Consider the following 288,358-nt stretch of genomic DNA (forward strand, 5'->3'; position numbering starts at 1 on the left):
CGAGAGGATCGTGAGCTGATCCAATCGCGTGTATCGCTCAATCGAGGACGATGTTTTGCGATCTTCCATCATCACCGGACACGAGCCATACACACAAACGAAACCAATCCTTTCCATTCTTCTCCACTTAACATCACGTCTCATGGCCCTCTCTCGAGCCAACGTTTACAACAAATGCTTCCTGGTCATTTCCTCAGCAAAGGAGAAAAATGAAAATCGAAGGATAATTAAAACGATCAACGAACAGAACAAAAGTTTAAAACGTCGATTCGTTTTGTTGTATGGATCGTCGTAAATGAAATGACCGAAAAGCGCGACTGAATTAAATCGCTTATCGATTTGTTGTTAAAACTAGTTCGATTTAAAAACTTTCGAAACTTATCGAATAAACTCGATAGAAAATTGATAATGTATAAAATCGTACAAAGTGTTTGAAATTTGAGGCACAATCTTCAATTGGCGAACAATAATGCAATTATAATCTTTGATCTTACTTTCTCACGAAGATCACGAAATAAATTTATTACAACAAACTTTCGTTAAAACTTTCGTTGATTGAGCCCGGTTAAGAATTCGATCATTTCGTCTCGCAACGATCTACAATGTACAAGGATTCGACAAAGATTAACGAGAAGCTAGATCACCTCAGCTCGAGAAACCGTGGAATCGTTGGCCACGCGTCCAAATGATGATGGCCAATCGCTTTTGTCATCGTGGCCGCGATCGTCCCTTCGAACGAGGACGGGCGGTTTACCCCCGTTTCGCCGCATATTTTTTTTTTTTTTTTTTTTTTAATAGTAAATACATAACCATTTATATCACACAAACTTTTAACAATATACAAAATGTACCCTATGTACAAGATTAAATTACACGATCACCGTCACAGCAAACGATTCCATTCACGTCCGATCACAACACTCGCTTCTTTCCACGCTCGAGAGCCGAATTTTCTTCGTCTCGTCTCGATCTTCATCATGGATCGAAGGATCGGCGGAGTGGCGGCGCGGTAAAAAACACGCCGCAGATCGAAGGAAGAAATCGACGGGAGGGAGAAACGGCGAGGGAAACGATCCTCTCGCCCTTCGATCCACTCTTCGTCGAGCACCGTCGCAGCGATCGGGCGTCGAGAACGTCGCCGGTTCGCTTTCATCTTTTTTTTCTTTTTTTTAATCTCTCTCTCTCTCTCTCTTTCTTTCTTTCGACTCTTTAACTCTTATCATTCTCGCCTCGAATCCTCGTAAGCACGCGGCGGCGTTTCTGAGAGACGAAAGTTTCGCTAAGAACGAGACGGGTAAACGAGTAACGATCAATTGCACGGATACGATTGTTCGGTCGCTTTATGGAACGAGGAAGCGTGGCTCTCGTTTATCCATTTGGTTTTGAGAATAAGAATCTGGAGAGAAGAAGAGGGAATGGAGAAAAGGACAGAGTGTATCGATTTTATTTTATTTCGTTAGAAAGAAAATGATGGGTTGGTGGTGGTGAGTTATTTTGATTCTGGAGAAACGAATAATTATTAATTTAATGTGCTTAATGATTGTACTGGTAAATGATTGTTATATATAATTAGTTTGGACGAGAAACTAAACGAATGTTATTGATATATATAATAATAAAATAATATTAACCATTAACATTTATTAAAAGGAAAATGGCAAGAATTTTTACATCGTATAACAAATTGTTACAAAAATCTGTCACTGTACACGCTCATTCCGCGATATTTCTGTTTCCAATATGAATTTGAAAAATATATAAATGTAACTATTCATACGAAAAAATATTACAACTTTATAAATAAATATTGCGAGAGAACGAACGTGTCAGTGGTTTGGTCACCAAATTTTGTGATGGAATTTCGAGTTGTAAAATAAATCTAACAGGTCGTTATCATTTAACAACAAATGGTCAAATTATTGACATATGCAAATGAAAAAAAAAAAAAAAACGAAATACTTACTAATAAACCGCGTAACAATTTTAAAAAATTCAAATAATTTCAAATACATCACGTTAAATTGATTTTCAAATTACTTTCCACCAACCCAATAAATCTCGAAGAGAAAATCACGAATCAATTTCATCAATTCTTTTTACTTTCTATTTATTACTTGATAAACTACTTTTGTTAATCCAATTTTCACGAATTCGAAACTCGTTCAATGATCGCATCTGAAAAAGAATTAGAGTTCCTCGAGTACGAGAGAATGTAGCCATAAAGCGGAGCCGATCCAACCGTGTCCGCGTTGATTTACACCCAAAACATGTGTCTTTAGTTTCGCATTGAGCTTCGAACGTGGCCGAACCTGTGTCGTTTCCGACTCTCCTCGTTCGACTTCCGCGATGCGGTGGCGCCACTTGATGGAAAAGGAAACACTTTGTACAATTTGTAAAAGGGAAATTCGACACGGAAACCGACAACAGGCATGGCCGATAGTAGATACATCGTAACGTGTTCACGAATAATTACATTTATGTAAATGTTTATTGCGGATGTCGAAACCTGGCCACTTAGAAAAAGTATTGTTACTACACGCTCCAATCCTTCGCCGAAACGAAGCGTTCTTGGGCATCGCGGTGCTCGCGTTCTCGTCGCCAGACAGACAGCGTGTTTCAACCTTGTTTCGACTCTGGAGGAATTTTTTTTCTCGAACATTATATGCTCTTTACAAATCGTCGATTCTTTGGATTTTTTTTTTTTTTTTTTCAATTATATGACGATACTCAATTGTCGAAAGTTACAAAAATTCTCAATGATGTGAGCAAATATTCTCGATGAATGGGAAAATGTAGCAAAACGTAAAGATTCTTTGGATATTTTTCCATGGTGTCCACTTAACTGTCGCTACGAATTTTTAGAATTGGAGGCTTTTGTTTTCGAGATATATCATCATCAAACAAAGGAAATTGGCAATGAATTTCTTCGACAACAATTTTTGGAACACTTATTTTTTCGAATGACGTACACGTTTTGATTCTGATTTCCGCGACAGTTAATTGGATATTATTGCAAATATTTCTATTCTTCACAATTCGTTTGGGAACAAAATTTCTCGAGTTTTAAGTTGTTCTCGAAAGTTTTTCGCTAATGGACACGTATCGAAAGTGAAAGTTACTTCAGAACAGTCAGCCTTAATACTTACGAAAAATATTGTCACGAGAGTTTCATTCTCAAATAAATTCAGAAATTCGCATGTACCAACGAATCACAACTATTGAGGCTTGCAAATAATATCTTCATTGAAACTCCAAATTTTCGTATTTAGAATTCAATCTTATCAAAGATTGAAAGATAATTGAAAACAAAAAATTGATAATCGTATATTATTGATATTCAAAGTTATATTCGAACATTCTATTCTACAAAATATCCATAAACTGATAAAAATCATTAGAGGATAATGTAATTTATATTAAATAAATTAAAATCGACAATAATGATAACAAATAATGATATGACACATTCGAAAGCCTCAATAATAACTCCATAAGGAGAAAAAAAAAACATTAATAACAAACTTGGGAAGATAAATAAAATCCTTAAAATCCTTATTCGATGAGAGTTGGGTAATGCTCGAGGAACAGTTTTTTTTTATCCACCTCTGATTGCACAATCTGGATCAGGGAATTTCGCAAAGGGAGAGAACCGGTCCGACCACGAGGGAGTTCAACGGTGTTGGAAAATTCGAATGATAATTTCGCTCGTTCGACGATTTCACCTCGTGATGTCGACCTTTTATTCCAGGACAGGAGAGACTCGATTAAACGATCGCGAGAACAAGGAACGCTTAATGAGTTTACAGGGAGAGGTTGTGTCTCGAGGAGGAGGGAGGGGCTGGTTGATTTTGAAAGAAAAATAATTTTCTAAGGGCTAGGAGCTGACGTTCTCAATCGACGAATTATCCGAGTCGATGGAATTTTCTTTTCTGTACACGTGATTTTAGATCTCGATCCCTGCGTCAGATCCTGCCCTCTTTGAAAATTCTATTTAAAGGAATACGAGTAAAAAAAAAAAAAAAAAAAAAAAAAAAAAAAAAAATAGTAAAAACAATCTTGGATGTTTTGTACAAGAAGAAAATATTTTTTTAAAAGTAATTATTCAAATTAATTGATTTTGAGAGATAAAACAAAAGTAATAATTAATAGGATTGAATAATCGTTTTGGATTGTTATTAATTTTAGATCTTGAAATACTGTTGTATCAGATTTTGTATTGAATTTTACTTGAAAGAATATAAAAAAAAAAGAATCGAGTGTTTGGAAACGGAACAATTATTTCTCGAGTAATTATTAAAATTTAATTCTTGAGGATAAAGTAAAATTAGTATAATGGAACCTTCATTATTCGAATATTCTAATATTCATTCTACTAACCGAATTGTATGCTATCTATATTCGCGTTTGCAAAATTTAATTTAATTTGAAATTGGATGAGTTTGCACAATGTGCAATAATAATATTGAAACATAAATGTGTACTTAGTATTAACTATTGAAAGGAAAAAAATACTTGGAAAATTGAGAAAATGAAGAAAGTTGCTATAAAATTAAACAAAAGTACATACATAATTACATTGGAAAATCCATAATCATTGGTATTAAAAAAAAAAAAAAATGTATATTTTTTGCATATATATTAAAAGAGTTGTGCAATGTGACAACTAAAAAAAAATATGAGTTCCCTAATTTTTATAATAGATACTTTTTTTTATGCTATCATCTCAATTTTATTGCAAATAAGCGTATTGTTTTCCCCAAAATAATTCATCTAAGAAAAATCTATGTTATCCGAATGTTTCTTTATTCGAAAGTTTGTCCCCCTATTAATTCGAATAATGGAGGTTCTATTATTCTATCGACAGATAAATAATCGTTTTCAATTATCATTAATCTAATTAACTTCTGTTTTGTTTATTTTAAATCTTTAAATTCCTTTGTCAAATCTTGGTCTCTTCGTTCAACTTAAACAAATGAAAACAATAAAAAAAATGAAAATAAATAAAAAATATAGAAAAAGAAAAGAAATAAAAAAAAATAAAAAACCAAAGAAAATTCACTTAAAAAATAATAATAATAATAATAATAATAAAAGCAACCAAGTATTTCGACAAATTTGATTGAAACAAAAGTCCTATTCTTCCCGCAATTAATAAAATCTCGAAAGTCAAATATAAAATAAAAATATTAATCAAACATTTCGTTATTAAGAGTAAAATAAAACTAGCGTTATATAATCAAATGTTACATAATCTTCGCAATGAAAAACTTAGAAAAAGAAGAAAAAAAAAACAATATTCGCAAATAATACGGCAAAATTTGTTTCAAAATTTCTTGTCGTTAAACCGCGAAACATTTCACGCTTACAAAATCTCAATCGTACGAAACCATTACAAAGCGCCAGTGTTGAACAAACCACCGTGACGAGGGGCAGAGTGAAGAGGGAGGGCATCGAACGCAGATGCAGTCGCGTTTACCAGAGGAAAGGCGGTGAAACACGAGCGCGAAAGTGATTGCTGGTTACCTGACGTGCGATTAACAGGATTGCGGATTCGATTAAACACGGACGAGCACCGAAAAACACTGAAGAAATGCCGGCGTCTTGTTGTTGTTGTTGTTGTTGTGTCAGCGACGATGCACGCGGCCCAAAACGCATTCAAACACGCTTCAATTACCCTCAATTTTCCGTGATTGAGCAAAGATTATCGATTAGGGAAGGGAGACCAGTTGAGAAAGATGCTTACAGCGGCTCCACGCGGTGGCCGTGCGCACGATTCGAGGTTATCGATAGTCTCGATCGCCCTCGAGGGGATCGAATCGCGCGGATGCGCGCGCAGCAGTCATGGCGCGCGGCCGAACACCGAGTCGAACACGCGTTCGGGGACACGTCGAAAGACGAACAAGAAACATATTTTTCTCTCTTCAACGGAGTTCTTCGGAGTTTCACAATCGGAACGAGAATCTCGTTCACCAGGTATCCCAGGCTCGGCCCTTCGTCCCCTCTTGCACAAGGTTCGCGTTGTTCACAAAAAGGCGAGTCACGAAAATTCGTTCTAACCGCGAGAGAAAACAGTTACGCGAACCGGCTAACCGAAGCAGGAGTTCACGATTCCAGTGATGAAAGATCGTTAAGAACACTCTTTATTCTTCCACGCTGAATGTGGAACGGAACGTTGAAGAAGTGAACGGCGGCGGCGCCCGAGCCAGGAGAGGATTCGTTCAGCCGGGAGACGGCCTCGAGGTTCAACGAGGGTTAAGGTTGTTCAGTCGCAGGTGTCCTGTGCCCACGGAGACCAGTCCTGATAGGTGGACGCCTGCAGGTGCGTTTGCTGTACCGCCAGTCCCGGATGTACGACTCCCATCTGATGATGGTGGTGATGGTGGTGATGATGATGGTGGTACTGCTGATGACCCGGCGGAGGCGGCGAATAGGGATCCCCTCCGACGGCCACGTCCACGACGTCGACCTGAGAGGGCACGACGGCGGGCGTAGGCTGTGGAGAGGCTTGTACCTTCTTCGGGCGACCGACCGGGTTGCCGCCTCATTCGCGACTCCTTCGAGGCCGACCGACCTTACCTTTTCTTACCGGTGCACCACCGTTTCCGGCCGCTGCCGCGGCGGCCGCGGCCGCTACGCTCGACGATTTCACGATTTTGTGCCAATCCGTCTCGCATACCGGTGACCCCGATAGCAAGTAATACCTGGGCGGAGAAATGGATTTTTGTTAGTTCTTCTGTTCACGTCTCGATTCCTTGTGGTAAGTTTCTTAATAATATTTTTTAACACGGTGAAAGTAGAAAGTAAAATTGTGAATTGTACATTTCTGTCTACAAATCATTTGATCGTAATTTTAAACGATTAATTAATCTTGTAAATTTATTTATTTAATTTTTTTTTTCTATTGCGATCACACAAAATTTTGAAAAGATATTTATTGAAATGCAACTTGCTTTGTATGGTAATTTTGGAAAAAAGGAAAATATTTATTGCAGTTGCAACTATTTTTAAATTTGTATTATTTGCATATTTAACAATGTTACATGTTAACGTTGTAACAATTAATATTCATGTAATTTATACATATCTTGAAATATTATAAAGTCTAATGATTTATAGATAGGAGTGTACGTGATCAATGCGATTATTTAATTAAGTTAATTAAGTTATTAAATGATCAACTACTCGTAATTCGTCTTACATTTCTATTCTGGACGAGGAATTGACTATATAATATACATATAGTACTATACTTGCATTACGTCTGTGCCAATACCAATGGAAATAGCACTAATATAAGTAATACAGGTAATCGTTTCATACGAACAAAAATTGTGCTTCGAAACGAACGGCTGTAATCAAGCAAAGCATACACAGAGCATCCACGAAATCGATGCTCATAAACAAGATTGCTTCATTACCGGGCCACGATAATTGTGTCCCTCCTCCTTTATTACAAAATCCCCAGTTGCGATCCCCACCAATTAACCGACAGTCTCACTGTGACACGCCTCTTTTCCAACCCTTTAATTGCCGCGTTTTCTCTTTCGAGTTTGTATATATTCACCCTAAACGGAATTATTGGTAAAATTCTAATAATATCGAGTTCATGATATCTACTATTGATTCCATTTCATCCCCAGATTTCCTCGTTACTCTAGTGTTGTAATATGCAACTAATTCTTTACTGAAACAACGAAAAATTTTTTGTTGATGCTCTATTCTTTATCTTGATTTAATTATCAAGTTAATTGGAGTATAGAAGATATGAATATTTGTACGATATTCAAAATTTTAAAGATGTTATCTATCTGTTAATAAGCTATGACGGTAAGTTTCTGAATTTCTTTTGGTCTAGATTCGATTAAACTCGATATTCTTTGCTTGAACATTTTTCACTTTTTCTTTCTTTTTTTACCATTAATAATAATAAATTTTCTTTAATCATAGTTCGCAACTTGAGCCGAATTAATTTGCTAATAGTGTCAAGTTTCAAAACCGAAATCACTATCAAAAATATTCGTAAAATTATATTACTTTCAATCTTGGAGAAAATATTTCTTTAAGTTGGCAATGTTCGTTTGTGGAACATGCAAGAGACAACAAAAAGTTCTTTTTCGTTGTTATTCCAGTGAGAACGTAGCAATAACAATTGTTAGCGAGTCTATTAATCAGATCTGAATCTTACCTATCGCCGGAAACCAGTTGATTTCCGCATTTGCTACAGGTGAAGCATTTCTGATGAAATACCGATCCACCCGCCCTCATTACCAGCTCGGTGGCAGGTATCGCGTTGCCGCAACCTGCACAAGCACCACTACTTCCAAACATCCTGAAACAATAGCGAATAACGTCGATTAATTAGCCACGTTAATTACCTCTGATTAGATCAATTGAATTCTAATTTGAAACGCAAAAAAATATTTGTTTTGAAGATAAGGGTGTGTAAAAGTATTAAATTTGTGCAGCTTTTTATCGTTCGATGGAAAGTTCTTTTTTTTTTTTTTTTTAGAAAAATAAGTATCTTTACTCTGTCATACGTTCTCCATTTTAATTTGTGTTGTATTTTCAATCTTTCAGAAGAACATCTCATTTACAGAAATTCTTGTTTTTCAAAAATTTGATCTAAATATCGTTTTTATCTCTTCAGAATCGAAGAATTTATAAAAAGTTTCAAAAAAGATGATAGTATAAAGGAGTAAAATTAAGGCATTATAGTAGATGAAAAGGAATATTTCAATCCAATTCTTATTTGAAAGAATGCATGTAATGTTTGTTCTATTGGAAAACGATTTTTTTTCCAATTCCATTAATTCTTTTCTTGTATCGATGTGTGTAGCCTGTGCAGTTAACATATTTATCAATTATCAAAAAAAAAAAAAAAAAAGGAAATGAAAATTAATTATATGCTATTTATTTCTAGTTTTATAAATAAGATCATCAATACATTCACACGTTTTCATCAATAATGATAAAGAGTCTTTGATGTCACAAAAAGAGTTTGTAATAAATTATAATAAATTACTAAATTCACAAAACATTGATTAGAATCCAATTTGATTGTTGCGTTGAACCTTGAAATTGGTTCATAGAACAAATATAAATGTTAATAAAAACTTTGTGGCCAACTCAATATTTAGGAAAAGAGACAGTAGGTTATTGGAGGGATGTTAAACTACGAGGGTAAGGTTTTTGATCAAGTGAAGGGGTTGGATAAAGCGAAAGGGGGCGCCAATAATTACGAGATTTCTCTTTGTTCGTGAAAACGAATATTTCTACGTTCATTAATATTTCATTGGGTTATACGGGTAGCTGGGTACATTAACGAGTCCAGATTTATGCCGGATACGCATTACGAATTCAATGATGTTGACTAAAAATTGATAATTCGCAAAAATATAAGTAGGTGTGTATGCGGCGATCGTTCAGTGTATGTCGTACGTATTATCGAAGCATTAACAAAGCGATTTTCCCTCCAGTAGCTGGTACTAATGAATCGATTTTAATGGTATTGCGATCCGGATTCGTTTACGACTTATTACAAGTCTGATAAAAATTTCATTTTATGGCTGTGAAACATTTCCTTTGTTTCTTGTTTTTATTCAGAAATATTTTCATTGGCGAGAAATATTAACATTTGTACGATATTATTGATAAAATTTTAACGATATATATATATACATATTTGTCCCGATCTGTTTTTTAAAATCACTTGAATAATATATACTTCCTTTTTAATAACAATTTTTTACGTTTATCTTACAATTTTAATATCTTAATTTAATGGCCACCATTTTAAGAATTTTCGTCATAAAATGTTTATTTTAATACCTGATCTCTCCATATTCTTATTAAACATGAAAATTAAAATTTTTATTTCAAGTTAAAGAGATTTATAAATTATATACATAATATATTATATTACGTAAAGATTAAAAATTAAATTCCGCCATTATGTTTCTTGAGAACAGATTAAAGAAATATTTTAAGAAAAAAAAAGAAAAGAAAAAGAAGAAGAAGATATTAGAATAGACTAATTATATCGTATAATAGTATAATAAAATAGTATAATGATATAATAAAATTTCAATAGATTAACTCTTATACTTTTGCTGTAAAAAATTCTTAAAGAATGTTATGAAATATTAATCAGAATATCTCTTAAATAATGATATGAAAGAAAAAGACTTTTGTATTATTAAATTATTAATAGACTTTTTCCATCAATTATTGATTCTATCTTAATTAATCTTCATGGAAATATAACTTTTTATAACAATTATTATTTCTTTACGTTTCTATTACGCATACATATATCTCCTATAATATCTCCATCTATTTAAATATTTATATGATAATTCCATTTATCAAAGCACAATTATCAAGATCAACATTTCTGAAATATCATTTCTGTTTACTTCACATTTCAATTTAACTATAAAACATCATTGCAAACTAAAGTTCTCCAATCAATAAAAAATCAACTAACTCTATCTTGATATCAAACACAATTTTCTTATTACACAAAACTTACTTCTCCTCCACATCCATTCGCGACCCAACTAACCCATCGTTCTTTTTTTCTTTTTTTTTTTTTCCACCTTAAACCGAGCACAATTTCATCCAAGAATCTCATGAATCTCGTTCCCAAACTCTGTTCGACGAGACTCGTCGCGAGGCGCGCCATTAGTCCGAATATACAAATTTATCATTGGGTGGGTGGGTGTCTGCGGACGGGTATCCCCTCTGGAAAATCGCGGCGGTCTCGGATGAAGCGAGAAAGGCGACCAATTACGGCCGAGGGCTCAGAGGACGACATTCTCCTCTGGGTTTGAACGCGATGCGATAGACACGAGGCGTTTCCAATTAAACCTCGCGCCGGTCTCATCGCGCAAACACTTTCTAACTAAATGAGGTTAGGCCGGCAACAGAGGGACCGTGTAGAATCCTATATTCACCACGCCACGCTTCCCTTTCTTTCCTTCCTTATTATATGCGTGGTCCCGTTGACGTTCCAGCTGCTTTAAACGACACGAAAAGATATATATATGTATAAAAAGAGAAAGAGAGAGAGACAGATTATAATAAGGCGTCGCACATATAATTGTCGCGGCGTCTTCGTTCGTGTGAAACCCGTTGCTCGTCACTTGTCCTTCCTCCTCCCCTTTCCTAAACGCTCGTTTCTCTAGTCACGAGGGGGAGAGAAAAGGAGAATAATGGAGGAAAGAATACGAGCGAGGAACTAAGAGAAGGGAAGGAGGCGAAAAAAATGTTTGCGTCGCTGGAAATTTCGCGGGCTTTCAGAGGCGGCCGCCGCCTGCCTGCTGCAACCTTCTCCCCCTTTTGATCCCTTCAAAACAAGCACACGCCTTCTTTCAGGCTAAACGTCGTCGTTAGCCGTGCCAGCGAGTTAATAAACGTTTCTTCTCTTTCCCTCTTTATCTCTTGCACTGTTTCTTCATCTCTGTGCACGATTTTCTATGTGTGCGATTAATACACGCGCGTGTACACTCGATGATACACTGTGTGTTTTCATTGCATTCGAAATTGTGCGAATGATCGTGTTCAGAATTTTATCATTTTGGAGTTATAAAATCACTGTTACGCAGTTTAGCAACTACGTAATCGAGCAAGGGTGTTAATAAACGTTTATCCTTTTTAGTATATTTCGTTTATGATCAATACACACACACACACACACATACACGTGGTATATACTTATCCATATTTTCTTTTGTAAGTGGCTATAATAAGAATTTTATCATTTTGTGGTTGGTTAATTTTAATATTACCTATGCGTCATTAGTCAGTCGTTTGAAAAGTGTGAACGGCCATATTAAGTGGTGTAAAAGTATCGTGAATGACTAATAATTTTTAATATTGTTGCTCATTTGTTGGAATAAGACGAGTTTCTAAACTCTATATAGGAGAAACATTCTTAATAAAATCATCTATCTAAAACAATAAAGAAACTGCCACTCCAAATATCCTTTTTCTATCCTCGCCCCGTCCTCGCGCACACTTGCGTCTCCCCTTAATTTCTCCATTAACAAATTACAAAAGAGGAGAACTCGAAGGGGCTAGGAAAGGATTAACGAAAGCGGAGACACTTGGAAATTTCATCCTTCCAACAATCATTTCACCCTGTCCAACTTTGTTACAACGTTTTCCATCGCGGGATTGGTCGAGCGTACATCGAATTCCTGGAAGATTCGTCAGTTCGAAACGGAGAAACGAGGCAAAACCTTCCCCACCCCTTCCCCCATCTGGATTCTGTTCCACTCCTCCTCGAGATACCGAATAATCGGCTTTATAAAATGTTGCGCGGCTAAAGCTTTATAGGTTCCTATAATCTTTAAATGTGCGCGCCACGCCGCTTTTCCCTTATAATTTGCGACAACCGTGTGTACGCACGGTGTGTGTATATGTGTGTGTGTGTGTGTGTGTGTATCATTAAAATTCCACGCTTTATGATCATCGAGGTCCCTTCTTCTCGAGGCGCGGGTTATTAATAGTCGCGCGGGTCCCTATGGAGCAATTAAAAATAACCAATGTTGATATTTGGGTTAAGTTGCGGTTTCAAGTATCTTTCATGCGAGGGGGATGCGTGGAGAAGGAGGGAAAAGATAAAGAAGGATGGAGAAGAAAAGGAGAGAGGAGCGGACAGATTGAAACGAAAAACGCTGTCCGATCGAGCTTCCATGAGATATATCGAAGCTCGCCGGTGAATTAATGGGAATTTCCAATGCGAAAGAACGCGCGCTTAGGGGGAAAAAAAAAATATTCGAAACTTCGATAATATATTTTCCATTGTCGACCGGTGGATGTCGTTTTTTATTTTCACGGTAGAAATACGAGGCAAACGTTGGTTGTGATAAAAAAAAAATTCGAAATTTTAAGGGAGTGACTTATTTACAATGGCAGACTTCGAAAATTATGATTATTCGTAATTTTTAGATGTTGCCGGTCAAGAATGATACAGGAAAAGAAAATTCTTCTTTTATCAACAAGAGTTATCTTTCATAGAGATATTTAACAGAATTACCAATCATTTTAACTCTCATTTTAACTAATTGTATAGGTAACCTTTTAAAAATCTGAACTTGGTCAGACAAGCTTTTCATTTCATAAACTTGAATCATTATTCCCATTGATCTTGTTTCTATTCAATAATATAAAACTATTTCATCTCAAATTAACATAACATCAAACCTTTGCAAAGTTGGAGTACGCACTAATAAGCACAACGTGGTGTCTCAATCAACAATTATCGAAGATTATCGAAGTCAAAACGACTGTTTTAGCGATAATACAACTTCTTAACTTTTTTCTTCCATCCTGGCACACTCGATCTCCCTAAATCCCCTTCCATAATAGCTTTAATCATAATTCAGCCATTCATTCAGAGACAAAATTGCAACGCTCGTCTAATATCAAGAGATACATTCGGATGAACGGAACGTTCGATACGTGGTGAAGGCACTCGCCTGACGCCCACAGAGCATTTTCACCCTAACCTCTCGCACTTTCTCGTTTCCCTCGCGATACCCTCGAGCGAGATTAGTTAAAATGTATTCGCCACGGTTCAAATTAATATCCATCCATTAGCATTACCCGCGCGGCTATCTCGGGCCAATTTCCTGGAATGTAAGCGTCAGGTGTTCGATTACGGGGCCCGACGATCTTAACATTTCAGCCTTCTTCTCTCCTTGACATTGCGGATCTTCAACCGCGACGCATCAATACACGCGGCCTTATATCTTCGTTAATGGCGGCTAATGTTTGCCGAACGTTGCCCAGCCGTACACCGGTGCCTCGTAAAGTCCGCTGTTTATACCGCAATTAGCTGTGTAACGATACGTGGCCACGTCGAATCGGCCACGACACGGTGCCTTCCTCGTCGAGGATACCCCGGGAATTTCAAAGATGGAATTTCAGAGGTTCGGCCACGACGTGGGAAACGGATGGACGAATGGGTTATTTCTGATTATATCTGGATGAATTTCTATTATTATTTGAAATTATAGATAGAGACCAAGAGTCGGTGTATATTTTTATTTTTTTTATCAAGGATAAAAAGTGAGGAAAGAATCGATTATTTGTGAATTTTATTCGTTCCTGATTGTTATTTGGGCTTTTTTGACCGACTTGCTTGATATATTTTTATTTTCTCATCGTTATTTATTGCTGGATCATAATTGGAGTACAACTTCTTCTCGTTAGTGCGATGTTTAAAATATTGACAATACCGAGTCGGGGCGAAAAAGTGAAGTGAAACGATATAATTATGAAATGAAAGTAAAAACGAATATTGAATGAAATTAAATATTCTGAAAACTGATTGTCTACATCATCGAGAACTTGCAAAAGAAAAAAAAAAAAAAGTATGTAATTCCATTTCCGTTCTTGTTACACGATCTGCGATATCTAAAGTCCAGGGTATTACGTAGTGAACGAGAATAAGTATTAAAGTGGATTAATTCGAAAGATTATCGAAAGAATAAATAACGATGAACAAATAAAAACAGGAGACAGTTCCAATTTATAATAATATATATTGCAAGTATATTTCGTGTAATATTTAAATAAGCAAAGAATTTGTAAAATTGCTTCAAATTTATAATATTTGATCGTTACACTCTAAAAAAAAAAAAAAAAGAAATCCTCTGCATGAACACGAACTCCTATTAACCGAACGAAAAATCACGACTGACAAGAAAAATTAGACGAACTTCCATTACACGAACAAGCAAGTATTAATACTGGAATCTGCTTGTCCCTTCTGACAAGTTCATTTAAACGAAATTTTATCATATCGAAGAATTGGCACAAGGATTAATTACTTATTCAGAAAGGATAATACGTTTAATCCAGTGGTAATCGTAAGAGCACTTTATAATCGGGTCGAACAGCGTTAAATAAATCATTCCACGTGAAACGTTCTCATCATCGTTCACCATAAATTCTACGATTTTTTTCTAGCCCGTGTTTCCATATTCCCCCTAAGTGAGACAATTACGTTGATCGAGCAATAAAAGCAAAGCAAATCGGAACTGGAAGTGTGTTTTTCTCGCGTACGAAGGACACGCTTCGCCTCGATCCATTGGATTATTTATGCCCGTGGACTATAACACACGGTGAAGTGAAAATGAGAAAGCGTGCAAGGAGAAAATGAAACAAAGTTCTTTTGCCTGTGTGCACGCGTCACGGGAGTGGTTGTGCGTTTAATTGCATCGGATAGAGGCGGCGTTTTGCATACGTGATCCATTCGATGGAATCGATCGTCGGTAAAGCAGGGAGAAAGAGAGAGAAAGAGAAAGAGAGAAAGGGAGAAAAGCAGAGACGAGGCGGAAAAAAAAAAGGCTTGAACCAAGCAAATCTAAACGAAGAAAACTATATTCTCTTGTGCTCGATTTTGTCTCGTCGTAGTTTCTCATTAATTTACCGTGGTGTTCGTGATATTTATAATCGTTCGTCGTTGAACCAGATATACATCGTTAAAACGAACTTTTTCCTCTCGACCATCGATGCAAAATGCCCGTGGAACAAATTTTCTCCACGGAATGTGAAAGGCCTCCCACGTTCGTATTCAATAGTTACGTGTACGTATATATATATATATATATATAGTATTATTATATGCAGTAGCTTAGAAAAGTATTCGAAAGGAAATTATTTATAATTCGAAAATCTTGATTCCAACGAAAGTTTATAATATTTCTATAATGAATCATATATAAAAAAAAATTTTTATATAAGAGTAAAATTTAATATTTTAAAATTTTAACATTTATTCATTGTTTCGTATACAATTTGAGGCAATATTTTTAGAACAGACTGCATTAAAATCTGAATTACAATATTGCAGTATCTTATTTTTATATTAAATCTTGCATAAAATGTTATATAATCCAATAATTGTACAATTATTAACTTATAAATCTTATTTCCATTAATAATTATATAGTATTTTCACGAGTTAAATTTAATTTTATTTACTACGAGTGTTCGAATAGTTTCGTAAACCACACACAAACGTAGATCGTTGGTTCGTTCCACCTTCACACGAATACACACGAGCGAGTACAAAACGAGGAAAGGAATCGATCGAAGCAACTGAAAATTACTTTGGTCTGCTCGATTTTCGATTCATTCGATTGAGGGATCGATATTCCATCGGTTCGTTGTTTTGGCTCGCTCTCTGCGTGCTGGTTGATTAATCAAGCACGCTAATAATTACAGCGACCTTTTGATCTGAAGGAGCAGCATTCTCCTCGGAGAATCGCGAGTTACTTAAATGAAAGTTTGATTGGTTTTTTCCTTTTTTTTTTTTTTTCCTTCTTATTTCGATTCAAGAAAGATAGAATTTATATTGACTACGTTGAATAATTAAATAGATTGATTCGTGTTGACCAGACATTCGAAACTTGACCGACTTTCGATTAATTGGAAATACGGATTTTTGTCACTGTATAATTTGAATGAAATAAGTACAATAGAAATTACGTTTTTATCTTGATAAAATAGATTATTAATTTTGTGATAATTTTAATAATAATCTTTAAAACCACGTGTGAATTTATAATTGTATGTGTGTATATGGTTTATTTAACAATTCTTTTATAACATAAAGAATAAAAGAATAGCAAATTTCTCGTATAAAGAAATACAGATTTCATTTTAGTTTTAGTAAAAGAGTCAAAGAGTATTTAGATTTAGACTTTAGAAAAGAAAACTGGCCTTTGAGAATCCAATATAGAAAAACTATTCCATTATCCAAAAAAAAAAAAAAAAAAAAAAAACATTATCCATTTATAACGAAATAACAATAACAAATATTGAAATAATATTATTTAAAATAAAGTAATAAATCAAACGTAAATGAAAATTTTATTCGAACAACGCCCTATTCTACTTTACACCAATGTTATCAGTCTCATTAAAATATCTCATAAAACTCTTTATAATAAAAATTCTCATATAAACCAACGAGTAAAGGAAAAGTAAAAAAGAAAACCATCCAAGAAAACCGATACTAAATAATCAACTATCTTTATCCTCGCTTTCTATTTCCCCCAAATTCAATCAAACTCAGATAACCCATTCCATCGGAGCCAAGTTAAATCTCCAGAAAAAAAACAAAAAAAAAAAAAAAAAAGAAAAAAAAATGAAAGTCGATATTCCAAATAACAAAACAATTTCCCAAACGCACAACTACTTTCTACGGAAAGCGGTGTACAATCACACAGGACCATAACCTGAAGCAAATCCAAGCCTCGATTCAACCGAACGATATCGAGCCATTTTCCGTCCTCTCGTGGTACGCGGAACACGTGGCCGCCCGCTCACGGTGCTCGCGCTCGTTCGAGCGTAACGAGTCGGACACAGTTACTGCACCTGTATGCACGTGCAACTTGCATACCACGATACTTCATCGACCACTCTTATATAGGGCGCACACAAACCTGTGCAACCGTACGTATTAACGCACACTACAACCTCCATTATTCGAACTAAGAGGAAAACAAGATTCGTTCGGATAAGAGGACACAGATTTTTGTTAGATGAACGATTGTTTTACGTTTCGATAGAAAATATTATTAGTTATTTATTAAGAAAATTAGGAGAATATATACATATATATACATATTTTTTTAGTTGTTGTAAATTGGAAAAAATTTTTTTAATGTGCTTGTAATTTGCATATTACAATTTCTAATTTTCTTAATTCTTGTTTTAAGTGTCAATTATTATGGATTTCACAACGTTATATTTTGTAGCATTCTTAATGTAGCTTTCTAATTTCTTAAGTGTTTCGTTTCGATAGTTAACATTAAGTACACGTTTGCATTTCGATGTTATTGTATATATTGCGGTAGAAACGTCAACTCGGTAAATGTATACACTTATTAATCATTGTATACACATACTAATTTGTAAAGTAAATGTACTCGTAACTAATCAAATGTAAACTTTGACTAGTAAATGCATACAGTTTCACATTTGATTTAGTACAAGTATGCGCGAAATAAAACTCCATGACACGATTGGCTATAAAAATTCATATGCTGTTTCTCTGATTGTTCTTAAAATATACGATTATAACTGTTTCTTCGATATAATAAATTGATTTAAAAAAGAAATCTATTCTAACCAACTTCGAAGATATTATTCATTTTATTTGTTTTAAATCTATAAATTGATGCTAAATAATATATGTTATAGCATTGTCTAGTAATTTTTAGAAACAGTAAATATTTTTATAATGTATTCATATTTTCACTAAATTCTTAAATAAATGTATATACCGATTATAAACTTCAAGATTTTACTACCATATATAGAATAATACTGCTGGTAATGTGACATTACGAAACATTTATTTCGTTATTCCCGATCATTTTATCCGACTTTAAAGATCGCAGTAAATTTTCATTTAAAAAGGTAAAAAATTCCCTTTTTTTTTTTCAAATAATTATCATATTCACCATAAAAAGCATTTTCTTCGATGCACACTGTGTCCAACTGTGATCAATTTCCCATTTTTAATTATATCTATATCACTGTGAAAAAAAATCATCTTATCGCAAATAATACAATTCGAATAAGAATCATTCGTTCGATAATTTTATAATCGTACACATTAATTCCAAATACAGGTCGAAATCCCTCGATTCGAAACGAGAATCGGTGTTGGAGAGGAGGAGGGGTACCTGTTGATTCTTGCGTCGAAAATTGCGGCGACGTGGAAGAATTAAAATATCGAGCGTAATAACGATCCGCCTATAATAGAGATGGAGATGATCGCGGTTGATCGACGCCGATGAAAGTTTTCACACGCGCCGCCGCTCGATTCCTATTTATGTTGCATTCGCGAGGAAGCGTCGAATTCGCCGGCCACGTCGATAAAATATCGGGGAATTTTAATCGGCCAGGCTGGGCTCACCGTCGACGTTTAATCTCGTATCGGGCCGCCAGCCTGTAAACACTTTTGCTTTTCGTATATTGGATCACGTGAGCGGCGCACAATGCATCTAGACGCGGAGGTGTTCCGGCCATGGGCGTCGGGGATGATCGACGTTTGCAACCACGGTCGAGAATGCAGATGTAAGTACGATGTATGTGCGAAGATGTATATTTATTGTTAAGCCGTTTTACTGATCTCGCAATGGATACGATAGGATGAATCTTTCAAAATTATGAATATGGAACAGCTTTGAAAATTTTAATTCTTTCTTCTTCACAAATTTATTGATATTTTTGTAAAGAATATATAAACGAATTAGGATTACTTGCAGCGCTTATAAATTAACAGAATTGCAAAAATTATAGCAGATATCGAAATAGTTGCAAATTAAATAGTAAACAATCATTATTGTTGAAAATTTAAATTAGCAAATATAAATGAATCAAGTTATCGGTAACAATCAATTAAAAATTTTAATCGTGACAATTTTAACCTTGTTTTTTTTTTTTTTTTTAATAAACAGAATGTACTGAATTAATTGCGTCAAAGTTTGAGCAATATTATTTTTAATAACTTTATTAAAAATTCATTTGATCCGTAACTTGATAGAATACGTACAACAGGTACAAAAATTATTTATATTTATTATACACCAGCGTATTTATTATAGGATTACATTCAAATATATGAATATCATTTAATAGTATAAAATAGTATTTCATACGGATATAAAAATTTAATACTATGAAATACAAAATCTGATAAAAAAGACTCCCGTTACGTGTACTCGTTCAAAGGATATATAAAGAAGAAAAGATCGATATATAAATAAATGAAATGATATATAAAACATATAACCCAAATCATAGTAATTGCAGAAATGCATTTATTCGATTAAAATATCTTCAAACATAAAGTCACTTTATCCGTTTCAAAACTCTTCATCAATCACGTCACTAATAAGCATCCTTTCGTGAAAACGCGATTTAATTCGTGGATAATTCCCCGCTGCTGAGTCTCTTCGTGGCAAAGCGTGAAGAGGAGAAAGCTCGAAAACGTTTGATGAGGAAAACAAGTAACTAACGTAGCAGCGGCAAAAACAAATATAAAAGGGGACGAGCGAGAGAGAGATGAGAATCAGAAGGATACGAGATAGAAGAAGCGAGATATTACGAGATGTAGAGGAAAATTGCATCTGCAACTTCTAATAATCTTCAAAACCGATACAATATCGTTATTTTACTAATTTTTTTAATTGGATTTTCGTTACATCCAAGAATAGTAAGACAAAATTTAAGGCATTGATACAAGCCACAACAAGTGGCTTAAAAATTTCGGCACGATTAATTCGTTTGACAATTATTTCTCGCGATATTAAATTGCATCAAAACAGCATGAATAATGAAATGTAAATCGAACCTTTTTTAAGCCAAGGGATGAAACTTGAGAAAAGAGATTTGAGAGGACGATCCAACAGCCAGATATTCGTCTATAACTGTGGTGCACTCTACAGGCAAGTATAGTTATTAACATTGGATGGAAGGAGCGCGAGATAGAGATAAAGAGAGGGTACGGTGAGGCGTAGGAGAAAATTGTCTGCAATTTCTGACAGGCTTCAAAACGTGCACACGCGCGCATATCGATGCGATATCGTTGGCCGAGGTCCGTGGAGCGCGAAAGGTTGCCACGATGGATCGGATTGGATTCGAGGTTTCTCGTTATTAATTTAATTACCGGCTGACAGTTCCATAATTAAATTGCTAATTTATCTGTCCAGGATCTGGCCGATCGCGCGCCGCCAGCCAGTCAGCTCGATGATTGCTCGCGGAATGACGTTTCAATTCTTTCTCCAATTTTCTTCTTCCTTTCTTTTTTCTTTTCCCTCTCTCCCTCTCTTCTTTTTTCGCTTTATTATTCCATATCTCTTTCATCCTGATTTTTCTACCTCCCCTGCTACAACTTGGCCGCCATTTTTTCTCGATCAATCGTTCGAGCTTGCTTGAGTTTTGCGTATTGCACACGTGTTGGACCATTATTCGAGAATGGAGAAATAGAGATTTTTGTCTAGGAGTCAAGGAACCATGAGGATGATGAGGAGAAAGTACAAGTTGGCTAACTTTCTTCGGTTCGATTACGATGTTTCGATGATTTATACTCGTGTTGCGCCTCGTGAACGTTCGTTTTCTAAATTGATGCGAAGCTGATGCGATTTTCTTGTACACATATTTATGTATTTTTGTGTATGTACATTATAGGAAGTCTAATAAATTGTATCTTTTTTTTTTTTTTTGTTTCTTTGGTGAATTAACAATGATTGTGCTCTTTTTATTTGTTTACAGATAAAATCCTTTGTGTAATATTTATATATAGTGAATAAAGATAGACAATACATTAATTAATTGATCTCAAAAGTATCCATTGAGACCTATATTTATGTTATCTAAGAAATAAAGCGAACGTTTAATTCCATTTCCTCGATCATCATATTCATAAAAATTTGATTTTGTATGAAAACTCTTATAAGTTAACTTTAGTTTAAAACTTTAATTTTTTTTGCACAAGATGAAGAAAGTTCATATAAATATAAATGATTAAATTTGACCCATTAAATCATTTTCTGATAAAAAAATTTCCTTCGACGCCGAATTAATAAATTAAACTTTCAAGATTTCTTGCAATTCCAAAAGAGGAAAAAAAGACGAATATTCGAAATCGAGGCGATTTCTATTCCGTGCGAGTAACTGTTTCAAAGCTTTATCGTGCTCTTATTATACGTTGGATATCGCGCTTTCTTCATATTCAATTCACCGATCTGGCAAGTAGAGATCGCGATCCTTGTCAAAGAGGATCCTCGATCGACTCGAAACTTATTATCGTCCATCTTCGATTCGACAAATACTCGCGTGGCCGTTCCTCTAACGGGTCCAGCAATTTCCGGGGACCGTTATAACGCCGTAAGAATCGTCGATCGCCACGTCGAAATGCAATTAATTATATATTGAGGCGATAAACTCGGGGCGACGGAATGCGACTTAATCACCGAAAGACCTCCCAGTTTTCGATTCTTTTTTCTCTCTCTCTTTCGTCTTTCCTTCTTTCCCTTGTTTAATGCGTCGTTACTCGACCATAAAAATTGATAAAATGATTTCTCGTATTAACGAGTGGAAAGGAAACTACTTTTTATCGTCTCCTCTGCATGGTAGATTAATCTTCCTACTCTCTTATGTTTAAATAAAAAGAAAAACATTCTTCGATAAGCCACAAATGTTACAATCTTCGGGAGGAAAAATTAAACTGTTTGGATAAATCAACTATTAATCCAATCCTAGACTTAGAGCATGTGACGTAATAAAAAAAAAATATTAACATCTCGATACGACATTAAGCATTTAGATATTTAACCTTTTCAATATAATATTATACGCCGCGTTGCTCAACACTTAACCCTAATTACTAAAACGTAATTCCCCCTTACGATACACGCGATTAATTAATGCCGATATCGCATTACAATATCATAACGTTCATTTGTCCACATATCCTGAAAGGATATTATTAATCGTCCAATGATTTATGGACAATCGTATATATATATGGACGCGCGCATATATATATATATACTCCAAGTTAAAGAAGCGAGCGTTGGGAAACGTCAATCAAAATAAAGAAATATCAAATGCAAAAACATATAAATTAACTAATATATCCTCTCTCTCCAACAACAACAACAACAACAACTTTCCAACCAATAACTTCATCCACGACTTGGCATTCCATCCCTCCCCCGCGCACAATCCAATCGGAAAAATTAAACGCTCAACGACTGTAATTCAAAAGAGGCTCGCGTCTCGAAAGACGCCGCCACCGTAGCCCGTTAACGAAGACACGGACGGATTGATTAATGGAAAATACGCGTGGGACACGGCGAGGAAAGGAGGGAGGGGGGGGGGGAGAGGGAGAAATTCCAGCAACGCGGAGGAGGCGGCCCCCTCCTCCTGCTCGCGTATCAAGGTTAAATACAGATTCTATACGGGCGAACCGTTTAATAATTTTAATGAGCGAAGTTCAGCGCCCGGCTTACTTAAGGAAGTAATTGGTGATTACAGCCGGCGGGCTCGATCTTTAACGAGCAATCCGCGCTATTTCTAATTAGTTGATTTCACTGATAATAATGCAAAACGCCTCGCCTTGGAAACCGAACCAAATCCTCGCAACCGCTTCCCTCGTGCGATTTCATTTCCTCGTCGTACCCCCACTGTCCCCTCTTCTCTCTCATTCTAGCGTCTTAATTATTACGCGCGGTGTCAATCTCGCCGTGGTTAACGAGAATTCGTGCCGAGTGTCGCGGCCTCGCTCCGCTAATTAATACGGCCGATTTGCGCACAATCCCCACGGCGAGGGAAAAGGGGAAAAAGAGGGGGGGGGGAAGAGAGAGAGAAAGGATCGGGGGAACAAAGCCGCGCGCAAATTGGGAGCAGTCGGTTGCTTTAAACGATTGATAATCCTGATGACTTGGATTATGGATTTTTGTTGATTTCAAAGGAGGCTTTCGATGATGTTTGCGCAACGCTTGATATACGAGAGATAATGATCGTTTAATTATGGGAAAAAAAAGGAAAGAACGTTCGTTGTTTCAATTCTTGGTGGATCTTTGGTTTTGTCGTCCCTTTTTTTTCTCTTTGTAGGAATAATTTCCAACGAGAGGAATACTGGTTGTTCCCCCAGCGCGGCGGCGGCGGCGGGACCATCGTCTTGAAAGAGACGCGCACAAAGAGGCTCTTCTTAGGCTGGCACGGCGCCTTTTCATCTCGGCCGTTCCTTCGCTCGGCATTTGTCCGTGTCTAACGTGTTAATCACTGCCGTCTGATTAGATTATTAATTGTCCTGTGTGGCAGATGGGGCCCCGGCATGCCCGTAATTACGGCTATTACGGATCGTACAATCGCCCCGATTTAGGGGGACGGGGAGAGGAGAGAATGGATTACATTCCGGAAAGAGTAGATTGGATTGGCCTCTTTCACGCAACAATATCATTTGATCGCGTATACAAATTCCATGAAATCGTCTACTATTGTTTTTAAATATAGCTTATCGATATCTTTGAAATCGTTTGAATTATTCGTTCGAACACGGGTTAGTTAGAATTTAATTTGGATCATCGTAAAGCGAAGTTTTCGTTTAAAGTTCTCCTCGTTCTTTTCGTTATATAAATTTTTAATGATTTTTTTTTTAAAGAACGAGGAAGATGTATAAAGAGAAGAAAAATTAAAATTTAAAGTCTACAAAATCCTATCTCTGTCATAATGCGTCTAGCTGTATCTTTGTTATCGTATGAATGTCACGTTTTATCGTGTATAATGTTTAAAAGAGTTTTGTAATTGGTCTTTGTACGTGATATCTTTTCATCGATGTTAATTATAGAAATATACTTTGTTTTGTTTCGACAAAAGGGCTTTCAATCTGTTTACGTCGAATAAATTAAATGAAATACTTGGTATAATTAAACCTTTCACGGTTCTAGTAGAGAGAAAGAAAAAAATAAATAAATAATAATTTCTGAATTATTTTCAGGATTTTTAAAAGCCTGCGAGTCGTGATCCACGAGAGGATTGCTGTCTTTTCAGTTAATTAATTTTAATTTAATTAAGTAACTTTTAATTAATTACTTTTACTTATCTTCCTTTATTTAATGACTTTTAGAATTTATTGATTTTTATGTAATTACTTTGCCGCACTCTACAAGAGTTAATTTTCATAATTTCACCTTATTTGAATATTACTACATATTATCACACGTATTACTTATACTTACACTTCTGTGAATACATTACGAAAGGAGGTCGCGAGAGGTTGATCAAGAGAGGTTGGATATTGGAAAATTCCAAGTCGAACAAAACGAATTTCAATGGTGCTAATTTGGGCAGAACTTGAACTTCTTAATTTTTGCAATTGTCTTGAATCGAATAATCTTAATTACTCGTGAAACAATTCGTATAACGAAGATATTCTTCAATCTCCAGGATTAAGGTCAATTAATTTACACGGAGATTAAAAAAAAAAAAAATGTATTAAATTATCATTTCATTTTTTACGTGTCCTTCTAAATTAAAACCTATAACCAGAGATATATATCCAACTTATACTATATTTCTCGAGTTAATCGAAAGACGAATGAAACGTGGAAAAACATAGTAACGATAGAATCCTTCAAAAAAAAAAAAAAAAAAGGATGGACTCTGGCAGAAGTGAAGACCGAGAGGAAGAGGAAAGATTTTTATGCGCCCGATCACCGCGGGTCGGGTCTGTGTAATTTCTTCTACTCGTTCTAGTCGATCGACGCGAGACGGTCTGGCCTCTAATTAGTAATTAAGGAGAAATCGAAAATGGAGCGATTCGGTCAAGCGGTCGAGCATCTCCGCTCATTACGCCGCAAAGGACGCGCGCCGGATCCGCCGCTGCTGGCTCGATAAGGTCGGAGCAATTAAAAGTTGCCACGTCGATTCGTTTGAGAGAACCGTCCTCGAACGCGCCGCGCCAAGCCACGTCATGCCGATAAACAGCCACCCTTCGATTGGAATTTTCGTTATATCCGAGAATGATAAATAGCCATTGGTTGAGGGTCACGAACGAGATTCGGTGAAAATTCGAAATATATCGGAAAATTTTTCTAATTAAATTAATTTTTAAGCGTGAAGTTTAAGATAAAACTTGAAGGAGAATGATAGATAATTTGAGTGTGTCAGAATTGTGATGCACTCTACAGGCGAATACAGTTATTAATATCGGCGTGGCTCAAAGCTAGATTAAGTTAATTTTTATATACTTTCTTATAAAAAAAAAAAAAAATATTGCATGCTGATAAATTGTTATATTTATTTATCTCTGTATGGAATGAGAAATAAAAATTAGAAATCATTATTAGATCACTGAATTTTTTGATCTTAATAACAGCCAATGATTATATTCGCCTGCAGATTGCGCCACAATCTTTATTATAATCAAACGGTCCAAAGTTTTTCTCTCTACAAGGCTTCATGCATGGTCAACAATCATTTGTTACGAAACAGATACGTACGTATTTTAAAAGTGTTTAATAAATTCAAAAGTTAGACAAATATAACTGGAAACTTTAAACTTAGAAATTCAGAGATTTCATACTTGTTCCTATTTCGTCGCTCTCAAGGGCCACGATAATGTCCATTATGTAAATAGTGTACGTAAAATATATTCCAAATGAAAAGCCATCCGCGCCGGTCTTATCCATATTGTATCCACACGTATGTTACTATTACGGGCAATTTAAGCTTCCTATTATTACTGGCACGTTCGCCGTGTAATAATATGGCATTAAATCAAATTGCACGGGACACCGGTGCGTTTCGTGCAAAAAGTCCCTTTTCTAATTGAAATTTGATTGCATCTGCCGAGAGAGAGAGGGAGAGAGAGAGAGAGAGAGAGGAGAGGAGAGGAGAGGAAAGAGCCGTGAGTGGGAGAAGAGGGGGAGGGGGGGGCGACAGTGAGTAAGGGTGGAGGTTGGTGGGTGGTGATGGTGGTGGTGGATAGAGAGAGAGGGGCGTATTTAATTAAGTGCCTCTGCAACGGGGCACCCATCTCCGCGTGAAATTCCTCCATTGTGTTATTAAACGGCCTTACGATTAAGGAACACTTTTCCACGATTATCCTTTTGTCCTCCCCTCCGGGCACATTTATTACTAGAACTGAATTCAGTTAATTAACACCACGAAAATTGCGCAATCAAAGAAGCTTCAACAATTTGTGTCTTCTTCTCCCGTAGTCTACTTTCGATGAAGCGCGTCTAGTAGTTAATGTGTCTAATCCATCGATTAGAAGGAAGAGGAGAAAAAAGATGGATGGTGTGTACAGAGTGTTTAATATAAAATATTTGGAGAGTTGATTCTAAGACAAATGCAAAAGTTGGTACATAAAAATGTCGTTTGAGGATTATTTATTAAGATATAAACAATTTGAGTTTGCGATTAGATAAAATGGAGATAGAGAGAGACTTCTCTGTCTTACTTTATGCAAATAGAAATTTGAAGTATCTAGTTTTGTTTACTATTATAATTCTTTTTGTTTATTTTGATATTATAAAATCAATCCTCTAAAAGTGTTTCGCAAATATATTAACAATGTACAAATATGCATAATTATATTTTTTAATGCAACATATTTTATCACATTCTATATTTTATTTATCAATTCAAGTATCATAAACTCATTTAATAATCAAATTTTATGGAAGTTTTATTATATACATGTATACTTTGTGAGAGAGATTATTCATCACACTTTGGAAGATTCTTCTAAAGGCTTAAATCCCAATAAAACGATTCACCTTCATTTAATACAAATTTAAATTATCTTCTTGTGTATCAGCTTTTGTTTTCGTTTTTTTAGATCTTTAAAAGTATCTCACGAACGCATTAATATTCCGTGCATACGTGGATTAAAAAAAAAAAAAAAAAAAAAAAATACAAATAAAAAGAAAACGAAAAAATTTTTTAATCAGGCGCAGCTTTCCTCTCCTCTTTCGCGAGAAGTTCACGCGAATTCGAGCGAGCGAATGAATATTTCATGTCCACCTTGACGGCGAATAAATCGTGCGGATCCAGTAAATTGAATGGCGAATTATTACATTTCATAGTCGGGGAAAATGAGTACCGCTTTCAATGATGTGCCGGTAGAGGGCGCTACGTGTGTCGAAGAGGCGGCACCACTCGGAGTTAGGTTAAAGCGTAATTTCAATTATAGTTTCGGTCAGGCTCTGGTGTGTACACAGCGTTTCTGGGAAGTGATAGGGAAATTTGCGATGGTGGGAGACGCGATATTACACAAACTGACTCGATAAATGATGTTTGATCGTGAATCGTGCAATGAGATTGAAAATAAGAGGTTATATTATACGGAAAATGGGGGAGGACTCCTCGAGGAGAAGTTTCGGCGTTATCAAATATCGATCGTTTCGGAAACATCGAGTACACATACAGCTTATTACACTTTCTAAGTTGCGAAACTGTTGTAAGAGCGAAGGTGAACGAAGCGGTGGGGATTAGAGTAGTTAAGTACGTTCTATAAATACCACGTTCGTTCTCTATTCAACGCTTGTTGATGTATTCCATCAGGTTACGCGGCCTCCCCCTGTCAATGAGAGAAAATAAAGGTTGCAATTTATAAATCGGGCCCCGACTTTCCATACGAGTAGAATACACCGCGAAGCGGTGCAATAATGAATCCATTTAGGAACAGGAACGGACACTCGATCAACGGAGATCTTATTTCACGGCTGACAAAGAAATATGGATCATTATTGCGGCCGTGTGTTGCGCGTGTGTGCCCGTTCGAGGAACGAGTTCTTGTTTCTCTCCTCCGCGACGTATATATATATATATATATTTAACATCACCCAACGATGTTCAACGCCAACGAATTTTCCACCACCGTTTTTCCATATTACTATCGAATATTCCGGTTCGGAATGCAAACCTGCATGCCTTTGTCGTCAACAACGTACGGCCTATAAATCACTCGATGAAATTTCATTATCCTACGCGGAATTCGAGCGAAACAAAGAAAAGACACGGAGGGGGGCAGGAGGAGGAGGAGGCAAGAAATATCCCGCCGCTCGAAATTTTCTTACGCTCGAGGAACAATAATAATAACAACAATAATAATAATAATCCTCCACGAATACACGTTCGCAGCAAAGATTTCCCTGAATTTCGAGGGGGGAGGAACAATCGCGGTATTCATTAAACAACGCCAATAGCGGGCGTTGTAACGAGTTCCAGCGATGCCCGTCAAAATCGAAGCGGGCTTTGCACGGCAAAGTTGAGGCAAGTCCGTGCAAAGGCGTGGCCGGTCGGATCCCCAAACGTTGAACTCGGATTTTTAATCGCGCGAAGCGCTAACGAATCTATTTAGACGTGAGAGAGGAGGGGGGGGGGCGTCACCCACCCCCGCTCGATACAGGGATCTTGGATAAACGGACAAACGAACCAAATAATTACGCTAATTAAAGCCGCCCAATTTGCGCTTTAGACAATTAAAGTGGCGAGGGTAAGGTGGCCTAACTCATTAACAGCGAGCCGGCCCCCGTGTATGCACACACGTGTGCACGCCGGGGACGCGCGTGTGTGTGTGTGTGAATGCGTTCATTTCGACTCGCGCCCGCGCGTTTCCATGTTTCCCTCTTATTCCCTCTTGTTAACGAGACACACAGGAGGGGGGAGGAAGGGGTGGAGATGGAAGAGATGGAAGAGGGTGATCACCCTCGAGGAAATGGAGGGAACGAGGCGGACGAGGGAGAGGCGAACAGGCCGGAAGGATGGAGCGAGAGGAAGATAGGGACGAAAGATGGCGGTGGGGCCAAGTTGTTTCGTGCGCCGTGAAACAAGAGGATTGAACGAGAGACTAAGGCAAGGGTTGGATTGTGAGAGAACGTTTGGGAAGGTTTTTCCGTTTTTCTCTTTCTCTGTCTTTCTTTGTTGCTTACGAGACCGTTGTATGTACGGGTGATAATACCGAGAAAGAATTTGGAAGAGGTTGTTGGTGTAGCCGAGTGATTGGCTGGTGTTATAGTCCACTGTCAAGGATTAATGCTTGCAATAGATGATGGATTTTTATAATCTTAATTATGAAGGGAAATTTGAAGATTTGTTTTTAGGAAATATTGACAAATTAAAATGTAAAAGAAAAACTAAATCTGATAATACATGAACAAAATCTAATCTAAAGAAATATGTAGATACATTATATAATATATACTTGGAAATGGATGGAAGATTCGATAAATTGTACAATAAACAACGAAACGTTATTAAAAAAAAAAAAAAAAGTGAAAATTGTATAAATCTCGACACAAAAATTGATTCGATATATAAAATATCGACTCACAAGTATTATTAAGTCCAATGATTATCTATATGATATTCATTATCATGATATTATGCAAATCGTCTTAATACTTGTATCTCGTACCAATTATAAAATTACCATCGAAATTTATGTTTAACACGTATATTTTTCTCGTTCAACATTTCGAACGTATCGAATATATATATTTTTCGCGTACATGTTTATATATATATATATCTTCGAAACGAAAAAAGGAAACCAAACTCATTAGGATGATTATTTCCAGAGAGCAGAAAGGATAATTAAGGACACGGTTCTTCGGTGTGCTCTCGATTCTCGTGTTTCAGATTGCGTATACCTCTTTCACGAGCCCCGGTGGCAGACTAAATGGGTTAATTCTCGAGATAAAATGAAGGCGATTTCGGGGCGTCCGTCGAATTTCGCGTGTAACGCGATAGGGTTATATAAATTTTGATCGCGCACCAAGGGGCCCGACAGCGCAATTTAGTTAATCTGCATATAATTGCCGCGATGTATAACCGCCGAAGCGGTTTTGAATATAATTAAGCTACTTGCCACTTCGATCATATCGCCTCTTCCTTATAAACCGACCCCCTAACAGTGTATACGCGGCTACACACGCGCAAAGATTAAGTAGAAACGAAGCCAACGTTATTAATGGCAACAATCTCGAGAAAGTAGCAATCGTAAACGAGCTCGAAGTCCGAGGAATCGACGAACGAGAAAGAGTGAGAGAAAAGGAACGAAAAAAAAAAGAAAAGAAGAAACCTAACGGTAATACGCTCGATCAATAATAATATCGAAGGAATCTCGAAAAAAAAAAAATCTACTCCCCCTCCGAAAAAAGAAACGAAACAAATAAAGGAAAAACAAAAATGCGACTTCAATTTTTTTCTCTCTCTCTCTCTCTCTCCCCTTTATACCACGAATATCGCATCCTCGCGAAGAACGGCGCGCATTAATCCAATTACAGCCACACGAATTTTTCGACTCCGGAATCATAATAATAAAGCAAACGTAGTGGACGGGGCCCGAGCGTATCGAATCAGCGGTAATTAAATAAAAGCTGCAGCTACGTGGAAAAAAGCGAGCGACATGGCGGCGAGCGGGGGAGGAGGGGCGAGGAGAAAGAAGGAAACGTTGTGTATCGTACGAGGACGCAATAGTGAGGGGGTGTACGGGAGGAGAGGCAATGAGGAAATTAAATACCGAGCGACTGCAATCGCGCTAATTTAACTACAGAAAATTACGCCGCCAATTCTACGAATCGCAATTCGTTCCAATACCGCTAAACAAACATTGTATAGAGCCTGTATGTATATAAATATGTGTATATATATACAGGATGTACGAAAAAAAAAAAATTCATTCGAGATTTTATATACAATGTACGAAACATAATAAGTCGAAGATTTGCTTCTTGTTTCGATACGTGTTTCTTTTCACTGCTTCTCGAAAATTCCAGCTCCCCCTGTCGAGCGGTGCTGATTCAATTAAGTTACCAAGAATCGGCACGCTTTTGCTAGCAACGCATGAAAATTGAGGGGAAATATGATTTGTAAACATTGCGCTGTATAAAACACTTTTGAATCTTCTTCTTCTTTTTTTTAATACTCTGCATATTGGACAACGACAACCCTTGATCGCGTTGCGGGTTAATTGCGCGACCGGAAGGCATCTTCGAGAGGCGCACACGGCCTCGATCCCCTTTTCATTTTTCATTTTTCCTTCATAATAACGATTAATCGCGTCCGTTCTCTCCAGAGCTAGCCCGGTTTAATTAAAAAGCGACACGGCGTATGACGAACCAGTAGCAACCTCTCGCTCCATCCTCCCCCCCTCCTCCTCCACCTCGTGCTTGGCCGTCGTCGTTCGTTATATTCCCCTTGTTCGCCATTTCTCCCCTCCCCTCCCCCTCCAACGTTCTTCTTTTCGCGACGAAACGGCCGACTGGCAAATTAAATTGAAATTGACTAGGTCCGGTAATGAGGTGGTCCTCGCGGCCATATTGGCGTGGTCCGCGGCGTTCCAGAAAATCAGCTCCGACTTAACAACGAATTACTTTCCCTCGCCTTTCGTGTCGCCTCGTTTGTTTGTTCAATAACACGGAGGCATAACGTAAATTCGTGAATATAAATAACGTGAAATTTGGAAAATTGTGGAAGATATGTAGAGAAGATGTAACATTTTTTTTTTTTTTTTTTCCCCTGTTTCAAAATTGTTGCTCGTGTTTCGTGTCGGAATACTAGGCTAGGACGCGTACTTATTTTTGTCGATATGTTTTTACGACGACTTTTTTTCCACGAATTTTCTTTCTTGCAAGAGTGAAATTTATCCTCGATTTATGAAATTGCGAAATAAAAAAATTGTTGTTGGAGAAAGAATATAACATCTTAATTGGTGGTTTATATAAACGATAAGAAACTGAATAATCCATTTTTTAATCAACTGAACTACGTTCCTCGATAATATTTCATTGCACAATTCAATAGATCTAATTGAAAGAAAGAATTTTTATCTCAAAACTTCCTTTCCATTTCTTACGTTTCCCGAGTTGTAGAATAAAGTTTAAAAAAAAATAATGGAATTTAAGGATTAATTTTAACCTTATATACCGAAACATGTACTTTATATACATCCAAAGTTTCATAATTTTATAAATTTACGGATTGGGCAAGTTTCTTTGTAAGCCCATTCCGACCCTCTCTATCTTACCTTCTTCTTATCCCCCTTCTCGACCTCTTTCTCATCCACTGTCTCGACAATTCGGACCTAATATAGCTAATCGATACAAAAAGCCCGAATTTCCAATAACTATTTAATTCAGTCAATCAAAATTCCTATTAGCTCCCAAGCGCAATTTGGCCGGATATACCGAACATCGCGCTCATATTAGAAGTTCGCTGAGATATTGGATGGGGCTAGCGATGGCTACGAGTCGGCCACGAGATCGAATTAATTTTGAACACGATGGAAAGACGTTGCTCTTTCTATATATACATACATATATACACGTCCAAAGACAGTGCGCAATCCAACAAGCAATTATTACTTTTCCTATGTGTGTGAAATTGATTTTTTCTTTTTTTTTTTTTTTCGAAGACGAGGAGTAGAAGAGGTTATAGAACGTTTGTTATAGAACGATGCAGTCATTTCCTCGAAACGAGTGAATTGAATTAAATGCAAATATCCGAAAAGTAGAAGTTTTTTTTTTTTTTTAACCACACCCGATGTCCTGGCATTTTACACTTCCATCCATCGTTCTTACTTCTCGCCATTATTATTTTTTCAATTTAAGAAACCGGGTGGTTTTACAACCGGCCCGTAAAATTCAACTCCGGTCGTAATATCGCTCGTAAAACAATTCAATCGCGAGCAAACAACCCCCCTCCACCCCCTTTGCTCGATTTCAAACCGGGCCGCATCAATTCTGAAACCGAGAAGTTCGATTATCGGGAAATTTTTCGACCAATTTTCCTCGCGACCAATTGATAGCGGGCAAGTGGTTAAGTTTTAGATCAGGTTCGAGCGTCGCTCGAGGCCATCGTCACCCGATTCTGATTGGTCTGATCTTCGACTCATTTTAATGTAATTAACGTTTTGATTGCATGCTTTGTTTCCTCGTCTAACCTTCCTCTCCGCCGTTCGTCTACCGCCCCTTGCCCGCCACAGTCGAGTCCACCCCCCGGTAACAAGGGGACCGTGCAGTAGGAGGATCGATCAGTCGTGACTGCCACTCTCTGTGTGCCCACGTGCGTGAGCGCGCACACACAACGCGCGCGCGCGCGCGTACCAGTGTATCGAACACAATTTCACTTTCCTATAGTTGTCACTTTGCACAGGCCGCGCATTGTCTTTCGTTTGATCTACCTTCTGATATTTAAACAACCCTATCGAACCGGTATCGGGAGAGACCGTGTACGCAATGCCGCTGTCAAGACTCTCGATCAACGTCTCAATTTCTATCGTATCTCCGTGTGTACATTTTATTCGATCTTGTGTGGCTAGCCAGTGTGTTGTTTCTTAGAAGTTGGATAGTTGTTATATTTTTCGAATAATATAGCAACGGTCCATATACTTATGTCACGTTGTTGCGTTTATTTTAGTACAAATAATCTTTGACGTGATCGTTGAATAGAGTAAGGAAGTTTATAAATATCGTTTCTCTTGTCGTCTAACGATAATTCTTGCGAAGCAGGAATCTTAGAAAAGTATGAATATTTTTTTACGATTTTTTTACGAGGTTTAAAAATTGTACAGCATTCTAGATTATATATGCAATTTAAAATATACTTTGAACTGTTTCGTTCGAATAAGAATAATTTTAATTTTAATTTTTCTAAAATTGATGAACGAATAGATTTTTCTTTCTCTTGAAATAATGCAACATAATAATTTATATAAATAAATTATTTCCAAGATTGTTTATTCCAGTGATTTAAACTAATAATTAGAAGTAATTTTAAAAAAAAATCCCGGTTTTCCCTTAGCAAGGAGGGAAAAAATCGACTTTCACCCGAAACCCCTTGTTATCCAGAAATTAAATCTATTATCCATAAGATGATCACGAGAATCACATCCGTTAAAATTTCAGGGTAGCTGGGAATAAATTGTTCTTCTCTGGCCCGTGACGTTTCTCTTTTCCGAGTTTATACACCGCCCCCACCCCTCTCAAACCCCATCTCCGGAATCGTAGTCGACAACAACCGAGGGATTAAGGCGGACGCCGCCGGAACGAGCGTTCTTCTGGCGGAAGGAAGCGGCTAATTTAAATAGATTAATTAAGTCGAAGCTCAAGCTCCTCTGCCCCCTTTCTCTGTCTCTCTTTCATTGCCTCGTCTTTTCACGAAGTCGAACAATTATTGCTTGGTGCAGGACATCTGTCGTTTTACGATCCCACAGGGTTCGATTATACGGGACGAAAAAGATCCGGAAGGAACAATCGTTCCGTGTTTTAATCCCTTGTTGTTCCGTTACCAACTCGTTACGAGAACCCTGTATTCTTTTACCTTTCGTCATGATCTAATTGATCCCGTATTTTTTTTTTTTTTTTCATTGATGTATTATTTCATTGCTTTAGTTTTACAATTGTATAATATAATATTTTATTGTAACAAAATGTTTCGTTATATAATTATTCAGGCGAAGTTATTAGTTGGCGTGTTTAGAGAGATTGAAACGATGTCCGGGATTTATAGAGCTGGAAGAAAAACTTTGTCGAATTGTAAGCTCCAAGCTCCTGTTTAATTTGTCCCTAAAGTAATTCTATTTTAATCTCTGGAATCTTTTTCAAATTTTTCAGATTATTCGGTAAAATAGCAGGTAAAAAATGAGGATGAAAGGAAAGCTTTTCAATTAATAATACTCTCTCTCTCTCTCTCTCTTTTTCAATTTAAGAAAAATCAAATTTTATTTAATAAGTCTAAATTTTAAACTCGATCGAATCGAGTTATCAATTGGATAAAAATAAATCCACGTAATTGATTTTTGTAAAGATTTCGAGCGCTTCATTTTCAATAAAAAGTATTTGCATTTGTTCGACGTATTAAACTTACTTGCAACCATGGTACGATCTATGCTTTTCTATTTTACTTCGTCGCAACAAATTTACAAGTAATAGAAGAACGATTATTTAACAAAGATAAATGATTACTTAAAGAGTTTTATGTGAATGCGAATTCCTTACGATATCGCGTGAGCATGGTACATTTATCACACCGTTTGCTAGAAAGTGAAAGAAACAAAAGTGAAAGAATAGCCATCGCACATGACGTGGAAAGTGTATCGTGCTAACATCTAAGCTACGTTGTAACCATTAACGGACTTGCCAGCTAAAAATCGAGCACCATTATGATAATCAATCGTCGATTATACCGTTATTTATATTGAACGAAAGAAAGAAAACGAATTGTAGAACGAGTTTTTATAAAAAAAAAAAAAATTTAATCATCAAACTTTCTAGAAATAAATGTTGCACCAATGTAAAATTGGAATCTAAAGGATTAACCAATAATATCATTACAATTAAAGACCGTTTCCACTTTCGATTAACAAAATAATTACAAAATATTACAATTACAAGATGAACATAATAATTACAAAATATCCGATAAATCTGAATGATTTTATGATTTTCTTTATATATCTAATTAAACTTAAATATATCTAATATAACTATAAACTATAAGCAAATAAACAAGACTATTTTTAGATTCCTAAAATCCTAAAATATTAGCTTTCTAATTTCACTTAAAAAAACTCTAAATACTTTATTACATTTTTTTTTTTTTTTAAATGTAAATATCTTTAAAAGACGAGAGAATATTGAAAATATCGGCTGTTTATAATTGGCCAATCTCGTATCGTTGTTCCTCAACATTGAAATTCAAACAAATTTCAATCGATATCATAATTTAAACGAATAAATTAATGCGCCCGGCCGAAAAATTCTTTCAATAAAAATCTCGTTTTCTCTACGGCCGCGTTTTATACGATCGCGATAGAGCGTAGCAATTAAAAGCGGGGTTCATTAAACCGCGCGGCGACCGCGTTAAAAATCGTGGCCGATAAATCCGGCTCCCAACACGTTCACAAATATTTGTAAACGAATAACGTTCCATAGTTGGCGGTGGATTTTGTCGGCCAGCGCAAACTCGTTAAATGATTCGTGAAGCTCAAGGCGGATCGTTTGGCCGCAGATTAAAGTAACGAGATGCAATTAATACGTCTTGATTAATTCTCAACGAGCCACGCGTTTTCTATCTACTCTCCCCTCTATTTCCGGTCACCACTGTGTCCCAAGATAAGATTCTAATTATAAATCGAGCCGATTCCGAGTATATCTATAATAATAAGAAATTTTTCCATCATTTTTTTGTCCCTTTATCGAAACTGCATGTAATTATCGATTAATTATTAATGGTCAGTTTTACTTATAATTTTGTCTTTCAGTGGAGTGGATCAATGTTTTTTGAAAAATTGGATTTTCGATCCTGAAGATTGTGTTTAATTTGTGGTGAATTGGAATAATTTAATTTATAATTGTTTTTTTTAATATTTCGGCAAAAATTTCATTTTTGAGCTTCAAATTTCAAATTTCTTTAAGAAGCCAAAAAAATCATGGACATAAACGATTCGTGTTAATCCTGCGAAGGATTGAACCCTGCAGAATAATATTTTAATTGATGCTGATATACGATTCATCCTGTATCTGGATAATGATTTGGATAATTATAAAATTCAGATATGCGATTGATATTTTTCCAAACTACCTCTACCACTTCCATTCCTCCAATACAGCAAATCCGTCTGATCAAACCGTTAATTGATTGTTTATCCTCGATCCAGAATTTCATCAGGAGACGGGAAAACAAACTAACAAATTTCCAGTTGCCAGCACCTAGCACAGAGATAACCGGATTCCCGTTCGTTGATTATCGTTTATCAATTCCGATCGACAAAGAAACCCAAAAAAAATAAATAAATAAATAAAAATAAATGCACGACTCGAAGCCCGTAAATTCGCAGCGCAGCGTTACGGTGTGTGTGTACACGCGTGCTTTTTTCGAAACTTATTACGGGCCCTGTATATTTTCGACGCTTAACAGCGATAACAGATTTCTCGCGTACCGGTAGATTGAACCCTCGCAGCCGGTGGAACACGATGCACGCTATTTTTCAGCAGAAATTGAAGGCGCCGGAGCATCGGGGTCGACCCGCTCGATATTACGATGAACGCACACTTTTTCCTCCGCGTTTGCACCGCGGGTAACTCTCTTTCTCTCTTATTCTTTTTCTCTTTCTCTCGCCTCATACCTCACTCTCTCTCTCTCTCTCTCTCTCGCTTCCTCTGTTTCTGTTTCTGTCTCTAGTCACCAGCGTGCTCGAACCGCTCTTCTAGATGCGTATCAATGGGATAGGGGAAATAACCCTCGCGTCTGCAAAGGCTACACCATCGATTTAATATTTCAAGATTTCGTTAATGATTGATCGTTCGAACTTGCCGGTGAACTCTTTTCTGGGAATCGAACTTTTTGTTTGCTCTCATTCCTACGTTATCTGGGCGCATACATCCATGAATTATTAATCTGCTTCCATTTTTTTTTCCCAGGGCAATCCCGATTAAACTTTCCCACGCGGTTTGCGCGAAAACTTTTCTTCGTTTCTTCGCGCGTTGCATTTTCGTTTAAGCGTTTCGATCTTTTGCGAAAATATAAATGGAGAAAAGATCTCATAGAAAGAGTTATATTCGCGTATAAATTTGAAGCAATTTTTTTTTCATAGTATATATATATATATTAATTAGAATAATGAATGACTAGAGTTAAAAAATAGTAGTAGAATTATTTTGAATTAAAGAAGAAGATTTTTCCATTTCTGCTTATTATGCTACTGTGCGTTGTAATATTCGTTGATTCTTCATATATTGCATTATTTTGTGCACTTTTATAGTTTGACTATATACTATCATTGATTGGTAAAAGTTATGAATTATTTACAAATTACGATTATGAATTATTCAAGTTTAATAACACTTCAATGCCGACGCTTTGATACTTGACCTAATTTTTACACGTAAAAAATACTAGACGGCTCTATAAATAACTTGAGAATTAAAAAATTATGATTCATTTAATATTTTATAAGACCATCTTCTTTTATGAGAAAAAATTTCATCTAATATTTCATTGACATAAGAATAGAATTAGTTTTTACTTTTTTCATTCCATTTATATCTTTAAGCCTAATCTTTATCTTTTTGATTCGCTTTTAAAATCTTTGTCTTGTTCTAACAATATTGTAATACTTAAAAGATTTATAGTTTATAAATAAATAATAATAGTAACGAATTTGTTAATACTATTAAATTTGATAATAATTATACGCATCTTTCTTTTACCACTTATCGATTTTTACGAGAATTGAATAAAAAAAAAAAAATTCAGGGGAAAAAATATTTCGCAGAAGCAATTTTTTAGAATACCGTTTTTTTTTTTTTTTTTGTACAACCGTGAAAGTAGCTTACAGTTGCTTATCGTTCGTTTTCTTAATCATCAAGTGGCATCGATTCTTTACAACCGCAAATGGGACAACGTCATTAAAAAAAGAACCGCATTTCACTTATCTCACCTCTCCGCCGTGTTTCAATCGATCCAGTTATTTCACAAAGTGAAACGGTTTCGGGGCAAGAAACATGCGAGCCGTCAGATATCGATCTGTTCTATTAAATGAATTCTCTCATAAATCTTCATCCCATCGCGAGCCCATCTTAAAAGCAATCGAAGAGCCGTGTAGTTTTCTTAGAGATTTGATGGGAAAGGTCAAAGGACAAGGAACCAAGAGATTGCTATTGATAAACTCTGACAAACGTAATTTCACGGATGCTCTGATGTATTGTAACGTTGCATCATCTTACGAATTCTAATCGTTGTAATCAATTGGGGAGCAAATGTAGAGATATTCGAATAATAAAATAAATGATCTGTTGAAAATTCGTTAAATTACTAATATTATTATCACGTCGTTTCTTTTTTATTATATCTTATTCTGATACTTATACATTTAGCAAGTGCTTTTATTAATTGCAATTCTTCTTTTTATTAGCTTCTGACCGATTAAATTGATTAAATTCTTTTACGGAATAAAATTTCTAATTTTTAAAAAATTAATCCATCATCCAATAATCGACTCATACTTATATATTCTTATATTCATATAAAATACAGCATTCTTTCCACGAGTTAAAAACAAAAAAGAAAAAGCAAGAAACAGTCTCGAACATCACGTATAACATAACCTATACTAAATTAATTCCTCGAGCTTAATAATTCCAAAACATTCCCAATCGTATCCCAGCCTCGATATTAATAAAAAAAAATATATATATCTCTCAAATCCTCTTAAAAATCCCACGAATCCCACATTCGCCGAGCCTCCTTTACCTAAACGCTAAACTCGGCTCGAAATCGAGAAACAACGTTCGTTCATTCGTTCGCCGGAGCAACCTGCGCCCCCGGCACCACTCGACTCGGTTGGTAAAGTCGTCGCGACCGAATCCCTCGGCCAATAAATTCACCGCGGTAAGAACTGAAATCCCCGGATAGCGGCGCGCGGGATTGCGCACGTGGAGAGGTGGGCAAAGGAAGATAGGTAGGTGTGGGTGGCGGCGGGATAGATAGGTAGGTAGGTAGGTAGGTAGGTAGGTAGGTTGGTATCCATCGCGGGCAACAAAAGTTTCTAAACGGTACGGTAATAACAATAATAACTTTTGTAACTCTGCCGGCGTAACACCGGCAAGAGACGAACGAGGGGCGGGCGAACGAGAACGCGAGTACGTGCGGGAGAGCGAGTAGAGGTGCAGAGGAGGGAGGCGAGGCACTCCGACGCGTAAATTGAACGTCCAACTTGTATTTATATGATAATAAGCGCGTTTAAATATACCCGGTGTACCTAAACTCGCTACTTAAATATCGAACGATTACCAGAAGACCCAGGGAGGATCTTTTTCTCTCCCTGTTTCGGTCGGTTCTATTTTATGCTCTCGGCCGCACCGCGCAGCCTACGTGCAATAACATCAACTAGCCTCGTATTTACATATTTACAGAGACCGCGAGTTCGCGTAAGTTTCAGTTAATGCCGCCTTTATCCGGACGAGGGAAGTATCTCTTCTTGGCTTGGATATAAGATCTGATATGTGCGTGCAACGCGGGCAATTGAATTTCTGCATCTTCCCGATCTTTTTGGCGTAGTTGTATCTCTATTTGCGATATATTCTACAATGAAATTTTTTTAGTACTACTACTAGGCTATTTAGATGGAAATGTGATGAATCAAAATAAATCTATTTATTGTATTTATCGTTTGTGATAATACGTATTGGAATGTAAATAAGAAAAATTCTATGAAGGAACAGAAATGAAAATTTTTCTGATGTATTAATCAGTTAATGAGCAATAGTTTATAGAATTTCCAATAATACTAAAAAAGAAGATAGTAATTTTAATTCTCTGAATATTTTTATCCTCTTCACTACTATTATCAACAAAATATTGTCATTAGAAGGCACACATTATCTGCATTAAGGCTAACAATCATACACTAAATCTGTATCAAATGAAATAATTCGGTCCTCAAAGAGTTAATAAAAACGAATATTTGGATAAATTCCTAATACGTAGAAATTTTCTTATTCCCGATGTCGTCTCACGATCAGACACCCCCTCGGTCGCTCGTCTTGTTTTCATCCCCCTGCTCTATAACGATTTAACAAGGAATGAGAATAGTTTGGAACTGTGATGGCTCTGCGAATCTTTGTTGGTTGTTTAACGGGGTTCTGGAGAAATTGCGATACCAGCCGGCCCGCAATCGGAGGGGCATTTTACGAGCAAACGATGCGGTTTCCGTGATTAATGATTTTCGTTGGATAGTTGAGATGGCTGGTGTAAAAAGTATGACAGAGATCTGGCCGAATGGGTATGTTTGCTCGAACAAATTCAAACGACTTCTTCGGCTTCCAGCGAGAAAATAGCTTGGTCGCGAAACATCTTTGTCTTACTTGGGATGCGACAGTTCGGATAACTGATTCGTCCCCCCAAAGCATTGGCCATTTATCGTCTGGGCCGAGTAACTGCATTACGAATGCTTCCAACCATTGTCGGGGATGGGGACAATTGGCAGCTTGAGACTATTAGTAATCGCTACTATATCGAATGGTTCCTCTGTCAATTTTCCATCATTTTGATTAATTATTCACTCGTGTTGTTTCTTTTAGTCGAGTTTATTAACTGCATCTAGATCTGTCTTCTTAAATGAAAATTCACTCCAAGTATTACAGTTACGTAAACATTTATTGGACGCTTGTCAATTGCTTTGAAGCAAAAAAGTGAATGAAGTATCTCTTAATGATCTTCAATCATTAAAATGAATAATATGTCATTCTCTCATTGTTAAGCGAGGCACACTTATCTTCAGACCGAAGGCCATTTCGAAGGTCAGATTAAAAAGACGATATCTTATCGAATCGTTTACAAGCATAACCTTCCTTAAATAAAAAAAAAAAAAAAAAAAAACCTCTTTTCATCTCGAGATTCCGATTCAAATTCGCCCATTTAATCGCACAACAACAACAACACCTATGTACCCATTGAATTTACCAATATACCGGATAACCTACTTATCCCAACAACAAACTCTTCAACGAAATCCACCCCTGACCCCTATATTTCAATCCCCCCCCCCCTCTCAGAGAACGCAAACAGAGCATCGCGGAAGTATCCTCCGAAGTTCATTGATATCCAATTTTAAAGGAGACAACACGCACGTCCAAAGTCCGTCATTCGCTGTCCTCGATCTTCCAGAAACGGGGGAGGGGAAGGGGGGTTGGAAAAATACGAAACGGGGCCTCCGGATGGATGGCGATAGGCGGCTGCGGTGTTAGGAGGACCGGGGTGGTGATACAGGCGGTTGGTTATAATTTTAATGACGGCGTGTCCGCGCGCAGACTATTAAGAATACGCGTCGCTAGAAACTTTTAACGAGACGCTGCCTCCTCTCCTCGCTCTTCCTTCCCCTTCCGACCGCTGTACAAAATACTCTCCCTCTTTGTCCGTGCGACGCGGAGGAGGATACGAGGAATCGTACACACGCGCACACACGCGCGCGCACTCGCACACAGTTAGAGGAGGAGGAGGAGGAGAGCGGAGAAAACGAGGAGGAAAGTAGCGAGTTCGGTGGACGGAATAGTGGGGCGGTGGTGGTGCAGGGGATAGTGGAGGGGTGGTAGTAGGCGACTCGGCATTATGTATTTTATAATGATCTCACAACAAAATTGCAATTTGCAGCGGGCGATGTCGCACACCACCCCTACAGCTTCCTCCTCCCTCGCCCTCCCACCTCGTTGCACGCTCGTTTTCTCCGCTTAGTACACTTTCTTCCTCCTCTCCGGCCCCGATTCGCCGTCCGCGTGTCCTTTCAATCCCTCTCGCTCTGATCATTTCCACCGTCTATCTGTCCGTCCTGCTTCGTCCTCGGATCGTCCATCTCGCTCTAACCGAGTCCCACGGTCGACGCACACCTGCAAACCTTCGCTTACGTCCGATTCAAAAGAACTCCAACTCCTTTCTTCCAACCTCTGTCTTCGCTCCTCTCTCAGCTTGCACCACAGATCGCAATCTTATTCGCTTTAATCCTTGCTCTCTCTCTCTCTCTCTCTCTCTCTCGCTCGCTCGCTCGCTTTATCCTTCGTGAACTGTTTCTCTACCCCCCTCCTCTGTGCTTGTGCTTCGACACGATCCTCTTTCTTCTTGCAACTACGCGACGACAATGCGATAGCACATTCGTCTCTCTCTCTCTGTCTGATTTTTTTCTAAATTCTTCTCGCGTCGTTCGTGCTCCTAAATCCTGTATTTCGTGTCCTCTTCTTCTGGCGCATCGTTTAAACTCGGCCCTCGTGAGATAGTATCTCAGATCAACTACGTGGATTCTCGAGGTAGTGAATTGCTTAAGGGCATGAGGGAAATGTTATCTCCATGGATTTTTTCTTTTAACATTTTTTTGTTTCTAATAAATACCCACTTTCTATTGCTTTCACTTGAATCAAAGTTTGTAATTAATATTTAAGAAATATCACATGTGGTATTATCGCATGTGATTCATCGATCGAATATCGGTGAATGAATTTTCGTAATAAAAATAATTATACGTATCGAAGCAAAGTAATTGATTGTACTTTGTACTTACACATTTCTTTTTTTTTTTTTTTATTCCTTTCATAAAATTACGTAAAATTAATACAATCGAAGTTTATCTCTTTGAATGGCGATAACGTACACGTGTAATATCATCTAAAAGTCACGTACACGCACGTACATCCGTTTCATCAATTGGTTAGGATTATTAATTTTCTTCCATTCAATAAAAATGATCGTGCATATTAAAAAAAGAACCGATTAACTACATTCGCATCCCTTTCTTATTTTTATATCTCCTTCTTATATGACGCGTTTAAAAATTAATCAAACGTTTCTTTAATTGTTGTTTCTCAATCAATCTCGTATATATCCTTCTTCTTCTTCGTCTTTTTAATATGCGTTTAATGCGCGTATTAATATCATCTGGAAGTCACGTCCGCGAGGGACACCCGGTATATCAGACTCACAAGGCACTTCCCATTCCCATATTGTTCGCGGTCGGAGGAGGAGGGACGCTCGTCGCCAGGGAATGAACGGGAGGCTAAATGAAGGTTGCGAAACAAAAGTGCGTTGTCAGTACGCGTCATTACTGGAACATTTGCATGATGTTAACAGTTCTCCGCTACTAAACAGAGTTTGGCGACGTTAATTACAACCGCGCGTCGCGATTACATCGGGCTGCTTCTGATTAATAAACCGTTAATTGCATATTACACGCGCGGACTTGTCGCTTGATAATTGATTCCGCCAGAGGATCGATCGCGCGCGCCCCACGCCGCTTTCAACCGCTTCCTTCTCCCGTGAAAACGAAAATTTCTCGCGGACGAGGAGAGGAGGAGTGGGCCCGTATCGTGGATAGAATTTCGCGTTTTCGCGGGAAATTACAGCGACTTTACATCCTTCCTACCGGCAGGATGCTCGTCTTCTTAAATATTGAAATTTTTAATGCACTCGCGAGGCTTAATTAAAATTTTAACGTAACCCTTTCCCCCCTCCCCGCGAATTCGCGAAGGGAAACTTTGTGTGAATTTTGCACCGATTTTGCAGCGAGAAATATCGAGAGGACGAGACATCTTGAAGAATTTTGTTAAAAAAAATTTGTGAACGATACTATTTGAAATAATCGTTTAATTATTTACAACAGATTTGAAATTATATTCAATTTCTTTCTGACGAGTTTTAATTTATTATATAGTTTCTGTTATAGAAATATATTTGACTATTCATCATTTGGGTCGTAATAGGAGCGCGGAATTTTATTTCTGAATTTTTTTAGATCCCTTTCGAAAGTTATAAAAAAATGTGCTTGCTTAGAAAGAAACGTAATTGATTAATTGAAAATATAGAAATATTCTCAATTACGAATATTATATTAGTATAAAATATGCTAACATATACGAGGGATGAAAGTTTAAAGTCAAAAAAATCATGGTATCGATCATACTTTCGTTTATCTACCAATCCATTTACCTACTGTCCATCCTATATCGATATAAAACGGTATGGAGTCAGCCGGTGTCGGATTTATTATCGTTAAAACTAAAAAGCGGAGCGCGAGCGTTACATATTCCAATGACATCGTCAACTCTTGCCCGAGGGCGCAGCCCATTACGATTCACAACCCTTAAGCAACGTTCTTCGAGCCTCCTTCCCCTTCTCGCCATCCAGCAACCCCCACCGGCGCCATCGTTGAAACCCCTAACCGAGATAACGACTCCGCTTTATCTCTGAGCCAGCCGCCGAGCATAATACTTACTCGACTCTCGAGTATTATATAAACGACTGCAGAATCTATGGTTCCGGATTTGATCCGAGCTCCTCTCCTCTTTTGGATTACTAAATCTCGTTGCGTAAATTCGCGTTGCGTATTTAACCCTTCGGTTTTTCGACATCCAGAATAATTATTCGGATTGGAATAAAATATTAAAAAAAAATTAATCTTTAATAGCGTCTGCAAGTATGTAAGGATGCTTGTTTGATTTTATTATACATGTACTATCCGTTTGAATTTTACGAAATTCAACGGCAAGGAGTATCGAGTTGTATTGATCGAAGATGAGTTATTATATTTTTATGATGCAATAGATCAGATAATTAGAATCACTTGTTGGAATGTCGATTTAGAAGATGTCAGTTTAGAAGAATATTTTTTTCGCACAAGATAATTCATATAAACATTGGATACAAGATAAATAGATAATCACTAATAGTTAATAATCTGAAGAATTTTCTGATTCTGATTCTTTTTTTCCACTTGTACATTATTCTCTTAAATATTTTTCATGATATAATATTTCGTTATTCTAGTTTTATCTTTATGTATTAAATATGAGAAATAAAATCATTGCAAATCCAATTTCCTCCAGGAATTAAACTACATCTTGTTACAAATAATCTTTTTTCTTCGATCTTCTCATCCTTAAAGCTAAAAATATAATAATTCAAAGAGCATTATTCAAATTTTAGAATTATTCGAATTGTCAAACGCGTTTTTGTAGCGAGATGGTGGCGAAAGAGATTCGAAAACAGGTGCTTTTTTTTTTTTTTAAACATTATCTGCCGGACATTGTTGGCGTGCGTTATCTTCGCCGCATTCCCTACGCCACTGAACACGAGACAGGGTTGGAAGCCAGAGAGTGGGGACCAGAGGGTTGCTCGTCGAGGCCACGGTAATGAGGGAATGCGTGCCACCCTTCTGATAAGGGTGTATCTCACGGCGCCGCAGTTGCACTCGTGTTTACATCACGGCGCACTCCACGCGCTACGCAACTTCCGCCTAAAAGTCGTTCCGATTTGTTTCGGTCTGATCAATGCGCGAATTATGAATGTTCCACGAGTCAATTCATTTAACAATGTGTTTTTGTTCCTCGATTTTGAAACAATAGGATAATTTGATAATTTCAATTTAATTTAATTTCCATTTTATTCCATTTGTAGTGGAACTTTGTTTAATTTTGTTTATACGAGTTGATTCGATTGCAAAAGTGTATTATATCCCTTGTAAATGGATTTAATTTATTGCAAAAATATTTATATAGAAATGTATATATACATAGATATATATACTCAATTCCAAAATATAAAATGATTAAATCTGATAAATAATAGAAATCATAATAAATCATTGGATCATTTATCATTGGAGAAAAGATAATTTTATAATTAGAAGTTTTATTTTATGTAATTATTAGCAAAGTTACTAATTAGATAGGTAAGAAAATAATGGAGTTCTAATATAATATAATGATAATTAACAATAATATATACGAAACTAAACTCTGAAATAATATCCCTGCAAAGTACACATTACCAGTTAAATTTATACATAAAACCATTATTATCATAATTTAAACAAATAGATCATCGAAATTTACATAAATTTTATTATGTAAGAAAAATCTTATATCACATTTCTATTTTTTTATATAGATATTCCATACAGATTATATACAAGTCAAGTTGAACCTATTATCCTGTTGTTAAATGTTCATTAAAAATAAATGAAAAAAAAAATAAATTTTCTTTATAGAAACATATACTAATTTGAACATCTGAAATGTAAGAAATTACAAGGAATAAACAATTTAAAAAATGCACAAATAGATAAATGATTAAATATACAAGTATTAGAGTAATTATTAATCACGTGGCGCTAGTGTCGCGTTCTCACTATTCAAATTATTATGACTTCTAATAATCGAACACAATGATTTGAATATTAATTGTTGGATAATAACGATGATTCATGCAACGAATAATTGAAGATTGCAAGATTCACTCAAGAATTTTAATAACGCATAATCTAACCATATAAATCCAATATAATACTCTAATGCAAAATAATACTAGTATTAACCTTCCAAAAAAAGAAAAATATTCGCGAAATTTAAAGCCGAAAAACCGATCGAAACCGCTCGTATATCACGGGATCCCCCTATTTTGATAGCAATATAGCTATGCGTTTATGCATATCCAAAACTACGTATTTCACGTTTTTCATCTTCCTTTGCTCGTTAACCGACAATAGCGATGAATTGTTGCAAATTGTACATTGTGTACCGTAGCCACGAACGTGCCACGGTAGCGGCAAGCGATAAAACGCTGGAAACTTTTGGAACTGGGACAAATGCGGTTTCTTGCGAAAACACTGAGATATAATGTAGCGCTATTACGCGTTGAATTACAGGCTCCAGCCCGCGGGGCTGGAAGCACGATGCCACGCCGGATAAAAACCAGTCACGCATACGTAGCGTAGAAACGTAGCCGCAGGCCTCTTATTTATCGCAATTAGTTCCGTGGTGTTTCTTAGAAATGTTGGAATCGTCGTTAGTTCGAATGCAAGAGATTCGTTTTTCCAAAAGGGATTATTAATGGCGCGCTTTTCAAATTTCAATTAATTCCCGCCTTTCCTTTACGAGATGCCATTCACGAGATGTCGATATTAAATTAATATACGTGTTACGAATGATGTATAAGTATCTTTATCTATGTACCTTCAAATTTGCATTAATAATATTTTTCAATTACTATTAACTGGTCTTATAAAACTTCTTTATCGAAACGCTTTATGCAAATTCGATGTATTTTAATTTGAGATAATTAAAATAATAAATTATTAATAATTTTTATTCTGTTATAAATGATTTTATTCTATATATGTACATGTTATTTAAGAGTAATTGACTCGCGTGAAATTCAGATGTTTGAAAAGTAGAATACACAAAAAATATTTGTACATACGTGTTCTTATTTCTCAAAAGAAAAAAAAAAAAGGTGTACTTTTATTAAAATAAATATGATCGAAACGAACAATTATTAATCTTAATATTTATTTCAATACAATATACTGAAATCATATTATTGCGCGTAACATCTACGATCTATCTCCAATGTCCAATATTAAGAAGCAAAGAATAGTACACAGAAAAATAAATATTTCGTTCACATCGAATCCAAATATGAATAATATAAATAGTTATTTTATTACCTTCGTATAATATAATATTCGAATATTTCAATTCTCTAATATCTCGCTTGTTTCGAAATTTTTCCCTATCTCAATCCATGATGAAAACCGATGATGGAAGCTTCGATAAATTGAAAGTGATGCAACAAAAGTAGCGATCACGGTTAATAGAATAAAATTTAACATCGTAACAATACGATACACGATTATTTCCATTTTCCTCGTGGCACGTACAGGTCCGTCTACGTGCACGGATGTGCATAGGTGTACGTACGCGCCTTTTTCTTTCTCGTCCGTAGGGTGGAAGCGACGAGGTACTCTAGTCTAGTCGAGAGCCCATTACATTTATTATTGCCCTCGCGTTCGTTTTTGTTTTACCCCGCGCAACGGGAGAAAAGTTCGTTAATGAATTTACTATAACTGCTTGGTTGAAGCTTTATAATTGGTATTGCCACATTCGCGTTATATAAAGTCTCCTGTAGCCCACATCGCGCCAAGACAGGTAATGGATATATAATAGACGTGTAGGTATATCGTGGAACGAATACACGGCTACACGTATGAATACAAAATAGCCGTGTTTATAAATTTATAAATAGGAGTTTATTTTACCAAGCAATTTTTTTTTTCTTCTCGATAAAAGTGTTATTTACGAATTTATCGAGTGTGTTACGAATTATATTAGTTAATGACATGGAATTACTATGAAAAAAATCAATCATTGTGCCATTGTGGATCTTTTTTACGTGACAATCCTGTTTTCGGATTCTGTTATCGATTAAGTCGATTTCATTCGTTTATTTGACTTGGAAAAATCAAGAATATTTTAGCGCGAATATTACGAAACAATTAATTGTTTGTATTATGTAAAAATAAATTATAATTAATGTAAGATAATAAGGCAACGAAAATTAATATATAAATGATAGAAGGAAATTGGTGAACATTAATATTAATTCAATTACTTTTTATTTCCTTTGGTTAGTAAAATTATTATACTTATTCTCATTTATGATAATTACTCGTTTATTATTTTTTCCTAACATTACGTGTCATTAATTTTATAATCTGTTATAGACAGTTTCTTTTCTCCCCCTTTTTTTTAGTATTTTTAACTTACATTTTTGCAACTTTATACATGATATATATACGATTCCTTTTTCAATCAATTTATACTAAAGTACAACAACAAACTAGTAAAAATTCTTTAACCAATTCGAACGATTCTTTACCAAATATCACCTTTTACTCCTCCTCCATCATCCATTTTCCTTTTTCAACAAATCCTCCCATTACCCGGGCGCGTAACATTTACCCCCCCCCCCCCAAAAAAAAAGAAAAAAAAATTCGCCTCTAAATTAACCAACCAACCCCACGCAGATGCATTTTCGCGAGTCCACTCCGGGCATTATTTATCCCTTAAACCGTAAACTCGGACGAGGCGCATCACCAATGCAAATCGCGGTGTCGCGTACGAAAGGAGGAAAGCGTGATGAGAGCTTCGAGCTTAAAAAAAAAAAAAAAAATGATAAAAATCAAGGGAATATATTTAACCATCGGAGCACACGCGTGGTCGAAAATCAATTCACCAGGTGACCGGCAGCCTTTATAGCACGTAGTTCTCTGGACGTCCCGATATCGTTCAGCCTCGTTCACGTCGCCCCTCTCTCTTCCTCTCGTTTCTTCGCCGCGAGGCAATTATCCTTAACTCGGTCCCTCTTCCACCCTATGGGTGGACCGATGCGGGTCCAACCACCCTGATCCACCGGTAAAAAAAGCCGCGACACAGGGCCCAGAGAGAGGGACACGAAGGAGGAGATGTCGTTCAATCTACATAATCATTAACAGAAAGGAAATTTATTTAATCCCGCGGCCGAAGGACTCGTTATTTCCCCTCCGGCTAATTTGAATACATTTGCCTCTCGCGGATGGTAAATTAGAATCCAATTTCGGTGTAATTTCGTGCTATTAAACGCGATTGGACCCCGGAGCCCCTTCTCGTCTCGTCCATATACACGTAGCGATCCTCCTTCCACGGCCGAGGAACAGGCTCTCGTGTCTCTTTCTCGAGCTTCTTTGTCGCTATTGAACGATAGGGTATATCTTTGTCTATTCCTGTTGGTTCCTCGAATTAACGATTCAGCACGCGGACTGTCGTCCCAGGAACCTCTCCCCCCGGACGTTGGCGTCTCCTCTCCCCCCCCCTCCCCTTCGGGCGCTGTTTCGTTCCTCTATTTTCTGGCCTCGGTTTAGGGCGAGGCGCGCACTCTCTTGTTAGTCTTGTTTCTCTATGCTCGCGTTTCTCTTCGATGCGACGATAATCGGAATCCGGATGCGTTTCTTTTTTTCTTTTTTTTATCGCGAGGGATCTTTGTTTTTTGTAATATTCAAAATAATGGTTGATCGAAGTTTGAGAATGTCGAGTTAAGTTTCGAGTTTCAATGAATGTATATTTTATATTTATTTACCTGAAAACTTTCAATTCAAAGATTTTACTTGATACTTAATATGATGATCGGTTAATTTCGAGCATTGAGAATTAAATAAAAAATATGTTTTCAGGGAAATGAATAAATATTGGGAATGTATAGATATCGCTAGTTAACTGTCACGTGGCGCTAGTATCGCGTTATCGGCCATCACAGTGTTAATTTTCCAAACGTGTCACGGCAATTTAATGCACAGAAAATACACAATAATGGAGGAACACGCGTCATAAGAAACAATAGAAACGAATTCCATCCATCTGATATATACACAAAAATTAAATCTTAGATCCAGATATTAAATTTCCACAACCATTAATAAACATTAATTCGGCATTTCGTGTTTATTAAACGTAAACACGAAATTATAATAAAATTTTAATAATTCAACCCTCATTCGTGTCCATTAGATTATCGGTCTAAACGAGGCTAAACGAAACACTCGCCGTCCAACACTGGTAGCGCGCAATTTCATCTTGTTACTATCATTACCATCAGCCCGATCATCATAATCGTCCCACCCGATTACTACACCCCTCGATTAAAATCACAAGCGTACATAAGCAACATCCAAAAAAAAAAAAAAGGAGACGAAGAAGAAGGCGGCTCGAGGAGGAGGAGGAGGAGGAAGAAGAAGAAGAAGAAGAAGAAGACAAGGCTCGCCGCGTAATTTCGAGCGTGCCGGCCGCGGAAATTGCCACGCATCGAATCGCGCAAGTGAATCGACAACACTCGCTCGCTCACACACGCGGATTAACGCGGCGAGTTAACGGAGGCCCCTCGACGAGGTATTAAATAATCGTCCAATCAACGTTCGAGCAACTCCTAAAGTCTTTAGGGGGCAATCTGCATGTTAAGAGGCTGTTAATGCCTTTTCGCCTAGCTCTCTTCCTCGCTGCCCACCAACCTCACGTGGCTCCTCCACGTAGAAACGCGCGCGCGTGAAACCTTTTCCCTCGCTCGGCCGACACAATCTACCACGCGTTCCCTCTTCTTCTCCCCCCGCTCTCGTTTCAATATTCCCTCTGCGCTGGGCCGCCCCCACCGCCCCCGCAGGTGACACACGCGCGCGAGAGGGAACTGGTTCGAGGGACAATTTATGCCCGAGTCAATCAACCTGGTAAATAGTAATTAACACCTTTCGCTCCGAGAGAGTTCCATGAATGATTTCGAATTGAAGTGACGGAAGAACGGGATTTTAATTTTGTTTTTTTTTTTTTTTTTGCAATGGTGGATGTGTTATTTTGGTTTTGGATTCGTTTCAGAGCGAATGTATAACATGTTTATGATAAGGATATAGTTATTGGTAATATAATTATTGATTGAGATAATTGTTCCTTTGGGAAAAAGAGAATTGTTTAACGAAACTGCTGGTATTTTATATAAATTTATATGACTGACTATAAGGTAAATTTTGGTGGAATTAATTATTATCCGAAGTAATTGGATAATTCTCCAAGTTCACGGAATCTTGCTGCGATTTCGAAATTAAACTGCTAATCTTTCGAAAAATAAGCAAATGTCCAAACGGAGCGATAATACAAAACATCGAGATTGGATAATTATCAATTCGTTCGTACTCTCCTTTTACTCATCCCTCTCTTTCTCTCTCTACGCCTTTTAAAAGTGATACAGCGTGTTATGAATGGCGATATGATCGGTGATAAAATACTAAGTATGATGGGTGATCCGCGTGATAGGGTGATAATACGATAATTGTATCCCGGCTTGATTATACGAAGTAAGAAGGCGTGGAAAACAGGATACAAATAAGCGAGCGAGGAAGAGATAGGGATAACGGTTTGATATATCAAGGTGGATGTTTATTTTCTAAGTTTTAATCGGTGATTAATTATAAAAGGTATGAAATAAATAATAATAATAATAATAATAATACGGCTAAACAATTTGAAACGATGAATGCGAATTCTCTCTGCATAAAAGGCCGGGGGGATTGTGCGTGTATCGTTTAAATTCCATTCTTTCGCAACGTTCGTTCACGGTGCGCCGATAATTTCGCGATATACGCACATATCGAAAACCGAGGGGGGAGCCAATGAAACACAGCCGCATTGCAACCAGTTAGGGATCGACGTTCTGGAATCCGTAATATTTTATCCGTTCTCATCAACGTGAACGCAATCGTTTCCGAATTTGACGAGGAATTCTCGAGTGAGGCGCTCTCTCTCGAAAAAAAATTTTCGCCATAAATGCGCGAAAAAAAGGAAGAAAAAATCCCGTTCGTTTTTCCTTTCTTTGAACCGAGAAAAAGATTGGAAGAAATTTGGCGAAAATTACGAGGAAGGTGAATCTGGAGACGAGAGAGATCAGAGAGATTCGTCGTGGAAGAAAAGGCTTGATCCCGCGGTAATCGAGGCGGTGTGTGGAAAATTTGAGGGTCCGCGGGATGAGACACTTGGCAACCACCTGTGGCGTGGTGGCGTTTCGAGAGGCGTTCGAACCTTGCGGGCTACCGACTGCCGGGGAACGCGTATTATCGAATTTCCACCGGTGGATCGAAAGTCTCGGCGTGTCAGCCCTCGAGATCGTCGGACGAAGCTGAGCGTGAAACCGTTCGGCCAACCCCAAGTTGTCGTGCGCCCAAATAATCGCGCGAAAATTTCGTCTCGAGCACGTTCTTCCCAATAATTCGATTATTTTAATAATTGAATTGAATTTTCGATCAGATTGGTGGGATGGAATAAATTTTTTTCACGATATTCTACCCCGATTTCATCTTTCATCTTTATTTGTTCGGTAATCGTTTTTGAAATGATTTATTCGATAAGATACGAAATAATTCGTAGAATTTATGTAATGAAAGTTTTCAATTAAGTAAATTAAATAAATGCATGTCTATTTTTTCACAATACAATGATTTTAAATTTTATATATGTTATATATATGTATATGTATCTTCTTTACGAAAACATCTCTTCACAATTTTTGATGAGTTAATAACTCAACTCATCTACAAAGCGCAGCTGTAATTCCAGTCGTGGATATTCACAAGCAAAAATGATGAAAATACGTTTAAAGTTATAAATTTAAAGTTTCACGAAGCTCGTTGCTAATCTACAGTCACTGTTCCAGCAATGCATCCTTATATAGCGTCATTCCACACGGTCCGAGCGCTTATTTGGGCAAATAACTCCTACGAATTTAATTAGAGCGAAAGAGAGAAAATGAATGCAAGTCGCACAAAAGAATCAAATTTGATTCAGTAGCTTGTGAGCCTCGTTTCGAGATTCCATTTTTCCAACAGTTAATAATCGTACTTTGTACAATCATCTTTCTCTACAATTTTTCAAAGATATTTTTTTCGCGAATTGGCGGAAGAACTTTCGCCTATGATAAATGATAGATATAAAATCAGATATAGAATCGTTATACAAAATTTATTCGAACCGATCGAATATATATTTCATTTCTTTTTTCCACCATCCAATGAAATTGCATTGATTTCGTTTCGAAAAAACGCTAGCCCTCCCCACCACTCTGGAGCGCAATTATAAATTTCATCAGGGCGAACTTTCATCTCGAACCATTCACCACGGAAACCGCGGAAGAAGAGAAGAGAGGCTCTTGCTTGTCCAACCCGGTAAATTTCGCAAATAAGAGGTTTTTCGGATTGCGGGCGTCGCGTTGAACAAATCGCCCAGACCAAACATAATTTATCGGAAATACTGTGTACCTAGGCGCGTCCCCCTTGTTTCCTCTCAAGTGCGCCACAGGACGTGGAGCCCTCCTTCCCCTCCCCTTTTCTTTCTCTCACCTCGTCCCTCTGTTTGGGTTCATATAACTTTTCTCTCTCTCTCTCTCGCTTTCTCACGACCCACCCTCTCTCTCTTTCTCGTTATACAGGTACACAGATGCGTCTCGTTTCATCCCTGGTAATTGCTTATTAAATTTCAGAGGGATGAGGCAACAACCCCGGAGCGCCCCGTGTCACCCCCCTCCCTCCTTTCCTCCTCCTCCTAACACACAGCGCCATTTCTCGTGGAGGTGGGTGCAGGGGCCACGAAGGGAAACGACCGACAGAATTGTTTTCCCGTTACCGTGAAAATATGCCGGAGGGAGCCGGATCTTACCGCGTAATTGGATTATTAATTAGATTGTTAATGAGACAGATTTCGCGTTAAAAGGGAATTTCAGGGGAACTTTGCCGACGTGCGCCTCGATCGACGTGAAATCCGGTTGCAGCGACGAGTTGTTGTTCGGTTTGGTGTTTCGTTTCGAATTTGTCTGGAGGACGTTTGGAGGAAAGAAAAAGGAAGTTTGAATATCGTTTCAATTTTCCAAAGCTTATTGGATGATACGTTAATACAGAAAGTTAATTTATAGATGATGTATTATATGAGGCTTGTTCGTTTCAAATTGTAAATGTAACGAGTGAACGTAACATTTTCCGAATCTCTAATTAACGTGTTGCTACAAATTTTTAGATTGAATTTTAAATCTGTGTGCTAGGGCATCGGTGTTAAAAATCACTTAAGAAAGCAAAATTAAATAGTACTTCTCTTGATCCGTATGTAAATTAAATTTTAGCTCAAGAAATTTAACTCAAAAAAAATTACTATGATAAATTTCAATAATAATTACTTCTCAAAGTATATATACCAAGATCGATACATCCAAAAACAAAATATATTTCAAAAAAAAAAAAAATGCAATAATCCAAACGCAACCCTTGACGAGCGATGCACCCCGAAAGAAACGTATCGGCCCAATTAGCGATGATCGGCGAAATCGACCCTCGCCGCCATAGATTTCTAGCCTTCCAAAAACAGCCAATGGTGGGATCCCCACCACTTAATGGTAATGAGTACTGCGTCCACCAAAAAAAAAAAAAAAAAAAAAAGAGCTCTCGCCAACGCGAGACGGTGGACAGCAAAACAATTATCCGCCGCGTCCAATTACGCGCTCCTCTCATCGATACACTCGAAATGAGAGTGGCCGTGCAAGGTGGGTCCCCCTCCTCCTCCGCTTTGAAATCGACCGGCAGAAGGGGGAAGTAATGCAGGAAATACAGGAGGGAGGCGTGCGTAGCAGGGGATCGAGCCACGTTTTCGTGTTTAATTGACCGGGCCACCCGGTGGTGTTCGCTTTCGTACCTATGCCCGGGATAATGATACGTGGCTTTTCCCTAGTCTTTCGATTCGCAAGTTTTGCCGGATATTAAAATGGATCGTTCAATTAAAATAAATTTGAAAATTTATTTTATATCGTTTTAATGATGTAGAGGATGGCGGTGAGGGTTGCTTTCGATCGATTTTGTTTTTAATATTTTATCAGTATGATTATCAGATTTATGAAAGTGTGAAGGTATGAAACGATACTCTGATGATTTCGATAATTTCGATAATATTTAATTATGAAAGGTAGATTTAGCTTGGTTAGGTTAGGTTGGATATGAACAGATGCAAATTAAAGATGAGTTAACAGTAAAAAGGCGATATCCTATTATCTTCTTCTTGCCGATAATTAAAATAATTTGATATAAAATTTAATATATGATAAATATCTAGAATTAAACGTACAATTTAAATCGATGTAATCTATCAATTTAATATTAATACAAATCTCAAGTAAGATATACAATACTTTTTATATCCATCGTCAATACGTGTTATAAGTTTATAATTGACACAAGAAATGAAATTCTTCTTGAATTACGATATTTTCCTAATTAATTTTATATTATCCGATATAAATACATAAATACATACGTATAATTGTAAAAAGTAAACTTATAAAAAAGTAATTATATTCTTTTTATTTTCATTTAAAAATAACCTTTGTTTCTTATACATATATCTCTTTCTCTCGAGTTAAAACCAGTTAATCAAGATTCCCTTTTACCCCGTAGGATCGGTGCTAATTATACTGTATCCATGCTATAAAAAAGAAAAAAAGAAGTTTCTTTAAACGCGTAGTTAACCATCACAAATTCGTTGTAAATAGGTTGAAATTCGACAACCAGATTCCAATGCGCCGAGATTCGTGCGCAGCAAGCCGCGCCAAATTCGATTCTCCGCCCCAGAAAGGGAAAACAAGGCGACATTGCGGGAGCCAATTATGCGCGTTGCTCGCCGTCCCGGTTTTAAATTGCCAACCCGCGTAAACGTTGGCAAGACTGGTCCAGAATTCAGAGCGGGCCCTTCTTTCTTACTTACATCCATCCGTCCATCCTTATTTAGAACGTAGAACCCTTAACCGATACTTCGAGGCGAAACGTTTAAAAAGTGACGATTCTGCACGTTTTGCATTCCGTGAATGATCGTCCGCGTGCAATTGCAAGAAGGCGAGGTCGAAAAAAAAAAGGGACCGAAAAAATTCGTTCGAAGGTTAACGAATGGGCAAAAGCGCGTGGTGGAGGGATTTGCCAATTAATACGGATCCCTTTTCGATCCACCAACTCGTCAATTTCTTGCATAATTCATGCGTATTTGTTTTTAATCGAGATTCCCTGACCCCGTAAGGAAGCTGGTGGACGTCGAGAGATTAATTAATCCTTGGACGAACTTTGATTACGATTCGACGATCGTCGGTCGGGGGGATGCCGCGTTGGAATGTCGCGATAATTAGAATTCGACGTGAGGCAACGAATGAAATTTCGAAATCGTACGAAATCTTTTTCGTGTCTCTCGAGTTATAGCGCGTCGGCGAGAGTGAACGAAACAAATGGAACAACTTAATTGGTAATTAGGGAAACTTTTGAAGAGAAGTAAATTGATATCGACGTCGCAATTAAGCGAGAAATGCAAGCTCGTAATGTATTAATAAAGAAACAACGGGTGGGCCGGTAATATAAATATAAAAATTAACGAGCAAGAAGAATTAAGAAGAACAAGGTTATATTTTGTTTTGGAATATTATTCATTCTCTCTCTCTCTCTCTCTCTCTTTTTCTTTTACGCTCAAGATTTTTACGCTGTTTTCCGACAGCATCTCGAAAAATATAATAAAACGAAATATTTACAAGTTGGGTTAAGTAAAATAAACTTTTTAATTTAAGCATATATTTTGCATAACGACGTATTTTCTATAAATTACTTGAATATTCGAACACGTTTTAGTTACATAAAAATTCATAACCTGGTGATTAGTTTCTTTGAATTTTTAATTAGAAAAGTTTTAGATAAATAACACAGGTTTTTACAATTAAAATTTATGCTAGAAAGTCAATCTAATATCTATAAATACTAATAGAGTAAAAGTATTTAAAATTAATCCCCGCTATACAACACATCCCATTCTTCGCTCGTCGAGGAGAGAGGCATTAAACCTCTTAAATAATTATCTAACAATTAAATTAATTTTCTAATTCTATTCATCGAATAAATACAATTAATAAAAAAATCAAACCAAATTTATCGTGTCAAAGAACGAATGGAAAATGGTGTCTCGATTTTAAACGGTCCAACCTCAAATAGCCTCAAAACCAGGATGATAGGGGCAACCTAGACGCCCACCACCACCCACCCCCGCACCCCCTTTCCTTTCCACCACCCGATAGTTTGTCATTCAAGGCACGCCGCTATAATTCGATATATTAGGCACACATAAGCGACGGCTGATCGCGGTTATTAGGTTGAGTACACGGTACAACCGTCCCCGAACACCGTTCCATCGAACCCTGACCCGTTCCACAGCCCATCCTCCTCCTCCTATCCCTTTTCTTCCTCCACGTTCTATCGTGTTCCTCCTCCTCCTCCATCTCCCTCTCTCTCTCTCTCTCCATCCACTCTCGTTGCGCTCCAGTCGTCGAGCAACGCGTGTTCCGTACACAGTCACGCGAACCACCCCCTCTCTTTCGAACCGCACCCCCGCTTGTCGGAGAAATTCACATCGTGATGCTATTTGCTATGCGGCCCGTAGCCGCAAAATATGATTATTATTATAGTCGTGCTCGAATGGCGGCGCTGACAACCCCTCTCTCTCTCTCTCTCTCTGCTTCTCCGCGGGTGTTTTCGGTGTCTCTCTACCGAAGGGAATTTTAAGGATTGGGGGAAGGAGGAGAGGAAACGTTTGGCGACTATTTGGAAGTAGATAGAGAGAAAGTATTTGATAAGGAAATTTTGATTTCTAAGGTTGCTTAGATTGTTATTCTACTTTCGAGTTGTAATATATTAAATTATATTGATAAAAATATCAAATGTTTTTGTAAAAGTAAAGATAGATTGAATGAGAAATGTATCCTTTTCTTATTTTTAAGAAAAATCAATCGATAGCTCGTCAAGATAAAATTTATATTTAGTAACTTTCTAAATTATCTGTTTAACTTCTAATAATCCTTTATTATTTTTCTTTATGATCAATAAAAAAAATTCAACCCTTACGTAATATAATGTTGTCGATTATTATTTGAAAAAAATATGTAATTTATAGTCCGTGTGTCAATCATTTTCACAAATGAAACAGGATATTTCGCTGTCTTCTTGCAATATTATAAAGTAATTTAATGAATTAATCAAGTTGAGAAAAAAAATACTTTAAAGATCATTGAAATGCTAAATATGCGTTACATATACAGTGAACGATCATTGAAACACTTCTTTAATCTTGATAAGATTAAATAAAATGTTTCGAGGATCATTAAAATGCTAAATACGTATTATGTATTCCATCTTATCATCGTCATTATCTTCGAAACATTTTTTCAAAAGATCGTCAGACATTTTGTTTTTCATTGGTAAAAACGAAACACGTCCGTTGTTAACTATCGTTGCACACGAACGACAAGTGATATGATCGTGAAATTTGAAGTAATAGTAGAGTACACTATCAGTTACAAGTCCTTAAAAAAAAAGAAAAAAAAAAAATTGACAAATGAAAACAAAATATATTCGTACGTTTCGTTCATACCTCGTATTATGCGTTCTAAATTTCAACTTTTTCAGAAAATTCACGGGTTATTTCATCGATGGATATCAAAGTAAAAGTTTCGACGTGTAAAATATTATTTTATGTATCTAAAATTCCAAGGAATTTTGAAAGGAAAGATTTGTAAAAGATTTACGACTTATCGTCTCGTTAAGTAAAAGTTTGAAAGTTTGATTTGAAGCAGAGATAGAATTTTTTTTTTTTTCTTTTTTACCCTTGCCATTTAAATTACCAAGTTGTTACAGGTGAAATGATTGAAATATTAAGAATTTTAACATTCTCACAGCTTTATGTGAAAATAATATTAACCAAAACTTGACTCAAAGAGGAATAAAAATTATCAAAATTAATTTTGATCGATTGTTTAACAATTCTTTTGTTTATTTCTATATAATTACGTTTGCCAATCATAATTTTTTTACACCAAGACCTGTTCCTTAAAGTCTTAAGTATAATTCATTATATAATACACGATTCGCTTATTTCCAACGAGAGAACTGAAAAATAATATAATCAAGTTGTATATTATATATTCAATTTCAATCTTCAAAATATAGCAAACTGTAATTAAAATGTATCGACACGCTTAATCGCATTATTTTTGAATAATTTCTCTGTAAATTCCAAGGAATCGTGGAAAGGATTCCATTCGTTAATTCCGGATTTGCAAATTGAATTAAACCTATCGTCTCGTTAACCAAGAGTTTAGCTCGAAACAGGGATAAAATTTTTTTTCCCCTTGCTGTTTAAACGGATTCCCTTCGCGGCCGCTTCAAACACGAGTCTACCAAAACACAACGAGAAACGTCGGGGCAGCGTGAACGTACACCGTTAACTCTCACGGAGAAAGTGGAAAATTCGCGGAAACGATGGATAACGACCCGTGTCGATTCATTCGGCGTAAAGAAAAATCAACATGAATTTGCACAAGGGCCTGGGGGGGCCACGTTAACGAAACACTCGAAAAGGGGTGGAAACCGATGAAAAGAGGAGGGGGAAAAAAGGAAGACAGGGGCGGGGATGAATATCGTGGATTAAGAGAGGCAGGCGCACGTTAATTCGAGTTTCCACCCGAATCGTCACTATTTTTACAAGCAAACGATACCAAAAGTGTCCGCAGACCCGCTCGCTCTCCAAGGGTAAACGGGGGTGGTTTACCTTGGACGCGGGCTTTGACGAGTCCGCGGCCTCTGTGTACACTAACGGCCACACGATCCTGCGGAAAGAAAAATTTCAACCTTCCTTTCGGCGAGGCACGGATCGTTTTAATCGAATCAGCCGAGGACGAACTCCGTTTGAAACGTTAGAGACTAAACTTCAGAGGCAAGAGTTGGGACAAAATATGCCGCGATATGGCGGATCGAATTTGAACGAGGATTTCTTGGAAAAAGAAGATTTAATGTTAGATTTTATTTGTAACAATAGAGATATCATCTTACTTTACTTTGAAACTTAAAAGCTTTATATATTTTCGTCACGTTTTTAATAAAATTATATCGTTGAATCAAATGTCACTTTTAAACATTTATACAAGTTAAGTACAAATTTTTAATTCATTTCTATTATCAAAATATTTAAAAATAACTTCATTCAACACCTCACCACATTTTATATTCGAATCCTTTTGTATGGAATTTGACTTAGATTTATAATACCTCGTTGCATAATTAATTATTACAAACTCTCTTATCAAACTTGAGGAAAATAAAAAAAAAAAGAAAAATTCGTCAATAAGAAAGCGGGCACTTAATTAAATCTCTCGAACCGAAACAACGAGCTACACGATCATAAACCCACCGATTATTAAAACGCTAAATCTGTTGGCGAAATTTTACGACAGGTTAATCGTGATAAATCTTGCGGTGAAACATTTTAACCGCCCGTTTAACGCCTCCACGTTGTTTATCTTTCCTTCTTCCTTCTCTCTCTCTCTCTCTTTCTCTCTTTTTGTCGAATTAAAGAACATCTTAAAAGAGCCGGAAGATTTATTTTCCACGTGTCGCAGAACGGTGGATAGAAATGGCGACTTATTCGTACACAAACTCGATCTTTAAAGAGAGAAAGAAAGAAAAAACAAGAGAGTAAGATAGATGAAAGGACAGAGAGAGAGAGAGAGAGAGAGAGAGAGAAAGAAGCGCACGACTATTGCAAAGGAGTCAGAGCTTGTCCAGAGCGAGCGTTTTGCCTCACCCCCTGCTAACCGCCCCCTCCATCGCTCCCTCCTCTTCTTTTTCCCGACTCGGGGGTTGTTACCGACCGCCACACCGCTGCGCGCCCATGAATTTTAATTCTTCCCGTCGGATCCCGGGAAAAGGAACACCGCAAATATATTTTTTCCTTTTTTTTCTCTCTCTCTCTTCTTCTCTTTTTTCTTTCTTTCTTTCTTCTTTTTTCTCTCTCTCTCTCTCTCTTTGTTTCGAACTGCTCGTCGAAATAAAGAGAACGAAGGCCGACGTCGTCGAAAACGAGAGTGGTTCAACCGGTGACGTTGACGCACGTTCTCGATCGTTAGCGGCCTCTCTTTCTATCTCTTTCACGCATTGATCCTCGTGGCTTTGTTCTCTTTTTCTCTTTTCCTTTCTTTTCTTTTTTTTTTTTTTTCGATTCGTCGATCGCTATCGGTGGCCTCGCGCAAAAAGGGAAATGGCGATGCCTACGAAATTGGAAGAGCGAATTGTTATAATATACTGTCTTGAAAATGGATTGGAAAGTTTTAAATTGGATGGATGAATTTTTCATAAGAAGGTTGGAAATGTAATTAAACAGGATTTTGAAAATAATTAAACGTTGATGTTGGCTCAAGATTGGTTGACTTTTACGATGGATTAAATCAAATCTTTTGTACGAAAAAAAAGATGTAATAAATGGGTGAAAAAGAATGTTTACGTAGAGCTATAAAGATAAACTGGTACAAGCTGAGCAAACATAAAAACGGCTATAATTCAAATACAAGGACAAAGGCATAAACTGTTTTTACTGCCATTTAATTACCAAAATAGTGGATCGTTGCGAACAATTTCCAGAGAGTTTAATATCGAGACATATATTTGAAACGAGGATTTATATTCTTCCATTTATATCGACTAATTTTGGAACAAAATAATTTTCAAATAATAAAACACTCTGGATAAATCTCATCGAATAACGTGAAATTCTAAGCTATCAATGAAACAGTCGTGTCTCTGTTTGCTTGTCTCAATATCTCTCTTTTTATTTTTTTTTTTTTCTAGAAAGATGTAAACGAATTAAAAGAAATAACTTTCTGAAAACATGTAGTATTTTATTCTTCATTACTTTTAGTTACTTTTCCTTACTTCTTGTTAGCTAGTTACTTTAGTTATTTATTAATTGAAATTATCTTATCATCCATCGATAAGAAACATTATTTATAAATATAGATACTTTAATTTGATCAATATTCGATTCGACAAATTGTATTCAATTCTTTATAATATAATTTGATGTTGAAATGAAGAAGTAATAATAAAATTAAAAGCAAAATCTTTTTCTTTTCTAGAAGAATATACCACTCAATATAACAAAACTATTACAGAGATATTCGAAACTAAAATATTTGAGATCCTAACGAAAATATTCAAATTCGATCTTTTTCACGACGAATGAAAATTTTCATCGAAAAACGAAACGAAACGAATGTCCTTTCGAATTTCGAAAAAAAAAGGAAAAAATACTCAGCGTTTAACGATCGATGTAATCCAAAGTTATCTGGGAATAATTGCTTCCTTAAACGCGCGTGGCGCGTGGAAATACCGTCGAAACGAGGAATGGCGGTTTCCGGGATCGCGAGGGCGCGATGATCTCACCGCGAAGAATCCCTTCGGCGCCACGACCGTTAAAATCGCTCAACAGGACCGTTAACTTCGATTATCCCTTGCAATTAGCGAACTTCGGCTCCCCGCGAAATGGCCGCCCTCCATCTTCCTGTCAACGTTCACAATTTGTCCGCCATTAAGGGCTATCGATCCGCGTGCGCGACGCGCGATCCACCGCGTTGATCGCGGCTAAGGGGCCTCTTCAAGGCCTCCATGGAAATTCCACAGTCGCCAGGTGTTCGCTCGATCCTTTTTATTTTTTCCATACCCCTTCCCTTCCCCCGCCCTCCTCCACATCACTTTAGAAAGTGATTGTGCGTTGTGGAAGAATCGAACAGCGATCGTACGGCCAGCATTCTAATGATGCAATTTAAAAATCTTCGCGAGAAGAAAAAAAATATGTGAAATGAAAATTCGCGCAGTGAAATTGCGAAGGATAGTTCATCGAGAGAATTGAGTTGATAGTTGAGATATTCAGTTTTCCATTATGAGAGGAAAGGCCGATTTCTTAAAAGATTCGAAGGATTAACGATGATTAAAATGATTCTGTTCGAATAGATTTAAAAAAATAAATAAAACAAAGTTCAAAAAAATATCCACTCCGCTCATTTATTACCTGAAATCTGAATTGTCAACCTTCTCTGGAGTTCCATTCAATTTGTCAAATATAAAGAGAAATGAAATAAAACAAGATTCGACAATTATAACAAATAACAATTGATTCCAATTTGTTGGAAATTAGAATCATATTCATCTTAAAAAACACTCGTAATATGGAAGCAAAAGGCGAGGTAAAGGGAACGTAAGGAAGAAAATTTCATTGATTGCTGAATAACACCATGACCGAGCGGAGCATGGGTGGTTCGAGCTATTTCCGATATGGAGAGGCGGCATCAAACGGAGCCACAAATCACTCGGAAAGCACAGATTTGTCGGGGCCACGATTTAATTTGGCCCTGGATTAAGTTGCCCCGCGGCCGACCCGCTTGTATTACGTCTCGGATTTATCGACGCTTATTTGCGGCACGCGCGCGCTTCCACTCTCTCCTTTTCCTCCCCCACCCCTTCACCCCTCCGCCCCTCTTCTCTCTTTTCACCCTTTAAGCCGACAATCTAACTGAAAATGATCTCGGCTGTTGGAGAAAAGATCTTTCCTTGAGCAAACTGCGGGGTGAAAGAGAGAGAGAACATCGGCGTAGCAAAGGACAGGATTAGGGCGCGAAATTTGAACGAGATTAAGAAACAATTTCGTTACAGGCTTGGGTATCAAAGTTATCGAACAACAGAGAGAGTGCGTTTTTATTACAGTTGTTTCTCGCTAATTTAAAATTAATATTTATAGAAGTATTTAAATTCGTACGAGTGGATACAACATAATTTTTTAATTTTTACTTTTAATATTCATATTATTATAATTATAACAAGCCATCAACAAATTTACAATATAGATAAGACTAACAAGATCTAAGGAAAAGTCTGAAAAAATTTTTGCCAAACATTAATAACTTCACAGAAAATCGACGATCTTTCGAATCGATAAAATCAGACGCAAGTTATTTTTTATTTATTCTTTTTTTTTTTTTCATTCCATCCACACTATATATATATATATATCCATGGCGGATGGAAGTCGTCGTTGAAATAATAACCACGAATCAAGGGATAAAAAAGGAGGAGTAAACGAGGCGGGTGGTGGCAGAACGGGCGAGAGAACAATCGGTTTTCCAATCGTTCAACGAGCATTCCTGTTTTCTAATATTCCTTCGCCTCGTAACAGGCTTTCGATGTGATTGCCTGTTGCCCACTCTCCCCTCTCCCTCTTCCCCCCACTCCCCCTCCCCTCCACCTCCTGCACGACGGCGAATGATGGATCGACGAAGGTTAATTAGTTACTGGGCGTTGCGCCGAACATCCGCCACAGTTTCCTGCATACGATTAATTAGATTTTCGCGATTTTCAGCCGTGATCGCGCGGAACGATCGTGCAGAGGAGAGACGTCCTCGCCGCGTAATGAAGAATAATAATTCTTCCTTAAGAAAATAACCAAGCACCTAGGGAATAATTAAAAGTTGAAACAAGGGGGGGGAGAGGGAAAAAGTTTAATTCCTTCGCTTGCTTTCATTATCTCGGCTATCTTTTGCCAACGATTCTATTAAAAGATCCTCAAACTCCTGTGCGCAAAAACCTGTACAAATAACCTATTGAAAATTTCCTCGCGACAAATTTTCAACTCTAATTCCTTTAAATGAATAACGGATAACTCGAAAATTCCTCGGCAAGCTTTTCAATTCCGGTGTAAAGATACAAAATATGTATCCCGATATGATTCTGAATAACAGAAATAATGGAATGAAAGATAATGATAATATGTTCTAGAAGGGATGTAATTAATATCGGCAATACTTTTTTTAATAATCAAGGTAATAAGAGTTCGAATCAGATCGAACAATTTTTCAAAAATTAATTTTATAATTATGCTTTTTTTTTTCACGTGTAATAAATTCCGTATAATTTTCTTCTCCCCGCGTTAAAATAATTTCATGGATCGAGAACTTGGAACTACATTTGGAACTGGGTTGAAGAAGATGTTAACTCGATGATGTACATTGAGAATGAATTTATTAATTTCACCATCTTTCATCACAAAGTCTCCAAGAAGACTTTTATTATTCGATTTTCGAGAGAAAAAAAAAAAAAAAAAAAAGAAAAAACCCACGGATTTTCGATCAATTTTCCAAAAAAAACTTCTCACGAGAACACATCAAATATCCCACACGTATTATCCACAATTACCGGGCAAACGTACACGAAGACACCGTTCCGCGTGTGTGAGCACGGCAGGCGTCCGGGCGAACCCTTCTAGCAAACCTTCCAGGTCATACGAGCCGCTGTCCAAATATCATTACTCGGCTCGATAGCGTATCAAACGCGATATTTGACTCGTTTGCCGGCCGAATATTCCCTGAACGGGTCGCCAATTGCTTTCACAGTTTGCACGAATACCGTCTAGGTCCAGGTGGAAACCGATTGACACTGGCGCCCTCTCTCTCTCTCTCTCTCTCTCTCTCTCTCTCTCTCTCTCTCTCTCTCTCTCTCTGATCGCCGCTCGATCTTTGCCGACTTTCTTTGAGCCGTGTTTGCGCACGTTTCATTCATCCTGGTACCGCTATGTTCGGGAAACCGTTTGCACAATCCTGGCCAAATTCGTTGGGCCGAACGGTGATTCTAATTAATTTGTTATCCGGAATTAAACCGTTTATTTTTCACAAGAGTGTTCCATTCCTTTCTCGAAGTTTTTTCGAGAACACTCGAGTTCTAGAGGAGATTGGTGGATAGATTTTTTTTTCTTCCGTGGTTATTTCTTAAGGCAAACGTTTGTTACGGTATATATAAATAGGTGAATTATCAGAGGTTCGGTCTGTTTGACGTATATCTAGCCGCAGCCTAAAAGGTTCGTACTTTCATCACGGTGATACCTTGTTAAAACTTTGCCAATCAGTTTAATTAGAATTTTCTAACTGTTTGGCTGGAACTCGAGATAGTGGAGTAAGCTCTGGCAGAGTAATGAATTCGATCACTACGTGCTATAGCCACTCAACTTGGAACAAAATTCAGGTTAGGTTCTTGGATACGATATTTCGAATTCGACACGCGGTATATTTTTTATTGTTGTTGTTGTTATTATTATTATTCAGATTATTGAAGGAAACAAGGATTACCAATGTTTATCCTCGCGATTCCATGTTTTCGGTATTCGGCGTATTAACCCCTTAACGCGGTGCGTATCGTTTTCCTTTCAGAAACCGGTTCTCGAAACTCACCTCTGTTATTTCGTGACTCGAGGAATATTTTGGTCGGCGTGGATATTCTTCCAAGCCACCGATGCATAAATTCGGTTTCGTCCGAGATCTCTCCCGCCGATAGTCAAACCAGCTCGCGTATCTTTCACAATGAAAAATTTAGTTTTTTTTTTTTTTTCTATTTATTTATTTATTCTGAATTTCGTATTAATCCAGTATAACAAGTTTTCTTATGTTTATTTTCTATATTCGCAATAAAAATAATTTTTCACTCACGCATGAGAGAAACGAAGCGTTATTAACATTTTAAAATTGTGAAACATTCATCTCTATCATTGGGAGGAACTATTATTCGATGATCTTGGTGAAATGTAAACTTATTTTTAGGGCAAATGTATGTTAATTTGAGCATTGTATTACATAATTTTAGTAGTTTTAATGTGGTAATGAAAATTGATCGATCGTATTCGTGACAATCTTCTGATTATGGTTAACGATATAATAACTTGGATGGATAAATTTGCCTAATAATTAAAACAAGTATAAATAACTCAAATTGGTTATTTTTTTTTTTTTTTTTTAAATAGCCAATCCTTCGAAGAAAATAATCGCAAAATAAAATTACCTTGCATCATCCTCTATCATCATCAAGAGAATGATGAGCATGTCTGAGTTTAATTACAATTTATAAGTGAAACTTGTTATTTCTCGATGAGTAAAAAAAAAAAAAAAAGAAAAAAAAAAGAAAAAAAAAACTTTATTTTGATAGAATTGTTCGAGAGAATGGAGTAAAAGCTTTACATGGTATTTATATTTATATTCTATGCTTATTAAAATTATCACGAGATTATCTTTCTCGATTATCCCCCTTTTATATCGAACAAATACCAATCCTGTTCTCAGCTCGTAACAATAATTCGATTTTATAGTTGGTATCGTTTAATAATTTTCACTGTAACTGCATTGTATTTTCGCAGTACGATACTACTGTCCAAACATCAAAATGCCCTCTAACTCCAATTCTGACCTGCAGAACTATCGTTCTCAACTTTGGAAAGCAATAGTAACTCGGCACAAACACTGCCAAGAGTAAACGTCTTCAATCTTCAATTATTTCCATAGACCAAAAACAGATGTATTATATTTTCTCTATTCAACAAGTTTCCATTTCAATTTCATTTATTTTCATTTATCAAAAACCTTGTAGTAATTTATTACTGACTGCTCGTCTCTCTCATCCTGTACAGGATTATCGAGATTATTTCAATGATTTTTTTTAGTTTTAAAAATACGAGTAGCTTTAAGCAGTTGCCCATTAAGACTATTTAAAAAAAATCATCTTTCAAGTGTAACAGACCGATAAATCTCTTCTTAATATTCATATCTATTATATTTTAGCTTCAACGACTCTAAGCTAAAAGAATCTTCTTTTAAATTATACAAACATATCGTTTTCCAGTCAAAAATTGGCTTATTCAAAAGATTCTGCAATCATCATCATTTTATGTTGTCCACCATCCGTGATTCGGCCGATTTCTCCAGATACCGGATAATCTTTTCAAAACTTTTCTCTCCTCCCTTTGAACCTTTTTCCGCGTTTCGCGAGTTATCCCGCGAAAAAAAAAAGAAGAAAAAGTCCCGTATTTGTCACCAGACACGTATTAAACGAAACGTTTGCGCCCGGTTCACGTTGACAGGGCGCCTTTGAGGTTAATAATAGAGGCAGCGGCCGAGCGTTCTTAATATTTCAGTAATCGCTGTAACCGGCTACACTTTATACATCCACCCGTTTCATCTTTGATGCTGTTCGACGATCATTCCGCTGAAACTCGCTTTTGCCGGCCGTTGGATCGAGCGTTGCGTGCGATCTCGAATCTCGGATTCTTGGGTGGTATATATTTGGACGGTCTAGAGAGTTTTTAGTGATGTTGGAAAGGTTGGAAATGGAGGAGTGCAAATTTTAACGGTACTTGTTGGATCCTGTAATCAAAGCCAAGGCTTGTGAACGCGAATTTATAGCTTTTGAAATTTGTAAATTTGAATTTCTTTCGTTGAGAAGATTATTTGTCACGTGATAATTACGATAGTTATTTTTTTAAATTTAAAACTTATCCTCTATGGTTACTTTGTTTGTCAAGGAATAAATATTTTAAGATTTTTCTTCTTCGAGGATGTGCTTCGTTTAAAATGTTTTCATTCGAAGATTTGCTTCAATATTAAACACGATATTTAAATTTATTCTAATGAGAAGGCTTGCACGGGTCAGAAGAAGAGGGATTAAAAGGAGAAGAACTTGTCTTTCGGCCGTGCACCGCTCGATCGACAGCTGATATCCGCAGCCGAACGAAACGCCTTCCCCGCACGATCGATACAAGCCATGTTCGGGATCGCGTGTTGACAAAACGATGCCATCGATGTTCATTAAATATTCAATAGCCAGCTCTCTATGACAATTCACGCATCTGTCTTGCCCATATGGAACAATGGTAACGAACGTTTCGAAATAAAGAAATTTAACCTTTTGCCATCCCTGCAGGAAAATCGTCCACGACGGGGTTGATTTAAAGTAATTTTTAATCATAATTTGTTGTTTCTTTGCAGTTTTTTTTTTTTGTTAATCAACATTTAGGAATCTTAGAAGTTTTTGAAGAATAATTTAATAAATTTTGAATTTTGTCTGACAAGGTTTCGTAAAAAATATCGATTTTATTATAATAATTTACGCTACGTTCATTTTTTTCCGGATTGTAAAAATATTATTCAAAACTTCCAATGATAAATTATTCTTTTTATTCATCTAAACTTTTGATCTCTCGGCACTTTTGAAATATTAAAATATTTCAGCATTCGTAATAGTTTTAAGCACTCTTTTATTTTTCCATCTTTCCTACTTTCAACACTCATAACTTTTTATATATACCACGATACAATGGAATCTTTACTTTATCAAGCACTGATTAAGTTTCTTACCACTTTATACAATAAAAGCGTATAAATCACGCTCCTCCTTAATAATAGAATTTACATTTTTATCTTCGAAACAAGTTCCTACTACCTCTTCCCTTCAAACAAAAATCCCTTTCTACGACAAACACGACGCCGTTTCCAACTGTGATCACATTTATACCCTCAAGTTTCATCTTAAAAGTCTGCGATACACGTATTATTTCAAATCAAGCTCGAAAAACAATCGCACCAACATCTCTTTCTTTGTCCTTAAAAACAGCGATGTTCGATCGAGGGGGGAAAGAAAGATTCACAGGAGGAGAGGGGAGGAGCAGCTCCCACAGGAAAGGAAGCAAACACAGTTTCGTCGCGGCGCTTTATTCGAGCGCGTACACGACGTTAGTCCCGCATTGATTATTCCTCGAATCAATTCCGAGTGAGCCGTCCTGTCGCACGACGACGACGACGAGGAGGAAGAGGAGGAGGACGTCGACGACGACGACGACGACGTAGACGACGACGGTGGCGACGAGTGTGCACAGGCCGGTGCTCTTGCACGCTCGCGAAAAACCTAATCGTTAAAGTAAAGCCCACATTACGATCTCGGGGACGTTTACCCACGATCGAGGCGCGCACACACGCGCCAGGACCCTTTCGAGCCGGGTGAATAATAAATGCCGCCGCGATCCTCGTATTTGTCCCGGCGTCGGTTGGTTGTTCCTGCTCGGCCTTTCCTTTGACGTGGCCACTCGATAACGTCGATACTCATATTCCACCAGTGGTATCTACGTATGCACGGCCCAAGTTAATCCTGGAAACGCGGCAAGCCTGCGTGCCATTTTTCCCTTTTTTTTTTTTTTTTTGGTTTTGGTAGATGGAAGCATAATTTGCAATTTTTCCTTTTGAATACAGTTGGATGTGCACCTTCTTCGAGTATGGTGAATTTCTTAGCTAGGTTAAAATGATTTATAATGATACTGTTTTGTGTGATTTTTTAATCAAGTATCAAAATATAAATATAGTTTAATATCTTTCTTATTTTATTGAGAGCAAATCTTACAATCCCAATAACGTGTTCTCACATTCACTGTCTATTATTCTTATTTTTCATCTTTTCTTATATCTCTGTTTTCCTTCTCTCTACTAATTTCAGTATCCACGCTTACAAACTCAAGAACTTTGAAAATAACATTTCTGTCGCCACCGTCATGAGATGTCAAACTCGAACCAACGTCGAAAACGTAGTACGATATCACAGTCTAATTTGAGATAAAAAAATCTAACCATTGATATATTATTCTACACTTTATAAAATATACGTAAAGAGACAAATAAATACTGTCGCCGTTCGAAGGGTTAAACAGGTGTATTTCTCGTTTCTTAGAGAACGACGTTTTAACCTTGCATCGTATACACGTGGATATTTTTATCATTTTTCTTTGCACTCATCGAAATCGTTGCACTTTTGATCCTGAGAAAAAAAGGGGAAGGGACATTCAAACCGACCCCCTCCGTCCCATTTTTTCTTTATTAAATTCGCGAGGCGACCTCGATGGGGCGAATTGTCGTGGCACTCAACGGGCAAACGAAGCAACGCCGGCGAGGAGAGGCAATTAGCCGCGCGACGCCCGCCTCGTTATCTTTCCTTCACCGGTTCACTTCGCGATTTCCCCAGGATCGATCCACTCTCGCACGAGATCCACTCTCTCTTTCTCTCTCTCTCTCTCTCTCTCCTCGCTCGTGTTTTCTGAAACGTTGCCGATCGAGCACCGCGATATTCCGCCGCGAAACTGCTTATGCAATTACGGCCGAGTGCTGCGGGCACGCGTCAATTAGTCCTCCCCCCCCCCCCGCCGATCTAACGGATGGAACGTTTCAATTACCGTGAAGAAATATCGTCGTGGAATGAATGTAATGTAACGAAAGTATTATCTCGTGATAGACGATATATATATATATATAGAAGTGAAGTGACGACGACGATGATGAATAGACACGGATGCGGTTTTGAAGAAAATCGAATTTTGATTGTACAGTAAAAATTCGAGGTGAGTTGGTTATGGACCAGGAAGGTGTTTGAGGCAAGTGTTTGATTTTAAGCCTGTTATAAAAATAAAATTCCAAATTCGATGCTTCTTCTGAAATGAATTACAGATAATACAAGAACAAAGCGACGAATAAGGAGAAAGAATATCTTTGATGTGACTATAGAATCTAAATTCTAAAAAGAAAGAGTAATGAAGAGTAGTGAAATAGAGATGCCTCGAGTGTAGAATCTTGTTAATTGCAATTGCAATTTGTTTAATGTACAGTGACAGAGATTGGGAGAAAAGGATAACGTGATAAATTGAGCGCAGAATCCGAGAGAGATCTTAAATTTTTCTTCGCTTCCGCAATGGAGAACTGTGGAGGCAGCAGGGAGATCCCGATCTCGCGCGATGGCTGTGTGTCGCTTAATACGCCATCGCGGTTCGCGGTCGAAATACGGGAACACAAAGCTTAACGCCGTCAAAGGTAGGCCAATAATGCCGTGTTTGTTATCGACTATTATTAGCCAGATGTCCGGAATTTCGACTAAATTGCCGAGCAGAAATTCCTCGCCCGATCGAGTCCGCGTTTAGCAGTTAATATCGAAATACGTCGTTTGAACGGTAATAAAATCAACGGCGTACCTTTTCGTATCATCCATAAAATCTAGATCGAACGTTATCCTTCCGTTACAGGCTGTAATCGTGATCCGTTGTTTGCCCTCACCGATTTAAGTAAAATAGAACATGTCGGATGTCGAAAAATCGCGCTAATAAAATAGTTAATAAGATGGAGTAACGTTTCGAGTGGATTCATTGAGCATTGACGGACAGATTTGAATCTTTTATAAGCATTCTGGAGAAGAAAAAAAAACAGTTTCGAATAGATTAGAATTTAAATGAGTTCAGAAGTGGAATTAAACACTGGTCGAATAAATTATACGCCTTATGAATACCGTAATAGAATTTCTGCATTCGTTTAAAACCAATATTTTGTCTTAAAAGTAATTCTTGGAAGATGGAAATATTGATAATTATTTTGTTACAAAAAAATTATTTACCAATAATGGCTTTAATCTATCTTTGAGATTACAAAATTGCTTACAAATTAATAAATAAACCTTTTTTTTTTTGTATAGATTGATTTTTGTGTTTATTATAGCCTCTAGAATCCAAAAATATCCTATAAACGATATAACATCCTGTATATTAATTCGTGTATTAAGGTATTAGATAGTAGTTAATAGCCACGTGGCGCTAGTATCGCCATTTAATAAAGTTGTTGGAATTTCTCATGATGAATAAATCTAATAAATTAAAAAGTTTTATTTTACAATAATCTAAGTGTGATCGTTTTTCATGAAAACAGAATACAAATAGAATAATTATTCTGTTACAATTCTTTGCAAATGCTATACGTACGATGAGCAAACAATTACATTTCAGTAAAGTAAAATATATTGGAACATCGTAAAGAGAATCTTTTATATATAAGGATTTCGGTTGAAATGTATAAGTATGTATCGAACATGAGATCCCATCTATCGAAGGTTGTGATTTTCTGAAATAAGACACGAAACGATCGAACGTTCCACCGCTAAAGTAGATCGTAAATTTACAGAGCATTTACGAAGATTGTTTTACGTACAGTTTTTTCTCCTAGCCACAGGAATATTACCGTGATTATTATGTAGGGTAATGCAACGGCGGGACCATTGACTGTCATTATTGGAATGGACGTTCACTAACGGGTGAAATATTACTTTCATTAAGGCAGTCGTTCCTAAGGATTAGCAGTCGAAAGAACGTACAATTAATTATAAGATATTGTACGGGCATCCACGAAGGGAAATTTACGATCGCTTTTTGCTCCCCCTCCCCTCTCTACCCCATCTCGAAAATCACGTAACTGAAGAACAAATTATGACGTACATATGTACATTTGATATACGAGATGTTTATGAGATAATCGCGAATTATATTGAGCGTTTCTTCGGCTTTATTCGACAAGGTTTTTGCGAGTTGCAAAATAAATTACGTAGCAACATTGAGCATCATTTCAAATGAAAAACAAAATTCCCACTCGAGATAAAAATGCAAATAATTTCTCGAATTTAATATTATTAAGTACCTTGAAACGTACGTTTCAGATCGAGAAATGCAAAAATATGATACTTACTTATAATTAGTTATTACAATTACAAATTCATTGCGGAGAAACATCATTATATTTTACAATTTATAAAATCGAAAACAAATATCTAAGTGGCAAATAAAATAAGAGATATAATTCGATAATTCATCCTTCGAATGCATCGTTCAAACGATATTAATTAAAAAGTAAGAATTTCATTCCAATAATAACCATTTCTATTATTTCACCACACAAGAAAAGTTTTAATTATCGAATAACAATCGTCCATTCTCACAATAATAATTTCTTCACCTATTCGTCAAACGTATCAAATTACAACGACTAATTACTATTATTATCTCCTTATCGAGTACCTTTTCTCCAACAAAGGAGAGACGCGATAATCTCATCGTCGAAAATATAACCGGAAAGGAATGAGAACGAAATAAGAAGAAAGAACATGGAAAAAACTCGAAGAGTACATTCATCCTTCGATCAAATCTTCGATTGTAAAGGCGACACGTGGCGAGAGGAGAGGCGTACACGGAGAGGGAAGGGCGAGTGGTGGATATATGGAAGAGGCATGGAGGGTCGAAGAGGGTTAAAGGTGGCCCCATAAGGGTGGGTAGCGGGAGGGGGGAGGGTCGAATATAGGTAGGTCGGAGGTGAGAAGGTGGCAGAGGTGGAGGTAGCAATTAACTTCTCCTCGCGAGATTAGAGCGAGATATTACGAGATATCGAGCGACTTAACGGCAACACGCGAGAGACTTCAAAGGCAGTAATAAACTGCCTCTAATGAACCCCTTATCGCTGCTACCACCACCACCACCCTCCACCAACTTCTTCAACGACCCACAACCAACCACTAGCTAGCTCTCGCGAACCAGGCCGCGTCTACACGTCCGCGTACACCACCACTACTACCACCCGTGCCCGCATCGCTCTCCTCCACCTCCTCGAAATATTCTCTCCTCTTCCTCCTGCATGCCCGACCCGCTACGCTGTTCGAACACGCGACACACCGCGCGTTTTCTTCTCTTCCTCTCTCTTTTATTTTTCTTCCGTTTCCTCTCCCTCTTTTTTCCTCCCCTCTTCTCGATCTTTTTCTCAACTTTCCTTCTTCCCTCCCTTACCTTCCCTCGTTGTCGCGCGAGCAAAAGCGATAAGCCGTCATTACCTGGCGTCGATCGCCACTTCCGTCACGCGGAGGAAAGCTCCACAGCTCGCGTGCCGGCCTCCGTTATTAACCTCTTGCCACCTCTCTTTGTAAATAACACTCCTCCTCCTCCCTCCTCCTATCTTCGAGGCACGTCTCTCTTCGGATGCTGCGATCGTTATCGACGAGAGACTTTTATCATCGTGGAAGATCTTGATCTATCGTGGAACGTTTCTAAAACGGCACGACGAGATCTCACCACTTCCCTCAGTGAACAGCCTCGGTGCGCATTATATTGACCTTTAGCGCGTCATTGATCGCGTGTTGACGCGGAAACGAAGAGTGCACTTCGTCTCCCCGACGAGTGTACTTCGATCTGGCCAACCTCGTCTTTCTTTTCTTTTCTTTTTCTCTCTTTCCCTTTTCTACAGCCCCTTTCGAAGTGACAACTCTGTGACCGAGGAGAAGCCGCACGCCACTCGACCGCATCTACTCTTAATGGAATTACAAGCTACAAACCGGTCCCCAGGACCGCGAAAGGGTTAAGAAGCGAGGATCGGCGATGATGTCCTCTCCGCGCGACACGGCAGACGGAGCTGCTCTCCCTGTCGCCGGGGCTCCGTCAAGCCCAATCATGTTGATTCAACAAAGTACCCACCTACCCAAATTGCTGGAATTTGGTATTCGGCCAGAAAGACGGAGGCAGAGCAGGGAGAGGGAGAGAGAGAACGAGGTGAGGGGAGAGGAGGAGGAGTAGGAAGGGTGAGACGCAGAGGAAGAGACAGAGGGAGGGAGAAAGAATGAAGCGAGAGAGCGAGAAAAGCGAACAGACAGATCCGGATGGAGAGAGAAAGAGAGAGAGAGAGAGAAGAGGTGCTCTGAAGCGGTCTGATTGCACATCTAGGCCAAACCAGCACCACGACGACGTCGCTCCAGCGGAAAGCCGAGCGATGATTGGCCGCTCTCTTCACTCCGCAACCCCTGCCCCTTCACCCTCCGTACACCTTCAATCCCTTCAGTCCTCGTCCGTGCACCCGAAACCCGATGGCGTTGGAGGCTGGGGGTGATTGGACGCATCTCGGTGATTGTGGCACCCGCCACCCTGCCACCCTCCCTCTTTCCTCCCGAAACTACCACCCACTCACCCGCCTCGCCAACCTTCGTACCCCCGTGTGTCCCGGCTCGAACCGTTCCCATACCTATATATATATATATATATATATATATATACACACTCCAAACTCCCCCGTTTCCCTCCCTCTATCTCTCTCTCTCTCTCTTTCACTCTCCTCCCCATACCCCCCTCGTGCACGGCTGTAAATCGAGTTTACCCTCTTGCCGTGGCTCAGCCCTTCAATCAAACTGATTGAAACATTCCTTGAATCCAAAAGAAACGAACCACTACCTCCTCCTCCTTCTCCTACCCCCGCCTATCTTTCTCCTCTCCGTCCCTCTTTTCTTCCCAACCTATATATATATATATATTCCTCTCTCCCTCTGTCTATCTCTTCTTTTCACCCATCTCTCTCTCTCCCTTCCTTCTCTGTCTCTGGATCAACCTTCTCTTCGCTCTCTCTCGATCGCTCCCCCTCTTTTATCTCGCTTCATCTTCCCTTTCTTCCCCCTCCCTTCTCCCCTCCCCACAAGTTTCTATCCGGACGTGCAATTCGATCGTCTCTGTTCTTTTCAGCCTCTTCCTTCTTTCTCTCTCGGTCGCACCCCCTCGACAGCAACCCCCTACCGCAAGCCTGATGTCGATGCTTCTGTCGCGTCACTGCCGCTCCGGAGTGCTACTTCTCTCAATTCGGATAGCGGCTTGTTTTCCGATCGAAATTTCACGGGGAAATTTTCTCTGCGTCTTCGGGATCGGGGGTGGGGGTGGGCCCGCCCGAATTGTCGTGGCTGATTCGCGGAGTGTATATACACACACACACACACACACACACACATGGATAGACAAAGAGGGACACGTAGCCCTGCTCGGAGGAGTCGTTCCGTCAAAGGATTGTCTTTAACGATACTGCGCCTCCTATCGAGGTAAGCTAACGAGCAAACCGAACAGGATATTAAATTGAGGCAATCGTTGCCGGCAAATTGAACCACTTTTCCTTTACCGCCACCGAACTTACGCGGTGAAATGTGACGCCGAATTTTCTTTTATGCATTTTAAATGTCTCTTCCTCGATTCGTCAATTGGAAATTTTTTGCAGTTTCTTTTTTTTTTTTTTTTTTTTGGATATTTAAGTTTTAATTTTTTTTGGCGGGGGGCGGAGGGGGGGGTAGTATATACAGGAACGTTGAATTTCGTGTATCTTAAATATTCCTTTTTTTCGATCTGTAATATTGGTAAATTTTGAAAAATGTTTATTGCACGCGATAATTCCAAATGATTTTTAAAACTTCTTATAACAATGGATAGAAAAATGACAATTTTAAATTTTCTTTTACGCGTTTTAAATATTTCTTCTTTGATTTATAAACTTCAGAAACGTTTTTGAAACGTTTGTTCATAATTGTTCCGTGTAATAAAGTCAACTCTTTTTTTTTTTTTTTATCTCTTTTAAGAGTCAAGTTTCTTTTATAAATTTCCTGTGAGATCTCGTGTATCCTATCGTACTGCCTATGTGACGAAACGATCACCAGTTGGGTTAAAGTTCTGGGTATCCTCTGCAATCTATGATAGAGTGCACCATCTTCTCCAAAATTCTCTTTGGATGCAATTTTTCCATCGCTTCAAACTTTTCTGATTCTGACTTTGATTTCCAAAGAAAGATGTTCCACGGTATAACTTTGTACAACTCTGTCCAGAGTGAAAATAAAAAATACATACAATGCTTTTTCGATTTCCTTTTAATTTTACCATAAAAAATACACAGTTCCAAGAGTATAACGTATATACATAAATTCTAAATTCAAATATAATTTTTACTCTTCATTTGCTGTATTCATCTTTAATTATAACATTTGAATAATAACATATTCGGAAAATGAATCAATGTGAATATTTCATTCGCCATTTAATCTAGACTTATTTCCTATTTTTCAAAACCCACTTTTTCTTCTCAATCATTCTATTCTTCCTCGCATCCCGTATACCTCTTCATTTGAAACGAAATTTATATTATTACCATTATTTCAAAACAATTTATTTCTCTCGAGTCAAATTCTACTAATCAAAACATTTTCGTCTCAAACAAATTTTTTAATTTATTCCTCTCCTCTCGAAGAAAAAATATCCGATCTCGCCAGATCCAAAGATCTTGCAAGTATATGTACAAGCATTTCCTCGGAAGCAAAGGAGACGCACGATCGTAATTAACGGGACGTTTTTCCCCCGCATTGTGATCCCAGCCGGATCGATTTCCACGACGACAACCGACTTCCGGAAATACGAAGGAGCGCGCCACTGGACATCTAGATGGACGAATCCGTCTCCAATTCCGGCATGCGGGACGGAGACGCCTCGTAATCAAATATTGATACTACGCTAGACTAAATCGTTGGACTGTGCTAACAGATTAGGGCGTGTGTGTGCCGTTGCGGACGAGTCTGTCGCGATCGTATCGACGAGGAGGAGGAGGAGGAGGAGGACTACCATGACCACGAATACAAATGTTCCCGAGGAATCTTATAACCGCTGCAATTCCGGAGAAAATGAAATTTTCTATCCTATCCGAGTGTACGAAGTTGGAGCTCGATACGTTTTTGATTGTTTACAAATTCTTAAATTCGAGTTAGGATGTTTTTTTTTTTCTTTTTCTGTTATACATTTCTATCAGAAGTCAGAATTGTTTTAAATAATAAAATTATTTGAAAATAAATTGATTTCCTTGTTCGTTTATTTTTAGGATACATGTGTTTCTAATCTCTTTAAAAACGAGTGTGATAAAATTTGTTTGTCCAAAGATTTTATTTTGCAAAATGTTTAAAAACATTTTTAATATTCCACGATAAATTGATTATTCCACTCGAATTCATTACTTTTGCAAATCAGTCGATTTTAATACTGGTTTGCATTTATAATCTGAGGACAAGAATAAGTGGAAATACACTACTCGTTATGTTGCATATTTAATTATTGAGAGTTATAAACGATTTAAAAAATCGATTTAATGCAAATTATAGAAATAATAATCGCAAGTATTATAGTTATCTTTTCGATGACTTCTCGATATTTTTTCCCATCTCTCGACGAGAACGAAAATTTCGAACGTTTCTTAAAGCCTTCCCTATACCGAAACCAGTCCCCGTCGAAGATCGTAATAAAGGAATTAATTAAACGAAGTATAAAATTTCATAACGACCAGCCGACCCGTTTTACTTCGAACTGCCACGGGGCTGAATATTTTTCTTCATTGTCGACCGTTTAATTAATTCGTTCCATCCCCGGAACGCCGGCCAATTTCGTTTCGACTACGTGTCACTTTCTTTCATGTTTATCCAATTTATCAATTCTCGAGTGATGACGAAACTTTCGATAAAAAAAAAAAAAAAGGAAAAAGGAAGAAGGAGAAAGAAAAAAAAAGAGGATAAAAATAATATTTCAACTTTCGAAATATTAATTTATACGTGTTCATCCTTTTTAATGAGAATCAACCGTAAATTTATCGAATTATATCAGAGATCGTTAAAGAAAGAAAGAAAGAAAAAAAGGAAATTTCAGTTTACGGTGCTGTTTCTCGTTCGAAGACCGGATCGTATATTTTCCAGGTTTAATCAGAGATGAAAAGAAGCATCGTCTCGCGGTGAGTTAACAGGTCGATGAAGAAGAAAAAATATGGACGGACACCCATTGGATTTCGTACACACACCGGCTGCCCTGGCCAGATTGTGCCGATCTATTTTAAGGTGATGCCAACTAACTTCTGCGTCTGTTTCTCATTAAATTGCGCTTTGACCTCGAATCTTCTAAATTTGGAACGGTCTCCGCCGATTAACCGTTTTCAACGACGAGGTTTTCTCTTTTTTTTTTTTTTTTTTTTTCCTTTCCTTAATCATTCAAGGAAACGAAGATCGAATCGATCCGCAGCCGCGATCGACGAGACGTTATTTCAGATCTTTGGGAATCGTTCAACGCTCGATTGCTAAACACTGGTATCGATAAAAGTTGAGAAAGTAAACACTGGTATCGATAAAAGTTATCTTATAATTTTCAAAAAATAGAAAGTGTAGATGGAAACTTTTCCAAGTTTCTAACGAGCCTTTCGATATTCCTAAAGCGGCAAAGTATAAAAGATTCATTAGGACAGTTTTTTTTTTTTTTTCTCTCTCTGAAACCTTTTTCAATTCTCTTTTATAATATTCAAATAACTCGGGGCAACCTCCATATAGAGTAAAGAACATTAAGGAAATTAACACGGTTTTTTCCCAGAGAAATGAGTGGCACTGTAATTATATTGTACCGTAATTACATTAAAAGAAACGAGTACTGAAAGTTATTAACTAAGAACGACAGCAGCGACCTCTTAAAAAAACACTTTACGATCCACTACTACTATTAGAACTTTTATATCACGAATCAAAAAAAAAAAAAAGAAATCTTCTCACTTCATTTTCATTACCTCTCGTTCCTCTTCTAGAAGATTTTACAAATTCTTCTATCATACGCAAAGTGAATAATATTTTTTTTTTTCACGATAATCAAACAATTCCCAACCTTCTCTTCCTCCTTTCGTTCCACATTAATTACGTAAAAACAACAAATCGGTGGAAATCGATGACAAAATACACGATCATGAAAGAAACTCGTGATTCCGCACGCGCGCGTTATTGCAAACAGTGTTTGAAGAGCGGGACGAAGGAAGAAGAGGCGTATATAATCAGCGGCTAAGTGTCACCGTGAAGTGACAGCTTCCTAGATTGCAGCTATTTTGCACGAGCGGAATGTTGATTGCACGATACTTGGCGCCAACGAGTCTGCTCGGTCGGTAATCGCCGATGCGCCGGAAGTGGCGCGATTAATTCACCCGTAGCCAACCCGTTTATCACCGTGAAAATGTTGCGTATCTATTATCCTTAATTTCTACAACCCGTGCCCCGGGTTTATATAACCGATCGCGTAACAGTTTCCTTTTTCTTTCTTTTTTTTTCTTTTTCTTTTTTTTTTTTTTGTCATTGACTCAACTCTTCCTTGATGAACATCTCCCTACGACTTTTTCTTCAGAGGAAGAAGTCGGCAAGCGTGGTTATAATAATCGAACAGGCCGATTACGAGCAGCACAGCCACGGAATTAATCGGTCGGGCAATTGCGTGTCTGCGATTTAATGAAGCGCGGAACGCGACGTTCGTGCCGTGTAATCCTGTTTCGCGATCAATCAACGGCTGCGAGCTGGGACGTTTCAGGCGAGCAATCGGGTCATCCCCCTAAGTAATGCCACCAGTTTCGAGCAATTGATAATAGAAACGGTGAAATTGTAATTTGTAGTCGAAATCGAAATGTATAAATTGTGATAAAGGTGTAAAAGGCTGTTTGAAAATTCAACTTGATATGCTCAATCCAATTTGGATAAAATGTAATTCGATTAATTGTGACATTTTTAATGGTACTTTCGATGGTATAAATTATTAACAATTCGTGAATAATATTTAACATCAGAGTTTATTACATTTCGAAGGATATCTAGGTGTAACTATACTATCTAATATTTTACACTGTTTCAGATAAACTAAATCTATTAGTTAGAAATGTTAGGAAATAGAACGATAAGAAGATAACGTTAGTTATTAAATATCTCGTGGATTGATTGTTCGTTAATGAAATTGTGTAACAATAGTTTCAGTTTTTTTTTTTTTAAAGGTTATCACTATAGAAAAATTCGTTAAAAGAAGATTATACTTCGAGATTTCTTCTTATCTTCAACAAGTCCCTAATTAATCTAAGATTACATCTTCCGTTTTCGTTTGAAAAGTTAAAATGTTCAATTTTATTCGTGGCAATAAGAATAGAATGACGATGCAAGATATTAAAATTTTTGAATCCATAAAAATCAATAAGGAAAATGCACGTTATGAGCATATTAACACTGTGATGACCGGTGACGCGATACTAGCGCCACGTAGCCATTAGTTAATAGCCAATATGTTTTACTTATTTATTTATTTATATGCATTTCTTCAACTGCTCATTACTTGCACCTTTTTTTTTTTTATTTTTCAAATCATTATATTTCTCCACAAACATAACAGAAACATATTTTATTAATACTTAACGTGAAAATTATGCTTGAAACTAACCGGTTATCACAGTGTTAAAGAATTAAGCGGGCAGCGTTACAGACCTTTTCTCCCCAGCAATCATTAATTACAAGTTACTCATTTTATACTTTTCAATTTCCTTTTTCCATATCATTCGCGTTGAAACCACTTGAAAAATCGAATTTTTCCTATCCTTATAGGCTCGTTTCGTAATTTCGTAAAAGATATCTACGTACCATTAGAATGAATGCAAGCTCGGGCTAGTTTGAAACATGAATGCATCCTTACCTTCTGTAGTCGCTTTTGCAAAGGATCATGCCGCTCCTGGTGTAGCACGAGTGGCCGATTTCCGCCAGTGCCGCGCCACAGTACGAGCACTTGAGGCAACCGTTGTGCCAATACCGATCCATTGCGAGCAACAGCCATCTTTCTACTATTTGACCGCCGCAACCGGCGCATTGCTGGATCCCCGTTGGTCCGCTTGGGCCTCCTTCTTGCTGCAACAGAAGAAGAAACATCGTGTTTTATACGTATAATAATTTGCAATTAAGACGTTTCTAATAAATCGTAACAGAGTAGTCTCCATTATTCGAGTGGAATGGATCGAGATATTTCGTGTATTAATTTTATTCATGAAATAAATAAAGTAAAAGGTGAATTTAATATGTATATTTAATAATGGGAAATCCATTGGTATTGGAAAAACGAAAGAGAGATGAAAAATTACTTGCTTTCTTCCCATAGAAATTTTCCATAGAAAAGGTATAAATAACGTGTCGAGATTTCGAAATTATATTTCAACGATTCCTCGAATAAATAATTGGTTCATGCAATTAAGAAGGAATGAAGTTACTCGGTGACTTGAACTCTGCAGGACTCTGAAGTGCGCGAACTTCGCCAACTAACGGTGTGAAGTGGAAATTGATTTGTCCAAACAAACTGTTGAATGGTACTTTCATGGATACACATGAATTGATAGCTTTTCACTTTGTTAAACAAATGAAAAACACTCGTAATTTTCCAAACATCATTTATCTACTTGTATAAAACAAGGATGAGGTGCAAATTTTTTTTTTTAATTCCATCTATTAACTAAAAACTTTCCATGGTTGATGTGTATATATATCAACTACGAACGTACAATAGATATTAAAAAGAGTAATTATTAAAATAACCGATTGTATCGAGGATATCCTTGTATATTATTTAAATTATATACTAATATATATATCACATACTAGCATACACCAATCATACGATTTAACAATGTGATAATATAATAATAATTATAGAAATTGAACTCTAAATAAAATATTAATTTTTAGAAAAAAAGAAAAAATGTTTCGTTATAAAATAATTGTACATTGACTATAATATATCATTTAAGGAAATGTTTCCATATACCGCCAATATTTATGAGTGTAACTATACGTATATATATAAACCACATTAGCAGATTGATCGAACATCGCGACATTTCTCGTTTTAATCGGACTTCAACTGTTTTATCGAGTGTCCGATTGGCCGATTACGCAACGAAACTGGTGTTGAACGTAATAACACTTTGCAATGTGAACCTACAACGATCAACGGTTCTGCTTCTATTGGCAGAAATCAGAGGAAAACGAGAGAAAGAGAGGGGGGGAGAGAGAGAGAGAGACACACATTGCTATAATTAATACGAAATCGAAAGTCATTAACTGGCGATAAATCATCGTGGTGCGTCAAGCGGGCAATCTCGGCGAACACTTAGTCGCTCGATTATGTAAACGCCGGTAAGCGTGAATAATCGCGGCTGACGTCGCTGATTATTAAAATATACGGCCATCCGATAAACCACGGTTGGGAATTGTCGTTGCTGTGGCGAGAACTCGTCGAAGCTTACCAATACAGAGAATTTTTGATGAAGATATAGTTGTACACGCGCGAAAGTATTCGAATGCTTTTCATAATTTGTTATATTTATACGAGCAATTTTACAAGTAATTTTGTAACTATTATAACGTACATAAGATTGATTTTAAGCGTTATATAAAACGTTAGATATTAATATTATAACGCTAAGAAGTTTCTAATGTAATTTTCAAGAAGTCGAGAAAATATATTTTTATGGTGTTTATAAATAAATATAATATATATATATATTTATAAAATTTAATTCAAAATAGAAATAATAAATAATTGAAACATTAAATAAATAGATAAGTATGTTGGATATTAGTTAATAGCTAAGCTAATAAGTACTTGTAATTTAAAATTATTGGATAAATAATAAAACGTTATTAAAAGAGAAAATTAATTAAGGTATGCAATATTATTAAGAAGTATTAGAGAATATTAATGTTATGTAATTAAACGTTCTATTCTTGTGGATAAATTCAAAGTGCTGTAAACTAATCGATTTCAAGATAAAATATTCATAAAATGAAGCGTAATCAAGAATTGCTCTGTTTCGCAAATGAATTCGCAGAATTGTAGGCTGTCCTACAATAATTTTAATCTCGAAAAAAAAAAGAAAGAAAAAACTTTTTATTTCGTACACAAAAAAAAAATTACACTCTCGACGCAATATCCATTAACTGGCAGAGACAAATCTCAAGAATTTCGTTGTTAAATGTGCTCTAACGTGTGGCACAATTAAGAGTCGCGTCTTTGTGCGACTCTTTTGTTACGAGGAAAAAAAAAAAAAAAAAATAAAGACGGTCTAATTGCAAGTAGTACAGGAAATTTTCCGGTAACGAAGGACATTTAGACGCGACCAATTTTCGTTGAAAAGTGGGGAGTATGTCGTTTCAATAAGCTCGAAATTCAAGGCGTACCTTTTCTTGCGGGTCATGAATGTCATTAATTTCTGTCAAGCGCATAATAAATTCTAAACGGATTCGAGGCTAAAGACCTGCCTTTTCAAGTCTTTTCTTCGATTTGCCGTAACACGAAAATCAATATACAGTTTAAACACATTAAGATGGCATACTTTTCTATCGATAATAGATATATTGGCTCGCGCGTTATTCTCGTCTATCTTTAATTCAAAGAAAGGATTTGACTATTGACATTATTATAAACAAAAAATTCTTGCGTGTAAGAAATTGTTTCGCAATTAATCTTAACATTTCGATTACTTCTTTAATATTTGCGTCTCGATGGCGTCTCATTTTAGAGGTCAAAGCAGTGTTGGTATACAAAAGTCAAAGGGTTTATTTATTAAGCTATTAAGCGCGCTATCCTAGTTTGCGAAGCGAGACCTACGAACTTCAATTGTTTACAACTTGATAAACAACACTCGATCAACTTTTGCGTATACTTTTCTGCGCAATCTACCCTCCAAAGGAATATAATAATTGTATAAATTATTAAATAAATACATTAAATTTATTTACTTACTTATTATTATACTTTTCAATCACTATTTACAATTTATCATTCAATAAACAACGACAAGCCCAAATATTTTCTCTTTTTTTAATTTCCACCAATCAACCCTCCAAAGGTATCTATACGAATATATTAACACCGTGCACGTTATAAAACTCGTATCCCGTGCGTTTACTCGGTCAAAATGGAGACCGTAAAACTTTTCAAGCCTCCACACCACCATCCCAGATTCCGTCACCTCTCACAACCTGTTTCGAGCAAACGAAACTATTTCTTTCGTTATTACACGCGCGTACCTCGAAAAACAGCGAGGGCAACTGGTTCCAAGGTTACTGCTTGATTTACTGGAACGATTTCTATGATAATCGGGCGGAACAAGTCGTAAGAACGAAAGGGCCAAGGCATCCTTTGATCGTGGCGTCGTAAATACAAAATTGAGCCGATATCTGGAACCATTCTTCCGACCTTCTATGAAAATTTCTTGCGAAATCCTCCTCTCGTGATTTGCCTTTACGGGTTTAACCCCTTTTTTCGCACACGATTCGTGAATCGCGATTGATCATATGTATAGGTATGTACATTTAAACCTTTCTTCACGATATTCACGTGTCGTATTTCCATTCGATGCACAATTTCTTTTCTTAATTCTCATAATTTAAGATCGATGATTTATAACGCTTTCCCTGTCTTTTTTCCAAGAAATGTAAAAAAAATTCCCCGCGTATTATTATAACTGTTTCTATACTTATCGAAAAATAAATCGTCACCTCTTCGATTTACGGTACGTCGATCGGCGCAATAATACCCTCATTCGTTTCATTTACCATAAAACTTGCTTACACTTTCTTAGATATAGTATAAAAATAAATTTTAGCCGGTTATTATGGGTAAAATTTTGCGAACGTATAATAATAATAATAATAATAATAATATAATATGTAAAAATATACACGTTTATTGCGTGTGTACAGTATAATTTAATACGTAAATACGAATATAATATAGAATGCTAATGATATTGCTAATAAAAATGACATGCGTAAATAAAAAAAAAAAAAAAAAAAAACGACACAAGCCGAGAGGACATAAGTCAGGGTCCGACTGTATTATTTATTTTATATTTGTTTTCGTTTCATCAGTTCGATTCGAAGAAAGTCCATCGATGATCAAGCACAAAAGGATCAACACAATTTTGAATTTCTTTTTCTTTCAAGATTCTTCTCCGATCTATGTCGTCGAAAACTGCGAATAAACACAATTGTTACATCCGTTTCGTCAATGTCGTCGTTCCATCGTTCGATTCGGAAAATAATTGTCCATAAATTATCACCTATCGCATGATTTCCTGTTACCCTCGCGACCAATTCTCTTCGACGAGGGGAATCGTACGATCGACCGAAAAGTTGAACGAAAATAATAGAAATTAAACGTCGGACAAGTGTCTTATCTCTCGAACACACACACACACACACATATATATATATATATATTAGGCATAAAAAAGAAAAAAGAAGGAAAACACTCAAAACGCGTGTCGCATACGTAAATTCACGCGATTCACGAATAGCCGCGTAAAAGAATGGTCAGACGCGCGTCGCATACGCGAATCCCACATAAAACAGGGCTTATCGTTCGCCTTTGATCTTGCGGGGAGATATCGCGACGGTGCGTCCACGCGATCCTAATGAAAAGCGCGGGAGAAAGTGGAAGGAAGAAGGAGGGAGGGAGGGAGGGAGAGAGTTCAAGGTGGACCGTGTTACCAGCCGTTGCACAGAGGTGAAACGAAAAAAGACCGTCTCTCGTCCTCGCGACGATATTGATAATTTATAGAGATAATTAGCTCGCCACCGATGACGAACTCACTCTCCTCCTCCCTCTTCTCCCTTCTTTTCCACCATCTCTGTTACGATCGAACGAGAAAGCCTCTCGCGTGGGAGATCGAGAGTCATCTCCTCTCGATCCATCCGCGATTCGATCGTTTCTACCATCTACCTTCCTTCCTCCACGAGTTCTGTCTGAACTGAGAATCAGTGGAAGGGACGAAAGAGAGAGAAAGAAGGGAAAAAAAATACAACGAGAAGGGGAAGACGACGGTGCGAGCAGCGTCGTTTTAAACAAACACCGCGAGGAGAAACTGTGTGTTTCGTTGTGCAATCGTTAACTTGTTGGAAAAATTTAATTAGTCCCCTCCCCCACCCCTTACTTCCTCCCCACGATTTCCCTAATGAGAACCATCTTCGCGACACGGGCGAGGAAAAGAAAAAAGCGCCGCGCGTATTGTCTTCCAACGAACGGACGAGGGAGAGAGAGAGAGGGAGGAAGGTAGGGAGGAAGGGAGGGAGGAAGGGAGGGGGGATGGACGGCGCGGATGGATCGATGAATATGCATATTTAGGAGGGGGGGAACGTGGCTAATACGAACGTTCGATACCATTAACGCGAGACTGTGATCGGAAACGGGCGAGTATCGGGATAAATCAAGGCAATCGGAACTGCCGGGGAGAGTCGTCCGAGCAATTTGCTGAGGGAGAGGAAGAGGAGGGGAATCGACGGCCTGGCGAGTTTCTGACGAAATTTCGGACTGCCACGCTACGAAATTTGTAAACTGTAACTTTAGAGAAACGTTGGAGCGTTAGAGAGCTAATCGATTTTTCTTTTTTTTTTTTTCTTTTTCGAAACTTTGTATATTCGTATATGAATAAGATAGATAGATTGCAATGAGATGAGTGATAGGTCGTATCTGTGATAAAGTATGAAATTGATCGATTATAGACGGTTATTATGTAAAATGTTATAGAAATTAAGTAGATGGAAATTTGTTGTGAAACGTTCCTTCTAATTCATGATTAAAAATGGAATACGTTTATTTAATTTTCTCAATCCGTTTAGCCCTAATTAATTAATGAATATTCATATTATAAGAGACAACAAGATAGTCAGAGTAAATGTGAAATTGAATTAAATTAAAACTAAATAGCAATTGATCTTTTTGAAATTTTTGAAATTTCTTTTTATAAAATCCACAATTTAAAATAAATCTAGTACGATAATTGCTCAATAATAAATCAATTGCTTATTTCGTATATATGAAAGATACGAAATATATCATATTGCAAAGACATTTATACGGATCGTTAAATTATTTATTCGATATCCTTGAAAACAAAATGATGAATCACTTCACGAACTTTTGCTACATTATTAACTTTCTTACATAAGTTATTGTCGATGTAGCAAAATTTTCGAAGGAATATCTAGAACCATCCATCCAATAAGAATTTTTGAATAATTTATTCAATATTCTTACAAACTCGTTCATCGTATCGAGTAAAAAATTTCACGTACGAAATATATGAGAAACAGCCTTCGTATAAATAGATTTCGTATCGAAAGAAATCATCGAGCGTAACAGAATTTTTACGGAATCGGATTCGAGAGCCATGGAATAAAAAAAAAAGAAAAAAGGAAAAAAGAACCACAACTTTCAACAGATCCGGCGCATAATCGCGGGGAAAAAAGGATCACGTTCGAAAAAATATTGAACACAATCTTACAATTTTATCCCCGGTGAAACACTTCATCTGGTTCATCCGCGACGCGATGGCGCTGTAGTGATGCGCGTGCACCTCCATGATCACCTCCGAGAACCAGGCGCCCGAGATACAAAGTGTGGCCCCGAAAACAGCGTGGCGACGACCTATCTGGTCCAATCTCTCACGTATTCACACGTTGGCCGGATACCATTCGTCCTTGATCGGCCGTGTATCACCAACAACACCAACCACCTCCATCCACCAAACCAAACCAACCACTAATAAAACGAATCATCCATCCACCGGATAAAGAGCCACGAAAGAAATACAACCACGATTCCCTTCCACTTTTCTTACAATCTCCGTATTACACGTTACAATGTTTCGTAGCCGTCGGCGACCAACGACAGCACGCTTCTCCCGACCGCGTAACCATCCCGCGTGGATGATCTTCGAAACGCCGCACAATCCACACGATCGTGAAACCACGAGGAGGGGAGAAGGCGAGGAAGGGAGGGCAGGATGGGAGGGAAAAAAAAGGCGAGCGATACACGTGAAAGCGGCGGCGACAACAACAACCTCTTGCTCGCGTCTCTTACGCGACGCAAAAAGCGGTCACGGAGTCTCACGACGCTCGCGAGCTGATACAAAAGCAGAGGATAGGAAGAGGAGAAAGAGGCGAGAGCACGCGCCACGGCGAGAGGAAAAAGGCGAACCGGTCCCGACCGAAGTCAGCAGCAAACTGACTGGTCCGTGGCTGCTTTGGGCCTCTGAATGCCTCGCGAGAGGCCCCGGGTTCAGGTACCCCGGCAAGCCGCCGCAGCAGGAGCGGTGGTCCTCTGGTGGGGGGAATAAAAAGGTGAGCCTAGAAAGGACCTAACTAACGTTGAAGGGGGACCGAGACCCATCCAGGCCGGACGAGGACGGAGTTACGGTGGTAGGGGGGCGTGGGACAGAGACCGAGTATTGTGGAGCGGATCACGGGCGGGGTGGGGAGGGGAGGGCGGCGTTTCGAGGGAAAGGGGCGACCAGGGGGCAGCCTGGCCTCCTCGCAGTCCCCTCCGCCCCTATTCAATTATATTTCTCCGTGGTAAATGCCTATATTGTTACGTTTGTCAATGGCGAGCTAAGTGAGGGTCACGTAGACGGATAATGCCTTCTGAATTTTAGCCTGCGACCCCGCCGCGGTTCTCCGGCTTCTCTTCGCTCTCTTCCCCGTTTAACAGAGGTTTCGGCCACGGGGTTTACTCTCGGGGTCCCACCTGTTGTACGTTACGCCGATTCCGGCCGGGTGAAAAGTCGTTTCGGACGTTGATCTGTTGACAAGATCGGGAAGATTGGACAGGAAGAGAGGTTGCACTCGGTGACCCAGTAATGGGAACAGGAAGAGGGGGGGTGAGATGTGCGTTCATTCGCTACTTGGCGTGGAAATAAAACGTTTGTAGAATATGAATATCTATATCTTCTTTTTATAACATCGTGATTGGAATTCTACGTTGCGTAGTTTTCGTGTTCTATTTTCGCGCGGGAAGTTTGAAAATTATATGGGTTTTTTTTAATATAATGTATTTCGTTTTATTTCAGGAGTACGAGAACGATGAGAATTGTTTTTTCATTGCAAGTGCGGAATAATTTGAAAGTAAAAAAAGAAGGTGATTTAAAAGTATAATCTAATCGTTGTTAGAACTGCTTAAGATTAAGTTCTATCGAAGTGTTTTTTTCTTTTTCTTTCTTTCTTGAATTCTGCCTCAATTTGTTGGTAATTTCGATCGAAACGTGTATTCTTGTTGTATTATTTCTTTAAGAATTTTAATTCTATGATTACTTTCCAAAATCCGTTCCGTCAATAAGAAAGTAAGTAGACTAATTTTTTGCTCGTGTTATAGAAGTATTGCGCATCTTATTATACATTGTGTATATATTGAAAATGTATTGCGATGTTTTCTGTAATTTGTTGTGTTTTTCACTATTCGTTATTTGAAACATTACAAACATTTTGTCATTTGTAATTTGCGTAAATTTCGTTCGTTGAGATGATAATATGGTATAATACATATTTATCATTTCAATGATTTTTAAAATTTTATTTCGTTTAATTTATCGTTATTTCTTTATTTTTTCACAAAGATTGTGAATCATCCTGTTTCACTTGACAACAAGTTGGAAACAAGTGGCCGCTAAAAATATCGTCGCATACGAATCATAAGTCATATGATATTTCGACTAATAATAGAAAACACTATCAGTTACACGGACCAATAAAAAAAAAAAAAAAATGTTGCAATTTTTTCGATAGCACAGGACAAAAAATATTTTACGAACTTTTTGTTCTTAGTAATTTAAAGTGTTTTTACCACTATCAAATGTACATGAATATTAAATAGATTTTTTTAAAATAATTTTTTAAATTTCTATATAATTTATTTTTGTATTTATTATATTGATAAACGCCATTAATATTACGCTTCTTATCGTTGATATCTTCATTACCGTAGATATTATACTATTTTTAAATTGAAATATATGATTAATGCGTGTATACTCGATGGACTTTAACGTTAGTTTTTTCTTTTTCTTTTTTTCTTTTTTTTTTTTTTTTTTGCCAAAGACAATATGCAAATTCTATCTTGCAACAAGGACATGAAACAAACTTCGTTCTTCTAATCTTAATTCTTCAAACCAAAACGATAAAACGATATTTCATAATAAAAAAAAAGAATAATTTCAACGTTTCAAAAATCTTGATTCGATAAATTATTATATATATTAATAAGATATAAATAAATTAATAAATAATGTTTTATTTATAATAATTTTATTTCAATAATAAGTTATTGAATTGCATTTCTTTGATACGAATAGAACAATTTTCAATCTTTCACTTTACATTTTCAATCTACTTTTATACAAAGAATCTCCCTTTCTTTTTTTAATTATATCGTTTGAGATAAATTTTGAGAAAGATTTTTAAGATTTAAAGATATACAAGAATATTCAGATGAAATATGATATATAGATAATTTAACAGAAAATTCTAAAGATTAACAAACACAAGATGTATGTAAAATGCCTGTTAAAGCTTATTTTTCAAATAATAAGCAATTTAATTTTGCATCAGATAAGGCGAAACAAAAAGAGAATGTGAAGCAGATACTCATTCTACTGCCATATTCAACATACGAGAATTTCTTATTGCATTACTATATTCTTCTACAGCTGTTTATACAGGGTTCTATTATTCGTTGTACAATCAAGGAGGGATGATTCTTCATAAAAGAAATTCTTCGAAAAGAAAAGAATTAAATTTTCTCATGAAGTTTTGTTTTATTTTCGCTTCATCCACAACAAAATTAAATTGTTTATAAAAAAAAAATAATAACAATCGAAAAATAAATCACATTTATTTTATTTTACAACAGAATCATCTCTTAAATCTTCTTCTTATATTCGTCAATTCAACAATTATCCACAATTTATTCGCAAAATTTGACATAATCTTTTTTTCAATCAATGCTCTCGGTTCATATTCTTTGTATCCTCCCATATTTTTTAATCGTACCACTCATCCTAATTACACCTAACATAAAGCAAGCGTAAGTAACTGTTCTCTAATAAACAAAAGAAAATAAGCTTCTTAAAATCAATATATACATTCATGATAAACAAAGATCGATAATTGTTGAAAACATTTAACGCACACTGTAAACAAAAAAGAAAAAAAAAAATGTCACTAAACTGCAGGTAATTATCGAATCACCCTCTTTTCGATATAATACGCGTGCGATTTCTCGAGATTGGTATGTGTTACTTTTTCGAATATTAGATAGCGAAGGAGAACGATATTACGTAATGAACGACAGTTTGTTATTAGGCGAACAATGAGCCGGGTATGCAGTTCCAGCTGCTTCCGGTTGAAAACTTTTTCTCGTGACCATCCTCGCGCGACCAGCCAGCATAGAAAGTGCATTTTAATCGTACGAGGAGAACGTATGCGATACGAAACGAGAGCAGACCGATTCCTCTCTCTTTCTCCCCCTCGAACGGTGTGGAGCAGGGTTGGCGGGAAACGACGACACTCGACCAGGCCTCATTAACGAGGGATTTTAATTTAATTTCATTCGTCGTTTGATTCTGTAACGGTCGCGAGAAACGAGAATAAGAGAGAGAAAAAGAGAAAGAGAGAGGAAGGAGGAGGGAGGGGAGGGGGAAGGGGGCATTGAATGGGAAACGAGTGGGATAATAAAAAGAACAGGAAGTATAATGATACGGGATTCCAACTGAAGATGGGAAATTATTAATCCACGAGGCACGATGCATATATATATATATAAAACGATACAGTTTACGACGTAATAAAATTTGGATATTTAAAATTAGCAGGAGTTTCTCGAAAATTGTAGATCTTTGTAGATAAATTGAAAATGTAAATAAATTTAACTTTCACGTTCGAAAGAAAGAAAAAATTTCCTCGATAATTTAAGTCCCCCAATCCACTTTAATTCTACCTATATAATTTCATTCTCCTATATTTCTATATATAAAGAAAAACAGTATCTAAAACTTATTTATGGCAAAACGATGTAAACTTTGATCTCAGTTCTGAACGTTTTAAGCAACTTTATAATACTGTTATAATAACACCGAGGAGTTATTGCTTCTCATATTTGTTATACCTTTGTTTAAAAACAATAAAAACGTTATTTTTATTTTTTATTCTTTTTTTTTTTTTTTTTTTTAGTATAAGTAAGTAAAAACAAGAGATATTAAAAACTATTAAAATCTAAAAATATACCAAAAAAAAAAAAAAAACCTCCTTGTTTTACTACTTTACTTTATTTTACTTCTTTCACTTAAAAAAAAAAAAATTACCCTTTACCACGATATAACAGCATATGTCTTTTTCTCATCGACCTATAATAAAAAACAGCTTACCTTAAGCGTACAGTTATTGTTGTGATTAACCGGTGGATAAGCTGGATGACTTGGTAAGTGGGGGTGAGGGTGGCCTGGGTGATGTGGATGATCGGCCATCATTCCAGCACCGCCGTGATGATGTCCATTGCTGCCCATCCCCTGTCCAGGCTGAAGGGAGCCGTAAGGGGTGGCTGGGTCGATGGCGGGGCCATGAGGTGGCGAGTGGGGGCTTGGCAGGTCCGGGGTGGTGGTGGTGCCGCCACCACCGCCCCCACCGCCTCCTCCACCGGTGCTGTAGCCATGATGGGGCCCAGAATGATGGGGACTGCTCGAGAGCGAGGGATGATGCGGGTAGGCTGCGGAGTGGCCCGGGTGGTGGGGGTTCATACCAGCGGTTAGAGCGCTCGCCAGCTTGACCGATGAGAGGGTGGGCCCGACGAGCCCACCAACAGCTTCCCACGACGAAAAAACAAAAGCTCGTGGCCTATCTAACTGGAAGCTTATTGGGGAGCGGCACTGCCAGAACCGGCTCTCTTCTTCCGGTTCTCTGCTGATACCTGAAACGAGAAATAGCAAGATGTACATATACAAGGGTGGCTTTTGGGGGTTGTTCGCCGGAATGTTTGGATTTATGATGATGTCCAATGGGCTGTAGTGGGCGTTAGGATTATGGTTACAGGTGGAGGATAGAGATTGGAAACGTGCTTATTATCTATTGATGAATCTATTCTAATCTAATTTCTTTGTAATTTAATTTTTCTTTTGTTCGAGGAAAATTTATTTTTGACAGGATTTTAATTACACCTTTATCGTGTATTCTGGAATGAGGAAATGTGCAAGTTATAAATTTTGATTCAGAAAGGAATAGTAGAATAATTAGATATTGCGTTAAATTTGAGCAGAAGTTAATTTCGAAATTACGTATAAAATAATCTTGGCTTTATATCTTCAACTTAATGTACGTGTTCATATAATTAGGTTACGTAAAGGGATTTGAACGCCATCCACAGTACCTAAGTAATAAAAGTCTATTGCTTGTTTTCTTGACCAGCAACCACGTGTTTCTGATTGCAATCTACTTTAATTTATGACGATTTATAACATCATAAAAATACCGCTATGAAATTAAATTGGAAAATCTTATATAACAATAGAAAAATCGGCAGGAATCCTGAAAAAAAAAAAAAGATTCAGAATCCCGAATCATAATTCTAACGAAATCTACCTAAGTTAACTGTTGTAAAGTTTTACAACAAGTGATTCTTTTATCGTCTATTTGTACGATGGAATACCTTAACATTAATTTATATCCCGCAATTTGATAAAATTGTCACAATACACTTAAAATTCTCGATATATCCCTTAAGGTTAAATCCCCCTAATTAATCCCAAAATCAACAGTATCGATCAACAAATTCGATCTGCAAAGTTCGAACAGCCTTCGAAACTTCTTTCATCACGAGTCGACTCGTGGAAAAAAAAATCCCCTCCCCGTCCCTCCTCCCGGAGGAAAGGAGCACGATATTTAGGCCGCGACAGTTTCCCCCAGAACTGGTCGTAAAGACCGCCGCATTACATTCCCCCCTCGATGGAACTGTGCCCTGGCTGATATTAATTTCACCGGCGTGGCCGGGGTTCCGTGCAATTTTATTGGCCCTTAAGACGACGCGCAACGATTTCATAATATCCACCCACCGCCCACCCTCGCGATTCCAATGAAACAGCGGTTCGTAGCGAAAACGATCCGTGGCGAGGGTGAGGGTGAGGATAGGGCACCTTTTACGATAGGGCAATTCGCGAAAGAGTTCGTCCGCCGAAGGAATATTTAAATTCAATCCGGATGCAACGATGGTAAAGCATGATGGTGTAGTGGAGGGAAGGGATGAAGATCCGAAGGGACGAAGGGTGGTCGAAGGGAGGGTGATAAACGTGGTCTTGTTCGCCCTCGTTTCTTCTCGCTTGTTTCCTTTGAGATATTTTCTTTTCTTTTCTTTTCTTTTCTTTTCTTTGTTCCCCTCCATCTTTATTCTTTACAGGATCATCCCCGCGACAAGACAGGCAGAGACGTATCGAGGATTGTTATTGTAACTACGGGAGAATACGATTGGCGTGATAAACATTTTACGAGGATCAATGCTCGATTGGTTTATTTGTTTATCGAGTGATTATAGTCGAACGACTACAGGCCATTTCAAAGTTTCCAGTTCTTATCGTGGAGCTTGCCTCGATTTTCTGAGATTACGAGTGGAAAATTATATGATTGATTGAAGATTAATGGTAATGGCTTCTTTTTTTGACATTACAATTGAAAAGTATTGTTTCCCTCTTCGAGATTGATGATTTTCAATTTATCTATATAAAATCTCTTATACAAAAACTAAATTATCTAGCTAGAAGATAAATGTATCTGAAATAATATTTATATTATTGATGTTTGGACAAATCTAATCTGAACTAATTTAATTTATTAGTTAGTTTTCAACGGTTTACCTAATTTAAGAATAATAATTTAAGAATAGAAGTAATGTTAGTATTGCTCTGGCAGTCTGCTTGGAATAATAATCCATTCGATTTTAAAACGTTGATATAGAAAAATGTCGATTAAAAGAATATATTTATATCAAGTTATGATTATCATATCAATTTTCCAAAGATATGATCCGCAAAATGTGCTAGTCAAAAGTGTTTTCACGAGTAAAAATTAAATATTGGCGTGCAAGTGAGAAATAATTGAGAACCACTGTTTTAGACAACTGATTGGCGGATAGAAAACGTTGAATAGGGGAACGGAGAATTTATATTTCCTCGAGAAACTAAATTTTTTTGCGGCTGATGTAGGCGTGACGACATCAAAGGTCTAATTTTCCGGCCAATAATTCGAATCGGGGTCCAAGAAAAACAGAGATTCGAAGGAATTGATGGAAGATTCTCGTTTCGATCGTAGAGTTCCTCAATGGAGCTACAATGGCACCGGAAACGAGGCATTCGTTGCGGTAAGGAAGAACAAAGCTCGGTCTAATTACACCCCTTCATGATCTTTTCTAACGTTCAATCACTTTTTCTCGTTCTTTCGATTATCCCGCCTGATAATATCGTTAACGTCTTTTGATTCGTCACAGCACGACTGGTGGCATATGCATTCCTGCAGAAAAAGCGAATTCATCTTCTATAACATCTCCGCGATTCAGAAATCTAAATCGATCCTGCAGATTTAATCATATTGATATAAAAGGATTACTGAAAAATTGATAAACGTCAATTGATCCATTCGTTTTTTTGATTTATTGACTTGATATTAAAATAAGACTATTAATTAAAGAAACTACTTTGATTTAGATAACAAGATATCTTGGAAATTAAATCTTATCGAAAAAATAAAGAAAATTATAGAATAGATTTAAAGAAATATAATATTTAAAAAGATCACCATTTCCAAATCCTACAAGTTTTCTTTGAAATATATGAATTAAAAATAAAATATCCTGCATACTTAGTAAGTTTTTATTTAAATTTAAAAAAAACTATGGATTAAAAATAATTCAAAGGGAACCAAAGCTTGCACAATTGCGGGTTCGAAATTCGAAAAACTCATACTTTCCCGGGAATCGTTAACTGGAGAAAAACGTTGGGCGAACAATGGCCGCTCGATTGGTTATCAAACAGCCTCGTTAAAGGTGGATAATCCAACGTGGCGGTGAATAGGGGTACTAATTACATTAAGAGGCGACGAGAGTCGAAGCAGCGGGTGAAGAGTGTAAAATTCTCCTCGACCTGTCGGCGAAGGCAGATGAAATGCAAATCGGTCGGTGAAAATTTTCGTGAAGCGGGCCGGCCTCCGGCATTAGAATTCATAAAACGAGCTGACCTGTCCCTTCGTTAAGGGCCGTGAAACCTGGCGTGTGACCTGCCCGACACGCCCACCTTAATTAACAATAATCGTCCTTCCTGGTAGCTCAGCGGGTGTCGCTTCGGGACAGGATCGTCCACCTATACTGAAACTTCTGTCTTTTTGTCCTGGACGAGTAACGAGTGCCTTTTCTTCTCCTCGTCGTGCCACGTCGCCCTATTTTGGTACCTGGTATTTAAGGTTATAACGGTGCTCACCGTTTTCGAGATGGAACGAACCTCACAAATATCCAATCTATTCTTCTATATCCGTTTTTCAAACGTTGCCTCAAACGTTTAAGGGATACCTGGTTCCACTTGCCGCTTTGTTAATTTTAATCTTTACTAATTGGAAAGTTAAGATTAGAAACTGAGTGAGTGACACGAGAGACGAGGCTTGGTTGCGTGCGCATGCGCAGGTACGAGGAATGTTTCTCTACGTTGGATATATACTAGTAGTAGTAATTTTCTTTCCGTTAAGATGCGATCGAGTGTGTTTTTCTTTCTGGAAGCAGCAACGTTTTGACGAATAAAATTTGTAATGTGTTTGTAGAATGGATTGAATATATGAAAAATGAAACGTGTGTTTATAGTCTTGTAAGAATTTATATGAAAAACTTAATTATTCTTAGATCTAGAAGAATCTATTTACTTATATAAAAATGCAATCATTTCTTGTAAGAATCTGTTTATTTGAAGCTTATCTAGTCTGTAAGTAAATCTGTTTATTTATGTATTTATTTTGATATTGATGCGCCAGAAAAACGCATTCACATTGTAACCTAATAGATTGTATTTATGTGCAATATTTGTGGAACAGAATTATGTTCCATGATATCTAAAAATATATAAAATATTGAACATGAAACGCTCATTATAATATTTAGATCAAATCTTTATTTAGATTCCGTAATTGTGATGATGAAAATACGAATATCCATAAACATCTGCAGTCTACAAATAGTGTTCTCCACTATTAGTTCAAAATTTTACGATTTTACAGCTCGTGTGCAGTGACAGGTTTAGTGCGCTTTTTCCTAGCTTATCGTCATACGTGAAACAGATATAACTGTTAGAAGAAATTTCGAATTAAGAGAAATGATATTGAGATGATAATTTATTATATACATAACAGTTGTATATTTAGCATTTTAATGATCTTCGAACTTTGTTTAATTTAAACGATCTTTGAACTTTCCTTAACTTTTTTTTAATACTCAATTATTTAAAATGACCTTATCGAAGATAACCTAAAAATTTGTTATCTTCTCATTAAAAGATTTTTAAATCGTTCGCTATTTACTTGGCATATCTGCTATTAATTTACGAATATTAAAATTATAATTTTATTATTAGAAAAATTAATGAAATCAAACACTGGACGATATCAAAGATCTTTAATGTAAAATATATGCATAAGAGTTATCTAACGATGGTTAGAAACAAATGACTTAAAAGCTATTGCTACACAAACGAATCATAAACGGATATAAAAATCGTAAAATTTGAAGTAATAATAGATAACATTTCGAATTGAACTAATAGAAAAAAATATTGCAGTGTTGCTAGCATAACGAAACAAAAGTTATGCCACGATCGTCTTATGAAAGTCTTTACACCTCATAAAAGATAACAAGAAAATATCAGCTTATTCAATACTTATCGTACCGAACCTCGTTTCAATCTCATAAGAGACACATCGTAACGCAATCCTCATCTATCAGAATAGTAATTTCATGCGCAAAGTTGCACGGTGATCGTGATATTTAGCGCACAGGTAAAAAGAAATTATGGAAACGTGCACGTAATACTGGCGCAGAAGGTAATCGAGGAGCGATCGGTCGGATAGAACGAGGGTATAAACGCAGCCACGGAGTGAAAGTTGGAAAGAATTATTATACCGATTTCTTGCGCTAATTACAGTCTATTATGACTCTGATTACGAGTACCAGAGGCGTAGTACGTCAATAAAAAGTTAGTTGGAAACGAATTGGAATCGATTCGTATCTCGAATCCTTTTTATACACTTGGAATCAAGGAGAGGATATAATTGCCTATTCCATTTTAAATCTAACTAATCCAATTCATTCGAAATTTCTTGAAACAACATGGCACGACGTTAAACAGGTAAGCTACACGTATAGATTTATTTCATTTCAAACGAATTATTATCTAATCTTAACCTAACCTGATACGATTCGAAATCTTTCGAAAGAAAATGAACGACGAAAATTTCATTCAATTTCTCATTGTGCAGTGTCTGATTGCTATTAAATAAATTACTATTTAACCTAATCTAATCTACTATTCGAAATCCAATTAAAATGATATTAGAGGCATAAAGTGTGTTACATGTATTTCATTTCAAATAAATTAGTAATAAATTAGTCTAATGTTATCTGATATTTTTCTTCTTTCGAAATCCTTTAAAGCAACACAATCGAGAAAGATGTTAGGCGTGTAATGAACCACTGAACACGATTTCGTTCCCTGATTCGTGCTTGCTACGGTTCGTTTCGAATTCGTTTCTCGTGAAAGTTCAGTGACGACGTTAACCTCGACTTTGTTGCAGGCATGTATATGGCATGTAAAAGAACATTTCTACAATCCTTAATGCGGTGTAATGATAACAATACTTCATTATGAATTCCATTTCAATTTCCTATCTCTATTTCTCATTTTATGAAAAAATCAATATCCTTAATTATTTTTCGACAATGAAAAATTTGGCTTTAATTTAACCAAATTTCTCAAGTTTTATTCTCGATATATAAATTCTATTTTAAAATCAATTTTTGAGATACTTTTGAGAAAAATATTTTTAATTTCTTAAATTAAAAACATCGATTCCGATTCTATAACAAATGCGTGTTCAAATTGAACTGAAGGAAGAATTTTAGGTGAGAATTGCTTTCGAAAATTTCTACAAATGGGGACACATTGAGTGAAGAAAAAAACTTCTCCAAAGTGACTGTCGACTTTCTAACCTCAAATTCACATTTCTACCCTATTTTATCAATCCTTATAAAAATCGTCGAATTCAAAAGATAGATAAATAAAAATAAAAACATACGACGGAAGCCATGAGATAAGAAATAGAAAAGCCAGTTCAAACAGAAGGCATCACGCTTATTATTAAAACGAATTACAAAGGAAATCGGAACAGATACGAGGGAAGAAAGTTGGGAAGAGGGAGAAAATCGAACGTGGCCGAGGAATTTTCAGCGGATTTAATTATACGGACGTTTGAGGATCTCCCGGGGCCGCAATATTTATCAGTCAATGTGTACCGCGGAGGAAATTAAATTCAGAGCGAGACATCGAAGGAATCGTGCGTCCCGTCGCGCACCACCTGCCAGCTTCTCTATCTATCCCTCCTTCCACGCCGTTACCTCGTTCCTCCACGTTTTCTTCCACCCCATCCAATTAAACGTCGCGGTGTTACGCGCTAATTTCACTCTTAATTGTTAACCGTTAATTATTAATTACCGGTTCGGTTTATCGGCCCATCTAGACGACAGGTTTTCATCGCGGCCGATTGTCGACGCCTGGTTATATTGCAGGAGGAACGACCGGTGGAAATTTGAAACGGCGGGAATTGCTTGTTTGGAGTGTTGTGTGGACGGAGGATTGATTCACGTGGTGGATGAAAGAGATAAGATAAGTTATTGCTATAACGTTTAAGGATTGTATTGTAAAAAATTAATTTGATAGTATATACATATACACGCGTTATTTTTATGATTCGTGGAGGAAGTAATTAACTTGCGAGCGAACCTAACCTCTTTATGTATGATTTGATCCACGTATTGTATATTGTATAGAGTATAGCGATGAAATTTTTATTATTTTATTTATACGAACATGGATGATGGAGAAGAAGAATATTAAGGAAATTTTTGAAGCGATTCTTAACGAACATGGCGAATTTATCATTATATTTATATTATCAATGAAAAATAATTAAAATATGACGTTATGTCTCAATAATTCTCAAACTTCGAATAATTGACAATCTTGCGTTATTGTACTTGTTCTATCAGGGCTATCTATCAATGTATACACGTACAAATTTTTAATTAAAAAAAAAAAAAAAAAAAAAAAAAAACTATATAATAATAGAGTTTTACCGTATCCATCTAATTTTAGACACTCTATGATTACTTTTTATTTCCAAAATTAAAATTATCGATAAAAGGCACTGTTCGCCTCTTCTCATAGACATCTAGATCATCACAATCGATCAATTTTCCAATCACTGGGAACAACGAAATATTTTCGTTTTGAAGATACTTTCAATCGCGATCATCGAATCTTTGTTTCGTCGTCTCTTTGGTTGAAATTGAAATGGTATTAAATACGATTAATTGAAAAAAAAAAAAAAAAAAAGGGACGATTGAGATACGCGGGCTGTTGCAATCGTTACGCAGATTGGTGCAACGTGACAGCGCTATTAATTGCGAAGAAACTCGCGACGCATACGCATACACACGCACGCACACACAACGTACGATCGTACGTTCAATCTGTTCCAATTAGTTGCAAGGTTTGTTCATTACGTTCTACGATTATTCAGCCGGATAAAGCCGAGGCGGTGACTTACGTTCCAGTTAACGAAGGTCAATGCGGAGGCAACCGCGTTTCAAGTATTTCCGAGATGCGCGACCAATATGCGAATTCGCCTCCTGCTTGCACCTCGTTTACAGAACATCGTCGTTATTAACAACGCAGTGATCAGCGCTAGATTGATACACATTTATATTAATATGCATATAAATTTCGATAAAAATGGCTATTGCAGAGATTTGTAATAATAATAAGTGTGCTGTAATAATAATAAGAAGAAGAAAAGATTATTACACCTATTGTTGTTCGAAAGAAGATCTGAAAACTATTCTTCTCTACTTTTTTTTTTTCTTCTCTTTCTGACTGAGAGAAAGATTTTCGTTCAGATTCTACGTTTCTCCCAAATAATCAGGTAGCCCTACGCGCATTGAAATTACACGAGGAGCGCCGACGTGCAGGATGTTCATTTGGATTCGACGAGATCGCGCTGCCTCTATACTTAAAGGCGAAATCCAAGTGCGTATTAGTCGAATTCAGGCCTCGATCGAAGCCAGATCTCTAAACGTTAGGGCGTACACTACGTTTCCCGCTGCTGAGAAACTGAGTTTCGAGCTAATTGGGGCCTTTGTAACGAACGTTATCCTTTCTTCACTTCGAGCTTATCGACGCTTGTACGGAATTTCGATTCAATGTAAAATTCTTCTGTTTAACGATAATTGAAAACTTACTCTGGATTCTGTGTGCCACGAATTAAATAATTATTTTATTTAAACGTTAGGCTCATCACGAAAGAACAAGAATGTATCCGATAAATTTTTATTATACTCGTGTAACGAGATTCTTTTTTCTCGTTCAATCAAATAAATACACGAAATAAACGAACAAATAGAGCTTCGTGAGAATACAATAAGAAACGAGAAGAATATTTCCACTAATCCCAACTTCCCAGATCTGGGAATGGCACAAGTATTCTTCATTACTTCAGTCAGATATTCATTCGTTACAATATGGGAAATTTCGAACAAACGTGCAAGAGAATCGTCACCAAACCTGAAAGAACTCAAACACCATTGCAAGCTTTTTCAATTCACATTACACTTTCCATTTTCCTACCAAATATATACGAGATATTGCAAATCTCAAAACTCTATGAACAACACTCCAATTGACAAAGAAAAAATAGAAAAGAATTCGAACATCTTTTCACTCGCTCAAAGCTTATCCAGATTTCGACGAGTATCGCACGAGTTCTGTTTACGACTGCTGATCCGAGAAGAGGAGGAGGACGCCCTCTCTCGAAATTCGATCAGCCGCGGAAGCAGCACGACGGCCGACCGATAACAAGATGATAACGAGGGAATACACCGGTAATTACCGGAATGATAATGACGAGGAGAACGACGACAACAACGGCGACAGCGTCGACGAGGGAGAAGGTGGATGATGGCGGGCGAACGTTTCGGACGAGTGGCGAAGGCAGAGACAGGAAGGAGGGGGAGGGCCCAGAGGAGAGAGAGAGAGAGGAGGACGATCAGCTGCGATAGGGATAATTAACGATCGCAATCGTACGAAAATGAGGACAGGGCGAGTGCGACGACGACGATAACGAGCGGTCCAGCGATCTTATTAGCGATAAGCGACGATAACGAGGACGCCTCGTTCCATACAATAACGACGCCCGTTCCGATGCTTGTAGTGGACGACGAGAAAGAATCCCCCGCTACTCGAGAGGAGCGCAGGGCGATCCGCGCGCCTCCACGATTATTATGCCTCCATTAGATCCCCTGGAAAAATGCGAATGCACCCCCCGGGGGTTTTTCCTGAAGGAGAACCGCCGAACAAAGCGTGATAAGAAGATGTACTTGTGACAAATGAGATGGGAGGGGGAGAGGATAGGGCTTTTAAGTAAGTTGATAGGGAGGATTTGATGACGATCATAAGGGTTAAGGAGAGGGTGTTGAATATTTTACGAGGAGTTGAAATTTGTTCAGTTTCCTTTTTCGAAATCTGAAATGACCAGATTTTTTTTTTTGCTTCGAAGATTGTTGAGATGTTAGATGTTTGATTCTTGATGACGAGTTTCGCTTCTATTTTACTTTACTCTGTGTGTATACACATATGTTTAGTCTCTTTCTTAAAATTGTTAAAATTATTCTAAAAAAAAAAAAAAAAAAAATTGAGTTAACTCTCTATTAATTTTTTTAACATAAAGGTTCCTGAAACCTCGAGATATATGTGTTGCTTGCGGTGTATCGGCAAGGGGAAGAAGAAAAAGGAATAAAAGGGAAAATCGGTGACAAAGAGGCAGAGAGAATAAGTGTGTTACGATCCAGGCCCCATTTCCCAGAAGGGAGGATTTAAATCAAGGTGGATCGGCGCAAGAAAATTATCCGCGGGGACGACAAAGCCGTGGAATCGTAATGAAACAACAAGCGTCCACCTTGAAGTCGACGATCATTTCAAAGTTGTTGCATTCAATGCATAGCCAAGCGATCGAGGAAGCTTTCTTCCACAGTCAGGATTCCTACATAATTGCATGCCAGGAACGTGGACCCCCCTCTTTCTCTTTCTTTTTCGACATTCTCCCTTTCTTCCCCCCCCCCCTCCTCCTCCTCCCTCCTTTCGTTCCACGTTGCAGGCACACACGCGCACACAATTGCGTCTCGAGGGTTCCTCGAAAAGGAGGCCCGCAAGAGAGTGTACACCTTTTCATTTGACCGCTCTCATAGGCAGAAAGTATACCTGTAATAGGCAGGGGACCGACTATGGGCCCCAAACGAACGCTGCATCTAATTACTATAATCGTCCCCCGCTAATAATTAGATTATTTTCAATGTCTTCGAGCGCTGTCCCTCGATGCTCATTATACCCCCCCTCCCCAAACTTATCATTATATCCTTCGACCGATTCCTCTCTGGCCCGGCTGCCTCCTTTTGTTTGCCTCATCTTTACCAGTCACGAAGATTTTTCGATACCCCGTATTTTTCCTCGCCTCTTTCTTTCTCGACTCGATTTTTCGATTCTCCTTGATTATGAGAGATGTGAAATTCAAATTAATAAATTTGTAGTTTCATTTACCTGTTTTTAATGATACAACAATATTTTTAACAACTTTTTATCACCATAATGTAAAATATAGCGACATTCAAAAATTTCTCTCAACAACAAGTGAAAATTACAGGGAAATAATAACTCGTTTAAAGAAAAAGTATCTAACATGATATTTGGATTAAACGATTAAACACGAGCAATCGAATCTTTTGTAAAAATAACCAAATATTTTGGACGATCTTTCTCAAACCGCGCATTCGAGAACCATCCGCAAGTTCAGCGGAACGAGTTATTGAACAATAGTTGCTGTGTCAAAGCGCGTTTCTCGGAGAAGACAAATCGCGGCGAAGATTATATTCTAAAATGGCGGGGCGCGGCGATGCCCCGTTCCACGAAAGGGCCGTGGGGGCGCTCGCGACCGCTCGAGGAGAAACGTTTATTACCGAAAGCAAATCTTCTCGCGCGGGTGAGAACGGTCCAGCGCGAAGGCGCTATTCCAAGATAGTAATGCTTTATTTTATTGTCGTCGGCCAGTTGCTCAGGAATGCCTCTGGACGTTGGCCCGTTGGCTTGTTGCGAAATGGCCACCAGCCTGTGCACGAGGGAGGACTGATTCTTTACCATCATTATGGACATTCCCTCGAACCGTTTAACCGGTTGTGTTTCGTTGTGCGCGGTTTACTGTACCAAACTGAACTGGTAAGGGGAGGGGGATTCTTGTTCCTCGAACTTGAAATATTATGAATCCAGAAAATTAACTTGTACAATCATTTGTAATCTATTTAAAATATATTGAAATCAGAGTAATTGAAAAATTAGATATTTCAATATCTGAAATATCTGAAATTGATTTGTGAAAAAGATTTCCCGTCAAAGAAGAGACGCACGTTCATTAGAATTTGCTTGCAAAAATATCTTAGCGAGTGCAAATTGCATATTCAGATTCATTTACATCCATGCTTCGTATCCCGAAAAGCAACGACTCGAAAAAGATGATCATTCCAAAGCGATTCACCCCGGTGCCCTCTTCTCCTCCCCCTCGCGTTCACAGGTGAACATATATTATCCCACGATACGGGCGTACATTGGAACACACTCAGCCCCTTAATACGTATTTAATTAAGTATGGCCGGCCGACCGATGGGGACACGGGCGGGGTTTATGGCGAATATCAGTACGGGCCACCATAATTCTCGCGCCTCCGCCGGCATCACCCTGTATACCAGCGCCACTTATGTACGCGTACCTACCGCGATGGAATTTCATCCTGTCCGTTACGACATAAATCTCTGGCGCATTAACGCCGTTCCCGGCCCGCCACTACCATTCCCTCTCTCTCGTTGCTGGCCCCTTAATACGATCACTAGCGACCTTCGTCTTGGAGAAAAAGAGGGGCCTTATCAGAGGGTGTCACCCTCGCCTTTTCGGTTATATTCTGAGATTCTCATTGTTAACCTTTGACTCGAAGGAAAAGGAAGATCGGGAGAGATGAAGATTCGTCAGATTTGGTATTCTTGCGTGGTATAACGGATGATACGATGACTTTTTCGTGATTTATTTATATTTTTATTTCTATTAAATGAAAGACTTTTGAAATTTTCCTCCTTAGGCGATCATATTCGATCATACCGAGGATTTTAACTTAATCCTTGAGTACACGATGATCATGAATCATCAGATTTGTACGCTCCTTGTACGCTCTTATGAATTATAGGAGACGATACGAGGTCTCTCGATTATTATTTTTCGATTTGTTTCGACGATTTATTTCCGCCTGCAAATGTAAGGAGCGTTGATACGAAACAAAAATTCCCTTTGTCCTTTTATTTTTCTATTGAACATCGTTTAATATCAATTACACTCTGTTACAAGTATTATAATATTATTTTCAACCGAGATATTATTCCAGGGTTTTCGTTTAACCCTTCACCCGTGAAACGAAGATGGAACAAATGACACGATCATAAATCACCCAGATTCGGACCCTCCGAATGCTGCTACCACTAATGTATACCAAATAACACGACGCCCTTTGGTTTAATTGCACCTCTTCAATCTCATTTTCCGCGACGTTTATTATATTGTATATTGAATGGAAGCAAGAGTGAACGGAACGAGATTCCTAGATTTTCCAATTCGTCACCAGAGATCACAGCCGCCTGACCATTACGCGTAAATCAACGGTAAGTGCATTCAACGTGGTCAGAATTTGCTTACGCGACGACCGAAGAAAATTGATTTTTGACGGGGGAGAAAATATGCGCCGACTCGGTGGGTGGAAGAAAAAAAAAAAGGAGAAGAGAGAAAGAAAGAAAGAAAGAAAGAGAGAAAAAAAGGCAAAATGGTCGCGAATTCGCCGAAGGAAGCGTGCACGGTTAAGGATAAAGTGTAAAACTGTTATTTGCGCTTGGCACAGCTGCGAGAGAGCTCCACGGACCCTCGCGCACCGTATTGGACGATACAGGCTTCGACCCCTGACGGCCCCCATAAATATCCAACGGTGGCAGCTTGTTACTCCACACCATGCGAACTTCAAACCGACCACAACACTCAATATCGCTCGACTACTTAGCCGGCCATGTTCAATTGCCGAATAATTTGCGAAGGAGAGAGAGAGAGAGAGAGAAAGTGGGGCGATTTTCGCTCATCTTGCCACGATTTTTCCAAGTCCCCTATCCTTTTCTTCGGTCGTTGGTTTTCGTGGAAAATTTAAAGGAGGAGACGAGGGGATTAGAAAATTAAATTAAAAGTAAATTATCTTACTTCATCTCTGATTTTAATAAAAGTTTGCGCGAGTATATAATAGATTGGTGTACATGCAATTAATTCTCATAGAATTAATTCTCAAAGTTTCGGTACTTTTTTCCCATGTTTTATATATAACTTCGCTTGGGAATATTTTGTATTGATATTTGTTACAATTATATTTAATATTTACTTTACGATATGGATAATAGACGATTAAAATATTTCATTGTTTAAAATTTTAAAAGAAAAGCGAGGAAAAATAAAATTAGCATACATGTTGTATAGATGGATACGCGATACTAGCGCCACTTGCCTATTAACTAGTTAGAAAGTATTTATATTCGTTTATTTATTATGTATATTTATTAAATTATTCGTTATTTTTTTTATTAAGAGAACCTTTAATTATGCACATATTCACAATGTTTCATATAAAATAGAACTTAAAAATAATTCAACAAACCTGTACGGTTTGAATAAATCATCAATTTTCACTCTGACTTAAAGAAAGCAATCTCTTGCTGCCAACATTTAGTCCTCAAGCTCGTTTCTAAAAGTAGCTATGCATCGATTAGTCGTCAACTTATGATCGCCTGCAATCACGCGAAGCAAATTGCAAAGGAAACAAACATCGGTCACAAAAAGTAAAACTTCATTTTCTAAATACACGATACACACAGATTTTTATAATTCATTCGAAATCAACGAAAATAAAAAAATCAATAGATTCACTCCTCCTGGTAGCACAATACCCAATAACATCATAAACATTCGATCACTTTTTCCCAAATGTCTCAAAAAAAAAAAAATTCAATATATACAATTAACAACAGTTTTTTGCAATTAACTCGAAGACCAAAGTTACGAAAAGTGGTAAGTTGAAAAAAGTTGGCCAAAACGAAACTCTCGCATATAGCCAAGCTCATTAAGAGGCTCTCGCTGAGGAGGATCGACTAAAACTCCGCGGTATCACCGCCTACGATCGGCAGCGATTGGGATCGATTGCGTGGCACGCAACGAAACAAAGTACAAAGGCTCTCGTGAGCAAAGATCCTCGCGATGTTTAATAAGAAAATATTTAATCCGCAGCCAGTCTGCAGTGCGCCGCGAAATTAGGAGCGAGCGTCTATCGGTCAAGGTAAATGCGGCGCGCATTAGACAGGCTGTGCGAGTTGGCCAGGGATGAGAGAGGGAGGGAAAGAGATAGAAGAGGAGGTGTAAGGGTGAAAGCGACAGAGAGGGGAAATGGAGGGGGTAGGTAGGAGCCTAATTGGTCGAAATTAGCAAGTTTAGTCATTAGTGGAGTTTCCGGCGGTGGCGGTGGGTCCACTTGACTCCACTTCCTGGGAAAGGAAGGAAGGTGTGTACAGCTACCATCGGTTACGCGGTGCCTGGATATGCTTCTGGACGTGTCTGTGCTTGGGTGTGTATACGTATACAAACGCTTGCTTTTGAAGGTGTCTACGTTCGAGTATGCGGGTATAAATGCACCGTAAGTAGGTATGGGTGACACCGGCCAAGTTTGCACGCGCGCCAGTCGGCGAGCAAGCGAAGCAGGCGCGAGTTGGGATACGTCACGGAGCACTTCGTGACCGCAAATAACTGTTTCCATTGGAATCCTGCGGTTTTACACCTTACCACCGCCACGATATCAACGCCTTCACGCGTCCTATGTATTTAAACCGTATTACCACAGTTTCGAGTGGGTCACCCAGCCACTGGATGGACGCGGCTTAAAAGTGAAATATTCTTTTTCTTTTGTGTTATTTTGAGAATATGATAGATAGATGGGGATTTAGAGTTTGAACGAAATACACGAATATAGGACACATTCTTGTTCAGAAAAGTACGTATCATTTTATTTTTAATGAATTGAAAACCGTTGAAGTATAATGCTTCGAGAAAATGAATTTTTTGGATTGGTATTCTTGTTTCTAAAGTGGTGACAAGTTTTGTCAGCCGTCAAATATATATTATAAATGAAATTGTTGTAGAGTGATTTACGATAATCTTGCTACGATAGTTTTCATTCAAATTACTTTTGGATCTTGTATAATCGGAATGGGAAAATGTATTTTTCGTAACACGATTAAGCTGTGTAAGAATAAGGAAAAATTTAGATTTATGTAAGACAGGTATTTCTAAGGCGTAGCCCGACGAGTGTTTGCGACAGGCCAATTCGATAAATCTAGCGACACACGGTTAATACCCTGTATTTAGATTGTATTATCGCGGTCCAGTAAGTCAAGGATGCAAACGAACGTGTTCCCGATTCCTCGTATTTACCATGAAAACTTTTAACCAACATTTGGACCGGTGCCCACCCTGATGAGGACGACGTTTTATAGCCTAACTATTCGGCCCCGAATCTATCGTTCAAAAAGCTTTATATTAAATTTGATATTATGGACAAGCCTCGACTTAAAAATTTAATCGCCCAAAAGTAAAATTCATCGTTTCATTATATATTTTACTTTTATTTAATAAGTCAAAATAAAAATGTTCATTTTTTTTAGATAGAAACAGTTGTCTGTGAAACAAACAAGTTCATACAATGAGTATTCATTCAATTTTCCCAGCCAATTACGCGAAATGAGGTTGTCGCATGAGAAGAGTTCACGAAAATAAATCGTATCAAATATTACAAATTTTAATTACAAATATATATCGCATACGAAAATATTAACATAAAATCACTCTTCTCTGTCCCATCAACCTCTCTATACTCCGCCTCACGTCTCACTTCATCTAACTTCACTTCAAACTTAAATTGCTTACAACTTAACATAACTCAAGCCTCAACTTTTGTACATCCTCCCCAAGAATCGATCCTGCAAAGATTTCTCCCAAAAATTACAATATCAACTCCTTATACTACATATATTTGATCCTCGAAGGTCCGAATCGATTCTCGTCCATCGCACGCCATTTTCTTCTTTTTTCACATGTTGATCAGAATTCGGATCAATGCCTAATTCCCTCGTGGCCCCCATTGTCCGCTGCACCCCCTATATCAACAATGCACGGGGCGCGGAAACGGGGCATCAGCTGCCGCACGAGGGCCCTTAATTATTCTATTAAACAGGCCGCGGACTTATTGTAGCGCGTGTTTGCGCGCGCGCGAAGGGGAGGGAGGCGGGGTGTAAGTAGCAGGACCCGCTGAATGGAGGCATAAATTTATTGTGCCGTCGAGGCAGGGGCCAGAGGAGGAAAATCGTGTTTCGCAACGATTGTGCGCGAGTTGGTATTGTGCGCTCGAACGCGGAATGCGTGGATCAATTCGTGAACGCTGATGCTCTTTTTTTCTTTCCCTCCAACCCGATCCTCTCTTTTTATCCCGAGAGAAAGGTAGGAAGAGGAAACGTGTAAGGGACGCCGATCAATTTAAACGAATCGCGATTAGCCTCGCCCTATTCTATTTACGCCGCTCGTTTCTTTTGAGAGATGTGTGTGTTTTTGGCCTAACGTGGTGATTCGAAGTGCGTGTGCGTTGGAAGAGTTAACCCCTAACTGGGTTACATTTAGAGATGGTTTTGGTAGAGTTCGTTACGGTTTGATCGATGTTAAAGCAGGGAATGATAAAATTAAAATTGTATTGATAATGGAAGAAATATGACTTTTTATTTTTTGAAATTTAATAAGCTGTTTAAACAACTGTTGGAAGGGAAAAATAGGATTGGAGATGATTTTATTGTTCAATTTTATGATTTTAGCCACGCTTTTAAATAGAATTAAATAAAATGATTTTTTTAAGTTAATGTATCGCTTTAAAGTAAATGGTTTGTGGCAAAAATTTTGGTCAAATTTGAATTCTTGAACAGCTCTAAATGTGTAATGTAAATGGCAATTTTAGAAATCGTGGATAAAAACGTTATTAAAAAAAAAAGAATTTTGCCACGTTCCTTTATTGCTTTCGTCCTAATTATAATAAAATTATTAACAAGCAACGTTTCACGCAAACTTTTATCCTCATAATTGGGCAAATGATAATTGGATAATTTCTGATGCGTTGAATATCATTTTCACTTTACTGTTTTATTATTAACAGAGTTTTTTCTTTTTTTGCTTTGGGATTGGTTAAGCAACAAATCGATACAGGCGGAGGCGACATTTTTGAAAACAGTTTTACGAGCGTCATAAAGCGATGTTATGCGTAATTCGAGTCGCGTCCTCAAAATTGATCCAATTGGGGTTGGCCAATTCGAACCGGTCCAATTTAGAGGGGGTTGTATCACAGATTTCTTATCGGGGCCGTTTCGAAACGAAATTATTGCGAATTGAACTCGAATGAATGTGGTGGACCAGTTTATAATATTTTACAAATGTATACGAACTATCCGTGTTTCGACACAAAGAGACAAATACGAGAAATTCGATAAGATTTAAATTAAGAAAGAACATAAATATTACAGATTAAATTGTAGCAACAAAGTGGCAGATTTATTTTTGATAACTTTTTTTTTAGTTATTTCACGTAATACAAGAAAAAAATAAAATCTATACTTTGTAAAATGCATCTAAAGAAATGAAAATATAAAGATGCAAATCTACCTTCTCTCATATTTAAGACAAACATTTATCTTACTATTAAATTTTATATAACTTCGTTAATGCATGTTACATAAAAATACATCTCTTTTTAATTTCCTCAAATTTCTTCTCTCGCAAAAAAATCCTCGTTTAAAAAATTAAAACTCTAAAGGACGTAAATACATAAATTCCAGAAAAAAAAAAAAAAAGAAGAAGGAGACGTGCAGTTTCAGCATGCTTGGAATGTTTTACTCGAAGCGTTCGGACAAAGAGCGGAGAATCATCGTTGGAAAAAATGGACCAAAATGGGGGATGGTTGGCGCGGGGGGAGGGTTATCAGTTTTACAGCGTTGTTTCGATCGGCGTTTCAGAAATCGGCGGTGCAATTTTCTTTCCCGCTTGAGGAATATTTGCGCGGTGAAGAGCTTTCCGAGGGGGGAGAAGGGCATCCACGGCGTTCTCAGGGGCCACGTGATTGGTCGTAAACGCCAAAAATATGCGCCGATTGGCCGGTCGTCCGGCTAGTTTTATGGTAGCGCGCACCATGCCGGCCAGGTTTTATGGTTAATTTTTGCAATTTTGTAATTGCCTCGTGCCCCCGCGGGCAAACTGCAACAACGTTTACCCTCTGTCCCTCTCCCCATCCTCCTCTCCTCCCCCTTCTTCCTCCCGGTACGATCCACCGCTCGTTTCCGCCTTTCTTTCTCCGACTCGTTTAGTTCCGTTTCGTTTCAACGACGATCGAGCGCATCGGGGATCCTCTCATCTTCCCTTTCCTTTTCTCACGTTTCACATACTCATTAGCGATGGCTGTGACGCTTCCTCAAGCAGAGTTTAATCCTTGCTGGCTTCGCGAGAATATGTAATTTTCTGGCTATCAAGAGAGATCGAGAGTCGTGGAACGTATTTGTTCGAACGTTTTCGAATTTTTATAAATAGCTGTTGTAATATCTGGATAATTGTCATAGAAATTAGAGAATTATCACAAGTGTGTATGTATTGTTTGTTTCTCTGAATCGTGGGAAGAAGAAAACGGAAAACGAAATGGAAAAAGGTGTTTCACATATATTTCTACGAATATATGCGCTTCTCGAAAACTAGACTATATAATTGATTAATATATAATTAAAAGTGGAATTGAAAATTTTTTGTTAACTCGAAAACTTGCTGCAAAACGATACGCTTTGCGATGTATTTCAAACTTACAATAAGAAAGTTAATTAAGAGACATTTTAAATTAAAAATTGATAATTATAAGCCGGTTTGTAATATATTTATCTTGCAAATACTACACGGACAATTTCTTTCAATTCATCGGATTAACCAATTATACTTGCGACATGCTTAATCCCATCACTAGCATCCAACAACATTCGTTCCTTCCCCCCTTTATCCCTCAACCTTTAACAGCCAATAAATCGAATACCACGCGAACGAAGTTTCCTTCTCTTCCCTCAACTCGATTCATCAGATCAATCATACTTGCTTAATCCCATCACTATCATCGATCAACGACATCCTTCCTTCCTTTCCCTCTTCACTCCTCAGCATCCACGTTTAACAAATTATGCACCTTCTCGTCAACCTTCTTCTCCTGACTCTCAACTTATCAGATCAACTACTACTCGCGACGCGCTTGATCCCATCACTAGCACCGCAACAACACTCGTTCCCATAGAGGGATAATATCCGCGTGGAACGGGCATCGGCTCGCGATAAATTATCCCGCGGCGTGTATGCGCGCGATGCACCAACTCGCATCGGCGCCGGCCGGCGAGCGTTAACCGTTCGGCCAAAGTAATTATAGCAAGTCAACGCGCCGCGCGGCGCAACACGTGGCCGCTGATTATCGAAATGTCGGCTTACTTGGCCCGCCGATGGAATCGCGTTTCACGCGTTGCGGTTTCCGCGTACACTGTCCCGCGCACCGCGGGGGCTTCTCGATCGCGTTCGAAAGAATCGACCCGGAAAATGGCCGATTCTGGTTTCAACTGGCTGGGGACGAAGCTTTGTTCTTGGATAAATGGATTGGCGTTATGAGAATTCCGGGATTATAGGGAATTATACGTGTTTGATCGCTTGTGTCGAGAGTGGTTGGTCTCTTGTTGCTTCGTTCTGGGGTGTTGGAATAATTGTAATGCATTAAAGTTTTTAGATTTTTTTAGGGGGAAGAATGGCGAAAAGGAGATAGGAGGATTTTTTTTTCTTTTGCGTGTAAGAACTTTCAGAAAGAAATTGGAAATGTTTTTGAAGATTTTATCACGATCAAAAGGGAAAGGTTGTTGTTTATGATATAAACAACGTATTGGATGTAACGTGTAGTAAAAGTTGCAATAGTTTTCGTGAGAATAGACGATTGAAAAATTGTAATATTGGTTATTTTTGTCAACGCTATATTTTATTTTGTAATTTGAACTTTTCTGACGCTATTATCTTAACGATTTAAGATAAATCTAATCTGTACAGTTTCCTCGTTTTCTTCATTAAATATAATCTTTTTTATATTACACATTTATAATTCTCATTATAAATTGATTTTTTCTCAATCATTCAACCGTTTCACTTTTAAAGGAGGTACTTTTAAATGGTTCTGAAGTTAATTGCCTAAGATAATACTCAATTCTTTCAAGACTGTTAAAACAACATAATTTTTACAAGAATTTTTTAAGGTTATTACAGTTTTTATAATGCGACTGATATGAAGAAAAAAATGAAATATAATGTTACGTTATATCAACTCATAAATACAAGTTGATTAAATAGACCTGTTGTCGCAAATCCTACATATAGAGCTAAAATAATAAAATAATAACATTAAATGAATATTTCAGAAGTAATTTACTCTTTCAAGCGATTATCGTCGTATTATATATAAAAAATTCTTACATCACGTTATTTCATTCGACACATTTTTCCAGAATAGCACGATATGATAAAAATACAAAATTAATACAGTAATATGATATAACAAAGATGAAGGATTAACGCAATAATAATAATAATAATAAAAACAACGATGGAATATCTTCCATCATTCCATTCGAAAAAATTAAATGATCCAACCGCCTACGAGAACCTCCTCCGCCCTCTCAAACTCTCTCTCGAATTAACCATCCTACGCACACCACCCCAAAAAACACACGCAACCTTGACACAAACCAAGGACGCGAAAAGATAGAGCGCCAGTTTTCACGATCGATCCATTCGTCACCAAGTTTCGCCGTCAACTGATTAGCAACGATAAGGGTTGCCCGCTTTTTAGAAATTCCATCGTGATCCACCGGGTGTGTAGCCAATTTTGCCGGTGCGCCCGTAAAGTAATGATTTCAATTTCGCGAGATCGCTGCCGCCGGTTACGAAGGGTTTCTCGCCCACGCGCCTCTCTCTCTCTCTCTCCCTCCTTCCCTCTCCCCGCTCGAGGATTTGGATTAAGCGACTAAGGAAATTCAATATCAGTGGCTGAGATGGGCACATAAAATTACTGACTGCCACTTCGCCTTAATTTGCGCAGTAAAGTTTCCTCCCTCTCCGCGCCACCCTCCCTCTGCGCGGGGACCGGCGTGCCGTGTAAAACTAAGGGATTATGATTCGGTTATTGGCTCGAGCCGCGTTTCGCCGCGTAATTCGACGAAATTTCCAACGGCCAATCCCTCCTCGCCTCCTCGATGAAATACGAGGGTCTTGTTACGTTTCCGCTCCACGCCGCCGCGCAGTTTCCCCCTTTCGCGTCTTTAGTTACAGGATATGGAATATAGGCGCGAGATATTCACGGTGATGGATGTTTGATACGATGGAATGCAAAGTTTGGTTTTCTTCTCTGTATCGAGTTTTTGATATTTTAAATTTAGTAATTTTTAATTTGGTTTATTATTATTATTTTGAATTTTATGCGTGGCTATGGAACAGGCGCGAGATATTCACGGTGATGAATGTTTGATACGATGGAAAATTTGGTTTTCTTTTTACTATATCGAGTTTTTGATATCTTAAAGTTAATAATTTTTAATTTAGTTGGTTTATCATTATTATTTCGAGAGAATAATGAGAGAACGCGCGAGCAAAGTTTTCTCGTTTTCTTTTCTATATCGAGTATTGATATTTTAAATTTAGTAATTTTTAATGTAATCGGTTTATCATTATTATTTTGAGAGAACGCGTGAGCAAAGTTTGGTTTTCTTCTTTATATCGAGTTTTTGATGCTTTAAAAATTTTTTTAAATTTAACCCTTTCGCTACAGGATACTTCTCTGCTGCACAGTGCTCAAGAAAGATCGTCAGTGGCTGCGTTTACACTTCGACTTGCTTTAACGGTGTTTATTGAAAAAAAAGATTGGAGATAAAAACAAAATGTCGATGCTACATTTCCAGAGAAAAATACTCGACGTGCAGTAACTCGAATCGTTCGTCATCATTTTGTGCGACTTAGAACGACTATAGTCGCCCTTAGTAGCGAAAAGGTTAATAATTTTTAATTTTATTGGTTAATTTATTATTATTTTGAATTTTAAGCTTCAAGAGGGATTAAGCTGTTGGTACTTTATCGATATGTAGCAGCGAATTCGTTAATGTTTTTTAACAAAATCGGATATCGTTTATCGTTTATTTAGATCTAAAATATTTCGATATTCATAAATGTCGATGATATCATCGAAATATCGTATTAAAGTAAGTAAAAGAAAGCGAGAGAGAGAAAGAGAGAGATTATAGATTTTTTGCAATCTTTAAAAATAATTCTTTACTTCGATGATTCGATTAGATTGAAATACAATAAGGAAAGATTCACGATTATTAATAAAAATAATTCCATTGTAATGAATAACACGTTTAATAATATTTTAACATTAGATTCGTAAGGAAAGATCAAACGTTGAGCACATCAATAAATTACAAACGAAAAAATAATTTACAATATATAAATAATCTATTTCATTATCTTATTTATCTTAACAATATTTACTTTTTATACATATTTATCAGTAAGATTTCCTAAATCTTGATTGATTGTCAATCTGACATTTCAAAAGCGACTCTCTGTCAAGCGAACATCTGGCGGAGCAAGAATTTCCTTAAAAATTATCCTTCCCCGGTAATTTCAGTTACAGACATTTCTCAACGACCTTGTCAATTGGCGATCGTCAAACAGAAGGAAAAACTCCAAACGTGACAAAAGATGGAGAGTGGGTACCAGGGACAATAAAGCGCGTCACAAGCCGGAAACGGTGTTTCAACGCCGGTAATTTACAAACCTAATGACGGTGGACCCGGGAAATCCGTCCATAAAAATTCTAATTTATAACCAAACAACCCTCGAAACTGTGCACGCAAAACCGACCACCATGCACCAACAACTATGCACCTTGGCTCTCAAGATGTTTCGAACCGCGTTTCTTCTTCTGCCAGAAGAATGTCGTGGAGGAGATGAGAGGCAGCAGGGGTTGCACACCCCTTGGACGTTGTGGCAATGCGTCACTGGTATCAGTTTATCGGATGCTGAGGATGACTGTGGCAGCTGTTACTCGGGGATATGGTAATTTTACGGAAAGAAAGTGGAACAGGGGATTGAAAACCAAAAATACAATGGGGGATGGAAGAGAAGAAAGTGGGCAACCAGAGAGAGAAACGGACTGTGGGGGTGTCTGATTGTGAAAACGAGGACGTGGTGAGGGTAAGAGAGGGGCAATATCTGTCAAACACATATTTTTTTCAAGATTTATCACGGCCTGGTCACCGTGGATCATAATTTAATTTAATTTCTTAACCACAACCCCTACTAAGATATTCCACCTCGATCGAAAATTTTGCGTTTTGGCGCAATTTTTTATTATTTCTTATTCTATTTTATTTTTCCATATTATTTCTAATCTCTTTATAACTATAGAGGAGATACGAACACGAGATGCTCTTTTAGTTATTCATCTAAAAAGTTTTGAATTAAAAGATTAAACGAATTATTTTAAGAAATTATTTTATGAAATGTATAAGTTTTCAGAGAGATAAGTTGTAAAGTTGTTGATAAACAAATTTTAACGCAATCGAATCACAATCACGTTATTTTTATTTTTCCGGGCAATCACAATGAATCCATAATAAATACAGTTTTTTACTCTTTTATTTCAAATTTAATCTTGGCACGTGAACGAACGATTAAAACCAATTTCATTATATTATTCATCAACAAATTTTAATCGCCTCGTATTATATTACAAAAACAATATGTGCATTAAAAACTGATATTATTGGAATAGAATATAATATATCTGACCTTTTAAAAATCGCAATATAACCCAGCAATAAATTCTATATAGACAATTACGACAATATCCATTAAATAAATAACATTAGAATGGACGACATTGCCACGAAACACTATCAAAATCTTCATTTTCACTGTTATTAGATCTCCCATTCCTCCCTTCGTTATCCTCCTCTCGTCTCTCCCATTTAAATCGAGAACGAGACGAAGGAAACTGTGCATTACCGTGTACGTCATCACAATAATACCGATCGAGTCACCAAGTCGAGTCAATTACTTCCAACCCTCTCTTTTTTTCCAACCCCCCGCCCCCTCAAAGAACTAAGTCATCCAGGTCACGTTGCCCAAGTGCAATCGAGACTAACTACTACCGCACCCTTCCCCCAATTATAACGACCAGCCAGCAACATCCTAATTGCATCGCATCGCGCAATGACACGCTAATTGTAAATCCCTCTAACGACGAACCTCACGTGATCACCCTCACGTGAAAAAGAGAGAGAGAAAAAAAAAGAATAAAGAAAGGGAAAAAAGGACGAGGAAAGGACGTCTGCCAGCGTTATTGCTGGATGACGAGGGGGAGGAGGAGGACAGGATCCTTAACGTGCCTTCATCGTATTAATTTGCCCAGCGACGACAAAGAGAGCCGAAGTCCTTAAAGAGCGAGCGCTTCCTCCTCCCTCTCCACAGCCACCCCTTCTAATCAATGTTTCTCTTTTCCTGCATTCCCCCTCCGCCTTTGCATCCCTCCACTCTCACCACCCTCCTTCCTTCCCTCCCTCCCTGTCGCTTAATACAATTCCTCGCCCCCCCTCTCCCCCCATTCTCCCCCTTTCCCCTCCCCTCCACGCCACGCATCTGCCCGTGCGCGGGAATAATAAAACTCTTTTCAGCAGATGCAATCCGGCATGACGTTGCTCCTGGATCGGCCTCGTGTCGGCTTACAACATTTGTCGGTTCTCAGCTTACGATTCGCGCGCGAGTAAGGATCGATACAGCGATCGAATTTCAGAAAGCTCGGCCGTGTTTTAAAAAAAAAACGTTTTGACAAACGTAGTTGCGGCAATTACAAGAAAGCGATGACAAAAAATATGCAAGTATGGAAGTTTCAATTTGCACGAAAATTCGTGGAGAGGGATTTTCGTCGTTGATCAATGCTGATTCTGAAAGATCGAAATTGCAGAAGAATGGAATGGCTTCTACGGTTTTGCGGTTTTCAACATTGTTCTCGCATCCTTGAAATTCCAAGATTGTCGGAGATTGAAATATTCGTGGCAAGAGATCAATTTGGATAAAAATGTGTTAAACTTTTCTACTATCCTTTGCAAAATTATTTGCCCGATCGAGTAATCAAATCTAAAGAAATATTTTAAGATATCTAGAGATAAAACAAATAAAAATAATATGTAATAACTTAATAATAATATAGCTTAAAGCAAGAAAAAAAAAAAGAAAGTTAATTCAACAATTCAAATATACATAATCTATATTTTCAATATATACAAATCAAATTATAAATCTTGTAATAAGATCTTACTAAAGAAAAAAGTGATTTTTATTAAATAACACTTTTCATGCAAGTCTTTAATGGAAAAAATTGGCGTTCTCCTTTTTGTCACAACATTTAAATGTGACAAAGTTTTAAATTGTAAAAAAAAAAAAAAAAAAGGACACGAAAAAAAGAGAAGTTGATGAGGAAATTGAGGGGAGGAAAGTCGAAGGAACGAGAAAGGTAACCAACCGACGTGCGTGCACGTCGAGGGTGCAATTGAACGTCCTGCGGCGTTCGTTTACGAAACAGGAAATAATAACGCATTACCAACGACAGCTGCGATATTATCCTGAATTGAAGTGTTATTCGAGGGTCCGTGGAAAATTGGAGAGGGGACAGGGGACAGGCGTCTTTGTGGGGTGGGAAGCCTCGATGACGATCGCATCGCTTCGTTTGGATGGAAGTGGATGGAGTCAATCATGGCAATTTGTCGTCACTCGCGAGAATTTATGGCTGTGTGCAGGTTGCGAAGGAGAAGAGGTAATAGTTTTTTTATACGTTTATACTCGCGCACAAACGCGCATGCAAATTGCCTTCCTTAGTTAAAATGTCTTTTGTGCGATTTTAATTATTTTCTTTGTGCTATCCTTGTTAAGATAAATAAATTAGATTATTTTTAGATTTATTCGATAGCTACGAAGAATTGTTAATAAAACTTGTAAATCAAATCAAACTTGGAAGATTTCAGATTACGAATTAGAGAATTAGAATTAAGGATAATTAATCGTTCCAAGTGATATCAAGTGTGAAATAAAATTCTTAGGCTTATTCGAATGAATTAGATTGGATGAGAATTTAACGATTAAAAGACTGGCCAGAAATGATTTAATTAGAAAAATCAAATTCTGAGAATGAAAAGAATGAATTCAAAGAATAAAATGTATAAACAAATAAAAAAATTGAAAAATATTAGATTTCTTAGGTATCTTAAATTCATTTGAAAGAATTTTATAAATTTCTCCCTTTTCCATCAGTGATAATAAAAAAAAATACGAAAAAAATATATTGATTATTCGCAGTTAGTAGAAAAGTTATGTCGACTTTTGATTCCAATAAAACAAACAATGCCAAATGGGTGGCATGTCGCTGTTCATTTTACGAGGGTAATATTATTTTATGTTCACAAACTAGTCTAGTTTACTGACCAATTCAGATGAAACAATTCGGTATTGTTTTTCAACCAGTCAAATAAATTAGAAGCTATAAATGTAACCATCCCTGAATGAAAAATATTCCCTCTATCTCAATTTATTCTACTAAATTTCATTCATCATTGATCTTCATTGATCATTTAAAGATAAAAATTTATCTACTATAAGGAATTGCGTAGATATCCACTGATATAATTTTAACTATCATGCACAGTAAATTCATTTGCTATCCCTCTACAATCCTACATCACCCTACATTCCTCTAATCTACTTCCCTTTCAGACATTCAAAAGCTCGAAACGGCGAATCGAAACGGTAAAGAAAAAAAATTAAGATATCTCGTTATCTTATCCTCTCTCTCTCTCTCTCTCTCTCTCTCTCTCTCTCTCTCTCTCTCTCTCGAAGAATAACATCTACTTCCAAGATCTCATTTGAACCAAGATGGTTTCTAATTACAGCTTATCGAATCACTCGAAAAAAACTTTCTTATTCCTCGCTTGAAAACTCATCTCGTTCCGTCCATACGAAACACAGATGCATAAAACAAAAGAGGAAGAAGGGGGGAAAAAGGGGGGGGAACCAACTATAAGGAATAGATTCGAAAGATATTAAAGATATATTCTCGCGAGCAGCATAAAGCACGGGGATCTGGAAAATGGGGTACGACCTTCTACGCTGCTTAATGGTTAATAATTATCTGCCACAGCCACGAGAGCACGTAACGATGTTTATCTTTAAACCCATTCCACTTCGAACTTCTATTACTAAATAAAAGATCCTTTCACCTCGATAACGGGGCTCTCTCGTGAGCGCGCGCGCGCACACCCACATAGAAGAACACACCAACATACCTCCCTATGCACCCTATGTGTGCTCGCCTATGAAATTATCCCCTGTATCCGTAAATCTCCCCCGATTTCCTACGATTCTCTTCGTCGTTAATGAGTAATTAGTGCTCGAACGGCAATTAACGACGAGAGAGAGAGAGTCGAGTCGCGCGAGAGAGAGGAGGGGATTATTCGTGAAAAAGGAAACGAAGCAGGAAAAAAAGCAAATGAGGAGAGAGAGAGAGAAGCAATGAAAGTTTGCGTCATAGCATAGAAAGAGAGAGACGAGAGAGAGGAGAGGGGGCTCGCGAGAAGCAGCCATCGAAACGTCGAGTTCGTGATACAACCACGCTGGCGCAACGAGAGAGAGCTACGTGACCCCCCTTGTATACCTGTTCGCCTCGTAATTAGTTGGAATCGACGAATTAAAAAAAAACTAAAAAAAAAAAAAAAAGAAAAAAAAGAAAGGAAGCAGAAGAGGGGAAAGGGAAGAAAAGAGAGAAGAAGAAGAAGAGAAAGAAGAAGAAGAAGGGAACAAGGGAGAGGGCCTACGTTTCCTGTTTATACGTGGAAAACTCACGGTTTGGCCAGCAACATCGGACAAAATTTTAATTAATCCGGAGAGCTTATTAGTTTGAGTGCCGACAAGAACCTGGGCTGGATCGAGTCGAGAACAATTTCCAAGTTGGGCGGGCAGGGGGATGAAAAGGGCTCCGTTTCTCCTATGGCTGGTGGTACAATCGACCGAGCACCGGCCAACGGGGACAGGAGGAAAAGAAAGAGAGAGAGAGAGAGAGAGAGAGAGAGAGAGAAAGAGAGAGAAAAAAGAAAAAAAAAGGCTCTCGAGTTGAGAAAGCGCGTGATACGAACCAGGCACACGTGATATTCCAATGAGTCTTTCTGTTCCTCGTATTTTCTTCATTCGCCACGTTTCATCGGCCGAAATACATGCGTATTCTTTTTTCTAGAGTGATGTAATAATATATGTAATATATCGTGTATTATTTTAAGTGTCAAATAACGAGATAATTTAAACTTTTCTTTTGCAAACATGTATCGTATATATTCGTGGGATCGTTCAGATTCGCTTGTCTAGGATTTTTCATTAGAATTATATTTTGCGTATCTCTTATTGTCGACGATTTTCTTCGAATCGAAATGGTTAATGAAATATGGATTAAAGTAAGATTCTTATTATTTATAAATACTTGAAGTTGAGATTAAAAGTATCAAGATAGAGTAAGAGTTTTTGATGATACAGTGAAGTTCCTATCATATTCATCATATTTTTTTTGGCAAGAAAATGTTTTCATTCAAAAATCCAATATTAATTGCCAAAATTTTCTTATTGGATGAATCACTTTTCGTCATTTTTCATTTTCATTTTTCAATAAAAGTTAAATTTTTACTTAAAGTATTTGATTTATCTGAATAAATGAAAACCGATCTCAGACTGAAGACTTTGATTGTTCTCTTTTTTTTATTTTCTATTGAAAAAATTGAATCTATATTCGTCCATTCTTCATGATATATTCATCAATGTTTGAAACAGATCGAACAAGGAGAATGCTATGAAATTAAATACCGCGTTGAATATATTATTTGGATAATTATCTTATAGTCGTGTGAAAAAATAATCAAACGTACAATCTGCTTATAGCAAATCAAAGAAACTTTCTTCTTATGTCATACCCTAGATTTATTTTGTTAAGTAAGTGCTTGCACGTAGCAAGAAGCATAAATATTTCAGAATATTATCATAAAACGAAAAACTTGACTTATAAATTATTAAATAATTCATTTTTCTTATTTCTAATTTATAAATATAAATAATACGATCCTTTAATTATCTTCTGTTTTCTTCCAGTTGGGCCTTTACTTTCTGTTTAATTTCTGTTAATTTTTATTCTTGCGATCAAATTTTTCTCATAAAAAAAAAATAAAAACATTTATATTTTATATAAATGACTCAAAATATTCCACGCTTCTTTGTAAATTCAAAAATGCTTCTCATCGTGATTTTTGTTTTTTTTTTTTTTTTTTTTTACACAAATTTTGGCAAGTTTTCAAACACTGGATCAAAAAAAGCCTTTTGAAAAATTAATTTGAACGCTCTTCATAATATTCAGAAAGTTGTAGGAGAAAAATCAATTGGTCACTTTCCTCCATCATCTCCATTTTGGAGGGCCACGTGTCGGATCAAGAGGGGGAGAGGGAGGGGGTGTATGATGTTGGAGCACACGTTCGTTGTAACGCGTAAACGCTTTGTCACGCGGTTAATTATTATCGCTGGTATCCAACATATTATTATTATGCATATTACAGCAGTGTGGAAGGATAAAAGGAAATATTAATAGGGTCTACGTACTGGTAGCATTTATTGATCGAGCAACGGCCTGTCGTATGCGTTTTCCCGTGCATGGATCACTGCTATTGCTGTCTGTAACTTCGATATTAATATGCTTGGTATTATCGAGACGCCTGGCGAACCGGGATTCAATGAGTGTAATGAAGCTTTATAATTTATCGGAATTGAATAAACGACAAGCCCCACTTGAGAATTGATACCGTTTCCCTATTTCCTTCGTATTTTATTCGACCGAAAATTGAATATTTCACGCTCGAAATTTTGATTCACGCTTCCGATCAGTTCAATTTTTCCGAATTTTGAACGTTCTTATCGTTGTATTAACACGTTACATATTCGGAGACGGAAAACACTCGAATTAAATTTCCATTGCAACGATATAATCTTATGACAATACAAGCGAACAATAAGATAAACTCGTATCTACTGGTGACATCACCGGTAATGTAAAGTGTTTATATTAGGTGGAAGCGAATGAAATTCTTGTTTTATTTTATTTTTTTTTTTTTTTTTTGAAATTTGAACTTGACATTAAGAAGTTTGCGATGAAAGAAGAATGATATGTATTTATTTGTAATAATTTTAGGAAAAATTAAAGAAAAATTGGTTATAAAATTATTGACTTAAGTTTTGATTTATTATTAAAGAAAGGATAGAAATGAAAAATATTTGATTTAATATTTACTCATTATTACTTGATAATAATTAATAATTATCGAGCTGATAAGTTTTTTATTTCGATTATTTGTTGTTAAATAAATAAATGATAAAAGAACTTGTTAATTTAATAATTGATCGATAAGTTTTTGATTTCTTGATAAATCATTATTTCGAAATAATTAATATTTGTTACCAAAGGTAAAACGATAAAGCACGCTTTATGATTGATTTATTAGTTCCTTTAGTAATAAAAAATGCGAAAGGAATTCACATCTGTATTTTTATTCCAAAATAATCCAAAATCTATAATGAATCATCCATTTTTCAGCTTATATCGCATAACATAGAATTTATTTTTTACACAATACAATACGTGTAATAAGATACAGGAACTAATCAAAAATGTTGTATCTTCAATTATTTAAGAAGAATAAATTGTCCATTGATCTCAAATAATCAATAATTATTCCTTCCACGCAAAAAGTGCAAACAAACCCTCCCCCCTCATCTCTTATTTCAATTTCTCACTTGTTAAAATCACTCGAAGCAAACGAAATCGCCTCGAAAATAAGAGCGGGACGAGTGAGAGTCGATCAACGTGGTGGACCGTTGAAAAAGTTCTCGAGAATCTTGAGAACGACGAAAGGCGGGAACGGTGTCGAAGGAAACCGAGCGAACGAGTCCCGGATCGGGCGATTAACGAGCGTCACATTCGTCAAACCGTGGCCAGAGCCACCGGGTGATACGTGTAACGAGCTAATTAACTTAATTTATCGCCGTTTGACGGAGATCCAATCGCAGATGCGCGGCACGTTAATTGTACGTCCATTAGCTACCGATACGATCGTATATACCATGCCCCGTACTCTCTAACGATCGCTTTACAGCTCGTTTCGCCTCTGAGATCCCTGTGCGCTGGAACGTCGCCGCGATTTTCGATTTTTCGATCGTCCAACGTACCTCCATGTACACTCCTCCACTCACGAAAATATTTGAACATTGTCCTTGCAAAGAAATTCATCCACAATGACTCATAAAATCGTTCTTATACCATGTTACGAAGAGAATTCGACGAATTTGTGTGCATTTAGCCTGTAATGAATTACAAATTTTATTTGCGTAAAGTATTTTTTTTCTCTCTTTTCGTTAACGTATTAAAGTATCTCTGAGAGGGTGAAATCAATCCACAAAGTTTTTCGATATTTTTGTTTTGAATGTAAACTTTCTTGGAAACTTTTTTTTTTTTTTAACAAGGAAATAGAGAAGAATTAAATATTTTTTTTTTATGTAAAAAGTTTTACTGCAATTCGTACAAAGTTGTTGTTTTTTTTTCTTCTTCTTCTTCTTCTTCTTCTTCTTCTTTGACGAAACTTCAGTCAAAGAGACTAATGCATTATATTTGAAATAATCTTTTCTCAAAGGAATATCGCTTTAAGGGGATAAAATTAACGCTCGTATCTTTCTTCATCTCTTTCGTTCTTTAAATATAACTTTGTAATAGAGCAAAACTTTTCTATCCACCGTTATAATGTTATACTTGAAATTGAATTAAATAACTACTACTCGTACAAATAAAAAAAAAATGTTCATTAACGTTTCGTTACAAGTAATTCAAGATACTTTCGTGAGCCTTTGCACGCTGGAAAATCTTTTTTATGGGTCGTGATACGATCTGCAGCATGCATCGACGACACGCTGAACGTTCCTTCTGTGATCGTATAAGGATGCACGTCAACAGGATGCACGAGTCCTTTTTTTCGAGGGTGTATTTCAAAGTGTTGAAACGATGAGAGATAACGGCTGGAATTCGTTTAAGTCTATTTGGAACAGGCCGTTTCCCCAGTTGATTCTATATAATTATCATGGATGAGATTCGGTATACGCGGTGTTCGATTGCGAGCGTGGAAATTATACGCTACGCGAAATATAATAATAAGGAGGCAGCACGTGTCTGTAATTAAACAGGAAAGTAAACCGAGACGCGTAATTGAGAGTTACGATTCCATTGGGCCCTCTTCCGAGCTACACTTTTCATCGGTCAACAACTATATACAACGTACCTCCCTTTCAAAATGTAAAAACCGAATTTTACAAACAAGTCGTAAATTCTAACACGCTTCCGCGGGTCAAAAAACCAGCCAGCCCGGATTAAAACAATAAATTGGCCGGAATAATCCAATATCCCCGTTCACACCATCTAAAACCATCCCATTTCCAATCCCAATCGATCTAGACCGGCTATAACCTAACTCCACACGGGGATGCGATTCCCCGCCAAAGAGTCCCCTCCCCCAACCGAGGCAAAGTATTCAAACGCGAGCGAGTCCCTCGATTCTTCAATGCAAAGGACCATCCATCCACAGGTATCCACAGAATATACGTACACACGTATCCTCTCTTCATCCGATATCTGAACAGGGCCGCCGTGTGTCGCAAACACGTAGCTCAGTCAGACACGGGTACTTAAATTCTCCGGGAAGCAAGCAAGCAAGCGAGCGAGCGAGCTTGGAGAAGGAAGAGAAACGAGCGCGAGAGAGAGGGAAGAAGCGAAGTGGAGTGGCGGAGTAAGAGAATAGCGGAGAAGGAGGGGGGGAGCGCCAAGAGGCGGAGGACAAGGGGTGGGTGGGTGGAAGGGACGAGGAGGAATGGTACGGAGAGACACCCGCAATTTCGTGATTGCTTTTCAGACGACACTTTGTACACCCATGGACAGCACCAACCAACTCATTACGGTAATGACACGTGTGCATCAATTCGCATTAATATTCTAATGGACGTCAGGGAGGGAGAGAAGAGAGAGAGTGGTTCGGCGCGCGAGAGAGCGGGCACAGACGTTGCGGGACGCCGTGGTGGGGGAATGTGAAAGAGGTCCGTGGTGGGGGCGAGCGGTGGGGGTAAAGGATGAGGTCGCGTGGGAGTCGGTACGGTTGGAGTGGGGATGGCCGTGGAGGGGAAGGGAAAAAGCCGTAGAAAGGAGGCGAGCGAGATGAAGGGAGACGGTACGCTATCTTGCGCATAATGCCAATTAATTAATGGATACTGTGCCCGTGCCTCGGCTCGATATTATGTAACTGGTGCCTAGGACGGCTGTTATCGATTTACGGTTTCGTTGCCGAGGTGAACGTAAGTCTGCCGACGCTGTACGACCGGACCTGTTAGAAGTATTATTATACACTCCGCGTCCGGGACGTTCCACTCGGTTTCTTTCTTTTAAGACAGGATTGTTTGTGATAATTGTGATGATTTGAAGTGAAGAAAGAGTTTCAAGTTTTTAATTTTCGTAGATAATATTCGAATGAAAATATATATCGTTCTTTATCGAAAATTTGTGTGTCCTTGTAAGCATACTTTTGCTTACTTCAACGCGATAATCATTTAAACAAGAGAAATTATTTATTCGAACGTGTTATATTAATGATATTAGGTCGATGTCTTTTCGACAATCGAGGTGATAAATATTCACGTACATAGTCTATCTCCACGAATTTATCATCTTGAGAATCATTAGTTTCGCTGTCATTTTAACGACAGGGGTGACAATTATGCACAAATTAAATACGCTTCTTATTTTTGAATTCTTCTTATATATTTCCTAATGGCATTAGGAAACGAATAGAAACGAAATATATTGGTTAGATTATAACAATTAATCGATCAATTTCCATAATACTTGAATTATCATTTAGAAGAATTTGAAAGATAAATCGTGATAGTGACAACAGATTAATTTCAACCGTTCCAAAATTTGCATCGACTGATTCCTGCCAACGTTGAAGGCCAACGTACGATGGCTGAATAATGCATTATAAAAGCGTTTCATTTATACATGCATTTATGACCAACGTGTCTGAAATACAAACAATCTAATAGAAAAGTTTAAGACTAATCATCGGTATAATACTCCATTCTTCCATCACTCGCCGAGAAAGACGTTAAATTGAAAGGTAACTGTAAACAGCACGCCACGTTCCAGCCAGCGTCGTTCAAAAGAGCGGCAGGAAACGTTTAACCGACAGATCGATAAGTCACGTAGGGGGATGTAAATAATTTAGATGATATGGCTGTGTGTAGGAAGGAGGAGAGCCCGATAAGAATGTATTCTGTTGACGAATGGAAGCCCCGACAGTTGGATGTCGTTACCAATAACGTAATTTGTGGCTGCAATGTTAACACGCGATGCAAATTGACGATATTTACAATGAAAGAGAGGTACGTAAGAAAATTGACGAATAAACTTCTGTAAATTATTGAAGGAAGAAAAGTGGTAATGAGCTTGGACAAGCATGACGTGATCATCATTAGAAGTGTAAAAAAAATCTTAATGAACTATAAAATGAAAGGTATTTATATATTTAAGATATTTACTTTAATCATCTATTTATAACGCGTAAGAATTATAACGTTGAACAATTTGTTTTTAATTTTCGTGTTAAGAAAATATCGATTTTATACGATCACGATTGATGGAATAAATTTGGTATCGATATTTTGGAAAATCATTACTGTTTCAATTTTCAAGAATAATATATTCATAAGATAGACATTAATAATTATGACGTTATAGAAGCTTGATCATGTTTAAAAAATGCACTGTCCTATGAACATTTGTATTAATTCAAAGATTCCTTAGCATATTGAATTAAATATTTTTTTTTTTCTTTAAACATGATGATTTGCGATTTCTTCATATGTTCGTATGTACAATTAAAATAAATGAGATATGATAAATAAGTAATTGAAATAATATATTGTGTCAATAGATAAAACATCAATATTCTTTATATTATAATTTATTTAATCGTATTATAAGACAACTTGTTCTTTGTAATATTCGTTTATCATAATTTTACAATTATGAAAAATAATAGCAATAAATAATTTTGTTAGAACTGATTTTTTATTCAGATGAGATAAAATAAATTAACGATGCAATTATTAACGATGCAAGAATAATTATACTATCGCTGATCCATTTCGAAAAAAACGATCATAAAAATGAATGCAAATGAATAATAATTGCCATAAAAAAAATGAAATAAAATACGCCCAAATGCGTAATAGAATCAGTTTTCTACTCTGTTGGTTGTAGAAGGAATATCTGGTTTATGCGTCACTTTCTTGAAGTTCATCTATCTTCGTTCTCGGAAGATTAATAGCCGCTTCATAGATTATAACCGGGTTATATTTAACAAACACAAGTACTTAGTCATTATACGTCGCTGCAATGTTATCAGAAATATGCAATATGGGAAATTCTATGTCCAGTTGGAATTATCGTTAAGATATGATTATCCGAAATTATGACAATTAGAGAACATGGATAATAACTAATTACCGCGTGATATCGGTGAAACATAGATAAGAGAATAATAAAGATAAAATATTAAATTTGAATTAATATAAATCATTTGTTCGTATCAAATTTTCTTCATAATTCTTTCTAAAACAATGAGAAAACAATTTGTGATTATTTATTAATATAATTATACGATATTATAAAATTCTTCAAATTTTCTATTTCTACAAATTCTTTTCGTTCGACACGAAAAACAATATCAATACGATATTAAGTAAATTTAAGCAATTAAAACAAACATCTTCTCTATATTTCACTAAATTTACAATTATTCTACAGTTATTAGATCTATATTTGCTGTAAACTAATTATATTGCATGTTCTTATAATATGATTTATACATCGTTATAAATAAAAAAGAAAGATTTTATATTACAAATTTTTCATATCTTTAGAAAATCGAGAGGCTGAAACGAATACAAATTTATTAGATAATCATTTAAAGTTTAATCCAAACCTCGAAAGGTAATCATCCCCAAATATTTCGAACACAAAATCAAATCATTTCTTCCATTTCATGAATCCATCCATTAACCAATCAAACTGAAACCTCTTCAAAAAGGAAAGAAAGAAAGAAGAGGCACAAAAGAAATACACGAAACAGTCGGTGAATCGATTCAACTTAAGCGAACAGGACCGCCCAACGTTAGTTCCAAGTGGTTCGTTCCGAGCAAAGTCAAGTGCATTCCCAAAGAATCGAAGAAGATCCTCTCCTTGGCTCGGATCCGAGGCGAGCCAAGAGTGCACGAAAGGGCAAGATTAATGCGCGTTGCCGTGGCGAGGCAGTCCATCAGCCGCTAATGCAACCGTGGATCTCGTTCGAACGTTAACAAAGTTAACGCTGTGGTGGCCGTAGTCTCACGCAAAACGCACGTCATCGGCCGTAATGACCGATTACGCGGGACGAGTGTCATCGTCGTCATGGCGCTGCCTGCACGATGGCGTGACGATGGCGTTGCAACGTTACGCCTAAACCGCGGATCGTTATTGAATTATGCACGATGCCAGTAATCGAATGATCATTATTAATGGTTAACGAGCCGCGTACGAAAGCTTGGAGGGGGAGGAAAGTTGGTTTACTCCGCGCTAAAGAGAGGAAACGAACGATTTCTCTCGTTGTGGTGATTAGAGATACGTAAGGATGACTGGGTGGCTATCTAAGTGAATAAGAAAGAGGAATTTTTAAAAATTTATTTAGTTTCTTTTCTATTTCAGTGGTAGGATACTCGTGCCTTGATTTTTCAAGGATTGAAGCAAAGGTGTGATTCGCTTCTAAAAATAGAAATTCTAATTAATCAAATTAAGTTTATATTTCTTGTGTAAAAATTTTCGTAAATATCTTAACCTATCTTAGATTTTTAGACTCGAAAAGAATTTCGTTCCTTTTTTCGAACGAATATGCTTCGTCAAATTTCGATAGTGTTTCAAAATTCATAGCGGCGACGTGTAAAATTTATGCACATCCTTTTACAGTATTTGTAATGCGAGTTACGTCGTTGCCATTACGAAATCGATTCAGATAGGCGGAATGTTGTTAACGCGTTTTAGCTTTCAATTTTGAACGGGACATTTGGTGTCTATTGTGGAATGCTCGGCGCAAGTAGAGAAGAGGGAGAATATGGGGCCACGTTCGATCGATTCTTTCGATACTTTTATCGTCGAATTTATCAAACGTGTATACATATTCGATTATATGTAAATTAAACACCGTCGATAAAAATTAAGGAAACAAACGGATTCTTTCTCGCTTGGTGAAGATTTTTAAAAACGATATTATACATTTTTTAAAAATAAATATCACTCGTTATCTTGCTTGGCTTACCAACCTACGCAAAATAATATGTCCAGAGCAAATATCATCGAAAATCGAACGAAAGAGACACAGACGTTCAATGATAATGCATCGTGTTTTTTCACTCGCCTCCAAAAACGTCGCGCCATTGTCGATTCATTTTGCTTCGATGATTCTCGGTCCTTATGCAAGCCATTCACTTGATTCACGGTTGACTCATCGTTATTATAAAAAAATAAAGAAAGCGTTTCGAGCTTGAGAGCCTCGATCCTCGAGACTCAGCCACTTGACTTCGTGAGCGGTTGGAGAGAAAAAAAAAAAAAAAGAAAAACGAAAAAATCAAATCTAGAAAATTCATATATATATATATATATAGACACATACGGTCAATTATAATCCGAACACGTGTTATTTTACAAAAGAATTGACCAATCTTGAAGAATCTTGATTTTAATGAAAATAATGAAAATTTGTGTCTACGTAAAATATTATTTTTCGGTGGAAAAATCTTTTTCACCCGAGAATAATTTTTTTAACACTTCGCTCTTTCGAAGTGATATTCGAAACAGAAAAAAAAAAAAAGAATTACTCCATATACGCAGCGATGATGTTTCGTATAAAACGGAATTATTGTTACTGTTATTTGTTTTGAAAATATATACGAAGACTTCTGTAATTGATTGTACATATTCGAGAATTTGTATTTACAGAAATGTTAATTTTGACGTTTCACTCAATATTTCTTCTTAGTTACCTCGCGTATAAAAATTTTCTCGTTGATTTATGGACAGAGTTAAAGTTTATTAAATCGCAAAACGTTTCTCGCAAAGTTCTAAATACCACACAACCACGGCATCATTTACACTCATCAATTACCACGGTACATTCTCCACACTTTCTCCATGCTCGACGTTTGTATTCTTCCAACAATAAACCAACCAATCTCTCACGTATTCCCTAATAACTTTCCCACAAGTCGATTGCCAATTAACCCCATCTAAAGTTCAAATCAATTCCGTTCCTAAGTCGTAAAACAAAATTTTAATTGTATAAACAACATCCAAGTCATATTTAAGGATTATTACATATGTGGCCGTAACACATCATGTATCTACATTAGCTTTGCTAGAACAATTTTTTTTTTTTTTTTTTGAAAAACAATTTCTCCTCGCAACTTCGAACGTTTCCATATTTACAAATACTTTGTATAGCAACACATTTATTGTATTCGATGGTGGTCGTGCGGATATTAAATGATTATTAAGAAAATCGTAAAACAGAGGGATTAGAAAAGAATGTGGAATGAAGAGGGGAGATGAACTTGCTTACATAACATTTGAAATACCTGCTTGAAACATTCGCTTGATTTTCTTTAACTTCTAACACATCGATTTTGAATTGATGCACTCGCAGAAGCTTTATTTATTTGATCAAATTATATTTATGCAACGCGTATCAATATTTCATCTTCTCGATTCGAGTTGGATGTAAAAATTTTTTACAATTTCATTTTCATTTAGAGAAGTAGGCATTTTTTAATTTTCTAATTTAGATCAAGAGAAATATACTCGAGAATTTTTAAATTATTTTTTGAAAATTTAAAATGAACCTGAACTGTTTTAGATAATTAAAAAATAAATAAAGCATTTATTTATTTTCAAAGGAAAAAACTTTACAGTGTTACAATAACCCAGAACAATTTCTCGAAAAATAATCTTTTTACAAAGATTTCAATCAAAACTCTACACATTCACCCTTTTTACGATATTAAAATATTATATTTGATCTTCTGCCAATATCTGATGTACTACATGGTTAATAAAATGGAAAATTAAGGGAAAAACCTACGTCAATAATTCAACCCCCAACTTGAACCAAATTACCCCTCCACACGTAAACACTTGGAAACCATAACTCCATCGTATTCCCAATTAGCCCGTCTAAATCAATGTCGTCTCAGCTCGATCCAAGATCGAAAGAGGGGCAACCATTTCCCTTAACGGAAAACTCGAGCAAACGGGTTTGCGCGCGATTTATATACGCGTTTATTTTTTTCCACGGTTTGTAACGGCCTTCCCCTTTACCCCGTTAGATTTCTATCGAGGCGGTGCTCCCAGCCGATCCTCTCTCGCGCTTAATCTCGCCGCGGGATCTCCTCGAGGAGATGTCTTAAGAGCACGGAATCAATTACCGCGACTTTCACCGCGTGGGCGCGCCGCATCTGGCGTGTCCGGCTCTCCCACGTGAGGCCGTGTGCGTGGCTGTCCGTGCACAACAGGCCACGTATCGATGAGGAATTAAACGAGTGGCGCGCCACTCGACTCGAGAGTTAATGGCGAGGGTTTTTTTCTCGAAGGAAATTCTTTTATATCGTGTACGAATTTGAATGGGACAGAATCCTTTCTTTTCTGAGGACACAATTTTTTTTTTTTGTTTTTCATTAAACTGTTCGATATTATTTTTTAATCGCGTAGAATTTTTGTACTGGAATGTGTCGGTATGATGTTTTATTTCTAGTGAAATATTTTTAACGGTATTGAGAGAAATTTATTAGGAATCTGTAGTAAGTTCGTCCGTCGTGGTAATTTATAGGTTAACGCAAATAAATAATTCTGAGAATTTTAATGAATATAAAAATCATTGCAGGGAGAGTTACATATTATCGATCATTTCTATCACTATTGAGGAAATCTTTCAATTAAATCAATAAGAAAACGAATCAGAAAAGTATTTGTTTAAGAGTTTTGGGAGCTTAAAAAATTGAAAAAACGATCTATTATGGATTATAGTTGAATTTAGACAGAATTAGAAGAAGTGAAATCCTCATTGTTTGATGTTTTTCATATATATATAATTGTTCAAGACGTGGTATTGTTTCACTTAAACATTTACATTTAAATAAGTGAAATGCTCGTGAGTTAGCTTATGCACAGACTATACAATGTTTGCAATTTGCGAATGATGATGGTATTAGGAAAAAGATACTCGGAATTGAAGGGTTCAATTATAGGAGCATAATTCTGACAATTAACAAGCAAGTGGAATTTTCTCCAATTATCCTATTTGATATTGAATATCGCATTACATAGTCAATAAATATCTACTTATTCCTATTTCAAGACTTCGAAAAAGAATTTTTCCTCTTTTTATTTCGAAGAATCTTGGAAAGAAACGAGGATCCTTCCAGATCTTTTGAAAGTTTTTCTTGTACGCTTAATGCATCGAACAAAAATTCTGCATCGTATGGGATAAATTGGGTATCGATGAGGAACAAATGACTTTGAATTGTTTTATGCAAATTATTTAAATGTTTTCGCGTAAATACGAAGATTCACTGAAAAGTTGTTCTTGTCAATAAAACGATATAAATGTACATAATTATCGTTTGTAACAGAAAGTAATCTTTTTTTTTTTTTTTTTTTTTTTCATTTCGATATGTAATCAAAGACAATTCAAATTAAGTTGGAGAAATTCCTTAAAAATTAAAAGGAAAAAAAAAATCTTATCAACCCAACAATTACCGTGTCGTTATAAAATGGATTTTCCCCTCTCGTTGCAACATCCTCAATTATGATCAAACAGTGACTGACGCACACGTGTGGAATCGTTTACAAGTTAATAAAAAAAAAAAAAAAAAAAAAAAAAAATTACATATTTACGATATCTGGCCACACACACGGCGGTCATTAATTATAAATTTGATCCGCGTGAATTGTAAATATTACACAAGAAAGATCTTTTTGTAGAAAATGTTGAAATCGCGAAACCGGTCTTAAGTAGCTCCACGTCCAATCTCGAAAAAGCTAATTACGTATATTAACAAACACTCTGTGAGCGGCTGCTCGATTCTTCGTAGCCTTCCGTAATAAGAGAAAATAAATATTTACGAAGGCAATCGGAATATTTCATTCCCGTTTAACCAAATTAAATTTGCCCCCCTCCTCCCCCCCTCCTCCCCCCGATGTACGCCGACACCTAGAGAGTTCGACGGCACGAGCCTCGTTTACGAGCTTCATAAAAATGTTTCACGATTCGTCCTAGACGAAAGCACACCTCCGACGAGATGGAATTTCACGCCCTCCGTAAAAACGTACACGTTCGCCAAAAGTATTCACTTCAACGCTACGTACACAAGCGTTCTCGCGCCTTTTCACCATCGATATCCGTGGAGAGAAATGATCATCCTTGTGTAAAAATGTTAAATACTTTTTGCACAAATATAGAAAGTTTATAATTTTGAATGTGAAACTCGTAATAAAAGTAATATTAAATTAAAATTTCAATCCGAAATTATTACAATCGTTATTGAAACGAGAATTTATACAGATATTAATTATCCTACAATCAATTTTGCGATATATTATTCATCCGAAATATTGATAAAAATCTTGAACGAAACGAAAAAGATATTTCATCCTGTTGACATCTATCTTCCCCTTCTTTTAACTGCCGCTCCATCGTCGAACAAGTTCTCTTCGTGTAGAAGCGGGATCGTGTAACGGTAGCCAGTTTTGTTTGTACTATATATATGTAGTATATACACAGCATAGATCCTTCCATCCTCGAAAAATACGATTTATAATCGGGCGGAATTTCATCGAGTTCCGGCGATGAAAGCTGTTATTCCCGTGGCCTGTTATAAAGGGGAGGGGGAGAGGGAGAAGGGAACGTACGAGATCGTTCCCCGTTTGTCGATCCCGGAGTCGTTAAACGTATCGAAAACCGAATTTAATCTGGCGGAAAATAGACGGTGGAAATTTGTCCCGAATATCATTTGATACGTATTACGGTCGGTGGCGGGGGGAGGAGGAGGAGGAGGAGGGGGGGGAGGGGAAGGGAAGAGTGGCGACGAATGTTTGCACGAAACTATAACGCGCCCTCTCCCTATTTCTATCCAATTCGCGCGGCAGACTTTATTTTGGCCAAAGCCTCGGGATCGTTGTTTGTTGTTCGCCCCCGTGGTCCCCGCTCTCGGCTTTGTACGATTCGTAAAACTCAAATATTTCTTAAATTTTTCAATATCGTGAAAAATTACCGGCCGGCGATGAGAGAACGAATTTTTTCTTTTTTTTTTTTTTTTTTCTCTCTCGAATCGAGCCGACGATCCGATCTTTTGCGGATGGATGGATTTTTTAATTTGTGGATCGTTACAATTGTTTCAATTATAACGAAACGTATATGAGAATAGGATATAATTGTGTTATTCTCGTATACTCTCTTCGTCTCAGAAATATTCGTTTTTTTATATCATAAGAAGAAAAGCACAAAATATTCGGAGTACAGCGATGTTTGAAAAATAAAGAGGCACGTTTCTATTCAACCTCTTTCGTTAAATAATTCTCTAATTTCTAAGTTTCTAGTTGGAAAAGTATCTTTCAATCGATTTTCTTTTAAATAGATTAAAATTTGAATTCGTACAAGTTTGACTAAACCTTCGTTAAACGATGGAAAATTAACGTTATCCTAAGCACAATTGCAAATCGAAACTTGAACGAGATTCGTTCGAGGCAACAATCGGACAACAGAGCGAAGGAAACGCAATTAATGGCCTTAAACGAACCGATTAACGCGGGATCGCGTTATCGAAGCGGCAATGTTTCACCCCTGCGAAATGGCTCTCGACGCGTATATCAAAGATTCGAATAAACCACCATCTCTGTACAACAATAGTTGGATACACGGCAACAATAAGATTATCTTACGGAGTCGTCGGATACAATGTGTTATCTCGGTGGAAACTGCACCGAGGACCAGGGACACGATAAAGCTATTCCAACAGCGTACGAAATCCGCCGGTGACCGCAACAGGTTCAATGGCGCCACGTAACTCTCTGATCCACGATTGAAATTCGCGCCAACGCCTCGATAAAATTGTCATGAAATGACTCTTTGAACGATCGAGTATCGAATGTTGATGAGAGATCGTTTGATTGAAAACTCTGTACGAGATTATTAGAAATATTGTCTGTCTGTCTATAGTTTAGATGGCGGCCATTTTGGATATGTAAGAGCGTTTTAAACGGTATAGCATTTATGTTACTTCGATATGTGTAATTAACAAAATAATTAATAAACTTTTGTATTAATATTTGTATTATATATAATTTCTAAAAACGGAAGAAAATTTTAATAATGATATTAATATTTTTAAGCAGATAAGATTTCTTTCAAAATTATTATAACGATTCAAATAATTTAATTTTTTTTTTCTTACATTTTATTACATACACAGCGATTTAATGATCACTTGAATTTAATAATATTTGGATCGATCGAAAATATCCTCCTCCTCCTCCTCCCCCAATCACGTATAATTTTGAAAGGTTTTTAAGAGACGCGAAAGAGGAGGAGTATAAGTGAGTGAAACAATATTTGTATCTATCTACCGCGGATGTTGAAATGTTTTCCGACGAAAATATTTTTTTCCGCCCTCAAGCTTTGAAAAATTTCGCAATAACTGCCTCGTGTAACGTGGACCAGTATTCAGGCTCCCTTTACAAAGGACCAAAATCTAATTATTTCGAGCAATTCACTCGGTCCACGAAGTCGAAATCAAATCACTGGAAAACAATCGAATCACGCAAAAAAAAAAAAAAAAAAAAAAAAAAGAAAAAAAGAAAAAAAAGTGGTCGAAAAAAAAAAAAATTACCCCTCCATTGTACTCGACTTTTTCCGTTCCGATTCTTCGCGTGTCCGGGTTATTTTACAACGGTGACCATTTTAAATAGGCTTCCCTGTTTCGATCAAGAAGATTACATCATGTCAACGCCGGCGAAGGTGTCCGGTGTAATTGACGATGCTCTGTTGATAATTCTAGCCGTTGACTGGCCACCGGCCAATCCAATATTTATAAATCTAAATGCGGATGCGCTTAAAATTCAATTTCAACGAAAGAGTCACAGGTGTACCGTCCCGCCACCTTGCCGTTTGTTTGGAACGATGCCGCCGTTTCCAAAAATACACCGTAATGAAATTATATTGTTTCGAGAAGAACAAACAGCCCCTACAACTCTTGCTACGATCTTATCCGGATTATTTTTTCGTTCTGGAAAGATTTTTAATACTTTTTCGTGAAAAATTTAAAAAAATGCAAAATTGAGACAAGAAATCAGATCGATAACGATTGCTTTGTAATTTTTTAATCAATTAAAAGATATTTTAATCGACGAACGTCAAGGTCAAAGATAAGACAAAGATTCGATATTTTCGAAAAATTATTTATTGACACGGTATTGATCTATTAAGTATTGTACAAAATCTTTGGATATTTAAAATAAGAAATATTTGTGAAAATAAGAAAAGATGAAATATGGAATGAAATATCGAGTTACGTAAGATCATCCAAAATGAACGTCATATCTTTAAACTGTAATAAAACACAAGCCATTTCAGATATTTCAATTTATTGAATTTCATAATAAATCTTATTAACGTTCATTTTATGTTAGGATAAAGAAATTTAAAATATCCCAAACAGTTTATGTTTTATTTCAATTTAATGATATTAAGCAATTCCCTCTATCAAAAAAAAAAAAAAAAAAAAAAGATTTAATGAAACGATTTTTGTATCTTACGACGTAAAACTATAAATGATACTTAACCTCGTTCATAATTACGATCGTATCCAGTTAAATTTGTTATAGAAATAATCCTCGACAAGAAATCAATGATATAAATCAAACTGGACACTTTTGCGAAGAAATTGCACAATCTGTTTATCGATAATCTCACGATTTATTTACATTAGATCATCGAGTGTAACATGCGATTACAAGTTACAACATACTCCTGATTACAGATTTTAATCGATCTACGTTCCTTTTCACATTCTTTTTTTTTTTTTTTTCTTCTTTTCTTTCGATCGTTCAAACGACCGAAAGTGCTGCCATCTTATCAGGACCGGTCATCACCTCGATTAATCGTGTTTCATCCCTCGTCAAATATGAATCATTGGCCTCGTTGCGTAATCGTTGAAAAGGTTCTGCCGATTGCGTCAGTTCGAGTGCTCGTGCAATTAATATCGATTACATTGTTTGATTATTGCCGATCATCCATCGAACGAGTATCTCTTGAAGTCGATATTTATGAGATAACGATGATTCTTTTCATCGTTGGATTCAATATAAAAAAGGTTGTTAAATTTTTCAGGTTCGGATAATTTTTATTAGCTCTTATAAGTCTCTTTCAGATTAAATTGCGAAACAATTAAAATTCTCAACGACATACTTCTGAAGGAAAATAAATTAGATAAAGTAGGAAATAAATTTCAAATAAACTTTTCTTTGAAATAATAATTGTTATAATGGAAAAAAAAAAAAAAAAAAGAATAATATAAAAACTCACATCTTACAAATGATAATAAATTTTGAAATAAGTATTATAATTTGTGAAAAAAAAATTTAACTTTAATTATAAACAGTTACTTTTAACATTAATATTATTATTATTATATAATACAAGTAACTAACTATTCTATACAACATATTCAACATATCGAATAACATTTCGATTATATTTGAAAATCGTATCAATTTTGCTCTACTACTAACCATTTGTTTCAATCTATTTCATTTCCTAACGAACAAATGGTACATCGAAAAAATTCCACGAAGCCATCGTTTAAAAAATCATAATCGAGATGATCGAATCTATTATAATCTATTACATAGTCTTACGGTCGAAAAACACTCGGAAACGATTAACAGCGTCCATTATCGTTCGAAAGAAGATCCATGGGAGTGTCGAGACCGATATATCAAGCGACAGAGCCACTTTGCGGGCCAGTATGCGCAGGTATTTCGGCACTTCCGACAGAGTCGTTTGTCAGCATAGAGAGAGAGAGAGACGGAGCCGGTCGATCGGAATAAGCCAATTTTCCAAGCGATTTCTTATCGACCGCGCTGATCGTATCCCATGATCCTGTCGCCACGGACAAGATACAGAATAGACCTATCATCTCATAGGATTTGGTGTTTCGAATTGCAAGAAATGCAAGAAATAGTTTGAGCGTATTTTACAAAGCGTGATTTACAAGGAACTTGTTACTTAATATATTTTTGTACAGTCTTTGGAAAAGTATTTGAAAAGTATCTTTTTTTTATTTGCAATGACATATCTGGGATGATACGATGAAAAACAATCTTTTATAACAGTTATAGATGAAATATATTCGAGGAAAAAAAATATTATTTGTTTTACGAAATATCAATTTTGTTTTCTATTTATACAGTCTCGTGAATATATCAGACGAAACCATAGATCTTTAAAGATGAAGAAAAGTCCACTTTTACCGCTTTTCAAGTTCAATTACTTTATTCGTCAAGTTTTATCTTAAAAAAATATAAAAGAATGGTAACAAGAATGGCAACTACGTAATAATCATCCAAATACCATCGAAAAGTGCTGATCAATCGCCGAGTCTATCCTCCTTCAGAGACTAAATACCCAGTCTGTGCTGGTTCAGCTAGCTCACGTAACATGTTGTCCAAGTGTCGAGCACGTTTTATCGATGATCGTTAAACGATCACCGGCGTGTCTCGCGCCTTCTTCCGCCTCTCGATACGGCGTTCCTCGGCTCCGTCATTTCTTGCTCCACCAAGAGGCTATTTCCAAGCTATTTCTGAATGAAGGTTGAACGTTTGAAACGCGTAATGTCGAAACGCATTGCGCAACAAGTTGCTTGTTTGCTTGTTTGTGAGGCCGGAATGAAAAAAATGGTACTTCGTAGCGGGCAGTTTAAGTGCGAGTTTAAGTTTAGAATATTAAACGATGCGATTAGAAAGATTGATGTCGAACGGACGAATCTCTGATCGTCGGCAGTGTGACTACCGGCAGTTGCACAAGTTTTTTAGTGTCCCGATAAACGTAATAAAATGAACCTTCCTAATAGGTTTACGATAACGTCGCTTGCCATAAAGTCCAGCCATCTGTTTCTTACACCACCACCACCACCACCACCACCATCATCATCACATCATCATCTTGGCTTGGGACCATATTGGCGGACGAATACTATGTCGGTTCAAACATTCTCAAACATTCGTTTTCGTTTCGATTAATCTTTATGTAAATAATAATCAAAAGCTTGCAAAGTGTTATTCAATTATACAGCGTGTAAAATAATATTACTTGTAGAATATTTATAGCAATGGGATAACGAGTAAATATTACTACTCGTTTTGAGATTCAATGTTGCAGCAAATATCCATCGATCAATTTAGACTTTTGAGAATCTTTCGAAGGGAAGATAAGAAATTTTATGGTAAAAGGTGTACGGTACGGATATAGATATTAACATAAGCAGGATTGGTTCTGGCCCATTAATCAGCCAGAACCGTGCTATATAAATCTTATTATCGGTCTAAAAATAGAAATTATTATCATCAATTAGAAATACCGTTGCCAATAATACAGATTACGAGTAGATTTATAAACTCAACTTTAGCTACGAAAAACTACTTCATTTTTCACTTAACGAAAATAGAAAAAATTAAAAGTAAAACATATGTTCACTCGGAATAAATTTCAATAATGCTTAATTGTCTCCAATCCAACGAAATCGATAAAAGTCAATAATTTTTTAACTAATTATTTCTATCCCTTAAAGTTAGCACTATTAATTAATCAAAGATCGAATCTCGAGTTTCAACATTCAAGAGGATCCTCAATCTTCCTTAATCCGGATTACTTTACTTATCCAAAATACCTAAATATCCTAAAACATAAATATAAGAACGCGAATCCAATGTTTAATAAAAAAAAAAATACTTTCAAATACTTTGCTTTTGTCAAAGATTAAGAGATCGAGAAGACCTCGTTTAACAGATTTTTATATCTTTTATTCAGAATTCTCTAAATTTCGCGGTCAGTTTCGCCGCATCCAATCAAGGGAGAGATTTAATTAAGTTTGATCGACGTTGAAGACGAAATGGGGGCGGGCGTGTCCCAGCCCTGTGGGCTTCTTCCCACGACTCCTGTAAGAAGTTTCAATATATCGGCCGAAATGATAAGACTTTAGTGGGCCGTAAATCATCTCGTATCTAAGTGGCCGGAGCGAGGGGGATTTCTCGAGGAGGAATGGCCGGTTGTTCCGGCTCGGCCGAGGGCATTAATGAATTTCCATAATGGCGCGATAACAGTGTACACAGTGAGCCATTAATACGCACTCGCGAGATCTTTACGGGCGTTTTACGCTTCTCGTAAAACTGGCTCGCTCGCAATTTGTCCCTCCGCCCCTCCCCGCGAAACTAGCACCGGTGAACTAGCTTATTCCTTCGATGGACTCCTCGGCCATTTTCTCGTCGATCGTCGATGGAGCACCGATTTTTTTTTTTTATATATATTTATGGAAATCGTTAAACAAAAACAGAACTCTATCTATTCAAGTTCCATTTCTGATTCCGTTCAATGAAAATTTGATAAACGTTCGCTGTTTAATGATGAGATTGTTTGGGGAATTTTTATTTAAAATTAATTAGATTAAAAGTTTCTCTTTCATTTCTTTTTTTTGTAAGTAAATGTTTATCTTCTTGAAATTTTCATAAGATTTACAGGTTTTTTAGAATAGTGATTGGAGGAGGATAAGATATATACGTATTTTAATGATATAATATTAATTTTCAAATATTATTAGTTGGTAAATTTCATAAAGGAACCATTAAAACTCAGAAAACCATTAACACTCTTGGAGAGCTAAATGAATAATCTAATGTTAATGAAATAATAAACCAGATTGCAGCATCTACTCAACTTTACTCCTCTCGTAAATATTGTAAATATTGTCATTCAGAATAATTATGATAAAAAATTAAAGAAATAACAATTAATTGGAAAGAATCACAAAGACATGGAGTGCCACACGATAATTCATATAACAAAAACTCAAGTTTAAAATGATCATTTATGCGATCAAAATTTAATTTATATAAATAAACGGAGTTCCAATATGAATGAAATAATGAAAAAAATATTTTAATCCATTTCAACGATCCCTTTCTCTCAAAGATTTTCGTATAATAATGGAATATTCTAACAAAGTGTCGCAAATATTCTTTCACGGTGAAGAAAATCACTATTCATGGATGGAAGCAGTTAAAAGCATAGAGAGTCCCAAGGAATCGGATTACGAGAAGGCAAGGGAGAAATGGGACTTCCACTTCGTTGCTCGTGAATAGTTCCAGAGGCAAGGGCCTTAAGGTCCTCTTCTCAGACTCGATGAAAAAACAACAAAGCGTCTGCGTGCTCACAATAGTGAGCCTTAGGGCCCCGTTTCTCTATTTGCGTTTACAATAAAGGAACAGAGAGCCCATGAAACGTGCGAGGGTGACCAGAACGAACTCGACATTCCCGGATCTCAAGAAAATCTTTTATTTTTCTTATTCAACACAAATACACGCGTTCGATTATAAATGGATTGTGTAGAGAAAAAGAAAGATAAATTGTACTTTTTTTTTTTTTTTTTTTCTAAAAATGAAATAAAATTTTTTCAATCGAAATATTGCATACATTTATTTCATTCATTTCTTTTGACAAAATCTTTTATCATTTATAAATAATGCAATTATTATCAATATTCTTGATGTCCACTTTATAATAGTCAAACTGCTTCTCATAAAACTTTTTAATGGAATAAAATAAGTGTATTTTATTTTTAAAGATTTATCACATATATCGGAGCAATAATAAAATTGATAATATTATAATTAATTTTAAATAAAAATTTAACGTAGCAAGTATAAAATATTTAATATATAATAAATCTTTGATATTTCTTTTTTATTGCAATGTATATAAGTAAAGCATAAGCCTTCACCTAATTAACTATCGAAATCTTTATTTTAATATTTTCCACGCGAATAATTACGAATAGGAATAATTGGCTCACGAATTGAATCACCGATCTAAATGATCACGTAATAAAATCAATTAATCAATCTTGCAAATCATTTTTCTATCTAATTTCAAGCAAGTGTTTCAATTAATCTTCCAACGGGCTCCAATAACTTTTGCAATGTAATGATAAATCTAGATGAATAAACCAGTTTCGGGAACTGGTGTTATCGATTCAAGGTCGACGACCTCGAAATCCAAAAATTCACACGATCAAACACGTTCCAACATATTTGGAGAAAACCACTCACCGAGCCCAAGCATTTAGTCATCTCGTCCTCGAAAGAGGAGGATATACACTCTACAAGATTCAAGAACCTCGGCAACCCACGTTCATGCCGGCTTACGTAACCAACACCGAGCCGAGAAACTTTTTCTTTAAATCAATTTCAGCGGCAGCCTCTCCTCGTAAAACCCACGCGCGGCCAGGTTTCCTCCTCTGGTTCTAATTGAGACCAGCGACAGGTAACGATACGAAGAAGAAACCTGGCGAGCAAGGAATGAAGAGGTAAACGGCACGAAAATGGGCAAACAAGAAGCCATCCCCTCGTTTTCGCCCTCCCCTGAACCTCATTGCCGGCAATGACTAGCAGATATAACACGTTCCAGTCCGTAGAATTGTTTAGGAAGGATAGTCACTGGACAAACGACCGCAACGGATACGACGTACGATCGTTATTGCGACATGGAGCACGATGACGACGGGGAACAACAGATCTCGGTGTCCACTTATGGTGGACCGTGATCAGTTAAGGACGAGAGATCGTGGCATTGTTCGATGAATCCTTCTTTTTTCGAGTAAAATCGATAGGTTTCTTCATTTCTTTCGAATGCTTCTTTCATTTTTAGAATACAACTTCTTCTCATAATGGAAATAAGAAAATAGTCTATATTAGTGATATAAAATTAAGAACCTGATGCTTGCCAACCATTCTTAACGAATGGAAACCTATCGAAGAGCAGATATTTTTAACTTTAAAAAAATATAGATTTTCTTTAAGTAAATTAAAAATTAAAAAGCATATAACATTGAGCACACACACACTACACAGTACTATACAAAAATTAAAAAAAAGAATCCTCTAACATCCATCCTAATAAAACCGAACGTGAAGGCATTGCTAAATAAATTTCTATATCCATTAGCATCGGAGACAGAAACCGCTGTTACACGCCCGTAGTATTTCAGCGCGTTTCCGGGAAGAAGAGCGGGAAAAAACTAAAAAAAAAAAAGCCGGAAACAAAGCTCATTTTTGCAAAAAAAAGAAAAAGGGAGACGACAGAATCGGTGAAATCCACGCCGAGGGATCGTTTGCTTTCATTTAACCGCGGATTCTCCTCCTGTTTTTTTCGCGGGCGCGTCATATCTAACATTTATCAGGTGGACAACGCTCGTTCTAGCCTCGTCAAGATCCATTTGCGGGGATCCAGGATGCACACGAGCATTACCGTGTCGCGATGTCAAATACTAACGGCGGTGAGGCGAGTGGTGTCATTACCGGACCTCATAGCGCCTGGCCATCGCATCTCGCCATCCACCTCCCCCCCCCCCCCCCTTCGTGGCCGTATTTCTCCGTTGCGGAACACGGAACACCGTTGCGTACACCGACGACGCAAACAGGTTGATAGATCTTGATGGAGCACCAACTCCCTTCGTCCACGGCCCTCTATGCTAAATACCGGCGTCGCAATTAGACGCGCGGTGTAATTCAATTATGGCGGAAATAAATGTTGCGTAGGGCTTGAGCACGAGGTTATTGCTCGATGTTTCTTTTCTTTTCTGTTTTTTTTTTTTTTTTTTTTTTTTTAGAGAAGATTTCGAGAATAATTAATTGTGGTGGAGTGGAAGAGATGCAATATACGATTGTAACGCGTTGTGCGTGATTCAATTATGATGATTTTTTTAGGTATTTTGAAATGGAAAAGATATATATGTGTATACGCTATAATTTCAATAAATCTTTAGATTAGTTTTAGAAATGAGAGGGAGTTGAATTTTTTAGTTGATTTTAGAAGATAATGATTATTGGGATTCAAATAGATATTTTGAGAAATTGTAGCAAGCGTTAGAAGCAAGATACTTTGTAATATGATTTCAATCGATGATGACAATTAAATAAAGATCTTTCAAAAAGTGATTTTTCTAATTAAAAGCAACGAGAATCAGAATTTGAAATATTATTATACGTAAAATTGTTAGTTTTATGAAACGTGTAAAAAAGTAGATGGAAAGTTTTAGTAGAGTTTCGCATATACACGATTCTTTCAAAATATGGACAAACTTACCCTCGAGAGCAGTCGACTCAGTATTTGCGAATTCCTAGATCCCAGCCATCTAAGTCACATGCAGCAGTCGAAAAATTGGTTCGTACTTGCATATGGGGGATAAGAAAGGTAGAATCAGGACCTAAAGAGAATAACACAATCTTTGGTGAGGACATGCCTTGTCATATTATACAAATCAATTAATTATTTCATTCTAAATTAATCATCAATCGCTTTCATCAATTATTTCAATTACTACCCTTTTCTTCAAAATTTATATTTTTCTTATTCATAAAGAATTCGATTCGATTGAAAAACATTGCATTCTACCACCACCACCAGTCAACAATAGCATGATACTGCATTAAATTTAGTATTTAAATTTATATTAATATTACTTTAATAAATAATAATTTGAATTTTTATTCATTTATTAATTATAATAGTTATAGTAAGTGTAGCTTTTTTAACATTATTGGAACGTAAAATTTTAGGGTATATTCAAGATCTTAAACTTGTTGTCAATATTGTATTATATATCTTCCTCCCTCCTAGATCGCAAAAGAAAGCCAGCCACAACCTATCACAATCGTCGAACACTTCCGGCAAACAAGTGTTCCCCTCCCCGCCCCTCAACTTGCTATTAATTCTCGTTCCGCGAATACACGGATGTTAACAGCCACAGCCACGAGGATCGTGATTGGCGCCGGCGTGGGTATCCCCTTAGAAACGAGTAAAGTAAAGGGGAGAAAGGAGGATGACGTAGAAGAGAAAAAAGAAGAAAGGAGGGAAAAAAGAAGCTTAAAAAAAAAAAGAAGAAGGAAACGAGAGACGAGAAGGCGAAGAAGAAGAAGAAGAAGAAGAAGAAGACGAAGGAGGAAGAGGAGAAGGGTCGGTAAGGGGGCTAAGACGTTGTCCTGCCAACAGGTGGTAGCAACCTCACACTACCGGCTCCCGCTGCTTCAGCTCAACCCCTTTTTCACCCTCCGTGGCAGCAACCACGACGATAACCCGCGGCGACACCCGATAAAACGGGCCGTAGAGAGGGTTGAAGGTCTTCTACGATGCCGGGATAAGTGGGTCGTGGTCGGGGAACGGAAAAGAAAAACACCGGAGGGATTATCGGCCGTGGATACGCCATCCTCCACCCTCTCTCTCTCTTCTTCCAACGGCGCGCCCCTTTAACGAAAGAAACTTGCTCTTTGCAGGCGGCGGCAGCACGTGCGCTTGCTACGAGACGACGCTCTGCTTACGATTCTCGGCCAGGACTCTCTTTCTCTCACTTTCTCTTTCAATCTCTCATATATATATATATATGTCTTTCTCTCTCTCTCTCTCTCTCTCTGTCGACGGTACGCTTCCACGAGCGGGATGCTCGAGTGGCCCGTATTTTGCGAGTGGCGTGGATTTTGCGGTCTCCCGGGTAAAGGACAACCAACCCCCTCTATGTACCACCTTCCCGGCTCCTTCCTTCCTGGATTGTTGGCCCACGGCGTGCTGTCACGTCGCGACGCTCGGCCAAAGGGAATTACTCGAATGGGGGAATGGAAACTCGAAGTCGATTTTTATTCGTTTGTTTACGGATATCTCGATATTAAATTTGTGGTAAATTTTAATATGTAAAAAGTAAAAGGGTTAATTCTTTAATTTCTATTTAAGTATAGGTTATATATAACAGAAGATGTAAGACGATATTGATTTTGAAAGTTTGCATATGTTCTTGATACATGTTAATAAATTTATAAAATGTTTGTTATTATTTTAAAATTTTGATCGAACTATTCTGTTAAATATATTTTCACATTTAATACGTATTCCAAGTAATTAACTGCAGATTGACAATAAGAAAAGTTTCGTGGAACAATGCGAGGTGGATAAAAGTTTACGAATTCTTTTCTTTAGAACGAGAGATCCGATAATTTTGTTTCTCAACGTCCGCGGTAATTTTAACGAAGACGCCATTAAGAGGGAAAGACGAGCCGATGGAAAAGATTCGGTCGTCTCAAAGGAAAATCTTAACGAGCGGGAACAATGAACCCATGTGAATTATTACTGGGCACAAAGCGGCCCGTGTTTTCACCGTTTAATAAAACGCGGAATGAATTAAGGGAACGACCACCTTCCGTCTTACCTTCCCTTCCTTTTTTTTTTTTTTGCTATAATCGAGAATGTCCTTCCCTCAGACCAATTACTCGATAACGAGAGCATTTTAAACGTGTCCTCTGTCTATCCCTCGATCGCTGTATATTTCGTTTCAGCAGCAACAAACGTTTCGTTCGGCTTGATTCAAAAGCTGGATTCCGTTTGGAGGGATCATCGAAATCCGGAAGTGTGTTTAAACTTTCGAGAGCAAAAGGGATGCCGTTAATCGAAATCTGATTTCACCCGATACACGTCCAATCGATGTCGAACGACACGGAATTTCCGCAAGATTTGCCAATACAAATTTGTCCCTTTACTATTGACAAGAATCTATCGCCACAGGATCGAATATTGGTGGTAACAATACGCGTGTATGAATATTCGATGGGTTATTCGCACACATGGGTGGAATAAAATTAGGGAATTCCTTTTTTTTACTACTACTACTAGTAATGAATATAAAAAGTTGTCGCCTCTCATAGAAATGTTTGACAAATGTGAAACAAATAAATTACTCGGCAAATTATTATTCTCGTTTAATTTTTTTTTCCAACAATGTTTGGATAAGTTAACTTAAGTTCAAGTAATTTGCACATTTGTATTTGTAGATATAGATTTTACGTATTTCATTTTAATATATATCAGAAAAATACGTTTTAAAAATTCTTATGATATTTCAATTGCTTCTTGCGAATTGAATTAAGAGTAAGTTTTTATCATTAAAGAATAATCATAGAATTTTTTATTTCTTCGTTTTTTAAATAATGTATATTTTATTTTAGATATTTTATTTATTTTTTTTTTTCACGTCACGTTTCTTATATCCTTGTATATTTAAATTTTTAATAAATGTTATAAATACCCTAATATATATATATATTACGATTTAATTCGTCCTATTAAAAGAATTAAAAACAATTTCTAATTTTAACTCGTTAACAATGAACAATTTAATGCCAAACAGGAAGTAGAATCTAAAATATCTTAAGTGGAACGATCTAATTCGCTTTTCGCCAATTAAATCTACGCCGAACAAACATAAATACAAGGACAAGATGCAATTCTGTTTGAAAATCAGATCAGCTCATGAATAATTTAACGCTAAACAAGAATAGAATCTAAAATGTCTTAAGTGATATAATTTTTTTAATTAAATTCATAACGATCCTTGCCAATTAAATTTATGCAAAGAAAGCATAAATATCAGAGATACGATCGGATTTGAAAATCGGATCCTGAAACTCGACTCATGAATAATTTATATCCAAACAGGAAGTAGAACTTTTAAAATATTTTAAGTGATACAATTTATCCAATTTACGTTTTTCAAATTTATAACGATTCCCGCCAATTAAATCTACGTGAAACAAGTACAAATAAAGTCAGAGATACAATCATGTTTTTGAAAATTGAGAAAAATTTGTGAAAGTAGAACCTGAGTGCAGAGGCGATTTTAAATATTTTCGTGCCGTAAAAAAAAGTATTCTTATAATAATAAAAGCCTTAAAAAGAAGAAAAAAAAGAGTCTTGTTAAACTAGACTTCAATACGAATGTATCCGATTATAAATTCTCTAAAAGTTGGCTAATGAACAACAATTTTGAAATATTGGCTTTCGTAATGAAAAACCTGAGAGTAAAGTAATTAAAATTATTTCTCCATCTATACTTATATATTTTGCAGAAGAAATGAAATTATCATAACACAGAAATATATATTGCAATACAATAAACTCTCGTACTCAACTTTTGAAATTCACAGAGACGTTTCATCGTGTTAACAAGTAAAACATAGAAAACAAAATTTGAAAATAATCGAACAATAATCCATCTGAAACACTCGCGTTATACGAAAAAAATTTTCATTTCGCAACTGTGCAAGTAATATTACATAAAGTGAAAGATCAACGATACCTGGTTCGAAACTTTTTATATACTTGTTCAAACGCTTGCAAACCTGTTATCTCCATCGTCGATAAAGCCAATCCTGCGTAAATACACAATTTATCCAATCCCTTTTAAATTCATAATTAAATCCGAAGCAAGCACGAAATTTGATTCGGGAAAATCTGCGCGGGAAACGAACGACCGAGTTGAACAAAATCGGCAGAAAGGACGAGAACAGGGCCAGCTTTCAGATCGCAAAACTAAACAACGCGAACGATAGATTCGATTTGTTCGAGGGAACGTTTTCCATTCTACGTGTTCCAGCTCCCCCCCCTCCCCCTCTCTTCCTTTTTTAAGGGGAGGACAAAGGCCCGTTTGTTGGGCCCCCAGGTCTCACAAAGGGTTCCATTGCAGCCATGCGGCCGCATGAAACGAGGTCTGTAAGACCTCTCTCCTCCCACTCCCACCTCCCTTTTCCACGAACGCCGTGGATTCTTCTCTGGTAATAAGAATTTGCTACATTGATGCTCGGCTCAAGAGTTATATTGTGTTTCTTAACATTGTTATCGCGGTGCCCGTGAAATCGTGAGAAATTGTATCGAACGACTCGCCCTTCACGCGCCATTCAACTTTTATTATTTTAGCCTCTAGGATAAATTCCTGTTGAAGAGGAGGGGGGATAAAAGCGCGTAACTACGAAGGGATGGATTAACCTATTCGCGACGAATACGCCACTTTCTCGCCTGATGGGTGGGTGTTTTTTTAGATACGCGTTAATATGCACTGGGTGGATTAGGTGGAAGGATTAATTCCAGAGGCTAAAAAGTAATAAACGAAAGTATATTGGAGAATTTCAGTATTGGGGAAATTATTTATCGTGCTCAAGTTTTGCGTTAAGTTACGCGTTGTATTCGAATTGCTCATAATTTATTAAATGAGCGTTAATCGATATTTTTGTACACCAATTTTTGCGTTTGTTTCGATCTGTGATGGAATCGAACAAATTTTCAAACATGTCGACTGTGTGCGTGTACCTTAATTAATCGTTCGTGAATGGTATTCGTGCAACAAACACAATGGTATACCGATATTAGGAGAATTATTCGATGCCTTTTTCGGTTTCGCGTTTGCATCGAGCAAAAGAACTCGAACATATTTAAATCGGATAACAGTGCAGGAATTTCGAGTTACAATAACAGGAATAAATATTGAGATAATAAAAATCCTCAGCGAGCACAATTTTATTTTCTCCATTTCCCAATTTTTATAACTTTCAATTATCATAACTTAGCATAACAAACTCGATATCATTCGTTCGTTCCAAAATGCAAAATAAAAATTTTATTTCCAATTCTCCCGCTCGGTTGTTTTACAATCCAAATTTGTTAAAAATGCAAGGTTATCGAAAGATTGCGAGAGATCATTTCCTTTCCAAAAGCGGAGAATAAAATAAGAATAAATACAGAAGGTCCCGCGAGAGGGGGAGGGAGGGATCGATACGGGGAATCTCTTCTCCCCGAGAGAGAAGAATTCTGTTCGAGGAATTCGATGTAAAGGATAAAATTGACGGGTAAATTTCGAGTAAACAAGGATTCCCGCTTTTCTCGCGAACGCTTTACGTGCGTGGAATGACGTGTGCGCGCGCGGCCGTGAGCCGCCACTCGGTTCCCGGGTCGAGTTCAAGGGTTTTGAGGTGAAAACGGGACCGTGATTCCAGGCACAAACTGGATCGACGGGTTCCTGACTTGACGAAGCCCTCGACCTGCGACCTCCGCCTCCGTGGAAGAGGTCGGGATGAAGTTGCAGGATCGTATATCGCCGGTTCACTTGCAGTAGACCCTAAACCCCTTTTCACCCGCCCCTTTGTTTCCCCTTTTCTCCAACACTCCCTCCTCCGTGTATCGATCCTCGTGGACCACTTTATACGGGATGGCGATTTCGAGAATTCCTTCTTCCACTTATCCTCCTCAACATGGGATTCGTTACCTTTCCTCAAATATTTATCATCCCTATATCGTCTTTAAATCTTGGCCATAACTCGTAAAACATTCTTCTTATACAATGTTACTTTTTGTCTCTAATGGATATATTTACATACATAAAACTGTGAAGAAACGAGATCGAAATTAATTATAAAATTAATCGAACGTACGATCAGAGACATAGTCTTCAAAAACTGTTGGAGTCCCAGTTTCTAGGAATTGTTGGCGATAACTCCGCAACAGTTAAGCGGATACTTTCCATGTCCTTTGACCTGGACAGATTCGACTGGAATGAACAGCACGAAACTCCCCTCCCTGGGCAGAGTGACTGAGCAAAGGCGAGTAAGTCGAGAAACCCGCGGGGACTCGGAGCGATCCGCTTCCTCCGGGGAGCCACGCGAAACAAGAAACAAGAGAAAAGATTAAGAAGGCGATGAAGTTCTTCCACACTGGCCGACGAGAGGAAGACAACTACTGGGTCGATACGGGTCGCGAAGAAAAACGTCGGATAGGTTGGGAATCGATAATAAGCGAAGTTGAAAAACGCAAGCCTCTAATAACTCGTCCACACTGTCGTTTTGGAACATCGACCTTGAGAGCGAGAAAAAGAAAAGAAACGAAGGCAAGAAGAAGATCAAAGAAGAAAGAGAATGAAGAATGGAAGAAGAACTCTTTCTCTCCGAAAGGAAAATTCGCAAGCTTCTCCCCATTTCGGGGCTGACGATCCAGGAGAGTGGTTCTCCCCGCAAGAAGGACGGACAGATCCAAATTGAAATGTAATGTACACCCCTCCAGCACCCCCTCACCCTTCGATCGGCCAATCCTCTCTTCCTCTTTCTCTTCCCTCCAGCTCGGCCAAAGATGCCTCGTTGTTCCAGGCGAGGGAAAGAGCCTCCCTCTCTCACTCCCTCTCTTCGGTATAAGTGTAGGTGATTTACTGCTTCGGGCTTAATGGAAGCTGTTTACTGCTAATTAAAACGAAGCCCCGCTTTATACTGTGTGTATCTATGCTCGCCTGTCTATGTATGTATGTACGCGTGTTGTATATAAGCGCGCCGAAAACCGATTCCATGGAATCGTGTCGCTCTGGCTACCTACTTCCAGACTTCTCGTCTACGAATTGCTGCTGCTGGTTGATGGCGGAGGAGGGGTGGGATGGGGTGGCTCTTCTCGCGATGAGTGTGCACAGAGTGAAACTGTTTGGCGGTGGATATCGTGTACTCGCGATTGGAGTGGCTCGCTCGCGTGAACGAAGAGGGTTTCGAAGAATGTTTGGGTTATTTGCACCGATTACTGTGCTCTTCGCTTCCCTTCTTATGCGCCAAAAATGCCGACAAATCGAGGATGATGAATTTATATACGTAAAAGTATTTTGAAACTGATGATTTTTTTTAATTTTGTTGTAAATTCGATAATTATGTATTTTTGTTTTCTTACGAAGATCAAGTAATTCAGATCAATTTTATTTCTACTATTGTGTAGGAGGAAGATCTTTTAGTAGATTATAATATATTTACTTCGTAGTAAGTTTCTTTTTTGGTTGGAGATTATAAATTAAATTGTAATAATGCTTTGAACAAAATAAAACAAAAAAAAAAAAAAACGGATGAAATTAATTTTCTGGTTTGCCATCAGAGTGTGTAAATGCTTACTCATCATTACTCGTAAATACTCGTCGTAGATGAAAAGAAAAAAGGTAAGGATTCTTTTCGATCTTACCAATTACCATTTCCAAAGCGCCATCATTTCAATCCAGACGCACTCGTCCCCCTCCATCGACGAGCATTCCACGTATCGAGTCCATTTCCGCTACCTTTCGTAACAAACGTCGTAGGAAAGTGGACTCGATCTCCGCGGATGGAACGCGAAAAGAACAATTAACCGTTCCCTCCAATTACCACAATCACCGATCTTGTTTTATTCATAAAGGTTCCCTCGCATAAAATCTCCCCTACCATTACTTATCCTTTCTCCTCCTCCCCCCCCCTCCCCCCCAGTCCAGAAAAGGACGGTTCCTCGGTCGGTTGAATGGTAAAACAGACCCAGGACACCTCGAGAAAAGAAAAAACGGCGTCGTATTCGTCCGTATTCTTCGTCGTCGAGGCCAGCCTCTGCCTACGTTCCACGATAATTACTATTCTTGTCGAGGAGGGGGGGGGGGGGGCAAAGAACGGACGTTTCAAAGGGCTTGACACGCGTCAATCCCTCTTCGTGGAACGGTAAACAATCGCGTTCGAGGAGCAAAGTTACTCCAATTAGCAGCGGGGGTATACCGAATAATGCAAGGCTCTCCGTATTTATAACGCGGTAATCCTCTCTCTCTCTCTCTCTCTCTTTTCCGTGGAGTTGCTGGTCTCTCTAGGCGATCCAATAAGAGGCGAACCTACCCGCCGTTTCGCCCGCTCTTCCCAATTAAACAGCGCCACGCTGCAATGAGCTCGCATACTGCGTATACCGATATCAATTACCGGTGCCAAGTGACACGGCGGCGGAAGGAGGACGATTAAAAGACGAAAGAAAATCGTGGAACAAGCGGGAGGGGAGGAAGGAAGAATGGAGGAGGGGGAGGGAAAAAAGAAGGAAGGGAAGGGAACGTCGGGTAATGAGAGAGAGATGCTTGTACGGGCTTAACGAAGGGGTGGTGTAGCGGTGTTGTTGTGTGCGCCTCTGCTTGGAGATTTCGGAGTTCAAGGACATCTGATTGTATATCGAGTTTTTTTTTAGTAAATCGAGTGGAAGTAAATGGAAATCACTAATGGTTTCTTTATTTTTTTCGTTAATTTTATTCGTTGTATTTGTAATTTAAGATACGATGGTAGATACGATTAAATTGAGTGATTAGAATCTAGCGTGATGATTGTTGAAATTAATTTATATTTGAATTTTTTATTTTTAAGTAGGAAAGCTGAAGATATATTTATATTTATATTGTATTTTATTGATAAAGAATTAAGTTGAACTGGCGTTATTATATATTGCATTTGATCTCTATCGAATAATAAAATTTTCGATTACGATACGAGATAAGAAAGTATAATATTCGTGCACTCGGTCGAGAAAGAAATGCTAACAGGTTGATCGTAACGAGAGATTAATCGGGATTGTACGCTCATATAATAATAAAATTAACATGCGTATAAATCTTTAAAATGTAAATCTTCTTCCGATTTTATAATTTCAAAATATTGTTCGTTGCAATCAATATCATATCCTTACATTGATAAATTTCCCAAGATAATGAAATTCTAATTATTTTTTGAATTAAATTAAATTTTATGGGACGCGTCAGTGAACATTTTCATCGAAAATCCAGTAATAATCTTCGAAATTAATTCTAAGCTATCTCTATCCATCAACTTCTTCTAGGCAAGAGAACAAATATTCATTATCCTTCTGTTTGAACTAGCTTAAACAGAACCTGCATACTTTGCACATTAAGGATTAAATATCAACAAATCAACACGAGAGGGGAAATAGAATAATTTTCAACCAATAGAAAAATATTATATAAATTTCAAAATATATTTTCTCAAAATCGATCAAATTTCTCAAGCCTCTCCTCGGATCTTTCACGATCGAGATTATCTATAAGAACACGGAGGGGGAAAGAAAGAAAAGAGGGGGAAAAATCAAGAAAATCAAGAAAAGGGAATCGTTCGATCGACAAAGAGCTTAATGGAAGCGTATCCATCGCGGTCCACGATCGGTCATTTAATTTCTTAAGTGGCAGCGGGGCAAACATTAGCCCCTCGGCTCAGAAGGCAAGGGGATACCTTATGAGGTCAATGCAAGGAAAGAAACGAAAATCCTTACAAGGTTCCAACGTTGGAACCGTGTTCAAGGTATTCCTCGAGTCGAGCACTGGAAATGGAGCTTTTATACGAAAGTACTCCATATCACTTTATTTAAGATTTACCCTCTCGCTCGCCCCTTTCAACCCCCAACAAGACTCGTCCATTTCGTTGCGACCCATCTCGCCCCTCAACGGCCCGCCTCTATCCGCCTCGTTCTGCCATTCTTAAGCCCGATCCTCGCCTGTTCGAGCGTCCTTCTGTATCGACGTCTCTCTCCTCTCCTCTCCTCCCTCTTGTCCACAAACTTCACTCCTCCAACCACCCGCCGCCAACCTCCTCTCCTCTCTGCCTTTCGAAACGTCTTGTTTGTTTATTCCACTCAGCCTCCTTAACATGATCTGTCTGCTTGGCATTCCACCTTGCCCGTCCCGAGAGGAGCGTTTTGCAAATTGAAGAAACACTTCCGCCGATCGATTCGATACGCGATTCGCGATTATAATCGCGTCCAGCTGTTTCCTCGAGAGCCTCGAGCACTCTATCCAATTGTTCCGTAAAGGAGATCAGATCTTTCAAAAGAGGTGACTTCTTTCGTAATTACATCTCTTAGTTTTTGTTTCCTTTTCTTTTTCTTTCTTTCTTTTTTTTTTTTTTTTTCTTTATCAGGAACGTGAAAAAGCATTAAGTGTAAACTTTTTTTTAAAGGTATTATCAGTGTAGTTAAGTGTTAAAAGAAAAATGATGAATCGATTAATTATAGTGTATTATATATTTATCCCAGAAATAAGTAAATGCTGAAAGTCGATTATAAATGATTCTCCAAAGAACAATTCATGATCGTTGTTCTATATAGATAGATTTCATTTTGCATTGGAAAGTAGCAATATGTAATAATAGTGTTATTAGATAAAGAAGTTTGGATATATGGTAAATGTGAAGGAACATGCATTGTGAATATTTCATAGTGAATAGCCTTGTGAATAATTTACGTTAATCAGGGAACTTCTTAAAGCTTATATTATATAAGTATACCGAGGGATGCGTCATTGTAATTTTATAGCGATAACTCTGTAACAATTCGACGATACATTTTTAATGATGTACTGGAAACGAGAGTGTAATTCTTTTATTGATTTTTTTATTGATACTGCAAGGATCATTTATTAACAAATATATTTAATGGCAACAAATAATTTAAGAATATTTTTAAACTTTTTATCAAGATTTATAATACGGCTTGTCTATTAACTATTTATTTAGGAATATGAATCAAAGTACAAAACATTTTTCATAGTATAAAAACTTGATATTTTTTACTAAGGTATAAATTACTATTTATTTACAATCTTTTATATCATAATGGAATAAAATTTTCAGCAAATATTTCTCACATTTTGAAAAAAATCTACAATTGCAATAATTTGTGCACATAATCGAAGATTTAAATTTAATTTAAATATAATTACTTCGTGTTTTTTCCCTAAATTTTAAAAAATTATTTTCTGCAACTGTTTGCATTTATTTCTATTGTGCAAAGTTAAAAATATAATGTTGCTAAATTGACAAGTATGCCAAACAGCAATATAACTGCAAAGTAACAACGTCATATCTTTGTATCAGGCGTCAGTGTCCACGCTATTGGCCATCGTTATCCAAGCGATATGCAAAACGGGAAGAAACACGGAAAAGGGAATAGAAGATCTATAGAACGTGTTCTATAGATTCTTGCCTGGAATTTTCCTTCTCCTGTTCCATCATCGTGCTTCTATTTATTCTCTTTCTGTCTTCCATTTGCTTATTTTCCCATTCCCCCTGTTACTCTTTTTATCTTTGCCACCTGCGGATCGATTGGGGTGTCTTTCGACAATTATTAACAATTTTCGTCCAGTGTTCTTTCCGTTCGCTTTCTTTTCGCTTGGCTACATCGAGTTTCACGCTCATTGTGCCTCGCTGAATATGCGCGCCTTTTGAAGAAAAAATCGCAAGAAAATTAATAATCATTTACGAGTATAAAATTGTAACAGAAGAAGATGATGTTTTAATTGTAAGGAAAGTCGATAAGATTGCCAATTTTAGGAATTCATAGTCAGCTTACAATTAAATCGGGAAATCTTTTTCCTTTGAAATTTTGATTTTACGATTAGTTTATCGTTAAATTGCGTTTAATTGGGACATCACATTTTTTAATAAAATTTCTTTATATTAATAATTAATGAACAAAGAAATGAACAAAGAAATATAAATAGATCAAATTTGGTTAAATTTATTACTAAAATATGAGACCAATATTTACTTAATTAAAATTGATATGATTGATATCGAATAACGAATAATTGACAGTTAAAAAAAATCTAATTACACAGATAAAGAAAGAGGAACTCTAATAAAAAATCTCGAAATACAAAATTGATAAACAATCCAAGCATAATCGCAATAGATTACTAAAAAAAAAAAAAAAAAAAAAACGAATAAAAATGAACTATAAATGGACCAAATTTCGAATCCCAAGAAATCGTATCCGTATTTCGCCTCTCTTCTTCGCATGCACGTACCAACACGTGTGCCCCATCACGATCGTCCCCCTTCCAGGCCCGAATGGAGTCTCGACGGATACGATCGAGCCGGTGGATGCGCCTCTCGTTGCCTGTTTCTCTCCCAGGACCGAGCCGAGAGGCGTTCTCGGATCACCAGCCATGTAAACCGGTCGGTCTGGTCCACGCAGCCCCACCATAACGGCCACCTGCTCGCCTAGCGAGGCCCGTAGGGCCCCCTTCAATCCGACACGAAGCCCTTCCATTAAATTTATTCGAATCTCATCGATACTTGGCAAAATTTGGCCCGTTAACAAAGAGTTCGAAGGGACATCCACGAATCTAAAACGATTCCTTTCCCGTCTTATTAAATGCTTATTCTTTTTTTACTTACGAATTCAATTAATTGATCGAATGAAACGATTATCCGAGAAATAGCCAGATGAATATAGGCAGGTATAGATAAATATACTATTATTTTTATATTTCAATAAAAAATTTATGTATTGTGAAAGTGAGAAAAATATTAGTTATGCTTTAAGAATATTGTGATTTAAGTATTTTTGTCTTCAAAGTTTGCATCATTAAATTTATAATATAAACAATCGTAGATAAAAATAAAACCGTGTCTATAATTCCACGTATATAGAGACAGCTTTACGACTCCTTCGAGAATCGTAATCCATCCAAGCGTTTGGGAATCCAAATGCTCTCGACAGGGACTCGAGGCCTTGATGAATTTTCTAAATTTAGATCTTAACAGGGATATAAAAATTTCGAGCCGATTCTAAATACAACACGGAGATATTTCTGGCCAATTTCTCCTACAACTATTCCCCGCATATTTCACTTTTACACTCGTCTCGTGCCTCGTAACAACTTCCCTCTCCCAAGATCTATACACCAACCAAGCGAGCCCCCCAAATCCTCGGTCGTGTCGCGCAAATTGAAAGGAACACGATGAGGCTCGTAAAAAAAAAGAAAAGAAAGAAAAAGAAAGTTTCCTGTACCGAGTGACAGAGGCGTTAGAATCAAAGGATCTCGTTACGCGAGTAGTTTAAAAATCCCAAGGATCGAAGATGATCGAGATCGGAGAGAGATTGACCGACATTTTCGTCGTTAACGAAGGGACGACGAGGACAAAGGTTGATCGTTTCATCTTTTGAGAAAAGTAACGTTTTTTTAATAGAGCGTTCCAGAGAGGAATTCATTAAAAGTCGGCCGCGCCATTGCGTTTCTCGAACCGCGACGCAAACAGAGGGAATCTTATTGGTTGGGGGGAGAGAGATCTCGTTACGAGGTGAGGGGAGGGGAGGGGAGGATCGCCCGATGAAAACTTTCCATCCCGTTGCCGCTAATTATTCTATTATTAATTGTTAATTATAATTAATTACCGGACGGCCGGGCGAATGGACTAATTGACATTGATTTATGGGTTTAATTAAAGGCGAAGACGAGCGCGGCCGCGCTCACGTTGTCTTACACGCCGAAGGAACGCTTTAACAACACCTTTTCAAGGGAATCCCGGCTTTGTGCCACGCTCTTTTACACAACCCATTCTCCGTCTCGCCCATTCCCGCCAACAGGCTTCGCCCTTTGGGTTCGAACCTATACCGCGGAGATATTTTTCACCCGAAATTGGAAAAGGAAGAGTTGTTGAATTTAAAACACACCCGGATAAGTTTCAATATCCTTTTCGAGCGACAATATTTAACGAATATTTGCAAGAGTTCAGCAAGGATTTGTGTGCAAAGGATACTTCGATTTTATGAGATATATTACGATATATTGTTACGAAGGTTGTTAAATACATTTCAATTGATTCCGTATATTTTTCAGATTGATCGATGTAAAATTTACGAAATGACAAGGGAAAGCTTACTGTGAGTTGAATTAAACAACTTTCACTAACTAATCTATCACAATCTATCCAATCCGCTAAGCGAGACTAAACATAACATAACATAACCTAACATAACCTACATCATCGATCGAAATCTTCTCTCACGACTCGTGACTCTTCTTCCATAAAGTATTACCCAATATCGATTCGATGATAAATATAAAATAAAAAAAAAAAAAAAAAAAAATACCAAATCTTCTTCGCTGATAAAAAAAACCGTCTCACAAACTCATTTAAATCGAAAGGATAATAGCAGTCCGAGGGTATCCAAATGAACTTCTCTCGTAGTGAAACAATTCGAGAAAAGGGGGCAGCACGATAAGCGAGCCGGATAATGAATGGGGCGCAACGAGCGGGCAAATAAAACCGGGCCGTCCGTTTTAAACGACTCGGATTGATTAAATCAATATTTTACACGCTCGTTCCCCGTCGAACCACCGATCATCCCGTTCCCCGCGGACCGCGGCCAATTTGCATATTCCCCGCGTGTAATAGATACGTTAAACAGGTTTACGTTAGCAACATTATTAGTTTATCTCGAGCGTAACCGCCTTTGGAATCAAGAAATCACTCCCAGGAGAGGCGCGAACGACATAACCTGTTCCTAGGTGGCGTTATCTTACCCATGCCGGTTCACCGTCCCCGCTGTCTATGGTTTAAACACGTCGACCAATTAGAGCGCCTCGACCAATTAGATGATTTTTTCTCTCCCTCTCTTTTTTGTACAGATATAATTGACACTCCACGGTCTCGGACAGTTTACGCAAAACTAGACGAGAAACGCGTACTCGTTATGGGATTATTCCATCTGTTTCTCTCTTTATCGTACCTCGTGGACCGTTTACACGTGTTTCTAGGACGTTTTCAATATTTTACGTGGGCAATTGAGAAAGAACAGTGAAGAGGTTAAAGAAGACACTTCTCCTCTCGTGCTTTTTAATGAATGGAATTCTGACGTAATAATTTGATATTAAGGGGACGAATGGTTATTTAATAAGTCGTAAACCTTCTGGTATTTTTAACGAGAAGGCAAGATGGATAAGAATTATTTCGAAAAATTTGTATAAATTGTTGCATAAAAAAATTGTATGAGAAGATATTTTTTAGATAGAAGGGGAGGTGATTGGATATATTTTTTGAAAAATTATATCTCAATGAAAAACCAATCGATTTATCAATTTTTATCAATTCGTTGGTGTTATTTATAATTTTTTTTATATATATTCATTAGTTCTTTTTACAATGATTAATTAATTGTTTAAGAAAAAAATATAGATATCAGATATATATATATATATATATATATATATATATACATACGTTCAAAATTAATTATTGTGTGTATAGATAATTTTCCTTTTTTAAATATAAAATTTCTTAATATATTATTCTGTATAAATAATTGATTAATCTCTATATAGCCATAACAGTACAAATCTATTAGTTTAGGATATATTTTAACTTGAACTATATATAAAACACAAATAATACACGAACAGACGACTATTTTATGACTCCTTGTTTTTCATATGGTAACTTTTACCAGATTAAAATTATATAAAATATCTTTTGAAAAGCAGCTTAATATTTCTCTCTTATATATACATCCTACTTGATCAATTAAAATTATAAACTTAAATGTTCGATTCTTCCGTATTACAAAAAAAAAAAAAAAAAATTATTTGTTAAAAATTACAATAACTACAATAATAACTACAATAATAAAATTAATAATAATATGTATTAAAAATTTTTATTTTAATAATAATATAATTTAAAGGAACTCGACAAATATATTGTTCACCTGTTTATCGAAAACATGTCTTACTGATTATAATTTTAAGTCGATCTGCTCCATGAATTATATATTTAAACAGCTTCAGTATATTGACTGTACAAAGGTAGCATAATAAATTGTCTTTTAATTGAAGAATTGAACGGACGAATTAATGAAATAATTACCGTCTCTAAATTATTATAGAATTTTATTTAATTTTATTATTTAATTTAAATTATTTATAAATAAATAATAAATTAAATTTGGTTGGGAGGATTAATAATAATTTAATAAACTTTATTTTAAATATAATTTTGATTAAAAGATATAAAATGATTTAGAGATATAATAACGCTCGATTTTATCCCCAATTACAATTACAATCTCGAATTTCACGGGAACGATAGCGAATAGAAATACCATACAGAGAGGGAGAGAGAAGGGGGAAAAAAGAAGAGGAAACGTCAGCATAAATCAACCCCCGAAACCGGTATTAAACCGCGTCACGAGTACGTCACCGTTGGAAAGGGACAAAAGGGCCGTCAGCGTTTCGATCCTGGACATCGGCTAATCCGAAATTACACGTTTCACCGTGCAATGATCATAACGTTAACAAGAATAACGAACGGGCCACGGTTCCGGGCGGCTCGACACCGGCCAAGATTTAGCGTCGACTTCCTGCCAGCACGGGGCGGCTCAGCCACCCCTTCCGCGTCGCGGATCTCGAAAGGGCCTCTGGGAGGACAGACCGACATAGAGAGAGAGAGAGATGGAATGAAAGGGGAAGGGAGTATCTCTTCGACTCGTAAAGATAACCGCGGAATAAGCCCCTTCCACGTCGGTTATGTCGCTCTTTCTAAATGGGCCTGCTGAACTCGGCTGAATTCATTAAGTCGCTGATTTACCGACCGTTTCCGATGTAAACGAAATTACGAACGCGCGAGGGCGCCCTCGAGACAGAAAAAGCGATAGGTAAACGCGAAACGCGGTCCATCTAGCGATTCTTCGAGGTCTCGACGTTGGCGATTGGACGTGTAATTGGGTGGAGATAGATGTATTTTATCCGGAGAAGAGTTTTTTTTTTTTTAAATAAAGTAAGGCAAGTTTGTGACGTAAAGTAAAGTAGTAATTGGAAAATTAGATGGAAAATATTCGCGTGGGTATTAATTATTTGTCGCATTCAAGGTGTTATCATCCTTCTATAAATACATTCTTCTGAAGTTATGTTCGAAACTGTCCTCCGTAACGTTATTATTCTTTTTCTATTAGAAAATTGTTAAAAAAGAAAGGAAAGAGGAAGGAAATATTAATTAAAATAGAAAATCTGTATCGTATTTATCAGAGGCATTAAGATCGATAACGATAATAAATTGTTATTTTACGAGCCACGATTTTTTATTGTATCATTTTTATCGCGTAATAATATTTCCCATAGATTACAATGATTTATATACAGCTTAAAAAATTTCATCCCAAAAATATTAATAATCAAATTATCACGTGTTTCTTTTCTAATTTTTAAAAAATTAATTGATCATCCGGTAACTGGAAGAGAGGCACAATAACTGTGCCATTTACCCTGCGCGTCAGTTTCCTCGGAAAGATTAATGAGCCGTGCGGGGATGGAATAACCAGGATGGATTTTATTGATAGCCATAGTTGACAGAAAATATATATATACACGTGAGAAAGAATATGATCGAGAGATTTGATTAAATTTAAATAGATCAGAGAAATTATACTCGAATCATTAATTAATTACTCGATAAGAAGAGAAACTTAATAAATCGCGTTGTTATTGCGATCTTACGACGCAATGAAACGAACCAATTCGCCATGTTTCCTTTTTCTTTTTTCCTCGCACAAAGAAAATTACACAGGCACGAGGAAGGCAAAGGAGCCTCGATTGCCAGACAGCCTCGAGGTCTAGATCTAATATCCTAATGACTCTTACCTGGTACCGTGAATAATTGATGGCGGATTGAATTGCTTTAATCAGAGGAAATCAGACTAAACGAAACGGGGAAGTAGAAATGAACTGGTTTCGTGGATTAAACGTTTCGAAACACCGAGGCGGCCCAATCGAGTTATTGCGCGCTGGAGAAAATTAGCGGCTCTAATTCAAACGTGGAAACAAAAGTGTGGCGTGGAAACGCATGGCAAACGCATCCCCTCTCTCTCTCTCTCTCTCTCAACGGGATCCGATTAACCCCTGCGCCATCCTCTAAACAGGCGCAACGAAATCGAACAGGCACTTGTATCGATTATCAGAATCACGGGATCATTCCTCTTACCGGCTTAACCCGTTCCGTTGCGGTCCAATTAACACCGACCACGACTCGCTACACCCACCGCGTATCCATTAATTTCCATCGTTTCACCGACCGCAACCAACCCTTTCCACTTTCTCGAAAGATGCTACCCGTTGCTTGGAGGAAGTCTGGTAAGAGATCTTCGAGAAATATCGTGGGCCTCGTTAGCTGGTTGCCCCTTTTGTTTCGTGAAGGTGAGAATTCGTGAGAACCGTGGAATTACGTGAAATATGATTTTAGTTGCTTTCGAGGTTGAAGTGACGAATTAGCTTTAGAAATATATCATGCAAATTTCGTTGTATTTATGCAGTTTCTTTCTTTTTAATTCCTCGAATACATTTTGATGAATCTGACTCGTGACATGCTGTTTCTGTATAATAATAATAATAATAATGCAGTATGAGAAATTTTTAATTTATCGATTGGAATCGAGAATAGTATATTTCATATGGAATTTGTAGGATAGAAAAAAAGTTGGAAAATTTCTTTAAAGCAATATTGATACAATTGTTTTGATAGAATGTATGCTAATTGGAACACCTGTTGTCACTCGTTAATGTATTAATGTACATATTAACATACATTGTCTCGCTTTTTCTTCTTTATATATAAATTGTCATACGATTCTTTGTGTAATAATATTCCAAATATCAGAGATCGTCTCCATCTGGACAATTTTGATAAAATCATGATTAAAATATTGAAAGTAGCTTTTTTATTCGTTTCGAAGCAGAAGATAGAAAAAAAAAGTGCAACAACAAACTGTTCTTAACTTCAAAAAGTTAATGAAAACTTGAGCTCGAAAATAGATACGTGCAAAATTTGCGAACTCAGGAATAAAATTACCTCAACAGCTCAAGTCAATATAAAAATTATTTAAGCAAGTTTAACCAACTCACTTTCCCCAACTCCGACGAATTACAAGAAACAAGAAATCGACACGAAATTCTCGAATCAAACCTAGCCAAACCCTAACTCCATTATTTGTCCAATTACCATCGCAAACTTCCATAAAAGAAGGCCAAATTAAATGCACCAAATTAATCAACGGATAAAAGCTGGCCGGGCCGCGTTCCCCAGGATCGGTTAACCGTCTAATTTCGTCAAGCGATTTCAGGGGGAGGGGGGGGGGAGGAGGGCGCATCGATCGCCGTCCAGTATTTCCTGGCGCTGGTATTACCGGGGGCCACGCCGGTGGTCACCGAATAAACACGAGCCAGCCGGTAAATTGGCGATAATCGAAGTCTTCGTGAGCCGCATACCGCGGCGCAGATATATCGGGGACCGGGTTTTCCGCGCACGGTGCAACATGGTTGATGTATTAACCCACCAGGGTGAGGCCAGTGTCGGGTTCGTTAAGACCATTAGCAGCGGAGGGGCGCTGAAGAGAATCCACAAAGGGCGATGGCGGACTTCTTCCTCCGCTAATGACGATCGTATCGCCACCGTCGCGGCCGCAGGAAAACGGGGACGATTCTGCGGCCAGACGTTCCGTTAACGAATCCATGTCTTGGTTGTTCTCAATGCAGAAACGATTTCTCTCTTTTTTTCCTTTTTCTTTCTCCTTCGAATTAGGGTTGGAATTAGGAAGAATTGTTTCGATGTATTTTTAAAAAAAAAAGGAAAGATACTTTTATGATTACTCCAATATTCAGTGTGCTTATTTGTTTTATTATTATTATTTCTATTCTGCAAGAATACGATAAATTATTTTATAAACTATATAGATATACAATTTGTATATAAATTCATCGCTGAAAAATTACGAGATATAACGATGGATGTATCGGCGATTCGAGCGCGATAAGTCGATACGTTTATCCAATTTTGAAACGAAGTCGCGGTGTGCTCTGTTCGAAAGGAAAATCCCTGGTCCCGGGTGGGTTAACGAATCGGCCCGGACACGGAGACAAATCCTTTAAGCGGGTTTTATCTCTCTGTTCCTACCGGCGTGGCGCGACGCCCATTCAGAGAAGGAAGAGCTTCTTCCTCGTCTTGGAGCCTCGCCGCGGGTCGTAATGACACTTTTACACGGGGATAATGGGGCTCCGAAGGCGCGCACAATGTGGCACAAAGCGTGACTGGAGCCCTGGAGCGAGCATAAAAACACATATGCGTGCATGCGAGAACAGGGACCCGGGTTGAAAAAGAAGAAAGAGAGAGAGGAAAATAAGTATAAGAGGTTGAGTGAATAGGAATGAGAAGGAGAAACATTTTTGAAGGTGAGAGAAAAAAGAGAGTTTCTCTCGGGTTGAAGAGGGAGAGTGTAATAAGAGTGGTACACACTGTTGCTTGCATGTAAATGTTACGTGTGTGTGTGTGTGTGTGGAAAGAGAGATAGATAGAAGAGAGAAAAAGGAGGCGAGTGGTGCCGAAAAAGGAGCAACACGTTCTCGCCGAGCAAAAAAGGAACTAAACTCATTTCCGAGGCATTAACCAATTACTTTTTGCGAAAGGGTGTCGGTTACCTTCAACTTTCCCTCGATCCCTCTCCACACCCTTCCGGCTAAGGCCTTCTTCTAAACCCACCCTGGTTCGTTATCCACCACCCCCTCAGAAACGAGGAGAACTGTATCTTAACGAAGAAAAATCTAAACTGATGATACTGCGTTGCGTGTCGTCCATTATTCATTAACGAGAAGATTCCTTTTTTTTTTTTTTTTTTTTTTTTGGGATGGAAAAACAGATATAAAGCGAGGAACGATCTATCAAATATCTTTTGCGATGTTCTTTTTCTATATGGGAAGAATTTGAGAATCGTTATTCGAAGATATTGCAATCGGTGAACGAACATGAAAAGAATTTCCAAAGACAATATTATTTCGAATATTATTATTTGAGATGTAAACGTATCTGTAGAACGGTCTAAGATTTTAAAAAACCAAAAAACAAATGTGTTTGTTACGAGAACAAAGTGAAATGGCAATATACTTTTTTTGAAATATTTCTACGCGATCGAGTGAAATTCGTTTTTCATTAAATTTAAATTAACGGAATAGATATAATGGATTTTCAGATAGAATTTGTTCTAAATAACAATAAATCTACCGATTTATTGAATTACATTACATCCATCTTTCCATCAAAGTTTCGAACGTTATCAAGAATCGAATGGTTCGATACACAGTAAATTATTAAAATTATCCTGTATTAAATTTAATTTACAATTCATTAACAAAGAATCCCTCCCCTCCCCCCTCCTCCCCGATATAATCTCTCCCATAATCGTACTCGATTATCCGCTTAATTGCAAGGAACACGCACACAATACACAAGCCACGATCGCCGAGCAGCTTTGACTGACGCTATGACTAGGCGTTCCCTAATTAACAGTCAATTAGAACCCTGTTCACCGGCGGGAATTAATTTCCTACTCGAAATTCTACGCGTGCGATACGTACGAATGTAATGAGCGAAGAATTCATTCAGGGAGGAAAAAAGACACGGGATTAACCGCCGTAGCCAATACGACGTAAAGTAATAACGGTAATGGGACGATAATAATAGCAATAACTGGGAATAATGAAGGAAACTTAAGACCGCACGATTCCGGAAGGGCAGAGGTTAGTGTACATTATCTTAGCTTAGAGAGCGGCGCTGCTCTCTCTCCCTCTCTCTCTCTCTCTCTCTCTCTCTTCGCCGGAGAAACCGACAATAATGAATCAATTTTGACCGACCGAGTTGCTGCATTCATGGTTAATCTCCCTGCCTTTAATTGCTGTTAGGGATGCACCGAATATTCGCCAACTATTTGGTACTCGGCATATTTGCCAAATTTACCGAATATTCCGCGTGCTCGGATAGTTAACGCTAATCGAACTACTCGACGCGACTACTCGGTTAGAAACGAATTTTTCATCATTTGCCATTTCGCCATCTTGAATGTTCCACTTTTAAAAATTCGTTTCGTCTTGTAATCCTTGTTAAAAATATTCTTTATTATGGGACGATGAAATTAATCGAAATTAATTCGCGAAAATACTTCAATAAACGATTCTGTCACAATCGGTGACATTTTTAAGATTACGTTAATTACGTATCGTGACGTTCCGTAGAAGAAGAAGAACATCAAAGTAAATTTTCAGGAGAAAAGTGAGGGGAGAGGCGGTTGTATAAGTAATGCGTGACAGAAAATTCAATTTTTGCAGAAAAACGCGATCGAATACACATTGCATCCTCGTATTCGCGCGAAAGGAAAAAAGACGAAACTTCGAAATCCGCCCCCACACGAGTCCGGCCTCCTGGAAGACCCTCGAGCGGTCTCTCAACTTTCTAAGATACAGCTACATCGTACACGATACCACTATAGCGGGGTCTGCAGATATTACAAGCTCTAGGGAGGGGGAGTAGGCCGGGGTGTACAGTAGGCTTTGTGCGCAGGCAACCAGCCAACAAGCTTGGACCGACAGAGACAGTGCAGTGGAGAAGAAGAGGTAGAAAGAAGAAAGAGAGAAGCAGCCAGGCACAGGCAAGTCCCCGATCTAATATCTCTCCGGGCCGGGATGGAGCACATATCATACTGTTAATCTGAAAACCGCGTCTATAAGAATCCACTTAATGAAATTTCCGTCGTGGCTGGTCGATCGACGAGCATCAGCAGGGGGAGGGCACCCCTCGTGTGCCTACACGCCGCTGGCATTGTGGAGCAATTAATAATGTCGTCCTGGCGCCCCTCGGGCCAGCCACCGCGTCATTACAGCCGTGGGGAGAGTCCTACAATCGACACGAAAACCTACCATACCCGGTTTCCTCGTTGACCACCCTGGTATCGTGAACGATTTTCACCCGATGGATCCACACCGTTGTTTCTATAATAATGATTCGAGGATTTTTCGAATGGACAACAGCAACACGAGCATCTGACGATTTAAATAAAATTCGATGGCGAGCGAATTAATATACTTGTGTACTTCTTGAGAAATTATAAGAATTGTATTCGTCCAAAATTATTGCGATTTAGAAATCTTCGTGATGGACGCAATTTTATGAACACGGATCGTACTTGAAAAACGTAGGGACTCGATGGAGGGAAATATTTCTATAATAGACGAGGCATTTTTGCCTCGTTACCAGACACGGAATCATCTCCACGGCATTTCCTGAAAACTGCTTCGGTCCAGTGACTTTCCGTTTCCACGTTTCATTACACGCTGCATCAACGAACAGTTAAGAGAATCTCGACATTCTTTCGGTTTCACTTGTTATTCTGTAAAGCGAGCGAATCAAAAATGTGATTAGCAATCTCACCGATCACTGTTGGAAACTATCCAATGAATTTTAACGATTAATATATATTCCACGAATACGATATCAGTTTTGAACGATACATTAATCTCCATTAATCTTCATTCCTCCAAAATGACTTTTTTATACGTATTAACGAGCACGAATACAGCACGAAGATGATGTATTTGTTCTATAGCTTCGAACAAATGCAAACTCGCTACACTTTTTAATAAATAATCATTTGGAAATCTTGAAGAATAGATAAAACTCAAACATCCATAACGCGTTCGTATACACAGCGTGGAGAACTGGTAGTAGCCTGGGTACGGCATAGCAAAGCCGATGGAGCAAGTCAGGAAAGCTGGCTGGGGTGGACGGAAGGGGTGGCCAGACTGACTGCTGGCTCGAATATAGGCTGTTGTGAATATTACATTCCCCGTGTATATAGACGCAGCAGGTTCTCGGTAACGCTTCGAGGCACAGGGCCAGAGTACAATAAGACGCCGGGCGCAATTAATTTTCGGGCTTTTGCTAATTAAATTTTTCCCCGTCCCTCCATCGTCCTCGCCTTCGTGTGACCTTCTATTGTATCGCGCGACATCGATGCTATACTCGGCTCGGCTATGGACTTCAATTTCGGGGAGGAAATATAAATTTCTTTTTTTTTTTTTTTTTTAGATAAGGATAAGTATAGCAATAAGTTTTAATAACTCATCTTAAGTGTGTCGAGCGAGTATACATGAGAAATTTCAATAGTAACTATGATCACTATTACGGTTAGATTAAATTATAATCGATTAATAATTTTGAGTAAAATACACGATTACGCATTTTTGAAAATAAATAAATAAATGAATACGAAAAGAATCATTTCATTTCTTTCACATATATAGGCAAGGATTAGAAGTTAGATATAAATGGCCACCATTATTTGCGCTGAATAATGGATTTTATTCCTGGGCGAATGCTGGATATTTTCAGATAATAAGTATAGCAAAGTGTATAGTAAGTGTAGTAAAGTAGGTTGCAGAATCCTTCGCTTTGTACTAGATTTTACACAGATTTTGCTCTTCTGATTTTACACGAGGCAGAATCGCTCGCATGCTTCTTGCTTGTTGATTATTAAAAATTACGAGTAAATATCAAATCTACTTTATTTTTTTCTATCTTCAAAAGATAGGATAGAAAAATTACTATTCTATTTCAATATTAAATATCAGGACCACGTTCCATTTCAAATTTTCAAATCGGTGACAATAATCGAAACAACAATTAAAACGTATTCATTCGATTGTCGGCCGTAATTGGCGGTCGCCAAGATGTACTCACCATTACAAATAACGGAAAAAAAAAAAAAAAAAAAAAACCAAATTAACATTACAAATATCCAGGAATCATAATTCAAACCCACTTCTTCCTTAGAAGAAGTCTAGAAAGTCGTCTAATACGACACGAGCAACTATATACACGTACAATAACATGTCCATTCAACGTGTCCGCTAATTGAACGTCGACTCGAACACTATTTCTTCCGCTTAAACACATCGTCCATGTACAGAACATTCTCAAACGGTGCGATCACCACCGACTCTCTCGACAGTCCGAGGAATCGAAGAACCGGAACGAACTGATTGGACTCTCTCTCTCTCTTCGTTTCTCTCCCTCTCTTCGTTTCATCGTCGTCGTATGTTTCAACGAGTGGCCGCCGTTCGGTTAGGTTCAGGATTCATAATGGGATTCCCCGAGGATCTCTAAAATTTCTTGAAACCGTGCGCTCTGAAGCGTGGTACGGTAACGAGGGAGTTCAAGGTTAAAAGATGATGGAGACAGAGGCGAAGGAGAAGAGGAAGAGGCGCGTAAAAAGGGAAGAGGGGCCTTCGCGAGCGAATCGAATCGCGGAGAGAGGAGGGGGAGAGGAGGGGAGGGAAGGAAGGGAAGGTGCCACGGTTGGATACCTGTAGATTATGATCGTAATAACGGCATTAGAATAATAAGATTTATGCGAACGGACGATACTTACAACCGTCCAATTATCATAACGCTTGGGAAGGAATTACAATGGCGATTAAACGATTCGATGGAAGGTGTGCGTGAACCGATCTCGTGAACCTGGAATTCGAGCATCCAACAAACAGAACAATTTTATTTTGGGGAACGAATGCGAGAGGATTGTTTATAAAATTGTATAACAAATAAATGTTATACTTTGAAATTACTAAGTAAAAAAAATATATATATATACTTTTATCCAGCTTTGGTCTTTACTTTACGTTGAGCAAAAAATTTGTTCAGACATAAGAATGAAATAGGATTACATCTGGATTCTTATTTCACTGCAACTTCAGTGAATCCTCAAATTTTTAATTACCGTTCCGTAACGATTCGTGCTCGATGAAAGAAACGTACGAAAGAATCAAAACGTGTTATTTAAAGGGCACGCCCTCCGCGACCAAGACCCCCCCCCTCCTCCAATTTAATCTGACGTAATTAAAAGCGGGGCCGCAAGAGCGAACAAGAACGGAGGAGACAGATCTGCTCCGAAAATAATTACTACAGACTAAGGTGTTGTATCCGCGTTACACCTGTATCCGCCTGCTTTCTTACCTGAGCAAATATACTCGTTCGTATCGAGGAGCAGTACCAGCAGTAAGGAGAGAGAGAGAGAGAGAGAGAGAGAGAGAGAGAAAGAGAAAGAGAGACGAAGAAACGGTGGAGAGGAACGAAACGAAGAGAGAGGAAGAGGAAAAAAGAAAAAAAAGGACAGACAGAAATCGAGAATCGAAGGGAAAGCTACAAGCTGCGCAAGAAGAGAAAGAAAGATGGAAGAGAGAGAGAGAGAAACAAAGGCAGAAAGACGAAGAAGGACAAACAGACAAACAGACGGACAGAGGAGCCTAGCATACACATTTGCTTCGCGGAGGGAGCAGCAACAGAGGCAGTAAGATAATACGAAAGCTCTTAAAGGGGGTAAAAAGCGAATTGTCGTAAATCTTGGCACAGGTGGGGAAGCCGCGGGTGGCGACCCAAGAGAGAGGGGTCATTTAAGCCACGGGCCCCGATTCTCCTCGGCTGTAAACGGCTGCTGCGTCCCTTCACCCCGCCCTTCCGGACCCTTATTCGATGCCCTTCCACTCTGTCCACCGTCCGTATATACCTCGAACTCTCGTAAAAACCTCACCTCGTCCTTCTGCTAATCGGCAACAAACACATTGTCTTTGTATCGTTGCATGTCTGTCCTTTTCACTGGGCCCCCCCTCCCCTTGCCATTTCTCCCCGTCCACCGCGATTTCTTGCCCACTTCTCGCATCGGTTCAACTCTCCCCTTCCACGCGCATTTCGCTCGCCTTTTTCGGTAAACGAGCCCCGACTGTTACCGTTTGTTACCGACCATTACATTCGACCGGATGTTATTATGTGCTGCGAGATTTGACCGATCCGTTTTCGAGAGATTTTTTTTTTGGCGCTCGATGAATTTGAAGTTTTGGGGCGGTAAGTAATTTTATAAATAATTTTGAGTCTAGGAATGTATTCGTTCAAAAGTTTTCTGCATGTTTATAAAGTTTGATAGTGTGTTTTGAAGCTATAGTTGTAGCTTAGATTAGATTAGATTAGATTAGATTAGATTAGATTAGATTACACGAGGTTAGCCTGTCCTGCAAAGGATCGCACGAGAGGGAGAAGTTAATAGAAAAATCATTCGAATTCTTTTTAAGTTTTCAAGTTTTTATTTTCTAATAGTAAGCTTAAGTTAGGTTGAATAATTTTTGATTAATATTATCATACATATACATAAACGCTTGAATAAAAGGAAAATAAGTATTGATTAAAATTTATTTGCGATTAAAAATTATTCGCAAAAAATTGTTTCTTTAAAAAATTTTAATTTCGCTACACATTTAATATCATTTTTAATATCCAATTGTTTCCATTTGTTTTTAATACGATATATTGTTTCTGTTAAATATTTTATCACGAGAAGAATCGGTATTTTTTAATTACGTTTCGAAAGTTAAAATTGCGAACCGCGGGAACCAATTTAATTATTAATTTAATTAATAATTAATTCCATATAAAAGTTATCACGAATTTCACGTGGAACGATCTTAATCTTCATTGACGATCGTTAATTCGAAGAGAAAAGAAGAGACACGACGGGCTACACGCGTTCGTTTTCAATGGCGGTCGACAACATTCACCGAAACGTACTATTATTCCACGCCCGAAAACTACGGATATAATTTCGTTCCCCTACGACAATGACAACGTTTCACCGTGCAAAATATTCATATTCGGGCGCAATTAAATTGTTCGCAGGAAATTCCTGTCATAACATTTACACGGAGTTCACGCTAATTTGTTTAATTCCTTTCGAAAGTTATAAACGTACACATATATCAGCTTTTCGTGATCTCTACGTAAATATACTCACTGTAAATATACACAAATAATTTTTCTTACACGGGGAACACAATATAATATTCGTCGAACTTTATATGCCAAATATCAATCGGAGAAGAACTCTTCAAAAACAATAATTTCTGACATTAATTTTTATACAAATTTAATATATTTATCGTGTTAATTTCTTTCGAAAATTATAAATATCTCTGATTTCAGCATATTTAAACGCATCACTTATTATTTGCTGCAACAGTGACATAACTCAAAAATTGCAATTTTTAAACTGTTAATATAAAATCAATCGTTTCTCTTTCTATTTTTTATGATATAATTTAAAATTTTAATACAATATATTCTCACGTGTTCTTATAGCAATTATCATTGCAACAAAAACTATTTTTTTTCTCTTTCAATTCCACATCTCAAATACTAAACCTAACCAAACAAACTCTCCAAAACAATAATTTCAATTCCGATACTTAGAATACTTAGAATACACTCTTCCGATATCAATTTCAACGCTTCGACAATCGATCCAACATCCACAATCCTCGCAATACCCTCGATCCTCACTCGCACAGCTCCGATCCTCCGCGCTCGTAAAACGAGCGGAACGAACGAAGACTTTCCACTCGGCTGCAGCTGGACGCCGCTATCGAACCGCATACACCACTTTCTCAGATAAAGGCGTCACAAAATCAAACGTCACCGAGTCCTTCAATCCCTCCATTTACGACCCTTATCGTCCTCCTCCTCCTCATCACGCATTCTGGGTTACGTGCACTTATGCGTGCACGAAGGACACGGAGCACCTGGTTGTGGAAGGTGTGGACGTGTCGATTCCTGTATGTGTGTGCATACAGTGTACACGGGGGCAAACGCACCGAATACACAGAAGACAGAGGACGAGGCAACGAGCTGGCTGCCACATGGTTTTCCACGAGGGGGAAGGGGAGCAGAAGGGAAGAGAGGACGGGAGAAGGTAGAAGCCCCGGCTAATTAAAACCGCGGATGGTAATTAATTAAGCAGACGTCAGAGGAGATCTTAGGATTCTATCCGCGGCCAGGGGTTCTCAGAGTGCACGCACGAACGTAGATCGAGGATCTCTATTAAAAGGTGGTGGAGAAGAATTGGAACATAAATTGTAGATACGAAGAGATTCGACGAAACTCTCTTTTCGTTGCTTTTTTTTTTTTTCGAGAGATTCGAGACCCGTCAGTGGTTCTCATCTCAGCGAGATGATTTTTTTTTTTAAGAATTAAAACGTAGCAAGGTTTTTTCCCGTTTATTTTTATAATATCGTGTAACTCAAGGTGAATATAATCTTTGTTTTTCCATCGCAAATAACGCGCACCAGGTTTGGAATGGATTAGAGATAAAGAATTTTCAAGCGTTCTTAATTTGCTTATTAAAATTTAATTTGTTTATGTTGAATTCGTCGAGGGATGTTAACATCTGTTAATGGCAATTATATCTATATTACAATAATGGTGTAGGAATGGTAGACGGAACGAGAACGTAGAGGAAACGTTTGTAACCGTGTGCACGTGTAACATCACTGAATGTAAGTACATATATCTGCGTTTTATGTTCAAGAAAACAGCTAGACGGAAATTGTATTTCTGAATGTTGCTTCGCGTGGGTGATGAATATTATGAATATCAAATCAAGAAGGATGTTTACTTGCTTGTAAGCAATAAATTATCAATAAATTATTTTTGAGAGAGAATTATTCCTTTACCAGGAATATTAACAATTTTTCTATTAATACAAAATTAGATATTATTATATAAACCGGCATCCATACAATTTTCAAATCCTTTCTATATGCTTGTTGTAAGATTAATTTCAAAATATTATTCATCGTTATATCGATACGAATATTGCTCGGATAAAACAAGATACACACTATCTCTTTCGAAGATAAATTTTTGTTTCGATTCTTAACTTAAATTAATCGAAGAAATATGCGTAGTAAAATTTTTATACAACAACAATAGTTATTGAATCGAAGTATTCTCTCAAAATTAAAATATTCTCCATTCATCGAAACAAAAATTGTTCCTCTTTCCCAACAACAATAAACAATAAAACACAACAATTTATTCGTCGTTATCATCTCGTTATTCAAGATAAATACACGAAACAATTTTTCTCACATCGCATCAACAATCACTCTCTTAGATCCACGATACACGATTCATCTTTATCACGATTGATACACAAAAAAAAAATGGCTCCCTCCTACCTGCCATCCTCACCTTTCGATACTTCAATTCCCGTGAAATAGCTAAAATGGGCGGCGAATCCGTGGCAATCGAAATTACAGCAATTAACGTTATTGCTTGGAACGGCGTCGCGCGTATCCGTCTTGTTCTTCTTCGCGTTTCAATCCACTTTCTCGCTTTTCCCCGATACCGATCGAGTGGGCGTATATATATATATATATACGCTCGTAAGGAGGAAAAGAGTGGATCGAGAGTGGTTGCGATAGCACGATCTCGAATACACCTCGTCTCTGTACTCGAGGCCGATAAGAAACGAGGTTGGATTCTCTCTTTCGTGGATGTAAAACCCTTCCACGATTCTTAACGTGGCCAATCGAATTTCTTGTAGTATTTATAAAGGGTGGAAGTTAAGAGGAGGCCACTTTGGGGATTGGCTTGGGAGCGACATTGAAATAAGATCATTTATGGATATCTTATACGGAGTTTTTAGGGGAGATAGTAATTTTTGTCTGTCCAAGTTTGGAAGAGATGTATTAAGGGGATCGAGTGGAAGTATACTGTGGATTTGTGTTGAGAGTTTTATAAAAAGGATGGTTGATTAATTAATTGTTACGTTCCTTATAAGATAAAACTTAAGCTTTTATTTTATTCTATCTGCGTAAAGAATCGTAAAATATAATTTTGTGATTTATCCATTTACCATTTCAGAATTAATAATAATTCTTTATCAAATCTTAATCCAAAAAAAAAAAAAAAAAGAAATTTAAAAACCATCAACTGAACCACGAATTTTCTCCGTAAGAATAAGAAGAATCATGTAAAATATCCAAGTGAAAAATTCTCATCGTTTCAAAATTACAAAAAACGTGCACCAACCAATGTAATCGTCCAGCAAAAGAGGAACGGATGGAAGGAAGGATGAGATTCGATGAAAACGAATCGATGTAACCTAGAGCCAGGAGATGTAAATGAAACGGAACTTTGAAAATTTCATGAGAAAAGTTCACGAGCGGATTAACTTTTCGACGCCCTTCAACTTTCGCCAATGGCTGCTCTTTTCAGCCTATCCGAAATGGTTCGCGAGATAATCTTCTCTGCCCGATTTTAAAACAAATAAGCAAGTGTGGAGCAATCGCCGACGATGAGGGTGTATCGATGAATCCTCGTTGCATTCTCTCTCTCTCTCTCTCTCTCCCGCAAGCAAACTTCGTATTCCCATTTCGCGCTATGATCCATCGTTAAGAGGGGGGAGATCCGGCGAATTAGCGGAATCCTCTTGGAATCGGAGTGGCGTGGAGTGTCGGCCGGGTCCCTTAGTGCTCCATTAGTATGCATAATAATAAACAACAATCGCGCATAGTTACACGGGAAATTAGCGCCACCTGGACGCAACATCCCCCCTCGACTTTTCTCCGACTGACCACACTGACATTCCCGTGGGAACGTCTAAAAGCCAACACGTTCTTATTAGCTTTCTTTTGCCTCGGTTGGCTAGATGTCGTCGAGAAGAAGCTCTGAAAGCTCTTTTTTCCCGTATTTTTGTTGCGGGATGATGTTTGTTGGAGAGTGTCGTTGTGCAAGGAGTGGCGCGGGGATGATTTCGAGTTGGAATTATATCGTGGAGCTTCGATTTGCTTTTTGCGATCGATTGGAGGGGAAAAAAAAAAATAATAATAAAAAAGAAAATTACGATAAAAACGGTCTCGAGAAAGGTATGGAAGGTAAATAATATTCAATTTTCGATGTTTCTAGGGATGTTAAAGTTTTCATTATAAACTATTTGAATTATTAAGAATTATACGATTATTAATTCGTAAATCTAATTAATCCTTCGTTGTCTTTCAAGATATTTATATAGAGAATTTTTGGATTACTTTACCTATATTAATGCTTCATCCCAGATTAAATCGAAATACCGTCCAATATCAGTTCTCGATTCGAAAAGAGGGGGCCTAGATAGACCTAACTCCTAGAATCCGCCAAAGAAGCGGATTAACCTCTCTCAACAGAGAGAAGTCGAACGATCGAGAATATGCATAGCATTGTGAGTCTCCTAATCGAGGAGGCCGTTTTTGGTGCAGGCCACCTGTCGCGGGGATGGCCGGTGTCGGATCACAATCCGGTCACCCTATAGACCATGAACTCCAGTATAAAGTACGGTAACAGAACACCTAAGTAAGAGGTTCGTCGTGTTGCGCACAACATACATATATATATATATATATATATACACCGCGCTCCCTCTTTCTCTTTCTCCCTCTGTGTAGTCAAGAGGTATATTAGCGTGTGTTGTTTGTACGACGATGAACGTAAAGAGGAGAGAGACTCGACGTACAAGGTTTAGGTAGTTGGACGAGGAACAAACGGATGGAAAAGGAAAGAAACATATATATATATATATATATATAGAAAGGCACACGAAACAACCGAGAAAATGAATGAGAAAGAGAAAGGAACGAGCGAAGGAAAGAGAGATGGAAAGTAGCAGGGAACGGTCGTTGAAATGGAGAGGAGAAAGGAGTGTGGAGAGGGTGGTCGCGTGCGAGAGAGAGAGAGAGAGAGAGAGAGGAGGCGCAGGCGCACGTGAGTATGTTACAGGGATGGCCAGGGGGCAGCTAACGTTTATAATATTAACGCTAATGGACTACCTTATACCTTATATACCATACCGACCCTTCACCAGCCCTCTCTCCCTCTGTCTCTTTCTCTCTATCCCCCTTCACGTCTCCAGACACCCTTCTCGCCAAAGTACAGGATAATATTCATGGATGTATTCGAGCTAATGCTCCAAGGCGTTCCAGAGAAAAGGGAGGAGAGAGGTGGCTCGTGTCAGATAGAGAAACAACGAGGGAAAAGGAGTTACGTTCGAACGAGTCTGAAAGTAACTCGAATATAGAATGTCGATACAAGTGAATATATATATATATATGCTTGCTTCAAATTGCCTCCTAAATCGGGACAGGTTTTCTCCGCGCTCGAAATATCCTCTCTCGATGTATCGCGATGATATATATACGCGTGTGTTTTTCAACTCGTGTTGATCGCGAAAAATTCTGTTCAAATTTTAATAAATATAAGGGGGATTTATTCGGTATTTGTTAATACGCGTTATTACTGGATAAATCGATCGAGAATTATTGTATTTATGATGCATATTTGCACGGTTACATTGTTACGTTGACTTAAACTTCGATCGCATCGACTTTTCGTTTCAATTTTGCCATCAAAGTGCATCCAAATACTGCACACGTATTGCTATTATTTCCTTTGTAGGAGAAAAAAAAGAGGCATTGACCCATCCCCACGATATTTTTTCCCTTTTTGAACAAACGTGTCAAATCGATCAAATAATCAAAATTGTTACATGCGAAATGATTTTATATAATGTGTGCGAATCTATTCAGAATGCGTCGATTTAAAACTTGGAGCTAGTCGAACAATATTTCACCATTTCACCAATAGAATCCTTGAAACGATTACATTGATATAACAGTTAATTATAACTAACAATAATTTTCCCTATTTATTCCTTAAATTATATATTCTCGTTTCACATAGAAAATATTCTAATCAGAGAATTTTCGAGAATACTTATTCACAGACTCGATCAATTAAAAATTTTTTCCAAAAAAATAAATATACACCGAATCAATCCACATATCAGTTCCTCCACCTTGATGCAACCGTTCTCTCTTCCGTCTCTCATTCGATCAATCATTATTATCCACCGGTGACTGGTTTGGAGAGCATCGAAAAAAAAAAAAAAAAAATAAATAATTTCCCCCCGTCGTGACACTTTCACGGCCGCATTACCCATCCAATATTCCTCCGCATCACCTTCCATCCCCACCAATTCTTTCAAAACTAATTGGAAACGACGCGACACGCGTCGACTCGGAATCCATGGATCCGATAAATCTCGCGTCGCCCCTATTAACGTGGTAATTCGTAAATGGCGCGTCTGAAACGCAAGAAATAATAAAAGCGGACCCCTCCCGGGCGGCGCGCGCGCCGGATCCACTCTTCTCATCAATATACGGCAGAGTAATATTCATAATGTAATGGAGGCGGCGTAATGTAAGCTAATGCATCCTGCAATTTCTTGAAAGCATTCGAATAATTCAGCGGGGGCCGCCAGTGTATTCCTAATATACTTAAAAATTTCTGCCAAGTATCGAACGGGAATAATCGACGTTGGGACGCCTTTATGAGATTGGAAACGCGTTCGAGTAACTGTACCACCACCGGGCAGACACGCGGGCACCGGATATATATCTTATTTCAAAGCGAGATTTTCAATCGTCGAGGCTCTCTCTCTCTCTCTCGCTCTATCCATCTGGCTGTGTTACGTAACCGAGCAAAGGAAACTATGCGAGCATCCCGCGTGGAGTTAACTCTGCGAAAGGGGTTAAGGTTCCCCTTGGATGGAAAAAATTGTTCTTCCACGCTTTTTCTACGATCGAGGGGGGAAGGTTTGTTTCGAGCGAAATTTAAGGGAAATTTTGATTTTTCTACTCTGTTGCTCCTTTCATCGTTCAAGTTGAATTAAATGTTATCCAAGGCAATATCGAGTTGTAATTAGTGAAAATCGTGAGAGAGGGAGAGAGAGTTTATTGAGAGAATTTTAATTCTTAAGATGTTATATGTATTATTAATGCATGATAGAAAAATAGAATTTTGATTTTAACTTTGGAATTCGTTTAATAGGGAAATAAATGGATAAGTTTAACATACCTATGTCTTTTTTTACAGTATATATAAAAAATAATGTCAGCTTTATGAATAGAGAAACAAATTAATCGCAAATTACATCCAAATTTGAAATTAGTTAAATATAAATATTGTAAATTTGTTGTATAGTCTATCAACAATTTTACCATTCATCATTTAATGATAACGGCCTGTCAGTAAGTTAAAATTTATCTTACATTTTGATAAATTAATTTTTATAAACATTTACATTTACTCATAAACATTTAAAATGGTTATAAAAATATATAATTATATTAGATTTCGAAATGTTTAATAATACGTTCATTAAAATATATGCAAATACATTTCTTGTAACTCCTTTAATAATAAAAGAATCATTTTTTATTTAATCATATTTTATTTCCTTTCAATTTTTATAATAAGAATGGAAACATTATATAAATAATTCGGAGATTTGTTCACATTTCGTTATATTTTATAAAACGTACACATATTTTAAGATAAACTTACTTAATTAAATAAATAATTGATATCTAATTTGTTATCTACGATCTTATTATTTGTATTTCTCGTTCATATTAATTAAATAGACAGAAAAATAGAGAAAAGGAAAAGAATGAATCCACTTCATGCGAATTCACGAATCTGAATCGTTATCTTGAATCGATTTACTTAACTTCAATCACAAACAATTGCAATTATATATTTGAAACCATTCATCCAACCAAGACGAATCAACATAATCTTCGGAATCAATCCGAAATATTTCGTAGAAAAGCGATAGATAAACATTGTTAGGTGAAATTCTCCATAAAAAATAAGGGAGAAACGTCGTCCATTATCGATGTCCCTCGGCCTCGACGTTTTCCAAAACGTCTCTTCTCGAGGATTCATTAAAAATAATGGATATTCATTAAAAATAATGAAACACCGAACGCGAAATACTGGCTCGATTATTTGTTCGAATCGCACTTAACGGCATTAAAAGGTTTCGTTATTTTTTTCCTCTCTCTCTCTCTCTCTCTCTTTCCCCTCCTTCCTTTTTTTCGACAAATTCTTCGCGGATTGAACTCCAACCCCCCTTGTCCTGACTTAACGCGCGTATACGCGGGCGCAGATTGAAAATTATATTTCTGTCACGGTCGGTGAGTCGCGCTAAACGAAGCAATTCATTTGCGCCCACTGTAAGTTCGATTCGTTAAATCTGTATCCGAGAGCGAAATTTCGTTTTAATTATCGAAATGAACGAACAGACGGACGGGGGAGGAATCGAGGGAGCGACGGGTTCGAAAGGAAAAATATCACCGTATAATTGGATCGTTAGGAGCCGAATTTTCCATTCCCTCCCCCGTGTAATCGAGAAATTGTATTCTTATCTCCTCGAGATGTTGAAGAACGGTAAACAAAATTATTAGTATGCGTTGCATTTGAATTCTTGAAAAGCTTGACGGAGAAAGTTTAAAATATTTTTTTTATTGGCAAATAATCATTTGAAAAAAATTTAAGCTAACTTGATAACTAAGTATTGATAAAATTTTGTGTCGTAAAGAATAATTAAGGAGATAGAATGTGTATAATTTGTTAGACCAATATTAATTTTATCAACGGCACGTGCAAGTTTTCAATAATTAAACAACTAATTTGAAATTCTTCGATTTAACCAGTGATTCTAGTAATTTGGTAATTCTGATATTAAATCAAATATTTGGCGTGTCGTTTAACATTTAAGTCGGTAACAAATACATTACATTTATTTCTTTCAGATTCGAAAATAGAAAAACATGAAATTAAATTTATGATCAAATTAATTAATGTTAAAAATTGTTACTTCGAAAACAAAACTATTTTATCTTTCGACGATGTATATATTTATTTCAAGATAACATTTGAACAAATTGCTGTTAAAATATATAACTGAAATGCCATATCAAAGTTTACTTGCAAAATAAACACCTAAGAATCCAATCATCTCATTCTCTCCTGTGTACTATCTCATTGAAAGAAGCGTGAGATCGAGTATTGTATCCAGAAAAATTTCAATAAAACACACAGACACAGTAATTATTTCAAAAATCTATTTTCAATCCTGAAAAACGTTCGCTCGAAATTAAGATGGGACGGCTCGCTCATTAAGAGGCCGCTGCCATTCAAACTGAAACGGATCAACCTTGTCTCTCCCCGAGGATCAAGATTTTTCGTTGTCCCAACTATTTATTCCATCGCTCGGATTAATTTCGTTAAGAGAAATCGTTCCCCCGTTGCACAACTTCTCCCCGTCTACGGTGAATAAATTTTTCATTAGCGATTATTAAATCCGCCAAGGAATTTCATTTATCACTCATTCCTTGGTGGAACATTCAATTGGCTTAATGTCAACGAAACATATATTGAAAATACCTCGAGAAAACTATTCGACTGGCGATGTTGCATTCCCCTCCCCTCCCTCCTCACCCCCGTTTCGCGAATTCATTTCGCGACCGCGACACGAGACTCTCTCTCTTTGACCCCGTAATGAAAATTTACGGGTACTTCAGCTATTTCCTAATTACGACCGCTTCCAATAGTTGCATATTGAATAGATTCGCGGATGTACGCCGCGTTTCAACGTTGCCAGGATTTTTTCTTTTCTTTTTTTTTTTTCTCTTTTTCCTCAACAAGATCGTTTAATGTGCACAAGCGTTGTAACGCTCGTGTTTGGGATAATGCGGGTGTCTACGCGATTTTAGAAATAGAATAATGAAAATAAAAAATTGTGAGAGTGTTTAGGAATAATTTAAAAACGGAGAGAAGGATGACGAGTATCGTTTCTCTGAATGTTTAATATTTCGAGTGTTGTGAATGGGCAATTTTGAAATCAGAAAGGAAAAAAGGGAAGATAAGTAAAAATTGTTATTACTATTCAGGTTAGAAATTTTCGAAGAGGAATAAGGGTTATAATTATCTTATTTTTCTTTAATGGAACTCACTATTGTAAATAAAAGGTAAGGAAATTGTCTTGAATGTCACTAATTTAATTTTTATAAAATATAAAGTATTCGTCTCGCTGCAAAGTACATTCAATTTTTAATTTCGCTGAAATAATTAATCTTAATGAAATACAAATTTAAATAAAAGAAGAGATATAATTATCTTGAGTATGAAAAATATATCGTTTGTCCGGAAGAAAGAGATATTTTTTAAGAGATCAAGGAAAGTAATTTCGTTTAGTTATATTTGAAATTAAATAATGAACAAAAAACAATTATATCATCGTCATATTTCGTTTCAGTTACTTTTATTTATTTATACTTATTTATTTTCATCTTCGGGGGGGAAAAGTATAATTTTGAAAAATTTTACTTCGACGTAAATTACGAACTAGTAAAAATGAATTTCTTAATTGGAAAGAAGTGACATAAAAATAAGGTTTAATTATCTGAAAAATCAAATAAAACTTAGATAACATAAATTACCTGCCAATATATTAAATTATTATTAATTAAATTTATGTTATAACGGTTCAAATGAAATTCTCTTCATATAAACGAAGAATCTACTGTGTAAAAATTTTAAAATTATTAAATCACCACACATCAGATAGATTAGATTGCTACATACTTCAATACTTTTTTACTTGAAACTACATTCAAATATTATACAGTTTAAAAAATTTCAAAGACGATCTTCATATCTTTGAAGAACAAAATATTAGGAAACTCTAATTATCACGTCTCTCTTCGTATCAAAAAGTTTTTATTTCGAGATATAATCTTTTCACGAGTGAATTCGAACAGAATACAGAGCCGAAAATGACCGGCTGTAATTTCACCTTAAACAATTCTCGACTCCTCCGAAGCATCGTCCAATTTCCAAGCCTGAAACCTAATTTCAATATCGCGAACGTCGATCGATTACCCTTCTCTCCTCCCCCACCCCTGCTCCCCCCCCCCCAATTCCAAAGACTTGTACACTTAACTTTTAATCACTATCATATAACTAATTAGCCCCGTGGTGGCCAAGGAGGTGGAGGGAGGTTTTGTATATTAATTTAATTTTCAATCTCTCCTCTCTCTCTCTCTCTCTTCTCAAGGGGTAAATTCTTGGCGCAACGTTAGTTTTAATCAACCCTTCGCCCCCCCTCCTCGCGTCTCTTTTCGCCCGCGGAAGCGCGCGGAGAGGACAGAAGGAAGGAAGGAGGGAGGGAGGGAGTGGAAGGGTTATAGACACGGATGGAGGGATGCGCGCGGAGGGGGAGAGCGAGGGGTGGCATGGAAAGGGGTAGAAGGCAGAATGGAGTACACCTACTCAGCTAATAAAAACCGGCAATAAAAACCACCCCTTAGGACCGACGGCTCTCTCGCGCTTTTCACCCCCTTTCCACCCTCTCCCTTCGCCACCATCCGCAGCCTCCCCTCCACAGCTACGTATCCCTCTATCTCTCTCTCTCTCTCTCTCTCTTCTTCCCAAGATCTTCTCTCCGCAGCAGGTTTATTCACCTGGCCGGGATTAACTTTAATCAAGTATTTACATTTTAATTCGCTGCCATGTACACTCGACCGACCTACAGGTCCTTTACGATAACATCGTCGTTTAATTGCAAACTGCCACTTTCGTTACGACAAGACGTCTAGCCTAGTGTCCAGTTCGAGTGAGAAGAGGGGAAAAAAAAGGTGGAAACGGCATCGTGATAATAAGTCGGAGTCGGTGAAAACCCGGTGGCTGGGTTGGCAAGATCGGGGGGGGAAAAATTGGTCGTTGGTCGATCGAGAAAGTCAAGTAATTCGAAGAGTCATCTTATTGTAAAAAGGATATTGTGAGTATTCGAAATAATTTGGATATACTGTAAATCGAATCTTTTGGTTAAGAAATTTGGATTAGAATCCGAGTATTCAAACTGGTCTGGAAGAAATTCGAAGTCGAGTCGAGTTTTCTTTAAATGTTTTAAAAAAGAAATTTTAAGTTTTGTGAAAAAGTATACAAATGTTGGAATAGATTCTCGATGATCGATGCGAAATCGTGATTATTAATTTACAATTTCCGACCATATAGTAAAATTATTAATGTAATGAAATCTTGCACAACAAGCTGTACAATCTAAATTGAATAAATATTTGATTAGCGTCCCATTTACTACTCGCAATCATATCTATTTGGATATTTTCAACGTGATGGGGATATTCGATACAATACTTTCATTTTGAACAACACTAACTCCTCTTTTATAACAGGGGGGGAGTTTGCTTGACGATTTTCTTCGAACCAAGCAGATTGATACGGAAATAAAAAAATAGAATTCACAACTGCACGAAGATCAACCAACGCAAAAAAATTCTTGGTATATGAAGAAAAAAAAAAATAACTTGGTTATTTATATTTCTACAAAGTGTGTTTAAACTTGAAAGAGGCATGCAACTTCAAATATTTCAATGTATCTCGACTGAATGAGAAAAATATTAAATAGAGCTAAATTTTAATTAAAAAGATCAGAATTACTGTGTGAAAGAATGGTCGAGCACATATCTCATACGTGAATCGCATAAGCGAATCCTGTATGAAAAAAAGGGATAAGAGGCTTAATCTCTGCGTTTAAGAGACAGTGGACGAAGAACCGTTTATCGCGTTTCTCTGTTTCTCGTTCAGCGCAGAATAATTATTTTTTTTCTCTTCTCCGTTCTTTTTTTTTTTTTTTTTTTTGTTCCAAACTTGACGTTTAAACGTAGCAGAGCTTTTCACATATTATCGAGTCTCGAGCGATAATCGAGCCTAATCTGACGTGGCGCGAGGCTGCAGCTTATCTCGCGTGACAGCTGTTCCACGTCGCGCGATACGTTTCTAATTGGACTTAATTGGATCCTTTGTTGAATTTCATTTGACGCGAACTCGTTCCACTAAGCGGCAGATGCGCAACAAAATCGAATCGCGTCGTTGCTCGGCGAAAATTAAAAACTAGTCGCTCTAATTGCGAATACGTTCGACGTCTTATTCTGATCCCAATCTATGGATATATAAACTCATTAAACTCGATACTTTGGCGTTATAATTAGACTTTGATCACATACGAATATTTTTATTGACAAATTTAATCGTGATATCTATAAATCCTACGTTTTGCGCATCGAAACACTCTCTTTTTGGATTCATTATTGTATATTAACACGTTTAATTAATATAATGGATCAGCATTTTTAAGGCAATTTGCATTTTAAGATAATTATTTGTTCCTTCTTCTTTTTTTCTATTTTTGGAATCACGTGACATTTATGAATCAGTATGAGTATGAGAAAGGATTGATTTTTATTTTGCACATACTTGCATCACGTTATTTTCTTGGAATCTTCAGTTTCAATTTACTTTGTATAAAAATAATCATATAATTATGAAACAAGACCGAAATAATTTAAAATTTTAACTTTCTCATCAATGCCATTTAAAACAAAAATCTCGATATCGTTGGATACGATATTTCCTGGTATTTTTTTCAATAATACTTAAACTTTCTAAATATAATTGCTTCCAAATAATTATTAAGAATATAAGTCTACACTGATGATTATTATTTTTTTCACACTTACTTAAAAATATACATATTAATGCTCTCATACTCGTGAAAAATACGCAGCGCACACTGAATAATATTAATTTTTCACACATTATTAAGAATGCCGCAGTGGCGCACGACGATGACCGCGCCACAATTTTCTACAGATTCCCGAGCGCGGATAAACTAAGTTATTTTTATCGAATCACCATCCGCATTAATATAACTTCGACACGTTTACAGCACGCGAAAGCTCGAAATGACCGACTCAAAATAAACACCGAAAGGAAAGGAAAGCGAAGGATATCGGAGGACAAGGGGCCTCGTTTCAGGGTGCAGCAGGTACCCGAAACTATTCACGCTTCGAAAAGTATTTGGGTCGACCATTTGACAGGTTGTAGAGGCTGGTTATGGGTTTCAGGGTGGTCAAGGACCAAATTTATTATTTTACGACGTGGCCCCCCACCCCACGTGCCCGACCACTATTTTCGCGCCTTTTCCCTCCTCGACCACGGCCAACCCCTCCCCTCACTCGCGCACCCTATACATTTTTACGATCTCATTCAGGTGTCAAACTTTCCAATTAACGAACATGGCGCGGGGAGCAATGAGTCGGCAGATCCGAATTTTTGCACGTTCACGATCGTTCCCGCCTTGAAACGGGGCGGAAACGGATCCGAAAGTTGTTTTTTCGCGGCCCGGTTCCTGCTCTCCCGACCGTTCAACCCAATTTTTCAACTAATAAATAGACCGAGGAAAATTTATACATTTATGGAAAATTTGTATGTAAATAAATCCACAGAATGTGAATACGAGCAAGGAATTACGTATTATATTGTAAAAAAGGTGAAATGAATTTTTATTTCAATTCCGTTTTTGTATTTGTGCGTTTATAGAAATTTGAATTAGCATGGATTGGTATCTAGAATATAAGAGAAGATTTTTTTTTATATTTGTGTGTATTTTTCGTGGATACAATGATCGTATGCAGATGCGATTAATTGAATTTAGTATATCGGTGGTGGTGAAAATCTGGGTTACACTTAATAAATTATATTTCTCTTTTTCGTGGAATAAAAGATTTTTTTTGTGAAATAATTATGACGAGAGTATCCGCTTTCATTAAACGTTTATCTATATTGACTTTAAATAAAAACAAATTAACAAATGGAAAAGCTCAAAATAAAAATGGAACGAAAATTTAACCAAGATTCTTTTATCCACTTATTCGACAAATTTTGATTGTAATAAAAATAAGTGAATAATTAATTTAACTTTGACGTTTTTATTCGAGATTTCTTAATATTTTCAAACTTTTGGATGGTAGAATAGACTTTTAAAGTCTTCGTAGCTACATGTTTTTATTCCATAAAAAAATTCTTAAGCTTATTAGGCGACTAAGAAAGGTATTAAGATGTAAATATATATATAATAAAATAAAAAAGTTTTTATATAAAATTGAACGAATCGCAGAAGCTATGCGTAATATTCGTAAATGAAAATTTCTTATTCGATTTTGTGTGATTCTCTTTTCAAGAAAATTATTTCTTTGAATTTTATAATTCTTGTAAAAGCTTAAATGATCGCGTCTAGAAAAACTAGAAACTAGAAGAGGAATCTTTTACTTCTCGAAATAATGACTTTTATAAATTAAATACCTATAATATTTTATTAGGCAGATTAAAAATAATTGTTACATTGAATGAAAATTTATTTTCTAGATTTATTGCATCTTCTTTTTCAAAGACAATATTTTTCTGATTATATATCATTTATGCCACGTGATTTATACTAAGATTTTTTTATCGTTCTACAATTTTAAAACGCTTAAAAATATTTTAAAATATCTACTTGTCAAAATGCCTAACACAAATGTATATAAAACTATTTAGAATATTTATCCATTGCCTGAATATCATCCACTGTCAAATATCATATGCACGTCAAGCTTAAGTTGAATAATGTCTCCATCCATTGTTTTATTATAACAATGCAAATTGCATATTATAACGAATTATATATGAATTCGAATGATTTTTCAAAAGTTAACCACGACTCCTATATATATTTTTATCTCTTAACATATATTTATTTATAAATATTTACAATTTTCAAATTTTCTAAACTATTCGATATTTAATTTCCCATTGTTAATAATATGTATACGAAATATTATACACGGAACAAAAGACGTTAATGCTTGAAAATACGATTATTCGTGTGAAAGGTACTTCGATAATAATACGTTATAATGAGAATATTTACTACGTTGTCTTGATGAGCCTCGGTTCAAGACATTCGAATTGCCCTAATTCCGTGTGTGAAGCCCGCCGCGAAACAACGGCGGCTCGAAACTGGCAAACCAAAATAACACCCAACAGCAATATTATACCTGTGGAAATATTTTATAACCGACTTGCATCCACGCCAAAGTAAATTATGTTATCGATAATATACGTCGCGATAATGGTAAGTCGTTGAAAATAGTCCGTTACTTCGACTACCTGTATTGAGTCATTCTCAAATATAGGTATTACGAAGATATCTAGAATCTACATCAATAATGATAATATTATCGATGATTATAATTCCCATGTTTTAAAATTTTCTTGAAGTGTATAATATATTTAGAGATTTAGAATTTTTCCCTTTTACAAATTTAGAATAGCCGTTAAAAGTTTTTGGTATTTATATTAACAATTTTTTTCGACAATTGTGTAATGTTTGACGTTTCAAATTCGTTCAACGCTCAATTTAACAGTACAGCATACGTAATACAATGCTTTAATCATTTATTGAATAAATAATTTTCAAAAAAAAAATATTAAAAAACCTTTAAAAAGCTATCAAAAAAAAAAAATGATAAAATTATGTAATATCTACATCTCATTTGAGATGTATTTATAAAGAAAATAAAAAGAGAATGATCCGTTTCAATAGAAACTACATGCTTATTATTTAACAATACTAACTAAACTGTAATAATTGAACGAGAAAGACAAACTCGACATAATCACGAGAAAAACAGCAAAAATTAATTTCTACCTTCCCTGCATTCCCTCAACACAACTCGAAGTTCCTCCCAAAATAATCAGTTTGCCCTACACTCTGCGAATATATCTCGACCCGAGATGCTGTTCCCCGAGCATTGAAAAAGCAAAGAGAATAAAAAAAAAAAAAAAAAAAAGACGCGTGGAAAATAAACGCCGATCGCATTGACGCCGGCGTATCCCGATAAAGAAACGATTCCTTCTCCGGCCCGCCCTTTCGCCCCCTGCTTATTTCTCCCTCTCACCTTCCCAAAGATTAATGGGGTGCCGAGTAAAAGCAATTTCGAGCGGGGACCTCGTGCGAATTTCGTTCGAATCCCCTCCCCCAAAATAGAAATCGAACCAGAAGCGAAAAAAGGCGATCGAATCGGTTCCTGCTTCGTGTGGGGCGGTGGTGGAAAGAGCCGACCAACGACCACCACCAGAAATCGTAAGCTCGCCACGCTCGATAAGGAGCCAATTACATTTTAGCCGATCCTATCTGTCCGCCAGGAGGCGCGATAGCGGCGGCAAACTAATTGGCCGCGCCAGAAAGGAGATACACCGGCGATAGCCGCGTGAATTACAGAAAAGAAGATAGAAAGAGAGAAAGAGGGGGGGGGGAGAGAGAGAGAGAGAGAGAGAGAGAGAGAGAGAGAGAAGCAGCAGAAGAACGAAGTTTGGGGGTTGGACACCCCTGCGGAGGGCAACAAGAGCGGGCGGAGGGCGAAGAAGGCGGCGGAATATAAGCTTCCATCCCCTTTCCTCCCTCTTCCCCCGGCCGTCCCACTCTGTCGCTCATTGTCCTATCTCCGACGCGCATATAATCGCCGCGGCGAAAGAAAGCCTCGAACGCAATTTCAAAGTTCGCAGGCTCGTTTGGCGGCCTGCCAGCGCTCACGTAACTAACTACTTGTTTTGCCAAGCGTGTGCACAACCCTCTCCCCGCGAGGCCGGGGCCGCCACCGCCGCAACCACACACCCGCGGCCATCGCCATCGCCGCAGCCGGCGGCTGATCCCCTCGATTTTCGAAAAAGGTTAACACCTCGGCTAGCGTGGATCACCATTCGACCACGTGGCGACGGACGCGCCTGCGTGCCCCCAGCCTCGAGACCTTACACGGAAATTTCTTCTCTCAGTCTTCCCGTGCCCACCAGTTGGCACGATACCCTCGCGCGGCCATTGGCGAAACGTTTGACACCCGGGTTCCATTAAGTTTGCAACCCGGGAACGAGACGTGTCCAAAAACAGCCGAGACGCGTATACCACCATCAGCCTCGATCCGAATACACTTGTCGAGGAAACAGCTGATGAGTGGATAGGCGATGATGATGATGATGATGATGATGATGATAATAATAATAACTTTCAACGAAACACGGAGATGTGCTCCACTCCTCTATTTGTCGAATACGAGGGCTCTCGTTATCCACGGATCGACGATATCGAGAGATAAGGCGCGCGAAGTAAACCTGGCTTAACGTGAATCGTCCGTTACGAGACTCTTACCTCGATCCACGGCATGCGTAGGCTGTGTTCTTGGTCAACGGTAATTATTCCTTCGTGCCGCAAACGATACTCGATACAAACAGACAAACAAACAATAAACACTTTCTGCGAACACAACTAGTTGCCGATCAAAGAACGAATCACTTTTCGAATCTTCGTTTTTTTACAACGACACGATTCTTCCTCGAAGAGAGATCACAGATGCGGATGGATGTCACAAAACGAACGTTCGAAACCGCCGATTAATGCTAATGCAGAAACTGAGTGGGCGATGAGCGGTGGACTCCGGTGGAGTCAACGGACAGGTGTCAACGCACTGCTCCTCCTGATCCCGATCTCCCCGATATCCTCTCCAAACGAGGACGACGATCAGCGCGAAAAACCTCCGCGAATATAGAGAACGCGAAACTTTCGTTCGAAAGCCCGCGTCTTCCACGCTCGACTATTGATCTTAAGCTCGGCTTCGTATCGCGAACACAGCACCTAACGACTCTCGTAACGCACCAGCCACGGGTGCACCTTGACGTCTCTCCTCCGGGTCGTCGTAGTTCAGCCCACTAGACGCCCAACGGGCACCAAAGATCCTCCTATGCACGCACGACGATGTCTCCCTCACCATTCGAGACGGTTGCATGGATCTCACGCACACACAGTCCCTCAGTTGCAATCCGTTTAGTCCTCCACGGCCGGGGATAATATAAATCGTAGCACAGCGAGGTAACACGATGCAACACGGATTGATCCTCGATTTCGCGGTGTCACGAATCTCGCGCAACTCGTCGCTCGCGTCGAGATACACCGCTGTCAAACGTAGGCCGTGGACCGGTGCGCGAGGATCGTTCGGACGCGAGAGCACACCGCGCGACGCGTAGAACACGTACAAGCCACGACACGAACCGTACGGCACGACGGCGGACGAGCGAGTGGGGCTTTGGAGCTTTCCCCCACTCCGCGACGGGCCGCGCAGTGGGCCAGAGTGAGCGCGCCTCGCGCGCGAGTGGATAGGCTGCGAGCCACGGGCGGCGGGGTGGGGGGCGGGGATGGAGGAGAGCGCCGCGGCGTGGCGGTGGAGGGAGTTGGGGAGCGGGTGGTGGGGGTAAGGGAGCGAGAAGCGCGGGAGGGATGGTGCACGATGCTGGGGGAGCGGGACGGGCGCGGTGGGGGAAGGATAGATGGACGTCAGGGGCGTGAGTGAAGGAGGGGCATCGATATCTCCCCTCTTTCGCCCTACCACGGCGTACGGTGAGCGCAGTCCGCACTCCACGCGACTTTGCGAGTGAAACATTTCGCGGGTTTCGCGGACGCTGGGCGTGGGATGGGGTTCCGGCTGCCGGAGGGGGAACTGGAAGGGAAACGTAGTGAGGGAAGACAACAGTATTCCCGTTAATTGAACGACTCTCGTAGAGGACGAGAGGGGTGGCGGCAAGATGAGGAGGCCAGCGACGGAGGGGGAGGATTACTCGCAGTAATTACTTATTTTTATTACGCTCCGCCTCTCTGCCTTCCCCCCACCCACCCACCTTCGGTCTCCCGCTCTATCTGTGCCCGTGTTCCACGACGACGAGACGAGGGACGATGATGACGACGGCGAGAGGGATAGGTGGAGGAGAAGGACGATGACGATGAGGACGTGGCTCAACGTTTTCTGTTCAACGTCCGTTCCTCGCTGTTATTGAGCCTACTTTTTTTTACCTCTGCAATCTGAGATAGGATTAGCTCGGGTGAAGGACGTTGCTGCGAGTTGTGATTAGTTGCCGGATAACTATCTTGATTACGACGCTTGTGCGGCGTAGTAACGCGAGAATAAGGAAAAGGAGGAGGATGTTTCGTCTCGACCCTGCCGATGGAATCGTCAATGTCTTACGCGTGCCTTAAACGAGACAAGATAATAGGAGTAAGTTTGAAGGGAAGTATGGAGCAGGTGGATGAATTTCTCTGTGATGAGGAGGATAGGAAGAGTGATCGTGAAAAAACGTATAATGCACGATTGATCATAGTCACGTAAAAGAAACAATGAAGAGCATACGGAAGTGCACCGTTTCGTTCGAGATTCGTATCCCTGTTTCAACTATGTATTATTCCTGAAGATCCCGGACAATGGTTGCCGCGGTAACCGTGGAAGTGAAAGAACACTTTCAGCTAATTGAACGACCATGGTCCCAGAGAATCCGGAATGGTGGCCGATTACTCCGAGTAATTACTTATTTTTATTACTTTCAGCCTCTTTGCCCCTCCCATGATTCGTGTAACGTCACTTATCGCTGGCCAACCACGGGTATCGTTCTCCACGGACCACCATATTTCGTTGCGAATAATCTTGTGATATCGTGTACCGCTTGAAATCGGGAATTCCATAATGCATCATCTAATTAAGGTCTTGAACGGTGAAACTTGACTTTTCATTTTTTCCTTCCAGGTCATGATTTCCATGTAGTCTTCTTCGAATCTTAGACCGTATCTTTCATTGAATTTTTAGAGACGATAGAAGATTTTCTGCCATTTCTATCTACTTTGTTCTCTTGTTTTCATGAAATTTTGTATCATTTTAATTATGAATCCGATTATATTATGCACTTTTTTTCAAATGTTTTACTCTTCATCGAATTCTACGATGATTCAAACTATGGCTCTTGAATAACGTATGTTCTTTAAAGTTTATAACTTCTTCTTATAAAGTTAGGTTTAAAAAGAAGCGAACAAGTTGTATTCTTATGGACTTGTATTTATATATATAGATTATCCAAATTTCATATTCAATGAATGACCAATAACGACCAATTAATGTATTCTTATAAAATTTCTCCCAATTATTATTCTTAAACATTCTTTAATCATTATTACAAATCTGCAATCCAAATTAAAATAATCATCTTACTCGATAATTAAAAATTCAGAAGTTCAGCAGTTCAAGTAATCGCCTCGATTAAATAAAAATAGAAACCAAGAAAATCCATTTACACATCCCGTTTCCACACGAATCGGCTCTCCTTCGTTCGGTGGAGCAATGTTCTTCCATCGGTGTTTCGTTCGACAAAGTCCACCATTTTCTACCCAATTTAATTTCTAAGCAACCACTTTTTCCCCCACTTTCCACGTTTCACTCGAAAACAACTCCATGATCCACACTCTGCGCCCACCGTGATTCCGCCCTGATGAATTAATCGGTTGTCGATAATTAAATAATTTGTCGGCAATCCATTCAACGCGCGCGTGTCCACGCGAAAACTGTCGGCGAGCCGCGTCCAGAATGGAAACTAGGAGGCGATTCTCTCTGTAAACGGACTGGAAACGGGCCGCGTGGCTCTAGCCACGTCTATTTATATTCATCCGCGAAACGGCTTAGCCTCGGTATAAGCTAAAACCCGGTGAGTACACTTGCGGAAAAACGCGAGTTACGCGCATAAATAGCGCGGCGCGTGCTCCGGAAAAATTATACGACACTTTCAAGCGCTTCCCTTAAAGCGGGATAAAATGATTACCCCGTTTACCGGTCATACTCCTCCATTCACTTCCGCTTCCATCCCTTCGTCTTCTTCTTTTTTCCTTTTTTTTTTTTCTTTTTGTAAATCTGTTCTGCTTATCGATGGAGAAGAGCAGTGTTTGTTAAATCAACATTTGATTTTCAATTTGATGATTGATGTTCTTTTAGAAGGGTATGTACATTTATAAGAATAATAATAAAATTTTATTCTGTTGTAATATAAAGATGTTTCTATTTTCATTTTAAACAAATGTTATATATCAATTTATGAAAGAGATTGCGATTAAAATTAGTTAATCTGTTGGAATTCAATGGAGAGACGCTGGATTAAGAAATTTAATTTCGTTTAAATAAGAATATAAGAATCGGAAAGATAGAAATATTCACACTTATCGCTATTTGAGAGCATAATAAAATTTAAATAACTTTTAAAATTACACAACGTCTTCTAATTTTACATTGGAAACCCACGATGTCTTGTTTCTTATATCATATGAGAGATTAATGTACACATCAATTATTTGTTATTGTTATATTCATCAGAATATTTTGTACATTAAAAAAGTGAATTTTTCTTGATATTCCCGTTTCCATCTATTCGAAAGAAATAATGAGCAAGGAAATGTTGTACATACGATTAACGCAAATGTCAATGATTCTTAATTATGTGATGATATAAAAAAAAACCTACTTTTTCGTGGCTTGAAGAAACTCATTAAGTTTCATTTTTTATATATATATATAACTGCATGATATGATCTAGTCATTCAATAAACTAAATTCAATAAACTGAATTTATTTCATTCCACGAGTTCAAGGCGAGGCATATTTTTTTTCTCGACGAAATGGCACGATGGACATCAGTCATGGATCTGGTGGCTTCGATTGCAGGCGAAAAACGATTGAACATCCAATTAAGCTCTTCGTTTGTACTTTCTCGATGGTAATCGGTTAATCGAAACTCGTGATCGGTCGGCCCGATTAATTGAAAGTCGACGGAGGGCTAATGACTTTCGTCATCGTCGCGTCATCCTCCATTCGAACAGAGAGAATTGTTAAAGCCGCATCCTCACTGAAGTTAAACGAGAAGAAGAGGAACTTTCTACTATTTTTTTCGAGAAAAAAAATCGTTTTTAAGGAATTTCTCTGTTTTTGTCGCGAATAAACAAATTAATACCCATTTTTCTTTGAAAATATACATAAAGATGGCTTCAAATTTTTGGATTAAATTAAAATTCTGAAACACTATTTTATCAAGAAGTGAAATTTTTCAAACCCAGATTCACCAATCAACCAATATTAACGATATCTTTGTTTTTTACATTTTACTATTTCTCCACGTATATATCATCTCGTAACGAGTGAAATTAAAATGATCAATTAAAATGAATTAATAAATATAAATATAAATTACGTATGTTTTTTAAATTATTACTGAATTACAGAAATTTCAAAGTTTTCTACTTTCGAACATCACTTCTTTGATAAATATCAAAGAAAAGTAAGAAACGCATTAACACCTTGAACAAATATTCTTTCAATGTTGAAAAAAAAAAAAAAAAAAAAAAAAAAAGAAAAAAACCAAGAAAAAGTCGAAATGTTTCTTTAATTATGTTGTTTTAACGTATATATATACAAAATAATTCTATCTCTTGATATTTGTTCGACGAGTTGGTGTGTTTGGAACATGCTGGGACGAAAAGTTTCTCGTTGTTGTTTCAGCGAAGACGCAGCTTTGGAAGAGGCAAAGCAACGAAGAATGGAAAGCCTTACTATTTCTGTTGAACAGTGGTTCGATCCATCTCGAGCTTCGTGTTATTCCTATTTGTTCTACAGTCGGAACTCGATTTACTTCCACTTTGTATTCATTCGTAGATCTATCCACGGCCTCTTTGGTTGATTGTAGTATGTGTATCGTGGATACGTCGAAGATGTGGGTAAAGTATTCGTTTCCTTCCGCGTTCAGGTGCTAAAAGCTCGTGCAAACCTTTTCTTGATTTATGTTGTTTGGAAAGTGGATAAAATTTTAAACTGTTAATTTGTGAGAGAATACTTTACTACAGGTTACATTCACAATGGAAGAATATAAATATGTATTTATTATATAGGAAGAACGTTCGAAGAAAATTGATTGAAAAATTTAAAGAACGAATCTGGGGATTGAAACAAATATAAAGATTGATAGGGTATACAAAAATTTAATTCTGCTTTAGTTGAATTTGTGTAATGAAAATTTTATCTTTGTGTTAGAAAATTAGATTGTTCATAATTTAAAAAACAAACAATTTTGCATAAACTTTTATTATAATTATAAAAAAGGTTCTAGAATTAACTGTTTAAATTTTTGTGTTGTGAATATAAGCTATAATTATTTAAAAAATTCAATGCAACATGTAATGGATATAAAATCTCTAAATATATTAGTTACTAGTTAAAAACAATAATTTCAATTAATTTCTGGATAAAAAAATAATTGAAATGATTAAAATAATAGAATGAATACAAAAAAAGGGAGCATATTTCTATTTCAATAAAAATTAAAATTAATTGCATCGTCTATCTTTTTTTTAACAATTACAGAAACAAAGAATCTAAATGTGATAATTTCAAATAATTTTAACCTGATAAAGTGAGGCCTTCAACCATCCTAAAATTATTGAACATTTTCATCCAATTAATATTTCCTTTAATAAATATTAAACTATTCGTAAGTATTCATAAATACTGCAATGAAGAAACATTAAAATATACAATAAAAATAGATTAAAAGAAGAATAAAAAAAAAAAGTACACACAAAAAAAAATATAAATATAATTAATAATTAACAAAGAAAAATCTAACGATAAAGAATGATTAGCAAGATAAAACCAAAATGTTGCACTACAAGCACGCGTAGCAACGACTATTAATCTAAATTAATCTTTTTCTGGAAAAAAAAGTATAACTCATAACGTCAATTATTTTTTATCTTTTTAAAAATTTCCAAATTCTTCTTTACGATCCTATAAACCCCATCTTTAATAATAAATGTCAAAAATAATCACCAGTACCAGTTAAACAGAGAAATGAAAGGAGAGAGAGAGAGAAAAAAAAAAAGAAACATAAAACTGCAATTTACGAAGACAAATGACATTTCACCACGATCCAAGTGCATTCAGAGATCATTCGCCAATCACGCGTCCCTCTGATTTGCGTCCCTCCACTTTTCACGTCGCTTATTTCACCCCGTGTAAACAAAGAAGAAATTGAAATTACGACGAGCGCGGGGCTGAAAGGGGGAGGAGAGGTGGTGGTGCAAGCGTACAAGTGTTCCGCGACTCGTTTATCCGGCTTTAATTCGTTCATTTATCCCATGATTAATTACTTCATTAATTGCGATCTACTTATTCCGGGATACGTCAGAGGCGACGGCACGCCGTCATAATGCACTTTTAATAATTAACGCGGTAAATAGCAACGCGAATGAATTATTTCGCTCGCGTTTCAAATGATTAAAACATCGGCATACCTGGTTTCGGGTCAACGACGAGCCGATCCCGCGGAACTACGCTATTTCAATTTACATACATACATACATACATACATACATACATACGTACGTACATACATACATCGCTCGAAATAATTAGAGGATCGGCCTGATTATACGTTTAATTGTAATTCTCGATAAGGTGATCGACCAAAGGCGACGTTGTGCTGCATGGAAATTCTACTGTTCCGACTTAAATAATTGGATACGAAGGATAAGTAAGATAAATTGTTTTATTTGGAAAGAAAGTATAACATAATTTAAGTAATTGTATCTAGATTCGATTATTTAATCGAAATAATTAAAGTAAAGATTCAGAATTTACTTCAGAAAACATTTTGTGTCAATTGGAGCCTCCAATATACGATTAGTAAGATCGTTGTAAGTAAGCAGTATTCTTCAAAAAAGAAACACGCGTATCGCGTAACTTATCTTAAAACTGGGTTGAATCGTATTAAAATTGAGAAAAATTTAAATCGCTGTAATTCCGAAGATAATGATTCTTAATCAACGAATGAGGGACGATTAGAAGCGTGGAACCTTGCCCTTTCAAATGCTTTTTGATTTATCTCGATACGACTTCCGGTTCCCGAGATATCGTCGTGTAAAGAGAAGGATAATTTTTAATCGTTTATTATCTTCGCCTTTGTCAGTTACTCGGACCTCTCGCTCGCACCTGCGCTCATTGACCTATCCGAAACTTCAGACAAACGACAGACGCGATTCCTGGGAAAACGTAGTACGCATTTCCAGGAAAAAATATAGGTCACTGGATCGCTGGCCCATTCATAACTTCTGCACCGTATTAAACGCTATGGCCACTTTGAGTCTTTGTATCCCGGCAATCGAATGAGATATCGAGATGAAACAAAAAGGAAATTCAACGGTGTGATTCTCTTTATTTTTCGAATTGGTTTGGATGGCAAAATTTTTTAATTTCGTCTCGCGTTTTTTTTAGAAAGAAAAGTTTCGTTTGTGAATTCGTGCCAATGCAATAGTCTATTATTATCGTGATATAAATTGCATATAGGTATAATTTAATATATATTTTACGTAATACGACACGTAATTTTCTATATATTAATCGAATATTTGAACAGTTTTAATTATATAAAAATTCGTAATTTAGTTATAGGGATGAATTGAAATAACTATTAATTTTATATTAATTGAAATCTGACATTGAGCTTTTACATTATCTGATCAACAATCGAACACCACTTTAATTATATGAACATTTTCATAATACAATAAGCAATTGAAAATATATCGCATTAATTATTTGAATTCATTTTACGAAATCAAGAAATAATTAATTCATTAAGCAATACGTAATTATTGTATTTGTAAATATTTTTAACGCAAGATAAATATATCATTTCAAATAATTCATATTTATCGTATAAAAAATATTTCATGTAAAAGTTGCATACTATAGAGACAGATATATATATATATATATAATTTGACATTATTATTATTTTTAAAAGTGGAAATACAAAGAATTCTCTATAAGAACTTATTAAATCGTTTATTGCAAAAAATTATTGAATTTTTATGAAACTTATGAAAAGAAGGAGGAGGTACACGCGGAGCGATGCTCTTCTATTCATGTTTTCCTTATCTTCCATAAAATAAATTCACGTTAAAATACACTTTAAACTAATAATTTTTTGACAATTTGCATCGATTAACGAATTAAAGAATACACGATTCCATTTAAAAAAAATAAAATTTAAATTTCGATATACACATAATATATCTCTATATAAATAATTTTTATAATTTTTATATAAACATCTATACACATCTAGTACAATAATATCTATCTAAAAAAAAACAAAAAACTTTCGAGCATCGAAACGAATCATCAATTCAAAATGATATTATCTCATTTAAATAAATAAAAAACGTTCCATCGGAAAGAGCGAAAAATTTCATTAAAAAAGAAAGAAAAAAAATACGCTCAATATTTCTCAACCATTGTATCCGTCGCATCCGATGAATCAAGAGACGTGGCCAATAAAAACGAAAGGAGAGACCATAGTTGGCCGAAAGCGCGAAAAATTCGAATATGTTTTACGATCATAGAGCGCGCTCTGTACAAAAGGCTGCAGCTTCCCGTATTTTCCCGCGCCTCGTCGTTCGTCGAAATTCTAATTTCGCGCGAAAGGATATTTCACGCTACCCTACTCCCTCTCCCCCTCTTTCGCCATTTCTCTCTCTCTTTCTCTCTCTCTCTCTCTCCCTTTCCTTTCGCCTCTCACTCACCCGCCAACTCGCTGCTTCGAGCTCGTTCGTCGTGGAGCCGCACACCATTGCGATCGGGCTCTCCGGCTTCATTGTTACGTTCTCCCCTGTGCACCCGTCTATTATTATTATCGTTTCTCCACGCTATCGTTTCGGGACCATAAACAAGTCGGCGTTCGTCGCACAATGCGGCGAAACAATGGCCGCGACTGATTGATCCTTAACTTTTAAAGTGACGGCCGGTGCGGCCGCGTATTGCCACAGCCGATCGCCACAGAGTGAGTATCGATGCTTGCAACTTATCCGAATGCGTTTTCAATTTGCATACCGTAGGAACACGAAGCGCGCGCCATTGTCGCGTTTCGTCCGTAGGCGCCGTGCAACGAGCGCCGTTTGTTCCCTCGACGTCTCTATTATTCGCTAGGCGCACTGTAAATCCTGGCCGTGGATAGGTTTTTCTTTTTTTTTTTTTTTCCTTTCTTTCTTTCCATCCTTCCTTTTTTCTTTTTTTTTTCTTTTCCCTCGACGACGACGAGAACGACGACGACGACGACGATGACGAAGACGATGGACGATGGACGTGTGGCGCGTGCAATGGAGAATTACGTTGCGAAGGAATTGGCCAAGTCTTGGGAAAGAAAGGAAGAACAGGGCTTTGGATATTTTGTAATGTGTTTTGTTTTTTGAGATCGGGAACCGATGATGTTGAATAATTTTTTTAAATTTGATTCTTTTTTGGAAAGTTATGGAAATACTTCTGAGAAGAAATAAATTTACATTCGAGAAAGGTATCTTTATCGTGGATTTTTTTTTATTACGTTTTGAACAACATTGGATTAAACAATTTTATCGTTGTTAAATAGTAAAATAGGAATATTGAGGTTCGTGGAATTCAGTATTTTTCAACAATTTTTCAACTATTTTTCAACTACTAATTTTAACATTTAACTAAAATGTTAAAAATTAATCGGAGATTAATTTATCATGATATCAAAAATGAATTTCAACCTCCTTGATTTATACCATCTTAGATCTAATAAATTTTTCTTTTATTCCAAATAACTCTCACGTATAAAGACGATTCTTAAATTCAAAATGCAAAACGAATTTCCCAAAACCATCTTAAAACTATTTCAAACACGAGAGGATGAATCTGCTCCTAACACGGTACACCATTAAAATTGCCCATATACACGTATCTACCCAATCGGCGAGAGATAAGGCAAAATATATCAGCAGACAAAACAGTCGTGGTGAGTAACAGTCGGTCGGTGGTAACTCTAATTACCAGCTCTGTGTTGCCGGCTCACCAGGCTCGGGCCACCGCAATCTTGTCAAAAAAGTTTTATCTGGACTTGCATCGGCCGGCAGGAAAACAGTGAGGCCGAAGGATCCTCGGACAATAGGCGAATCCCTGGAAAGGAATCGCCTGGTGGATCTCTGGCGAGGAGGTGGAGGAGGAAGAGGAGAAGGAGGAGGAGGAAGGAAAAAAAGGGAAGAAAAAAAACAACGAGGTCGAACCGAACCGCTCGCCGTGGTTTCGGATAATTGCAGTGGATAGCTCGAAAAGGTGCCGACCGGCTAAGGACAGGCACGCTTGTCAGGAGGCATTAGGATATCTATCGCAAGGCTGAACGGATATCCAGCGCGGTCGAGCATTCGTTAGGGCGACTTAGGATTGTTTCTTCGTAATCCAATAAGGATAAAATTCCCCAACCGGACCCGATTGTCCTTCTTGCGAAGTTGCACAAGTTCCGTGGAGGCGCTCGTGTATTTTTGCTCGGTTGGAAGTTTGGATTGGGAACCGAACCGAGGAATCGAATCCCTTTTGAATGGAGAATTACAATTTCAACGCAGTGCTATTCTTTTAAAGTTGAATGGACAGTGTAATTATAATAGGTTTGTTGTTATTTCTTTATTACAGAGATATTACACTTTTCTCGCTTCAAATTCGTGAATTAATATTTTGAGAATTGTTGATGTAAGAAATTCTTTTTTGGACGAAGTATATTACGAGTATTTATATATGTAATATTCTGATAAACGAACGATCGGAATATTTACTATATAAACCTACTTTATTATTGATATTGATAGATCGCACAAAATGCTTCTGCTCTCAATGCAAATTCGATATTACTAAATCCGAAAATTTTATCAATTCCAGTTTTCATTTAAATAAATAGTAACAGTGTATAATTGAGTGTACAATAAAGAATGTATAATAACAATAACAATAACAATAATTTTCGTTAAAATTGAACAGAAGAAGATGCTTCGTTTCGTGCCTTGTTTCAATATAAATTATACTGTTCATCGCGTGTAACAGGCGCAATGAATTTTTATATCTAAAAATAAAAATCTTACTTATTTCACAGAATTTGATTTTACTGGTAGCTAAATCAAATAGAAATAGAAACTATCGTAAATGTTAACGCAACTTTTGCGGCTACCCTGAGCTATCTTAAGCGTCCTCTCTCGCCTGCGTTGATCATAGGCAACGGTCGAGGATCTTTGTCCGCCCTTCCTTCACCCCGCAAACTTCCGAAGATCATTACAAAAAGCCGCCACGAGGGCACTACTCGTAAACTCGCCTCGTAAAAATCGCCAAAATACACGCACCTTACATGGTGGCACCGCGTGGGCGTGTGTCATATCCCTGCAAAATCATTGCTACTAAAAATCACAGGTTCCCGCGGTAAATTTACAACGGTCATATCCGCGTGTTGTCATTGTCGAAGCACGGATCTGTGTTAAAATATTTTTCGAACGTTTCGAGGAGGTTGGGCGGCCAGCCATCCCTCCCTTCGCCTTCCAGCGGAGGGAACGAGTTTCGATACGCGGAAGATTCGCGTTTTTCTTTTTTTTCTCCTTTCTTCTTCCTTTTTCCCCCCCTTATTTACATTCCGGTCGCGTCGATGAACGCCTAGCTGGAGGCTCGTAACGATCCGCTAAACTACTTTTCGCGAGAACACGTTGCTTACTTTGTTACCTTTCGTTTGGCCGTTCTACGTGGTCGGAAGGTTGATCTCGCCGTGTGACGAGGATGTATTTGTAATTTCGTATGATAAAACAAGGTAGGTGTGGATCATGCAAATTTTAAAAAAAAATTAAACTCTTCCCTAAGGGTTTAATATCTGTTCCTCCCTGTACGTTTTCTGAGAAGATTATGGGCAATGATTGTTACGTTAGAAAAAGTCAAGTATCAAGTTTTTACATCGAAATACACGTGTATATGCTTCGATCGATCGATCCATGTTGTGTATATTATGGTACTCATCTTATAGGTTTGTGGATGTAATAAGTGTATTTCTTTAGGGAAAGATGCAATTATTCTCTTGTTCCTTTTTTCTTTGAAAAGAAATTGTAAAATTTTTACAGTTTAACCAATCAAAGTACGCAATGCAAAGAAATGATGAACTACATGGAAATATAATAAAGAAAAAGGTTAACTTGAGGAAAAAAATATTAAAGACGATTCATCAAAGATGTATCGAATATTTTGTATCAATTATGGCAGATTTTCGATATTTCTTATTTTATTTTATTGCTATTAAAAGTAAATTTTTCTGCAATTACGATAGGCCTTATTTGTCTATTATATAAAAAAAAAAAAACATTGTAAAATATTGATACAGAGAACAGAGTAGACGCGATAAAATTTTTCAACGAAATTCGCGCAATTCTTTTTTTTTTTACACGTTTTGTACCGCATGCGGCCTGGCATTATTCCGATGAAAAATCACGGTATTCTGATTTAAATATGGCCGGACTATTTTTATCGCCGCTGCTTCTTTTAATTTATCCAGCTGCGCACATAATAGTGCAATATGTTTGAATTAATAGCTCGATTAACAACAAAGTAGATAAAATTCGTTCATCGGAACGGAATCAAAATACAAAATTGCATAAACGAATCCAGGTGAATAAATTTATGAGATGATCTAATATATATAGATAGATTATAAAGTCACGAAAAAAAGATATTTTCACGTGCAATTTCACGATGCAGAGAGTGCAAGTCCCTTTTTCCCCCGCAATGTAATTATGCATCGAAGGCAAAAATCTACGAGTGGATTCATCTATCACTCTGAAAAAGTCACCACCATAAGCTTTCTTTCGCGTAGAATTTGTGCGCGATTTGGTCTCCTAAAGTTAAAATGTCCCATCTGATACCTTTTTTTTATTCAAGTTTATTTCAGTCAAAATACATTGAAATGTAATCTTGACGAATATGAATATTTAATCTTCACTGCTATCAATACAAGCTGATAGAAAATGAAACTGTAATTTTCATTTCGATGCAAATAAATGTTGTCCTTTCTGGTATAACACTTATCAATGACAAGCTTAATTCGAGCTTAACCCAGAATTCCAAACAACTCGAAGAGAATTATCAACTTTTTCATTGTGCTACTCGTCATACGTTGCTCGTGAATCGTAAAAAATTCGTGAAGAAAGGCTGAGAGAGTTTGATTTCGCTATTTGTTTGCTCTCTCCTTCTCTCTCTCCTCTCAGTTTCAAATTAGGGATGCTTTCCATTTGCCTGACGTTTGCCCCGCCCCATAGCAGCTTCTACGGTAGCAGCCTGTTCGAATTCCAAACTGACCTGTCCGCTGAAACAACCCACCGACTTGGCGTGGGGTCTTGCCGTCCGTTCTTTTTAAAAATCCTTCTACACTCGAAAGGATAACAATTTGCCCATTGTTTGTTCGACGTGTTTGCGAGATGTTTATTCGATAATTCTAAAATTCATAGGATTCGAACATAAAGAAATAAAGAAAAATTTCGAAATAATAAAAGCTTCGTTTTCGTATTAATCTTCAATCCTCTCGCAGAGGATCTTCTTTCGAATACTAATCTAAATAAACTCGTTGTAAACCCACTTCCATTCGAGGCATCCCCGAAATAACAGCTATTGCCGCATCTGCACGCCAAATGTTTTTACCTGCAAATCGGTCCTTTCTCTTTTTTCTTTCACTTCCGCTTGTACTTGACAAACCAAATGAGCCGCAGTTGCCAATCGACTATTCGAAATTTCGAATAGAAGAAGAAGAGTCTCTGAAATTTCACAGGAAACAATTTGAAATTTATTTACCTATAGGATAACCAACAGATCTACCAGAGTCTCGATCTGCTATGATTGAACACTTTACACCTAAGCTTCTTCTAAAACCATCCCAATTCCAAGAAAGATTATTTCGTTACTCGAATGCTTGTTGCACCCAAAAAAAAAAAAATGCAATGCCTCTCGTTCGAGCTCAAACTCGAAAGAACAAGAAAAATAACCAATAACCGTGGACGTAGCCTCGTCCCTGGACGTAGGGCACGGAGGAAGAAAATGGCAGCGAGAATATTGAAAAGCGGTCCTACGAACGCGATCAAGAGGGCCAATTACCCGAGAGAGAGGGGGAGAGAGGGGGGGAGCACGTGTACCCGAGCAGCACGTATTTTATCTACGTGCCTTACGCGAACGCTCGAGAAGCGTACTCGAGTCACCGCGAGTGCTCGCATTCGGCGAACGTTCGTCGCTAAATTTACCTGCTTGCTCGTACGTTCTTTTTTTTTTTTTTTTTTTTTTTCCTCCTGGAGGAGAGGCAGTCGGATACACATAATGCCTAGCTACCTGCCTGCCTACCCCGTATTGTGCGTCGCAAGGGTGCAAGTCGAGTCGTCGTCAAGGGCCACCGCGCTTCTTTGGGAACGTTTATCCGATCAAATTTGTCGGCGCGGGTCGAAGAGGAATTTCAACCGCGTATTTTTCGAAGAGGGGGGAGGAGGAGGAGGAAAGGAGGATCGATGGAAAGGGTTGTCGAGGGAGAAACGATGGTTTGTCCGCTCGATTAATGCTTCCGCTTTTGGATTCGGTTTGAAAAGGATCGATGGAATTTATATTGTGTATGTGTGATGTACGTGTGATGTTGCGAGGAGAAATATACACGTTTGTGTGTATATAGGAGTGGCTCAGCTTTTTCTGATCGAAAATTTTGTAAACTTGTGTGGTTGGTTTCGAATGAAAACTTGATTAAACTCGAGATAAATGTGTTTCTCGTATGAGACTGGCACGATCTCATATATATGATATATAATTTTTTATAATTGATTTAATAAATACTTTATTTTAATTAATTTATCGATGCCAATAATGCCAATAAGTATTTTCACTACTAAAAACTATTAGTGTCGTTAATAAAGATATCATATAATATTTCTTTTTAAGTCTCAATATTTCCTATAATATATTAAGAAGAACTACTAAGATTAGTAGAGGAGAAAATCTTATTTTCCATTTCCATTATATACTCCATTATATCTAAGCTAATAATATATTCGTGGAACACGTGAAGTTCGATTCAATATAATATCGGTGTTTAAAAATACCATATATTATAATCATATATTAGATGAGTGACGAATTTATCCTACATTTATCCAAAACAACTTCTGTTTCTTTCCTGGCTGCAATTGCACTAAGAAAAATCATGCATTAGAGCCATCCGTGCGAAGATAAGAATAACAAATGAATGGACGGAAAATGTACGTAATAAAGATAATTCCATCTTAGACGCGGTGCACTGTAAAGGACACATTAAGAAAGAGGAGGAGGTTAATTAATCGGCGGCCTTCATTCAGTCAGGATGTTTACGCGGGGGGGCATTGTGATCTCTGGATGAAAACAAAATGGGGTGGAGGGCCGGTGAAAAGGATCTCGTTCGCAGAGATTAAATTGGCCAATGGCGCAATCTTTTACGGCGGGCCACTGAAATCTTAATTCAAACTGGCGCGCCATTGGCGCAGGGTTACATAGCCGTTTTGAAAAGAGGCTCGTTTTCAAGGGAGCCTTACGATTGTTGTTCCTCCGCGGCACGAACCCGCTTACAAACACGTTACACACACAGTTAGGTAATTATATTTACCTTCGCAGTTTTATTATTTACGGCCTCCCTTGTTCGCCAACCCTCCTCGTGGCGAAGATTTCTCATCTGATCAACAGAGCTAAACGCGATGATGGTTGTCGAGGAAATATTGGAAGCTCGTCGAAGGTCAACGATTAGAAGTTTTTTTTTTTTTTTGGAAATGGAACGAGTCCAAGTTATTCGAAGGATGATCAATTTGATTTATAATTTAATCAAGAAATGCTGGACATTTAATTTCGTTCGTGGAATCAATTAAAATTATTCGAAATGAAACGAGTCGAAATTATTCGAATTATTTGAATCGTTTCAACAACGTTATATTATATTTGATTTATTAACAAAGAAATGCCGGATACTTAATTTCGCTCGAAGCTTTCGAAAAATCTGCGAGCAATAAAATTTCTAAAAATTAAAGAAAGCGCTCGTCCGTTTTCTCAATTAATCCAATTCTTACAGGGAATCGCTTCCTGTATCCATTCTATTTAAAAATTACGCAATGATCTACCATCTGGATATTCTTGTACGCGAAACTTAAAGAGAACACTTTCACGTACCTTACGTAACAATAACAACTTTCAAAATTACGTAACAAATCTAAACTAGTCATTGCCATCCACGAACCATAACGAATCGGTCTTCTGTCTCAATTTAAACCAGTTAAACAGTTTCGTGCCATTGACACGAAACAAGAACGAAATAAGAAAAATTAACAAACCTAAATTCTCCATTATTCTCTATCGTCGTCGAAAACGAATTCTCGTATCCACCTCTCTCCCATGATTCACGACCCTCAATCACGATCAGAGAAAGGAGTAAGCAAGTAAGTAAGTGAGTAACAATGAACAAAGGACCGTTGTGGGAAATGGAGCGAGGCGGAGGAGAGAGAATTCGTTGCTCTCGTGTCCGAGGAATGCGGAAGACACAGAAGGCGGGCCGTGTTTTTCCAAGAGGGGGTGGGAGGGGGACGGATGAGAAATCAACAGGGCGGATTAATTCGAAAATGAACCACCTCGTAAAGGTTAAAGTGCTTAACGAAGTTCGGTATCAATGTAGCCCCTTCCCCGTTAGCTAAGTGCGCGGCTGCCACGCTGTTTTCGAGATCAAAGGGTTAATTAAACGCTTTCTTTAAAGGGGGCCCCGCCGTTGCGACCCGACCTCACCTGCTAAATCTGTTTTGTGAAGTCCCAACGGCGGGATACTGAAGTACGTCGCACGCCCTTTTCCTCCTGCTGCACCCATCGCCGATATTCGTCGTGCACGTGCAGGCTTTAGACTACTACGTTCACACGCGATGGTCTCGCCTCTAATTGGAGCTTCGGTTCAGGCCGGGCGTAAGTCGCCAAGGCGAAATTGAATTTTTTCAACTTTTCCCTCTTCTTCTTTCTTTGGGAGGGAAGGAAGGAAGGGGAAAGATTGAAATCGTTGAATAGTTATAGTTTCTCGTAAACAAAAGTATTTGAAGAAATAATTGAATTCGTTTTCTTTTTTTTTTTTTTTTTTTTTTTTCAGAAAAGAAATAAGGAAAGATATTCACACTTGGCGTTTTTATATATTTTCGGGTGAAATTTGTTACGGTAAATGTTTGTTGTGAAAGTCTTCAATTCTTTGCAAATACAAAGTCAAACAAAGAAAAGGTGAGAGAAAAGTCTCTCTAAGAGAAACAAAAATTGCTTTTTTTTCTTTTTTTGAAAAGTAAAGTAAAAGTTCACATTGTTGAAAAGAAATTAGTTATAATATAAAGTATAAACTTTAATAATAAATAAAACGATGTTAACGTTAATTCTCATAACTTAACGAAACAGTTAAGTTAAGATATACAAAGATATTTCTGTGTGTGTTTTCGCATATATATTTTTTACGAAAATAAAAATAAGAATATTTTCAGAATTAGTATCAAATCATTTTTTATCACCGCGCGATTGCAACGCGGGATCGTTTTTAGAAATATCGCGTCGAGGATAGAAACGCGCAATCGTGTCGAAAGTTAACGGTGTAACAACAAGGCTGGAACGGCGGCTATAGAAAAGTAACGCAACGTACGTGGCGTGCTTCGACGTTAAAACCGCGCCACGATGATGACGATAACGATAATAAAGAGCAGAGCCGCGTGTAAAGCGCGAAACGAAACACTCCCGTGGAATAGTGCCGCGAGGGTGTCGCGGATGAAACGCTTGGAATGGGAAAAAAAAAAAAAAAAAAAAAAGAGGTAACCACGAGCCTATACGAGCTTCGCGATCATTAGGTTTTATTTTTAGCGTAGATTTTTTTATTTCGACAATTCGTATTAATTCGTCCTTTATTCTCTTCTGTTATCGATAATTTTTTCTCATCTAAAAATAAACTATGTGATTTTATAACGGCACGACAGGAAGACAGGACATCGCAGAAATTTAATATTTTTGCAATTTGCACGTGATAATATATATATATAAGAATAAATGCATTTAATAAATATAATTAAAAAGTTATGAAAAATAAATTTATCTTCTTTATAATAACAACAATAATAATTAATAATTAAATGTTCATATTTGTTTTTATACGTGTAATTCAATATATTTTGCACTAATTTTTCCTAATTAAATTTTTTTCAAATTTTTCAAAAGCTCTCAAATGCTGTACTTCATAAATGTCTCTCTGTCTGCTACTCATGCGCAACAATTTCGCGTTGTTTTATTTATAAACAATCGATTTACTCTGGAATATTTATCTTCTTTTTCTACGAAAGTAAAGCCTCGTGTATAATCTGCACGTACAAAATTACGAAAATATCAAACTCGATAAAGCGTAAAGATTTTCTAAAACAACTTGTACATTCCTCTTGTAATTCCAAATACGTAATCCAGAAAACGAGGGTCACGGATTAGAAACAGGTATCATAGGGGGAAGAAAAAATCATCGACCACCCCCTTCCAACCCATCTCCATCACTTTTTAAACGCGTCGAACACTCTCACCTCGCGAATTACCCCAATTTCGCCGCCCCTCGACGCCGCGAGCCCCTTTTACGATCGAGGCAACGATAATACGCGTCAGACGACGAGGTGGCGCGTATCGACAAACGCGTATAAGAGCATCGTGGCGCGAAATCGCTCTTTCTGTTGTCACCGCAAGTGCTCGATAACGGATAATAACACGCGTAACCGTTCGCGATATCGTAATATCGCGGCATTGTTTTCACCGTGTTTCACCGTGATCCACACATTCCACAACCCTTATGTTTTTTCGTGTTCCACGCTCTTCCTTTACGATTGCCACGTACGAGACCCCTAATGTTCCACCACCGGTTATTGTTTCGTCTTCGAGAGAAATCGAGATTTTTAGTTTCCATTTGAACGGAGTTTGTATTTCACGATGATGCAACGTTTCGATAAGTTAAGTAATCGAATCGATTGAATTGTTTTGCTTAAAGAAGCTTGATCAAGTGAATATTTGGAAAGCAAAGTGGATTTATGAATTGTGTGGATTGAAAGGTATTTTTTTGTAACGTTTTTCAATTGTTAGCTTAAATTTTCAAGTCACTTGTAGTTCCTGATTCCTGCGAATGAAACAAACATTGCAAACTTTTGAAAAAAAATTATAAGGACTAACCCTTAGAACTAATTTTTTTTTCTTTCGAATACTTTGTAAATAAAGATTGAATTTCTTATGTTTCACCATTTTACACAATTAAGTTTCTAGATAAAAAAAAAAAAAAAAAAAAAAAGAATTAAAAAGTGCAAAGAGTTAAATTATAAAGACAATAACAATACTAAATCGTTATTGCTTAAAACATTCCCAATTCTATGTCTTCAATCCTCGAAAAATCCTCATATTGGCATAATCCCTTCGCGCCACTTCAAAAAGAAAAAAACCTCTCACTTTAAAAACATGTCATCCTTGTTCCAGTGTAATGAAGACATACTTGTCGAGATTAGTGGTACGGATTAAAAGCAAATGAATCCCTTGTTCGACGCTCGCTCGCTATTTCCGCAGATCCTTCCTCCATTTTCCCATGGAGACGAGATGGAGAGCGCACCTGGAGCGCAACACCGACGATGAAGAAAGCTCGTCACGGTGTTTAGGATCGTTATTCGACGTTTTCCAGGTTTTTAGCCCGGGATTCATCGCGCGGCCAGGCCCTACGGCTGTCAGCGATCGTTTGCCTCAAATTGACCGCGTTCCCTTTTCAATGGCAAGAGAGGCCGATTGTCAGGGTTCACCGGACTGTGAAAGACATGGGGCGATATTCTATGGGAATTTCATTGGTCCATGCCTACCGAGCACCGCGTCTCTCTCGAGTAATCGAATAAATAGCACGAGCGGTCACAGGCGTAACGCTTCGTTAATCCGAAAAAAGCCCGCCTCGCCAAAGAAATCCGTTCGAATCTTCTATCCCTCGAATAACCCCGATTCTTCGATTCCGATCAACTATATATAGTGAATTTATCGTAGAACTTCGAATTACGCGTGCGTGCGTATTTATATATATTTTTGAAAAATCTCATTTCATCTTCTTCTCGATATAATCATTGTACTTGTTATTGTTATTAGGCTTTCCGTTTTTAACGTTAGATCCGTCGAAATTTGGTTAGATTGGTTTTCATCATTTTCGACAATGGTTCTGTCATTATATTAAAATCACATCAATAAGAAAATGTTGATATTTAATACCTAGATCCTATTGTATAAATAATAGACTATTAACATTATCTATAACAATATTATAACAATAACAAGTTTATTTTCACGAGTAAATAATAATTAATCTGATTCCACTATTCAAAACTAATTAAACTAGAACATAGACACATTAACTCATTGACATCATTAATTTTTTTTCCCTCCTGCATCCCGCAAATCAGGTTGCCATCCCTAATCGTTCGATTATTGGAGGGGGTGGAGTGGGCCAATGGGGGTCGAAGGAAGGAAAGGTGTGGAAAATCTGGTGGGCCGCAGGCAGCTAGACGAATCTGCTTGTCCCTGGGACGGAAGTGATGTCGCAGGCAGCGACGGAAATTCGTACTGGAAATTCCGATGGGTTCGAGAGGTCGAGAGGAAGGGAGAGAAGAGGGCAACAATCAGGGTAGACCCGGCATTACGCCCCATTCATCCCCTGCCGCCTCCCCTTACCACTCTCGAACCGTATTTGGCTGACAATTCTTCATTTGCGTGCAGCAAACTCTACGAGCGCGCCGCGGCATAGCGAAAGGTTTAAACGGCTCGCAAAAGCCGGCTAAATTCGACTCCAATTTGCCGGCTCATTCGTGCAACGATCGGAAACAAAATGCCTCGACCGTTCTTTTTTTTACCCCTTCCCCCTCTTTCTCTCTCCATCCTCTCACCCTTTTTCACCCGCGAATACGTTCCGCTGACCGTAACCCCCTCCCTCCCTCCCCTCCTCTTCCCACCCCCTCCCCTCGTGCCCTATCGATACGCGCCTTTCCAAATCAACTCGCATTGTCTTCCACGCGAATTTTTGATGCGAACACGTACGAGCTACGTTACCCTTTTTTTCTATTTTCTTTTTTTTTTTTTTTTTTTTTTATATATATATATATCTTACAGCGATCCATGGTGATTCGTTGGTGGAGAGAAAGAGAGAGAGAGAGAGAGAGAATTTGTTCCTGACTAATTTTCTATTCGAAGTTTTGAAGGGAAATGGAAGATTTTATTTTATTTTATTGTTCTTAATAGGATAAATTAGTTAGTTAGTTAGTTAGGAAGTTACTTTTTTTACTAGTTGGTTTTTATTAGAATTATTTGCTTCCTTGAATTTCTAATCCTTCTATCGATGGCATTATTCATTGTTTGCTTATTAACAAAGTAAATAAAGAGTTTAAAAAGGATATAATAGAAGCAAATGTAAAATTGATATTAATTATATTGATTGTTTAGAAATAAGGACAAATGTATTTAATTTGATTGATGTAAATTAATCACTTTTTTTAATATTCATCTTAATATATTTTGTTTCAATGAAAAGAACAGCAAGAAAGATTTTGTTAAACATTTATTATACAAAAATTAAATTGAACATATATATATATATTGTACACGAAGTATGATCCACTTCACTTTATCATTCGAAAAATTTCTATTATTTTTAATATAATTATTAAAAGATATATCAGATAAATCAAATATCAAATATTTAATATCAAAATGTTCCCTCTTTAAAATCATTCAATTTTTATCCAAAATATTTTTTTAATATTATCAAAAATAAATGAAATATTTCACGTGATAAAGTTGAGTGGATCACCCCGTATATATCCTAGACTTTCAATTGGAATAAATAAATCAATAATCAAAATTCCTTTAAAAAAAAAAAAAAAAAAATCCATTCATTTTACAGCGTTTTACAATTCACTACAAATATTCTAAATTATATCTATTATTTCTAAATCTTTACAATATTCGTGCAACCTGTGCATAAAACTTCCAACTATTTTATATGAAATGTTTCATAAAAAAAAAAAAAACGTCACACAAAAACATTTCTACAAAAACAGAAATTTTTCCACCATTTTCCCTGCTCGATTCTCCCCCAAGGTTCAAAGACATTGCTACAACAGGGTCAGGCGGGCACCTCGCATGGCACAGTTAGGTGTGCATACGTCACATCTACGTCGGTATTGTCAGAAGCTGACTAGCCTACCATCCGGGAATACGAAATTCGCCGGTTGGTACCGCGATATTCAACCACCGCCCACGACTTTTCACTCCGCGCAATCTCTAAGGACGCGTGACAAGGTCTTCAAATATTTCCTTTTCCCCAACACCGTTTCCTCCCACTGATTCTATTCATCGAACGTCACCATTGTTTCTTAGCATTCGACCGCACGATATTCGTCGAACGTTGCCTCCTGGTCAAATGTATTCACACTCACAGCTCTGCTTTCTTTCTTTCTCGTTTTATTTTCGCGCGTTCTCTTTGGTGGGAGGAGGAGGGGCAGGGGGTTCCTCTTTGGATTTTAACACTGGAATTTTAACCAGGCAGGTGCGAAACTTCGATGTACTTCGATGTTCTTTTCGTTTTTTTATTCTTTTAATTTTTTTTTTTTTTTTTTTTCGTGTACGAATTTACTTTCGTCGAGGAATTTAGATGAGATAGATGAAATTAAGATTAGATATTAATACGAATTGTGAATACGATATTTCCTCGAAATAATATTTATCGAAAATTTTCGATTGGATTTCGATTCTGATCTGATTCTGCAATTTTGATGTTAAGTAGAGTTAATCCAAATTTAATTAAACGTCAATTGTGCTAATTGTTACGCTACGAACGTTATTAGACTATTGTATTATTATATTATTGTGAAAATTATCGAACGCTTATGCGCGCAAGAATCAGGAAATATATAAAATTTCCATAATAGAGCATTTATTACAAATTAGAGTAAATCATATAATAAAGATGATCTCATATACTGTTGTCCAATTAATCATACGTTTAAGGATTAAGTAATACTAATTACGTTCCCCCTTCCCTATTTTTTTTTAATTTAATTGTCTCAGGTTGAATACTGTATTTGTCATAAACAAGATAATAAGATAAGATATTTCCATACAAGAATTTTTTATTATAAAAATATATCGTTACTTTTAATCACTTTTATCTCTGGTTTCAGAGATACCAATTTCAATAGAAGAAAAATTTTTCGCTCACCTCAATAGAAGAAAAAATTGTCCCGGGCGATCAGAAGATATTTAAAAAAGACGCTCGATTCATCGTTTCGCTCTTGGATGATTTCGCACTTCCTGTAACAAAAAAATCATGGGGGTAATAGTTAGCAGAGGCAATTTTCGAAATTTTCGAGGATCGAAGAATCCACCATGCCGAAGTTCGTTCACGTGAACTTTCTGCCAAGTTTCGCCGGTTAACTCACGAAAAGTGGAACTACAGAATAACGCGCACGTAACAAGCCGCATCGCGATCGAATTTAAATTTTCCCAACTTACGATACCGAAGCCTTTGCTCTCGGATCCTCTTAACGATATTTAAAGGAACCCTCGAGGCTGTAGATGATGTCGCGATTAATCGGTAGCTTCAAACTTTCGTTCGAGCAATTGTGTGCAATTATGCAGCAAATATTACGCGAGTTATAAATATAAGAAAAATATAGATATCACAAACATTTGGCAGTGTAAAATTATTGTGTTTCTTTTTTTAAATATAAGGTAATATCATATAAATAGCTTATGATAAATAATAATTGAGATAATATTGATATATCAATGTAAGTAGCATCATTTATTTATTTATTTGGATGATTATTATCTATTCTTAAGTTAATTATTCTTTTATTAAGAATACGAAATCTTGATCCGATCAATTATTTATATAGATGACGCGATAAATACAAAATCAAATTTTAATAAATAAATTATTTATTATCCATATTCGAAAAATATCGGGTCGATATTGGGATCGAAAGTTATACGCGTTTTTGATTGAATAAAATAATATATTTTAAATAAATGGGAATATTATATTATTATTTATAATATATTCATTTTACGAGAATATTATTTCACGATCATAAAATATTTTATTTACGTTTGTTCGATTTTAGAAATCAGAATTTGAATAGAGCAACAGTTGCAGTTATTATTTATTTCTCAGTTATTCGTATTACCTGCACGAATTTGAACAAGATATAAATCCAATGAAATATAAGAACATTATTAAAAATGATTCGTCAAACTACGAAATCAATTTTTATCATCGAAATCATCGAAAGATGAAGAATAATAAAATTGTTAAGAAATAATAAAAAAAAGATAGACAACAATATTTACAAAAATTTAAATGATTTTAAACTTGAATATATTACGATAAATTATTTTACTTTTGCATTAAAAAAAAAAATCACCATTTTTATTCCAATTCTTTATAAATCCACGTTTCACTGTTATAAATCAAACATTTGATAATTCTTAAAAAAAAAAAGAAGAAAAAAAAAAGAAAATAATAGGTATAAATACAATTATTACGACCCAGTCACGGCAACAAGGTATTCTTAGTTTTATTGCGCTATAGTTTAAGCGGTTTCTGAGGAAAATCAAATTTAAACGTCTTCCACGCGATACAGCAAGGAGGAGATTTAAATAGCGGCGAGTTGAATAAGCACGCTCGACCCGGCACCGCTAATTAAATTCCAACGCAAGAAATTAACACGAAGAAAAAAAAAAAAGAAGGATAACCTCTCCTCGTCAGCTCCCCCTCCTTCAACTTTCTCCATTATTTTTTGTCTTCGACGTTTGTTCTCGAACTTTTCGATCTTCCATGTGTGCATGTACGTATATATGTATCATTCTTTCTCCAATATTTTATTAACCTATTATCGCGTGTTTTAACATTTTACTCTATTACAAATTGAAATTGCGTCGAATTTTATTTTTTAAAATGTAATATGTATCTATGTTTGAATTAAAAAAATCTTATCAATTTTAAAATGTTGTTATTTCCGCAAAATATATTTTAACAGTCATACGCGATTTTTCTCTCGATTCAATAATAAGTATAAAGTGAATGAAATATAATAAGAAATGTATTTATATGAGATATTTATAAATGAAATGAAAATTTCATGCTAATTCAACTGTTTCATTACAAAAATTAAGATTTCTCTTGATCGTAAAATATTAATTTTTAACATTTCTTTCTGATAACGAATGATTGCAAACTTTTTCCTATTTGTTATATCCATTTCTACTAATATTCGTTCTATTCGTTTTAACTTTTTCTTTCGTTAAAAATATTATTATTACTAGAGTAACATTTAATTTTTCTCTTCATAATCAACTTTACTTTATTTTCTTCAGTCGGCGAAACATTCGTAACATTACACAAATCTACTAATTTAATTATAATGCACGATTTTCATCATAAAAATCTTCTGAACAATTAAATAAATATCATTATACAAACGTGTAATTCATACGATTACATTTATTTATTTTTCATAAAATGTGGATCGAAGGCAAAGTGTCCCCAATTCTGGCAAAGAACGATAACGAATCGCGTCAATGCATGGATATCGCTGCTCTGAAGAATTAAAAGTGATTCAATTTCATTTTGAAAATATCGAATACCCTTATAAAAATCAATCTCGCGCAAAAGAGATAAATAAAATATCCAAAGTACGTTATTTACAATCTTCAAAAAATGAACAGTTAACGCGACTTCCTGATGAGAATCCACCCTACAAAAAAAAAAATCACACACGATCGCGGCCTTAACGCAACTTTGGGACAAAACAGAGACGTATTTGGTCCAATTTTAGCGAGAGACGCGAGAAAAGAAAAAGGGGCAAAAGGGACAGGAGGAGGGGAGGGAGACAGACGCGGCTAGTACGTCAAATTGATCCATATTAATAAGAACGGCGTTGCCTCGGAAATTTTTGCATAAATTTGAATCGGCCCTAGCCCGGCAAGGGTTGCGAATTTGAATAATCGAGAATAATTCCGAAGTTTTCGCGCCGTGTAAACGCCGGCCGGGCGTAATCAGCGCGGGCTTCGAAACATTTCATGATGTAACGCCTTCTCTCTCCCCTCGGTGAGGAGAGGATGTGCGGCTAATTAAGCTCCGCCGTGGACCGGCCATGGCCATCGGAAAAAATACGCGTTGGTTGGCTCTACGAATTTCCCTTTTACACCTCCACTGTCCACGTTCTCCTTCCTTCTCTATTTTCCCTTTCCTTTTCTTTCTCTCTTTTTTCTTCCTTTTTTTGATTCTCCGCGGGATTCGGTGAACGGACGAGATTCGGGCGTGTTTGCGATTTTAATGAATCTTAACCACGCGATAGTCCAAGGGTTTTATCCCGACGACGAGTCGAGCCGGATGAATGTATCCGGTCTGATATTTTTGTTCCACTTGCGACGCTCTTCTGGCCGCGTATAATGGCCCACGGGGGCGGTTTGCATATCGCATTATAGAGAATTCGGGCGGGCGTGTGAAAAATGGGGTGTGCTTTCGAGAAGAAGTGCATTGTTTAGAAAATTTAGTGTATTTTACTGTATTGTCGTCAATGATATGATCGACAATGATCGCTTTCTTTTGTATGCAGTTTTTGACATAGTAAGGATATTACATGCACGACTAATAAAAATCGAAATTTACATATAAAAGTGGACGATTAAATATAAATTTGTTAATTTGGATTTTGTTATAAATAGCGAAGTTGTTATCACTATAATAATTTATTTACATTGTAATTTGTATATATTCAACAATCAAATTTGGTCACAAGATGACGATTTCTTTACTTATAGTACAATTAATATACGATGAATTGCACACAAATCCCTCATCATGTATTCATCCATCAGTCTTTAATTCTGTACCAAAGATAACAAAAGTAAAATTATTTAATATTACGTATATATATTATAGTATAATAATAATAATAATACTAAATATCGTGTCTTTCGAATTAATTCTCGCAAAATGCCAGGAATACGAGGCAGAACGATACGAGGCACAACTTCTTGGGAGGTTACATTGTTACATCAGAGAAATAATATGCGAAACGGGGGTAGGAGGAACGGCGCTTAACAGTTTTTATCTCGGTATGCGGTAATCTGCGACCGTGGCGGCGTCGTTCCATCTCAGGCCAGATTAAAGCGAATCTTATTATATCGAATGACGAGATCACGTGATCAATCACAAAAACACACAACGGAACTGTCGTGCCTCTAATGCGAAGCGGAGGAAGACAGCGATATACCCGAAGAACGGGCCACCCGTCGTGAACGTGGAATGTGGAACTGTACCGACAGGGACGGCGATGCTCGCCTCTTCGCCCTTATCTATCGATCATCTATCTCCTCCTGCTTACCCCCTTATCCCCCTTTTGCATTTTTTAAATCGAAAACCTTTCCCTTTCGTGATTTCCATTCCGTAATCGATGGATGCTCGATTTTCAAACTTTAATATTAAATTTTGGTAGGAGAATTCTATTCTTCTCTGTCTTGGCTAACAACTATATATATATATTAAAATTTTCAAGAATAAATAATTTCTTCGTTGCAAAATATTCAAAATTGTCACATTTATTGCAACGCTGTATATTATTGAAAAATTGGAAATAACGCAAAATTTGTTCCAAGATTAAAGAAACTACGTAATAATAGTCTTTCTCTCGTATCTAATCTTTCTCCTTCCATCTTTTTTCTCCATCCAGAATCGTCGTTGCAACGTTCAATTATTCACACCTGTTTTCGATCAACTTTCTAATCCTCTCCCATTACAACCCTGAAAACGTTGACTATTTATACGCTCGCGATCCACTTCTTCTCTCCTTTCCCCCCGTCCAAATGAAATTTTTCCTTTCACGAAATCCTGTTACCTCTGGGACTCCCCCAGCTTGTTCCGTGGCCCTTGGTCTCTCGTCCTGTTATGGTCTATCCCATTATAATTCCGGGCATGCACGCTCGTCGTCCGTACGTCCTCCAGAGAGATGGAAGAGTGTAAAACGTCGGACACCTGGGCAGAGAGTTTAGCCGGGTATTGTCAGGAGACAAATATGAGTTAATACGTCATCCAGGGACCTATTCAGGGCCCAGCGCCGACGAGAATGGTGATCACGAATTGGCTGGCGTATAAATGTGTTTTAATTGTTCCCTCCCTCTCCCTTCCTCCTTCTCTAAAGCTGTCCCAGGTTTCAACTTGTTCGTCCAATTCTCCCCTCCCTCTCCCTCTCACTCTCTTCCTCTCTCTCCTCGCCCCTTCTTTGTTCTCTTTGCCTGGACCCATTCGAGGAACGAGGAGGCTAGCCGAGATGTGAAACATAATAAGAGATGGCGTTGAAGAATTTCCTATTATCTTATTGTTGCACGGACGCCCTTTTGTGCCCACAGATTCCCCCGTGAAACGGGACAGCGTTTCGCAGCGTATGACTTCACTCGATTCGTGTTCGATTCTTGGTTAACAGTGTTTGAAATGAGAAATAAAGATATTTGATGGAATACTTTTTCGCATATCTGTGCGTTAAATGAAATTTTGACTGATTTGATAAATGTTTTTTGATCGTGTTTAAGATAGTTGGAGATGATAATTTCTCTGATAAATGAAATTTGAAATGTTGACTTAAATGTATATCTATTCGCATGGTTTTTTTTCTGTTTATATGTAGATTTTCTATGAAAATCGTGAATAAAATCTGTGATTTTATTGCATTGATATTGATGATGAATATTTTAAATAGTAACATTTGAAATGAAAAATAAAAATATTTGGTAAAAACGAGTAATTTGTGCTAAGATTTTCTGTGAAATCATGCATCTAATGAGGCGTTAGATTAATATTCGATGCACCAAATCTCAAGTAATAGTATTTGAAGTAATAATTTGTTTCTATGCTACAAGTAAAATAGATATTTAAATATTTGTTTGATTTTAAAAAATATATAAAAAAATATCTCAATTATATATTTTTTACTATTTTAGTATTTTACAGATTTAAAATAATTAATTAAAATATATATTTTCTTCGTTATATGACCAATGAAATATTTGAATATTATTTTGATAAAATTCTATCCATCGTACAATTGTGATTATATCTTACAATTCGTGTTTACATGTCGCAGAATGAGTGATTTATTAATATTCATTCATATTGTAAAACTTCATTCATTAATCAAAAAATATGAAAGCTTTATTCTTTCAAATATATTTTTTTAATAAATACCTTTTCCTACATTTTTATTTTTCTTGTTAAATAATAGTCAATATTAATATAAATATCAAAAAAAAAAACTTTTAGAGTGTGAGTAAATGGATATCTATTTTCAAAAATTTTTAATAAATAAATATTATAATAATAAGTATCGCGTGAAATTAAATACACAAAGAGTATTTAAGAACAAAGAAAACATTTCCATCATTTAAGCAAAATCTACTTCATCACTGTTACGCCATAAATAATTCTTAATCTTTAGAAACTTCGTAATATTGCTAACAAACAACAAACTAACGAACACTGGCCGAACAAATTTGTCCAAATGAAATACTATAACTTTAAAGAATTGGACGAGTTAAATAATAGTAGGATAAAAATTGAATAAAAATTGAATGACCAGCGCACAACAAATTTCCTACAATTAATAATATCGAGAGGGATAAAAATACTTTCGTGTATATTTGCGGTTATAATAGGGGAAAAAGGATAAAGCAAACAATCGTTCGCAATAAAAACGGTGAAATTACGGTTGTATTTTTTGAACGTTGATTTTTAAAAGGTGTTATAAACACTTTTCCCAGGATGATCCGCGCGTGGAGTTCGCAATTGAAAAACTGTTAATGATACCGTGGGCAACGGCACGTGTTGCTTCAACGATAGAACGATACCACTGGATGAAATTGTCCAATAAATTACTCTGAACAGTGGACCGAGTTTCAACTTCATTCGGCTGATAATAGCTCGCGCGAAAACTTGATTTTCGTAAATCAGGATAAAAATATTTGCGGCTTCGCGGTTGTCGATTTTTCACCTCAGGTGGATCCAATTTCAAATAATCCTTTGATACTATTACGCTTGTTCCAAGTTATAACCGATTTGATTTCACTGATAAATCTATCGATTTATATAATAATGTAATAGAATATATATATATATATTTCATTTCTATTCATTTAAAGAAGAAAATGAATATGCACATTGTTTTTTTTTACTACATTTATTACATCAGATTCCTTTTTATGTATATTTTAAAATATTTTCAAATTACTCAACTTACTAAAATTAAACAATATACAGATACTATATTTATATTTAGTCCAGATAGAGAATCGATTCATAAATTTTAAAAACTGTGCATTCTTTTAACTATAAAAGCAAACAATCAAGAAATCAATTCGATCAATTACATTATTAATTTAATTGCTTTTAGTATGCGTATAATATGCACACATCGACAAACTGTGCGCTCCTAATATACGTGCATAAGATACACCATACAGTTGTCAGTTGCGTATCTTCGCATTGACATGATGGACGGCCTGACGTGAAATTAACAATCTTATCCGGTCATTAATCCTAGCAAGCGCGCATAATGCGTGGCCACGTGGCCATTCTATTAATTAAATCACCTTTATCTAATTCTCTATTTTCGAACCTGTGCACCAATCTCCGTTCTGCCTCGCTTGCCACGGCTCGATTTCGTTCCGGCTTCAAGGTAATATCCTCGTACAAGTGCGTATATAATACATTGCTCCCGATAAAAGTCGTCAATTTTTTTTTGATCGTTGGACAAATACAAATCGGGTCGTGTCCGGTTTCGATCCTTTCTGGAAAGGAACGACAATCGAGGTTGAATCACGTCTTGTCAAACTTGTTGAACGCGGTATAATGAGATGCTGCTTTGATTTATCTGCGGTGTTTAATTAATCTCAGTAGTAATGGAGTATCCCTGGGATATTATAGCAATGGGATCGACACGAGTAGTAGAATTTATAAATTATTTCGTTATTGCAAAAGAATCGTTTTAGAGAAGGTTGCTAATAAAATGTATCGATTATATTTATTATCGATATTAAAATTAATAGAATCTTTTGGTAATTGGTTATGCTTAATCGATTTGTGTATATTGTTGAATTTTCATAAAAATTTTGGAAAGTTATATATATGATTGGTAAATACTTCTTTTGAAGAAAATAATTGCACTTCGATGGTATAAAAAGAGTTAAAAAATTAATAATAATATCGAAATATTATAAAATTGATCTTTGTATACGGAGCAATTCTTTTTTATTAGTGAAATATAATTAAATTTTCAATATTTTTTTTCAAAGTTTGGCTTGACTCCTCTTATAAGTAAAATATTATCAAAATTAAATTTTATTTATACACAAAGATAATTCGATTGATTTCCCACAATCAAAGAGATTTTCCATTTTCCTTTTCATTATAAAAACCAACATTTAAGATTAGCTAAATATAATTTAAAATATAATTCACTATGATAGAAAGATGATAGAAAATGTTTTAAATTTGACTGCTCCTATTATAAGAAGGATAAGGGTAATAAAAATTCTATTGATTTTTATTATCAAGTTTTCCATTTTCCTACTCTTCATTAAAACCAACGTTTATCTATTAACATTTTAAATATAATATTTAAAATATAATCCACCATAATACAAGATGGATAGAAAATTTTTCTAATTATGGCACTGTTACGAGAAATATTCCCAAAGTGAAATTTTATTTACAGAACGTAAAGATAATAAAAATTCGATTGATTTTTACCAACCAAGGTTTTCTAAGGTTAACTAAATTTCCTCGAATCAAAATTTTAGGTTAGGTTATATCATAGATACTCTTATGAGTGTACAAGATTTAAATCAAAAGACACGAGACATATATTCGCTTTCGATCATGACGTATAATTATCTTTTGACTAATAAGTAATGAGAATTCCATTCGTCTCGTCGCGTATATATATATATATATATATATACACCTTTTCGATTCTTGTGGGATTAACAACGGGAAACGTTGAAGGGTGAAAGGACAAGAAAAAAGGAGAATCGCGATAATAACGCGGTGTAAGAGGTGGTAATGGGCAGGAAACTCGTGTCCTCGAGAAAATAATCTCGGGGAGATTAGGCGAGTCGTTTAGCGGAACAGCACGCTCCATTCAGATGCAAATGTCTGTCAACAGGTATCCGGGCTCTGTTCTCCGCTTGCGCGAGATACGCTCTTTTGAGAGAGCCCTGGGTCATCCCACTCTCTCTCCCTCTCTCTCTTACCCTCCCTCTTCCACCTTTCTTTCTCTTCTTTCACGTGTCGGAAATTTTAAAAACGATTAACCCCTCCGAGAGAACGAGAGGCTTTTTACTCGGGGAGAATACTGATTCGTCAACCTGACAAACGCGACGACTCTGAAGCATCGGCTCGAAAAGGCATCGTTTAACTCGAATGCGAGGGCCGCGATGAGGGTATGACCGTTGCCTCATAGAAATTTAGGAATTATTTCCAACCTTTTTCGTCACTTAAGTTCCCCTTTTTCACCGTATGCCATTCATTCCATCACTCTTTCTTTCCTGGTGATTCATGAATGTGTACGTATTTATCTTTCCAATTAATATTATATACTCGAGATCATAGTGGATTACATACATGAAATTTTCGCGACAACGATCGCATTAGCCGATATCATCGAGGCGAACGAATTTTTCCTTCCATTGATGAAATACACAACGCTACAATATTACAATCGTATATTAAATATACATGAAATTTTAGAATTTAATAAATTCTAACAAGTTCTAGGATCCAAAATGGAAAGATCATTTGAGAAAGGGGATCGAATGTGTCGTGTTATTAATGCCCCATTTATACAAAGTCGACTTTCTCGACTTTATCCCTCCCAGACCAGCTCGTCGACCTGAGTAAGGGCATCGAAAGGGTAGCCGATGAGAGGCATCGGTCCCTCACTCGGTTTCCTTCGCTCCGTTCAATGCTTTTTCAACGGCTCGTCGACGAGGCGCGTTTATTCACCGTGGCGTTCCGAGAAAACAGATGAAAATCTCACGCGGCGAATGCAAAGCAGTCGCGCGCCTCTCGTGTTTTGCCCCCGAAGATCGTATCGTGGCCCCTGGAAACGGGCTAAAAGGGGCGACTAATGCGCCCCTGACGACTTCTAACGAAATCTGCCGTGCGATTTAAAGCGGCCCATCGCGAGAGGAGGGAGAGCCATTGGAATAAGATTAACAGGAAATCGTGGTTCGCACCTGCGCGTCCACGATCTATCTCGCGCTCGTAGGCGAGCCTACAATTATACGCTTAATCTCGATTTATTGTACGCCGTAATGAGCACTGTCGGGGGCGGAACAGATCGTTTGCATGGAAATGCTCTGGCCCCGAGTAGTATCTCGAGCCGGTCGAGGTTTAATAAAAAAAAAATAAGTGGGTATGAATATAGGTGAAAGGATCGACGAGGTAGGTATTCGCGTATTTCTTCTTTCCTTTTTGCAATTTGATTTTTGGATAAATTCATGGTGATTGGTAGGAAATCGGGGATTTTGTTAAAATTTCTTTTAAAGAAAAAATATATCTTCAACTTTCACTTTATAAAAAAAATACAATTCTTGTTAATCGATAGTGAAATATATGTTCGTTTATTTTTGCGTAAAATACAAGCAATTCTCATTTTGAACGAACGTTAGTTAATCTAATTCTATTATTTCTCTATTTTTGTTTATTATAACCATAACATGTGATTTATAAAGATGGAAATAAACTTGAAAAATTGCATTGTGAATCAAATTTTATTATAAATTCCAATTTCTTCGATTCTTCTTACTCGCGTAATATTTTGTGTGTATTAAAGTTTCATCTATCAGTGAACACGTTAACGTTTCAAATGTACACTTAAATTCTTTGATTATTTTTATTACGATCATTCGTTGTTTTGAAGAATTAATGGAGAAATTATAAGATCGCTTATGATTTGTAATTTACGATTATCTATTAATAACTTTTACATTCTATAATTATAATACGTGATATTTTAAGTGAATTTTTACCTTCATTGCGTTTGAATTACAGAATTTATGTCATGAATTGAATAAAACATGACTGTTTTACGAATATTTATGTGCTATTACACATTTAATTTTACCGTTTTATAAATATTATTTTCATTCACGTCCATAAATAATACTCTTCTATTTATAATTTTTCCTCCATCTTTAACAAATATTATTCGATAAACGTAATTACACAATGTTTCAGGTATAACAATTAATATATCATTCTACAAATAAGAAATTTATAGACATTGTTTCTTGCAAATACGAACAAAAATAATATGAACAAAATCAGCAAATCAGCATAATCACACACATTTTTATTTTATTCGTAGTATAAATTCTTCGATCCAAATATGCAAAACGGGCATGCAAAAATTTATTAAAAGCTACAAATCTGACAAAACAATTACAATAAAATAGATATCGATAGACAATTCGTTTAAAACATTAAAACATTATTATCGACGGATGATTACAGGTGCGCCCCCTGTTTGCACATATTCCACTTTTGTTTACGAAAGCCCAGTGCTACGCGGGTCGAGTATGATAGCCGCGGATGGGGATCATCGTCCCTTGGCCTTGGCGGATCGTGGAAGCATAATTTTTGCGGTGACCTCGCTCAAACGGTGAAGAGAAGAGAAGAGAAGAGGACCTCAGGTATTTACGATGGCACTCGACCGGTGACATGGGTTTCTCGGACCAATGAATTTTAATTCCTCCATCCGGGGGCCCCCATTCTTCGGGGCCCCCCTCCTTGCGGCAGCCCCGCTGCGACACCGCCACGATGATTTAATATTTTAAGAAAATGAGAGGTCCACCCTTGATTCAAGCTCATCGAGGACGGGGCCGTGTTCCTGGCAGCGGGGGATCCAGAATGCCATTACCCAGATATTCGATTCGACAGTTCGGGCCACGCTTCGTCCTGTATATCGTCCACCCTCCCCCTTTTCACCGCCCTCCTTCCTCCTATACTCTCGATAATCCCTGTTCACCGATGCAGCGGACACGGGATCGAAGATTCGTAGATCTCGTACGTAATTCGACTGGCCGAGTTCGATCGATAACCGAGTTTGAAAGAATCGAACGTGGAGGGAAATGAGGGGACAGTTTGGTGAGCGGATCTTAGATAAGATATAAATGGATTTTATTAATCTTGGAAATAAAAATTGTTTCTTCTTAAATTGCGATTTTATCTCTCGTGGCTAACGGGATATGGATTTATGTGGATTTTAAAGTTGTGTAATTTTTGTTATAAACTGTTGAGTGACGAGGATAGCAGCAAGCAAGAATGCTTATTTTGTAAATAATTTCTGAACGTTTTATCCGCGAAGAAAAATTTTGAAGAAAATTCATTGATTGGCTTACATTTTCGAATATTTAATTTAATGTGAAATATGAAAGGTTAAGTGATATAAAGATAGTTGTTCAAATTTATAGATTTTTATTGTTTAAATTAAAATTGACGAGTTAAAATTGTTCAGAATACTTATAGAAACTATAATTATATTACTAGATTGAAAGATTAATAAACTGAAAGATTATATGTATTCTTATATAATAATAATATAGAACTTAATTTAAGTAAATATCGTTTAATAAAATTCTCAAACAGCAAAAATCTTTATAATTTTCTTATATTTTGCGTGACCAATTATTATCATTATCGTTATTATTTGATAATAATATTTACAGATCGTATTTTTAACGTCTTCTTTTCGAAAAGAATGATACTTAAAATTCAATATAGCTGCTTCATTGCCTACACCTTATTTAAATCGCTAGACTTAAATTCAAATTACACTAAAAAAAAAATAGAAGAATCTTGTTACACTTTAATTCGGCTGGATACATCACAACTTCATTTTTCATATTTTTTCAATCCCTACAACCTGCAGATTTTCAACAACAGACTTTCATCGACAATCCGATCGATATTTAATTTTAATGGAATAATTCTTCTCACACATGAACGTTTTCGAGAATCGATGTATCTAAAAAGTTTCAAATTACAACTGCACGTACTCTGATTGTTTCATCAAGACGACGATTCATCAACTCGTGACCGAATTTTATACTACTTATTAAACATATATCGTCGCACGGAATAAAAAAGCTCAGTTCAAAGAAATCATTCTTCTTTAATCTCACTTCGTAAATACTTCATTTTACTTCATTCATTTCGGGCCTCCACAGGACCTCTCTCCAATATAATCGATATTTATCCATCAAACATCGCACAAAATTTCGTATCCTTCCATTTAAATCATCACCGGAAAGAAAACTTAAAAAAAAAAAAAAAAAAAAAAAAAAAGCACCGAAGAGAAACGAAAAGATAGCAAAGACACGACGTGCATTCCACGCACGTGAAGGGCCCGAACACGGGCCTCAGGACTGGACTCGTCGCCGTGGAGAGGGTGGGCGCAGGCGTCGGAGGAGGGGGCTGCGACAAAGGACATTCTAGGGGGCGATTCCCCCCCTCCGTCCACCGCGGCCGCCCCTTTTTTTTCTCCCTTTTTCTCCTTACCTGAGAGACCGCGGGACCACAGTCGCCTCTCTCGGCGTTGCCGGTTCGACGACTCCGGGATCTTATGGGTTGCACCACTCTCCGAAGGCCTCGAGGGGCCTTATCTCGGGGGCCCACGCAACGGCATGTCATGCCACGCCATTTTTTTCGATCGATCGAACTTCATGGGGCCTTGCGGTAGTCCCCGCTCGGTGCCATCTTTTTCACCGTTCGACTCGTTGCGACACGGTATTGTCACCTCTGAGAGGAGGAAGAGGGGGGGAGGGGGATCATTTTTGCATACCATTACGCGGCAGAATTTTCGAATCCTTTCGAAAGGATCTTTTATTTTTATTCCGATTTTGGTAAATTAATGATAAAATTTCCAGCTTGGAACGAAATGACGATGGAACCGGACTTGAAAATTGGTAAAAGATAGCTTAGGTTTTAATTTAAACGTTAAACGAATAAAGGAACGTCCGGATCCGAATATATATATTTTTCGTATTCCAATTTTTGTACGATTTACATCGGAAACATTTCACAATCCAACAATCCTTTACTTTCTTTCATTATCAAACGATCACTTCTATCAATCACTTTTTCAATCGCTTCCCCTCATCACGCTCATCTAATTAATATCAAACAGGTATGAATAGTTAGCCAATCACGAATATCCGGACAGACTCACAATACCACCCTAAAGACACCGATACCAGTTTCAACGCACACGGGAAGGCGCCCCACTTCTCGCCGCCCAGATCCACCCAATTCCTGGCCGATGTAATTGAAACGTAACCCTATTGTTAAGGCGTAATTGACTGACACCGCGCAGCTCGCCTCTCTCGCCTCTCTCGCCTCATCCGCGCTCCACTCGATCGGATCACGAGAGGGCAAAAACACCAATCAGCCGGCCGCGGGCAAAAAACCAGGCCGGTAAAGCGACTCTCTAGCCTCTCCTCCAACTTCCCGCTTCTTTTCCACGATCATCCTCGCTTGCTTCCCCTCCTCCTGATCGCTCCCTTGATGTTATTTCACGGACGTTTCCAACTTGGAAACAGGGAGAGAGGATCGCAAAAATCTTCCATTTCTTTTCGAACTCCGTGGAGATGGGATCCCTTCGAACACGATTTGTCAAATCGCGAGTTATCCGACTTAACCGTGGGATAACCGTCGGGGAAAGGTGGCAATGAAGAGAGAGGGGCCGGTATACCGTTAGAGGGAAACAGGGCGGACAGGTTTGGGCGGCGTGAAGATACACCGGCAGATATTAAGAGGCGATAAGCAGGATGAAGGAGGAGGAGAAGTCGCTGCGGGATCGGCGGTGTACAGCGGCGTATGTACAAGCGGCGAGATGGATCGAGATCTGGTGGCAAAAAGTTAATAAAGATCTCGGCTCGGTCGGGTAAACAATTCCCCCGTGGCCACGGTGAAGTCGGGTGTGACGATGCCCGGCTAAAATTTTTGACGATGAAGAGCCGCTCGGTGGTTGCTGTTTCAAAGCTCGAGTTTCTTGCGCGGATATAACGTGTGTATTCGTGCGATACTTATTTACCACGATATATCTTCTTTTTCTTTTTCTTTATCGTTGTCAAAATTTATGTATTATGTAGAACGAAGGGGGTTAATGGATAGATCGTTTCTAACGAAATTACATAGATATCTCATGGATTATACACAGATATCGTTGCTTATATTATTTTCTTTCACTTTGGAATTTTTCTCACATAATTTATTCTTGTCTTACAATTTCTCTACGCGTGCGTGCGTGCTATATAATTTCCCTTAAAACTCTTGAAAGTTTAAAAAATGTGCGATCAAATTCTCTTTTATGTTTCTATGCTATCTACGTTTCTTTTTTTATTAAAATTTCTAAAACGATAATTAAATGGAAAGGAGAAAGACCGTACGTAATGTGTGTGATTTTTAATTCACGCGTGTTCTGCAGGCTTAAATTGTACTTATATTCTTGTTTCCATTATCGTGGAAATCTTATGACAGAGATCCGACAGATTATTTACGAAAGGGAAGTGTTTACTGGGTTTTGGACATTCTATATATATATATATATATGTTGGGGGTGTATAGAGCGCAACAATCGGAAAATGTAAATTAATAATACTACAGTGTAAATAAACAAATTGAGAATGTCAATAAACAAGTTGAAAATGCGACAAACAAATCGATGATTCAAATAAATCAAAATGGATGCAAGTGTTATGGTATGGGACGTGTCAAAGAAGCGTTTAATTTTTCGATATCAGTTTTATTATTACAATTTTCGAATATGGATTCGAAAACTACTGGGATCGAAAATATCGCCGAAAAAGGAATTTCTCATCGAGCATTGAATCTCACCGTGAAGTAATGGCCGCTTGATGCAATACGTTTTGTATCTCAGCCAATCATCACTTTACGACCCCTCGTGACCTCGACTGACCTTGACTCCGGATCATTCGAGATTTTTCAATAACCAACGGCGTACAAAGGGTATAATAATATAGCATTTCGGCGAGAGAAAGGATGGAGCTTGATTCGAAGAAATATTCACGCCACATTCATTATGTAAAAATTTCTTTGTTGCTCGACCAAATTGCTTTTTTTATGCTCCTTTATTATTTTTCTATCTTTTAAATCAAATGACAGAAACACCTTGAAACGTAATTTTCTATATCATCATCTATAGTGTTATAAAAGTATCTTCTTTTTTTGTCAAATTCTATAACTCATAATATTTTACACGCAAGGTTTCTTAGCATTTATTTCTAGATATAAATGATTGACATGTAATAAAAAAAATTTGTCATCAATGATTGTACAAGCATCAGATTTCAGCTTGAAGATTGGCAAAATATGTGTTTGATTATAATTAATTAGCAAGCGATATAACAAAAATAGTGAAAACTTCTCTAAATCCACATCCAGAATTTAATAGTTAAAATGTACCAACATTTTCATACATTCACAATATTCACAACTTGATTACCGTTTTACCAATTATATACAAAATATAATCTTGATCATACAGATCGAATTAAAAGAAGAAACGATCTACCACTCGTTTAAATTAGCAAATGTAAATAAAATACCTATCCGAATATTTATTCCTAAAAAACAATCCTTAAACCTCCCTCCCGAATAATTTCAATCGTATCCATTTTCAATGAAACTACAAACCTTAAAAGTCTCGCGTGACAATTCGTTAACACACTTTCCTTAAAGCACAAAGAAGACAGAAAACAGCCATTATCCACGTCACGATCAAATCTCGTTCTCACGACAACAGGGCATGCCCATCTTCGCAAGTCGTTCAATCGATGAAAATTCATCGAGATAATAATAATAATAACAGCACCTGTTTAAAGGAGCTTCCAGGTTTCGAAGGCCGTGGCGCGCAATGGAGTGCCACGATGGAGGGGAGGATATCCCTGGCAGGTATCTCTGGCCGACAGACGGACGACGATGGGGGTTGAGAATGGAAGCGAGAGACGATGGACCGGGCGGGCAAGGGTAGGGGATTAATTAATAACGCTGGTAATTGGACTCCGTTCGATCTAAGATAGCTTCTATAGCCCCTTGCTAGGCTTGCATACCGCGGGGGATATGTGCTGCACGCTTGAATACACTCCTCGACACTTGGCTTCGAGCAAGCCCAAGCTTCTTAGCGGCCCTCGGATGACCCTAACATCTGCAATTGTTCCGAACCTCCAGATCTTCCGCCAATTCTTCGATCAATTGCTAAACCTATGATCTGCGTGTTGTACTCTCTGCTGAGAGAAATCAATTGATTCAAATCATGCATTCTCATGCATATATCATCTTCTGAATACTCATCGGATAAAATTATTATTGATTAAAGTGTGTTGTGCAGCATCGTGTGAATCAAATGCTCCGATTCTTATCGGCGAGGCGAGACCCGTTCCTTCATCGATCGACAAATAGTCGATGGTAGAAAATGGAGTTTCAAGTTTTTGCCGAACTTCACCTTGCGAAGTCCATCAAAGCAGCGCGTTTTTACCGAGCCTCGGGTTGTCGAACGCGATATATGGTAACCTGCGCCGTCTCGAGAAAAAAAGAAACTCGTATTAATATCGCAGGAGGTTGGCAACCCGATTATCGGGCGAACGCAAGAAAATAATACCGATGACAGGTAGCATTAATAGAGTCCGTATACGCGGGGGCCCCCCGATTGCCGTCATTATCGCCGAGCCTGCTCGAGAACGAACAAGCCTCGTCGCCCGATCTCTGTAATTTCAATCCGATCGGTGCCCGATCGAACACAAGAGGGAACCTTGGGCCGTGGCCCGTGAAAATGAAGCCATTAACGGTCTAATTTTCGCTCTCTCGGCGAGAAAAAGAGGGAAAAATCGTGAGGGGAGAGAACGGGACGTGTTATCCGGCTTAATGACCTCTAATTATATTTAAACCGTGCGTGGAGCCGATCAACCACCCGATCAAGGACGTGAAACCGATTCCTCCTCCTCCTTCTCCTCCTCGATCGTGCAACGACTATGAGGGAGAGCTCGAACAACTCCTTTTGCAGTAAGGAGCTGGCTGGTAATTAGCGAACTATTCGTTGCTTTTCATCGTCTTTGTACAACTGCATCACTAGTTGTAACTGTCTAACTAAGTTTTCTGGGCGAGCTTGATTTTTAAATAAAAAAAAGTTGCATAACTGCATCCCAATGATTTCAATTTTTCTTCCTTTCTCCTAGGCTTTGGGCAGGGAGCCTGATCTGCTTACGAACGTGAAACGAAATACAAAAAAGAAGAACATGGGGAAAATTCGTTTCTTCAAGATCTCCAATTTTCTTTCCAAATCATCGTTGTCAATTTTCGTTCCTCTCTCTCTTTTCGCGATCGTCATTAACGCGGTGCATTTATATGGGCAGTCCTTCGCGGCGCGTTTATACGAGGTAAACAGTGCGTGGACGTGATTTAATTGAAAGGCGAGGCGCGGCTCGTCACCCGGCCACGACGGTGCACCGCGCGCGGCCTGGGACTCGTTCTATGAGTCAGAGAGCGGGCGAGCACGGGCCTCCTCTCTCACAGTCAAGAAGTCCATTGACTTGCCGAGTGACGTAAGCAATTAGTGCGCTGTTTTGTTTGCGCGAGTACACACGGCTTAAAGTTGTTTGAGTTCGAGTTCGAGTGGTGCACGGTTAGGCTCAGGTGACTCGCCTCGAACCCTCTTCTTCCAACAACTTACTCCCCCACCTCGCTCACTCTCCCCACCATCAGCCGCCGCTGCTTCTTTTTCTTCCTCTTTCGTCTTACTTGCCCCGCTCAGCCTCTTTCTGCTGCCTTCCTCTCCCTTTCTTGTCCACGCGCTTGTCCTCCTTCTCTCTCTCAGATCAGATCCTTCTTAATACTTCTTCTCCCTTCCGTTCTTTCGATGTCTGTTCACTTTTTTTTTTTTTTTTTTTTTTTTACGATCGCTTCGTCTCTGCCAAGCTTCCTTGGACCCGCTCCCCTAAATTCGCAAGGATCACTCGTGGACGAAGGTCGCTTCGAATATGAATCGTGCAGCAATTACGCATCGTGGATGATTATGATGATTATGATGTTTGGATTAGGTTTTAGAACGCGCGTCTTTTAAGAACGAAGAAGAGGTTGAGTTATGTTCCACGTAGATGGAGCTGCGGTCGATCTAACGCAGTCGATCAACAAATGTCAACTGTTTCGAAGTGGTAAATATGTTTTGATCGCGATATGTGGAAAGAAAAGGTATTTTGTATTATCTATATGTAACGCGATATTTCGATGCTTATCCAACGATAATTGTCAAACTCTAAACGAATAATTACTTTATCTTTATAATACCTTCTGAACTTTATTCTCAATCATAGCTTTATATTAATTACTTTTTTTAATTTTATGAATTTTTATTATGATATATGATATACGAGTTTGGTATATAAATTTTATCTTGTCGATCTCTAATTTAATTATTTTCTTAATGATATTCCTATAATTTTTTCATAATCGATCTTTTCTAGAGCATTGTAAAAATATTATCTCTGGAACTTATTTAGTTAGGCCTTTAATTTTGAACTTGAATGATTTTATAATTTAACATAATCTTTTTTTGCTTGTATTAATTCTTTGAAAAGATTTCGGTATAAATTTGTTTGATTAATTGGCACAACGGGAGTCTAAATTATGATTACGCGTTATCCAGTCTAAATCTTTCAACGTTAGAAAACAGAAGCAAATTAATCGAATAATTATTCTTTAATACTAAATCTCCCGATAATCTTTCTTGATATCATTGAAAAATTTAAATTTAATATTGTAGAAACTTGCATACAACTCATCCTTAAAATTTTTTCCCCCATTTGCTCAAACTCTCATTACGAGTATACGTAATCTATCTAATCTTCCTTGTCATTAATTCTCTCGTACACGTATTATTCGTACTAATGAGTTTTTCTTATTCCATACATTGAACGAACTCTGTCGGTGTCGGTAACTGGATATTCTTTATTACTCAACTGGATATTATAGTCAGATCTCATCAGAGACAGATATCTTTCCATTTAAAATACAATCTAAAAATTTTCCTTGCCTTCCAAATTCTCCTATCGTCATTCATCATTTTATGAATTCGTTATATTTTCCTAAAAAAACCTAAAAAACCCTAATTTAATAAAATTTTCCTCTACAATTTTTTTTTTTTCCCATCCAAAAGATTTACAAAATCCAACCCATTTACCGATCCTGTATACATAGACGCTTAAATAAATAAACATGGACAGGGAGTAAAGGCTGCATAAAGCGGGTACAAAACGGCATCGAATCGATCGATGGAGCAACAAGAAGACAACGAGACAACACCCCTCCCCCGTAGTTCACCGCAATAGAGACCTGTTGAGTCACGTAGCAGGACACAACGCGTCAAAACGCGCTTTTCAACGTTTCCTCAAACGATCATCGTTCCGCGTTATCGCCCTCGTTCCCAAAACGCGAAATAGAAAGATAGATAACAGAGACGAAGACAGATACACACACACATATATCTATATAAGGGCGCGACGTTTTCACGTTTCCAAGAAGAACGTTTTTACGTTTCAAACAGGCCCTCGGCCTTAAACGGGTTGCCCCGGCTGACAACTTCCTGAGATAAGCCACGCCGATAGAGGCGTAAGCCCTCTCCACTATCTTCCGCTTGTTTCGTATACACGTTCGCTCTCGACGAGTCTCCACCACCTATCTTATCTACTACAAACAAGAATTACGTTTGCCGCGTAATCTCCGGCCGGGCCACGATTTATTGCGAACCTCGAGGAGTCGGGAGGGGAAGGGAGGGGATCGCACGCGTCACACACGAGAACGATCGCGAGTAGTAGACAAGGCTTCGCCTGATTCGAGGATTTTTTTCGTGTTCCTGTCTTTTTTCCTCTCTGTTCACACGTCGATTGTTGATTGTTGTCGTAAAAAAAAAATATGTCGTAAAATATATATATATATATATATATATATATATATATATATATATATATATAAGAAATTTTTTCTTAAGAGGCAAGATAAAAGCACGTAAGTAAACGAAGAAAGAAAAATAATTAAGATAGATAAGGCGGAAAATTATAATTCATTCTGTTATGAATGTGCATTAGATCACAGCTCAATATTTTTATAAGTAAGGATAAAATAAATAAAGGCTCTGTCCAATATGTGAACACTTTTTAAAAAAATACAAATTCAAAAATATTTTTTCGAAGTAATTGGAAAGTTGAAATTGGCAGCCTGTTATGAAGTAAGTTCGCTCGAAATGATGCTCTTAACAACGTATATTTCAAGCTCATTAATGTTGGATGAAGAGGAGAGAGAGAGAGAGAGAGAGAGAGCTAATGGATCGATCGACGAAAAATGGTAATTTCGCATAATTACAAAGAGGATGATAAATTTTTAACCGGTGAGGGATGCGACCTTGAACGGTTAAGCCTTCGGCTCAGGCTTATACACGATCACGTTCTTACGCAAGAATGATTTAACCGGCCGATTTTGCCGAGTCCCCCTTTTCCCAGAATTCATTTCTTCCCCGTTGGCCGTTGATGTTTGCTGTCGCCTGTTCAGCGCCCCGTCACGCTGGATTATTTGCGGACGTAATTAACGCCGCGACAACGCTTCGAATTAGTTCCAGGTGAAATAAATTTTGTGGGAACGCGTGCTGATAATGCGGCCGGTCTGTTTGTTTAGGGTATGCGTTTTAGAGAAAGCTTGAAATTTAAAAGACTTGCAGGGATAAGGAAGGAAGATGTGTAAAGATGTTTCGTGGAATTCGGTTTTATGTTCGACTACATAGACGTAGATATTTTTAAAACGTTTTTAACTAAACCTAGAACTTTTCAGTCTCATGCAGAATTCTAATGGAAATTTCTGGAACTGATACTTTTTCTTACATGTACATCCCGTTTTCGGGAAAACGATCCTTTCGCAGAGAATATCTTGCGATTAAAATCTCGTCGGATGATCTCGTCGATCGAAGAAAATGATAAATTTGAAAATATTTCGATTTTTAAAAGAGTTGCTTGTGATGATTTTGAGTTATATTATTTATTCAAGCGTGTTATAAAATTACACGATATTGAAAAGTAAAGTAATATATCACGATAATGTTTGATATGATCGGTGTAATATTAATATTTTCTGCAGACACGATTTTTGCATCTCTGCTTTCGTCTTGATAAGCTGTTATATTTCACGCGTTTGTGTTTAGCCCCCATTATCTTATGGACACTATTTTTTCATACATAGCAATGAAGACATTAGAATATCAAACTTAATTTTTTACCAAGAAAAAAAAAAAAGTAATTCTGGCATACAGAGTGTTCACGGATTTACTAATCGATATTCTTCTTCTCATAAACGATAAATATTTCTCGCGAAGGAAAAATGTTTCCATTTATGGTTTCGAGGAATATTCATTTAAAGTTTCAAAAATTAATCAAGAGACAAATCCAATCGATTAAAAAATAATCAATCGGATCAATCGAACAATTTCCAACTATTTATTACAAAGAAACAAAGAAAGTATCGTATAAGAGAAGTTTGTTATAAAATATAAATCAATAGTAGTACTTGAGTGAATTCATACCTCAACACCTTAAAACTCTTACCACTTACGATCGAGAAAGAAACATTTCTTAATTATAATCCGTAATTTGCTCTTCCATTCCGGGCAAGGAATCCGACGGAACGTTAATACGACGAGAAAGAGACCGTCAAAAAGGCCGAGAGCATCCAAGTTCTTTTTTCCTCCATTGCCCGCTCCACCCTTGGACCCCCGGCTGCGCGAGTTCCCCTCCTCGCTCGACGAGCGTCCACGAGCCATGGCAATTCCCATTCCACCTCATTCCCTAAGGGGTTAGTTTTCACGCGGGTTAGGCGAGTAATATGAGCTGCCACTCAAGGCCCGTTCTGTATTACCGGTCGAGTAATTATGGCAAAGCCTCCGCGCACGGACGCGCTCCGTGTCGAAAACAACGAGTCGTGGCTACATTGCAAACGTTATGAGTTTAAATTGTTGCTAAAACAACCGGCTCACGACCGGGCTCACAGGGGGACGAGAAGTCGTTCCTCTGTCACGGTTCGCCTGTCGACCGAGTAATTAAGGGTTTCGTTCCTTCACGGATGGATCCATCTCGTCTCTTTCCAATCTCTTTCACGATTCTACCGGTAGTCCGCTTCTTTCACTTTATTAGGTATTTCATATGGCGCAATCGATATCGATGATGACGACGACGATGACGATTCGAAGAAGAATAGAAGGGAAAGAAAAAGAAGGATTATTCGAGATATTGCGTTATGGCCTGCGTAACGTCTGGTGTCCGCGAGGTTAAGTCTGGTTGGAATCTGTTTTCTGTTTGGCCTCCTAGAAGTGCTAAGGATTCTTGGAATTGACCTCGTTTAAATTCTTATAGTGTAGAGAAGAATTTGAGAACATGCTATTGAATGGATAGTTTTAGAAGAAATTGTTTTTCAAATGGCATTCGTTAGGTTTTTTCACGGTATAATGAAGAACCTCTCGAAGACTTCTTCCGACTAACTTTGCATTGTGGTGTTTGCAAGCAGTGTTTTACACATACCTTTATTTTCCAATGAAATCATATTTCCTCTTTTTCGCGGTATCAAGTTTTTAACACGAAAAATATTACAAATAATAGTAAACGAGATATAATTGTACATCAATTTAATTAAATTATACAAACGCGTTTATAAGAGTATCCAAATACTCTTTGATCGATCTCTGGTATTCGAATTTTATTAAATCGTAGAAATTAATGATAAATCAACAATGAAGATTTATCATTTTTTCCCGTCAACTTGGTATTAACAATTAAAATTATCTGCTAATACGATTCATCGATGCACACCTATTGATTTTATATTATTGATACGTTTAACGTTATATAACCAATTTTCCAAATTAATTTCATAATGTTATTTCACTATGTACAAATGTGCTAATCCGGAGAATAAAATCGTTACATTATAATTTTCACGTTAAAATATCACGAAAATATGACGAATTTTACATTTATTGTTGCACGAAGATTAAACTATATATAAGATAAAACTTGAATACATTAATTAATACCAATAGTAATAATTTTAACATCTTGTTTTTCGATGGACTTCATCTGCAATCATCTCTAATCTTATCAAAAAAAAAAAAAAAAAAATACACGTGCAACAAATGTAAATATAACCCACTGCAATACTTACACCACTGAATATCACAGTATTGATTTCGATTATCCCGTAGAATACAACTCCCATACACCCTCCAACAACAATAAAACTTAATCCAAAAGTTTTCCAACGTTTTATCGTTTTCGAATAAATTGGAATTCGAACGCGTCTTCTTCGCGCCCGAATTCGTATAATCAAGCTCTCCGCCCGAATCAATCATAATCTCGTCTTCCTCCCTCCCTCCCTCCCCTATTTTTCATCCGATGTCAATTCATATCCGAAAAACTAATTCAACTCTTTTCAAAGTTCGTACACTTACCTATACATACGAAACCCATTCTCGTTACGAATTTTTCCGACCTGCTGCTAGGTGGGGAGAAGAGAGGAAAAAAGGAAGAAAAAAAAAAAAAGGGAAAAAAGAAAAAAAAAATCTCGAATTCGAATTGTAATTTCCAGCATCACGCATTCCAACACGTAATCCCGGTTGGAAAAGGCGGATCTCCGGGTGGAGAAAAAAAAGAAAAAAAAGAAAAAAAAAAAGAAAGAAAGAAAGAAAGAAAAAAAAAATTTCCGTCAGATTTTTTCCAGGGAATCGAGGGGGATCGATCCGTTAACGAGAAACGAGGATACGATACGTTCGTAAGAGCGACGGGCCACTCTGATTGGAAAATACTTCAAATATTTCGAGTATTCTTCCAGCCGGTCGATGAGAATGCGTTTGACAGCCTTAATACACTTCTGTTTAGCCGATGAGAGTGCGGCTGACAGCCTTGACTGTACTTTATTGTATCATCGGCGACAGAGGGTACGCAAAACCCGCGAGAAGTGCACAGGAGAATCTGCGTTACATACTCGAGTTGTGTACGTATATGTATGTATTTGTTCGCACTGGTTGAACTTACACCGGTGAATTTAATTTGAGATCGGTCTTCTTTGTTGCGTCACTTATCCAATTAGTATTGGCCTCTTGTCGACTGTTGCGATTCGAGTGCAACCATTCATTCTTCATCGGTATAAATAAATGGAAAAGTTGATTATTCAAATTTAATTAATTCAGAGAAGAAACGAAGAAGTTTTCGAGACGTTATATTAATAGAGTCGAAATTTCTAGAATTTATACTCAATGAATTCGAATGAATTGTTTTTAAGATTTTATTGTTTCGTTTGTTTTATCAGGATAGGCATGCGTGTCTGATAAATAATTTATGTATGATAATTTATTATGTCCACTCTTCGATAAAAGATTTTTGTAATTCATGATTATCAATGATTCTATGTATGTATTTCATATACTTTTCTATACTTTAAAGGTATCCTATATTTGATTAAATATAAATTATTTTGTAGAATATTTTTAGAATAATATATTTTTTAAATATTCTTTTTTTCGCTCATCTTTTAATTCTAACAGGGGAATTTCAATTTAGAACGTAGAATTAATTGAACCGGCCGACGAATAATTGTTATATTAATATTACCGAATAATTTAATGATTGATCACCATGGAACGGTGATTAGTGCTCGACTCGGTTTAGCGTAGCGGGGTTTAAATTTTATATCCGTGCGCTGGTATTTGTATTAATTACTGGCTATATTAGCCTAATTGGGCTTATTAGACCCAGGATACATATTTGTGCAACGCGAGATGCAAAGCCCAAAGGACTCACGGCGCATGTTTGCGCGATGAGTCTGCGATCTGGGATCTAAATTCCGAATTCACCAATTATTCCATTTATGAGAAAGCTTAGAAAATGTTCGATAAAGATATATATAATATATATATATAATTCAAAATTAATATATGATAAATATATTATGATTCTTTCAAAAGTTAGTGAATAAAATAAATAATTATAAAGAGTAAAGGAAATTGAATTGAATACAAATACAAAAATAAATTATTAAGCCGATGAACTGTTATAAACGTTGAGTTAATAATATGTAAAAGAAAATAGAAACTTCATTATTCCTTCTATTTTTATCATAAAATAAACTTAATGAAATAAACCAACATTTATTATTAACTTATGCAACTAACTTCAGATTTGTCCTTATTCCTATCTTTAAGATAAAACATTCGAACCGTTTAACCAATATTTCTTCTATCAGATTCTTGAGAAGCTCATGTATGATAAAAAAAATCAATACAATTATAAATATAATTATATGTATAATTAAAAACAAAATGCACATCTCAATCCTCAGAAAAAGCTGAATCGTCTGTCGCCCACGATTACATCGCTTCATTGTCCCGTGCACGAGTTCTGGACACACCGATCAGCGCCATCTCGGAAAACACTCGAGGTATCGATGCGCGAAAGTCGCGACAGTTACAGCGTGGCGCGTCATTCATCGTGGCTTTTCCGGCTGTTTATCGCGATAGTCTGGCAAACGGGAAACGGCACAATGGCGGACACGATGGAACAAAGAGCCGGCCGTGCAGGTATCGCCCTCGTAACGTCGTGGCGCAAGGGTGCCGTGATAAAGAGACGCCCGTGGCGGAAGCGAGAGGGCGACAAGGGCTCGACGAGCGTCGAGTCGATAGGTCCGCGCGAAAACGAAGAGTGACGAAGTGAAACGGAAAAAAAAAAAAAAAAAAAAAAGAAAAAAGAGAATCGAGGAACGGTGAGAAGCGGATTGGGACGGTTTGTCGACTTCCTTCTCGCGACAACCTCTTTGCAGAGCGAATTAGACCGTTCTGAAAGGGAAGTTTAAGGGATAATTGAGATACGAAGAGTTTTTAAGTAACTTTTTTATTAAATCCATGTGTATTTGTAGAAAGACACTTGATGCCGGATATAAATAAGCAGGACATTTTAAGATCATTTCACTGGCAATCCTTATATAATCTTATATAACCTTAAATTCGAAGTATTGTTCTCACGTTTTCGACAATATAATCTAAACGTTTATATATTTCCAAAAAATATCGAGCGTCTAACAACAAATTCAAATTCAATATTTAGAAAGTGCAACGATCAACTAACCACTTCGTGGCTAACCTCTGACTTGACTTAAATTTGATATTTCCATACGTTTTACCAATTATTTATTGCCGAAGATCATCATCGATACCGTATCGAGCATCACCAGGCCAAACACCAGTCCACTATCGCAACAACACGAGCGAAATCGGGCCCATTACTCGTGAAGGTTGCACGTGCAACGATATCAGGACGGGCCACCGCGAGAAAAGCGTAGAAAGTAATACGTATAGCACACAATGGGTTGGGTAAAAACGTCTTGGCCGTCGTATCTGTCCGCAGTATCTTTAATCGCGCGGGGATCGATGGAAAGGGCACAGCGTGGGCGATTTACAATCGGCGGCGGACGAGATTGCCCCGGCTAAACCGAAATTTATTGGCCCCGTCGCTTTCGTTCCGTTAGTCGATTAGGCTTCGCGCGTTTGGATCGGCCGATAAATAATAATTTGCCATCGCTGCGACGCGGAATCCCGTGTTTACGAATCTCGATACGAAATAATTCGCTCGGATTGGAAGAAACGAATTCAACGAATAATCGACTTGTTCCTTCATAAATAAGATTTTGTTGTGGAATTTTGTAAAACGTTCTACAGTCACGGATAAAAATATGGCATAGGGTACGTTCTTTTTTTTTTTAATTTGTCTCGAATAGATCGATTTTTTCTTTTTAGGAAAGTCAAGGAGTGAAAAGGGCTTTGGAAATTTATCATAGTATGTTGTGTAGGTTTTAATGTAATTTTTTAATTTAATTTTAATACAATTGTAGATTTTTATTCATCTTCTTTTACTTTCGACTCTTTGATTTTTTTTTTTTTTTTTTTTATTATTATAAATATAGTAACAAAACCAAATCCACGATAATCGGCTCGTCCCTGCCTCGAAAGTTGCCTTTTAGTATTTGTTTCACAGCGCAATTACTCGTTATCTCGGTATTTCCAATACGAAGAAAATAACTGCCAATGAACGAGAGTGGCTCGTATCATCTTCATTATTATCTAATGTGTTTCTTCCCTTCCGGCGATATTTAACGATCCCAATTTGTTCATTCATTAATCAAAAACTGGCGCAACGAGCCCTCGCAAAAACACCACTTAACCCTCTAATTCCATCTTGAACTCTAACATAGGAAAAAGTATCATTTTAAAACTTTCAACCTTCTGGTTACACTGGCTCTAAGATCAAACTGAAAGAAAAAAACCTGGAAAGCTCTGCGACCGAGGAAAAAACGAAAGGACACTTCAGTATAGTTAAACTGGAGGAACTGGCAGCCATATTAACACGTCTTAAACGATATACTTTTTTCGAAAATTGTAATTAACCTGATTTTTTTTTTTTTTTTTACCATTTTAGGTATTCATAAAAAAATCTGAATTAATTATAAAATCACTGAAAGTCTCTATATTTAACGTCTCGATATAAATGAAATGTTATAGGCATAGGAATATCAAATATTAGATTTTTTTCCATAAAAAAAGTAAAAATAAAAATTTATGCTATAACGATTAATAGAGAATATTTAAAGTATATTTAAACATTTAATAAACCAAAATATATCAATTTTTCGTCCATTTTACGACACTCACGACTTTGATATTTCCTATTTATTTACAACAAATTTAATATTGAAATAATATTAAAATTGAATATAATTTATCGAATTGATCAAATTTTAAAGACAATATATTTAACATTTAACAATTGAATCTAAGAAAATATTGTATCCAATTTTCCAAGATATTCGTAATAAAAACTTACATTCGAACCAAATCTTTTACCTTTAATATACACAAACAACAAAAATCTACACAACATTCCTTCCTCCAATACAAAAGTTAAAAACCTCAAGAATTCCGCCTCGAGGATCAACCCTCCCCCTACTATCATTGGAAATTTCGTTTCGATCGATTGCCCCACCATCAACGAGATCCACCGATCCATACGCATGCATATGCACAATAATAATAATAATAATAATAATAATAATAATAATAATAACAACAACAATAACAATAACAATAACAATAACAATAATAATAATCATAATAGCAATGGCGGCGATGCTTGCCCCGCCGCGAGAAAATAATGTGAGAACGATTTCTTCGTTGGCCGCATCATTATCTCCCTCCTCCCTCTTCGAGGCGATCGATCTGTCGAGCCGATTCCGAGCCGGACCGGACAACCCTGCAATTACTATCTATTATCTCCTGGCGTGGGTGTAGCTATAATCTCGCGATCGTGTCGAGAGCCACTCTCCTCTCCCCTCCCTCCTCCGCCTCTTTGCTCGTCCAACCACCCCACTATCCCGTGCTTTCGCCCGCTTTCTCTCCTCTCTCCTCCCTCCTCCCTCCCCTTCCTTCTCCGTTTCACGCTCGAAACCTCGGAAAGCAGAGCAAACGAAGATCGAGAGAGAGAGAGAGAGAGAGAGAGAGAATTGGAGGAACGGGCAAAGATATCGTGGAAACCAGATGAAGAGAGCGAGGAACGGTTACAATGGCGCGGTGTCGTGCGCCGCAACGACGACGAGAGAAACCGGTCTTTTCGCCAACGGATGAAAATCCACGAAGCGGATTACTCAGTTTCTGGGATTGGAGGGGGCGCGCTCTGCGATGCGGAGCTCGATAGTTGACCGATCGAGTCCTGCAGGTATTGGGCCAGTGGTTGATGGAACGGGCGTGCGATTGGTGATTGGTGATTTGTGGAGGCCAAGGTGGCGATGGATGTTGTTCGGCCACATTGTGTGTGCAGGATTTCTAACTGGGTTTCAGCGAACGTTTGACAATTTGCGATTTGGGAAGGAGCACGATTTCGTTGTTGAACGGTATTGAATTCGGTTTTTCGCGCGCGTAATAGTTGGTTTCTTCCTTTTTTTCTTTTATTATCTTGTATTCTTGTAAATTTATGATCAGAAGGAATGGTTTTTTTAATCCTGAAATCGAATCATTCGATTTGAACGTTCGTTCGTGATTTTTTTTAATTTAAAAACGTTTCACGTTTAACTAAATGTTCAAAGAAAATTTTATAATTTGAAACGATACGATGGTATCCTAGAATAACGAAGGTTAATTTAATAATTTCGACGTCAATCTATTCTAAACGCAAATTAGCTTCGATCTGAACTCAAATCGAATAAAAGATAGATATAGTAGTATAACAAAATCAATGTCACGGTTCCTGTAGATAAAGCTCGTACTTAACTCGTCACAAGAACGAAAAAGAAAACTATAAATATATATACAATATTATAATATGTAAATAATACGTGGTATTAACAATATCCTTTCTTAAAATCGATCAATTGTATTACACGTATAATTAATCGAATATTGCGTACAGAGAGAAAAAGAAAAATAATTTCAGGAAATTGCACTTGAATCTCTGTTAACGATAAGATTAAAGGTATTTCCACGTTAAATTAATCCCGAAAGATCGTTTGTAATTGGTCGAACGCGAAAGCATCTTCCTAAGCGGTGGAAATACAATTATCGATATTATTCATGCAATGGGGGCGGCAATTAACGGCGGCAAGTGGCCGCCATTGCTAGATAGCGATAGCAAACAGATGCGTAACTGTCGAGGAGAGAACAGTCGGCCCGTTTTCGACCTGTTATTTTGTTTCTTGAACGCTCTTGCCCCATTAGCATATGCAAATACTCGACAAAAGAGAGTCAAACTCATTTATGTATTTCGATACAGATATCCCCTCCCTCCTTTTCCCCTCGCAACGATTTATTCCCACCTCGAGCTCGTTTTCCTTTTTTTCATTAACAAATGAAAATGCTCTATCCTGTTCGATCGGTTTAAAAGTTACGTTAAATTTCGATGAAATGATTTTTCTTTTTTCATATAGTTTTAATAGGATATTCTTAGCTGTTTATTATATAATATGAAAATCGTTGAGATGATAATACGTTATATATTATCTAATATCTATTGAAAGATTCAAACGGTTACGGAATTTAGTTTAATAAATTTTTTTTTAAGAAACAACTATCGATAAACATAATAATATATCATTTAAAAAGAGGGATGATTTCATGCAAAGGATTTAAAAAATAAGATATAGAATATGATACATATATTATAAAAAATTGTTTCGTTTTGATTCGAATTTATAATAAATCCCGTTTTTTCCCCCAAACCAACATGCGAAACATGTGGTCTCCGACCACAAAAATCATTTACGCGTGCTCAACAGTTGAAGTGGCTTGTTTGATCATTTTGAAGTGGCTGGACGAAATTTTCGTCGTATTTCGAAAAAGATAAAATGAATACCTGCAACGTTTCAAAAAAGGATCGTTACAAAAAATTAGACCAATGAGATTGAAGCAATTTCGACCCCGTTTGAACGCATCATTTTTCTGTGTTTCCGTGAACCCCTTTTCAGAAATGATTCAACATTTCATACACACGCAGAATTCCCACACTTGCGACCAGGCAATCGCGAGTTCCTCTCCTCGTCTTCCTCCTCCTCGTTCCTCTCCGTTACCCCACCTCCAGATCCATTCGTGGATCCCCCACCATCCATCCCACCCCACTTTTAAAGACTCGTGCGGGGGAAGGGGAGGAGGAGGAGGAGGAGGAGGAACTCCAGATGGTCGTTTTCTATGGATTTACATTATTTACAAACTGGTTTCTCGCGAAATAAAAATCGATGCCTCCACCGGCGGAGCCACCTTCGACTCGGCAGAAAAAACCGTGGAAAGGGGGCACCTTCCTTTCGAGAAGACTTCCTCTCGAAAGACGAACGACTCGCGCCGGATTGTTCGACGTATATACGCGTCACATACGTGTCCTCGTCATTCGTAAGCACATCGATTCGACGAGGGTGATCGAGGACCTGATCCCTCAGGACGCACTCACGATTCCAAGGATTAGTTGTCGAGGTAATAATTCGACGTACTTCGTATCCTTTTGCCAAAATTCAATTTGCTTTATTAAAATAAAAGGAATGCCTTTTATTGGAAAATTTTGTTTCGTCGAAACAATCGATAATGCAGCTTTTAAAAACTCATAAAATCGTTCTTCTTTCAAAGTTCCGTTTTCGAAGAACAATATCAATAATCAAACGTGTGATGAAACGGTAAAGCCTGATATATCACGTTTCTCTATTTTGCAATATAATATTGATTTTTAAAGAGAGAAAAAATACAATTCCTTTTTGAAACGTGTGAGCGAATAGTGAGTGCTTGGTTATATAAATCTTTCTTCTTTCTTGCAAGAAACTTTTTTAATATAAATAAAAGGATAAATTATTTTTAGATGCGATTATTTCATTTTATTTTAAAAATTCCATTATCACCGTAATCCACGCGAATAACAGCAAATAAAATCAACTAGTATTACTGTTACCAATCAAAATCCGTTCTTATTTAACTGATTGAAAAAACTTGAAAGGGAAAAGAAATAGCACAAACACCTGCCTAAACGAAAGAGATCTTTTTATCCTTAGTTTCATTCATCGTGAGTCTGGAAATCGAGGGAATAATTAGGGCGGAAGCGCGAGTCAATTAATCCTCAGCTCGAGCCCGAACTTCCGAATGGACCAACTACCGCCGATTTTTCGCGTTATTTATCCCGGGCTGAGGGACGACAAAACCGTGCAAATTAAGTTAGCGCTCGCTTTACACGTCGGACAGGCGCCGCGTTACAACGCTCTCTTACGCCCATACGGGACCAAAAACGATTCTACTCGAAAATAACCGGTTTTATCTAGATCCTCTGATTATCGCGGCCCTCTTTTTCCTTTAGAAAATCTATCAAATCGGGATCAAAGTTGCTCCAAAAGTGTATGAAAACGTGCTTGAATTAATAATTGGAAGATAATTGCATTTTTTTTTTTTTTTTTGGAAAATCTATGCGAGAATCGTTACAAATCGTTACTTGGAAGCTTGGTTAGTTGGCGTTTTCTTTAGAAATTTAAATGAAAATTATAAAGTTCATTTATCAATAATTAAGCATTTTTTAATTATTCGTTTTGATAAAAATAATTTATGTGAAACATGATTTTTTTCTATGAATAATTTTGTATACAATCTGACTTACACGTGAACAATTTTTGGAATCGAATATCCTATACGAAAGAAATTGTTGTAACCAATTGTTCTTGACAATTTAGTTTCGTTCTACCAATTTTACAATTTTATAATATTTTCTTTCGTAAAGATTCAATCAGCAAAATTTATAATTTATAACACGATATTAATACAGTAAGTATTTTCTCTTGTATTATTCAATGAGTAAATTTATTTTTTCGTTTTAAATCGCACGCCAAGCCGACTTTTAATTACTTTTAATTTCATCCACCGAAAACGATAATTTTAAGATCGATGTGTATACAGAAAAAGTTATTATTACAAAGTTGCTTATAAAAAACAATCATCCAATAATTAAATTCTTATATTCTTATCATATTTTCGAATTCTTCGAGATCTTTCTACATACTCGAGAAACGTCTCTCAATTAACGCCTCAATGCCGATTAGGCGACTTGTAATGATCATGATACCGCTGACACCCCGTATTTCACGTTTTTAACGATCCCATAAAAACTTGCCTCCCCCCTCCCTTTCGTTCGCATCGAGGGATTTTCGAAAGAGGAAGAAAGATGGAAGTGTTAAGGGAGGAGAAAGACGGACAATACGTGTCACCCAATCAACCGGTCGCCCCCGGCGTGGCGAATTAATATAATTTATGAAAATGAGGCACGCCGTCGATAGATGGACCCCTTGATTCTCGTTGGCCACGATCTCGTATGGGAATCCAGCGCCTAATCTCCTTCGATCGTTCGCCACGATTTTTCTCTCGCCCATCTCTGCTCCATCTTTACCCCTCCCTTCTCTCCATCAAAGCGATCGAATTAATTTAATGGCTGTGCTAATTAAGGAACGATTGTCGAGCAAGGGGAATCGCGATTGGAGAAAGGAGCGAATAGTAGTTTATTGCTCGAGTTTTAGTTTAATTTACGCGAGCGTTTCAATAATAAATATTAATGGAAAGATGTATTTAATAATTGAAATTCCAAGTAGAAAGAAAGAAATATCTAATAAGGTTACGTTTCTTTGAGAGAAAGAATATCTTAAGAAACTTATATAAGTTATGAAACTGACTATTACAAATGTCAATTAATCAAGCATAACAATGCCTCTAATTTTCAATAATAATTTTATTCCAATTTTACATCAAGTAATTTAATCGCTATTTTGAAACTACATTATAACATATGTTCTTTGATTCTTTAATCGGAATAAATTTCGTTTTAATTAAAAAAAAAAAAAACACAAAAGTTATTTTACTTAAATTCTAATCATTTATCAAAGATCGTATCAAAATCTTAACGTCCCATATTTCCATTTTCCTGCACGTTTCCACTGTTTCGAGAAAGAAAAACCTACATTTAATTTCTAGAAATAGTTCGAAAATACCTATCTCGAAAAACTGTGTCAACTGTTTGAAAAACAACAATTACACGAATGGCTGAAATTAATTAACTGAAATATCTTCGAAATATCAGCGGCGTTATTTTTTTTTTTTTTTTTCGTTCTACTCGATAACGAAAAACCGAGCGTAATGCATACACCGGAACAAAGAGGACTTGTACATTCAGATTAGCAATTGTTCTCGATATCGGGAGGGAGACACATGCCCGCCACTTACGCGGTTCCGGTATTTAAACGCACGCTTACGTCCATTAGCCTGTTTCGCCACGGATCTCACGCGTTTCGCAATTAGCACCTGGTGTCTGGAACGAAAGGGAACACGGATGGAATCGGACACAGCCGACGATTCGCGAATCTGCAATGCAGATTTCGACCACTTTCGTCTCGATCGCGTTTCCCTTTGTTTTGTCCGGATCCAAGCAACGAATATGGAATTAAATTGCTATAATGGAATATCTCTTGATGGCAGTTTGCATTTAACGAACGTTTCTCTCTTTTCCTTTTTCCTTTTTTTTTTTTTCTTTTTTTTAATTTAAGCGTTATTGAAATCGTTCCCAAGGAGAATGGAATTTCCAATGGTGTCGTTCAAGCCAGTAGTCGATAACGCATTTTGTGTAGAAAATAACAACAAATTGTTGCAAGTTATTCAAGCGATTCATAACGAGCCTGGCTATTTTTGTGTCTTATCGGTACAATTTATTGCTTTTAAAGTATCGCGAATACGTAATGCGAGACACGCGGTGGTTGGCTCTCGCGTAAAATTCCCAGTGATTCATCGCGGTTGTTGGAAAATAGGCAAAGTTACACTTAAGTTTCAGTGAGATGTGGCCAATCGAAAGGAGAAGTTCGTTGAGTTTTCTAGTTTCTTCGCATGAAAGAAAAATAGTGGATTCAATAATTGGAATAGGAGTACGTTGTAATTCTTGTTTTTTTTTTTTTGAAACTCTTATAATCACGTAAAAAAATGTATTTTTAATAAATAAAAAAAAGATTCAGAATATTTGAGTGACTGAAAAACTGACTAAAAAATATAGAATGTCTCACTGTTAATTGCATGCATTATCATCGAAAAAGTGTTTCACGTAAAACATATTTTAAAGTTTTAAAGGCTTTTGTTTTTTTTTTTTTTTTTTTTTATTCGATTATTATACATCGAATTCATCAACTCGAAATCAATGCGAATGTTGAAAACGATGTGTAGATTATTATATAATAGATTTTACGACAAAAATTTTCAATTTATGCATTTTTTTCACCAAAGAGATTTCTTCTCGAGCGAGAATAGCAAGAAGCTATAAAGAATGGGATCGAGCTAAACAAAATCGGCCAACGGGAAACGAGATTGCAGGATTTTGTGCTTGAAGAGATTCATTCATGGCCGTCGTCTTGCGCGTTTCAAGGTCGAGGATAACCGCAAAGAGGAAGAGGGAAAGTTCAGGATCTTGGTGACAATAATTCACGATGATTGCATCGAACGAAACACGTAGCCGATTTGACTTGTTTTCTAGGGTGCAGCGAAATAGAACAGAACGGTGTTATCTTTCGCATAAATTTCCTTTATCAACTAGCCGCTCTTCTAGCGTTAAAACCGGAACATTCTTCCAGCACGTTAATTTATGAGAAATTACGAATATGGGTTAAAAAGGAACAAGTGTCGACTCGATTTCAGTTCTTGATAATTTTAAAAGTTTCTTTTGCTTGATTATTTTGGATAATAATCGTTTAATAATGAACTTCCATAATGTTGTTTAGTATAAAAAAAAAAAAATTGTAATAATATCAATCAATTAATTTATAATTCATCCAGTGTGATTATTTTGAAGTATCGTTAAAAACTTTTTCATTCCTCTTTTCGATCTATCTTAGTTTGTTTCTCAATCTTTTTTTTTTTTTTTTTCATTTGTAACACTCGACGACATCCTCTTCGAAGAACATCTTCCTCTATCTTTGCTTAAGATGATTCAACGAAAGAAAAACATCATTTCAATTTCAACATAATGTTATAATTTTATTCAGAGTGTATAATGATGAAAAAACCTGAAAATTCCTTTCTCTCTCACAAAATTCTACAATCAATAAAATTAAATAACTTAATGCATAAAAAAATATTAAAAATCGACAAGTGAAAAGAGCGATCCTTCAGAAAATGCAGTCTTTTGCATTTTTTATATTTTTTACTTTTGCTCATTGCAAATTTCAAATATGTTTGAGAAAAAATTAATTGCTTAAATTGCTTTGTGCATGAACTATACTATATTATATACTATTATTATCATATATATACTTTATGATTAAAATCATAATGTATATACATATTTGAATAATTTAATATAACATAATAAGAATACAAGATTAATATAGCAATATAATAATTAGGAAAAATTCATCCCAGTGTGGAATGCACTGTTTTAGTAACCGTTCAAGAAAACAAGCAAATAAAAGGAATAAAATAAAGTATCTATTCCAATCAAAAATTTGATTCGTCGTATCGATCATTTCAATTCAAAAGGAAACGAAGGAGCGATGAGATATAAAGAAGAACATTGTTGCGATGAATCCAGAGGAGAGTTAAAAATGAACTTCGAACGATGGATGGTAGCGTTAGAAGCAGAGGAACGGGCCATAAAACGGCATTAATTATTTCGTTCCTTCGAACAAGGGGCGGTATCCATGCGCGAAACGTGGTGTGGAGACACGGTGAATGTTCGAAATTTAATTGGCCATAAAGAAACAATCATTATGCAACTCTCGGATCTCGCTTAAGTGGCACGTTTCACGAAAGCTAGTTTCCTACTTACCTCTTAAACGAACCGTGCATCGATAACCATCGATAAATCTGAAGATGCGCACTCTGTGTGCTTGTGCTCTCGCAACAACAACAACACAAGCGTCCTATAAGCTATATCCATTTTATCTTGCTGCGTGTTTATACCTGCGTATTGAACATTGGATAAGATTTGTCGAATATTTGAAACGATTATTCGAATAAGTATAATCATTGTTATTATTATTTGCTATAAGAATCATGTATAATTTAATCGATTAAAAAAAGAAATAATAAGAACTTTTCAATATCTTTTGAAAATCGTAATTAAATATTTCTTTACAAGGCTAATGCATAATTTGTATTTTAATGAATATAATTATGATAAATGTATCTATCGTCATACAAAATTTATTTCTTTAATTTCCTTAATATAATTTCACCACAGCATCAACAACATCTATAAAATACAATATATAAAAAATTACGAAGTGAAATCAATTATAACAGGAAAATAACAAGTTCGTCATCATTCATGTGTCAAATATCCACATTTGTGAATAAACGCGAAAATTCACTTCCTAATTTAACCCATCGGATTCTCGAACTTCATAATCATAATTTCGTGTCAATTTTCCTATTCCTTTCCATCCATAAATTTTCCTCGTTCCATCTTCTAAACGCACACGCATCCAACTCTTGGATTCCACATCCCTACGCTGCCATATTCGAAGGAATCTCCGCGTAAACACGTTTGTCCCTCCTGTTTCGCGACATTATTAATTGCATCATTATCCCGCATCCGACCGCAACCCAAACAAATGCTAATCGACCATACGCCCTTCCCCCTCCTCCTATTACCGCTTTGCACAACTTGGGCCGAAGCGACGTCTCCTATTACACGCATCAAGTCGATTCGTGATCCATAACACGACGATATCTCTTTCCCGGTTAGAGGACGCAATAGAGGACACGGACGAAAATACAAAAACGTGGGGGAATTAGTTTCTCGCCGGATTTGTTGCCACGCGGTCGATGGAACCTGTGTGCGTGTTGTGTGCGTGTGTGGCGCAAGCCGCGGCATCGAGATTTCAATAATAAATTCCCGTGCACGCGTCGCGAATAAAAATCGACGCGGTCACTTTGTACAGGGCTTTTTTTCCACGCGCTGATTTCGCTACTGGAAAAATGAAAGAGAGAGAAAGAGAGAGGGAGAGAGAGAGAGGAAGAGAGATATTTATTGGCGCTCTATGCGCCGCGAATATCCATACACAGCGAAGTCGTAAAGGTGGATCTATGTTAACGATTGAAAAAGGCGAGAGTTGGAGAAGTTATCTTTATGGTTGGGCGAGGTTCGAAAATATATGGTGGATGGAAGCGTTGCAAATTAAATGCCTTAAATGCTCGCGCCCCGTGCGCGAGAGTAAATATATCTCTCCGTTTAATTGTTCGCGTTATTTTTTGTCGTTGATCTTCACGGATTTAAAAGTTGCGATATTTTATATCGAAATATGCAGCGTGATAGACGAAAGATATATTGCGTCTATTTTTATTATTTTGAATAGTTTGGGCTTGGAATGAAACAGAATCATTTGACAAGATTGGAAGATGATTCGTGTCGAGAAGAAAAATGTAATAAATGGAATTTACATTATGTAAACGAATTTTTGTATAAATTATATAATGTTACACGTTTGTCTACTTGTATTCTATCTTCTGGCGTTGTATTTAAATTTAAGAAACTTTTTTTAATGATAATGATTATAAAAAATGATTTAAAAGTATATTTAAAACTACAAAATTTTAATATACAATTATTTTCACAAATATTTTTCGCCAATGAACACTGGCTCGACATTGTCATCGTATCCATTGGTGAAAAATAACTTTTTTAATCCCAATATATAAATTTTCCAAGCAATATACATTTGCAAGTTATTTCTCTTTAAACTAATCGTCCAATCTTTTGGACAATTTACATTGTACGACCTTAATCACATCGAAACGTTAACATTAATTCCTTAATTCTATTAACTATTATCCCTTAAATTGCACTTTTCAATCTCACCTCTGCCAGACTTTGGCCAGAGCGTGCACGTAGATAGCTTTCACCCTCGACAAATATATATAGCAATATAGCAATGGAGTTTAAGCGGGATTTATGATTAATCGACCCGCCGATTGTAACAAAGCGCTATCAATAGGGATATTATCCTATCGCGAGGATAATTATAATCTGAATTCAACCGGCTTGAACCGACTTTCTTTCTTTTTTTTTTTTTAATCCCCAGACTATTGAGAGGCCGTAAGAGAGAGAGAGAAAAAAAATTGAAACGTGACTCGGTAGCATGGATAATTAACGCAACACGAAGGCTTGAATCGTCCGCTTTCGCGTATTCATCGGTCGCTTTCATTTCCATAGATACAAATAATCCATTGAAAGGTGTCTTTTTGTTTCGATTCCTCGCCGAGACCGATTCAACGGCCCGCCTTCCGCGAAGATCGCGTGGAAATCGAGCGATTCAACCGGGCAAAAGACTGTGTGGCGAATACTCGTCCTTCTTGAATCTTTTGCTTTTCTTCGGGACAACAACTCTTGGTCGTTCTTTTTCTTACGAAAAAGGTTTTTTTTTTTTTTTTTTTTTTTTTTTGGTAAAATTAAGATTAAATACGAAGGTGAATATATCTAGTGGATTTTTAAAAGAGATTAATAATTTTTTTTAAATATCGAGTTACGTGGAATTAATGGAGAAATTGCAATACATTTTTTAAAAGATAATGGAGTATACACACATATTTTCATAAAAATAATACAATTTCATATGTTCATTGTATCTAATAGAATATTTCATATTCTATTTTAGAAATTAGGCTTTCTTATTCTAATGATTTTCATAAATTTTATATACAGATTTCTCATAGAGTTTCTAATAGAAAATAGTGGTCCAACAATCCTCTGTTACAATTATCTTATTTTTAAAAGATGAGTTTGAAGTTAATTATATCCTATAACAATTGGAAAATTTTATGTATAAGGAGACATCTTAAAATTGTAACTAAAAAATTTATACTAAATTAAATAGAAAAAAAAATAATTACCTATCACAACATGTCATAAATTCTTATAGTTGTAATGAAAATATGCAAAAGATTAACTCAAATAAACCAAATCAATATATATTTAAATTATTTACACTTATATTTATTCCACGTTGATCATCCCTGATTTTTATATATCAAGTGTATCAAAGATTGTAGCTCGTTGTGCCTCGTTGCATTATCAAGCACTTCTGCCCGATATATAAAATGAAATCGACGTAACGACCAGTTTTTCATCCCGTAAATCTCGACACAAAGTGTCTTCGAAACTGCGAGTCGTCTCTGCGTCGCATCCCCTCTATCCCCGGTTCATACATAACAGCCATTTATATTTCCGTCTTTCGTGTAAGTAGCTTTATTCGAAAAAGCACATTAGACGGCCACGTCGCGTCCTCTTTCGCCTTGGATCGGATCCAAATACGAAAATCATCTCTCCTGCTCGCGGCTTACGGCCGACCGGATATATAATGCGGTGCAGTGGAAATTTGTGACCTTGGCATTTAGCGATGTGTACTTTACGTGGATCTATTTTTTTATTATATTTTCCATCGATTTCTTGCGATACTCATCCCTCGTTTCATGGTTGTTCAGGAGATCATTTGGCGTCGCTGATAATTATTTATGTTCTGTATTTCTTTTTTTTATTTTTCGATAGAAAATTAATCGTCAAAATAAGCTCATTCCTTATTTGAAGAGAATATTAAACGTCTACTATTTTACATAGAATTTATCTTAAATAATATTCTTTATTGAATAATTTATAAGTCTGTTCATCTGAACATATTTGAACAAATTGAAATCAGGTAGGGCAAACTTTTCAATAATAATTATAGATTCATTGTTATAATTTTATTTGAAAGATATACGAAGAATTTTAAATATTTTAATGTATCTTAGAAAATACTAGAGCAACATAGATTTCTTTGATATAATTTATTTATTAACTTCAATATCTTAATACCAATCTTAGTTTTTTAATATCATCGTATTTGTTAAGACTGTAAAGTTATTACTATTTTTGAAAAAACATCAAAGAATGTTATAAAACTTTCGACTTGATGATACTAATTTTTCTTCACGCATTAAGATAAATTCGAACTTTTTGATGGATTGGATTACGTTCTAAAAATTCTAAAAAAAACGATCAATACATTCTCTAGAAAAAGGAAATTATATTAAATAATTCTGAAGAATTAAACTTCACTTTAATCCTTATCAACCAAGCCGTATAATGCCAATACAGAAAATATTTGCATATCAATTAAAACCATAATTAGATCGCAATATTTAGTAAATACTTTCATACATTCATAAAAATAAGAAACATTCTTTATTGGAAAATGAAATATTTCTTATAACCACCATTTAATACAAAATCAGTTTACTTTACTTAACGTCTCACAAACGCAGATACAGATTTTTATCACAAGTGATTTTGCCACGTCGACGGTACGCTTCTCGAAGCTAAACAAACTTCGTCAAAAAAAAAAGCGAAAGAATCAAAGGAAAAGATAAATGAAAATGATAAAACGAACGGCGTACGAATTATAAAACGGCGGCTGACCATACACGGTGGATCTCGAGAGTCGTTGAACGCCTCTCGAATCATCCTCGATGGCCATGATTAATTTATACCCGGAGACGAATGTAAATTCATTATAACCATAAAGTATAGCTAATTGGAAGCGTAAATCTTGAAGGGAGCCGGACTATCCGCAATTACGATCGAAAAAAAGAGACGCGTCCTGTGTGAAAACTATCAAAAGGTAGTAGAAACCGGCGCCATTTATCCAACCGGCCATTTACGAGGGCTTTTCGAAAAATCCGGACTCCTGCTGCGCCGTTGCAGCAGGCCAAAGCGGGTTATTCCATCCGCTTAATGTTAAAGGGGGCATTAATGCATAATTTACATTCGGCCAATTAAAGGCCAATTAGACAGGAAGCGTTTCCGCCCGCGGATGCCGCTCACACAAAATGGCGCGTGCACCACGTTCGCCACGCGGCTTTGATGTCGACCTTCCTCCGAAAAAATTATCCATCGGTCACCCTGTTGCCGTGCAAATACCCCTGCCACTTTTCTCCTCTTCCCCTTTTTTTCTCTTCTTTTCCACGCTTATTTTCAAATTTTTTCGCTTGTCCACTCGTTTCTTAGGCAACGCTCTCTCTCTCTCTCTCTGGTGTTTATAAATTTATACGCGCGGATTTCAGAGAGGATCCAGGGTGTGTCGAGTGGAGGAGGAATGAATAATTAAATCGTAGCGATGTAGAATCGGTCCGAAACTGTGCCGTGAAAAATATAACGACGTGTTCGAACGAATTGCAAATCGTGTTATTGCATTTTCGACCCGTAAAGGTGTTGAGTGGTTGTTTAAGGAGGACTGTCGCTTGGTTATGAAGCAACATAAGGTTGATTTATGGGAGGATTTGTTTGTAAGAGAGTAATATTGGGAGTTGTTAGATTTTTTTTAGATACCGAGAATCACGTTCCACGCGATCAAATTGTGTGTATGGGAGATAATCACATAGTCGAGGAAGCGCGTTCCATTCGTAGGATCGCCAGGAGGCACGATCGAGGTACCGTTCTTCCAGACGGTGAAAATCAATTTCCATAAATCGAGACGCGGCGAGGACAAGGCTAAAGGTGAACCACACGCGCCTTTGGCCTTTATTGGCGAGATATGACGTCGATGCTTCAGAAATTTTGTTTTACGATTATTATTTGGAAAGGTATTTGGAAGTCTCTTTCGAGATTATTAGTTGGTGGTACAAGTTTCAATGAAACTTTTATTCGAGGAGACAATTTTTTTCAAGATTGTCTTTATTGTTGTGATGTTCATTTTTAAAAGAGAAGTCTATTTCGATATAATAAGCCTTTCAGTACAATCGTACTAATTTTGTATGAAGAAAGTAAGTTGAAAATACGAAAATACGTGGAATTCTGATCTTCATTAAGGATAAAGAATCATTGGAAATTTGAATTAATATGTTATGCAAAACTAATATTAAATTTCATCAAAATGATATAAATTCGTACACTTATCTTATATAAAAGACGAAATATTTGCACATTACACGTGTATTGAATTAAATAAATGTCTATTTTTAATCTAACTTTATTATCTCTAATAATTGTCTATTATCAAGCAAATACAATAGAGAGCCTATCTCAGTATTCACAGTCCACTGAATCCATTCATTTGGATAGGTAACTTCAGAGAGGAAACGAATAGAAATGAGATAAAGGATCGGTTCACGGGTTAAAAACGCTTCCATTCAATATTTTGTAAAAAAATCCATGAATCCAACCTTGAGATAAACAACGATCGATGACAGAAAAGTCTCCAAATTCGAATCACATCGAGCGCCCCCAAAAGAGCCAACCGGGATGGCGGATGGAATCGAACGGTAAATTAAAATTCGAAGCCGCGTAAAAGGGACGTGGGAATGCAAATAAGAAGGACGGACGCTTTATCCACGACTGTTTAACCGGCTAACTGTACAAATGAAGAGAAACAGGTAAGACAGGCGACGCCGTGTTGGGAGGGGGATGGAAAAAGCGTCGTCCAACGCCGGCTCGCCGTGGAAACCTGTCCCTAATTGATAGGAAATTCCTTCGAGTACCCGCCGGATTTTTCAATCGTCCGTAACTGGATACCCGACGATTTGTAATCCCCGCGTCTCGACTCGACCAATCGCTTCAAAGACGCGGATTCAATCCTCTTTCTTTCTCGCGTCCATCCACTCGGAGAGATGAATCGTGCCATCGACGATCGACCCTGTTGCGCGTAGCGTGTGAACGGCGACGAACGCGAGATGGCGTTGTCGATCGCGATCCGTGACGCGAGATGGCGCAGGATTTTCGCGCGTTTTTCATCCACTCGTCGAGTGGAGTACACGCGAGTTTTTGCGGACGGCAAGCGGATCTATTAGAGGAGGAGTTGTTAATGATGCGGGGAGGCTAAGCTTCTTCTTTTTTATTATGAGAGCGTTTTATTTTAAGAGTGTGTGTGTGAGTAAGAGTGTATTGTGGACACGTTGGTGAATATTTGATATTGTCTTTTCCTTCTTCTTCAAATGGATAATTATGTTGTACTATGTGATTTATTGATCGTTTATAATTTGTGGAAAAAAAATATGACGTTATATTATTCAAAATATTATTATAAATATTATTCACCTGGCATTATTCTGCGTCACGGAAATTTCGTAGGATGACAAATAATATCTACGTTATAAATATAAAATGAGAAGCGAAGAAATGAAAAACGGAGAATGGACGGCATCCCTGGATAAAGAATGGTTATAACTGGACGCGCTGGTTCCATGTAATTCTTATTATGCATTGCGTTTATGAACGAATCTTATTTAAGAAGATTAAAGAAAAATCAGTCTAATTAAAAAACCATTCTCTACCAAAATATCACGAAAAATTATTATATTTTCTTTTTCTCGATACGAGAATCCAACTGAAAATACGTCAATAAAAAGATTCCAGAAATATATTATCTTTGTCAAAAATATAAAATAAAACAATTATTTACAAATAATTATGCATCGTACATTCTCCCGTTCCATCCTGAAATTTTATTCACACGCACATTCTTCCCAATCGTTCCCCGCATTCCTCCTCCCTTTAATCCTCAGAACAATTCCTCGCCTAGTTAAAATCCAGGCCGAGCAACGGAGGAGAGGAGGGAGAGGCAAACGACACACATACGGGGCCAAGATTCCTCCTTCGATTCCTTCGACGGAGGATAATTTTTCGCGTGGAAAGTAGGAGCAACGGTGCACGCTTGGTCTTGGTCAACGCACGCGGAACAGCCATAAATTTATCGCGTGCGCGAGAGTCACGCGTGATATCGGGTTAATTCCCGCGCGGTACGACACGACGCCGTGCTTACGTAGGTGCGTATGCGCAATTAACGACAGAGAGGCGAGTATAATGAAGACCGGTCGAGCACTGTCCGGGAACAGCTGCGAACGAAGGCGAACAGTGGGTTGCCGTGTCGGATCGAGAGAGACGAGAGAGACCAGTTCATTAGCGACACTCGGCAAGGCCTGCCTCGGAGACATCTGTTTTATTTATTCCCTTATTTTTCACCTTCCTCTCCTCTCTGTTCCTCCTTCCTCCTTCTGCCCCCTTTTTATAACTACGTGGGTATTGTGCGACTTGTGCTCTCGCGTGTTTAAACTTGATCGGGTTAAAATTGATATATAGGCGATGTTAGGATGAATGACGAAGGGGCGTAATCGAAGGAACTTATACTTGGACTTTGTTTCATCCAATCTGTTTATAGATAGACAGATATTTTGCCCTCGTTTAAGCTCTTAGATAGATCTCTGCTTTTTTGCTCTTTTTATAGATAGATAGATATTTTGCTCTCGTGCGTTTGAGCTTGATCGAGTTGAAATTGATGATGGTGGAAATTGGAGATATTTTTTGAAGAAGGATCAATAGATCTCTGCTTTTTGCTCTTCTTATAGATAGATATATATTTTGTTCTCGTTGTTTAAACTTTCTTTGAATCTCAATGCAATTTAATCTGACTATTGATTTTTTTTCTAAATCAACAGTCTTCTAGTTTTTTATAAAGTTGCGCAAAGATTATTTTAATTTTGTTAATTTAGAGTGATTGAAGATATTTTTGAAAGAAGGATCTATAGATCTTTACTCTTTTTATAGATAGGTATTTTGCTCTCGTGCGTTTGAGCTTGATCGAGTTGAAATTGATGATGGTGGAAATTGGAGATATTTTTTGAAGAAGGATCAATAGATCTCTGCTTTTTGTCCTTCTTATAGATAGATATATATTTTGTTCTCGTTGTTTAAACTTTCTTTGAATCTCAATGCAATTTAATCTGACTATTAATTTTTTTTCTAAATCAACAGTCTTCTAGTTTTTTATAAAGTTGCGCAAAGATTATTTTAATTTTGTTAATTTAGAGTGATTGAAGATATTTTTGAAAGAAGGATCTATAGATCTTTGGTCTTTTTATAGGTAAGTATATATTTTGCTCTCGTGCGTTTGAGCTTGATCGAGTTGAAATTGATGATGGTGGAAATTGGAGATATTTTTTGAAGAAGGATCAATAGATCTCTGCTTTTTGCTCTTCTTATAGATAGATATATATTTTGTTCTCGTTGTTTAAACTTTCTTTGAATCTCAATGCAATTTAATCTGACTATTAATTTTTTTTCTAAATCAACAGTCTTCTAGTTTTTTATAAAGTTGCGCAAAGATTATTTTAATTTTGTTAATTTAGAGTGATTGAAGATATTTTTGAAAGAAGGATCTATAGATCTTTGCTCTTTTTATAGATAGGTATTTTGCTCTCGTGCGTTTAAGTTTGATCGAGTTAAAATTAATGAATGATGGAAATTGGAGATATTTTTGGAAGGATCTATAGATCTCTGCTTTTTGTCCTTCTTATAGATAGATATATATATTTTGTTCTCGTGCGTTTCAGCTTGATTAACCTTTTTTCAATGCAATTTAATCTAACTATTAATTTTTTTTCTAAATCAACAGTCTCTTAATTTATAAAGTTACGTAAAGATTATTTTGTTAATTTTAAAATGGATCAAAGAATATTTGTATCGTTTGTGTACTACCTTGTGTACGCAATAGGTAAATTTTTTGAGTTAAAATTAATAATGATGGAAATTGAAGATATTTTTGAAAGAAGGATCTATAGATCCTTGCTCTTTTTATAGATAGATAAATATTTTGCTCTCGTGTGTTTGATCGAAATTGATAATAGTGGAAATTGGAGATATTTTTGAACGAGGATCTATATTTTTGATGTAGGATAATGATGTTCATGAAAAAAGGATCTATAAATCTATTTTGTAAATGTTATGCCTCTTTCGTTCTCGTTGCTGTACTGAATAATGGTGGAAATAGAATAGATGTGTGGATGCGTCTGATATATCGAAACATTCAGGAAGAATTAATCTCCCTTCGAATCTCAATGCAATTTAATCCAACTACTAATTTTCTTCTAAATCAACAGTCTTCTAGTTTATAAAGTCACGTAAAGATTATCTTAACTTTGTTAAGTTAAAATAGATCAAAGTATATTTGTATCGATTGCGTACACTACTTTGTGCATGATAAGTAAATTTTTTGACGAATCCTTCCAGTCTCCTTCATTCATTAAAAAAAAAAAAAAGAAAAAAATTTATTAACGAAAGTAAATTGACAGTATTAAAATAAAATCGAATATATGAAAAATGTTTCGATTTGAAAATATACGTGATTAGAGAAAGCGAATCGTCCTTTATATCGTAAACGTGATACCAAGTAATGTTTAAATATTTGTCACGATATTATATCCTCTCGATCATAATTAAACTTCGTCAAACGCAACCACAACAGGCTAGCGCATCACAACAATATTCCAAATTCACCCGTTACCCATATTATACCTCGTCCACGAACACAAGATAACGCGCAACACCGAGATCAAAATCAAAGCAAATCAGGAGGAAACGAATCGGCAAACCGAAGCGCGCCATAGAAAGTACATATCGCGAGCATTCTCGCGAAAAACAAATTTTCCACCCGTGGATCCTTCCCCGGTTGGACGGTGACCGCAAAACCGCCAATTTTCCCGATCGTAGTGCGGAGCACAGAGGCCAGCAGGCGGTGCAGCCCCACGAAGAGACACAGGTCCGCACACAGGACTCGCTCGCACGTCGATCGGCGAGCGACAACAGGTTGAATTAATTGACAAAGATAGCATTTTCCGCGTCGACGTGGCTCTACCTAAACGCAAATATTCGATTGCGCCCCGCTGGTTCTAGGGTCAGCTACCAGGGAGGAGGAGCAGCAGGAGGGTGGATCAGGACGGGCGTAGAGAGATAGAGGCGGTAGCTAGGTGAACACGCTAGGCCAGGGGTGGGCCCGCGGTTCGGTTGATCGAACACATTTTAATCAATTCCATTAGTCCGGCCTGTAACCGTCCACACGGATATTTGACGGTGCTCGTGATGGTGGGCCACCTCGCCTGTGCCCGCGCGTGGCCTCCCCTTTCTCCTGTGTGCACGTGTGCGTGTGGGATCGTGTTATAGAGCGGTGGAGGCAGGCAGAGAGACCGATAGGTAGCCGGCACGGTCCCGGCCGGTTCACGGAGGGCGTCGGTCGTTGGTTCGCCAGCGACGTCATCGTTTCGGTTTACACGCGCCAATCATCGGCCGACTAATTGGTCGGTACTCCGCGACCGATTCCGCGCTCCATCGATTCCGCGTGCCCGCACCCACTCACACCCAAATCACGCGCGTCCTCCCTCACAATATATCGCGATTAATGGCGTTACTTTACGTGGCTGCCCAATTTTCTGTCCTTTATGGAGAATCGGGAGAAAAGTAATTTCTTTCCTCGTATCTATTGGTGATAAATTGGTGTTGCTATTGGAATTGTTTCGATTGTTTTTTTTTTAAGGTATTCGAAGGTGTATATTATTCGTCGATAACCCTTTCTCTTTGCCGTGACGATTGAAATTGAACGATGGTAGGACCTTTTAGGACCAATCATATCTTATTTAATTAATTTTTAATTATTGCTGGTTAATTAGAAAGTTGAAATCGAGATTCGAAGACTTGAAGAATTCATTTTCTGATATTATACGCTTATGTACTGTAAAACTGTAACAGCATTATTAAAACATTATATGTATTCACAAATCTTGGATCATTTCTCTGATATTTTTCCATCTGAACATATATGTCGCTTCATTTTAAAACTAACTTCTCGACAAGTGATAAAGTGATTGGCGTGCAATGAATAAATACAGGAAGAAATTCCCTTCCTTCGGTGTTCCACCCCGCATATTGCACGCATCGTGACGTAAGGATCGAGTTTACAGTGAAAACGTAGAACCGCTCTCCGGTAGAATAAGCACGAGCGTGTTACCTAATCATCGCGATCTCGGACCATGAATACCTTCTAAATTAGATACACCGGCCGCGATACACCGGCCCGGCTTCATTAGACACTTGTTTGTTAAACGTAGGTAAACCGATACGTCGTTAATGAGGACGATACTCGGCGATGAACAGCAGGGAGGGGAGGGGGGGGGGGGAGGGAAGGAACAAATATTCGAAGACCAAGAGTTCGAGCGGAAAGGATTGACGTGGATATTATTATTATACGTCGGAACATCGAATTCGAAGAAGAACTTTGGAATCGTTTCCAAAGTTCCAAGGCTCGTAAAGGCGGGATACAAATTTATGAGAGTGAATAAAAATCGACTTTTCCAGGGAAAACAAAGAGGAAAGAGGGGAAATAAAATTAATCCCGTTGATGGAGGATAGTTTCGAAGGTAAATGGCAACAAAGCCGAGCAAGGACGTAAAAATTTTCATAGGGTCGATTCGAACGGATCGATCTTATCGATAGCGCTACTAAAAAAGAAAAAAAAAAAAAAAAAAACGTGAATTGAATCTGTTCAAAATTTCATTTTTCCGGTTTCTCGTAAAAAAAAAAAAAAAAAAAGGATAAATCGAACTACTAAAAAGTATGTTCGTATATACGTTATCGTTTCGCTTCTTTTTACAAGCCCATCGATATCGGTAGTGTAATATTATTACGCAGAGATTCGGCTATAGAGATATCTGGATATCCGTTTCTGGATCTATGATCCGTGAGAAAAAATAATGTTACCTTTTCGAAATTTATTTTCGACCGACTGTTCTGCAACGAATTTTGATTGACGCAAATGAATCGGCAGCTTATTGTTAGATAAACGTTTGGAAGCAGAATTTTGAAACGAATTTATAAAAATATTCTTGAACTACCAGCTTCCCTGAATCTATATTCTCCAATAATCTTCCAATTCTGAATTACCAGGACTCTTCTTTTTAAAACTTTACAAATTTTCGAATCTACCAATCTTCCAATATTACCCGCTCTCTCGATTTTCAAATTTTTCAATCCACGCGTTTCGTTCATCTTCGAGAAAAAAAGAAAAAGAAAAAATTCGCAACGATTCACTTTTCAACCCACTCGCGCTTTCCCCTTCATTTCGCATTTCACTTCTGTCCAGGATCACGCCACTTCACGCTCATAATCACTTGCACATTAATTTCGGAATACGGTCAAAGTGACCGCGAGTTCGCGAGAATTCGCCATATTCGCCTTTTAATTACGCGCTCCGGTCGGCCGCATTGTGCAAAATATATGCACATATATATATATACAATATCTATAATATATACAATATCATGGAGTTATTCTATTTACAATTAACCGAGCAATCACGAGGATTTATTTATCGACGAGGCAGGCAGGCGGGAACGTAGACCTCGTAAAACAGTCGGGGTTAACCTTTTAGGCTAATATGACATATAGGGATACGAACCGCACTGCTTTACCGCAACGGCGGTTCCGCATACACGCGTGTGCTTTGTGCAACATGATGGAAACTTTACGTTACACGTTCGTTACACACTATCTATTGATGGCCGGGCAAGCTAAATGAACTGACGGTTCGCCGGTGAATGTCGGCCCTGCCTCGAACGTAATGGAGGGAATATTAGGGATTTATTCCTGCATTTCCATCGATCTACGAAAATTTACCAGCGAAAGTGAATCTCTTACGATTACTATGGCCGAGGCTACGATTATTTTTTTCTTTCGATTCTTCTTCAGATTGAACTCGCTTTTAATCGGATTGAGCGACGGGCAATTTTCCAGTTGATTTTCATTGGGATTATAGATAGACAGGGTATTCCAGGTTGAAATTGAAAGATCATTTTGAGGAAAGATCGCGTAAGTGTAGAGTGGATCATATAATTGAAAATGTTCTTTTGCATTATATTTTTTGCCGATCGTTTTTAACGACTTTTGAAACATTTCGATCGATCCTGCAATGTATGTAATAAGATTCTTCTGAAAATTTAAATCGATATTGAATACCAAAGATTCTGTTTCTCTTTGAAATTGATTCTCATTACAATTACCTAAGTGTAATAAGGTTGTTGGAAAATTTTAATCGATATTAAATACCAAAGATTATTTCTTTCTGAAAAAGATTTTAATTAGAATTATACTTAACAAGATTCTTGGGAAATTTCAATTAAAATTTTTTAATTAATTGGGAAGAAGAATTAATTCTTTCATTCAAATTCAAAGAAAATTATATAAAGAGAATCTAATTTATTCGATAGAAAATCTACTTTTGGAATATTTCTAAAATTTTTATATATATATATATATATATATATATTATTAAATATGTAATAGAAAAGTTGTGTTCTTTTTTGTTCGATAAGATAAAAAATTTGAAATGAATTACTATCGTATTCTATTTAAAATTCTTTTTAAAATTGTAGCTAAGATTAGAAACAAATGTAGATTAAACGGTAAATTGAATGAAACAAATTAGCAGACAAATCTATTTTATCAAATTTATGAACGCATAAACTAAAACCAGAGATTAAACCAAAGATTTTCAAATGCATTTATCAAGTCAAAGAATACTTATATTTACCAAACAAAAAAGAAACCTATTAAAAATAAATCTTTTTTTTTACACACTCTTTTTTAACAAACATTATTAGATACATTAAAATATACATACACATTTCTACGATCAATCATTCGAGTAGAATAATAATAATAAAATTTATATATAATCAGGATTCCACTGAAAAAAAAAAAAAAAAAAAAAAGAAAAAGTCAACATATTTGAGAAATAGAATGTTAATCCCCGCAATTACGGATAAATATCCGGAAAGTTGATCGAAAAAAAAGAACACAGAATGTGTTAATTCTCTGTAATACGGTTAATTAGAATTTTATTGGTAGCCGAACGGGGGAATGGAAATACGAATGAAAATCCTCCGGCGTGATTTTACAAGCGAGAGAGAGAAAGAGAGAGAGAGAGAAAAGAAAAAGAGAAACTCGTTCGATGGATAGTTTCACGAATGGCCGGTATTATTTGAAGTTTTACACAGAGCATCAAAAATGAGAGTGAAGTTGCGGCAGTAATACAAGATCATTTTTATAGCGTGTTCTGGTATTTCCATATTAAATCACGGTCGGCGGAAACGCGAATGCGGTTGCAGAGCTACAAAGGTGGCTCATAAAAAAAATATATAAATATAAAAGGAGAAAGAGAGGGAGAAAAAGGGGGAAGAAATGACGACGATGGCGTGTAATTCATGTCTCTGAATCGAGCAATCGCCGAATCAAAGGTTACAAAACACCGACGAATAATCTGATTAGGCACAATAGGAGGATTTGCATACCGCGGCCTCTTTGATGCGCATGGCTGAAATATATACAGCGGAACCTCTAGCATTCGAAGGGAGACACAGTTGGGTTTTGGAAGAAATTTTTGTGGAATATTCCCCCTTTTCTTGCCAATATTATATTATATGCAAAGATTAACAATATATAACAATAACTGCGAGAAGTGACGACAAGTGAGGTATTCTTTTAATTATTTGTGGATCACAAACTTTCTAATTTCGAAATTGAACGATTAATTATCTTTTATTTATTTTTTAAATAATCTTACTTAAATGGCTCAAAAGATATAGACATATCTTCGTAATTAGTTTCATCGCAATCTTTATTGTTGCAAATTTAAATTAATTATATATATTTGAAATACTGTTGGCAATTTGGAATGGAGATATCTAAAAAAATTATTGAACGTTATCTAACGAATTTGTAAACATTGTAAATTGTTTAAAAAAAGCGAAAAGCCTGTTAATCAATGATATTTATAGTGAAAACTGTAATTTTTAATATTTCTGATTTAATTTTTACAGAAGAACCGTCAATTTTCAAAAGTTTTTCAGTCGTTGAAATCGTTTAATCCGTTCATTTGCATTTTAATTTTATTTGAAATTCATTTCATGCGAATTTTGCAAATATTTTGAGAATATAAAATGTGACACGAGATTTTAGGTTTCAATTGCCATTTTGTTTATTCTGAAGACGAAGGCAATTTGAAATAACGAATATTTTAGAAGCAACTCGTTGATTACGTTGTAACAAATAAAGAATAAATTTTAGTATTTTTTTAATTTTGTAAAATGAAGATAATTCAAAATTATCTCTCTATTTTGAATTAACAAATTACTCCGATTTTTAACCAATAAATGAAATACAATAATTTATTAATTTCCTCGAAATTTCATATAGCTTTATTTCTTGTTAATCTCTGAAATAATTTTTTTACTTATCTTAAACAAGTAAAGTATTCCGAATATGCTGCAGTTCTACTAAAAATAATACAATTTCAAAATATCAAAATACAATTATTCAGAATGAAAGGTGCAGATGTTAAAACGTCCGCTATAACAAGTCTTTGGATATTAGAGATTCCATTGTATTAATGGATTTCGTGATACTGTTGCAATGATCTATGTAATCAAATTCCAAACTCTTCGTCATACGGCAAATTGTGCGCGACATTAAAAAATAAGGCAAAAACACGGTGGAACGAAAGGAAGGATGATCTTTGATACGCATTATATTTTTGTCGAATATATGGTTAATTTATCGGGAATAAAACGAGATAATTCGAAAGCTCTGGAAATTTTCATGCGGATATATTTTACAAATATCAGGGAATGATACGATATTATCTGTATCTTCATGGCTAAATATTCGAATGAAAATAAATACGTGCGTGCGTCGCGTATTTTTTCCTTCTCTCTCTCTCTCTCACTTTTTTTTTTTTTAAGCGAAACAAATATTTTGTTACAATTGAGGCAGTAAAAATGGGAATACGTGTTTTTAATATCCTTCGGTTAATATTTATTCAACACCTAAAATATAAAAATACACGAAGAAAAACATCGGTTTGCGCGCTAAAAGATATTAAATTCTGCTATTCCGATGATGGAACGTTTAAACATCCTCTTCTGGATCTCCTTTTAAAAAAATGAAACAAAAAAAAAAAGAAAGAAAGAGAGAGAGAGAGAGAGAGAGAAATTAAAAACGATCGTAAAAATTATTTCTTAAATAAATAATATTGCAACATCTTCCCTGTAAAGAAAAGAATCGTATAAAAAAAGTTGTCTATCTTTGATAGAATATCTCTCACTAATTTTTTAGTATTACCTTTTCTGTCTCACGATAACAATTATTGAAACTTTTATTTCATATATTTTTTTGCAAGAAAGAAATTCCAGTTAAACAAGAATATTCGTTTTGTTTCGAAAGTATATATATATAATAAGCAGATTCGAATTTGAAGTAATGAAATTCTATTTAAATACAGAGATACATTATTCTTAAAATCAAATTTCGCAATCAATTTTAACTATCTGTCCAAAAATATAAATATATATAAACATTAATTAATCGAAGAGTTGTAAAGATAATTTCAACCAAAAATTCCCTTTATTTTGAAATCTTCACTTCCATAACTTATACTCGAAACGGAACATTCACATAAGAATCAACACATTGTGACACGCACGACTTAAAACTCAATTTAACCCACATTTAAGAAAAATTTATCAAATTTCATTCACAAAAATCAACGATTTCAACTTAAAAAACAATTCAACGATACATTAAAACTCGTTTCGATCCTCTATTCGCAATCCACTTCCGGCCAAGACACACAGGAAATAATTGAAAATACGATCGAATACACGCGTGATCGTGCGTGGAGATGTAAGAGAAGCGTACGAGTTCGCATTCGGCCTAATTTATATGTTAATTCGGCGAACAAACGATTCCCGGAATGGCTTCAGGTAACACGGGATCGGACTCGATCTCGTTCGTTCCTCGTTCGCCCTTCGTTATCGATCCCCGAACGAGAAGTTCCGCTGACTGATGAGATACACGGCGGCCGGCACATGGGAAATTCTGGTAATCCGGTGATCATTACTTGTAGGACACCACTCAGACATGCATGGAATCGACCGGCCTATGGGGTCGGTTTTAAAAATGACGGCATGACTTCGATTCCTAACTCTATCGATTCTTCTCTCTCTCTCTCTCTCTCTCTCTTTTTTTTCGACGTGTTCTCTAGTCGAGGATCGGTTCGATTCGAAAAAAAAAATTTCTTTCGACTCTTCTTTTTTTTTTTTTTTTTTTTTTTTTTGGTTCGTAGTCGGTCGGTTCGGTTTTTGGGCATGGAGATCGGGATAGAGGAGCGCGAGACGATACTTTGATGTCGTCGCCAGTCTCGCTCTCGCGAGTTTTTCCTAACACTCGTGGACAAATTTTCACGGTTGTTATTTTATAAAACGGAGAGGGGGGGGGGGATTTCGCGCCGTTGTCGCGTTTGTCCGCATCCCCAGCTTTCCGTTGTACGCGTTGTACAACCTTCTATTTTTTTGGCTTTCCTTTTTTTTTTTTTTCGTCGAAGGGATTCTTCCTTCCTTTTTGTTCCGACGTGTTTCACAACAGGGTTAGAAAAATCTGTATAAATACGCGGTGACGAGAATGGATATATATAATATATATATGGATTACGTATTTGGGGATTATTACAAATGGTGGAAGAAAGTTGTGATCTCTAGAGTTGCTAAATTTGCTTCCCTCGTGATTTTCATATATATATGTATAAAACAAAGAGATTTAAGTGTAAATTAATTGTATAAATAAAGAAACGTGTATTCTTGTAAGTTAAACAATTATACATTGATATTTATAAGTATTTCTTACCGTTTAATATATACATTAAAAGATTCGGAAGTTATGCGTCTCCATGTAATAGAGGGCTGCATAATAGAGGATAATATGGCCCCTTGGGGGCCGCACAAGCCTTGCTAAACGATATTGCAAGAGCTTCGAATAAGAGGGGACGAATTTCAAATTTTTCAGATAAATAACGATACATAGATAGATCAACTTTATTAATTTTTTCCAAACGAAAATTCAAAACAGTTTACCAATTAAATTTTAAAAGGGGGATCGATCAAAGAATTGCCAGTTGAGGGCGGATGACAACAGCAACAAGCAAGCAGCCAGAGAAATTCCTAATTTTGCCGGCTCGCGTGGACAAGGAATGAATATATTAATGGCGGTATGCTCGATCAGAAATTGGGACAGTAAACGGTAATAACTCGGAAATTACAATGGCCGCCGAATAGGATTATAAATTTAAATCACGGATCATATAGTAATTAATTTCGAATTACGTCTGCCGTGTACGCGCACCGTAAGCCCGCCGACTAAATTAATTTGTAATTAGCAATTACGCTCCTGTTTGCCGTTAACGAACGGATTAATCATTAATTGCGCGTAATTTAACAAATAAAATCTTTCGATCGGCCGTCCCCCTTGGTCTCGTTAACCCCTATAACCGGTGGGTGGGAGGGGGAGAGGAGGGGGGGGGGGGGGAAGATGACCGTTCTTAATTCCCTGTTTAACCTCTCCGTGAATCGATCGAGGATCTCGCAACTTAAGAGAGAAAGGCGACTTTATTTTTTTTTTCACCTCGTTCGACTCGTTAATTAATAATACACGTAATGGAAACACGTAATTGTAATTTTTTCTTTTTTTTTTTTTTAAAAAAAAACCTCTCGTAAATCGGAACGAAGATTAAATGATACATCGCGGATTTTGTTATTTTATTATTATTCCGTGTGTTAATTTTAATGTCACTTTTGGACGTCCACAGAAAATTTTCCATTTTGTCATATTTGATTAATAAAATGACAATAAATCGATAAATTATGTATTTTATTGTTCATTATTGACGCAAAATAATTATCTTTTTGACATTTTCGGGTAAATTGATTTATCCACTCGATAATTACTATTTATTATTGTTTACCGCTTAAAAATACATAAACTGGAATTGGATGTTGGGACGCTTATGTTCCAACGTGTGTAAATTCGTTTTCGAAAAAGCGATATCGTAAAGACTATAAATAATTGAAACTATTACATTTAAGTTTTAATAACATTTATCCGAAGCTTATGATTTATATTGATTTACACAAGAGATCAATATCACAAACTTCTAAACGAGAATTTTTTAAATAGTAATTACTGTTTACTTTACGGTAAAATTTTAATTAAACTAAGGACAGACAGGCCGTAAATTCAGATTCATAAGATAATCGATCTCCAGAAGAAAACAACTAAAAACGTACAAATTTATTCTTTTCTTATTTTACAACTCTTATTTCCACAGATTTCAAACATTCACTCGCAATTAAAGTTAACACGTATCAATTTGTAAATTGATTATCTAATAATTGCCAGCCTCGAAAAATAAGGAAAATTCAAAAGGAGGATAAAATGATCGAGAATCTCAAGTAATCAATATATATATATATATATATATATATATATACTTTCAATTTTTCTTTTCTACCGCAAATTATCGCGTATCTTGAGAAGACAAATCAATATTTTTCACTAAAAAAAAAAAAAAAAAAAAAAAATCTCTCTCAAATACACCCTTCGGAACATCAACTTTATTCATTAATCCTCCGATTAATAAATATTTTCTTGCCGACGTTGAGAAAAAAAAAAAAAAAACTCGACTAAACTCGATGAAAATGGAACCGCCCTTCTGTAATCGACCCCCCTCCAATTGGATTGGCCCACCACGTACGATCCATTCCTCATGACGGCCACTGTTTCAGAAAGGCCTATTACCTTGAGCTTGACACAACAGCCACACCGCCGATCCCTGATTGGAGAACGGCATTTGTCCCGCGACACGTGACACAGTAGAAAAAGAGTTATTTATACCATTAATTTTTCTCCTCCCCATCCGCCGTTTCGTCCTTCGTATCCACACGGGGGATGAAGGAGGAGGGGGGAGGGGAGGGGAATGTGCGCCCCCTGCGCACGATAATTACAGGATATTTAATGAATCGGGACGAAAGAAAGAATAACAACACGCGTGTGTGTGATAAAAATGGAGTGGGGGGAGAATGGAAACAGGGAAATTCATCCTCGAATATTCACGCGGGTGGTAAAATTTAAATTGGAATAATTCTGCTAATTAAGTGGAAAAAAGTTACGGGCGAAGTGGAGAAAAAAAAAAAAAAAAAAGGGAAGGGATACCCGTTTCGCTGTTGATCGAATACGGGGCCATATCGGGGAATAAGTTGTAAAGACGAGAGAGAGAGAGAGAGAGAGAGAGAGAGATAGGCGAATAAAATTGAAAATTTCGACGCATTATTTGCTCGTTTCGTGTATAAATAATATATAGCCGAGCCGTGGAGAATGTTTTTCATTGTTTTTTTTTCCTTCTCTTCGTTTTTCCCTCTCTCTCTTTCTTCTTATTCTTTTTTTTTCTTTCAATCCTTTTTTTTTATCTCGCATTTTTCGCTTATTTTCTATTCAATTTCCTCGATACAATACGAATCGCGGAATAAGGGTATTCAGTTGCGAGCAATAATGAAAATGTGTAATAATAATGATATCATAAATGTCATAAATCTGGTGCGTATAAAGTTTGATTTGTATTACGGACAGTGATATTCGATGCATTGAATTTTTCGAGATTCAATTACAATAACGAACGCCGGCTCGCGCGCACGCGGCCGCCGCGGAAAAAGCTTGTGTAATTGGGATGATTAATTTTTAATCGATGCCACGCACGCGCGTCCGCCCATCTCGCATGCCTGAGCACGCGTGTGTGCGTGTGTATGCGTGTACACGAGGCGCGTATTGGTCGCATTGTTTTTCCGCATCATCACAGCTACACGCTTCAATTAGCGTTGATTATTTTTCCGCGGGTCGCGACGCTTTTTATCAGTTTATTAATATTTTTTAAAGTTGTTTACAACGTACGTTTAACGATATTCCCGGCCTATGGATTTCCGATATTCGGCTAGATGCGCGGAGTGATACCCGCGCGAAATTAAAATAAATTCGTTGAAAGCGAGCTCCCCATACGTACGCGCCCACCCATGTGTACCCACGGTTATTTTAAAATATTAAATTCCTCTATTCTCCGCCTCGTAAATGCATTTGCCACAGTTGACTCGCTTAATTACAATTCCAGTTCGAGGCAGTGAAAGAACAAAAAAAAAAAAAAAAAAAAGGAAATTTCTAATACGTCGAAACTTTTTCTCCATTCAAGCCAATTCGTCGGATTCGAGTTTTCGGAAAGGGAGGAGGGAATGATAAGAAACCGAAACGTACGCGCCCATTTCTAAACGGAAGCAGCGCTCGCTCTTTCGAGGAAAGTTGGCGAGAGACGGTCGAAACCCAAACAATCCCTCCATACGGCTCACATTAACAACGAAAGATTCCATTCAAGCCTTTTCCCCCTTTTCTCGTCCTTTCTCCCTAAAAAAGAAAAAAAACCCTCGTGATCGTATTCCTTTCGGTGATAAACTACCCCTGGGAGAGGCAACCCTCCTCGACCAAAGAATAAGAAGAAGAAGAATAAGAGAAAAAGAAAAAAAAAAAAAAATGGGCGATCGGAGCGTAGCGGAAAAGGAGGACAAGGGGTGCCGGTTGCGCCGGTATGGTAGGTGCCGGTAGTACCGGCACCTAATCAAGCAATAACTATTTGTCAGTTCCCCGGGCAACCTAAATCCAAGCTAATTCGACATCCGTGTCGGACACAGATTCGCTATCGGGTATCTCTTTCTATCTGGACGACAGCATATTCGCATTAGCCAGCCCCGCAACCCACGCTCGATCGACTCTCTCGACCACCGTCAGCAATCTCTCTCTCTCTCCTTCCGATCCTACCCTCCTCCTGGCGCTCCTTCACTACCATCAGGACTCTCATTCACTCGGATCCACCCCCCTTACTCGCCCACCCTCCTTCGTTCACCCACGATCCCGTCCTCGTTTCTCGCTCGCCCCCGTTTCCCGCCTGTTTCCCTTCTTTCTTTCTCCAACCGCGCATCGTCCAAGTCTCCTCTCCCTCCGCGCGTATCCCTCTACCTCCTCCACGCGTTGATCTCTCGTTCGCTGTCGACTAAGTACGCCGTATACCCACGCGCATCACACCGTGGGACCAGATCCCGACACGATTAGGGCGGTGCTCAATTCGACGTTTCGCCGATTCGCTCCCTCTCCCCCTCCCCTTTTCTTTCCCGATCGCCGCCTTTCGCTACGGCCACGTTTTTCGTTCCCGTTCGAACGGAATGGTCCCAACCGATCGTAAACGCGACAACCCTTTCCGTGTGAGCCGGAAACTGCCACGCCGGGAAATTTTGCCCGATTCGACGACCCCTCCTTTTCCTTTTCCAGCGTATTTTCTTTTTTTTTTTTTTTTTTTTTTTGCGCGCGCGCGCTTCTTTTCCTCGAAAAAATTGGGACCATTTTCCAACGTCTAAAATTTAATCCCCCTCCAGGAATCGGAGGATACGTGGACGTATAAGTTTAAACGTTTGGTCCAGTTTTAATTATGGAGGGGTTGTTTGCCCTCGAGTTACAAAGATGTAATTGTATGTGATCTTTGTTAAATTTTCTATAAACCAGAAAATAAGTTGATCGTCGTATATTTTTGTGAAGAAAAAAAAAAAAAAAAAAAAGTCTCTCTGTTATTAATGGAATTAAAAATTCCTGAAGGGATTAAACGTTTGAATATGTATTTGCTAATAATTTTTATTACGTTTTGTTAATTTCCTCTCCATGCTTTTATATACTTTCTACGCGTTGTTTTATTTTCCCTTCCTCTTCGATTACATTACCAGATATCCAGAATTTTTTGAATCAGTTAAATATCATATGCAGTACTTCGATAGTAATTAATAAAATTTCAAGCTTTTAAATTTGACTAAAAATTATTATTAGAAAATACGAATGGTCCCCCTTCGTATCCATCCTCGCAGAATCCGAAAATGGATCTCTCTCTGCCTCTCTAAGTTCCGCAAAGAATGTCGATCTCGAAAGCTTTGAAGTAACGTTATTATTTACGTGGAACGTTGACGAATTTCCTTTTGGACCGTTCACTGAAAAATCGTTGTTTGCTTTCATTAAAACGGGCCCGAAAGCCGGGTAAATACATCGTCGCGAGTGCACGAAATTAGAATTTATAATTTCGCCTCGCCGATCCGTATTTTCGTTTCGTTCTTCCTCTCTCTCTCTCTCTCTCTCTCTCTCTCTGTGTTTTATTCCGTCCCGGTTAATATAATTCGGCTCCCTCCAATCAAGTCGCAGCGCGCGTAATACGCGACCAAGAGCGATTTGTAAACGTTGGAATTCATTTTTCCACTGTTAAAGGGGCGACACTCTGTCCCGTATGGTTATTTTTCCCCTCCTCCTCTCTCTCTTCATCCCTTTGCGGGATGAATCTTTTTTCCCTATCGCGCGACGAAACAACAAGAGGAGATGAAACGAGGAGGTGGCGTCGTAAATTGCTTTGCGAGAAGCAAAGATGATTGGAATAATTTTGGAGCAAATATCATCATACGTTCGAGAGTACTCGAATACTCTCCGCTCTTTTTCTCGATAATTGAGCGAATAATCGAGTTGAGAACTGTGATGTCTGATAATAAGTTTTGCTTTGGATATAACGTTCAATGGCGAGAAATAATTCTCAGGGAGTTTTTTTTTTATTCTTGGATTGAAAAGAATAAGTTTCGAAAAAGTTTCCATTTATTCTCAAGTGGAGAATATTTACATTGTTCTGAATATCGAGAAAATATAAAAATTATATTTTCATTCTTACATTTTTCTCTTGTTACCAGTTCTTAGAAATCTAAGGAAACGGGGTAGGTAAAATTAAATTTCTGTCAGTAAAAGATCCCCTAGAATTCTACAGTCAGCGACATCGATATGCTCGAACATTTGCACCTGAACTATTTACCTGTTCGTTTGTTTCCTGGATGAAAACAAATAACAAGTAAAATATCTCACCCTTTCGTTCGAGGCGACCTCGAATGAAATTCCCTCCTTCCACTCTGTTTCGTTCCTCTTATTTATCCACATCGGTTATTGTAACGTTTTCGAGAATGTAATTGTAACCAGAGACGGGGAGAATTTCATGGCGGATTATAAACTCGCCATTTGGTATTCCGGCGATGCCTCGATTACGAAAGAAGAACCGCGTCCTTCGTAAACTACAGATTGAAAAATTCAACGACGAGGATTCTATTGAAAAATAGAACGCGCCAGCGGAGAGATGTTAATTTTAACCGTCGATCGATCGTATTTTCGTATTGCACGCCATTTTTATAGCCTATATATAATTCTGTGTATGTAAATCTCCAAATAAATCTTGCGTGTTCAAATAAACATTTGTACAAAAAGTTTTGAAATAAAGTATCTATCTTCGTTGTAGAAAAGAAAAGAAAGTTTCAAATTGATATTTTTATACTGTTTCAACTATTTTCAATGAAATTTCTGCGAACAGGGAAGAAGTTTTCTTCAATGAGGAGAGCACGAGTCTAGCAGAAATCTAATTATTTCTGATGCCGCTCAAAGAAGGAATTATTCTTGCGATTAAAAAAAAATACTCACTTTGATCGTCATCTCGTTGGAAATTTTTTTTTAATCACACTCCCCAACACTCTTTCTCCTTTAACGAGATCTTACAACTTTCTTCATTGAATTATAAATACCTTAAACTCGTAACGTAATTCGTTCCCACGCACGTGAACTCGCGAGGATCGTTCGAAATTACACACCAGATTCCCGATCTTATCAGTCGGTCAAAATTCGGGGGCCCCTATAAAATCGAAAATATAAATTCGCTCCGGCTTAAATTATTTCAAGAACAGTGGGGGCGGGGGGGGAGGGGGGGGGATAACCGCCTCTGTCTTTCCAAGAAAAAACCACTTCGAAAGGACTCAGCAGTGGAACGAATAGCAGTGGAGGAGGAACGGGGCATTAAGGGGTATTATAAATATCGGCGAGGACTATCGCTCAATTAGCACCGGGTATCTCGGTGGTTATCTCGAGACGCACGCACGAATCACGATGGACCCCTGTTCGCGAATTAAGGATTCGGCGAATGTAACTTCCTGTACGAGGCGCGTTTAATCCCCGAATGGACGGAGTGACGTGTTTCACGAGTCGGTTGTTAACGTTTTCGGTTACAAAACCGGATCCGTGTTTGTTGCCTCTGCCTACAGATTAATCGAAAATTCCCGTTTCTCGCCAGCACACGTGCACGTTTCTTCGATGCATACAGGGTGTGCTGTTTTATTAATGATATCGAATAGGCAAAGTTATTGTATTCATTTCTGTAGTAACTTTTGCAACAGTAAAATTCTATTAAAATATGAATAGCAAATATTAGGATCTAGACGGATTTGGAAATTTCTCCCGAACAGAAGATAATAAATTTTTAATTTTTGTAGTGTTTTAAGTGAAAGGTATTTCGACAAGGGTTGAGACGTTAGTTTTTATTAGGTTAATTTTTCGCGTTATACGATCTTGTTTTATTTTAATGATTACGAAAACTAAGATGGTTATTCATTGTAGACAATTCATAATACAATTTCTTCCTTAATTTTTCATAATTTTGTTGGCAAAAAATTTTTGTTCTAAATTGAAATTTTATTTCGAAGACATTTCACGGACACTAAAGGATAAAAAGTATTTTATAAGCGGTATTAACTTATAAAATGAATGGAAAAAGTCATAAAATTAAATGGGCAATATGTAGACAAATAAAAGATAAATGAAACTCTTACATTTATTATAATTTCATTCTATAAAACCAACAGAATTTTTGCATTCACTTAATATACAATCTCTCGTATTATAATTACATGTCATAATTACATAAAAATGCATTTTTAATAAAGTAAAATAAATAAAATATTTTATTTTTAGAGATAAATTATACAAGGTTCAGGGGAAATATTAATGAAATGTTAAGTGAAATATTAAAAATTTGCTGTCGCAAATATAAAATATTGAATATTAATACACGATGAATCTTTAATATCTTTTCAATTTTCACCACGATAGACGCTACATAACATAATTTATTGTATTTCCAGATACCTATATTATAATAAATTATATTGAATTGTATACTTAAATAAATAAATAGTAATAATTTTCATTGCACAACTTTACATGAATGATTAAAAATAATAATAATAATAATAACTTGACCTTTAAAACACTTTACAATATTTACATTTCTTTTTCTTTTCTTTTTTCTATTAAATCTACCGTTAAATTTTCAAGAATGAAGAATCCAAAGAGAAGGATAAATTTTTCAACTTCTTTCGTCATATCCTGTTGCACTTGCACAAAAAAATAGCATAAATAAATAATTTACTCAACAGCACCACCTCTATTCTAAAATATAATTATATTTTAACATTTAAAATCCATAATCCAGAATCTTTCGCATCGCGATCGAATTATAAAATAACAAAAAGAAAAAAAAGAAGAAGCTTCGAGTATTCCTTTTGCATGCAAGTTAACGTGACGATTATATAAGAAACGATTTCTTTCTCTGAAAATTTGAAAAAAAAAAAAAAAAAAATCTCGAATTATATTATACTTCCAAGCCGCTGCTCCTCTGATATGTTAATATACTCGTCGTCGTGACCCGATGTATAAACATGCCGTGCGAATTCTATCCATGCTCGGTCTGACCTTTAACGTCCGTATCTACTGAAAATTTATTTCAGAACGTGCACGGTGGTCTCGCGCAAACCTTCTCCTTTTCCGTCCAAATCCGGCCGACGATGTAACAACCACGAAGAAGCCCATTAATAAGGAAACATCTTACGTGCATGCATACGTGGCACACTGCTCGCAATACAATAAGACGAAATAGCTCGACCGTGTCGTAACGAAAGCAAACATTTTTCTTCGATTAAAAGATGACTGGTCGCGATACTTGCCAAACGTCTCGATGTTTGTGCGCTCTTTCTTCGCGGGAATAAAGCACGGGTGGGGAGGGAGATCAAGACAGATCTCCCTCCGATATCGCCCGAAATGTTCGCCCGGATAATGGGAAAGGAAAAACGACGAATAAAGAGGGGGAGGGGGAGATCTTCGAACGGAATTCAGAAGCGATATATCAAGGCTACGGGCTGAGTCGAGTGGCTGGCCGGAGAAAGTTGCATTTATTTCGCGCGCTCATTGGTGCACAGGGATCCAGAGTGAAATGGACGTTGCAAAATGACCGTTCGGCCAGCCTGGCCGGAGCCGGGAAACTTTTGAAGAGACCGGTGGATTATCGAGATCGTTAATCATTCGAGCATGCTCTGCGCATACTTTTTCGAACGGGATTTCTTCTTTGGGAAGAGAAACGAGAGCAAGGATTGAGAGGTATAGGTGGCACGCGTAAGTAAATACGAGACAAATACGAGTGTTCTTTTTTTTTTTTTGATTCGTAGACTGTTTTTAATAAATATCGATAAAGTAAACGTGTAAATTATTGTTATAAAATAATGTCCGAGTCTTTTATGTAATTAAAAAGTTCGTGAAAGCGATTTTCTAATTATTATTATTCCAATTTGGCAATTTTAGAATGGAAAAGTATTTTATATGATTAATTAAAACGATACCTGGCTACTTACGTACGTAAATATTTTTATCTTCCTTAAACTGACATTTTCTAAATCTTTTCAAGATTGCACACGTAAAATTTTCGAAATTGTCATGATCACAGTCATCTTGGTACAATTCCCTTCATCGAGCTACTACTCAATACTTATCAACTAATTGCATTCAATTACTGTACGGCCAGCTTGATAAAAGGAAGGCCCCACCCTAGGAAGAGATTTTAAACCATAGAACGAGGAACAGAGGAATTCGGCGAGATACACGTGTCCAGATAGCCGCCCAGTCTAAAATGAGATATATTACCAGCCCCCTAATGAACATCTTTATCGAATTAATTTATCATTCGCCTTTAATTCCTATCAGGGATGAAGAGAGGAAGTATGGAAAGGGGGGAGGAACGAGTTACGTAGGATGACGATTGGTGACAGGAGGGAGAGAGGGGGGAGATGGAAAGAGATCGATTTTCTATTGCGAAAACCAATTAACTCTAATTATCGATATTCGGGGCATTAGCCGACACGAGGCTCGTTCGATGGCAATTAAAACGCGATCCAACTGTCTCTGATATCGAAAGGCAAGGGAAGACAGCGGGTTGAACACCGAGTGCTGTTCGCAAGGAGTCGAGAATCCATCTTTCGATCTTGGAATATGATTAAGCACATGTCGTTTTGAATAAGAATTCAATTTCCTGTATATCGTAGTGATTTCGTTTTTGAGTTGTAGTATTTTTATATACGTTGTTGGACAAATTGTCGAAAAGCTTCTGACTGATTTTAGTAATCTGGATTTGGATTGTGACGTTAGAAAATCGAATCAAAAGTTGAACGATGCGAAAAATTTATGATTGATGTAACGAATGAATTATTGACAGATGCGTACAGCTAAAATATTAAAGCTGCATCAAACGAAAGTATAGATATAATAAATGAAGATCAAACCTAACCTATATTGTCTAGATTATAGGTTATAGACGCCAGACGATCAGAATAAAAATAAAACGTCCAAAAGCTTGGACAATACACATTTTTAAAAACCATCGAACGGGGAAGGCAACAAGTTCGGGACTCGATCAGTGGAAAATCTGAACCTGATCAAGAATGAAACACCCTACACGAGGAATGTATGCGAAACAGAGGGCAGATGTATGCACGGGCGAATATAAATAGACGGCTACCTACGTAGAGACGTCCTCCGTGGATGTCCTGGGTGGGTTCAATTAAGCCCCCATTACACTTTTACACGGGGCCGCATTAAAGCTCGCAGCTGGTCGCGAAGTCGGATATTATTTATCGGTTGACTTACGCCGAGCTCATTTGCCCGGCAAAACGAGCAAATCGAAGTGGAAACGAGCGTGGAGCACTTACGTGGACACGATTGGCCGTTCTCGGTTAAATCTCGAAGGTGATTGGCCGTGGGCGCCGAGTTGGAAAGTTCAGTCTCAACGAAACGGCCTGGGCCCACCACCGGCACGGGCACAGATGATAGAATATCTTATTAGTCGGACAATGGGCAATCAGAGACGCCATACAGCCTCTCTGTTAGCGGTCCAGTCTCTCTCTCGGTCGGTGCACGTCTGTTTGTCCCGGCCACGCGGTTCGTGCCTATTCAAGGTCGCCTGGATCTCTTTCTTTCGCGTTGCGCATGGATACAACAACCTCGACGCCTCTTCCACGCGACCTTAAGAACAATAAATATGTATATTGGAAGGTCGTGGTGTGGGTCGAGTGGGTCGATTTGGAGGAATGAAACTCGAGGTGTCAACGAGGTGTTGGTGTCCTTGATTCGTTCGGGGGAAAAAATTTCGTTTATTCGAGAGGGAAGATTAGAAGCTTTTTAGGAAATTGATAATTGATGCAGCTTGAACAAAGAAATTTAATATTATAATTAGATCTATATTGATAATCTTTTCAAAATCTAATACACTTTTTGTACTTGAATTCAACTTACTCGTGCCGATTTATTTCCATAATTGAACTTAATCTAACCCAATTTTTTTAATAATAATATTATCAACGTAATAAATTAATTAAAAATAATTCTTTCTAAAATACTAAAAGTAATATCATAAAACTTTTAAAGTGTACGTAAAAATTACTTCCAACTAGAAACCAAGTGGAAAACTCGACCGATAAAATAACAATAAAAATATACTTCTAATCTTCCAAAATAGATACTTAACAGATGAAGAAAGCAAACCAAATTTCGTTCAACCAGGTCTACCCGCAGAATCTTCGACTTTTATTAGATTCCGCCCTCGTTCGAGCATCTCCTCGAGAAGATTATTTAACCGATGAATGAAAGCACATCTATCTAAAATCGACCTCGAATATCCTTCTCTCCAAATTGAATGGAATAGACAGTTTTGAAAGTTTAAACACCCAAGAGTCGAGAACGAATCTTGAAACAACCATTCACGAAATTGTCCATTAACCTCTCTCGATGAGATCAAGTATTTCGGATGTATTTCCATCCGGATATTAAATCGTTTTTCAACCGATAACGAGGTAATTTTCACCCACCGAAAAACGGAGGCAGGGGAACGTCCGTTGTAACGAACTTTTCGAAATCGATACCGGAAGGGGTGGCTGCATCCCGCGTCTCGACGTGGAAAAAAAATTTCGTCGAACGGGACACACGGCCGGTGTATAGTAAGCGTACAACCGATTGGTGTTGGGATAACAAGGCGTTGCGCGGATTTTTTCGCAGACAGCAACTGTTTGTTCGAGTTCTCTCCATTGTTCCCGGGCCCCGAAATGGTCAGGAGCGGGGCGCGGTTCGGTTCTCGACGCGACAACGCGGATTTTTTTTTTTTTTGCGCGCGCGCGCGAGACACGACGGAGAAAAGTCGATCAAAATCGAATACTTACGAATACTCGCTCATTCGATGAATTGATTCAATTTTCCTTTTTTTTCAGTTTGCTTGTTTTTTTAATTTTAGATACATCTTGTTCTTGAGCGTTTTCACGCAATTACACTTAATTAAGACATTTGAAAAAAGCATTTTCCTTCAGCAATTTTTCATACAAAATTAAATGGTAATTTTAGCTTAACTCTTTTGATATCTTTTTATTTTGATTGACAAATTAGATTGTGCATCATTGAAGATCATTTAAAAGTAAAAATTAAATATTTGATTTATATATATATATTTATGTAAATTCGAAGGTATAATAATACACGATATATTAAGACATTTGACGAAGCAAACTTCTATTCCATTTCTTTGTTCATAAAATAACTTGAATTCGCAAATCAAATTAGATTCCACGCTCTATCAATCACTGAATAAAAACTTTATTACAATGTATCTCAAATTATACGGATTAAATCTGTCGTCTATCTCCTCGTTGTTCGTGTAAAAATAATTTCTCGCTGCGAAAATCTGCTCGTCAAATAACGAAAAAAACGAAAAAAAAAAAAAAAAAAAAGGAAAAAACAAGAAAAAGGGAAAAAGAAAAAAAAGAAGAGAGAGAGAGAGAGAGAAAATAAAAATACGCGAGTGCAAGATTGGTTGCACGCGCGAACCCCGTGTTTCGAAAGCCTCGGGATGGTTTATCTAAACACGTTTCGCGTTTTACGGTCACCTCGCTGAGGACACGAATTTGTTTCCGGAAAGCGGATACGCCGAGTTATTCGATATTGTTGCGCTGCAACATTTTTGTTCGACTTGCCGAGTTTTTTGAAATTTGGATTTTTCACACTTTCGGCACTGCGAAATTTTCATCACGGGTTATTTGAAAATAGTAGCCGGTGAGGGTTCGTTTCGAAAAATGTGTCGAAACGAAATGGTAGAAGGGTTCGTGGAAAAAATTTGTTAAAATAGTAAGGATATGGAATCTCAAAAATTTCCATTGCTATTTCTATTATCAAAAATAATGGCCACGATATATATATATATATATATATATATATTTCGCTATCTGTGTCCTCCGTTATCAAACAAAATGGAGACGTAGATACCAATACTGTTGCGTATATACATATATCTTACTTTTTCCATTATTGTGACATGAAATTGTGGCACGAAATACGATAGTACTTTAGAAATTGAAATAAAAACGTAGACAAGTAAGAACGGATCTTTCGAAGTTTTATTTCTATTTCTTTTTCTAAATCTAGTATCCGAATAATATATATTTTCTTATTTGTA

The 288,358-nt window shown here is 37.1% G+C and overlaps 1 protein-coding gene and 1 long non-coding RNA gene across 3 annotated transcripts; one reads left to right on the forward strand and one right to left on the reverse strand.

Annotated features, from left to right (window-relative positions):
* Positions 1 to 4,194: 4,194 nt before the first annotated feature.
* On the reverse strand, positions 4,195 to 195,528 carry LOC100872944 (uncharacterized). Of its 2 annotated transcripts, XM_012493284.3 has the most exons (6): positions 194,637 to 195,528; positions 148,710 to 148,830; positions 94,816 to 95,354; positions 83,265 to 83,473; positions 8,186 to 8,329; positions 4,195 to 6,701 (listed from the first exon to the last, which is right to left on the reverse strand). In XM_012493284.3, exons 3-6 carry the CDS (start codon positions 95,182 to 95,184, stop codon positions 6,542 to 6,544), a joined length of 882 nt encoding a protein of 293 aa, XP_012348738.1. In that variant the 5' UTR covers positions 95,185 to 95,354; positions 148,710 to 148,830; positions 194,637 to 195,528; the 3' UTR covers positions 4,195 to 6,541. The 2 variants fall into 2 exon arrangements, with proteins under 2 accessions (XP_012348738.1, XP_086767808.1); XM_086911682.1 differs by lacking the exon at positions 148,710 to 148,830.
* A 58,228-nt stretch (positions 195,529 to 253,756) lies between these two features.
* LOC147657068 (uncharacterized) lies at positions 253,757 to 256,135 on the forward strand. The gene is made up of 2 exons (XR_015293186.1): positions 253,757 to 253,870; positions 254,223 to 256,135. It is a non-coding gene; the product is annotated as an uncharacterized LOC147657068 (long non-coding RNA).
* Positions 256,136 to 288,358: the final 32,223 nt, after the last annotated feature.

Source organism: Apis florea, unplaced genomic scaffold, assembly GCF_048593485.1.
Source record: "Apis florea isolate Af1SG1 unplaced genomic scaffold, ASM4859348v1 contig_3326_pilon, whole genome shotgun sequence".
NCBI classification, from domain to species: Eukaryota; Metazoa; Arthropoda; class Insecta; order Hymenoptera; family Apidae; genus Apis; species Apis florea.

What these genes read in the sequence shown, in the direction of transcription:
- LOC100872944 (XM_086911682.1), bottom strand. Translation starts at nt 95,184, where the DNA reads ATGAACCCCCACCACCCGGGCCACTCCGCAGCCTACCCGCATCATCCC. An exon ending in ACAATAACTGTACGCTTAAG is followed by an intron (nt 83,474 to 94,815) that starts GTAAGCTGTTTT and finishes CTTCTGTTGCAG; the next exon opens with CAAGAAGGAGGCCCAAGCGG. An exon ending in TGCAAAAGCGACTACAGAAG is followed by an intron (nt 8,330 to 83,264) that starts GTAAGGATGCAT and finishes CTATTGTTTCAG; the next exon opens with GATGTTTGGAAGTAGTGGTG.